At 37.7% G+C, this 288,358-nt stretch overlaps 1 long non-coding RNA gene across 1 annotated transcript; it reads right to left on the bottom strand.

Moving 5' to 3' along the window:
- Positions 1 to 99,801: 99,801 nt before the first annotated feature.
- Positions 99,802 to 214,751, bottom strand: LOC118146338 (uncharacterized). Its single transcript, XR_004732036.3, has 3 exons — positions 214,520 to 214,751; positions 100,653 to 100,731; positions 99,802 to 100,162 (listed from the first exon to the last, which is right to left on the bottom strand). It is a non-coding gene; the product is annotated as an uncharacterized LOC118146338 (long non-coding RNA).
- Between the last annotated feature and the right edge of the window lie 73,607 nt (positions 214,752 to 288,358).

The raw sequence follows: 288,358 nt of genomic DNA, 5'->3' as shown, positions 1-288,358 counted from the left end.
AGACTATAAATTGTTCTACTATAAGGACACATGTACACGAATGTTCATTGCAGCACTGTTTACAATAGCAAAGACCTGGAATCAACCCAAATGCCCATTGATGATAGACTGGATTGGAAAAATGTGGCACATATACACCATGGAATATTATGCAGCAATCAGAAATGATGAGTTTGTGTCGTTTCTAGGGACATGGATGAATCTGGAGAACATCATCCTCAGCAAACTGACACAAGAACAGAAAATGAAACACCGCATATTCTCACTCATAGGCGGGTGATGAAAAATGAGAACACATGGACACAGAAAGGGGAGTACTAAACACTGGGGTCTATTTGGGGGAAAAGGGGAGGGCCAGTGGGAGGGGGTGGTGGGGAGGGATAGCCTGGGGAGAAATGCCAAATGTGGGTGAAGGGGAGAAGGAAAGAAAAGCACACTGCCATGTGTGTTCGTACGCAACTGTCTTACATGCTCTGCTCATGTACCCCAAAACCTAAAATCCAATAAAAAATTAAAAAAAAAAAAGAAGTAAGTATACATATTGGCTCAAGAGTTTCATTGTCATACAATTTTTTATAAAAATGTGATTTAATATACAGAAATGGAATTATAACTATTTATTATACATGAGTCAGACACTGAGTCAAGCACTTGACATGCACTATCTCAATAACTCTTCATGTCACTGTATAAGATAAGCATGATTACCACTCTTATTTTACAAGTGGGAAAATCAAGTCTCCAAGAAGTTAAATACTATATATATGGCCATGAAGTTCATAAATACAGTTAAACCTTAAACAACAGAGAATTTAGACACACTAACCACTTGCACAGTGGAAAATCTATGTATAACTTTTGACTCCCCCAAAACTTAACTAATAAGCCTACTTCTTGTTGACTGGAAGCCTTATCAGTAACATAAACAGTTGATTCGAATATATGTATTATATAGTGAATTCTTACAATAAAGTAATATAGAGAAAAAAATTATTAAGAAAATCATGAGAAAGAGAAAACATATTTACTATTCTAAGTTGAAGTGTGTCATTATGAAGCAGTGTCATTTGTCTGGAATAAATACCTGAGGTTTGTTTTTTCATGCCAAGGAAATCAAGGATAGGGACACACACAAGAAGTGAGTTTAAGAGCAGAGGTTTAATAGGCAAGAAAAAAGAGAAAAGCTCTCTTGCAGAGAGAGAAGAGCTTCCAGGTTTGTCTTCTGGTTCTGAGGTGAAATGTATGGGGTTTTATAGACAAGCTTGAGGAGGCAGTGTCTGATTTACATAGGGCAGGAGAGATTGGTCAAACCAGGTGTGTCATTTGCATAGCATGCAAAGAAGCTGGCAATCCCAATCTAATCTTTTATTATGTAGATGGAGTCTCTACCTGATTAGTACTATGTTACCTGCTTTTTACTGCACAAAGAACAACAAAGAGAAGAGGGAATCTTCATGTTGACTATACCTGGCTGCCAGTTATCTCTTTTCTACTGGCAAGATTTTAGCTTGTTTATCTATGCTTGAAGTTTGATTTTTCAGGCTTTTTGTTAGAAAAGAAATTATTTAAGGGCTGCTTTTTATTTAAAGAAAACCTTACCAAGGACTCTTGTCCTGTCTGCCTAAATAATTTCTTCCCTGATCCTGTGTCAATGATAAAAGTCTTCATTTTTATTGTCTTCACATTAAGTAGACTGAGGAGGAGGGGTTGGTTGAGGGAGAACTGTGGGGATCGCTCCCATGTGAGGCCCCTAGGAAATGGGCCTCGCCGTACGGTGAGCTTGAGCCCGGACACAGATCCCCGGTTGGGGGAGTCAAGCTGAGGGAAAGCAGGAACCGAGAGAGGGACTATGCTATTCAAAATAATTAACAGACATTACTTTATGGATATGAGGACTTAGGAGGCATTGTGTCCATTTTTGGTTCCTTAAGGTTTATTGCTTCATTGTGTTCATTTTTGGATCCTTGCTACATTAGTTATAAAATATTCACTTCAGTATTTACAATTGTTAAGTATTTACTGGGCATAACTTACTTACTGGGCGTAACTTACTTTTGTGACTTAAGTATTTACAATTGTTAAGTATTTACTGGGCGTACTGATAATATTGATAATCAGCATCACCTAGTTCGCCCTTGACCTTTATCTGTTCCTTTTACTAGTTCCCCAGAATTGTTTTCTGTTTCTTTTGTTATTTGAGAAATGCTTTGATCTGATGTAAACAACATTAAGTAGAAAAGTATATAATGGAACCTACTGCACAAATAAAATTGCTGCTTGGGCATAGCCCATCCAGTCCTCCAGACCCTGCTCTTTTCTTTCTCCTTTTTTTCCACGCATGCTCTCTTCCAGGTTTGGGACCCTCTCGCTGGATGAGATTCCCAGGCTCACATTCAGTTCACAACAGTTGGTCTTGCTGTCTCAGGGGTGGCAGAGGTGGAAGAAACTTTGCATGTAAGTGGGCCCCACACAGCTCAAACCCATTTTATTCAAAGGACAAATGTAGTTTAAAAACTGTTTGAACCACATCTATCTGATTCCCAACCTATACTCTTAATTGCTTGAAGAAATAGCAGGATAGAGAAACAAGGATAGCTGGGATGACAAGCAGGACACCAGCAATCTGAGTCTTTTCATGGCATATTTCATGAGTGACACTGCAAATCACTTCATCATCCTGGACCTCAGGTTGCTAACGTCCCTTTGAGTGGTGGTATTTAGACATTCTAATTCAGAATTAGGATATTTGAAACTGCTCAGATATCAACCTCTTTCTAAATCAAGTGTTCTCACACTGATGTGCTATTTCTTAAAATAGAAAATATTTCTGAAAATTCTAAATTTGGGAAGTTGACATAAAAGTGAAGCTGGTACCCATACCAGGTAAGGGAATGTTTATAACAGAAGGTAATTTTTATGGCCCCTTGGAAGGAGACAAGAAAAAAGGTTATATTTAGGATTTAAAAACTCTTAGGCCTATAACAAACAATGAGTCAAAGATAACGTGAGACAAAGATATGTGAGAATTCATCTGAGAAACTATTTCATTTGCAAGCCTGCAAACCACCTACACTGAATCTTAACAATAAAGAAACAACTGAAATAAGCCCATTTTCCGTGTGTCAGTCTTAAGGAGGAAGGGCCTGTCAGGAAAACCTAGACTCTGTCCAATGGGGCAGAAGTGGTGTTTCATGTCTTGGACTGTCTTCATGAACATCTTGCTTTTCAGAGGATTGAGACCCAGCTCAATGTTGACTACATCTCTTACGAGAACATGTCAAATAATGGGGTCCAAAAAGAAACCAAGAAAGGCTCTTAAATCAGCATAAGCTAACTGCTGTTACAACTTCCAAATCTTAATAAAGTAAAATTTTGTTTTCCACTCATTGGACAGTACAATGTAGTGCTATAGTGGGTTTTTCTCTGTATAGTTGTTTAGAAATTGGGCTTCTTTCCTCTTGTGACTATACATTATAAGTCACAAACATCTTGAAAAAAAAAATCCCTTCCAGAAAAACTGCCTACCAGGGTTACAGTATAGGAATAGGGATATGAATGGCTGTTCTACACTATCTTTTTCTATTTTCTCTTTAACACCTAATAAATTGATTTTCCTTCTTGGAGGTGCCAGTATTAACAACTTTTAAACTGAACACAACATGTAAGTAGACAAGAGATAATCAAAATGAGCTGTTTGTAATACATTAAAAATAATCTAAAAGTGATTCTACTATACCTGGATACACAGACTTTGTTCACATACAGATCTTTTACAGAGCATTCCACTTCAAGTTGCATGATTATCTATATTAGGATTCCCTTGTTTAAAAAAAAATTCTAGGCAAATATAAAATTTTCTATAAAAATCTTAATCTAATGAATATGTAGCCAATCTAAATGGAAATCTTATGTTTCCTTAAAATATGCCATTTACATTTTATAATTTAATTTGGTCTCAAATAGTCTTATCGTGATTTGGTATAGCATTCTATTTTAAACAATTGTAGTGCTTTTAAACTATAGCTTAATCCAATTTATATTTGAGCCATGTTTTACTATTTATAATGGGCACTTATACAAACTACACTGATATTTTATCTGTCCTTTAGCACTGCTTCTGACTGCACATTAATAGCTAAAAGTGCCAAGAAAGAAAAAACAATAAAATAAAGAAAACAATAAAAAAAGAGTACAAATCTACCTGGAAATAGCTTATGTGGGTAAGAACAAAATGTATGAAAGGATTCTCAGAGGAGTTCACTGCTTTATATAATCACTCTATGAAAACATTTCAAATACCATAAATAGCAGCATCCATCTCAGCTGTAATTGTCACACATCCCACTTGTAATACAGTCGAAATCTCTTCTAATAATGTTACTACCAAGAATATGAGATGATAAACCCAGCTAAAAGTCATGCCAAATACAGCTTGGATCAAGTTGAGTGGCAGTAACTCTTTATAATACCATAAAGATGGAAAAAAGTTTTAACTTTCTTAATTGGATTAAACTCAAAGGGGAAAGACAGTTATCTTGTCTACCTTGCCTGTCTAAGATACTCAAGCTATCATTATCATCAGCACTTAAGTTCTTTCCCCAACTTCAGTTCACTACTCACACATATTGGTGCCACTTTCCTTCTTAGAAATATTTTAAGAAAGCACTTAGTAGTGTTAGAGATTTTGCCCAATGTTAAATGCTTACCACTCAGCTTTTCATTACACTCAGCTACAAAGACCTCAGGTTGAGGAACGGCTCATTTTCCCTCACAATTTTTTAAGGATCACTTCTCACATTATGTTACAAACTTTTTTACCATCTATATAAAGTCTTAAGAATTTTAGCTTTAAACATCGATTTTTTTTTTTTTTTTTTTTGAGATAGGGTCTCTTGCCCAGGCTGGAGTACAGTGGCCTGCAGGTTCATCCTGGGCAGAAACAATCCTCCCACTTAAGCCTCCCAAGTAGCTAGGACTATCAATATGCAATACCATGCCCACCTAATTTTTGTATTTTGTTGAGATGGGATTCCATCATGTTACCCAGGCTGGTCTCAAACTCCTCGCCTCAAACAATTCACCCACCTCAGCCTCCTTAGGTGCTGGAATAAGAGGCATGGGCCACTGTGCCCAGCTTACACATCAATTTTTATATCTGTGTCACATTGGCAAGGTATATATTTACTCAGAATTTTCCTTCACATCTACCTCACCAAAATATGTTCAGGACCACTACATGAAATTATTTAACATCAATGAAAAAAATCAAAGGTCTGAGTAAGTGAAGAGATTTATCACACTCATTGATTGGAAGACTCAATATTTTCATATGTACATCATAATCAAAACCTTTTTTTCTAAATATACAATTAGGAAAGTGAAAAGGCAAGCTATAGATTGGGAGTAAATATCCTCTACACACCTATTTAACAAAGGTCTATCTGTAATCAGGATATATTTAAAAATTCAATAAGAGAATAAACAATACAAACAGAGTAAAATACTTGAGCATGTACTTCATAAACACAAATATAAAAGTTACAAGAAAGCACATGAAAAAAGTCCTCAAAATCATTAGTCTTCAGGGAAGTATAAGTCAAAAGTACAATGAGATATGGCTTTATACCATCCAGAATGGCTGAGGTTTAAGACCGACACTAATGACAAGTGTTGATAGAAATCTGGAGCAACTGGAACTCCCAAGGATTACTAGTAGGAGTGAAAAAAGTGAAATTGTTTCACAGTTTATTAAAGATAAAGTTAAAATTACTCTGCATGTTACTGAGCAAACACTCCAGATATTTACTTGAAATATATTAAAACATTATGTGCATACAAAGACTCCTACACAAAAGTTCATAGCAGCTAATTCAGAAAAGCCAGTAATGGAAAGAACAGAAATATCTTCAGCAAGGGGTGCATTAATACAGTTTGGCATATTCATAGTGTAGCACCACTCAGCAATAAAAAGAATGATAATGGATAATCATAAAAGAACATGGATAAAAACAAAAATTGATAATAAAAGTAACAACATCACAGACATAATGCAGAGAAAGAAGAATGAATTATTTTTTCAAATGTTTATGCAAGGATTTCATTTATGTGAAATTCTAGAACAGGAAAAATTCATCTATAGTTTCAGAAAGCAGATCAGTGATTGCCTGGGATTAGTTGAGATGTAAGCCACTGACTCAAAAGTAGAAAAGGGAAAATTTGGGGCACAAGGATGTGTCCTATATATTAACTGGCTTCATGGAAACTTAAACACTGAACTGTACACATAAATGTGTGAATTGTATTGCATGTAAACTATACAGTAATGATAATAATCATAATAATTCAATGAAGTATGGAAAAAATAATACTCTCCTTGATTAGTAGATCTGTGGTCAATCCCTGAACTTCTAATTCTATGCTATGAGACAATTTACTGAGGGAGTAAATCTAGAAATGCTATTGTTAGTCATCTTTTAATAAGAATTACACACATTTTTTCAATAAAATACTAATATTATGTATAGCAGAGGTATTTAAGTTAAGAAACTACATGTAAAGTTATAAACAATTAAAAATTATCTCAAGAACATTTCAAAGTCTTATTGCACTGAAACCAATTAAATTAATATACAGTTGACTCTTAAACAACACAGGTTTGAATGCACAGGTCCACTTATACATAGATTTTTTTCCAATAAATATATTGGAAAATTTTTTGGAGATTTGCAACAATTTTTCAAAAGTTGCAAGTGAACTGTGTAGCCCAGAAATATATTTTTAAAACCAAAAAGTTAGATATATCATGAATATATATATAACATTTGTAGATACTAGTCTATTTTATCATTTACTACCATAAAACATAAACAAACATATTGTGAATAGTTGAAATTTATCAAAACACAACATTCACAGACCATACATGATGCCATTTGAAATTGTAAGAAATTTAAACAGAGATGCAGAATTAAATGACTGCATGGCAAATGTTGCATGAATCAATACATGATAAGAAGTACACAATTTATCTTTGTGTGATCCACAAGAAATTCAAGTGCATAGATTATCAACAGCCTGTTGAAAGAACAAAATAAACAGGGCTTGTTACCTGAGAGATAGAGAAGGAAATGGAATAAATATGGGCCAAAGTGGCAAGGTGCTAGAATTGTCTAAAGGAAAAATATTTCTTTAGAAAGCACTTGGAGCTACAACACTAAAAAGTAATCAGGTCTTATGCTTGCAACTCTAGGGTTGAGATTTATATCTCTCATAAATAATATGATTAAGCTATATATAATACAGCATTTATATATTTTATTATATAGTTGGTGTCGTGCATAGACTGTGTCTAGAAAAATACAAATAAAACTTAATATTGCTTTACTTCAAGAAAGAAACTAAAAAACATAACAAAACGAAAACTATTGAAGGGTTTTTTAACTATCATATAAATATCTGGGATGTTTGATTTACTATAATAAAAATTGATGACTTTTACAATTAAAAAAAGATTTTTTAAAACCTGTACATTTAAAAGTCTTGAAGAAAGATACACATCAAAATGAAAAAGTCTTTGGGTAGTACAATGGTAGGGAATTCCTAAAACCTTCCATCTATTTTTTCTTTAGTATTGCTTTTCAAAGTGAAAAGTTATCAAATGATGTCTTAAATATGTAGTTTGATACTATGTTTTGGTGTATATAAAATATATACTCATTCCTACTTTCTTGTATCTAATTTTTTTCCCTAACCATCAGAAAATGCTCCCAGCCATATTATTTGTTTTGAGTAACCCATTCACCTTTCCATTTCTCTCTGTGTGGATCTCAATTATACCACACAGTATACCATCAGGGTACACCATTACTACTTCTAGACATTAAAGTCAAAATAAGATCCCTGACTTGCTTCCTTTACAGTCCTTGAAAATTTTCACTCAGGTAATTTTGCCTCAGATAATCTAACTAAAAACACAAAGACACATCTCACCCAGTTCCTCTGTAGAATTATAGGCTCCATTGCTTGCTGCTTCTATTTCTTCAAGTAAATTTCTTTAATTATGTCTTTAAAGCAAATTTCTGTTTAAAGAGTACAGAAAAAAATCTTCACATCCTTGGTCTGACAATCTTGCTTTGTTTGTTGGCACAGTATTCTCAGAGTAGTGCAACCTGTCACTCAGCAGTAAAGATTTCAGCAGTAAAGGTTTCATCTCACTGTTTATGAAGCAGAAGGAGTTTATTGCCTTTCACATCCTCTCCAGTCATGGGATTATCACTTACAGTGTTTGCCTGTTTGACAATGAGAGTGTGGCTCTTAAGAACCACAGGTAGGTGTTTTTCTCAACACGGAGAGATTCATAAAATAAAAAGAGAATATAAACCTTATGCTGAGACATTGACTTGGTTTCATTACTAGCTTCAGAGAAAACATTTCTTATTTAAATTCTAAATATGAGATGTGAAAGAAAATATATGAGGATATATGAGTGAAAGTTTGTAAATATTTCTAAAGAACATATATGCAAATCCATATTTCTAAAACTTTTCCAATTTAGATTTAAATATTTTTCTACTTTATGTTAATACCTCTCGATATTTTTATGTCATCCATAGATCTCAAAGCATAAAGGAGAGACTTTTTAATCAGTCTTAGTTTATAGGAAATAAAATAGTTGTTCTCATTCAATTAATGTGACATTGAATGTTTGTACTGACATAGAGTTTCTTTGGCTTAAATAATTTAAAATCAGATATTTAGGAAAGATCTAATTCATGTTTCTAAGAAAATGAACCCCCTGGCCAAGAGTGGTGGCTCACGCCTGGAATCCCAGCACTTTGGGGGCTGAGGTAGGTAGATCACAAGGTCAGGAGTTTGAGAACAGACTAACATGGTGAAACCCCGTCTCTATGAAAAATACGAAAATTAGCTGGGTATGATGGCACACACCTGTAATCCCAGCTACTAAGGAGGCTGAGGCAGGAGAACTGCTTGAACCTGGGATTGAACCTGGGAGGCAGAGGTTGCAGTTAGCAGCGATCATGCCACTGCATTCCAGCCTGGGAGATAGAGTGGGTCTCTGACTCAAAAAAAAAAAAAAGAAAAGAAAAAAAAAATGAATCCCCCACTGCTACATATTGAATAGTGCGTTTTCACCAATTCATATGTTGACATCCTAATCCTCAACATGATGTTATTAGGAACTGGGGTCTTTGAGGGCAAATTAAGCAACAAGGGTGGAATCCTCATGTATGAGATTAGACAAGACATCTTGCCCCTCTCTCTCTGCTCTCTGCATGTGAGGACACAATGAGAAGACAGTCATCTAAGAAGGAGGAAGAGGACCCTCACCAAGAACTCAATCATGCTAGCACTGTGATCTCGAGCTTCCAGCCTCCAGAACTGTGAGAAATAAATTTTTGTTGTTTAAGCCACTCAGTCTATGGATTTTATGGTAGCAGCTCCAACTGACTAAAACGCCCACTTATTTGTTTTCCTTAACATGTTACAGGTGTGCATACAGCTAAAACTATTTCCCTACTCTTAGTAAAAAAAACAAACAAACAAAAAAAAAACTTTTTTTCCCCAAAATGTCCTCATATAAAGTTACATTATTTAAAAGTTTTCAAAGCCATAGAGGCCTGTCAGAAAAGGAAAGGATAGAAAAGAAAAGAAAAAGGTAGTGTATGTTGGAGAAGAAATCATTTAAAATATGCACAAAGTTGGCTAGGAGAAAGCATAACAAAAAATCCAACAGAATTTGGAATTTAATATAAATATTAAATATACTATGGAAGAACATGCATTGTATTCAAAAACAGCATGGCATCAGTTCAAATAATGTAAATGAGTATGTGGTGACAGTAAAAGTCATAAAATATTAACAGAAAATAGCAAATTATAAACCGTATATATATATACACAGTATGATTTTATTTTTTGCAGTATATGCATAAAAATTTATGTATAAAAATGTATAGAAAATTTATGTATAGAAATACCTGAGCCTGGTATTTCTTTATAAATAAAAGAAGTTTAATTGGCTCATGGTTCTGCAGGCTGGACTGGAAGCATGGTGCTAGCATCTGCTTGGCTTCCTGGGAAGCCTCAAGAAGCTTATAGTCATGGAATAAGGTGAAGCGGGAGCAGGCTATTCACATGGCAAAAGTGAGAGCGAGAGACTGGAGAGGAGGTGCCACACACTTTTAAGTGACCAGATGTCATAAGACCTCACTATTGCAAAGACAACACACCAAGCCAGAAGGGATCCACCTCCATGATCCAAACACCTCCCACCAGGCCCCACCTCCAGCACTGGGGATTACAATTCAACATAAGATTTTTGTAGGGATAAATATTCAATTATATTACTATCATCATCATCATCATCATCCTACTTTTCATACTTTTCTTGAATTAACATGTATTTGTATGTCTGGTACTGACCTCTCTCCCCAAAGCTCTAGTCTCCATAACTCTCCAGACTCTAGACTCTATTTGATATCTTCATTTGGTAATCTGTTATTATTTTATTCATTTTTTAATTTATTCATTTACTTATTCATTCAACAAATATAAAGAAAGAGCCTACATTACATCTCACCTTTCTAGACATTGAGCATTAAGCACTGAAGTAACCAAGTAGATAAATATCCTTACCCCCACCCCCCACCCAATGTAGAGTACCTTCTAGTGGGGATCTGTCTCAAGTTTACCATGACAGTGAGAAATGTCTTCATTTTCTTCCCAATTTGGAATTCACTCTTCTCCAACTCAGCCAAGGACCTAGACATTAATATCTACTAAGTTTCTCATGTACTCAAACTTGCTTTTCTTTCAATAAAAAAGAAATATCTTTATAATTGTAGACATTTTTATGAGTGAAATAGAAAGCTAAAAACCAGCACATTAGACTATTGCCTTGAACTAAACTAGGATCCAGGTCTTGGAACAGCAAAGTCAAAATGGGAAAAGAGAGCCAGAAATGCTTATGTTCAGGGAGGGAGATGAAAGTTTGCTAAGTGTTCTGGCAAACCTCTCACCATTTATTGCATCTGTCTCACTACTCTCCCACACACCTTTGTCATCCTCCTTAAATTATCACCTTAAAAGCATCCGTGATCATTTAATAATGTCTCTGTCACCATAGAAAGTCCAAGACTCTTCGGGCACCCTTTACCCCTGGATTCTAACCCCATTAGCTCTGCACATCCCTTTTTCTAACATTATTTCTGTCCCTCTCCAAAGTGCCTTTTAGAACAAAAAGTCAATCTCTTATTCTAACATTCTTTCTTGTTACAAGATTGGCTGACTCCTATAGATACCTGCACTCCTCACAGAACATGTAGTTTTCTCCTCATTAGCAAGAGGCTCTTAGAATCTCATACCATCAGGCTACACCATTACTACTTCTAAACGTTAAAGTCAAAATAAGATCCCTGACTTGCTTCCTTTCAGTCCTTGAAAATTTTCACTCCTGCTTCTGAGATACTTTCTCAACATTGCCCCTGACGTAATTCTTCATCATTTGTACAACCATAGAAATGGTTTTTAAAATGTGATGGAAATGATATTGTAAAACCATAGGAATTAATGGTACATTCCACCATTTTCATATCATGCATCAAAGATGATTCTATGGCACATCAGAGAAATAGAAGCAAGCTGCTCTTGGACCTGAGGGTTCTGGCCACTTCAGGTTTATCTGGCTGTTTGAGGGGCTAAGCAAATTAATCACTGTGGCAAAACTATAACCAATTTGTGTCCCTCTAATTCGAAAGTTCAGCATAGAGCTCGTTACTCCTAATAACTTCAACCCCTTCCATGATATTGATTTCATACATCCTGTTGTCCCACCATACCTCCAATCATTCCAAATAATTCTCTAATACCCAAATCCAAAAATTCTTCAACCCCACTAAAACTAATTCTTCAATAATTCTCCCACATTTATTCACTGTTCATTCTTTCACATTCTTATTTTCCTCTTGCTTAACCTAATGCTCATGCTCAACGCTAGTAAACCCACCTTTATGTATCATCTCAGATCCTCTTTCTCTCTCTACTTTAGCTTTGGTTAAATTAAAGTCTATCTCTCCTTTGTACCATGCTGTAGAATGTGGCTGGAGAAGAAGATTGCTGACTCTTCTCAGTGTACATCCCCCTGCCTCTCTCTACTCTAACTTTGGTTAAATTAAGGTCTATCTCTCCTTTGTACCATGATGTAGAATGTGGCTGGAGAAGAAGATAGCTGACTCTTCTCAGTGTACATCCCTCTGCCTCTCTGTACTCTAGCTTTGGTTAAATTAAGGTCTATCTCTCCTTTGTACCATGCTGTAGAATGTGGTTGGAGAAGATAGCTGACTATTCTCAGTGTACATGTGTAATCACTGACCCCAAGTGGATTCTAAATATTCTATCAGTGTAACCACTGACCCCATATGTACTTTCCTAGTCATGCATACTCTCACTCTCCTAGATTATTATTTCCTTAGGCTTCTAACATCTCCTCTTGTATCCTCATTATCAGCTGATGAATCTAGTTCCAAGTTTACTGAGAACACAGTAGAAATCAGAATGTGTTCTGATTTCTCCATGGTTCCTACCATGACATCTAACATTTCCCACTCTGCCCATAGACATGTGGGTTCCAGTAGTAAAACTGACTTGCTCCCATGCAAGGTCAGCATCTCCACTGTATTGTGTGGTATAATCTCCTCTCTCTCTCTGTTTTTTTTTTTTTTTTTTTTGAGACGGAGTTTCACTCTTGTTATCCAGGCTGGAGTGCAATGGTCTGATTTCGGCTCACCGCAACCTCCGCCTCCTGGGATCAGGCAATTCTCCTGCCTCAGCCTCCTGAGTAGCTGGGATTACAGGCACGCACCACCATGCCCAGCTAATTTTTGTATTTTTAGTAGAGACGGGGTTTCACCATGTTGACCAGGGTGGTCTCTATCTCTTGATCTCGTGATCCACCCGCCTCAGCCTCCCAAAGTGCTGGGATTACAGGCGTGAGCCACCTTGCCCAGCCTAATCTCCTCTCTTATCTACTGATAGAGGTAGTTCTACCTTTTATCCCCCATATAAATAAAAGAGTTGTTTCTTTCATCTGGGAGGAAAAAAGAGTAATTTCTTCAAGTTTGGAAAATTCTCAACTATCCTTTCAAATATTTCTTCTCTTCCAAGGTCTTAATTTCTCATCTTCAGTGTTTCCTAGTAGACATATGTTGGAGTCATCCAATCAGCCCTCTTGTCACCATGGTTCTTTCACATGTTTTAACACCCTCTCTCTGTGTGCTGTGTTCAGGATGAATTCCTCAGTACCATCTTCCAGTTTACTAATATTTTTTTAATTATGTACTATCTAGAGTTTATTTCCCCTATGAAATGTTTATGTCAATGACTATACTATATATTTAAGCACTTGAATTCATTATTTTATCTTCTTTATCCTTATTTTCCTTTTCTTATTGGTTTTATTTTATAACTGAAGTTTCTTTTATTTTAAACAGAAGTGGTACCTTCATTTAATAAAGTGCATACCCTAAAAGCATGCTTAAGTACTTAAGTACATTTTTTAAACATAATCTGGTGTAAACTCACATTCAAATAATGATTTTTCCCAAATATTTATTGTGTTGCTTATCTTTTTCCACATTATATTTGGTCACTAGTTTTAGAATTTGGAGTTGCAAGTTGATTATAAATAGAAAGACTGAAGTAGAGGAGGTTTACGTGTGAGTCCATCCCTTTCCAAAGGATTTGAAGTTACCTGAACCCAGCCCCCACGCCCTTAGTCAAGAATCAGGTCTTGTACTAGAATTTTAGTAATTCAGTCCTGAAGTAATTTGGGGTATATAATCTGACTGGTCACATTGGTCAGCTTATTCAGTTACTGGCAAAATGCTGGTAACGTGCTCCTTTTTAAAAGTTAAGATAGCTCTTTTGAGACTCCCTTCAAAATCTGAGGGAGTCCCTACCCCATTGCTGAAAATGAGCCTGGCCCTATCTCCTTATTCTTAAGAAATATTTTAAATCTTGTCAAGATTTATAGGATCTGAATTCCCAGATATTACCCACTACTTCTAGAATGTTACAGTTTCCTTCTATTTGCTTTGCTAGGGTTACTTCATTGTTTTCCTTTACCTTCTTTAATAATATTTTTAATTCTGGAAGAGGTACAAAGCAAGATGATAAAGGACTCTCCAACAATCATCCCCCTGCAGAAGCATCTACTAGAATAACTATCAATGCACAAAATTATCTTCATAAAAGCTAAGGAAACAAACTGAAGGATGATAATACCTAGTTATAGCACAAAAATGAGAAAAGACACATTAAAGAGAAGAACAGTTTTACATGACTCATGTAACCCTCTTTCAATCCCAAGTAGCACAGGAAAATACTAATCAAACCACAATAAGATATCACCTCACACCTGTTAGAATGACTATTATCAAAAAGCCAAATGATAACAAGTGTTGGTAATGAGGTAGAGAAAAGAGAACGCTTACACACTGTTAATGGGATTATAAACTAGGACAGACATTATGACATTAAGGAAAGCAGTATGAGAGTTTCCCAAAAAACTAAAAATAGATCTGGCAATGATCTGGCAATCTCACTACGAGGTACATAGACAAAGGAAAGGAAATTAGTATGTTGAAGAGATATATGCATTCCCATGTTTACTGCAGAACTATTTATAACAGCCCAATACGGAATCAACCTGTGTCCATCAATGGGTAAAGAAAATGTGGTATATATGCAATGGTATGTTATTTAGCCCTAGAAAAAAAGAAGGAAATGCTGCCATTTGCAAAATGGATGAACCTGGAGTACATTACATTAAGTAAAATAAGCCAGGCAAAGAAAGACCACTTGATCTCACTCACAGATGGAATGTAAAAAGTTGATCTTGTAGATGTAGAGAATCATAGTTAGCACAGACTAGAGATGGGGAATCTGCTGGTCAAAGGATAAAAATTTAAGTTAAATATGAGGAATAAGTTAAAGAGAGCTATCATACAACATAATAACTATAATTACAAATATTTTATATTCTTGAAAAGTGCTAAGAAAGTGAATGTAAACTCTTCTTACCACAAAAATAACTATGTGAGAAAATTAATATATTAATTAGCAAGATTTAGGTATTCCACAATGTATATATACTTCAAAACAATATGTTTGTACATGGTAAATACAATTTTATCTGTCAGATTAAAAAATATTGTTTAAAAAGTTCAATTGTTTTGATTTTTTTGTTTACAAATTAAAGTGCTCAGGAAAATGAACTTGCCCCTTAATAATTATTCTGTTTCATAATTGTATTAAATAGTGCCTTATCATCATCCACAATAGATTTTTTATGTCCTGTTTGACCAAAGAATTATAAAGAAAAAATATATATACTAAAAAAAAAACAAAATATAAAACATTTTTTATTAAATGTGTGTGTTTGTGTGTGTGTGTGTGTGTGTGTGTGTGTGTGTGTGTCACACACACTTGTTATGCTCTTGTTGCCCAGGCTGGAGTTCAGTGGCGCGATCTTGGCTCACTGCAACCTCTTCTTCCCGGGTTCAAGCAATTCTCCTGCCTTAGCCTCCTGAGTAGCCAGGATTACGTGCCACTATGCCCAGCTAATTTTTTGTATTTTTAGTAGAGACAGGGTTTCACCGTCTTGGCCAAGCTGGTCTCAAACTCCTAACCTCAGGTGATCCACCTGCCTCGGCCTCCCAAAGGGCAGAGATTATAGGTGTGAGCCACTGCACCTGGCCAGAAAAATATATTTATTTGTGTCACAATGGATTCTATTGCCTGAATATCCAAATCCATAAGTGTTGTGCCCATGCAATTTCTAGTCAAGGTAATTTAAGAAATGCCAGTTTGCACCATATGCAACTATCTCCCATGTACTCCCGCCAATGCACAGATACTTAAAGGTCATATAACAGAAATTTCCTCTTCACCCAATTCTGTTCATATCTGAAGATGACTGATATCATCTGAGATTTTCTTATTTCACAATGTACTTTGAGTAAATACATTACACATTTTTATTATTGAGACACAGTTCTACAGTTTATTAGTTATTGCACTGATTTTAGTAAATAACAAGTTAGCATATTAACATAAAAATCAAACTTTGATTTTAAAATAAAATATAATTTTTTTAGAAGACTGACTTTAAAAATAATTCAGAGTGGGGAGAGGTGAATGTCCTACAGCAAGAAATTAAAATGGGATAAAATGATGTAAAAAAAAAAGGTTTTATTAACTTTAAACAGACATGAGGTATTCAATTAAAATGATTTCTGAGGTTCTTAAAAAATAATAATAAATTAAAAAAAATAATGTTTTAGTCCTTTCATTTTTTTCAAGTTTTTTAAAAAATTTTTTCTAATCTTATTATATTGTGCATAGATGGGAGTGCTTTATTATTTTTATTCTTAGAAATTTTTAAAAATATTTAAGTGGTCAATATTTGTAAATATTTCATAGTTGTACAGAGAATGGATGAATAATGTATTCCCTATTACTATAATATTATTAATAATATTCCCTATTTACTACATATAGAATTTAAAATATATCTACTAAGTAAAACTTAGTAATTATGTTATTTAGATCTTCAAATTCCTACTTCTTTTATTTTTCTTTTTAACCCTCTATAAACTAAGAAAACTACTTAATGGCTCACATTACTCTTATCTTTGTGTTTATATGTCTTACATATTTTGATATGTTATTCTTTATTATATATACAGGTCATGATTTAATTCATACTTTCATTCATTCATTCACTGAACAAGTATGCACTGAGTGTCCAGCACATACCAGTGTCTGTTTTAAGGATGAAAGAGTAAGCAAAAATAAAGAAAAGAGATTGTTAAAATCTGCTTCTGAGTAGTGTATGTTCTGGTGGAGGGTAACTCATGGAAAAATAAAATGAAATGATATTAAAATGAAAATCCATTAGATGTTCATATAAATTAAAAATAAAACAGAAAAGTCATAGGCAGCATATCAACAGGAGAATTGCTACTTACAATAGGGTGGTCAAGAAAGGCATAGCTAAAATTGTGTTCTTTGATTGCCCATTTGAAAAGGGTAAAAAATTATGATTGAAGATTTGTAAAAAGATCAGGGAATATATCTTTTAAATTTCTTCAGTTAATAAGTGACTATATGTAACTTATTATAACAAATATAATCAATCTGATATTATCTATAGTGGGTAACTGTTAGAATATTTTAATTAATAAAGTGATAAAAACATCTTTTAATTTTATGTTTTCCTTTGGCTTGCATGGTATCTCCTCTCTACCCTATTTGAGGAATCACTTCATTTCTTTTAGTCTCACCAACTTCCTCAATAAATTTGGAAAAATTCAGTTTGTTTTCATTTTTGAAGTAATTATTATTTTAAATGTATATAACTTTCTTAAAACTATAGTTCTCAAGGCATCAACTTCAAAACATGACTTTTCTTTCTTCCTGACAAAAGATGAAGAAAACAGTATATCATATTACAGTTTTCCTCCTACACACTTTTTTCTAACATCTGCTTTGGTTTTTGGCTCTAGTCTAGTTTTACCAAATCATGATTTTCACAGCATGTAACATTTTTTCAAAAACTTTATTTTGTTTCTTATATGTAATTCTATTTTAAATAAAACTGCTGCTCACCATAAGTTTTTCTTAGTATGGATTTTTCATTTGTGACTTTTAAAAATTTTCAGTAAGTCTTTATAAATTTAGCTAAATTATGCCATCAATAAGATTTTTCAGGAGGGAGAATTGGCTTTTGTAAAATTTTAGTAAATTTTTAAATGTTTTCCTATTCCTTTTATTTATAAATAATACAAAAGTTGGACACAGAATTGTTGGTTGTCACACATTTCTCCTCAAAAATCTAGAGATATTACTCCATTATCTACTAGACTCAGAAGTAGCTGAGGAGGTTGACACCAGCGTGACAATACATTTTCTTTGTAATTGGCAGTTTCTTGTTCCCAGGAGATTGTAGAATTCTTTCTCAATCCTACAGTATTTTCTTAGTATGGGCTACTTTCTTGAAACATGGTGAGTCTTTCCTTCAGACTCAGGTCTTCTTTTATTTTTGAATAATTTTAGTCTTTTGCTATTTCACTTTAACAAATGGAGAATATAATAGCTCTCCATTTGAACATTAGAAACACAAATAATATATATGTTGGTTCTTTGCTTTCTTTCCTCAATGTCCATTATTTCCACTTTTATCATTTTTAAATCTTCATTTTATATTCTATGAGGGAGTGCGTATGTGTGTGTGTGTATGGTTTCCTGTATGTAATTTGCTTTCCCCATTCTTTCTTTTTCTGAGACATGATCTCAGTCTGTTGCTCAGGTTGAAATGCACTGGCCCAATCATGGCTCACTGCAGTCTTCCACACTAAGGGGGTCCTCCCACCTCAGCCTCCTGAATACCTGAGACTATAGGCACACACCACCATGCCCAGCTACTTTTTGTGTTTTTTATAGAGAATGGGTTTTGCCATGATGCCCAGGCTGGTCTCAAATTCCTGGGCTCATGCCACCCACCCACCTCGGTCTCCCAAAGTGCTAGGATTATGGGCATGAGCCACTGCAGCCAGCTCTAATGTTAATTCTATTTATTATTTATAATGGGGTTTTAACTTCTTCGGTAGTCTAAATTTTCTTTCTTTCTTCCTTTAATCATCTCAGTTCTTTTTAAATTTTAATTCTATTATCTCTTCTTAGATCTCTTGCATCTTGCATTTATTTTTAAGCTTATTTCAGAGTCTCTTTTCTCTTGAATTTCCTAAAAATGGTCAGAAATTGTTTACTAACTTTATTTCTAAGAGTTAATCTTTTTAATGTTATTAATGTGTATTTTGTATGCTTCATTCTTTCCCTTGATTTTCTACAGATTTTTAAAAATAAATTTTATATATTTTATTTTAATATTTGTCTCTGAAGTGAGAAGTCTTATTCCAGGCCTATTAATTGCAAAGCAAAACAAGGAGAGATTTTCCTTAGTTCCATCTCTAAATATCTGAATAGAGTCTGAATCTTCCTATTGATGATCTAGACAACGTTCTGGATAAGAAAGATTTGTATTCTGTAGACACCAGTGTTCTCAAAATGAACTTGAGAGGAAGATGAAGAAAAAGTTGAGGCAGATAATAACTGAAGCCTAGGATGCTTCCTTCAACCACTTTTTCTTCAAATATAAATATTCCACCAGGCACAGAGGCTCACACCTGTAATTCTAGCTCTTTGGGAGACCAAGGTGGGCAGATCACTTCAGCCCAGCAGTTTGAGACCAGCCTGGCCAACAGGGTGAAACCCCATCTTTACTAAAAATACAAAAATGATCCAGACACAGTAGTGGGTACGTGTAGTTTCAGCTACTTGGGAAGCTGAGGTGAGAGGACCCCTTGAGGCCAGAAGGTGGAATTTCCAGTGAGCCAAGATTGTACCACTGCACTCCAGCCTGGGCAACAGAGGGAGATACTGTGTCAAAAAACATAATTATATATATTTATATCTCCCATCCAGGTTTATATGAGGGTTCAATTCAAGTTTCAGTGAGTCCCTAGATTCAGGAGACCAAACCAAGTTTACTACTCATAACTCACAGGATTCAGTCAATTTGTGCAAAGATCTATGCAAAGATCTCATCAGTCTGAAGCCCATCAAATATTTACAATTACTTCTTGCTAGAAATTAGATGGTACACCTTCATTGTTCTCATTCTCAATTGTCCTGTTGCTCTAAAAGAAGAAAGTGGTCCTTTGGCAGGGAATTTTAGGAGAGTATTTTCCATTCTCACAGGATCAGCTCATGACCCCATTTCTAGTTGGAAATGATGCAGACAGCCCTTCAGAACATTCTCAACCAATTCCTGCTTGCCTCATCACACTCATGATTAAGGGAGATTGAGTTGAATGTCTATGTTCCTCTAATAAGAGGAATAAAGTTGGCAAATAAAGTTGAAGGAAGAAGATATTACAGTGCCACAATGCCGAGCTCTCAAACTCTGAATTGCTTTAAAATAATTTGGGACATAGGTTAAAAATACAGGGTCCCAGGCCCTCTCTCAGAGGTTCAGGTGACCTGGGCCTGGAGTGAAGTTTTGGTGATACTGAGGCAGATTGTTCATAAATTGCACTTTGAAAACTACTGGCACAGTGGAAAGAGCACTAGACTTATAGTCTGACAAAACTGAGTACTCATCGCAGCTACCACCATCTGAATTTGGACAATTTACCTTCCCCGGCCATAGAATGACAATAATAATAGTGGCATCAGAAGTGTTGTAACGTTAGAATAAATGTGGTCATGTACATGCCTGATAAACCACCTGATGCTCAGAAAATTCCCCCCCCTTCCCTAAATGGGCAAATCTAAACTTAGAAAGTGGCAACAATAATTACACAAACATGTAGATACTATTTTATAAAGGGCAGAAACATTTTTGGCTTTTTTGTCCCTGCTCTGTCACTAGGAATAGAAGAATTCCTAACACATAACAGGCACTTGATAAATATCTTTTAAATGAATAAAAAGGGAAGATAACCTGGAATCTGAAAATATGTGTTAGAAAATCAGCCCTTTTTTGTACTAGTTCCAATATCTCTGAGCCTCGGGGTCATTATTTTTAAAATTGAGTTGAGAGTGCCTACATTACAGGGTTTGCGTAATGTTCAGGTAAATTATGTATGAAAACTCCAACGTGTTATATCAATTTCAGTTATTAGGATACTTTGTATTACATAAATATATATACTTTCAAGTGGCCTTTTATTGGTCATTAATAGAAGTTGGTCTAATCTAAAGCAATTTTATTTTTTCTCAATCAAATATTTCACAATTTTTTCAATGTCTACTAGATATCTAGAGATGTCTTAGGTTCTATGAAGAAAGTTAAAGAAATACGGGACAATTCCTGCTCCTGAGAAGGAAAACGGCAAAATGTGTTAAAAATGAGATATACAAACTAAAAAGCAAGGAGTCCATAATTTTTTACTGGGAAATTTAACCATCCAGAAAGATTAGATAGCTGTTTTTGAAGATATATATTCTAAAATATATAATATAAAACAAAAGATTGCTACAAGACTGATTTATAAGAAGAAATTTGCAGGCTTCTCAACATTATGTTGTACCTACTTGGAACAAAATGCAATTTAATTTATATTTGAGCCTGAGTAAAATATTAATATTAAATCCATGACCTTGAGTCACTTTTCATTTCTCAGAATAAACAAAAGGAAGAGGTGGTGGGAAGTAGATATACAAATGTGCGATTTCAAAGAAGCAGTCATTATCAGTATGTATTCACTGCCTTCAAACAGGAAGCATATAATGATTTGTTTCATAGGCACATAATTTTATCTTAAAAAAACAGAATCAGATAACATATATCACTATCTTTGAGTGCCAGAAAGCATTTTTGTTAAAGTTTATTCATAGCTACTGGTCCAGAGCCTCTAACTGGAATACATTTTGTGCGCCTACATACATATTCTAAGCATGTAATATGCACCTAATAAATACTTGACTGATCAAAATAATGGCATAAACTCATATAAATTATACTAATGGCCAGTGAGGGGGTTTTATTAGCCAATAACACCTTGCTGAAACAAAGAATAACCAGCCTATCTCCTTACAAAGCCCTGTAGTGGATATACCTAACTTCTATTTTTTTTTACTTACTATTACCTTGTTTTTACATATGAGCCTAGATACGTACAAAATTATTCTAGAAATAAAAAACTTCAAACTTCAAGGAGTTAATTCTCTTACATAAGAATGTTGAATGACCCACAAAGTTACACAACCAGTAACTGACAAAACTGAAATTCAAACCTAAATCTCCCAACTCTATACCCAAAGCTCTTTCCCTGCAAAATTTGACTGGCTAAGTAGATGTGCAGATGAAAGATTCTTACTGCCTCTTTAAACATTAATACTCCAATATGAAATTCTCCCAGCTGCCTCACAATGACTTTGTACAAATTACCATTTCAGAGATCACTGAGAAAATATAAGGTTTTTAATTTTATTTGTTTAAATATTATAATGTTTAGAGATAATTCTTCTGCCTCTATTTATGGTTCCATTTTCATAACTATGATGAGTGTCTTGCTTTTTTTTTTTTAGAAGGACTCATCTGTGCATTCAAAGAGATATTTTATGCTTAATAATTTTAAATGGGCAGTGATAAAAATCTCAACTGCCACTGGAAAAATAGTCCTCTTCTTTTTATGTTTTCTGTTGAGTCAGCATTAGCTCACCAAAAAGGACTGACCTTGCACATGCTCCATTCAGGAAAGATACTGTCATGACATGGACACCAGTACTAATGTTTTTCTCCCAAAATCAGGATATGGCAATGCAAGCAGGTAACAGAGTGAGCAGTCACCTACCCTACTTCCACTACTGCCTTGAGGCAGCAGGCAGCACTTTTAGAACAGCAGCTATTCACTTTAACTTTGTTATCCTAAACTGCAACTTCTATAAAAATTGCTCCAGAGAATACCACTTGAAATCATTAACCTACTTATTTCTTCTGCAGTATCATAGAGGAACACAGGGATTTCTCTACCTTAACTGGCACAGAAAAAAAGTATCATATTTACTTGATATTTTAGTCTGTTCTCATTCTGCAAATAAAGACATACCCGAGACCGGGTAATTTATAAAGAAAAGAGTTTTAATTGACTACCAGTTCCACATTTCTGGAGAGGTCTCATAATCATGGTGGAAGGCAAAGGAGGAGAAAGTCATGTCTTACATAGTGGCAAGCAAGAGAACATGTACAGTGGAACTCCTCTTTATAAAACCATCACATCTTGTGAGACATATGAGAACAGCACAGAAAATACTCACCCCCATTATTCAATTACCTCCCACCAGGTCCCTCCCCTGACAAATGGGAATTATGGGCACTATAATTCAAAATGAGATTTGGATGAGAACACAACGAAACCGTATCATTTGAACTGCCATTGAAGCCTATGAAATTGTATTTTTCCTAATAAATTAACTTAAATACTGTGTAAAACTACCATTGATGATAATACAATTCTAGTTTTTTATTTTTAATAAAGTATTATACTCTAGAGAAGCACCTAAAAATACTTATAACACTGGCACACTGCTTTTTTGCCTTTTCTTGGGAGAGAATTATTTATTAAATTACAACCATTTTTCCAGTTAATGGTTGTAATCTAATAAATAAATTACAAACAAAAATTAAATTAAAACAGTATGTTTTAATTTCCAAATAGATTCTCAGTATATGCTGTGTTATTTATAACAAGAAAACAAAAAAATCACAATACATTGTTTGGAACATTCTCCCAAGGATTGTAATGGTCTTTGTAAAAAGATAAAATAAAAAATACATGAAGCCAATGAAAAATGACATAAAATAGTGCATACAAAAGATCCTCTGGGTTGCACCAGCTCAGGTAACTAAGACCATGATACCAAGTGAAACTCTTTTACTCTCTCCCTCCATTTCTACTAATCTTGCCTTTTTCCAGATACTCTTTCTCCAGATGTCTCTTTCTTCAGCCATCTCTTCCTTTTTTGCCCTTACATGCTAACCCTCCTCTATTACTTAGGAATTGTACATGACAGAGTAACAGAAAGCTGAAATACTACAGATTTAAACAAGGTAAGGCTTTACTTTCAGCTGTTAGAGCAAACTAAATATGGCCTGAGAAGGACTCCACATTTCTATATTTGAGTTCTTGTGGAGTAAACATAACCTATTTAATAGCTAGACAAGATTGGAAACTTAGGAGGATGCATCTGTAACAAGAGCTGAGTCTTGGCCGATCCCAGCAGTCATACTTCAACTTCTCACACAATGAGTGCTCAAACTGTGTTCAAAGAAGGCAAACACCAAAACCAACCAATCTAGCTGTTTCTGTACCTCATTTCCAATTTCTGTACATCACTAACCTTTTTTTGTCTATAAATGTGTTCTGACCACAAGGCATCCCTGGAGTCTCTCTGAATCTGCTGTGATTCTGGGAGCTGTCCAACTCTCTAATCATTCATTGCTCAATTAAACTCCTTTAAATTTAATTTGGCTGAAGTTTTTGTTTGTTTGTTTTTGTTTTTGTTTTTTACATTACAGAAGTAAGAAATCAAATGCTGAAATGGCAGCTCCAGAATCATCAGGCATCCATACTCCTAGTATATTCCTAGATCATCCTTAACACTTGGCTTCGATTTTCAGGGTTGACTCAGTGTCCAATTCAGTGCTATAACTCCAGCCACAATAACTATATTACAGGTAGAAGAAAGTAGAAGAATGGAACACAAAAGTAGTCTGTGTCAGAAAAGTCAGCTCTTTCTCTTTATAGAGTTTCTTGGAAGTCTTTCTCAGTGATTTCTACTTACATCTCACTGGACAGAACTCTATCAACTGACATCTCTAACTATAAGGGAAACTAACAAATATAACATTACATTATTTTCATTAAGATAGAAAAGGAAAAAATGGATATCAGCAAGGCAACACTTCTTGATCCATCTTCCCCTTCTCCATCTCTCATACTCTGTTTTCCAGGCTTTCTACTCCATTTCTCTGTGTAGGCTCTATTCTACTGCAGGCTCTTTCTTCATAATTGGAAATATGGCAATCAAATTGCATTCCCAGAGGATGAAAGCATGTCTTTCTTGTAACCCTAGGTCAAATCCCGGGGTGCAATCTGATCCTACTTTAACAGCTACAGTCCTCCCTGATCCAACATCCATGGCTGGGAGAATGGAGTGCTCTGATTATTCTGTCCCAGGTCAAGTACCTCATCCTGAGGCTCAGAAGATAAATTGTCAGATTGATGTCACCCATATAGCATGGAAAGAACAGGATGATCTTGGAATGATCTTAAAGACTTTCAGTATGTTTCCAGATAATTGCAAATTATACAAATAATAAACTGAATATAGAATATAATCAAATGGTAAACTGAATGCTTTGAGCAAAAAGTATGATGATCAAAGACAAAAAGAAATTATGGTTTAAGTGATTAATGGAAAGTTCATATGCAGTAAAAAACTTGGGAAGGATTAGTATATATCACTATTGTCATATTAGTAGGATTTGAGAGTTGACAAAGTATCCAGATAAGAGAAACAGCATAAAGAAATAATGAGCCTAGCATATTTGTGTATTAAGAATAAAACCCCCTCACTAAGGTGGAAAGTATAGCAAAAGTTGTAAAATTTTAAAAGTGAGAATGATATCCAAAATACTTTACAAACATTACAGCTGAAGGAACAAGCATTGCAAAATGTCAGCCTGGGTATACACTAAAAGGTACAATTACAAAGAAATGGGAAAAAAGATAGATAATCAAATAATATCTTATAATCCAGGAAATCAAGGACATGAATCTCTATACATAAATGACAAAGTAATTGCCAGAATAATGAATGAAAATAACATCTGTACCACAACACATTGTTATGAAATTTCAAAACTCCAGGCATAAAGGACAAAAATTTAAGCTTCCAGAAGAGAAAAACAATCATCTGACATCAGGAATAAAAATTAGTTCAAATTTCTCAGGAGGAAATTTAGAAGCCAGAAAAAAAAAAGATAAATACCTCAAAAATCATGAAAATTATTCTCTACCTAGCCAAATAACCATACAAATAAGAACAGAATTTTTTTAAAAAAAAGAACAGAATCAAAGAAATTCAGAAATGCAAAGGCAGAATAAAAAACCTACTTACTGTGCAATCTTCTTAAAGAAACTAAAGGGCCCAAAAACCAAAACAAAGAAAAAAAATAATTCTTAGATTAAGAGTCTCATGTTAATCCAGATTGGAGCAGGAGCTCTGAGAGTGTGGTCTTCAGAAAAGGAAATGATGAAACTAATAGCTAATATAGCTGTTTTTTATGATGTTAGAAATTTTCAAAAATGTTTTACAAATCAATAGGATTATAAATGCATAAATTTGAATGAGATGATAAAAAATTTAAGCAAAAGAAAATATTAAGTATTTATCATTAAATTTAACAACAGAACATTACCATATTTGAAGGTTGTAAACAGTCAAATGTTGGCAATGCCATATGTTCAACCTAATAATTCACTGGGGTGTGGATGGATTGAAAGAATAATAGACATTTCTTAAATTAATAAGTGGAAAGAAGGCCAAATAGAATATTTTAGAAAAATAGAGTTAAATACTAAAAGAAATAAGAAGTTAAAAATGGTTGTCATAGAGAAACAGTACCAGGGGTGGAGAGAGCTAGAGAGAGACTTATTATTATATCTTGAAGCTATTTAACTCTAAAAATTATGTTCATAAATTATTTTAATAAAAAACATTTAAGCAAAATACAGTTTGAAAAGTTTATATTTAATTTTTGTAATAATACAAAAATAGAAACAGAAATTACATGAAAGCATTCCAAATGGTGAAGATGCTCATCAAGGTCCTGCTATTTAGCTTTAGTGGGCAGACTACACTACTAATACAATCTATTACATCAGACTTATCCTGTGGCCTCCAATTTTCAAATGGATTTCTAAAACTGCAAGCAAAAAATGTTAAGTGCCCGCATATTCCAAAAAGATATACAAGATCATTTAGGTGGAACTTGCTAAGAGGTGACCCAGAAACTTTATTTTTAAAAACACAAATTTTAGAAATATTTGATAAAATACTATCAAAGTCTGTCAAATGTCTTCATGCCCTCAAAATATAAACTCCTTGATGACATGCATAAGTATTCTTTTCACTAAAAGTGTACCATTAAGAATGTTGCTTGAAAAATCCTTTCAAAGGAGTAATATTAAAGACTTTTTTAAAATCTGTAATACCATTTGACACATAATATACAAATTGCCTGCAAAATAATTTTCAACATATTTCCATTTTAATTAGTGCCAGCACAGAAGTCAAATGATTCTTTATAAAACGACTGAGAAGCAAGTTTCATTACTGTGAATCACACAACCACTATACAACATGGTGATAATGACCCATATATTAGAAATGACAGCCCATTTTCCATCCACTATTATTTATAAAAAAAAAAAAGTACAGCTTATATAAAGTCATTGCATTTTCTGAGTTAACGCCACATTCTAGAGCCAACCTGTCTCCTACTTTGTCAGTTTTTCCCAAATGAAACAAATAAGGCTGCCACTGGCTCATGCAGATAACAGCTTTTGTGATGGTCTATACATTTTATCATTGATGTCTTAGGCAGTTCACTGAAGAAAAAATGGATTTTGACTATCACCACTTAGAGGTTTTCCTAAGAAAATTGTTTTCCATAAGCATTGTATCTGCTATCAGGAAATGACTGCACATGGCACTGTCTCACTCTTTTGGAAGAGTCCCAAAATCATGGTGTTCGTATATGATAAAGATAATAACAGAACTCACCTCCTAAGTTTTGAGAGTTTTATTGAGGCAATGCAAAACACTTAGCACAGTGTCTGGTACATAGTAAGTGTTCAATGAGTATTGCAACTATTAGTAGCATTTAAACTGAGGAAATAGCATGCTTCTGCACTCTAGCCTAGGAAAGAAACAAAGCAAGACCCTGTCTCTTGGGAAAAAAATGAGAGTGGAGTCAGGAACATAACAATTACTTACAGACCTTCTACAGAGATTGGGGTCCTGAAAACAGAGGATATTATTGTAAGACAAGCATCTGGGACATGTATGATGGGGCTAAAGTGGGGGCTTCACCTTCATATTCAAGATTTGCAAGAAAATTCACATATTATCTGAGAATGTTCCTCCATAATTCCATTATACATTGCATGTATAAACATCACCTGTTTCAGCTAATCACTATCAAATTTCAGGTAGCACCCAATTGTTGAAACCAATTATCCAACTTGAGGTATTTTACTGTCTAAGTGGATGTGAAGTACTAAAAAAAATAGGAGCCTTTATTTCTTTTCTCCAAAGGGATAAGTATTCCATGAAGATAAATATTCTGGTTAGAATAACAACAACCAGAAAAATGGTAAGGATTTAATTTTTTTTAAGGAAGGATGCTTTTCCAGTCATTAAATCAATATTTTTTAGCTGCTTCTGTGTACAAGATTCTATTAATACATGATTGCTTAGAGGCCATGTTATAGGACCCTAGTTTTCTCTTTGGTGAAATTTCTGACACAAGACCCAACCCAAAAAGGCACTATGAGGGCCACCAGCCAGAGTCCCCAGTAGGCTCCCAGCCGGTATAACTATAAAAAGTGATTCAAAGCGATGTTGACTCAAGATGGCGCTGTGAGAACAACCCAGGATTGAAGCTCTCGCTGGACGCACGGAGAGGGTGAGTCGGGGAAGCATTTCCAGACGGATCTTAGTTGCCCACAGAACGGGGAAATTCCCAGGTATAAAAGAGACGCGGGACGCCAGGCAGAGGTCTCCGCTGGCGTAGCCGGCAGCCGGTGCGGCTCCGGCCTGCGCCGGAGTGCAGAGGCACTCCACAGCGCTCCATACAAAAGCGCCCTGTTACGGGTGCCCTGTTGAACCGGCAAACTAAGACCCGAGAGGGCTGAACTTGAGACTGAATGGGTCTTGAACCGTGACCCAGCCCAGGAAATCCCAGGGACTCAGCGTTTGGGGGAGCGCAGTGTGACAAACAAAACGGCGATTCCAAACGCTCCCAGTGAATAGGTTTTTTTTTAAAGTGCAGCTCTGCGGAGGAGGGGCATCAGCCATCACCGAGGCAATCAGCCCCTACTGAGCTACACGCCCATTGCTGACGCAGCCTGCTGCTGCCGAGGCAACCAGGTACAACAGAGAGACTCTACCTCAGGGCGTAGCCTGAGGCAACAGGGCGGAAACCACAGCAGAAGGGCGGAGCCTGCAGAAAAAGGGCGAACCTCACACCAGCAGGGCGGAGCCTCGGCAGGCAAAAAGTAATTAGACTGCCTCCTAGCTGGGCAGGACAGTGAGGCGGACACTCACAAGGAAAGCCCCAACCCCCCCCCCCCCAGACAGAGCATCTGAGGAAAAAAAAGGGGTTTTCTTACGAGTTAGGTTGCAGCAGAACTAAACATAGCAGCCTAGCAGCCCTGAATGAACAACAGAGCTCACAGCTCAGCACTTGAGCTCCTACAGACTGTCTCCTCAAGCAACTCCCTGACCCATCTATATCCATAAGACTGACATTCAGCAGACATCATCCTGGGACAAAGATAGCACAAAAAGAAACTGGTAGCATCCCTTGCTGTTCGGCAGCCGCTACAGGTGCACCCCAGACAAGCAGGGCCTGGAGTGGACCTCAGCGGTCGTACAGCGAAGGGGCTAGACTGGTAGAAGGAAAACCAAGTAACAGAAATACTCCATCATCAACAATCTGGGTGTCCACTCAGAGATCCAATCAAAAAGTCAGTAACTACACAGACGACAGGTGGATAAATCCACAAAGATGGGAAGAAACCAGCGCAAAAAGGAGGAAAACACCCAAAACCAGAACAACTCGCCACCTAGAAAGGACCAAAACTCCTCACCAGCAAGGGAACAAAGCTGGACGGAGAATGACTGTGACGAAATGACGGAATTAGACTTCAGAAGGTGGATAATGAGAAACTTTTGTGAGCTAAAAGAACATATTTTAAATCAACGTAAAGAAACTAAGAACCTTGAAAAAAGATTTGAGGAAATGATAACAAGAATGGATACCTTAGAGAGGAATATGAATGAATTAAAGGAGCTGAAAAACACAATACGAGAATTTCGCGAAACATGCACAAGTTTCAATAGCCGAATTGACCAAGCAGAAGAAAGAATATCAGAAGTCAAGGATCAACTCAATGAAATAAAACGAGAAACCAAGATCAGAGAAAAAAGCACAAAAAGGAATGAACAAAGTCTCCAAGAAATGTGGGACTATGTAAAGAGAACTAACCTACGTTTCATAGGCGTACCAGAATGTGATGAAGAGAATGAATCCAAGCTGGAAAATACTCTGCAGGACATTATCCAGGAAAATTTCCCACACCTAGCAAGACAGGCCAACACTCAAATGCAGGAAATACAGAGAACACCACAGATATATTCCGCAAGAAGAGCAACCCCAAGGCACATAATCGTCAGATTCAACAGGTTTGAAATAAAGGAGAAAATACTAAGGGCAGCCAGAGAGAAAGGTCGGGTCACCCACAAAGGGAAGCCCATCAGACTCACAGCAGATCTCTCGGCAGAAACTCTACAAGCCAGAAGAGAGTGGGGGCCAATATTCAACATCCTTAAAGAAAAGGACTTTCAACCCAGAATTTCATATCCAGCCAAACTGAGCTTCAGAAGTGAAGGAAAAATAAAATCCTTTGCGAACAAGCAAGCACTCAGAGATTTTGTCACCACCAGCCCTGCTTTACAAGAGCTCCTGAAAGAGGCACTACACATAGAAAGGAACAACCAGTACCAGCCATTCCAAAATCACACAACATGCTAAAGAGCATCAACATAATGAAGAATCTACAACAACTAACAGGCAAAACAGCCAGCTAGCATCAAAATGGCAGTGTCAAACTCACACATAACAATATTAACCCTAAATGTAAATGGACTAAATGCACCACTCAAAAGACACAGACTGGCAAATTGGATAAAAAACCAAAACCCAGCAGTGTGCTGTATACAGGAAACCCATCTCACATGCAAGGATACACAAAGGCTCAAAATAAAGGGATGGAGGAAGATTTACCAAGCAAATGGAGAGCAAAAGAAAGCAAGAGTTGCAATCCTCGTCTCTGATAAAATAGACTTTAAAGCAACAAAGATCAAGAGAGACAAAGAAGGCCATTACATAATGGTAAAAGGATCGATACAACAAGAAGAGCTAATGTTCCTAAACATATATGGACCCAATACAGGAGCACCCAGATATATAAGGCAAGTTCTTAACGACTTACAAAGAGACTTAGACTCCCACACAATAATAGTGGGAGACTTTAACACTCCACTGTCAATATTAGACAGATCAACCAGACAGAAAATCAACAAGGATATCCAGGGCTTGAACTCAGACCTGGAACAAGCAAACCTGATAGACATTTACAGAACTCTCCACCCCAAATCCACAGAATATACATTCTTCTCAGCACCACATCATACCTACTCTAAAATTGACCACATAATTGGAAGTAAAGCACTGCTCAACAAATGCAAAACAACTGAAATCATAACAAACAGCCTCTCAGACCATAGTGCAATCAAGTTAGAACTCAGAATTCAGAAACCGACCCAGAACCGCACAGCTTCATGGAAACTGAACAACTGGCTCTTGAATGTTGACTGGATAAACAATGAAATAAAGGCAGAAATAAAGAAGTTCTTCGAAACCAATGAGAACGAAGACACAACATGCCAGAATCTCTGGGACACATTTAAAGCAGTCTCTAGAGGAAAGTATATAGCAATAAGTGCCCATATGAGAACAATGGAGAGATCCAAAAGTGACACCCTATCGTCAAAATTGAAAGAGCTAGAGGAGCAAGATCAAAAAAACTCAAAACCCAGCAGAAGACAAGAAATAACTAAGATCAGAGCTGAACTGAAGGAGATTGAGACACAAAAAACCCTTCAAAAAATCAATAAATCCAAGAGCTGGTTTTTTGAAAAGATCAACAAAATAGACAGACCACTAGCCAGATTGATTAAAAAGAAAAGAGAGAACAACCAAATAGATGCAATAAAAAATGATAAAGGGGAAATCACCACAGATTCCACAGAAATTCAAACCATCATCAGAGAATATTACAAACAACTCTCTGCACATAAACTAGTAAACCTGGAAGAAATGGATAAATTCCTGGACTCCTGTGTCCTCCCAAGCCTAAACCAGGAGGAAGCTGAAACTATGAATAGACCAATAACAAGGGCAGAAGTCGAGGCAGCAATTAAGAGCCTACCACACAAAAAAAGCCCAGGTCCAGACGGGTTCACAGCCGAATTCTACCAGACGCACAAAGAGGAGCTGGTACCATTTCTTCTGAAACTATTCCGAATAATCCAAAAAGAAGGAATCCTACCCAAATCATTCTACGAGACCAATATCATCCTGATATCAAAACCGGGCAGAGACCCAACAAGAAAGGAAAACTTCAGGGCAATATCCATGATGAACATAGATGCAAAAATCTTCAATAAAATATTGGCAAGCCAATTGCAACAGCAAATCAAAAACCTTATTCATCATGATCAAGTAGGATTCATCCCAGGGATGCAAGGCTGGTTCAACATACGCAAGTCTATCAACGTAATTCACCACATAAACAGAACCAAAAACAAAAACCACATGATTATCTCAATTCATGCAGAGAAGGCATTTGACAAAATTCAACAGCCCTTTATGCTAAAAACCCTCAAGAAACTCGGTATCGATGGAACGTATCTCAAAGTAATAAAAGCTATTTATGACAAACCAACAGCCAATATCATACTGAATGGGCAAAAACTGGAAGCATTCCCTTTGAAATCCGGCACTAGACAAGGATGCCCTCTGTCACCACTCCTATTCAATATAGTACTGGAAGTTCTGGCCACAGCAATCAGGCAAGAAAAAGAAATAAAGGGTATTCAAATAGGAAAGGTGGAAGCCAAATTGTCTCTATTTGCAGATGACATGATAATATACCTAGAAGACCCCATCGCCTCAGCCCAAAAACTCCTGAAACTGATAAGCAACTTCAGCAAAGTCTCAGGATATAAAATCAATGTGCAAAAATCACAAGCCTTCCTCTACACCAATAACAGACTTAAAGAGAGCCAAATCAAGAATGAACTGCCATTCACAATTGCTACAAAAAGAATAAAATACCTTGGAATACAACTCACAAGGAACGTAAGGGACCTCTTCAGGGAAAACTACAAACCACTGCTCAACGAAATCAGAGAGGACACAAACAGATGGAGAAACATTCCATGTTCATGGTTAGGAAGAATTAATATCGTGAAAATGGCTATACTGCCCAAAGTAATTTACAGAATCAATGCTATCCCCATCAAGCTACCATTGACTTTCTTCACAGAACTGGAAAAAACCACCTTGAACTTCATATGGAACCAAAAGAGAGCCCGCATAGCCAAATCAATTCTAAACAAAAAGAACACAGCGGGGGGCATCACACTACCGGATTTCAAACTATACTATAAGGCTACAGTAATCAGAACAGCATGGTACTGGTACCAAAACAGAGATATAGATCAATGGAGCAGAACAGAGGCATCAGAGGCAACACAACATAGCTACAACCATACAATCTTTGATAAACCTGACAAAAACAAGCAATGGGGAAAGGACTCCCTGTTCAACAAATGGTGTTGGGAAAACTGGCTAGCCATGTGTAGAAAGCAGAAACTGGACCCCTTCCTGACACCTTACACCAAAATTAACTCCAGATGGATTAAAGACTTAAACATAAGACCCGGCACCATAAAAACCCTAGAAGGAAATCTAGGCAAAACCATCCAGGACATAGGAGTAGGCAAGGACTTCATGAACAAAACACCAAAAGCATTGGCAACAAAAGCCAAAATAGACAAATGGGACCTAATGAAACTCCACAGCTTCTGCACGGCAAAAGAAACAGTCTCTAGTGTGAATCAGCAACCAACAGAATGGGAAAAAATTTTCGCAGTTTACCCATCTGACAAAGGGCTGATATCCAGAATTTACAAAGAACTCAAACGGATTTACAGGAAAAAAACAAACAAGCCCATTCAAAAGTGGGCAAAGGATATGAACAGACACTTTACGAAAGAAGACATATATGAGGCCAACAATCATATGAAAAAATGCTCATCGTCACTGGTCATCAGAGAGATGCAAATCAAAACCACATTGAGATACCATCTCACGCCAGTTAGAATGGCGATCATTAAAAAATCTGGAGACAACAGATGCTGGAGAGGATGTGGAGAAAAAGGAACATTTTTACACTGTTGGTGGGAGTGTAAATTAGTCCAACCATTGTGGAAGATGGTGTGGCGATTCCTCAAGGCCTTAGAAATAGAAATCCCATTTGACCCAGCAATCCCATTACTGGGTATATATCCAAAGGACTATAAATCGTTCTACTACAAGGACACATGCACATGAATGTTCATTGCAGCACTGTTTACAATAGCAAAGACCTGGAATCAACCCAAATGCCCATCAATGATAGACTGGATTGGGAAAATGTGGCACATATACACCATGGAATATTATGCAGCAATCAGAAATGATGAGTTTGTGTCGTTTATAGGGACATGGATGAATCTGGAGAACATCATTCTCAGCAAACTGACACAAGAACAGAAAATGAAACACCGCATATTCTCACTCATATGTGGGTGATGAAAAATGAGAACACATGGACACAGAGAGGGGAGTACTAAACACTGGGGTCTATAGGGGGAAAAGAGGAGGGCCAGTGGGAGGGGGAGGTGGGGAGGGATTGCCAGGGGAGAAATACCAAATGTGGGTGAAGGGGAGAAAGCAAACAAAACACCCTGCCCTGTGTGTACCTATGCAACTGTATTGCATGCTCTGCACATGTACCCCAAAACCTAAAATGCAATTAGAAAAAAAAAGAAAAAAAAAGTGATTCAAAGCATAAAAATGCATTTCTGCATCTTCTGCCATTTATTGAACTTAATTTTAGTGCCAAATTCTTCAAAGTTTAAGTACACTAGGGACTGGGAACAAAATTATCTCAATTAATTCTTTCAATGGTTTAGTAGGAAGAAAATCCCACTTTTATAGAAGAGGAAGTTTTTGCTAGTAGAGATGAAATTCAGTACTAACTCCAAAGCTCTTCAACTCTTCGTTGTGTTTCTTGCCTGTGCCTTGATTTCTCCATATACACCATGAGCATAGTGGCACCTGCCTGCCAACTAATAATATGTTAGCATGAGTGAACTGGATAATTTGACACAAGATACTGTCATCATGAGAATCTCTGTGGTTGTGATGAAATCTCAGATCCCAGGCCCTCACCCAAGATGTATTACACTAAAATCTCTGGGACTAAAGGCGTAAGAAGAGATCCATTATGTTAATAGTAGGGTGCTTCTAAAGTTCAAACCATTTTGTTAACTACTTAACTAGATTAAAGATTTTCTGAAATAGAAAAAACAGAATTGGTTTAAGAACAAATGGCACCTATCTATAATAATCAAGAAACAAATGTACAATAAATTCCTGAAATGTTTCAGTCGGGAAACATGTCCAATTTGCAACATATGAAGTATTGATGTCCATAACTGAATAAATAGGATAGGAGTCACTGTGAGGTCATTTTCAAACTAAATTCTTATTTCTTTCTATCACTATGTTGAAAGATACAGTGAAGTCCTAGAAAAATAAGAGAGGAAACAAAAAGGAATACAGAGGAGAGAAAAACACACAGGGAAAAGATAAGCCATGTTTTAGTATGTATTACTTTTTAAAATCTTAATTTCCAATTGCTAAAAACGTCAACACATTTAATATGGTTTGACTCTGTGTCCCCACCCAAATCTCAACTTGAATTGTAATAATCCCGTGTGTCAACTGGGGCCAGGTGGGGATAACTGAATCATGGGGACCATTTCCCCCATATTGGTCTCACTATAGTGAATGTCTCACGGGATCTGATGGTTTTAAAGTTGGAGTTCCCCTGCACAAGCTCTCTTGCCTGCTGCCATGTTAGATATGCCTTTCACCTTCCACCATGATTGTGAGGCCTCCCTAGCCATGTAGAACTGTGAGTCCACCAAATCTCTTTTTCTTTATAAATTACTCAGTCTCGGGTATGTCTTTATTAGCAGCATGAGAACAGACTAATACAACATTTCGTAAAAGCTGTTTCTTAAGCCTTAATACATAAGTGCAAACTATGAATAAGAGAGAAACTAAAGATTTTAAAATTTTTGCTAAGATCTTTGAAATAACGTGTGCAACAGTAAAGGTACAATGCATACTACAGAAGAGAAGCAATATACTAAATGCAGATTCAGGAACATAAAAGAAGACGATTAAGGCAAGGACACCTGAAACTAGAAGGACTAAGGTCTTATAAATAACACCTAAAACTAGAAAACTAGGGTCCTATAAATAACACGACCTTAAAGCTGCAGCAACCTCTAGCTGAGGTTTTTACTGGATTATAAAGTTAAAAAAATTGGACTGCATATTATGGTTATATGTAGGTATCTATTAAAATTAATAGATTCAGTAAGCTATGCACAATTCCTACTATAGAATTACTGTTTAATTAGTTACAATTAATCCATTTTTTGACATTAAAGTCACAAAGTAAAGAATCTTCCTCTATTGCTAAATCAGATGTTCAAACCAGATTGAGTTCTACTTCCAAGGCTGAGTAGACTCCTACAGGACTGACCTTCCCACAGGTAACAACTATAAACTCCAGAGAAAATTACTAGAAATTAAATGAATTTATTAGAGATCCAACAAAAACAGGCATATTCTTCAGGGGAGAATATTTAGAAGACAAGACTAAACTGTGAATGCCTTGATTTAAGTGCTTTTAGCCTGAGGGAGGCCCCTGTCAGTGCCCAGCTTAGTGGCTAAAATTCCTGTAGAAAACACACTGTCTTTCTGGGTTTAGAAGAACCACAGTCACTGAAAAGAGAAAAGGGGAAGACTAGAAAAGAGAAATCCAGAGAGCAGGAGCCCCAAATTCTACATATAAATTCTGCCCAAGTCTCTGGTGAACCTCTAAAAAATGCATATATTAAACAGGTTTCTAGCAGCCCAACTAAGATTAAAGAAACTGAACTAATAACTGAGCCACTGTCCAAAAGTCAGAGTTACAGTTTGAGACCAACCAAATAAATCACTGGCTACACAGATTAAAGAGGATTTAAATTGAAGAAGAATTGAATCATGTTCATGAATCTAAAGATGTAATACTGTTTAGATATCAATATTCCCCAGAGTGATCTGTAAATATGACATAACCCTATCATAACCCAATTATGGCTTTTATACAAAAACTGACATGCATAGTATGTAATTTATATGCAATGGAAAAAAAAACCTAGAAAATCCAGAGGAATTTTGAGGGAAAAAAATAACAAAGTTGAAGGGCTTAGGCTACCTAACTTCAAAAACTACTATAAGGCTACAGCATTCAGGACAGTGTGGCACTGATATAAAAACTGGCAAACCCTCTAATGGAACAGAATGAAGAGACCAGAAATAGACTCACATTTATGTTGTCATCTGATATTCAAAAAAATAAAAATAAATAAGGAATCAAAACTATCCAGAGGGGCAGGAAACTTTCAACAGAGTAAGCTAGAACAACTGATACCCAAATGGAAAAACAAAATGGCTGCCAAGCCCTACCTCACACCATTCACAAAAATTAATCTGAGGCAGATCATAGGCCTAAGCCAAAAAAAGTTAAATATATACAGCTTTTAGAAGAAAACATCAAAGAATATCTTTGTGTCATGGGAGTAGGTAAATTCTTTTATACAGAAAAAAATTAATTTAATTTAATTAAAATAATATTGCTCTTTCAAAACTACTATTAGGAATTCAAACTGGTAAGTTATAGGCTGAAAGAAAATATCTGAAAAGCAGATATATGACAAACATGAAGAACTACTACTACTTAATAATTAAGAGACAAAGAGACATTTCCTTGTATGAGCAAAATGCTGGAATACATTCTTCTAAGAAGGAGGTTTATGAATAGCCAATATGCACATAAAGGAGTATGTAACAGCATTAGTGTCCAGGGAAATGCAAGTTAAAACCATGATGGCGATACCAACAGAGACCCATCAGAATAGCTGGAATTACAAACACTGACAACACTAAATGTTGGGTAGAATGTGGAGAAACCAGCATGTTCATACTTTGAAAGTGGAATTGCAATATGATATAAACTTTTTTTAAGTTTTGGCAATTTCACAAAAGATAAATAAATAAATAATCCCTACCCTATGACCCAACCATTTCAATCTTAGACATTTTTCTCAAGAGAAATGAAAACATGCCCACAAACAGACTTATAGAACAATGTTCTTAGCAGCCTTATTTATAATAGCCAAAAACTAGAAAAAAAAGACCCAGGAAGGTGTCAATAGGAGAATGTAATATTTAATGAAGTAATAAAAAGAAATAAACATATATATGCAAAAGAATAGATGAATATGAAAAGCACATTGAAGACTGAAACAAAAGAGAACACACTATATAATTCCATTTCTATGAAATTCTTGAGCAGGCAAAACTAATTTTTTAGGGGAAAAAAACAGAAAAACAGTTGACTAGGGAGAGAGGGGAAAGTGGAATGGAGAATGGAAGCAGCAAGAAGGAACTTTAAAAGGTTATGGGAATGTTTTATATCTTGAAAGAGCTTTGATACAAACATGTATTGCATTTGTCAAAACTCATTGAATGGTACATTTATGATTTGTACATGATCAAAAGAAAAAGACTGTAAATAAATATTGAAGTCTAGTTGACAGTGAGCATACCAAAGTGTTTATGTGGAAATGTATTGATTCTGTAACTAACTTTGAAATTCATCAAAAAGTAACACAATGGGCGAATAGAGAGATAACTACATGGTAGATAAATAGGTATAGAAATGCAAATGGTAGAATCTGGTTGCTAGGTAAATGTCTTTTTCAATATTAAATTATTTCAACTTTTCTGTATTTTTGAACATTTTCACAATAAAATGTTTGAAGAAAAAAGAGATTAACCCAATGACTATTGTTCATCGTAAGCACAAGATTTTTGTGCTTACAATAAAAGGAATGGAAAATCAGTACATTTTATTCATGGTACTTAAATAACAAGTGTTATAGTTTATATATTCAATTTACATTAATGGATTTTTAAAATAATCATTTCATAAAATTCCTAGATAAAATACACTTAAAACTGCATACTGCTCAGAAAAGCCACTCTTAAAATGTGGAAACAAATATTTATGACAATTATGATAACCCTTTAGTGATTAGAACTGTCACAGATATTTCAAATCTCCCCTTTGGAGAAATATGGCAAGATTATAATCTCCTTCCTTGCTTGAAAGAAAGGATGGCCAAATAACTTTCTTTGGTCAATGAAATGGAAGCCGAAGTGATCTCTGTCACTTCCAGAAGGAAGCTTTAAAAACCAATACATGAGAATTGTATTCTCTCTTTTTTTCTCTCTCATGACAACTCATAATGTTAAGGATAGTGGTGGCTAAAACAATCTCAGTCCCTGAGAGAAAATGACATTGAGCAGAGCTCCCTCAGACCCCTGAAGAACATGCAGCTTAGACAGGAAATAAATCTCATTGTTTTAAGCCACTAATGCTTGGGCATGTCATTGCAGCATAACTTAACCCATTTTGTTTGTCACAATTGCGGAGTAAACTCTTTCATGTCATTCTTTTAAATATTAGCACATAAAATGTCCTTTTCAAACCCGAGTTTTAAATTGGAAACCATGTTACAAAAATATTGTAAGGACACTCATTTCAAAGCCAATTCACAAAGAAAACTCAAGTTTCTTCTCTACACACATCTTCCTCTAAAGACCATGTAGTATAGGCTGGGGAATTTCGTAAGACAACATCATGAAGAATAATCTCAGTGTTCAGAGTTATATATCAAGAGTTGTGCACAAGAAAGAGTGGAATTCAGTCTCATTAACAGCAGAAAGTAATGGTTGAAAGACCTTAGGAAAGAAAAGGTGAACATTTCAGGCTGCAATCCATAGCCAGTGGCAGCAAAAGGAGCTATGATGTAAATTTGGTTCAAAAGACAAATTGCTGTTTTATTGACAGCAGTCCTGTGTTGTGACAGTCGGTCTAAAGAACTGAAAGGAAGCAATGAAACTGCAAAATTATCAGGGAAAACACATTTATTTTGGGAGATGTTTGCAAAGATTTTTGTAAATAAATGGTCAGAAAAGCACTTGAAAACCACAGGCTCCCCTCTCAACAGGTTAGTTAAATCCAAAACTATAAATCTATTTATAATGCTGACCTGGGTCATAGCAGCTGTGATTTCTCATTTTTCCTCCCCAAGGACTATTTTGACATTTGATTAAATTTCACAGAAACTTACTTCAACTTCCTTAAACTTAACTTTATCAACCTTCAACAGGCTTTTCCAGAACCTTGTGGGTGCTGACATATTGCATTTGCATAATGATGAAAATAATTTGGAGTATTGGACTCATATTTCAAAACTCCAATTAAGCAGTTATAAGAGACTTCAAAAAACACTTGGCCAAGTGTCTGGTACATGACAGGGACTCCCTCTACTCCCATCCTTACTACACAAATGCACGTCATACTAAGTCATAATTCTATATTTCAGACTTTGGCGTAATAACAATTAACCTTTTACATAATAGGAAATATTTAAGAAACAAGAGAACAGCCTTCGAAACTAGCTTTTTAGCTGTCAGATCACATCTCTCCCAGACTCAAGAGGAAAATGAGAAAATGGTTTCTTAGGGTCATGTTTTCCTAAGCCACAATCTCCCGCTTTACTCAAAGTATACTATATCAAATTCAATATTATCTTCTTCCAAGTTCTATTTGTTTGAGACCAAAACCTATTGGTGTTCTAATCATTAAAAACATGTAATGTGTCAATCACAGCTTGCTGCTATACCATATTACTTATATTGAAAATCTCCTACAAAATATGCCAAAGTTACCCACAGAATATGTTTATTTTGCTTGTATTTTATATTCCCCCTTTATCAGTCTTCAAATTATTTCTACAAACAGCGATTTTATCTTCCACAGTGACAGACATTGGGATAATTTTTTTTAAGTAGCTACTTCCAGAATCCAGTTCCCATGAGCTATAGTTCGTCCCACAAATGACAGATGACAGATTCTTTGTTGACATTTTTCACCAAAAAAATTTTCAATGACCAGTGATTTTTTCTAAAACAAATTCTGTAAGATTTTGCCACTTACCGTAAATTATTTATTTCAGCAAATATTTATTGCACATATAATTTATGTCCTCGTGGGGGAAAAAAACACTGACTTTTAAACAGGATACTCTGGACTCAAATTCTGATTGTACCACTACTAGTTGTGTGGCCTACAGACAAACATTAAACATGCACAATCATCAGTTTCTTCATCCTAAAAATAAGATTATTAATAGCTATGAGATATAGGATTCTTAGAAGAAATAACAGAAATAATACATGTAAGTTTGTGATCACAGGGTCTGACATACAGTAGACACTCAGTAAATATTAGTTAACATGGTAGCTAGCTACCAGATTTCCTTTTAAGAACACACAAGAGTATATTATCCACCTTTTTTCCCTGAGGCAGTGCTGTGTGACTAGTTCTGACCAATAGGCCACAGAAGTGCAAGTGTTAGCTATAGGAGTGGAAGTGTTAGCTAAAACATACAAGAGTTAGAATAAGAGCTGAAATAAGTCTCTTCTGCCACTGCATACAAGGCGGCCATGTGCTCCAGAAAGGGTAACTCTGAGATGGAAGAGCCTCCATCACTGGGGATCTCTGAGTGGCCATGTATAGCAAATCCACTTTCTATCCAACCCATAATAGATACATGGCCATGAGAAAGAAATATATTTTTATTTATTGCAATAAGCCATATAAGTCTGGAGATTGTTCCTAACCACATCATAACCTATCCTAATATAAAAACTGGTACCAGAAGTAGGCAACTACTGCAATAAAACTCATATTCTATAGAGCGTAAGACAAACTCTCCCACCAAGAACAACTAGAGAAACTGGATGACATATAAAAATACAAAAGACACCAAAAAGCTAATAAACCAAGACTTGTAAAGATAAGATCAGAGAGAGAAGAGAAATTTATTTTGCTGAGCCCAACATTCTGCACTGCATTTCCCTCAAGAATTTTGTAAGCAGTTGGGGCTGAGAGGCTGTCATTGGCTGGAGCAGGGGCATTAAGCTGAATACTGAGGAGGAGAAGAATGAAGTAAGTGTCGTATATCTTGACTGTGGTGGTAGTTATGCAACTGGATACACGGGTCACAGCTCATCAACTGCACTCCTCAGAAGGGTGAATTTTACTGTATATAAACTATTCATCAAGAAACATACGTTTTATAAGAGTTCCACTGGTTTCACTAATTATTAGAGAAATGAAAATTAGATGAGATTTTCTTCACCTCTTAAATTGATAAGAGTTTAAATACCAATAATTTCCAAGAGCTTTGCTTTCACAACTATAAGATTATGGGCAAATATGCAATCTCATAGTTAGTATAAATATCAATCGGTATAAACTCTTTATAAGGCAGTTTGGCGAAATGTATCAAAATTTGAAGATCTTTGAACTTGGGATCTTTGTTTTCAGAGAAAAATTGAATGTGTCATTTTGTTTATATAACACTGCATACAGATCAAAGCTGGTGGAACAAGTTACTAAAGAAACTCATACATTTTCTATAAATTCATGCCTCAGAACAAGCTGTTAGTGTTACTCCTGGAGTTCACAGTGCAAAGTAAGTTTTAGACGGCATTTTACTGAGAATTTAGTAAGGTCTTAAATCCTATGCTTTTCTTGACAGACAATACAGCACTTATATTTTTAATAAAATTGCCACCTAGCTAAAGCTTGAAAAAAGGAGGTTCCCATCACAGGTAATATTGAAAGCATAAACAATTTAAATATAAAGTTACATATCACCTCTAATATATGTTGATGACTGGGTTTTATGCAGATGACACACTTTGTATTGGTCAGCCAAAAAACACTGACATGTGATCTCCAGATTTTGAGTGTTTATAAGTAGAGCCAAAAATAAATAAATAAATAAATAAATAAATCTTATGGATAAAATTATCATGAGGCTTTTAGAGAGAAGTACAAATTAGAAAAATTTATTAAGTCACAGACGAAGGTAGCTAAAGTTGTAGAGGAATCTTTGTCCAGAAGTCATAGTCTATACTTCCTTATTACTTCATCAAAAATTAAAATTAAATGTATTGCTCTTTAATAAAAACCTAATTTGCTAAGATTCTAACATGAACTAATGTTTTCCCAAATTAGTTTTTCCTACTCAATTCTATCTAGGGTACAAGTCCATTCTATTAGTTTTTAACATGTATAAATGTTATACTTTTATCATGTTGTCATAATAGAGCCATAGTAGAAATGGAGGATTCAGAGGTAAACAAGAGTCAGGCATTGGGGTGCCTGCACTGCAGGCCATGCTGTGGAATGAGAATATTCTGTGGATAATAATAAAGGAATGGCAGTTAGCAGGGCAGTTAGAGTTGTATAGTTGAGACTTGAACAATGCAAGTTTGAACTATACTGTTCCATTTACACTTGGATTTTCTTCCTGAGATAACAGGACCAATCCCTCCACTTTCTCCTCCTCCTCAGCCTAATCAACATGAAAAACACAGGCTGAAGGCCTTTATGATAATCCAATTCCCCCTAAGGAATAGTAAATATATTTTCTCTTCCTTATGATTTTATTAATAACATTTTTTATCTAGTTTCCTTTATTGTAAGAATACAGTGTGTAATGCATATAACATCCCAAATATATGTTAATCAATGATTTATGCTATTGATAAGGCTACCAACAACAGTAGAATATTAGCAGTTAAGTTTTGGGAGAGTCAAAACTTGCACGTAAATTTTAAACCAAGTGAGGGGATTAGTACCCCACCCCTCACGTCGCTCAAGAATCAACTGTATTTCCATATTTGAAGAAACCATAATTCTGCTGGTATGAAACATGGATCCAAGGAGGTTATGTCAAAGGCAGGAAGTTGAGTTAGGAGTTTTTAGTAAAGGGCGCATACAAAGCATGACGAGAACGAAGGCAGAGTCCTGAAAAAGTGTGGGAGAAGAAGAATGGAGGGAGGGCAGGATAGGATGGCAGTGAAGATTGCTAAAGGGAGGCGGCAGAGCAAGTAGGAGCCTAGGACCTGGAAATTGTGACACCATCTAGCCATCACTGTGACCTGGGCAATGCCAGCTGATCCTACTTCCTTTCAGTTCAGCCTAAAGACCTTAGAGAAAGAGTCAAGTTAGTGGGAGAGTCAAGTTCCTAGATAGAGGTGAGCTCACTGAAGTTACTTAATTAAAATGCTTAAGATAAAAAGCCACACTGAACCAACCTAGAGCAGCTGCAGTCTAAATTTTCTGATTTCAGAAAGTATGTGGGAAGAAATGATGAGTAACAGTTCTACTAAGGCCTAAACTGCTTTCTGAACAGCCCTGATTTTACAACATATGAATTGTCCAAAGAAGCCAGTAAATTAACTTCTGAATTTCACATGACCTATTAACAAAAATTTACTGAAGTAGCTTTGGTTGTTTTATCTGTGTACAGAATTAGAGTAACCTAGATATCTGCTATACAATTGTCTCTCAGGAGAATATAAAATATTTTGGAGAAGAAGAATTAATTTTGAAGGTGATTCTGTAATTTCTAGCCTATGTAAATCACGACTTCTCTCCACTTGGACTGGCAGTCATATAATGTTAACCATCATGTGAGAAAAAGAAATAGAATGAATGGAAGTAGGACACACAACATCAATGAAAGGTTACTTTTGGTGATGTATCTCATAATGAACTATTTCAGGAAGAACCACAGACAGCATCAGCTCAGGCTCCCAAAAGCTTTAAGCTTTTTTGAATTTTTCCCTATATATTATTTCACATTTTAGATTTTACTCAGGCTGCAAACGAATACCTAATCTTTCTCAACATACTCCCAAATGTAATTACATGGTTACTGTAGCCACAATATTCAGATTGATCATAACAGATCTTTGCACCCACACAGTGTGCTTCCACCTATACTGCTGAGTAGTTCATAGAAAAGTCTATCTGATTATAAATATTAGGCCTTATGCTAGCTTACAACTCAACAGACACAGCAGCTTTCTAAGTAGGTATCTCAGTTTAATCCCACGAACCCTCAGATATCTACCTATTTTACAAACTGGGCTCTAGACATCTCACCTTACATCTAATCTTTGGGCAAACACTTTAGACAGATACATCAAAAAGCACATGAGATATCAATATTCACATGTCCATTTGTACATTGACTACTTCACAACTACCAATAATTCCTTCATGTGGGAGCTTAAAGTCTCCTGCCTATAACTAGTGTATCGTTCAGAATGTTTTAACAGGGCCTTGAAAAGCAAGTGAAATTAAACTTCAATCCTTATAAAAATACTAGTTCTTTAAAACTGCATTTCTCTGGACCTAAAACATCCCAAAATTACTTTTATATTAAAAGCTAGATCTTAAATAAAAATAAGCATACTGTTTCCACTGCAGCCAGTCTCCTAATTATGGTATAAGTAAAGTTCCATCTGTGTGGAAAAAGCACAAAGTTCCATCTGTGCCAACCTCACATCTGTATCTCAGCTAATACAACCACAGGAGATAAGCAGGTCATGCAGAACCTGCCCACAATCTTCATATTAACAAGCCCTGGAACATCTGTACCCTCCAGAAAGTACATTTCTGGAGGAGGCAGATGTTCCAGAGCTGTTGACCCACACCATCCCACTAGGCACCATCTCTGCAATTTGTCCTAAAGGCATGGTTATTCAACCTAATATAACATGTCCTTTTACATTTGTATTTTCTTCAAATAAACTGCCTATATTCACAGCAGGGATGATAACCCCAAACATTGAGCATATAAGACCAATATGATTATTACAGAGAAAAAAGCTATTCAATACCGGCTTAGCTCTTGACTTGAGCTCAAAGAAATGAAGAAAAATCAAACTCAAAGGCATCTAAGAAATTTAAATTGTATACACCAAAATCCTTCCATTACAGAAATATAGAAGGTAAGAAGTTATAATGGACACCTGTAGCCCAAGGCCCACATTTTAATCCTAGGGCTATTTATAACTTTTATAGCAGGTCCAGATTTATAGATCTTGTGCTCTCATAACTCAAAAGATCAAAAGTGATTCTTGAAACACCAACTATATGGGCCACAGAGAAGTATTCCTTTGTACCATCGAGCCTTCACTTTTTGCAAACCAGGTACAGTGCCAGGTCATTTTTGAGACCAAATAAACACAGTATCTTCTCTAAAGCAACAACCAAAGTGCAAGAAACTGCCTTAGGGGAAAAACGTTTACTAATACATTGAATACTGTCCACTTAAAGGTGTTAAAAGAAGACGCACAAAAATTTTATGTTCAAAGTCAGCCCACAGACCTGATAACAATACCCCAGCATATTACTGTAGACAGTTAACATTCATCGTGTGGAATGCAGTCTGCCGCAAGACTTGGTTGCCAGCTGCCTCACTATGTACCCTGAGTCCAATGTCCCATTCATACTTAACTCTGTGTCTAATGCTTAAGCTTTCCCAATATTCTTTAAGTCATGTCACTACAAAATCTTAACAAGAGGAAAAAATAGAATTATCGCTTTTTGAGTTTTAAAGCTTTAAGTGAAACAATGCATACATAAAGAAAGGAAACAAGATTTAGGTATTTAAACTGCTTTGGGCTGCATCAGGCCAATTGTTTCTGATACACTCTGCTTTGTCTTTGTCTTCCTCAAAAATGCCTTCCTGCTGCGAAGTTGGCATCTAAAGTCTAAAGATGAAAGGAAAGGTGGTACTTTTTCTGTACAACACAAGCAATAAAATACCACAAAGCTTTTCTTATTAAACACATCTCTAGAGCCTACTTTCTCATTCTTAGTAATTAGAATTAGGCCGAAGAAAGATCTGGAACATAGCCAGAGACAGGAGGCAATGGGGCCTGTCATCCATTGCAATGCTTGCCAGTGGATATTAAAAAATAAACAGGATTATTGCAGATAGCCAAGGTTAAAGTCGAAACATTGACTTGAGGCTTTGCACCCCAAGCAGGAAGAAATAGGACAAATCCTGGGTAACTAGACTGTAGATATTGCTATGGTTTGAATGTTTGCGTCCCCTCCAAAATTCATGTTGAAACTTAATCTACAATGCAACAGTATCAAGTGGAACCTTTGAGGAAGTAATTAAGTTCATGGGGGCCCCACACTTGTGAATGGAATTAGTGCCCCTAAAAAAGAGGCTTCTGAATGCTGCCTGGCCCTTGGGCCCTTCTGCCTTCTACCTTCTACCATGGAGGACACAGCATTCACCCCTTCTGCCACGTGGGGATACAAGAGCAGGCGTTATCTTGGAAGTGAAAGGCACACCTCAGCAAAATCAAATCTGCTAGCACCTTGATCTTGGACTTCCTAGCCTCCAGAACTGTAAGGAATAGTGTTCCCACAGCGTACTCAGTCTCTGATACTTCGTTACCTCAACAGACAAAGATAGGCTCTAAACCTTGTATTTGATAATTTGTTTTTTGCCTTGTTTATAATACAAAGGCCTTGTTTATAGTTTATTCTGTGAGAATATTGATAAATACTAATGAATATTGATAAATACTAATGGTTTTATTTTATTAATGAAACCTAATTCAGATCTCTTAAGTTGGTAATTGTCTGATTTATTTGAACAATCTATCTTTGCAACAGATAAAATTGTTTCTTTCTGTTTAACATTTTCAAGATTTTTAAATTTTGTTATTTTTTAGAGACAGGATCTTCCTCTGTCATCTACGCTAGAGTACAGTGATGCCATCATAGCTCGCTGAAGCCTCTATATCTTAGGCTCAACCAAGCCTCCCACCTCAGCCTCCCATTTAGCTAGGACTATAGGCACATAACCCTACACCCATCTAGTTTAAAAAATATGTTTCTATAGAGATGGGCTCCGACTATTTGGCCCAGGCCAGTCTCAATCTCTTGGTGTCAAGCAATTCCACTACCACAGCCTCCCAAACCATTAGGATTACATGCATAAGTCACCATGCCTGGTCTTATATTTACAAAAATTTAGAAGGTATATTCTAAAAATTACAAAAGAACCACTGAGGACCTGAATGTGACAGTAGCAGTAACATTGGAGAGATGAGGATAAATATTTAGAAAGGTATTTAGAAATTTAAAATCAACAATGTTTGTAATAGTAGCTACTGGATAATGGTGGAGGGTTGAAAAAGAAAGGCAGGAATCACTAATGATGCCTATGTGTACATCATGTTGCCACCAATCAAATTTGGAGATGTAGGAGAAGAGCAAATTTGAGATATCTGTTGGGTGCTGTTTTGATAATGATAATAATGAAAGTGGTTTCCACCTTCTTTCATTATTGTTGTTGTTACCACCACCAGTTATCTACCATAAGCTAAGTCCTTATTAAGTGTTTTATATGTAGTATTTTATATAAGCCTCATATTTGTCAGCATTTCCATTGTGCACATAGGGAGGGTGAAGTACTGAAAAGTTCGGTAATTTGCCCCAGGTCACATAGCTAATTAGAGAGTGACAGAGCAAACATTTATAGCCAGGCAGTCTGGATCTAAATTTCATGTTTCAGATACAAGTTAGAGGGCCCAGAACAATAATTTTATATTAAAAAAAGAGAAAAGGACAGAAAATGATACACTGATACCAAAATAAAGAAGTCTGGGAAAATTAAAAACATCATCAGAATGAACTTATCTAAGAACTATTCTATCTAAACCAGGACTGGTTACAACCCTGACTGAGATTCATAGAAATTTTTGTCAAGCCTCAATCTCCGCAGTATTATTCCTTGTCAGGTTGTCTAACCTTGGGCAGGTTGCCCAATCCCAGCCTTTGTTTATTCATATATGAGATAAGGACACTGTGCTTCATAAACACTAAACTCCCTTTCATTTCTGAACTTCTGATATGCACAAGAAAAAACTTGCTAGAAAATCCTTATGTGAAAAATAACTTGCAAGTTCAGAGAAGGAGCCTCTCATAGCACAGTACATATTAGTAATAAGCAAGAAGGCAAAAGGGTTTTTGCCCTAAAGGTGAAATGTTCTTACACCAATTTTTAGATTGAAGGAAACATAAAACAAAACTTTTCCTCTTTATCATCTGATGTAAGACAATTACATAAGTTAAAATATTTAAAAGCTCAAGAAATGAATCAAACATTTTAGAAGGAAGCTTATTCTACTAAACCTTATCATTTGTCAAACAAAGCAGGCAACCATCCAGGACCTTGAGAGACCTTCACAAGGAAATTAACATGTTCTTCTTGAGGGCCAACTCAACTTTATATACTTACAAACCTGTTCTTTGGGTCTCAACATGTGCTGATGATAATGTAATCATTTCATGTGTTCATTCTCTTAGCTCTAAGTGTCTCAAACCATTTATTTTACCAAAAAGAACTGTTTCTTCACTCACCAATATATTTTCATATCTATGAGTAGCATTTTACAAAGAAGGGAAAACCAACTTTCTTCATATGTACCCTGTGCCTATGGCTATTCATATTACAACTAATGATTGTTAAAAATGACTTGAAATTTGGCTCTGAAATTACCATGTGATTCTTTAAATCTTAGCTAATTTTAAAGTCAATGTCAGATGATGTCTGTAAGGCCAACATGGTAGTTTATTAATGGATTCTTCTAGGGAGGTTTGTTGCTTTCCTGAGATCAGTCAGCAGGAAACCTATGTGAGTGTTTTTAACACTGCTTTGGAATAATGTCTATGTCAGTGTCTTAACTTACCAAAATAGGAGTAACTGGGACAATCCTTTGTCAGATGCTTCTGAGGACCTCCAGGATTTAGAGAAACTCATTGTAGTGTTACTGGCATATTAAACACCAAGAGAGCAGTAAAAAATTTGAAAAGCTTTACTTGAAAGAATCATTTCAAAAAAGTACTTGTTCAAGATTAAACAGAAAGGGGGTTTTCAATAAACACTTAGCTGAATATTAATAATAAAAATAAAGGGTGCTGTTAATTCTTATTGTTTACATAATTGTTTCATGATGTCTCTGTGGCACTATAATGGTGATGGCTTTCAAACAGATGAATATAGAAGCAAATTCTCTGAAATAAATTTCAGTTTTGTATCTGTTTATAATAGCCATTTTAGTCTTTAACTCATACCATTTTGTGAGCTCAAAAAATACATGTGTATTACATTCATTTAAGAAGCTACATTGCAATAATATGAGTCACTCTTGATGTTTAATAAATGTCATTACAGATGAGGGGATCCAAGACAGCCAAATAGGAACAGCTCTGGATTGCAGCTCCCACTGAAAACTCAGAGAGTGAGTGATCACCACATTTCCAAAGGAATTTTTACTGCCCACAGATGAGATTCCTAGGCAGAAAAGCACCACAAGTCTCCAGCACAGCTGTTTCAGCAAGGGCAGCGGGTCTCCACACAAAAACTCACACAAATCTGGGCGCCATTAAAACTGGTGACTAGAATGCCTAGGAGACAGAGTTGCTCAGTTAACTGAATAAAAGGGGGCTGAAACAGGGAGCCAGGTGATATGGCATGGCTGGTCCTACCCCCACAAAAACCAGCAATCTGAAACACTCTGGATTGAGAGTTTCACAGCAAGCACAGCAGGATGCAGGATAGTCCAGCTCTGTGGGGGGAAGGGTGTCCACTATTACCGAGGCAGCCTGCCATTACAGAGACAGTCCACCATTACTGAGGCAGACTGCCATTACCGAGGCAGTTCTAATTATACTCCTATAAACAAAACTGCAAGAAAGTTCACAGAGCAGCTGGGCAGAGCCCATGGCAGCTCAGCAACACTTTTGATGGCACATTGTGACTACGCTGTCTCATCGCTGGTCAGGGCATCTCTGAAAAAAGGCAGCAGAATGACAGGAACTTATAAATAAAGCTCCACCTTCTCCGGACAGAGCACCAGGAAAAAAAGGCTGTTATGAGTTCCACTGCAGTAGGTTTAAATATACTCGCCCAGCAGCTCTGAACAGAAAAATGGAGCTCACAGCTCAGCACTTGAGCTCCCATAAGGGACAAACTGCTCCTAAAGCAGCTCCCCAACCCCCATAAAACCAAAGAGACATCTCATAAAGCAGAGCTCAGGCTGACATCTGGCAGGTACCCTTCTGGGACAAAGACAACAGAAGAAGAAACTGGCAGCAACCCTTTCTGTTCTGCAGCCATGGCAGGTAAGCCCCAGGCGAAAAGGGTCTGGAGTGGACCTCCAGCAGTCCTACAGCAGGGAGCCTGACTGTTGGAAGGAAAACTAAGAAACAGAGAGAAATAACTTCATCAGCAACAAAAAGGATGTCCACTCAGAGACCCCATCTGAAAATCACCAACCACAAAGACCACAGGTAGATAAATCCACAAAAATGAGAATAAATCAGCACAGAAAGAATGAAAATACCCAAAACCAGACTGTCTCTCCTCCTCTAAGGGATCACAACTTCTCACCAGCAAGGGAACAAGGCTAGATGGAGAATGAGTCTGATGAATTGACAGAAACAACATTCAAAAGGTGGGTAATAACAAGCTTCTCTGAGCTAAAAGATCATGTTCTAACCCAATGCAAAGAAACTAAGAACCTTGAAAAAAGGTTTGATAAAATGCTAATGACCATAAAGAGCTTAGAGAGGAATATAAATGAATTGATGAAGCTAGAAAACAACACAAGAACTTTGCAAAGCATACACAAGTTTCAATAGCCAAATAAACCAAGCAGAAGAAAGGCTATCAGAGATTGAAGATCAATTCAAGGAAATAAAATGAGAAGGAAAGATTAGAGAAAAAAGAGTAAAAAGAAATGAACAAAGCCTCCAAGAAATATGAGTTTATGTGAAAAGACCTAACCTACATTTGATAGGTATACCTGAACATAACAGACAGAATGAATCCAAGCTGGAAAACACTCCTCAGGTATTATCCAGGAGAATTTCCCCAACCTAGCAAGGCAGGCCAACATTCAAGTCCGGAAAACACACAGAACACCACAAAGATATTCCTCAAGAAGAACAACCCCAAGGCACATAACTGTCAGATCACCAGGATTGAAATGAAGGAAAAAATGCTAAGGGCAGTCAGAGAGAAAGGTCAGGTTACCCACAAAGGAAAGCCCATCAGACTCACAGCAGATCTCTCAGCAGAAACCCTACAAGCCAGGAGAGAGGAGTTGGGGCCAATATTCAACATCCTTAAAGGAAAGGACTTTCAACCTAGAATTTCATATCCAGCCAAACTAAGCTTCATAAGTGAAAAAGAAATAAAATCCTTTATGAACAAGCAATTTTTCAGAGATTTGATCACCACCAGGTCTGCTTTACAAGAGCTCCTGAAAGAAGCACTAAACATAGAAAGTAATAACCAGTACCAGCCACTCCAAAAATGTACCAAATGGTAAAGAGCATTGACACAATGAAGAAACTGTGTCAACTAATGAGCAAAACAACCAGCTAGCATCAAAATGGTAGGATCAAGTTCACACATAAAAATATTAACCTTAAATGTAAATGAGCTAAATGCCCCAATCAAAAGACACAGACTGGCAAATTGGATAAAAAGTCAAAACCAATCAGTATACTGTATCCAGGAAACCCATCTCAAATGCAAGGATACACATTGGCTCAAAATAAAGGGATGGAGGAAGATCTACCAAGCAAATGGAGAGCAAAAAAAAAAAAGCAGGAGTTGCAATCCTACTCTCTGATAAAACGGACTTTAAATCAGCAAAGATTAAATGAGACAAAGAAGAGCATTATATAATGGTAAAAAGAGCATTGCAACAAGAAGAGCTAACAATCGTAAATATATACATACTCAATAGGGGAGCACCCAGATACATAAAGCAAGTTCTTAATGACCTACAAAGAGACTTAGACTCCCACGCAATAATTGTGGGGACGCTTTAACACTCCACTAACAATATTAGACAGATCAATGAGACAGAAAATTAACAAGGATATCCAGGACTTGAACTCAGACCTGGACCAAGCAAACCTGTTAGACATTTACAGAACTCTCCACCCCAAATCCACAGAATATACATTCTTCTCACCACCACATCACATCTAGTCTAAAATTGACCACATAAATGGAAGTAAATCACTCCTCATCAAATGCAAAAGAAGGAAAATCATAACAAACAGTCTCTCAGACCACAGTACAATCAACTTAGAGCTCAATATTCAGAAACTAACTCAGAACTACACAACTTCATGGAAACTGAACAACTGGCTCTTGAATGTTGACTGAATAAACAATGAAGTAAAGGCAGAAATAAAGATGTTCTTCAAAACCAACGAGAATGAAGACACAATGTACCAGAATCTCTGGGACACATCTAAAGCACTATCTAGAGGAAAATTTATAGCAATAAATGCCCACATGAGAAGCAAGGAAATATCTAAAATAGACACTCTATCATCAAAATTGAAAGAGCTAGAGGAGCAAGATCAAAAAAACTCAAAAGCTAGCAGAAGACAAGAAATAACTAAGATCAGAGCAGAAATGAAGGAGATAGAGACACAAAAAAAAAAAACACTTCAAAATATCAATAAACCCCCAGGAGCTGGTTTTCTGAAAAGATCAACAAAAGAGACCACTAGCCAGATTAATAAAAAGGAAAAGAGAGAATAATCAACAGATGCAATAAAAAAACGATAAAGGGGATATCACCAGAGATTACACAGAAATACAAACCACCATCAGAGATTACTACAAACAACTCTATGCACATAAACCAGTAAATCTGGGAGAAATGCATTAATTCCTGGACACTTACATCCTCCCAAGCCTAAACCAGGAAGAAGTTGAAACCATGAATAGACCAATAACAGGGGCTGAAATTCAGGCAGCAATTAATAGCTTACCAACCAAAAAAAGCCCAGGTCCAGATGGGTTCACAGCCAAATTCTACCAGACATAGAAAGAGGAGCTTGTACCATTCCTTCTGAAACTATTCCAAACAATCCAAAAAGAGGGAATCCTCCCCAAATCTTTTTATGAGATCAACATCATCCTGATACCAAAACCCAGCAAAGACTAAACAAGAAAAGAAAACTTCAGGCCAATATCCATGATGAACATAGATGCAAAAATCATCAATAAAATACCGGCAAATCAATTGCAACAGTACATCAAAAAGCTTATCCATCACGATCAAGTAGGCTTCATCCTGGGGATGCAAGGCTGGTTCAACATACGCAAGTCTACAAATGTAATTTACCACATAAACAGAACCAAAGACAAAAAACACATATCTCAATAGATGCAGAGAAGGCCTTTGACAAAATTCAACAGCCCTTTATGCTAAAAACTTTCAATAAACTAGGTATCGACAGAACATATCTCAAAATAATACAAGCTATTTACAACAAAACCCACAGCCAATATCACACCGAATGGGCAGAAACTGGAAGCATTCCCTCTGAAATCTGGCAATAGACAAGGATGCCCTCCCTCACCACTCCTATTCAATATAGTACTGGAAGATCTAGCCAGAGCAATCAGGCAAGAAAAAGAAATAAAGGGTATTCAAATAGGAAAGGAGGAAGTCAAATTGTCTCTATTTGCAAATGACATGATTGTATATTTAGAAGACCCCAACATCTCAGCCCAAAATGTCCTTAAACTGATAACATTCCTATACACCAATAACAGACTTAAAGAGAACCAAATCAAGAATGAACTGCCATTCACAGTTTCTACAAAGAGAATAAAATACCTAGGAATACAACTAACAAAGGATGTAGAGGACCTCTTCAAGGAGAACTACAAACCACTGCTCAACGAAATAAGAGAGGACACAAACTGATGGAAAAACATTCCATGCTCTTGGTTAGGAAAAATCAGTATCATGAAAATGGCCTTACTGCCCAAAAGTAATTTATAGATTCAATGCTATCCCCATCAAGCTACCAATGACCTTCTTCACAGAACGGGGAAAAAATAGTTTAAACTTCATTTGAACCAAAAGAGAGCCCACATAGCCAAGTCAATCCTAACCAAAAAGAACAAAGCTGTAGGGATCACACTACCTGACTTCAAACTATACTACAAGGCTGTGGTGATCAAAACAGCATGGCACTGGTACCAAAACAGAGATACAGACCAATGGAATAGAACAGAAGCCTCGGAGGCAATGTCACACATCTACAACCATCTGATCTTAGACAAACCTGACAAAAATAAACAATGTGGAAAGGATTGCCCATTTAATAAATGGTGTTGGGAAAACTGGCCATCTGCAGAAAGCAGATACTGGACCTCTTCCTGACACCTTACACTAAAATTAACTCCAGATGGATTAAAGATTAAACATAAGACCTAACACCATAAAAACCCTAGAAGAAAATCTAGGCAAAATAATTCAGGACATAGGCATAGGCAAGGACTTCATGACTAAAACACCAAAAGCATTGGCAACAAAAGCAAAAATAGACAAATTAAACTCTAGAGCTTCTGCACAGAAAAAAAAAAAAAAAAAAAAAAAAAAAAAACAATCATTAGAGTGAAGCAGCAACCAACAGAAGGGGAAAAAAATTTTTGCAATCTACCCATCTGACAAAGGACTTAAATCCAAAACCTACAAAGAACCAAAACAGATTGACAAGACAAAAAAACAAGCAAATCCATTCAAAAGTGGGCAAAGGCTATGAACAGACACTTTTCAAAAGAAGACATACATAACAACATATGAAACATATATGACAAACATATGAAAAAATGCTCATCATCACTGGTCATTAAAGAAATGTAAATCAAATCTACATTGAGATACCATCTCACACCAGTTAGAATGGCGATCATTAAAAAATCTGGAGACAACAATGCTGGAGAGGATGTGGAGAAATAGGAACACTTTTACACTGTTGGCGGGAGTGTAAATTAGTTCATCCATTGTGGAAGATAGTGTGGTGATTCCTCAAGGACCTAGAAATAGAAATTTCATTTGATCCAGCAATCCCATTACTGGGTATATATCCAAAGGATTATAAATTGTTCTATTATAAGAACACAGGCACACATATGTTCATTGCAGCACTGTTTACAATAGCAAAGACTTGGAACCAACCCAAATGCCCACTGATGATAGACTGGATAGGGAAAATGTGGCACATATACACAATGGAATACTATGCATCCATAAAAAATGATGAGTTCATGTCATTTGTAGGGACATGGATGAACCTGGAAACCATCATTCTCAGCAAACTAACACAAGAACAGAAAATCAAACACCACATGTTCTCACTCATAGGTGGGTGTTGAGCAATAAGAATACATGAACACAGGGAAGGGAGCATCACACACTGAGGTTTGTGGTGGGGGACAGGAAAGGGACAGTGGGAGGTAGGGAGTTGGGGATGGATAACATGGGGAGAAATGCCAGATATAGGTGACGGGGGGGTGGAGGCAGCAAATCACATTGCCATGTATGTACATATGCAACAATCCGGCATGTTCTTTACATGTACCCCAGAACCTAAATAAATAAATGACAAAGTAAAAATAAATGTCATCACAAAAAAACACAGCTATTATAGGGGGAAAAAATAACATCTTTTTTGCTGTATAGGCTGAGCCTTAAGGTTCATTAAAATACATAGACAGTTCTGTCATTTTCTTCCAATGTAAGGTTTCACTATGATTAGCAGGAGAATGGCTTAACATATAAAATGAGACGTCTCATGGAATGTCAGGACTAGATAAGGTTCAAAGGTCACTCACCCAAAATTGTCAAATTGCCCCTGGTTGAGGACCACTGGCCTATGAGGATAATTTTAGTGTCTTGAAACAGGACACCCTATTCAAATATTCAGGAGTGAGAACACAACTCTTCTATCTCTCCATAAAAGGTCTGAAGAAAGAAGAATACATACTCTTCCTTAATCTTGAGAAAACTTACCACATAGAATTGAGTAGGAATAATAACCCTTAAAGCTTCCTTCAAAATCCTTGAATAATATCTGTTTTACAATGAAGTTGAATAAGGGGTGACAATACTGGAATGTCTCACATTCTTACATTGAAATAAATTTTGACATACTAATAATGAAAGCACCATCATTACCACACAGTTATGGTTCATTTTAGCATTTAAGTTCCTCAGATACATGGAATCTGGTATTATCCATACATCTATAAGGCAAAATTAATAAATCTTTAAGAAAAAAGATGACAATACAAAACTAATATACTAAGAATTCTAGTTAAAATCTCTTATGATTTCAAGATATAATGACACATGCAGACTACCTTAAGCAAAAAGGAGAATACAGAAAAAAAGAAAAAGGGATGTATCACAGAACCCAAAGGCAAAAAGTGGGGTGCAACTTCACAGTATACTAGAATTATAATACAGTTGAAAGTTCTGAGAAATTCAGACAATGTTCTCCTTTCCTCTGGAACTACATTAACTCTCTTCCCTATTTTTATTTGTATACCTATTTCATTCCTCTATATAAATGAACTGACTCTAATTGTATAGATATGGGGTCAGAAATAGTTACTCAGATACTAAAACATGTCCCCCCTACTCCAGGGCCTCCAATCAACTATCAGAATCATGTGTCACAATGTCCCAAATTCTCAGAGAGAAAGTTTAATAGGGCCAGTTTAAGACAACTTTCCATTGATAGTTCAAATAATTCTAGCCATATAAGTATAGTCATGTTGTATAGAAATGGACACAAAGGGATGTCACTCTCAACACATAGGGAAGTTCTCAGAGAAAAAAAACGCATACACTAAAAACAAGATAGAAGACAGAATGGCAAACTATTTAGGGTGCTGACTCTAACACAACATTAATTTCAAGGCTGTCCCTGCCCCTTACTATGTGACCTTGGATAAGTTATTTAGTCCTATCTGTGTTGTAATTTCCATATCTATAAAATAAAAATAATCAGAATACTTATTTCTTGGAGCTCCTTTGTGCATAAATCATATATAATACTGAACACAGTGAAAACATTAAATGTTCAATGAATGTTATCTATTACTGAAACCATTATAGGAAGCGTAGTTGGTAAGATAAGACCCTTTTTCCCCAAATATCACAATGTCTTAACACCCAGATTCTGTAAATGTTAGGTTACATGGCAAAGGGAAATTAAGGTTGGAGATGAAATTAAGATTACTACTGAGTTTGCATTAAAATAATCCTGGATTATGTGGGTGAGTCATTAAGAGTGGCATAGGAACTCAGAAGAGAGGGACAGAGAGATGATAATGGAAGCAAGATCTGAGAAATGCTATGTTGCTGGCTTTGAAGACTGAAAACAGGGACTGTGAGCCAAGAAATGTGAGCAACCTCTAGAAAGTGTCCACAGCAAAGGAACAGACCCTACCCAGAGCCTACAAAAAGGAATGTATCCCGACCAATGGCTTGATTTGAGCTCATGGAGTGTCAGGGCAGACTTTCGACCTACAAAACTCTAACATAATTAATTTTCGTTATTTAAGCTGGTAAATTTGTGGTAACAGATTTATGACAGCAATGAAAAACTAATAAACTGAGATTTTTAAATCTTACTCAAATGTTCAATGATCACCATAATTATAAAATTTCTACTAATAATTATTCATAACAATAATTCCTGATGTGTTAAAAAAAAAAAAAGAAGAAGTCAGGCACAGTAGCTCACAACTGTAATCCCAGTGCTTTGGAAGGACAACGTGGGAAGATTGCCTGAGGCCAAGAGTTCAAGACCAGCCTGCGTGTATTAGTTCGTTTCCATGCTTCTGATAAAGACATATCCAAGACTGGGGAAAAAAAGAGATTTAATGGACTTATAGTTCCGTATAGCTAGGAGGCCTCATAATCATGGCAGAAGGGAAGGAAGAGCAAGTCACACCTTACATGGATAGCAGCAGGCAAAGACAGAGAGAACTTGTTCAGGGGAACTCCTCTTTTTAAAACCATCAGATCTCATGAGACGTATTCACTATCTTGAGACCAGCACAGAAAAGACCTGCCCCCATGATTCAATTACCTCCCACCAGGTCCCTCCCACAACACGTGAGAATTCCAGATGAGTCCTGGGTGGAGACTCAGTCAAGCCATATTGCTGGACAACACAAAAAGAACTATTTCTTCAAAAAAAAAAAAAAAGAAAGAAAATTTTAACAGATGTGATGGCACACAACTGTAGAACCAGCTATTCAGAGGCTGAGGGAGAAAATCTCTAGAGCCCAAGCATTCAAAGCTGCAGTGAGCTACGATTGCCTCTGCATTCCAGCCTGGGTGACAGAGCAAGAACCTGTCTCTAAAAAATAATAAAAACAAAAATAAAATTGTAACCTTAACAAGGCAAGTTCTCACAAAACTTGTCATAAGGTTTCTCTTCAGTTCTCACCCCTCCAGTTTCCACTGGGTGCTTCCATTCCTTTTCAGCACCTCAGCACATACTATCTTCCCACTACCCTGGCTTTTTCACCCTCTTAACCCTACTAGATAAGAATGGACATCTGTTCTTGGAACTATTTCAATTTCCTAGCCCAACAGACTCCCTGTATGCCTAATTCCTTCAGAACCATGTTTATAGCTAATATATAGTTAACTAACCAATCCATACTCCCTCATTTCTGAATATCCTGCATTTAACAGCATCTTTCAAGAAAGCAATAATAATTAATAAACACAGGGAGTGACATCACCATCAATATGAAGAGTATCCCCCAGGACCGTTCAGTGTACACACAGCTAGATATGGTTTCCATGCAAATGAGGCATAGCAGGAGTCTGTCCATGCCAACAGGGAAACAATTTGAGTTGCAAGCAGTCATTTTGGCCTTCACCAAATGAAATGTCCACAGCAGCCACTCTGTCTGTATACAGGGCTGGATCTGAGGAGTTAGTCAATGGTGAGTTGTGCCTGAAGAGCTCACTGACACAGAACCACTGAGAGACTGTACATCCTCTCCTGGCAGGTCTTCTGAGGCCTTGAGATAATCATAGGTAAGCAGAACGTTTCTCCTAAGGCTATAGATGTTCCATTATTATCCTGTGTAGAACCAAAACATCTCTTTAAAATAGTAAGCTATTAACCTGGCTTTAAAAAAAGTAAGGGAAAGAACCAACCTGCATAAGGACAAAAACAAAGATTGTGTCTGTTTTTCCCAGACTAAAAAATGAAGCCTAGAAAGGAAATTTTCAAAAAACAAATAAACCAATTTCTCAGAATAATTATCGCTTTTACTCTTAGTGCCAAGAAACTGCATTTTGCTCATTCTATAAATAAATTTGTGTAAGATAATAGACTTTTTACATGTGCAAAGAGTCTCACTGTTTCTTTTCAGAAAACATTTAGACAACACAATGTTCAAAGAATAACAGGGAGAAAAAAGTAGCAACATAAATTTTAACACAAAAATAAAACTGTTAGTTCTGATCTCTTTCAAGATACTAGCCAAAATTCTACCATCATCTGAGAAGCCATTCTTATATGATCAACAGATCCCTTCAGTTTATTAAAACTAGAAAAAATATGTTAGACTCAGAACTCAGTAAGAGAGCCACATAGTACATCTGTGGTATTCAACAAAGAGTGCTTACACACCAACATTGATATATCAAGTAAGTATCCAAGATCCAAAGGAAACAGTGAGACCCTCCAAGGCAAGAGTAACAAAGAAATAACAGTAACATTAGTGATAGAAATAAAAATTAATACAAAGTAAAAACACGAGTGGCATAGCTTGGCTCAGAAATAGTAGGAGCAAGGTGGAACTAAAAAAGATTTAAGGGGCTCATAGATTGCAGTAAGGCAGCAGCAGTTTTGAGTTTGCCTTCTCAGAGTAACCAGAACAAAGAGTGATATCTGAGATGGAGAATAAAGTCAGGCTCCTAGCCAAAATCCAGGACATGAGGGGGGGCTTCCCACCTCCGGAAGGGAGCCTCAAATCAACTCTTGCTTAAGAAATTAATTTAAATGAAAATAAAATGCCTGTATAGGACAGACAGAGCCTTGTTAGCAGGAATAAATTAAGCCACTCACTAGATCTGCAATATCTTTAATATCAGCTAAGGCAGCGATACAAAATGTCATGGAAAAATCTGGTTTCTGAGATGGTGGCTTGATGATGCCAGTGAGTGAAAAAGCAAGACCCTTAGACAAAGAGTACAGTGGAAAGAAGGAGCGAGAGAGTGCACAAGGAAAAAAAAGAAAAAGAATGACAACAAAATCTGCATTAAGATGAGACTGCCTAAGCTCAGGAAGATATACTATTTTAGCTAGCGCTAAGAAGCTGACAAAATCAGCAACTTAACTGTAAATTTGCTTCAGATGAAATCAATGTCTAAAATTAAAGTATTAAAGACTTTGAAATATAATAAATTAAGAAATAATAGCCATTAAATCAGAATAAGAAAGTCATTGATATAAAATATTAAAATGGAGAAGTAAATCTAGCCCATGAACAAATAATTAGTAAAAAAGAAAGTGAGAGGAAAAAACTGCATCCCAGAAATAAAATAGATATTCTTTAAAAGAATATGAGACTCTTACAAATATTGAATATGTAAAAGGTCATAAAGAAAATTTCAATGGGTTCTAAAAAAATGAGTATTATAGTGACCACATTCTCTTACTGAAATACAATTAAATTAGAAATCAGCTATAAGAAAATTTAAAGGAAGACAGCTGAAGATTTTTAAACTCAGTCACAATGAAGTATAGAAAAAAATTAAAATTCTGCATGTCAATACCTGTGATTTATAGTTCATAGAAATATTTGCTTCTGCTTACACAATATTTCAAAACACTATTGCTTCTACTCAACCTGATAAGATAACAAAATCAGAGTTGTTTTAAACTTTTCAGACTGCTGAAGATTCAGTCAATAAAAATAACCTAAGCATAATAAATTCCAGAAAGATGTCCCTGGCTAGAAAAGAAGAGACCTACAGCTGTTATTTTCCTAAAGAGTCAGCAGAAAGAAGAGAAATCTCCCTTAGATGGGGATAAAGAGAAAACAGATGAGCTTTTAACAGATATTAACAGTCACATATGTGCTAGTGTGATCGAATGGAATAACCAGGAAGTCAATCAAGCCCAGGAATGAGTCTTCACCCACTGACCTTCACTGAGTGCCTGGGGTAGAGATGAAGGATGTAGTCAGACAAGACTGCAGAGAGATACCTCTGAGGCACACTGGGCCTTCTCCCCATCCGAGGAGGTAGCTCTTGCAGACTGTGGTAGAAAACAAACACTGTTAGAGCTCTCTCAAGATACACTGAGCCCTCTCAAAATGCATGGCAATCCAGAGTGTGTTCAGGGCAGGAGAACTGAAAAAATTCCACTCAAACTGAAGCAGGTTTTCTCTGGGTATAAGGCAGCAGCTGCTAGCAGCTGGGGATAGAGCAAGAAAGTAGAGGGAAGTGACCCCATGGCATCATAGGCCTTTACAAGTGCATTTCAGGGTTCCTCTAAAGGCTGGGGACAAGGAATTATAGGAGAGAGGGAGAGAGAGGGAGAGAGAGGGAGAGAGAGGGAGAGAGAGGGAGAGAGAGGAGAGAGAGAGAGAGAGAGAGAGAGAGAGAGAGAGAGAGAGAGAGAAAGAGAGAAAGAGAGAGAGAGATAGAGAGAGAGAGAGAGAGAGAGAGAGAGAGAGAGAGAGAGAGAGAGAGAATGAGAATGAATCTCCAGAGGCATAGACTGTCAAGAGGAGGACTGGAGAGGAGGGATTACTCCCTAACAGATATTGGCAGACAACATTCAGGGAAGACAAATGTTCACGGCTCTGAAAGCCAGCACCCGGAATGTATAACAAACAAAGATTTCCAGAGTTTTTCAAGTACTCAGATCCCAAGTCTTTCTGAAGGGGAAGTACTGTCCTCACCTTTAAATTATTTAAAGACAGTAGTAAACTGAACTAAATTAAAACTATAATGAAGCCCAGAGTCAGCTGAACTGTAGATAGGATTAGTTCAGCCCCTACACTAGTGGCCTGGCAGAAGATTGCACCTTATTCCACAAGTAAATATTATTTACTTCTGTCTCTCCTGGTTTTGCCAAAATCTGGCATAAAATCAAAAGAAATGAGATATACATGGAAGTAAGAAAATGTAAACGCTAGTTTAAAAAGATAAAAGCCAACAGATGCAAACTCAAATATAGCATAGATATTAGAATTATAAGACTGAGGCTTTAAAATTGCTATGATAAATATGTGTACAACATACTGGGGTTTCAGCAGCAATATCAAAATCAGCTTTTAAAAGGCAAAAAAAAAGAGTTACTAGGAACACAATACATTAAAAATGAAGAATCCATCAAAATAACTTATTAGTACGTTAGATACAGTAGAAAACAGGATTATAGAGTTTGAATACAGTCAATAGAATTATCAAAACTAAAACCCAAGCAGAAAATTGGGTAAAAAAATTTGAGCAAAGCATCCAAGATTTCTAGAACAGTATCAAATTGTCTTATATAGCTACAATTGACATTCCAGCAGGAAGAGAGGAAAAAAATGAGACAGAAGAAAATACTCAGTTAATTGCCAAGAATGTCCAAAAATGTATTGAAGACCTCAATGCATGAATCTAAGACACTGAAAATTCCAAGCAGAATGAAAACAAAAAACCACATTTAAGCATGTAAAACTCAAATTACTAAAAACATAAAGAAAGAAAAAATCTTAAAAGCAGTCAAATGGAAAACATCAGATTATGTAGTTTTTTTTAATTATTAAAAATATAGCTGGCTTCTCATTAAACATAGCAGTTGCTAGAAGTTAAGAAATGACATTTTTAACATGCCGAAAGGGAGAAAACCTTTCACACTCAATTTTCTATTTAGTGATTTTATTTAAAAATGAAAGTGAAATAAAGATACTTTCTGGCTAATAAAAGCATAGTTTTCCTTAGTAGGAAAACTATGTATAGTTTCCTTACATAGTAAACATTGTAAGAAAAGCTAAAACAAATAAATTGTGTTAAAATGATCAGAGATCCTTAGAACATTTGGGAAGAAAGTAAAATCTTGAATTAACAATAGACTTCTATACAGCTAAGAATTTACATCATGACATATAATGTAATCACTAAGATTAGAATAATCTAAAGTTTTTTATTCTAAAAAAGTAAAAAATCTTCCAAATGTTAAAGGGAAAATGAAATAATGAAAAAAAAAAACACTGAATTCAAAAGAAAGGAAAAAGAAAGACAAATGATAAGAACAAACAAAGCAGTAGAGTGGCATATTTAAATTCTAACATATCAGTAATTATTTTACATATATTCAACTTAGTTATCCAAGTAAAAGATAAAATGAAAAAATAGATAACAAAGAACAAAACCCTAATACATGTGGTTTGAGATAGATTTGTCTAACACAAGAAAAGTTGAAAATAAAGGATGAAAATATACACTCCATGCCCAAGCTAACAAGAAGAAGTTTGGAAAATCTGTATTATCAGATAAAGTATACTTTAATAAGTATTACTAGAGATGAAAGGCAACACTGCATAGTAACAAAATATTCAAACACTTTCTGCATTCACCCCAACCTGAAACTGCTAAGAATTCCTTTGAAATCCATTTACGGCTTGGAGCTCTCCCAAGGACAGCCATGCCTATTTCATAAACTTGAACAAAAATTACACAATAACATCAAATATCCATTTAGTGTTCATATTTCTCTAAATACTCAAAATTATTTTTAAAAATTGGCTTATTTTGATAGAAATGAAAGTCCACAATTTGGCTGACTGTGATAACTCTAAACTGCCTTTAATACATTGCTTCCTTTTTCTCTTTACGTTTCTCCTTTCAATTTGTTTATTAAGGATACAAGGCTGTTTGTTCTACAGAAATTCCTCATGCTACATATTGCTGATTGCCATAGTGCTTTGTAACATGTTCCTCTGTCCTGTATTTCCCGTAAACCTCTGATTAAATTAAATTTAATTTGAAAGCTTATATGAAATTAAAATTTTTGGCAAGAATATTTTATACTGAGAACACATGGACACAGGGAGAATAGCATATACTAGGGCCTGTCAGAATAATCCTTTAAAAAATCAGTTTTTTTTCTTCTTATGTACAAATCTTGTAATAAGAGACTAACCCCCAAAAGAGGAAATGTCTTCTTTATTTTCCCTATTTTCTGTTTGTTTATAACAGAGTCTCTCTCTTGTCACCCAGGCTGGAGTGCAATAGCACGATCTCGGCTCACTGTAACATCTTGGGTGGGAGGACAGAAAGGATCAGGAAGAACAGTTAATGGGTACTGGGCTTAATATCTGGGTGATGGGATGATCTGTGCAGCAAACTACCATGGCACACGTTTACCTATGGAATGAACCTGCACATCCTGCACCCGCACCCCAGAACTTAAAACGGAAATTAGAAATAAAATAAAAAAGACTCTTTCATAGATTATTATATGAATTATATCAGGAGAACCACATTATATTACCAAGTTGGTCTCTCTGTGATAGTAGGAGCACTGATGATCTTTGCCAAGGTCCATTATTTCATTAGGAGGTTCTAAAATGATAATATTTTAATTATATTTGCCAGTTTCATTCCAATTGCACAAATAAATTGCCTGTCTACAGGGTGCTGATCAGAATACACCAAAGTATTATTGTTCCTAAAAGGCATGCCCTATATCCCTCTCCTTAGTAAGTTACTGGAGGTTCTCCTAAATCCTGAAGACACAACAAGGAGCCAGAGTCTAAGGTTCCTGCTATCATGCTCATGGCACTCTAATAAGGAAAAAAGACAATAAATCAGAAAGTAAATAAACAAGGTAGTTCTGATTATGTTAAGCAAAGTGAGAAAAATTGACTAGGTGAAGTGAGAGTGACCAGCACATGAGTGGTCTTTAAGAAAAGTGGTCCTGTAATCTCTACTATCTTCTCTGACAACATACTAATCTGCAAAAGCCTATTTAAGACTGTGGGTACAGAATGGAAAATACGGTCTTGTGACAGAAAGAAGCCATATAAAAATGAAGTCATCAGTTCAGTTATAAAGAAAAAGAAGGAGTTTCTTAATACCTTATCTTTTAAATTTTTCCTGATATTTATTATCAGAGCATTTTTTAAGAATAGTGATTTTCTAATTCATCTTTTTGAAACTCCTGAATCCATCCTGATTTCAAAATATTGAAACGTACTGAAGTGATAATTTGGTCAATTACAATCTCCCCATCTGGGTAATTAGAGGAAAGTACTTTGAAAAATTGAGAACAATCTTTTAAAAATCATTTTTTTTCTTATGGACAACTCTTGTGATAAGAGACTAACCCATAAAAGAGGAAATCTTGTCTTCCTTATTCTCCCTACTTCCTGTTTGTTTGTTTGAGATGGAGTCTGTCTCTTGTCACCCAGGCTGGAGTGCAATGGCATGATCTGGGCTCACTGTAACCTCTGCCTCACAGATTCAAGTGATCCTCCTGCCTCAGCCTCCCAGGTAGCTGGGATTACAGGCACCCACCATCACATGAAGCTAATTCTTTATATTTTTAGTAGAGACAGGGTTTCACCATGCTGGTCAGGCTGCTTTAGAACTCCTGACCTCAGGTGATCCACCAGCCTTGACCCGCCAAAGTGCTGGGATTATAGGCAAGAGCCAACACGCCCAGCTCTTCTCCCTACTTTCTCAATCACAATCAATCCCATTCCTTCAAGGATCCATTCTTAGAAAACAGGAGGGGGAAAACAGGCATAGTTGGAAGGTTCTGGGACTTGGATACATGTCGTGTTCTCTGCTTGAAAAGGAATGGGAAAATATCCCTCTGTCTTTTCATTTCATGCTCCATGGGTAATTTGGAAGGAAGGTACTTCTCTTTTCATGCTCAGAAGATAGAATTCCTCCATTACTGCCATATTAAAGATTAAAATTCTCTGTTTATTTTGAGCCCATATAGGAAGAGTCTAGCTTAGGGCATAGATTTTAGCATCAAAGACCTGATTCAAATTCCTTATGTTCTGTGTAAGCCTGTGTGTGACCTCAGACAAGTCATTCAATCCCCTTAATCTGTTTCATCATCTGCGAAATGGAGGGGACGCTTAATGTCTTATACTTGGGTTTCTTCTCAGAATTAAATGTCAAGCAGGCAGAACAGTGTCAGGCACATAAGCATTCAGAAGAAACATTCAGAATCTGAGAGGTATTACTTTTATCATCCCAGGATGACAAAGACCACACCCACTCCACTGAAAAGGAAGTGCTGTTGACTACACAGAACTTCTGGACTACACTTCCAAGAATTCCAAAAAGCTATAAGGAAGTACTTCCAACTATGAAAAGTAGTGAAGGGATTTCATCCAGCCTTTTTTATATACATCACATAAATCATAACATCGAATTTCCATTTTAAAAAAACCCCTTTCATAAAAAGCAAAGTAATTTCATCAGAAACACTTAAGATTTATATACAAAATAGTATTGGAGGGGAGGTCCAACAAGGACTTGGAATTCTGTTTTCTATCTTTCTTACCAGATAACAAAATGCTGATTGATTCTCATTTTATTGATACTAAAATTTTCCTACAGTATACCATATTGACAGAAGTGCCTAAAACTCATCAGCTTGCTTTCCTTCCTCCTTGAAATAGTTTAATACAATTTGTTCAACTCACATGCAAAATTTGAGCCCTCAAATTCCCACTTAAATCTCACAGCACTGGAAGGAGCCAGAGATAAACCTGAAGTGTTTTCTTGTCATCAAGATTCCACTGAAGAGGAAACAGAGCACAAAGATGGAAAAAAAACATTCATGTGCTTCAGTAAAGGTTATTCCTGCTGAAGAGGTGAGATGTATTTGCTGCTTCAAAGAGTCAGATAAAATTCACCATTCTTAATGGAGATGAACAGGCTTGAAAAATATTTACTTAAACAAACCATATGCCTTGCATGGCCTTTTGCAGCTTTCTTTTAGATGACATTCCTCTTAGATGCAAAGTTCAGCATCTACATTCAGTCCAATTGTCAGATGTTTGTGGAAACACTATATAACTGTCTGTCATAAAAGAGAAAATTTGGTATGTTCCACATTGACCTGCTACCCTTTCAAGACTATGTCAATATAAATTAATAGACTACAAAGGCCACACACCTTAGGTAACATGTGTAAGAAAACGGAATTTAATTATATCAAGTGAATAGAAAAACTTTTTATAAGCATGCAATGCATGAGAGGCATGTAAAGGAGAGGGCTTTACTATCCTAATATGTATAAGATGACTTTGAGACCCAAAGATGTAACACGGTCCACGTTTCTGTAACATAAAGGAATGTATGGAATATAATTAATTTTTCTCAATCTCTAGTCTGCTAATATTCACTCTGTATCATATAACCTGAAGTGTTCAAGCTCTCATTTTCAGGTGCAGCCTAGCATTTTGTAGAGATTCAGACCATGATTGATACTATCTTTTACAAAATACAATTTTGGAATATGCATGTAGATATATACACAAAATATCTGTAGTTGTCTCTGAATGAGAAAATATCAAATATGCCAAAAAGAGAAATGAATTTTACTTGCACTCAAATATCTGATCAGTTGACTTTAACCCTGAACCCTAATTATACTTTTCTTTAAAATTAACCACACTCTTCAGCAACCAATGGGTCAACAGAAATATTAAAATTTTTTTAAGACAAATAAGAATGGAAACATATCCTATCAAAACCTATAGGACACAGCAAAAGCAGTTCTTAGAGGAACATTTACAGCAATAAATGCCTACATCACAAAGAAAATTTCTTTTTTTTTTTTAATTTTTTATTGGATTTTAGGTTTTGGGGTACATGAGCAGAGCATGCAAGACAGTTGCGTAGGAACACACATGGCAGTGTGCTTTTCTTTCCTTCTCCCCTTCACCCACATTTGGCACTTCTCCCCAGGCTATCCCTCCCCACCTACCCCTCCCACTGGCCCTCCCATTTTCCCCCAAATAGACCCCAGTGTTTAGTACTCCCCTTTCTGTGTCCATGTGTTCTCATTTTTCATCACCCGCCTATGAGTGAGAATATGCGGTGTTTCATTTTCTGTTCTTGTGTCAGTTTGCTGAGGCTGACGTTCTCCAGATTCATACATGTCCCTACAAACGACACAAACTCATCATTTCTGATTGCTGCATAATATTCCATGGTGTATATGTGCCACTTTTTTCCAATCCAGTCTATTATCAATGGGCATTTGGGTTGATTCCAGGTCTTTGCTATTGTAAACAGTGCTGCAATGAACATTCGTGTACATGTGTCCTTATAGTAGAACGATTTATAGTCTTTTGGATATATACCCAGTAATGGGATTGCTGGGTCAAATGGAATTTCTATTTCTAAGGCCTTGAGGAATCGCCACACTGTCTTCCACAATGGTTGAACTAATTTACACTCCCACCAACAGTGTAAAAGTGTTCCTTTTTCTCCACATCCTCTCCAGCATCTGTTGTCTCCAGATTTTTTAATGATCGCCATTCTAACTGGCGTGAGATGGTATCTCAATGTGGTTTTGATTTGCATCTCTCTGATGACCAGTGACGATGAGCATTTTTTCATATGATTGTTGGCCTCATATATGTCTTCTTTCGTAAAGTGTCTGTTCATATCCTTTGCCCACTTTTGAATGGGCTTGTTTGTTTTTTTCCTGTAAATCCGTTTGAGTTCTTTGTAAATTCTAGATATCAGCCCTTTGTCAGATGGGTAAACTGCAAAAATTTTTTCCCATTCTGTTGGTTGCCGATCCACTCTAGTGACTGTTTCTTTTGCCGTGCAGAAGCTGTGGAGTTTCATTACATCCCATTTGTCTATTTTGGCTTTTGTTGCCAATGCTCTTGGTGTTTTGTTCATGAAGTCCTTGCCTACTCCTATGTCCTGGATAGTTTTGCCTAGATTTCCTTCTAGGGTTTTTATCGTGCCAAGTCTTATGTTTAAGCCTTTAATCCATCTGGAGTTAATTTTAGTGTAAGGTGTCAGGAAGGGGTCCAGTTTCTGCTTTCTGCACATGGCTAGCCAGTTTTCCCAACACCATTTGTTAAACATGGAATCCTTTCCCCCTTGCTTGTTTTTGTCAGGTTTATCAAAGATTGTATAGTTGTAGATATGTTGTGTTGCCTCCAGTGCCTCTGTTTTGTTCCATTGGTCTATATCTCTGTTTTGGTACCAGTACCATGCTGTTTTGATTACTATAGCCTTGTAGTATAGTTTGAAATCCGGTAGTGTGATGCCCCCCGCTGTGTTCTTTTTGCTTAGAATTGACTTGGCTATGCAGGCTCTCTTTTGGTTCCATATGAAGTTCATGGTGGTTTTTTCCAGTTCTGTGAAGAAAGTCAATGGTAGCTTGATGGGGATAGCGTTGATTCTGTAAATTACTTTGGGCAGTATAGCCATTTTCACGATATTAATTCTTCCTAACCATGAACATGGAATGTTTCTCCATCTGTTTGTGTCCTCTCTGATTTCGTTGAGCAGCGGTTTGTAGTTCTCCTTGAAGAGGTCCCTTACGTTCCTTGTGAGTTGTATTCCAAGGTATTTTATTCTTTTTGTAGCAATTGTGAATGGCAGTTTGCTCTTGATTTGGTTTTCTTTAAGTCTGTTATTGGTGTAGACGAATGCTTGTGATTTTTGCACATTGATTTTATATCCTGAGACTTTGCTGAAGTTGCTTATCAGTTTCAGGAGTTTTTGGGCTGAGGCGATGGGGTCTTCTAGGTATACTATCATGTCGTCTGCAAATAGAGACAATTTGGCTTCCACCTTTCCTATTTGAATACCCTTTATTTCTTTTTCTTGCCTGATTGCTCTGGCTAGAACTTCCAAAACTATATTGAATAGAAGTGGTGAAAGAGGGTATCCTTGTCTAGTGCCAGGTTTCAAAGGGAATGCTTCCAGTTTTTGCCCATTCAGTATGATATTGGCTGTTGGTTTGACATAAATAGCTTTTATTACTTTGAGATACGTTCCGTCGATACCGAGTTTATTGAGGGTTTTTAGCATAAAGGGCTGTTGAATTTTGTCAAATGCCTTCTCTGCGTCAATTGAGGTAATCATGTGGTTTTTGTTTTTGGTTCTGTTTATGTGGTGAATTACGCTGATAGACTTGTGTATGTTGAACCAGCCTTGCATCCCCGGGATGAATCCTACTTGATCATGGTGAATAAGTTTTTTGATTTGCTGTTGCAATCGGCTTGCCAATATTTTATTGAAGATTTTTGCATCTATGTTCATCATGGATATTGGCCTGAAGTTTTCTTTTCTTGTTGGGTCTCTGCCGGGTTTTGGTATCAGAATGATGTTGGTCTCATAAAATGATTTGGGAAGTATTCCCTCTTTTTGGATTGTTTGAAATAGTTTTAGAAGGAATGGTACCAGCTCCTCTTTGTGTGTCTGGTAGAATTCGGCTGTGAACCCGTCTGGACCTGGGCTTTTTTTGAGTGGTAGGCTCTTAATTGCTGCCTCGACTTCTGACCTTGTTATTGGTCTATTCATAGTTTCAGCTTCCTCCTGGTTTAGGCTTGGGAGGATGCAGGAGTCCAGGAATTTGTCCATTTCTTCCAGGTTTACTAGTTTATGTGCATAGAGTTGTTTGTAATATTCTCTGATGATGGTTTGAATTTCTGTGGAATCTGTGGTGATTTCCCCTTTATCATTTTTTATTGCATCTATTTGGTTGTTCTCTCTTTTATTTTTAATCAATCTGGCTAGTGGTCTCTCTATTTTGTTGATCTTTTCAAAAAACCAGCTCTTGGATTTATTGATTTTTTGAAGGGTTTTTCGTGTCTCAATCTCCTTCAGTTCAGCTCTGATCTTAGTTATTTCTTGTCTTCTGCTGGGTTTTGAGTTTTTTTGATCTTGCTCCTCTAGCTCTTTCAACTTTGACGTTAGGGTGTCAATTTTGGATCTCTCCATTCTCCTCATATGGGCACTTACTGCTATATACTTTCCTCTAGAGACTGCTTTAAATGTGTCCCAGAGGTTCTGGCATGTTGTGTCTTCGTTCTCATTGGTTTTGAAGAACTTCTTTATTTCTGACTTCATTTCATTGTTTACCCAGTCAACATTCAAGAGCCAGTTGTTCAGTTTCCATGAAGCTGTGCGGTTCTGGGTTGGTTTCTGTATTCCGAGTTCTAACTTGATTGCATTATGGTCTGAGAGGCTGTTTGTTATGATTTCAGTTGTTTTGCATTTGTTGAGCAGTGCTTTACTTCCAATTATGTGGTCAATTTTTGAGTAGGTGTGATGTGGTGCTGAGAAGAATGTATATTCTGTGGATTTGGGGTGGAGAGTTCTGTAAATGTCTATCAGGTTTGCTTCTTCCAGGTCTCAGTTCAAGCCCTGGATATCCTCGTTGATTTTCTGTCTGGTTGATCTGTCTAATATTGACAGTGGAGTGTTAAAGTCTCCCACTATTATTGTGTGGGAGTCTAAGTCTCTTTGTAAGTCATTAAGAACTTGCCTTATGTATCTGGGTGCTCCTGCATTGGGTCCATATATGTTTAGGATCGTTAGCTCTTCTTGTTTTATTGATCCTTTTACCATTATGTAATGGCCTTCTTTGTCTCTTTTGATCTTTGTTGCTTTAAAGTCTATTTTATCAGAGATGAGAATTGCAATTCCTGCTTTGTTTTGCTCTCCATTTGTTTGGTAAATCTTCCTCCATCCCTTTACTTTGAGCCTTTGTGTATCCTTGCATGTGAGATGGGTTTCCTGGATAAGGCACACTGATGGGTTTTGGTTTTTTATCCAATTTGCCAGTCTGTGTCTTTTGATTGGTGCATTTAGTCCATTTACATTTAGGGTTAATATTGTTATGTGTGAATTTGATACTGCCATTTTGATGCTAAGTGGCTGTTTTGCCTGTTAGTTGTTGTAGAATCTTCATTATGTTGATGCTCTTTAGCATTTAGTGTGATTTTGGAATGGCTGGTACTGGTTGTTCCTTTCTATGTGTAGTGCCTCTTTTAGGAGCTCTTGTAAAGCAGGCCTGGTGGTGACAAAATCTCTGAGTACTTGCTTGTTCGCAAAGGATTTTATTCTTCCTTCACTTCTGAAGCTCAGTTTGGCTGGATATGAAATTCTGGGTTGAAAGTTCTTTTCTTTAAGGATGTTGAATATTGGCCCCCATTCTCTTCTGGCTTGTAGTGTTTCTGCTGAGAGATCTGCTGTGAGTCTGATGGGCTTCCCTTTGTGGGTGACCCGACCTTTCTCTCTGGCTGCCCTTAGTATTTTCTCCTTTATTTCAACCTTGTTGAATCTGACGATTATGTGCATTGGGGTTGCTCTTCTTGCAGAATATCTTTGTGGTGTTCTCTGAATTTCCTGCATTTGAGTGTTGGCCTGTCTTGCTAGGTGGGGGAAGTTTTCCTGGATGATGTCCTGAAGAGTATTTTCCAGCTTGGATTCATTCTCTTCGTCCCCTTCTGGTACACCTATCAAATGTAGGTTAGGTCTTTTCACATAGTCCCACATTTCTTGGAGACTTTGTTCATTCCTTTTTGCGCTTTTTTCTCTAATCTTGGTTTCTCGTTTTATTTCATTGAGTTGGTCTTCGACTTCAGATATTCTTTCTTCTGCTTGGTCAACTCGGCTATTGAAACTTGTGCATGCTTCGCGAAGTTCTCGTATTGTGTTTTTCAGCTCCTTTAATTCATTCATATTCCTCTCTAAGTTATCCATTCTTGTTATCATTTCCTCATATCTTTTTTTAAGTTCCTTAGTTTCTTTGCATTGATTTAATACATGTTCTTTTAGCTCACAAAAGTTTCTCATTATCCATCTTCTGAAGTCTAATTCCGTCATTTCGTCACAGTCATTCTCCGTCCAGCTTTGTTCCCTTGCTGGTGAGGAGTTTTGATCCTTTCTAGGAGGTGAGGTGTTCTGGTTTCGAGTGTTTTCCTCCTTTTTTCGCTGGTTTCTTCCCATCTTTGTGGGTTTATCCGCTTGTCATCTGTGTAGTTGCTGACTTTTCGATTGGGTCTCTGAGTGGACACCCAGATTGTTGATGATGAAGTATTTCTGTTACTTGGTTTTCCTTCTACCAGCCTAGCCCCTTCGCTGTACAACTGCTGAGGTCCATTCCAGGCCCTGCTTGTCTGGGGTGCACCTCTAGCAGCTGTGGCGCAGCGAGGGATGCTACCCATTTCTTTTTCTGCTATCTTTGTTCCAGGATGATGCCTGCCTAATGTCAGTCTTTTGGATATAGAGGGGTCAGGGAGCTGCTTGAGGAGACAGTCTGTTCTTTTTAGGAGCTCAATTTCTGAGCTGTGAGCTGTGTTGTTCATTCAGGGCTGTTAGGCTGCTATGTTTGATTCTGCTACAACAGAGCTCATTAAAAAAAACCTTTTTTTCTCAAATGCTCTGTGTTGGGGGGTTCAGGCTTTATTTTTCAATGTCCTTTGAGGTGTCCTGCCCAGCTAGGAGGCAGACTAGCCACTGTTTGCCTGCCGAGTCTCCGCCCTGCTGTTGTGTGATTCGCCCTGTTCCTGCAGGCTCTGCTGTGGTCTCCGCCACGCCCTGCATCAGAGTCTCTTTGTTGTAGCGTGTTGCCTCGGCAATGGCTGGCTGTGTCAGCAGTGGGCGTGTATCTCTGTTGGGGCGGGTTGCCTCGGTAGTGGTGTACGCCCCTCCCCCACAGAGCATCTCGGACCGTCTGCTCGGGATAGTTTGAAATTGCGGTTTTGTTCGTCCCACTGGGTATCCCGAACGCTCTGTCCCTGCAATCCCCTGGGCTGGCCTACTGTCCAAGTCTCGTTCAGTCTCAAGTCCAGCCCTCTCAAGTCTCAGGTTGCCAGTTCAACAGGGCACCCGGACAAGCACACCCTGTGGGGATTGCTGGGTAGGGCCGGCCACCGCCGCGCCCCGGCTGCCGGCTTCGCCAGGCAGACTTACTGCCTGGCGTCCCGTGTCTTTTTTATACTTTGGAGTTTCCCCGTTCTGTGGGCAACAAAGATCAGTCTGGAAATGCAGCTCGGACTCACCTCTTTGCGGATTCAACGAGAGCTCCAATCCTGGGTTGTTCTCACAGCGCCATCTTGAGTCCTCCACCAGAAAATTTCTAATAACCTAACAATCAATGCACCTCAAGAATCTAGACAAACAAGAACGAACTAAACCGAAAGTTGGTAAAAGAAGGCAATAATAATGCTCAGAACAGAAATAAACGAAATAGAAACTTAAAAAATTCAAAAGATCAACAACAGTTTTTTTTTTTAAAAAAAAGTAAACAAGTGACAAATCTTTAGCTAGACTAACGGAAAAAAACAAAATCAAATAAGAAAAAGGAAATATTGCAACTAATATCACAAAAATACAAGCATGATAATAGACCATTATGGGAGTTTTCTGTATGTTTTGAGACAAAGTTTCGTTCTTGTTGCCCAAGTTGAAAAGTAATGTTGCGATCTTGGCTCACTGCAACCTCTGTCTCCCAGGTTCAAGGGATTCTCCTACCTCAGACTCCTGAATAGCTGGGATTACAGGCATGCACCACGATGCCAAGCTAATTTTTTGTATTTTTAGTAAAAATGGGGTTTCACCATGTTAGCCAGTCTTTCAAACTCCTAACCTCAGATGATCCTCCTGCCTCAGCCTCCCAAAGTGCTGGGATTACAGGTGTGAGCCACTGCGCCCAGCCAACAGACTATTAAGAACAACTACATGCCAACAAATTTGAGAATACAGAAGAAATAAATAAGTTCCTGGACACATACAACATACCAAAATTAAATTATAAACAAATATAAAATCTGAACAGGCCAATAACAAGTGAGGAAATTAAATAGGCAATAAAAAGTGTTCCATCAAAGAAAAGCTCAGGACCTGATGGCTTTAGTGCAAAATTCTACCAAACATTTAAAGAACAAATATCAATTCTCCTCAAACAGTTCCAGAAAATTAAGGAGGAGGGCATACTTCTAAACTCACACTATGAGACTAGCATTACCCTGTTTCCAAAACCAAACAAGAACACAACAAAAAGAGAATTACAGGCCAGTATCTAATGAACATAGATACAAAATCCTCAACAAGATACTAGCAAACCAAATCCAACAGCACAATAAAAAGATAATTTACCACATTTAAGTGGAATTCATCCCAGAGATGCAAGAATTATTTAACATATGCCAATCAACACTTGTGGATGGTATATATCTCAACACAATAAAAGCCATTTATGACACATTCACAGCAAACATCATGCTGAACAAGAAACGACAATGATGCCCTCTTTCACCACTCCATTGAACAAAGTCCTGGAAATCTTAGTCAGGGAAACTTAGAAAACAGAAAGAAATAAATGTTATCCAAATTGGAAAGGAGGAAGTCAAATTGTTCCTGTTTGCCAAAATGATATGGCCTTATATATAGAAGCCCTAAAGACTTCACCAAAACTACTCTTAAAACTAATAAACAATGCAAATCAAAACCACATTGAGATACCATCTCACGCCAGTTAGAATGGTGATCATTAAAAAATCTGGAGACAACAGATGCTGGAGAGGATGTGGAGAAAAAGGAACACTTTTACACTGTTGGTGGGAGTGTAAATTAGTTCAACCATTGTGGAAGACAGTGTGCCGATTCCTCAAGGCCTTAGAAATAGAAATTCCATTTGACCCAGCAATCCCATTACTGGGTATATATCCAAAAGACTATAAATCGTTCTACTATAAGGACACATGTACACGAATGTTCATTGCAGCACTGTTTATAATAGCAAAGACCTGGAATCAACCCAAATGCCCATTGATAATAGACTGGATTGGAAAAATGTGGCACATATACACCATGGAATATTATGCAGCAATCAGAAATGATGAGTTCGTGTCATTTGTAGGGACATGGATGAATCTGGAGAACATCATCCTCAGCAAACTGACACAAGAACAGAAAATGAAACACCGCATATTCTCACTCATAGGCGGGTGATGAAAAATGAGAACACATGGACACAGAAAGGGGAGTACTAAACACTGGGGTCTATTGGGGGGAAAAGGGGAGGGCCAGTGGGAGGGGGAGGTGGGGAGGGATAGCCTGGGGAGAAATGCCAAATGTGGGTGAAGGGGAGAAGAAAAGCAAAGCACACTGCCATGTGTGTACCTACGCAACTGTCTCGCATGCTCTGCTCATGTACCCCAAAACCTATAATCCAATAAAAAATTAAAAAAAAAAAAAAAACTAATAAACAAATTCAGTAAAGTTGTAGCATACAAAATAAACACACAAAAATCAGTAGCATTTCTATATGCTATAATGGCCCACCTGAAAAAGAAATCAAGAAAGCAATTCAATTCACAATAACTATGAATAAATACAAATAACATACCTAAAAATAAACTTAACCAAGGATGTAAAAGATCTCTATGCTGAAAACTATAAAACTTTTTCCAAAGTAATCGAAGAAGATATGAATAAATGAAGAGACATTCCATGTTCATGAATTAGAAGAATTAATCTTGTTAAAATGGCCATATTACCCAAAGCAATGTATCGACATACCAATGACATTCTTCACAGAAATAGAAAAAAAAATTCTAAAATCTATATGATACAACAAAAGATCCTAAATAGCCAAAGAAATCCTGAATAAAAATAACAAGGCTGGAGACATCACACTGCCTGACTTCAAATATACTACAAAGCTATAGTAAGCAAAAAAGCATGGTACTGGCATAAAAACAGACACATAGAGCAATGGAACAGAGAAGAAATTCACCTACAGGCAACTGATTTTCAACAAAGGAGCCAAGAACACACATTGGGTAAAATACAATGTTTTCCATAAATGGAGCTGAAAAAAATTGGATATCCACATACAGAAGAATAAGACTAGACCCCTATCTACCTCTCATCATGCATAAAAATCTACTCAAAATGGGTTAAATATTTAAACCTAAAATTTGAAACTATGAAACTGCTAGAAAAAAAAAAACACAGAAAACAACATTGGGCTGGGCAAGGATTTTTTAAAGTAAGACCTTAAAGACACAAACAGTAAAAGCAAAAATAGACAAATAAGATTACATAAAACTAAAAAGCTTTTGGACCACAAAGGAAACTATTAATGCAATGAAAAGAAAACCTACAGAATGGAAAAAACATTTGTAATGTATATATCTGACAAGGGGTTAATAACCAGAATATATAAGGAACTTAACAGCAAAAAAAAAAAAAAAAAAAAAAAAAAAGTAGCCCAATTTAAAAATGGTCAAAAGATCTTAATAGACAGTTCTCAAATATAGACCTACAAATGGCCAACAGCTATATGAAAATGTGTTCAGCATTACTGATCATCAGGAAAATAAGATGAGATACCACATCCCTCAAGTTACAATGGCTATTATCAAAAAACAAAATATAATAAGGGTTAGCAGGGATATGGAGAAAATGGAACACAGACACTGTCAATGGGATTGTAACTAGTACAATGGGATTGTAAACTAGCCATTATGGAAAGCAGTATGGCTCAAAAAATTAAAAATAGAACTACCATATGATCCAGCAATCCCATTACAGTGTATATACCCAAAGGAAATGAAATCAGTATGTCAAGAACATATTTGCATTCCCATGTTTATTGTAGCATTATTGATAATAGCCAAGATATGGATCAACCTAAGTGTACATCAACAGATGAATGGATAAAGAAAATGTGATAAAGAAAAAAAAAAAACTCATCAGAGCAAACCTACAGAATGGAAGAAAAAAAGGTATCGAATCCAAAATTTATAAGAAACTTAAACAAATTTCAAAAAAAAGAAAAAACACCATGTAAAAGTTAGCAAAGGATATTTCTCCAAAGAAGACACCTATGGTGGCCAACAAACATATGAAAAAAAACTCAGTATCACTGATCGTTTGAGAAATGCAAATCAAAACCACAATGAGATACCTACACCAGTCAGAATGACAATTATTAAAAAGTCAAGAAACAACAGATGCTGCGAGGCCATGGAGAAACAGGAATGCTTTTACACTGCTGATGGGAATGTAAATTAATTCAACTGTTGTGAAAGACAGTGGCAATTTTTCAAAGATCTAGAACCAGAAATACCATTTGACCCAGCAATCCAATTACTGGGTATGTACCTAAAGGAATATAAATCATTCTATTATAAAGACACATGCACCTGTATGTTTATTGCTCCACTATTCACAATAGCAAAGACATGGAACCAACCCAAATGCCCATCAATGATAGACTGATAAAGAAAATGTGTTACATATACACCATGTAATACTACGCAACCATAAAAAGGAATGAGATCCTGTCCTTTGCAGGGACATGGATGAAACTGGAAGTCATCATCCTCAGCAAACTGACACAGGAACAGAAAACCAAATACTGCATGTTCTCACTCTTAAGTGGAAGCTGAACAATGAGAACACATGGACACAGGGGGAAGAGGGAGGGCATCAGGACAAATAGCTAATGCAGGAGGGCTTAATACCTAGGTGATCGGTTAATAGGTACAGCAAACCACCATGGTGCACGTTTACCTATCTGCATGTATCCCAGAACTTAAAATAAAATAAAATTTAAATGATAAAAAAAAGAAAATGTGGTATATATACACAATGGAATATTACTCAGTTATAAAAAAGAATGAAATCCCTGTCAAGCAGAGTCCTGTGGATGAAAGAAGAAACATGTGTTCTCACTCATAGGAGAGTGTTGAACAATGAGAACACCTGGGCACTGGGAGGGGAGCATCACACACTGGGGTCTGTTGGAGGAGGTAGGGGAGGGACAGCAGGGGATGTGGATGTTGTGGAGGGATACAATGGGGAGAAATGCCAGATATAGGTGACAGGGAAATGGAGGCAGCAAACCACACTGCCATGTATGTACCTATGCAACAATCCTGCAATATCTGCACATGTACCCCAGAACCTAAAGTACAATCAAATAAAATAAAACAAAAATAAATAAAATAAAAAATAAGTTCCATTATACTTCTGGACTTTGCAAAGTTTGTGATATTGTCAGCTTTCAGAATGCATAATTTGCAATGATCTATTTTACTATTTAAAATAAATAATTTTACAACAACAACAAAGGAATGAATGAAATCCTATTATTTGTGATGACATGGATAAACCTGAAGGACATCAAGTTAGGTGAAATAAGCCAGACAGAGAAAGAAAAATACCACATGATCTCATTTATATGTGGAATCTAAGAGAGAAAAATTATCCAGGAATGCTGGCTTGAACCTGTAGTCCCTGCTACTTGGGAGGCTAAGGCAAAAAGAATGCTTGAGCCTGGTAGGTTTGAGACTGCAGTGAACTATAATTGTGCCACTCCACTCCACCCTGAGTTACAGAATGATACCATGACTCAAAAAACAAATAAAGAAAAAGAAAGTTGATATTATAGAAGCAGAAAGTAGAACAATGGTTACAAGAGACTAAGGAGGGGAAAGGAGGATGGGGAGGTTGGTCAATGGGTTTAAAATTACAATTAGGTAGAAGGAATAAATTCTGGTGGTCTATTGTACATAAAATGTATATGACAGTAAAATATCAAATATTACAAAATAGCTAGAAGAGAAGTCTTTGAATATTCTCACCACAAATAAATGATAAATGCTTCAGGCAATGGATCCAGTAACTACCCTGATTCAATCATTATATATCATAAATATACACTGAAACATCAAATAGTACTCTACAAATAATATGTATGATTATAAAAGACCTATTAAAAATTTCCTTTAATTTGCACATGAGCACAGGTACATATTTTGCAGCAAATATATACTCTCCTGTTGCCTTTCCAGCTAGTCCTGTCCCAGTCCTAAGATGTAGCCCTGTTTTTCTTAATGGGGTACATCACTCCAGTCATACAAAAAATAGGAAAACAATCAACACAAAGTCCTATTTTAAAACAATTTGTTTGTTCTTTTTCACCTCCGTGCTACTAACAGCTATCTTATTATAATCCCTCTGTTGCACCACAAAAATGTAATGCCTTCACATTGCCCTTTGGCTTTTGAAATTTTTCTCAATGCAAGTCCCCTTGGGCTTACCTAACCTCTAATATCATATGCCCCACAGTTATATAATTTTCTCTCTTTTCCACAAAGCTCCTCACTTCTCATGTGGATCATAAATAGGGGTTTAGGAAAGCAATCCGATTGGGCTGAAACTCCTAAGCAAGACTTTTTGATGTGACACTTCCCCCTAGTACAGTCCCCATAACCTTCCCAGGCACATTTATCTTTTAATCAATGTTTAAAGTACAGAAATCATAGGCATAAGATATTTATGAAGAGGCTTCTTTTTAAGTAACAATTTTGAAATACTTTTCAGCCCAAGAAAATTGTTTAAACAAAATTAACACAGATGCCAAACGTACAAAAGAGATGAAAACAGAATTCATTGTTGACATAATGGTGGGGACAAGAAGCCAGCACTCTTGGTTCCTCTCTCATACAGAATAGCCCCAGATATATATCCTCAGAATCCTCATTCCTTAGAGTAAGATTTAAACACCACTGCAGATTCACATGTTTCAGCTTTCTGAGACTTAGTTAGGGAGAATAAAAAGAAGTTCTTTCACCACTCATTAAATAGTGTTTAAAAAAAAAACTAAGGGCTGATCAACAGAGTCATGCCATTTTCACCCCCCACCAATGTCTGGTGATTCACTCTTCTCTAAGAAGGAATGAAGAAAAGGTGACTAATAGAACTCTTTTTACTACCAATACTTTTCTAAACTCTGATACCTGTAAAATTCCAATTTAATCTTTGACCTACTTTACAAAAGGAGCAGATGACAAGTGTTTAGAAATACTATGGTTTTTCAAAATAAATATTCTCAGAATGTAGCTATAGGAGACAATGAGTTAGGTTGAATGGCAGAATAAATTCTATTTTTAAATAGATGCATTAAATGTATTTGAAACTCCTTTAAAAACTTCAATTTGTTTATTTTTGTGATAGCTTCATTTATGTAAATATCTTTCCCTTAGCATTATTTTCAAGTCAAAGAATAGCCAGAGGTCACATGTAGACACATATGATGAATAAGGCATTTTATGGAAGACTGGTACATTTTTATCCACCCAAAGCTGCCAGATGGCAACAATATTCTCAAATTGCATGCTATTTAAAAGGTGATTTTTTAAATAAACTAGGAGATGCTTTATGGAGAGGCTTACATAGTGAGACACCAAAAGCCATCTCTGGCAAACAGCTTATCAGGAACTAAATCTGACCAATAGCCAGGAATGTGAGCCAGGAAGCAGATCCTTCCCAGCTGACCCATGAGATGACTACAGCCTTTAGAGAAACCCAGAGCCAGAGAACCCAATAAAGCAATACCCAACAACACTCGTTGCAACTATGAGAAATCAATGGTATTGTTTTAAGCCTCTACGTTTTGAAATACTTCATTACTCAGTGATAGATAACTAATACATCTAGTCATCCTTTCGCTCCTCTCTCTCTTTCACATCTTATATCCAAACTCTTAGCAAATATTATTGGTTCTTCCTTTAAGTTTCAGCTAGAATCTGAGCAATTCTAAATATCTGTACTGAGACATCTTTGATGCAAACTACCATAATCTCATACTGCAATACTGCAAAAAGCTTACAACTGCTTCTACCAGGTCTCCTGAGTCTATTCTTGATAAAGCAGCCAGATTGATTCTTTTAAAACATAAATCAGGCCTTACAGCAATGGCAGCTACCTGGTTCTTAGCATCATCTGCCTGACAGGTGGCTAAGATCCTGTGTGCCTTCTCCATCATCAGATTTCCCCGTCACTGATGGGTCAAAGCCAAGATCAAGGCTTTACATCAGAAAACAATAAAATATCAATAAATGTCAAGTCTGATTGAGAGAGACTCCTAGAACAGAGAACACAGCTGTTCACCCAAACTAGCCTAGTCTTTTCCCTGTTGCAACACCATTTAAATCTTGTAAAGTTCCTTTCCTTTCAAAGCGCTTGAAATGGGTATTTGACCTTAGAAAGGGGGTTCTGTGACAAAGGAGGGAAGACAAAACTGAAATATTTCTGGCTTTCTACCTTTAGCATGTAGAGAAATTCAAAAGCACTGCATAGCTCTCAAAGATTTCTGTACTGAGAGGTCAGCATCACTAGACTTGTGAGAAATGAGTAGCATTTCCCAGTTAAAACTGATTTAACTGATATCCATTCAAAATCCCAGAGTAGAGTAGGAACCTTATCAAGTAAACTTTCCACTCCAAATTTAAATGATCATGTGAAGAAACATTGAACTTGCAAGAGAGCAATACTTTTAAGACCACAGAAGTGTTCACCAGCAAAACGACAGAATTATGATTTTGTAATTTACCCACTCACAGTTTCATACCTTGAATCTTAAACCAGAGAATAAGAGAAAAAACAAAGATGGAAGCATATGTGAAGGAATATCTATGAAAAACAGTTCATAAAAGAAATATATATACAAATTAAAGCTACTGATAAGAACAGAAAGAACACTATCATCCTAAACAAGTTGAAGATCACAAAATATCTGTTCATTTTAAGAATGAAAAAGGGGATAAAAAAATTACATTTCTAAGTACAAAGAATCCATGTAAAATAAGGTACATACTGAATTGACATGAATTAGTGTGAAAATGCATACTTGATTATCAATTCTATTGGAATATCTCTATATAGTCTATATATTATCTATATGTGCAATAAGAATTTGGCTGGTCTTTGTTTCCAGTTCCTGGGAGGTAAACTGTAAACTTCTGAAATGTCCTGAGTAACTGTAGTATCATTGTTATTTATGGTGGGCCCTCATACTATACCTGATAGTTTATGCTAACAGATCAACCATGTGATTCACAGGTTAGGCTCTCAGCAGTGCAATATCAGCCTGATTTCTGGAAGGGGGAAAAGAGTAGAACTGAAGATTGAATCCAACCATGTGGCCAATGAGTCAATCAATCATGATGACTCAATGTAGCCTCAATAAAACTCTGGACACCAAAGCTAAGGAGAGCTTCCCTCGTTAGCAATATTCTCTGAGCATTGTCACACTTCCAAAGCTGATAGGAAAACATATCCCTGAGGAAAACAGAAGCTTTTCATTTGGAAATCTTCTAAAATTGGCTCTGTGCCTCTTTCTTTTTGCTGGTTCTAACTTGTATTTGTTTTCTGTAATAAAACTGTAATCTTTAAGTATAGCACATTCCTGAGTTCTGAGTCATTCTAGTGAGTTTTCAAACCTGAGGTGGATTATGCAAATCCCCAAATTGGTAGCCAGATGGTCAGGCATAAAGATATCCTTGGGGATCCCTGAATTTGTGACTGGTGCTAGAGAGCAGTCTTCGGGAACTGTTCCCTCACACTATGCAGCTTGCCTAACTCTAAGTACTATATCGGATTTAGCATACATTCTAAAACATAGCCTTAAAAACTGTTGTTTTATAGTGGAATCAAACTTATTCTCACATATATATGCTCAAAAGGAAAGTCAGATTATGCCACCCATCAGTCCCAAATCCTAGATGGACTTACCACCCTAATAATTAAAAGCTGAAGCGGGCCGGGCGTGGTGGCTCAAGCCTGTAATCCCAGCACTTTGGGAGGCCGAGGAGGGTGGATCACGAGGTCAAGAGATCAAGACCATTCTGGTCAACATGATGAAACTCTGTCTCTATTAAAAATACAAAAAATTAGCTGGGCACGGTGGCGCGTGCCTGTAATCCCAGCTACTCAGGAGGCTGAGGCAGGAGAATTGCCTGAACCCAGGAGGCGGAGGTTGCGGTGAGCGGAGATCGCGCCATTGCACTCCAGCCTGGGTAACAAGAGCAAAAACTCCATCTCAAAAAAACAAAACAAATAAATAAAATAAAAAATAAAAGCTGAAGCTCACTTAGCAGTCCATGTTGCTATATAGTGAATGGGGTCCTGTGTCCCACGGCTTCTCTGGCTTTTCCTCCTACTCTAACCCTTGCAAGGCTCATGCCTTACACTTGCCTCTTTGCTATTTACAGAACAAACCAGGTATTCTTAAGGCTTTTGCACTGGCTGTTTCTTCTACCTGGGACTTTCTTCTCCCTGATATCAATGTAGCTCATTCCCTAACCTCCTACTATTTTAGCTAAAAATGCCACCATGGGCTGGGCACAGTGGCTCACATCTGCAATCCTAGCACTTTGGGAGGCTGAGATGAGAGGATCACTTGAGGCCAGGAATTCAAGACCAGCCTGGGCAACAAAGTAAGTCCCTGTCTCTACAAAAATATTTAAAAAATAGCTGGGAGTAGTGATGTATGTAGCTATACTCTCAGCTACTTAGGAGGCTGAGGTGGGAGAATCACTTGAGCCCAGGAGGTCAAAGCTGCAGTGAGTCACAATCATACTACTGCATTCCTGCATAGGTGACAGAGTGAGACTTTGTCTCAAAAAAAAAGCAAAAACAAAAACAACCACCCACCTTGAAAGTGAGGCCTTTGCTGTCCACACAGTGCCTACTCCCCTACTGTCCCAATCCACCTCTGAAAAGAAATCTTCTGTCCTCCCCAAGGACCCCATCAGATCTTCTGGGAATAGGATAACTTCTCACTTTTCCTTCTATTATGCTTATTTGCAATGTGGCCCAAAAATGATTATGTAGGTATTAGTGACATAGCTGTGGCAAGAAACTAAGCCAGGAATGAGGGCCATGCCCCTGGGAACAGTCTTCCTGGATCCAAAGGAAAGACTAATTTTGTGGAGATTTTAACCAGAAATTCTTAAAATATGATGCCCTTCTGAAATTGCTCTGATCTTCAGGGGAGGGGAAGCATATATAAGTGCAACAAAAATTCATTTTAGTCAAAGGCTGAATGACACAGTATTTAAATCAAAGTTTAACCAAGTAAAGACTGCAGCTGAACATCACCTTCACAGAATAAAACTTCTGCAATAAGAGTACATCTTAAGTCCAAAACTTGTGAAATAATAATATTTAACTATTTTCAATACTATACTATACAATCAAATTAACTATTTTTAAAAACAGTAGTCAAATTGTGTAAGTTTGCCATTAAAGGAAAAGGAAAAAAAGCCTCTGAATTGTAACTAGCATATTTGCAACACTGTTTTGAAGTTCACATCCAGCCCTGATCAATGAAAGACATAAAGTATATTTTGATCAGTTTTGTTTCTGTTTCCTACAGCTGATGTTGCCACCAAGGTCTTACAGTATTTATGTTCTCTAACAGTAACCAATGAAAGTCTCCTCAACCCCTAAGCCAAATGTTGATGATTGTGATAATTAATTTTATGTGTCTAGTTGACCGGGGTTAAAGGCCAGGCTCAGTGGCTTATGCTTGTAATCCCAGCACTTTGGGAAGCCAAAGCAATAGGATCAGTTGAGCCCAGGAGTTCAAAACCAACCCTGGCAACATAATGCAACCCCATCTGTACAAAATAATAAAAATAAAAATTGGCCATGCATACTGGTACATATCTGCAGTCCCAGCTACTCGAGAGGCTAAAGCAGGAGATTCACTTGAGCCCCTGAGGTTGAAGACACAGTGAGCCAAGGTCGCACTATTGCACTCCAACAAGGGTGACAGAGTCAGGCCTGGTCTCAAAAAAAAAAAAAGTTCACTAGGCTAAAAGATACCCAGATATTTGGTCAACCATTATTCCAGGTATCTCTGTAAGAGTATTCTTATATGAATTTAACATTTAATTTGGTACACTGAGTAATAAAGATTGTCCTTCCCAATGTGGAGAAATATATTAATCACCCACTAATAGAGTCTGAAAAGAACAAAAATTGACCCTCTCTTGAGAAAGGGAGAATTTCTTTTATCTTGTTAGCCTTTGAACTAGGCATCAAATTTTTTCTTGCCTTGTGATCTATCTGAAGCATCAGCTTTTCCCGAGTCTCAAGCCTGCCAGCCCTTAGATGGGAACTACCCCACTGGTTCTGCTAGTCTCAGGCCTTCAGATTTGAACAGGAACTTTTATTTCTCTGAAGAGCCCTGACAACTACAATTTTACTGATGCAATCCACAAACTCATCCCTCTGTGTACTGCTTGCAGAAAATACTATTTTCAAAAGCAACATTATGGCCTTTTACTTATTTTTACTTCTAATATATTTACAGGCCTTTGCTGTGTCACATAATCAATAGTGTACAAATTGTGCTTTGAACTCAAACCAAAAAAATGTGGTAATGAACCAGACATGGTCACTCACACCTATAATCCTAGCACTCTGGGAGGCTGAGGCAGGAGGCTCTTAAAGTCATGAGTTAGAGACAAGCCTAGGCAACATAGTGAGACCAATCCATCTCTACAAAAAACAAAAATATTTTTTAAAAGATAACTAGCGGGCCGGGCGCTGTGGCTCACGCCTGTAATCCCAGCACTTTGGGAGGCCGAGGCGGGTGGATCACGAGGTCAAGAGATCGAGACCATACTGGTCAGCATGGTGAAACCCCGTCTCTACTAAAAATACAAAAACTTAGCTGGGCACTGTGGCGCGTGCCTGTAATCCCAGCTACTTAGGAGGCTGAGGCAGGAGAATTGCCTGAACCCAGGAGGCGGAGGTTGCGGTGAGCCGAGATCTCGCCATTGCACTCCAGCCTGGGTAAACAAGAGCGAAACTCCGTCTCAAAAAAAAAAAAAAAAGATAACTAGCCAGGCATGGTGATAGATGCCTGTCATCCTAGCTACTTGGGAGGCTGAGGTGGGTGGTTCACTTGAGCCCAGGAGTTCGAGGCTGCAGTGAGACAGGATCACACTACCGCACTCCAACCTGGGTGACACAATGAGATTCTGTCTCAAAAAAAAAAAAAACGAACAAAAAGTGCAATGAAGCTATAAGCCTGAGTTTGAAGATAAATAAAATTTCCACCTGCAACTCAGCTTTCACTGCACATATACCCATTTTACTATTTTTCCTGGAATAGAATGGTAGGAAAAATCAAGCAAGCCCCATGTAACAAATACGTGCCCTCACGAAAAAGATAGCAAGCCCTGATAAGATGAAGTATTTTCTATAAGACCAATATGAATGTTGCTAAGTCTATTTTGGTATTGATAAGCAAACTGGCTCATAGCTATACAGGTAAGATTAATTGCAAAGAATAGTATTAAAGTTATTTGTCTTGGGCAGGGTTTTTTTTTTCTACGTCATTTCTGTTATTCCAAATTATTTGAATATGATAAGACAGTGCCAAAATTTCTTGCAAATCATACAGTTTGTTTATGGCTGAAGAATAATGATAAAAGACTCTCGAATATGACCTATAATTCTGAAGTATGTTCCATACTATACTTGCTTTCTGAACACATGACTGAAATGTGTGAATAAATGGGAGGGGCTTCCTAAATTACTCATAGCCCACACCGGGCATTCTGTGTCATTAATAAAATTTGCATGATGTTAAGGTCCATATGTATTTACAATCAGCTTCCCAAAAGCTAAGCCATAAGGTAATGACCAGTAGCAGATTTGAGCAAATACTAATACAAGACTAAAGGAAAAATTCAGGGCATCCCAAAGTCCTGTGAGACTAAAGCAATCAGGAATCAAAAATAGAGAAAAGGCTGGTACACCCCAGCTCTCGGCTCTGGCAAAGAACAGGCACTTGCCTAAGGAATAATGAGCCCCAACTCCTAGAGGTGAACCATAGCCAAAGCCCAACAATGCACTGGATGAACATGCCAGGGACTACACTGGTAAGAACAAATGCACAACAAATCTGGTGGTGTCCACAGATTAGAGGACAGTTTCTTTTAATGAGAGGAGAGAGGGCCAGCAAGTAACTGGACTGTCAATCAGATTATTTTAGGTGTAAGTTGACATATTTCTATGCACACTCCTATGGATATGTATCACATATTTCTAGGTACAGTCCTAATGGACATATATCACAACTTGACAATGAAGAAAGAGAATACTGATAGTAATGTCAAAGCTTCTTTTTTTTAAATCTCTTTTTACTTTAGGTATATAAAGAAAAATGAACTCAGCCTGATTAATTGTAAAATGAAAGTAAGACTTATAATGACTACTTGTCATAATCATGTAGAAAAATGGCCTTAAGAAAGTACATATATCACATGATCTGTGATTGCTTGTGATTAAAAGTTTGTTTTCTTATTTAATTTCATTGTGATCAAAGGTAATCTGGAACTCAAACTCACAGCAAATAAACAATAGATGGTTAAATTTTTTAACCAACTGAATCATTAAGATTAAAGTAGGGAGCTTTATCTTTTAAATACTGTATTCATTTCAGACATTTTGCTTCTCTGATTATGAAAAGCAAGACATTTATGTGCTTTTATGGGCTTTCTCATAAGACTTTGTGCAAATATGCTACAATATGCCTTTCCTTTACTATTACAACCACTCAGGAGGACCATAAGGTACAATTATCATTTATTTCTGTATGCCAAGTTTTCTGGCATATTTTCTTTGTGAGATCATAAGTCTATCTGGCTGCTTTTGACCAAAGAGATTACTAATTCTACCAGAATCAGTAGCTGAAGTTGAGTATAGGTAAATTTAACTTCTGGATCATTATAAAAATTTGTGCTTATTGCCTAAATACGTGTCTAATGGAGAAAAATTGTTAAGTATGAATATATAAATAGAAAAACATAGAAACAAAATATCATTTATATCCTACCACTGAAGACAACAAACACTAAATGTTTTTTTTGGTTTCTTTCTTTTTTTTTAATTGCATTTTAGGTTTTGGGGTACATGTGAAGAACATGCAAGATAGTTGCATAGTACACATGTGGCAGTGTGATTTGCTGCCTTCCTCCCCTTCACCTATATCTGGCATTTCTCCCCATGCTATCTCTCCCCAACTCCCCACCCCCCACTGTCCCTCCCCTATTCCCCCCGACAGACCCCAGTATATAGTGCTCCCCTCCCTGTGTCCATGTGTTCTCATTATTCAACACCTGCCTATGAGTGAGAACATGTGGTATTTCATTTTCTGTTCTTGTGTCAATTTGCTGAGAATGATGTTCTCCAGATTCATCCATGTCCCTAAAAAAGACACGAACTCATCGTTTTTGATTGCTGCATAATATTCCATGGTGTATATGTGCCACATTTTCCCAGTCCAGTCTATCATCAATGGGCATTTGGGTTGATTCCAGGTCTTTGCTATTGTAAACAGTGCTGCAATGCACATGCACACGAATGTTCATTGCAACACTAACATTTTAAACTTTATCTCTCTCATCCCTTTGCTATACTTATCCAAATGATATGTTTTACAAAAATTTATTATTTAATTTTTTCCATGACTTGCTAAAGTCAACTACATATTGTATACAGATTTCCATTCCATTAACAACTCTTTTACAAAAGCATTTTAAGGTCTACATAGCATTCTACTGTATGGATGTTCTAGAAATATAGTTACTGAACTATGTATATTTACAACATAATAAGTCAAAAAGGTACAATGATGATTTAAATTGCATTCTGAATACATTTGACCACTTTTTCTACCCAAAGTGATAAAATCAGTAGAGGTTTCAAGCTATCCATCAAATTCTATTCTCCCCTTTTCTCTGAAAACAGCTGACACCACATTTCCCAATTCCCTTTGCTTCTATGTATGAACCATATCCAAAATAATATATGTTATTTTCAGGCTTAGATCTTAAAACATTGCATATGTGTTTCTCTGCATTCATTTCTCCCCCAAGAATCTCCCATCCATGTCCCGACTGAAACCTACTGAATTTGCAGCAACCCAGCTTTTTAACAAAATAGATCATAACACACCCTAGATTAGAGCAATGACTTGAAAGTAACCCTGAATGACTTGGTGGAAGATACCATTCTTGGACAAATGTGAAAGAGAGAAAATCATGTATTTCTCTTATGTTATTATATTATCTGATCTCTCTGTTACAGTAGTAATTATGCCTCATTCACCTTCTCCTTATCCAGTGTAGTTCATCTACAGAAAATGATAACCCCATTTCCGCTTAGTCTGAAATGTAATCAATGTATATTTGAACTTCCCCATCCTGAATTTTTTAGATCTATGCTTCAGGAGCAACCCAATAATAATTTCCATTTCAGAATCTCTGAAAATAATAAGGAATGAGAAACATTCCTTAGTTAGCCCACTTATCAAGGGTTCTCAGTGTCTTCTGCTTCAAGGTTTTTTTAACTGACATTTGACAAGATGAGGCAATACCTACTCTCAATTCAAGAGGAGGCTCACTCAGATTAGGAGCCAGTACTGTCATTGATATCAATTTCCTTTTGACATAATAATAACCTATATATAGATACTCAAAGCAACCTTGGAAATGGTTAAGATCTTTCTTTTTACAAGTGCAGAAACTGATGCCCCAAGAAGTTAGCAGGCAGGTCCAACATTAATGCAGATGCCACTACGAATCAGAACTCAGAAATTCTGATTTCTTCTCAAAAATACTTTCTGCTATTCTAACATACAAAAGCACCAAAAGGAATAATTCTTTGTCAAATGTCCTAGCTTTGAATCCTCAGCCACATTGTCTTTTTCCCCAATGCTACCCTACTTAAAAACAAACATACTGCAGCCCAGTACACACAATCCAGTCAGTTCTCCCAGACTGAATGAGAATCAGTCATTCATTGAACAATTATTATACAATAGCCATGGATTTATCACTGGTGAACAAGATTTAATTTTTTCCTAAGGAAGTATACATCTAGAAAGCAAGCAATTATAATATTTTTCGTGTGGTTAAGTATGGAGGATAGAAGAAAAATAAAATATTTATGGTTTTAGGCAATTACAAACACTAACCCAATCCTGATGGTCATGGAAGGCTTCCTGGAAGGGGTGGCATGAGGTTATTTCTAAAAAATATGTAGAAGATAAATTACATGAAGGAGAGAAGAGAGATTGGGACAACTGGAACTATCATACATAATAGAACTCTAGGGGAAATCCCTATTTAATATCTGTTCCCATCTCCTTCAAATCCATTACCTTACTACCTTCCCCATATGCTTTTCCCATATTCCAATTTCTGTTCCAAGTGATAAGACAATACTAGTCATAATCATTAAAAAAATGTAAAACCCTACAGCGACCATGGACTACAATTTAAATAAAAAATTCTGGAAATAACTTCATTTTACTGCAATTTAAATCTCTTCTTCATTGTCACATTAACATTCTGTGCAAAACTGAAATATACGATGCTGAAAATACTGTTTTTTTTAATGCATAAAGAACTGTGATTTTGAAACTTTTCTCTGTAGCTCCTAAAAGATTGATGAAGCCTTTAATCATTTGTCTACCTAGAGGAGGTAAACGGGTCTCTGGGTCAGGCCATCATCTGCTAGCTCCAGTCTTCAGAGTTAAATGAGGAACATTTGTGATTCATAGCACAAGTGTAAATAATTCCACATACTACTGGTTTCCCCAAACCTCTTTATTATATATGTGGAGGTCTGTTGCATTTTATCAAATGTTTAAATAACTATCAAAATTATTTATGTCCCATATATTATAATAAAATAGCACAAATAAGCATTTAAATATTACCACAAAACTTTAATCCAATTAGCATACATAAGGGAATATATTAGTTAAAAATATAGATCATGACATGTATATTTCAAATGGATGGAATACATAAAAAATTATGATATACAAAATGCCTACTGTATCAAAATAATAAATTTTTCTTTTCAAGAATGTAGAAACATCATAGTGAAAGTTCATTAGTGACATACCCTTGTGATTATATTGATTTTGACACATTCCGAAATGTTAATACAAATTCTAAACAAAGATTTACATTGTTGTAAGGTTATTAGAAACATGATATGGAGCAAAATCTAATATTTTCTACCAATTTCTGAACATAAAAAAGTTTATTAATACAGCCCAAAGAACTTGTGTCCTGTAAGGCCATGGAAAAAATTTTTAAAAACCAAACATGCAAAGTCTATGAGGAGGGATGATCCAAGATGGCCCTTTAGGAGCAGCTCAGGATTGCAGCTCCCAGTGAAAGCGCAGAGGGTGAGTGGATGCCACATTTCCAGACGGATATTTATTGCCCACAGACCAAGATATTCCCAGGCAGAGGAGCCCCACGGGTCGCCAGTATGGCTGTTTTGCTGGCACCCTGGCGTGGCGGTTCTCCATACAAAATACTCTGGTCTGGTTGCCCTTTTAAGCTGGCAATTGGAGCTCCAAGAAGGCAGATTTGCCCATTTATCTGATTAAACAGGGGTCTGAAACAGGGAGCCAGGCCAGGGGATTCCTGGTCAGCGCCGTTGTTTCAGCCGGCAAAGTGGGTCACCGCACAGGAAATCACACAGATCCTGGTGCCCGTTCAGCAGGCAACTGGTACACTTGGGAGAGAGTCAACCATTCAACTTTTAAAAAAAAAGGCTCTGAGGCAGGGAGCCAAGTGATCAGGCTCGGCAGGTCCCACCCCCACAAAACAAAACAAAAAAACAGCAATTGGAAATGCTTGGGGTTGAGAGTTTCATGGCAAGCACAGCTGAACCCGGGATGCCCCAGCTCTGTGGGAGAGGGGCGTCCACCATTACTGAGGCACTCCACCCTTAGGGAGGTAGTCCACCATTGCTGAGGCAGCCTGCCATTGCTGAGGCAACCCACCATAACAGAGAGAGTCTGCCATTACGGAGGTGGGCCACCATTGCTGAGGCACTTCTAAGCACACCCATATAAGCAGGACTGCAGGGAAGTTCACACAGCAGCAGGGCAGAGTCCACAGCAGCTCAGCAAAGCCTCTGCAGGCAGACAGCGACTAGGCTGCCTCCTTGCTGGGCAGGAGAGTCCTGGAAAAAAAAAGGCAGCAGCACAACAGATACTCATAAATAAAGCCCTAACACCCAGGGACAGAGCACCCGGGGAAACAAAGGGGGGTTTATGAATTCTGTTGCAGCAGAATTAAATGCACCTGATTAGCAGCTCTGAATGAACAATGGAGCTCACAGCTCAGCACTTGAGCTCCTATAAGGTACAGACTGTCTCCAAGCAGCTCCCTGACCCCCGTATATCCATGAGTCACTTCACAAAGGACTGATCAGACTGACATTTGGCAGGCATCATTCTAGGACAAAGATAAGAAGAAACCGATAGCAACCGTTACTGTTCTGCAGCTGCTGCAGGTGATCCCCAGGCAGGCAGGGCCTGGCCTGGACCTCAGCAGTCCTACAGGAGAGGGCCCAAACTGTTAGAAGAAAAACTAAGAAACAGAAATAACTTCATCATCAACAACCTGGACATCCACTCAGAGACCCAATCTGAAAATCATCAACTACACAGACGACAAGTGGTTAAATCCACAAAGATGGGAAGAAACCAGTGCAAAAAGGAGGAAAACACCTGAAACCAGAACACCTCTCCTCCTACAAGGGATCACAACTCCTCACCAGGAAGGGAACAAAGATGGATGGAAAATGAGGGTGATGAAATGACAGAATTAGAATTCAGAAGGTGGGTAATGAGAAACTTCTGTGAGCTAAAAATAACGTTTTCTAACTCAATGCAAAAAAACAAAGAACCTTGAAAAAAGATTTGAGTAAATGATAACAAGAATGGACAACATAGAGAGGAATATGAGTGAATTGATGGAGCTGAAAAACACAACACAAGAACTTCGCAAAGCATGCACAAGGTTCAACAGCCGAATTCACCAAGCAGAAAAAAGGATATCAGAGGTCAAAGATCAACTCAATGAAATAAAACAAGAAAGCAAGATTAGAGAAAAAAAGCACAAAAAAATATGAACAAAGTCTGCAAGAAGTGTGGGACTATGTGAAGAGACCTAATCTATGTTGAATGGATGTACCTGAATGTGATGAAGAGAATGAATCCAAGCTGGAAAATACTCTTCAGGTTATTATCCAGGAAAACTTCCCCAACCTAGCAAGGCAGGCCAATATTCAAATCCAGGAAATACAGAGAACACCACAAAGATATTCCTCAAGAAGAGCGACTCCAAGGCACATAATCGTCAGATTCACATTTTCTGGAAAGTGCTAAGGGCAGCCAGAGAGAAAGGTCGGATCACCCACAAAAGGAAGCCCATCAGACTCAAATCCGATCTCTCGACAGAAACACTACAAGCCAGAAGAGAGTGGGGGCCAATATTCAACATCCTTAAAGAAAAGAACTTTCAACCCAGAATTTCATATCCAGCCAAACTAAGTTTCATAAGTGAAGGAAAAATAAAATCCTTTGTGAACAAGCAAGTACTCAGAGATTTTGTCACCACCAGGCCTGCTTTACAAGAGCTCCTGAAAGAGACACTACATATAGAAAGGAATAACCAGTACCAACCACTCCAATAACATACCAAATGGTAAAGAGCATCAACAAAATGAAGAATCTGCATCAACTAATGGGCAAACCAGCCAGCTAGCATCAAAATGGCAGTATCAAATTCACATATAACAATATTAACCCTAAATGTAAATGGGCTAAATGCACCAATCAAAAGACACAGACTGGCAAATTGGAAAAAAGCCAAAACCCATTGATGTGCTGTATCCAGGAAACCCATCTCACATGCAAGGATACACAAAGGCTCAAATTAAAGGGATGGAGGAAGATTTACCAAGCAAATGGAGAGCAAAAAAAAGCAGGAGTTGCAATTCTCGTCTGATAAAACAGATTTTAAAACAACAAAGATCAAAACAGACAAAGAAGGACACTACATAATGGTAAAAGGATCGACAAAACAAGAAGAGCTAATGATCCTAAATATATATGGACCCAATACAGGAGCACCCAGATATAGAAGGCAAGTTGTTAATGACTTACAAAGAGACTTAGACTCCCACACAATAATTGTGGGAGACTTTAACACTCCATTGTTAATATTGGACAGAACAACCAGACAGAAAATTAACAAGAATATCCAGGGCTTGAACTCAGACTTGGAACAAGCAAACCTGATAGACATTTACAGAACTCTCCACCCCAAATCCACAGAATATACATTCTTCTCAGCACCACATCACACCTACTCTAAAATTGACCACATAATTCGAAGTAAATCACTCTTCAGCAAATGCAAATGAACGAAAATCATAACAAACAGTCTCTCAGACCACAGTGCAATCAAATTAGAACTCAGAATTCAGAAACTAACTCAGAACTGCACAGCTTCATGTAAACTGAAAAACTGGCTCTTGAATGTCGACTGGATAAACAATGAAATGAAGGCAGAAATAAAGAAGTTCTTCAAAACCAATGAGAACGATGACACAACATACCAGAATCTCTGGGACACATTTAAAGCAGTTTCTAGAGAATAATATATAGCAATAAGTGCCCACATTAGAAAAAAGGAGAGATCCAAAATTGACACTCTATCATCAAAATTGAAAGAGCTAGAGGAGCAAGATCAAAAAAACTCAAAACCTAGCAGAAGACAAGAAATAACTAAGATCAGAGCAGAAATGAAGGAGACAGAGACATGAAAATCCCTTCAAAAAATCAATAGATCCAGTAGCTGGTTTTTTGAAAAGATCAACAAAATAGACAGACCACTAGCCAGATTACTAAAAAAGAAAAGAGAACAACCAAATAGATGCAATAAAAATGATAAAGGGGAAATCACCACAGATCCCACAGAAATTCTAACCATAATTGGAGAATATTAGAAACAGTTCTATGCACATAAACTAGTAAACCTGGAAGAAATGGACAAATTTCTGGATACTTGTGTCCTCCCAAGCCTAAACAAGGAAGAAGTCGAAACTATGAATAGACCAATAACAAGATCTGAAGTTGAGGCAACAATTAAGAGCCTACCACACAGAAAACCCCAGGTCCAGAGGGGTTCACAGCCGAATTCTACCAAACACAAAAAGTAGAAATGTTACCATTCCTTCTGAAACTATTCCAGATAATCCAAAAAGAGGGAATACTTCCCAAATAATTTTATGAAACCAACATCATACTGATACCAAACCCAGCAGAGACTCAACAAGAAAAGAAAACTTCAGGCCAGTATCCATGATGAATATAGATGCAAAAATCTTTAGTAAAATATTGGCAAGCCGATTGCAACAGCACATCAAAAAGCTTATCTACCATGATTAAGTAGGATTCATCCCAGGGATGCAAGGCTGGTTCAACATATGCAAGTCTATAAACCTAATTTACCACATAAACAGAACCAAAAACAAAAAAAACACATGATTATCTCAATCAATGCAGAGAAGGCTTTTGACAAAATTCAACAGCCCCTATGCTAAAAACCCTCAATAAACTCAGTATTAATGGAACATATCTCAAAATAATAAAAGCTATTTATGACAAACCAACAGCCAATATCATACTGAATGGGCAAAAACTGGCACTAGACAAGGATTTCCCTCTGAAATCTGGCACTAGACAAGGATGCCCTCTCTCACCACTCCTATTCAATATGGTACTGGAAGTTCTAGCCAGAGGAATCAGGCAAGAAAAAGAAATAAAGGGTATTCAAATAGGAAAGGAGGAAGCCAAATTGTCTCTATTTGCAGACGACATGATAGTATATCTAGAAGACCCCATCGTCTCAGCCCAAAATCTTCTGAAACTGATAAGCAACATCAACAAGTCTCAGGATACAAAATCAATGTGGAAAATCACAAGCATTCCTATACGTCAATAACAGACTGAAAGAGAGCCAAATCAAGAACGAACTGACGTTCACTATTGCTACAAAGAGAATAAAATACCTAGGAATACAACTCACAAGGAACGTAAAGGATCTCTTCAAGGAGAACTACAAACTACTGCTCAACGAAATAAGAGAGGACACAAACAGATGGAGAAACATTCCATGTTCATGGTTAGGAAGAATCAATATCGTGAAAATGGCCATACTGCCCAAAGTAATTTACAGATTCAATGCTATCCCATCAAGCTACCAATGACCTTCTTCACAGAACTGGAAAAAAACACCTTAAACTTCATATGAAACCAAAAGAGAGCCCGCATAGCCAAGTCAATTCTAAGTAAAAAGAACACAGCGGGAGGCATCACACTACCAGACTTCAAATGATACTACAAGGCTACAGTAATTAAAACAGCATGGTACTGGTATCAAAACAGAGATATAGACCAATGGAACAGAACAGAGGCATCGGAGGCAACACAACATATCTACAACCATATAATCTTTGATAAACCTGACAAAAATAAGCAATGGAGAGAGGATTCCCTGTTTAATAAATGGTGTTGGGAAAACTGGCTAGCTATGTGCAGAAAGCAGAAACTGGACCCCTTCCTGACACCTTACACTAAAATTAACGCCAGATAAATTAAGGACTTAAACATAAAACCTAACACCATAAAAACCCTATAAGAAAATCTAGGCAAAACCATTCAGGACATAGGAATAGGCAAGGACTTCATGAACAAAACACCAAAACCATTGGCAATAAAAGCCAAAATAGACAAATGAGACCTAATCCAACTCCACAGCTTCTGCACAGCAAAAGAAACAGTCATTAGAGTGAATCGGCAACCAACAGAATGGGAAAAAATTTTTGCGGTTTATCCATCTGACAAAGGGCTGATATCCAGAATTTACAAAGAACTAAAGGAGATTTACAAGAAAAAACAAGCCCATTCAAAAGTGGACAAAGGATATGAACAGACACTTTACAAAAGAAGTCATACATGAGGCCAACAAACATATGAAAAAATGCTCATCATCACTGGTCATTAGAGAAATGCAAATCAAAACTACATTGAGATACCATCTCACGCCAGTTAGAATGGCGATCATTAAAAAAAATGGAGACAACAGATGCTGGAGAGGATGTGGAGAAATAGGAACACTTTTACACTGCCGGTGGGAGTGTGAATTAGTTCAACCATTATGGAAGACAGTGTGACAATTTCTCAAGGACCTAGAAACAGAAATTCCATTTGACCCAGCAATCCCATTACTGGGTATATATCCAAAGGACTATAAATCATTCTACTATAAGGACACATGCACACAAATGTTCATTGAAGCACTGTTTACAATAGCAAAGACCTGGATTCAACCCAAATGCCCATCAATGATAGACTGGACTGGGAAAATGTGGCACATATACACCATGGAATATTATGCAGCAATCAAAAACGATGAGTTCGTGTCTTTTTTAGGGACATGGATGAATCTGGAGAACATCATTCTCAGCAAACTGACACAAGAACAGAAAATGAAATACCACATGTTCTCACTCATAATTGGGTGTTGAACAGTGAGAATACATGGACACAGGGAGGGGAGCACTACACACTGGGGTGTGTGGGGGGGAATAGGGGAGGGACAGCGGGAGGTGGGGAGTTGGGAGAGATAGCATGGGGAGAAATGCCAGATATAGGTGAAGAGAAGAAAGGCAGCAAATCACACTGCCACGTGTGTACCTATGCAACTATCTTGCATGTTCTTCACATGTACCCCAAAACCTAAAATCCAATTTAAAAAAAGAGAAAAAAGAACCAAACATGCATGTATTGATGAAAAATTACAGAAGGGATAAGTTAAAGACCAGATCGAGTGATCATATCAAGGTAGTTTTGTCTTCATAAAAGTTTACACAATGCAAAACTCTCATTCAGAATCCTTATTTTAAAAGCCACAAATGTAATATCATATAGACAGATTTCTTACCAACCAAACATTTCCAATTTTGTGGGAAACAGTGTGTTTAAAGAGCGATTTAAAGGATTTCTTAAGAATTAATGCCACCGCCATTATACAAAGAGCAAAAGGGCAATAATGGTTCTGTTTCTGTGACTAGTAAAAAATTAAATTGGGGTGCTATTGTTCTCAAGGGAGAGCTGTTGTCCAGTTGGTTCTGATACCCTCTCTCCTTCTGCCATCAGTCAATTAACTGTCAACTTGTTTGAGAAAATTAGCAGTTACATAGGTTTAATCATGAATGGTTAAAAAAAAGCTATCTTACATACTTAGTGTTTTTATATAATATTATATAATATGAATATAAAACAAAATTCCTTATCCACTGTTCTGTGTGATCAGGTAAACCAAAGAGAGGGATAAATCTTTCAATTTAAAAAGGTAGACTGTGTAATGTCTTAAATTATAATATTTACTTTGATCCAGGTCTATCACTCACCTCTTCAAACATTATCAACTTCAAGAATTCCAATCAAACATTAATGAAACGTTGTTTCTATGAGACAAATGTATTTTTTCAAACTCATCCCAAGTCTCTCAATTTTATCTAATTATGAGTTTCAAACATACGTCATTCCTGTGAGCACATCCACAAGAATTTGAAGAATTCAATTCCTATTCACCTCCTGAGGAACTTTCTTGTTCACATTAAGGCAGTGTTTCTGCATCCTGAGTCAAATTTGGAGAGTTCCAGCACCTAAAAAAAACACATTCTTACCTCTGATAAACTAGCAAATTTTGAAAAGGCTAAGATATCCTACACAGAGTGTTATTCACTGGTTGATTACTAAGTATTCCTCTCCGATGTGTTACTCGAACAATAAGTCTGGAATTGCATAATTTGCCTTCTGGGAATGATGCAATCTATTATCAGGCTTAGTGTGGTGTTGTTCATCTAATTACCTTCTCTCAATATCAACAAATTGACTATACACTTGCCTGTCCCAGTGTCCCAAACCAGCCTCTGACCTACCTCCATTCTGCCCATGCAGGTCCAAGTCTTTGCAGGCATTCTTACTCCTACTAAAAAGATGGCTGGCCCTTCAGCTGGTTTTGTTCTGATTACCCAATATCAACCCTCCTACTCTGACTTAACCCAACTCATTCCAAGCAGCTGGCTTAAATTTGAACTGCGTGCTTAATCAGTCACACACCTGATTTGATTCTTTCTTTCTTAAAGTGCCTACCTTGTGCTCAGCTGTGTACTCCTATTTCAAAACAGTCTGTGAATCTGTTCTTGTCCTGGTGACACTGAGATATTTCTGCCTATTAACATAAAGGAAGATAATGTCACTATCTCCAGATGACTTATCTAACACATCCTACCTTATTAAAGAAGACACACTGTTCACAAGATAATGATGTATATTAAAGTGAGGCCACTGTTCATCACAAATTATAAATCATAGGCATTTTCTTTTCTTTTGTTACCTATGACATACATCCCTGGCATGCCAGCAACAACCCAGGTCTAAGACCTCACAGAGTGAGCAGCTGTGCTACCTTCCAGGCACATGGCAGAAGTGCCTTTCCCTGTTTACTTTGAACTTAGGGCTGGACAAGTATTTTCACTGAAATGATAGCAGAAGTGTCAATTCCAGGCAGTAGCTGTAAGATCCAGTGTAAGGCTCACCCTGTCTTCCAGCTAGTATCATCACAGAAGCTTATGTCGTAATGGAGTGGCTCTGAGCCTGGTTTAGAGATAAGCAGAGCTCCCTGCTGGCCCATGTTGGACATGTAGTATGAGCAAAAAATTATAAGCCAAATTTCTAAAATTTTTGAAGTTGCTTCTTACTCCAGCATTAACGTTACCAATTGTGTCTAATATAGGAATTAAAGGAAACCTAAAAGGCAGAGTGAGACAGGCTTTTATATCTGACAGAATCTATTAATGTAATTAGTTAAAACTAAGGAAGCCCCTTTCAGCATGAAACAGTGAACCCAAATTCACAGTCACCATCTATTTACTTTTAAACAGAAATCAACTGGCATGTTCTTCTTACTTCACCTGAAAAAAAATGGCAGTATTTAGACTCCAAGCCATTATCATTTTCTTCGTTAGTGGCACAGAACATCCAGGCCGGGCTTTTTATCCCATACCAATTGTAAAGACCGTAATTCCACATGACATAATTAACTTGAGGACATCATTCAGTTTAGGGCTCTAATGACACACATCACATTAAACTAGCTATAAATTAATCTGTAGACAATGATTATAATGTATAATTCTAGTTTAATATGATATATGGAATTACTGGAAATCCATTTCTACTCCAAATAACATGGCATTCTAAGTGACCTTAATAACATGGTATTCTAAAGGACTTAATAAATTTTATTTCTTCATATATTTTTAGTAAATGATTAACAACTTCATGATCAAACCACTCAATGAGAAAACTCTTTAAAAATACCCCTAAAAATAGCTATCAAAGCACATTTAGTTAATATTTATGTCATAATTTATTAGTGGTGTTTAAAATGATAAATTTTAGAACATTTATCTTTTGAGTAAACATTTCTCTTTTGACAATAAGGGATATGTTAAAGCAAAAGTTACTTGCAGCCTGAAAGCAAATTCAAACTTCTCGCAGTACTTAAATATATTTTCCTACCTTACATTTTTCCACTTGGTTTAAAAGTATTTGCATCTAGTATATTTAAACAGTCTTTTAATGTCGTTTCTTATTTATTTTTCCCTGTCCAAATCAGTTGTCACAGAATTTTATTTGATTTTTATAGTCTGGTATCTTCTCTAATAATTCAATCGTTTTGTATAGTTTCTCAGGATTTCTAAGCAAAATTCAGCCATTTTTATAATTGTTAAAAGTTCTGATATTTTTATTAAGTAATTAAATGTTTAGAAATATATGTCATTCTTGTATTCACATGTATGCTATAAGTTCAAAATAAATGACACTTCTGTTAATCTTTATACATAGACACACTGAACTCAGTTCTAAAAATCTCAGAAACATTTACAGTTCTTATAGAGTGTATACTTCTCTGTCACCTCTGGTATCAGCTGATGTAGTTTTTCACATGATCCCTGGATGAATGATGTCTAAAGGCACAAACATTTATACTAATAATTATAGCCACTAACTCTGTCATTTCCATTCAACTGTGAGGTCTTCAGAGTAAAGGAAATTTCCTTACTGATCATTGAGTCCCTTGCACCTAGCATAAGCTTAAAAAAAAAGTTAAATAGAATGATGTTTATATTGATGTCTTTCACCACATTTTCATATGATTAGTCCAAAAAAATGTGAATTGGAAAAAATGAAGTTTTTTTCTTTGATTATTGCCAGAGAGGTGCTTTGTATTTATTACTACAAATCTGTTTATTCCTTATACAGCTCAACTCACTAATCAATCCCCTTCTAGTCATCCTATTGGTCAGGCTAATACATAGCCTTTCACATTGGCTTACAAAGAAAGATGTTCCCTTCCCTAAGAAAAGAATGAACAGGTTCCTTGCACTGGCTTAGGACATGCTCCTTTAGCTGAGAGGAGTTTGTTATTACCCACTTTCTGAAGCCTAGAGAATGGGAGACAATTTTTGCTGTCTATCTATCTGATAAAGGTCTAATATCAAGAATCTACAAGAAACTTAAACAAATTTACAATAATAAAAAAAAACATCAAAAGGTAAGCAAAGGATATTAACAGACACTTCTCAAAAGAAGACATTTATGTGACCAAGAAACATATGAAAAAAAAGTTCATCATCACTGGTCATTAGATCAATGCAAATCAAAACCACAAAGAGATACCATCCCACGCCAGTCAGAATGTGGATCATTTAAAGGTCAGGAAACAACAGATGCTGGAGAGGATGTGGAGAAATAGGAATGCTTTTACACTGTTTGTGGGAGTGTAAATTAGTTCAACCATTGTGGAAGACAGTGTGAAGATTCTCAAAGATCTAGAACCAGAAATGCCATTTGAGAACATGCAGTATTTGACTTTCTGTTCTTGTGTCAGTTTGCTGAGAATGACGGTTTATGTTCTCACTCATAGGGGGGTGAACACATGAGAACACATGGACATGGAGTGGAACATCACACACTGGGGTCTGTTGGGTGGACTAGGGGAGGGACAGCGGGCAGTAGGGAGTTGGGGAGGGATAACATGGGGAGAAATGCCAGATATAGGTGATGGGGATGGAGGCAGCAAGCCACATTGCCATATATGTACCTATACAACAATCCTGCAAGTTCTGCACATGTACCCTAGAACCTAAAGTGCAATAAAAAAAAATATATATATATATATATATACACACACATACACATACATATAGTTTTTAAAAAGAAATACCATTTGACCCAATAATCCCATTACTGGATATATACCCAAAGGATTATAAATAATTCTAATATAAAGATACATGCAAACATATGTTTATTACAGCACTATTTACAATAGCAAAGACTTCAAACCAACCAAAATGCCCATAATGATAGACTAGATAAAGAAAATATGGCCTACTCCTATGTCCTGGATAGTTTTGCCTAGATTTCCTTCTAGGGTTTTTATGGTGCCAGGTCTTATGTTTAAGTCTTTAATCCATATGGAGTTAATTTTAGTGTAAGGTGTCAGGAAGGGGTCCAGTTTCTGCTTTCTGCACATGGCTAGCCAGTTTTCCCAACACCATTTGTTAAACATGGAATCCTTTCCCCATTGCTTGTTTTTGTCAGGTTTATCAAAGATTGTATAGTTGTATGTATGTTGTGTTGCCTCCGGTGCCTCTGTTTTGTTCCATTGGTGAGAGATGCAAATCAAAACCACATTGAGATACCATCTCACGCCAGTTAGAATGGTGATCATTAAAAAATCTGGAGACAACAGATGCTGGAGAGGATGTGGAGAAAAAGGAACACTTTTACACTGTTGGTGGGAGTGTAAATTAGTTCAACTATTGTGGAAGACAGTGTGGCGATTCCTCAAGGCCTTAGAAATAGAAATTCCATTTGACCCAGCAATCCCATTACTGGGTATATATCCAAAAGACTATAAATCGTTCTACTATAAGGACACATGTACACGAATGTTCATTGCAGCACTGTTTACAATAGCAAAGACCTGGAATCAACCCAAATGCCCATTGATAATAGACTGGATTGGAAAAATGTGGCACATATACACCATGGAATATTATGAAGCAATCAGAAATGATGAGTTCGTGTCGTTTGTAGGGACATGGATGAATCTGGAGAACATCATCCTCAGCAAACTGACACAAGAACAGAAAATGAAACACCGCATATTCTCACTCATAGGTGGGTGATGAAAAATGAGAACACATGGACACAGAAAGGGGAGTACTAAACACTGGGGTCTATTGGGGGGAAAAGGGGAGGGCCAGTGGGAGGGGGAGGTGGGGAGGGATAGCCTGGGGAGAAATGCCAAATGTGGGTGAAGGGGAGAAGAAAAGCAAAGCACACTGCCATGTGTGTACCTACGCAACTGTCTTGCATGCTCTGCTCATGTACCCCAAAACCTATAATCCAATAAAAAATTAAAAAAAAAAAAGAAAATATGGCATATATACACCATGCAATACTATGCAGCCCTAAAAAAGAATGAGTTCATGTCCTTTTTAGGGACATGGATGAAACTGGAAGCCATCATTCTCAGCAAACTAAAACAGGAACAGAAAACCAAACACTGCATGTTCTCACTCATAAGTGGGAGTTGAACTATGAGAACACTTGGACATAGGGAGGGGAACATCACACATTGAGGCCTGTCGGGGGGTGGGGGAGCCAGGGAAGGGAGAGCATTAGGACAAATATCTAATGCATGCAGAACTTAAAACCTAGATGATAGGTTGATGGGTGCAGCAAATCACCATGGCGCATGTATACCTATGTAACAAACCTGCACATTCTGCACATGTATCCCAGAACTTGAAGGGAGGAGAGGGAGGAAGGGAGGGAGGGGGGAAGGAAGAAATGAGGGAAGGAGGGAGGGAGGGAGAGAAGGAAGGAGGGAGGGAGGGAAGCAAGGAAGGACGGACAGAAGGACAGAAAGATGGAAGGATGAACAGACAAACATAGCCAGGCACAGTGGCTCATGCCTGTAATCCCCTGGGATGCTGAGACAGGTGGACCACCTGATGTCAGGAATTCGAAACCAGCCTGGCCAACATGGTGAAACCCCCATCTCTACTAAAAATACAAAATTAGCTGGACATGGTGGCACACACCTGTAATCCCAGCTACTCGGGAGGCAGAGGCAGAGGCAGAGGCAGAAGAATTGCTTGAACCTGGGAGGCAGAGATTGCAGGGAACAGAGATCACGTCATTGCCCTCCAGTCTGGATAACAAAAGCAAAACTCTGTCTCAAAAAAAAAAGAATGACTAGCACTTGGGAACTGCAGACAGCATGCTGAAGAAAGACATCCATTCACATTAGTAGATTGTCCACCTGTGACAACTTTTTAGCCACTCTTTCATTCAAAAAGCAGGTTTTTAAATATGTCCCTACATTCTCACATATCCAGATTGAGCCTGGTTGGAATAAGATGCATTTTTCATGAATGAGATTCATTCATTTACTCACTCTATTATTTTCTGATTAATTTATTTAATTAACAACTTAAATTACTGGTAGAAGTTTCTTTGTTTCTGTCTAAACCAAATTTGAGCTAATACTGTCTAGCTCCCAAAATGAAAACGCATTTTTGAATTTAAAAATGCCCAGTAGGCAGAGCACAAGGAATTGTTTTAGGGCAGAGAAACTATTCTGCATAATACCATAGTGCTGGACATATGTCATTAAACATTTGTCAAATCCCCTAGAATATACACCACCAAGAGTGAGCCCTAATGTAAACTATGAATTTTGGGCAATTATGTGTCAGTGTAGGTTCATTGATTGTAATAAATGTACCACTCTGTTGGGGGATGTTGATAGTGGAAAAGGCTATGTTTACAAGGGTTATGTATATATAGGGCATACAGATATTCTATACCTTCCACTCAGTTCTGCTGTGAGCCTAAAACTGCTCTAGATTTTTTTTAAAATCCCTCATAATCTACAGATTCTTTAGAGCTTTATTGTGTTAACCTAATCCAGATACCCTTATAGGGCCATGGCTGATAAAACAGAGATAAATATGGAATGAATAATCATAAAATCACAACTGTGATGTACTGTTAATTTTTCTTTTTTTATGGGGAAGAAGTAGTGGGCTTAACACTTTGTATTTGTTGGGTTTTGTTTTCATAATCACCATAATGATAGGCAACATTATTGTCTTTATTTAATAAAATTAAAAGTTGTAGTGAGGCTGTGCAACTTGCCCAATATCATACAGCAAGTAAGAAGAAGACCTGAGAATCTACCACATGCCCATGTGATGTCAAATCTGATGTTCCTAGTCATCCATTCATGGATTCAATATTCATGAAGAATCTTCTATCTTACTGGATTTTTTTTTCAAAATTGTTTTTTGAGACAGAGTTTCGCTATTGTTACCCAGAATGGAGAGCAATGGCAGGATATCAGCTGACCACAACCTCCACCTCTTGGGTTCAAGCGATTCTCCTACCTCAGCCTCCCAAGTAGCTGGGATTACAGGCTTGTGCCACCATGCCCAGCTAATTCTGTATTTTTTTAGTAGAGACAGAGTTTCTCCATGATGGTCAGGCTGGTCTCAAACTCCCAACTTCAGGCGATCTTCCCGCTTCAGCCTCCCAAAATTCTGAGATTACAGGTGTGAGCCACTGAACCCGGCCAAGATTTTTTTATAGTGAACAAGACAGACATAAACCCCGATCCCATGAAGCTTAGATTGTGGGGAAATTGTGTATGAGCCAGACTAAAAAATGAAATGTAGAGAGCTAGACAGACAATTTTTGTAGAAATTTTACACGTATATATTTTAAATACATAACAAAAAATTATTCCAAAAATGTAAGTGCTAAACAGAGATATAATAGGAAGTGACTAGAAGGCCACCTCAAGTATGTTAATTAGGGAACACTTCCCCGAGAAATTTGCATTTTAATCTGATACAGGAATGACAACCTGCCATCTGAAGGCCCAAGGAAGAACATTCCAGTACAAAATTCCTAAGGCAGAAATAAGCTCAGCACTCTCAAGTAGCCAAAATAAGGACCGTATGACCGGAGCATGGTAGAGCAATGGGGAAGAAGAAGAGAGAGACCAGGGTAAAGAGTCTCGATTTGATTGTAAATGCAACAGAAAGAAGCCACTAATGGTTTCAAGCACGAAAGTGACATTCCAGGTACTGTGTAAATAACAGTTTGTAGGGAGGCACACATGGAGGTAGTTTAGTTAAAAGCCAATTAGGCTAATGTACAATAGAGATCATGGTAGTTTGTATTAAGTTTTAATGGTAAAAATGTAACTGAAAGGGTAAATTCCGGATGTGTAAGTAGAAACACAGAGCTTACAGTTCTGGCCCACTACTAAATGGACACCCTAAAAATCCCTACGGAGACCAACAGCACTGGCATGTCTATGAAATAATTCCACTCTAGTGGATTCAGCAAAGAGCTAATGTCCTATTGCACTCTGGTTTAAGGTGCTATCAATTCTTTGGGAAATTAGTCCTACATATCAGCACCATTATACTATGTGCTCAGTTCATCAATGATGCCATGCTACAATGGTAAAAATAAAATTAAAGTGAAATAAGACCTTAAAAACTCTTGATAAATGCATATTTTAAGTTCTTTCCCTCCATTTTGTTGTATGATTTTTAAGTATAAGAGTAAGATTCAGAAATCAAACTATCTTTCTTTAAAATTGCCTGCCTAAGTGCACTGTGTAGTCTATAAGTGTTCTATAAATCTCATTAAATGATATGAGTAAAGAACTAATAAAAAATACTGGCTCCTTATTCCTGAATGTTTACAGAGGTCCCATTTTCCTTTACAGAATCTTAATAAAATTTAAGCAAAGTGATTCCCAATAAAGTGATAACTTGTCAGTACAATTTTAAATTTAAACCAGGGTACTAAATGATATTAAAAATTTCAGGATAAACACATCCATAGATAAGCTTTCTATTATACTATTTAATAGAAATATAACAGAACTACTTTTACATAAATAGAACTAGTGAGTTTCTACAAAATCACAACTTAAGTTGAAGATTTCTACATTCTTTTTTCACTACTAAGACTGGTGAAGAAGGGGCAACAATTATTCTCACATCTAAATTCCACAAGGTGTTTCCATCTTCTTATGTTCAAAAGTCCTTTTACTGAAATGCCCTTAAAATTTTTTATGTTTAATCTGCTGCCCTTGTTTGGCTTAGCTATTCAACTTACAGAACTTCTGTGGTTCTGTTCTTTACCTGCTTGATTCTGTGATCTGGGTGGGCAATTTATATGCAGATATTTTGTGTTTTCATTCATGTTTCTATTTATTTTTCTGAAATTTATTCAATTTTTGATTTGAGGACATTTGAGCTGACAAAGACTTAAATGTTTATTTGTCTATGTGTCATGGCATCTTAATACCTCTCAGTCTTAATATACAGGAAACAGAACTCTAAGAAAAGAGTGTCTAGCAACCACCAATGAATAGAGGAAGATGCATGAAGTCTGAGTTGTAAATATTTTGTTTTGAATCACAGAAAACACACATCACACTGTAAATAAAAAAGGAGAGAAAGCCTTAACTCTAAGTCACATGAACTCTACTAGTCTACATTAGATTGTAGTTTGTCTTACACTTTCTTCCACACAATATCTATTCTCATACTGCAGGCATAGAACCCACTGCTCTCCATCCTAACTGACAACAACTCAGTTCAGACCATCACCCCTCACACTGTTTGCGGAAAATAAAATTCTGAAATTTAGTCGTTGACCTTATCATTTTTCCATCTGGGTTATCAATCTCTTTTGTGGACTAGGCTATTTTACAAAACTGAGAATAATACAAGTAACTCCTATTCTTAGAAATGCAAATTACATCCAGTGGACTGTGATCATTAATCCCTGGATTCCAACCAGTTTTGTAGTTTTAAGTCCACTTACTAATTTCAACATTCCTAATCTGACTGTAAATATGTGGCATTTTGAGTTCTCTTTTGAACTTGTTGTAATACTACAGGTTTTCTCATTAATTAATGAGTTAAATTCAAATTTTGACATGTGTTCATTTTATGTTTGTATAAGAGACATGATTATATTCTATTTTAAATTCATAAATTGAATATTCTACTCATTATCCCCTCTACCACTTCCTTGAAAGATGATCATTCAATCTTTGCTCAGCAAGTCCAGTAAAAAATAGCTCAATACCACACACAGAGGCATTCATTTTTCACCCAACTAACTTGTGTTGAAAATTGAGTTAAATCTGCTCTTTTATATTTTAGTCTATCAATGTCAGTTCAAAAGACAAATTTCCGTTCCATGTGACAATCATTCAAACACTCTAGAACTGTGCTATCCAATACAGTAGGCATTATCCACAAGGTAGCTATTGAACACTTCAAACATGACTGGTTAAAATTGAGGTGTGCTGTATGAGTAAAACACACACAAGATTGGAACACTTAGAACAAAAACAAAGAGGGTAAAATACCACAGTAATATTTTAATGGATTACATGCTGAAATATTTGATATTACATCAAATAAAATATATAATTAATTCTATCTCTTTCTTTTTACTTTTTAATGTGGCTTTAGAAAATTTAAAATTGCACATGTGATGGCATCTGTACCTCAAATATTATATCCATTGAGCAGCACTGCTTCAGAACTCTAATCCTCTCTCTAGTAAGTCTTCCTTTACTCCCTCCCCCAAACATCTCTAGATCCTCAGCCATTGTCAAACAATCTGGTTTCTCAACTCCTTCAGATTCCTCACTCTGACATCTGGGCATATTCCAGCTTGCTGAAATTTCATACAACAGACACTGAAGATCAAATGCAATCACTAGGGCACATGAGCTTTCTGTGTAACTTGATTGAGAACTTATACTTCCATTAACAAAACTTCACATTACACCATTAATAGACTTATATGACTTGCTTTTAAATCGAATCTTTCCCCATCTGTAGCTAAATGACTTAAATTTTGTTCATTATGTGTGTATGTATGTGTGCACATGCATCTTCTTAAAATTCATAATTTGTTCATCTCACTGAACAAATTATGTCTTCTGCTATCTATAAATGTAAGAATGCATACACCCTCTCTTCCATGACTCTACCCATGTTATAGATAATCATTTCTCAATCCATGAGCCTTGCTACACCAGTGTACTGTGGAGTCTTCAGAGGTATGCTTTCAAAAATGTTGATCCCCATGTAAAATTTGTTTTTGCAACAAACGCACTAAAGAAACAGCTCTATCTGCCTAACTTTCAGATGGAGCACTAGGCTGGGAGAACAGAGCTGATAAAGTACTTATGCACTTACATGTTGCACTCAAAGGCACAAGGTAATAACAAGCAGGCAAAGCAGACAACAGAGAAACAGAATATATGCACATGGTACCTCACATGTGCTATTAAAGAGGAAAAGAAGGCAGGGCATTCAGCAGTTCCACTCTAATAAGGAAGTTGGTGGAAAAAGCAACCAAGTGAAAAGTCCAATAACTATAGCTTTCAATCATGCTATCAAAATTCTGTATTTTGAAACTGTGCCACAGATATAAAAACAACAAGAACTACTGCTATATATTAAAATTTCGATGAAGAAGACCAGATGAGACCCATGGGACACAGCACTGGAGGACATCTTTCAAGTTAACATTGAACTTTAATTGTCATACGGCCTGGGTATATTTCCAGTGCATTCTACTATAAGCAAGTTTATATGTTATCATATCCATAATTGTATCATCTGAAATCAAAATGTATTATATCTACAGTATTCACCTCTTCTACCAGTCTACAGCACTATTCCTAATGAAACCAGGTTTAGCATTACCTATTCTTAATAAGCCAATGTTGACTTTTAATACTTCTTTCTTTTATAAGTGTTCATAAGCTAATTACCAATTTAAGCATCTGGATCAACATTAAACTTACGAGTTTTAGTTTGTGGGGTCTAAATTTTTGCAACTTTTAAAATTTAAAATAGTTGTTCATTTCTTGGCTTTTGATAGATTTCCAGAAGAGTTTAGAGTGGCATAAAAAAGGAATCACTTCGGAGCCAAGCTAGCTCTAACTTCGGGGCTCTCTATAGACCTTTGAGCAAGCTGCCTGATCTCCAGAGTTTCTGTTTCTGCATCAGTAAAATAGAAATAATGAATACTCGCTGAGTATTTGTAAAGACAAACGGAACTTAAAATTGTCAGCTGTGACGCTTTGGATGAAAAAAAAAGTGAAACTAATATGGCAAAACATTAAAATAAGTCTATTTGATGGTTATGTGGGTATGTGACATATTTTCTGTACCATACTGTGTGTTTAAAATATTTTATTTTAAATATGAGTCATTAGCATAGTTTATTATAATATTAGCAATATGTTAATAATTTAGCATACTTATCTCAATTGTTACCATTTTTTTCAAAACTTACAGATAACAAATCTGTAAGTCTTTTCAGTCTTAAGACAGGTCACATGGCATCTGTCTTTAAATCAGACAGATCTGTATTTTAATTCTTACTTAATCACCAATAAACTAGGTAATGCTTAGGAAGACACTTTCCTCTTCCTAAGAGGAAGTGTGTTCTTAATTTGTAAAATTAAGATAAGCAAACTTACCTTGAAGGGACATTTTAAGAATTATGCATGATATCTGACATACCTGACAGTATTTCCTTGAAAATTCATAGTTTTCATAATCATTATTATTCTAGAATATATTTTCTGCACCTGTTAATATATATTTATTTAAATTAGCAATATATTTTTTCTTAATCCTTTTACTTTTACAATGCTTTAAGTGTCTCCTGACGGCTTTTTTCCTTTCCAGTTTAAATGTTATTTTTATTCCATTAGCCAATGACAGCTGACTGCAGTACCTCCCATATTTCTCATATATAATTAACCAATCAGCCTTATTCCATCAGCTGAAGTGACGTTTCTTGTCATATTTCCTTTTCTCCTTTCCCACCACCACCATCCTTGTTTAGCTACATATTGCCTCTCATTGTACTATCGAAATAAATGCCTAACTCCTGTTTCTTCCCTGTCCAGTGAATTCTAGATACCAATGTCAAATTAATCTTCTACAGTTCAAAACAAGTTACTCTCATGCTAACAACCTTCAAAGACTGCCAGTTGCCTACAGAATAGAATTCCTACCCCCACTTTCTTAACCTTCGTGAAATGGCCTAAACGTTCTTGTTCTATTTAATTTCCCACAGCTTCCTGAACTCTACCTTCCAGGCAACAGGATAAAGAACTACTTCAGGAAGTGATGGCTGGCTAGTTTTGATTTTCGGACTTGTATGAGTTACTTTAGATAAAAATAAGTCCAGAAACAGGGTCCACAGTGGCTCCTGCCGGAGGTCATAGTGCTTGCAAAGGCGAGGTCATGAGTCCAAGGCTAACCTGAGCAACCTCATAAGCTCAAACTGATTGGCAAAAAAAAAAGTCCAGAAAAAAACTGAATGATAAATTAATTCAATAAAAATATTTATCAAATTGCTTAGTTGAATTTCTTGGTTAATAAAGTACTTAACATACTGATGGAGACGTGGGCTATTTTAACCAGTGTTATTTAAGTTTTCTCTTAAATGTGAAGAATATTTTCCTGCCTTATTAAGTAGTAGCTAAAAGCAGTTCTTTGTTTGCTTAGTTAGCATTTCATAGGATCACAGTGCTCATTTTGATTTTTCCTTTGAGACAGGGTCTCACTCTGTCATCCAGGCTGGAATGCAATGGCATGATCATGGCTCACTGCAGCCTTGACCTCCCAGGCTCAAGCAGTCCTCCCATCTCAGCCTCCCAAATAGCTGGGACTACAGACACACACCACTAATCCAGCTAATTTTTGTATATTTTGTAGAGACAGGGTTTCACCATGTTGCCCAGGCTAAGGGCTCATATTTTTATGCACATAGTTCAAAGGAACATTAAGAAAATCACTACCATTTCACAAATGATAAAATTAAATTTCACAGAACAGCCTCTTGAATTGCCCTGAGTCACATTCATTGTAAGGACACACAGGGGGTTAAGTGTGTATACTAAGTACTAAAATTCATTTTCTGTTTCTTCCTTATTTTTATTTATTAGAATGGTTTGGATATTTGTCTGAAAATTACAAAAATGCATGATATACCCATTTTCTCATAACTTCTAAAACTCCAATATACTTTAATAAGGGATTAGAAAAATTAGCTATTTCAGTTAATCAAATTCAAAATGTTGTTTTAATGAATAGATGCTAACAAATAGACTTCTACTTTCAGTAAAGAAACCTGTCCCCCATGTCTCCAAAAGTTCTTCAGTGCCAAGGTTGTTAACAAAATATTTGTTGATTTTCTCTGTTAATATGCAACTTTTTTCTCTATTTCCCCCCAAAATTATAATCATTGATAGGGTGGAAAACAAGTTCTAAAATTATTTTTTAGCAAATGTAATTTGCAACATAGGGCTAAGCTTGATAAATATGTCTTAAAATGAGTTTTGCTTACAATTTCCTCTGAATCTTAGGCAGATATACAATTATTCACAGGCCAGAAGTTTCCATTCCTTGAGAACTTGGAAATAAAAATGTAAACATACTGTATAATTAACACCCATTTACATAAAGTAAAAAGTAAGGCACACAAGCCCTCAGCTCTTAACATCAAGGTAAATTTGATTAAAATGGAAGCTTGTTTGGGGCTACCATCAAGATGGATAGACTCCTTGCTGGGTCACATAATGAGCAGGAAGCATTAGTGCAGAGGAGAGAGACAAGCATGACTGGTATTTGGTCTTGCAAGTGATGTGTTACATTGCCAAAAAGAGGGCATTATCTATTATGTTAGGATTAGCAATAGAGCAAAATTAAAAGGAGACCTCTTAGTAAATATGTATCATTTTATAAATACAGTGAATATTTTATGTCTTCCCATGGCCAATTCACTTTAAAGTCTTGATGGCAATGGCCTGCCTAGAGACACATTCAGAAAGGTCAGTGGGTCCATTGATCAAACAGCTGCAAATCATTATTCAGCTGACTTTTTTTATCTACCTCATTCTGGCATTAAGTGTAATTCACCAGCTATACCAGGCCTAATGAACAGCCCCATGAAAGAAAGTGTCGTATGAAACAATTGTTTCAAAAACTGAAAAAAAGGATATCCTTGCAGGCAAAATCACTAATACCTCATCCTGCCACGAGTCTGCAGGATCATAGTTCTACTCTGTTTTAACTTCACACTAGTTCAGAGTCCAGTCAATTCTTCCCTGTATTTGCTCCAAACATCTCCATTCCCAACCCCTACCCTGACATGTTCCCCTTACTTGTGTTCTGCACATTGCAGCCAGGATTCTGTTTCTGAAGTATAATTCTGACAATGATCCTCCCCTACTTCAACCTTGCCATAATTTCCCACTGCCCCCAGGACTAAAAGTTAATGGTATAACATCACTGCAACACTGTTCCTGTTCTAGACCCCAGTGAGTCGTATGGGCCCATCTAGTGCTATGGATCCAGTGGACATGACACTTGAATCCTCAAGTTTCTCAAGGAGCTACAGAAATGTTGAAAAGCTGAATAAAAAGTCAGCTTCAAAATATAAAAGAAATTAGTATCACATTTAGCAAATGTTTCCTGAAATTGCCACAGAACATATTTTCTCAACTAATTGCTATTCAATACAGTTATTATAAACTAATCTATAAATTATTTGATATTGGATATGGATACTGGATATAATGTGAAATAAGAGTTTCAAGGTAAAAGTACCTAGAAACACAAATGTCTTAGAATCACCATAATATCTTCCCATTCTTCCATCCTCCATCCTACCCTCCTCACTCTTTACTCTACTCAAATGGAACTTCTTTTAGTACCTTAATATGTCAAGCTATTTTGTTCCTTAGATGTCTTATTAATGCCACTCCTTCTCACTGGATGACTCCTATACACATTTGACCCCTACTCACCTGGATGACTCTTATTTAACCCTCAATTCCTTGTTTAGATATCACTTATCCTAGGCAGTCTTCCCCAACCTATCCAATCTGGACCCAGTGGCTTCCTATCTATTTCCAGAGCATTCAACACTCCACTGTCATTAACTTTTGAGTACACATGATTGACTTTGTCACCTACCTGCTAGTCTTCCCCTCTGCAATGTAAGTTCTGGACAGGCATGTACTATGTCTCTCCTATCCTGTTCACCACCAAGTCCCTGAGCCTGACACAGAGCCTGGCATTTAGTAATGAACATCTGTTGAATGAATACGTAAAATCCTCTGTCTCACTCAATCATAATTCCACTGCTTTGGATAAACTTTAATATGAAACAACTGATTGGTATTTTTGTTTTTCTTTCACTGACAGTTTGCTTGGTTGACCTGACTGGCCTCATCTATAGAAGCACACACAATCTGCTACATGTAGAGATCTAGTTCATGTCTCTTGAATTCAGTCTGTTTTTATTTCTCTTTATACTCTACTTTACAGGAAATATTAATATTTAGGGCCCAAAAATGTCTATTTATATTCTTCTTTATACTAAATCATGATCTGCATTTGAATTATTTATGTCCACAAATCCCATTTTCCAAAATCTTTTCAAATTATAACTGTTTCACAACACACATTTTTAGATATTTACATGAATCCATTTCAATTTTCACCTAAAAAGAATAATTGATTTGTATCTTAAAGAGCTGTACTAGTAACCAGCGATAGGACCTTGGCTTTGTTTTAGCTATCTGAGTCTCTGTGCCTTTGTCCAGTTTCCCCGAGAAGCAGACCCTGAGCAAGCAGTTTATTTGAAAGAATCTTTCAAGAAACAATAGCAGATGTGTAGAGAAGTCACAAAGAAAATTACCCAAAGTAGGTAATTGTAGTTTAATATGATAGGGATGTTCCACACACCTTGGAAGAAGATCTGAGAGATGGAGAAGCTGGGTATTAATACACCAACTTCGTCAGTCCTTGGGAGAGGGCTGTTCCTGGAGGGCATTAATTCTTAGGTACTTCTGGGCTGGCATTGTACAGAGGCAAAGTGGCCTCAGCTGCTAGGAAAGGTCTTTAAGTAAAAGGAGGCAGATGTTGAGAATTGGAAGGTCAGCTTGCCTACAGATGAAGCCCAAGAGGGTATACATGCAGGGCACAAACAGCATTTGCTACATTCAGTTTCCTCAGCCATAAAATGTGGGAAAGACCTACCCCTCAAGGTTGCTGTAAACTGAGCCACAGTGTATTTTAATTGCTTGGAGATAAATCTACACATTATATGCCTAAGATCTAGTCTCTGTTCTTCAGCAATAAAGCCAGTGCCTTTTTAGCATGTACTATCTTTTAGCTCCTATCTGTGTAAATAGGTGGGCAAATACATGTTGATCACTTGCAACATGGAACAAAGCATTTAATCTATGAACAAGTTTGAGTTTCTAAGAAAGAACAGTACTACTTAAATGCAAATTATGACCAGCTGAGGTGGGGCATGCTGTAATTACAGCGCTTTAGGAGGCTGAGGCAGGAGGATTACTTGAGGATAGAGTTTGAGACCAACCTGGGCAACACAGCAAAACCCCATCCGTAGAAATAAAAAAGTGATCAAGGTATGGTGGTGTGTGCCTATAGTTCCAACTACTCAGGAGGCTGAGGCAGGAGTATTGCTTGAGCCCAGGTGGTCAAGGCTGCATGACAGCATCACTCCAGACTAGATGACAGAGTGAGACACTGTCTCAAAACAAAATAAAATAAAAAATAAATTCAAAGTACTAAATTTTATTTTATATTTTTAATGGGAATCTAGGCAAACAAATTTTAAAAATAAACATCCTTGTTAATGAGTAAATGCTTGCTTTGCATATACTTCAAAACAGAGTAAATATCAGTCAATGTGAAAATAGTCAACACAGCTTAAAAACCATCTGGACATTCACATTAGATTTAGAGAGGAGGAGAGAGAGCTTCAATTGGGTTGAATGATTTGTCCAATGTCACACTGGTAGTTTCCAGCATAGCACAGATTGGCTCCTGGCCTGCAGTCCTTCCCCTATACCATTCAGCCTTCCTTAGTCTTCACAGGATTACAGAAGCCAAGCCCGTGATTTCCTGGGGAGATTATTTGCTTTAGCACAAGCACTTATTTCATGTTGGGCTAGTTGCATAAGGCCTTGCCTACCTAATTTGCTTATTTCAACCTAAACTGCAAATTAAGCTAACACTGATTTTCAGTGAGCTCATCTGAAAATGTCCTCATAAATGCCTACAAACAAAAATCACATCCATAATACATATTTCCCAAATTAAAACACCTCCCGAAATGTGTGTAATCTATGAAACTGGGATGTGTTATCAATTCAATGAAGCACAATATTCACAGCTTTGCACTACTGCATGTTTCTTAAATGTGACTTGAGCACACAGCAGGTATTAAATAACCTTCCAAAAGACTGTAAGTTCAGCATTATCTGCATATTTGCTTGAACAGCAGTGAGTAAAAGGAAAAGCAATCTAAAATTTTTTTGGGTGTCTTTGAGACTGCCTTGATCTAAGGAAAACATCTTCAGAGTCATGCACTGTGATATTCTTCTTCCAGTGAGGGGTTAGCTGAGAGGTAATATGACACTTCAGAAGGAGTCACTGATAAGTTATAGTCATCTTCCCTGATAGGCAGTTAGACCTTGAAATAACAACAGAAAAGGAAGACTTTCATCAAACCTGAACTGAAGAAGAAACAAGTAGCATAAAGAGCAATAGGCTTTGGGTTTGTTCAAATACAAACTGCTATTTACTAGCTATGTGGCTTTAAGCAAGTTACTTGACTTCTCTGTGCCTCATTTGCCTTCATCTGTAAAAAATGCAGAGAATGAAACCCACTTGTTGAGGTAAGAGAATTAAATGAGAAAACAGCTAAAGATCATGCACCATAGTGCTTGGCATTGAGTAGGCATTGGGGGAAAATGTATATGTAATTACATGATTATCTACTGTCATTTTTAAACAAGTCTGTCTCAGAGTCCTCTTACTCTGGGAGACTCTAATTACATTTGCTTACGTGATTAGCATGCAAGCATTTTCCCACTCTGAAAAACTGTTAAGGTATGTCTAGTGGGTTGAACAGTGTCCCCTATGAAATTCATGATCACCTGAAACCTCAAATGTAACTTATTTAGAAGTAGGGTTCTTGTGGATGTAATTAGGAACTTGAGATAAAGTCATCATGGACCTCGAGTGAGTACTGAATTCAACAACTGGTTTCTTTGTAAGAGAAAGGGACACAGCAACACAGACGCAAGAAGGCTGTGTGAAAAGAGAGACTGAAGTGATGCAGCTACAAGCCAAGAACACCAAGGATTGCTGAAAGCTACCAGAAGCTAGTAAGGGGTAAGGAAGGGTTCTTTCCTAGTGCTTTCAGAGGGAGCTTGACCCCATCAATATCTTGATCTCAAACTTCTAGGCTCAAGTACTATGAGAGAATAAAATTGTACCACCAAGCTTAAAAGCCACCAAGCTTGCATTGAAAGCCACCAAGCTTGTGGTAGTTTGTTATGGTAGCTCTAAGAAATTAATACCATATGATTATTTTCTGTCTAGTAGAGAATAAAGCTCAACAATTAACAGTTTTATTCCACTGTATGACATGAATCATTTTTATTTCTAATTTGGTATCTTACGTCAGCATTCTCTTTTATTCTACTGACCAAAAGAGTTTTTCCTATTCTCTTTGGTAGTCATTCTATCACACTGCTGGCTCCCTCATTAATGTATTAAATAAAAGTTGACATATACTTAAATTCTGTATGAGAGTTGTACTTTTAACATTTTAAAAATTAAACTTTGGGGCTGGTGCAGTAGCTCGCACCTGTAATCCTAGCACTTTGGGAGGCCAAGTGGGTGGATTGCTTGAGCTCAGGAGTTTGAGACCAACCTGAGCAACATGGCAAAACCTGTCTCTATGACAAATACAAAAATTAGCCAGGCATGGTGGCATGGATCTGTGGTCCCAGCTACTCAGGAGGCTGGGGTGGGAGGATGGCTGGAGCCCAGGAGGTTGAGGCTTCAGTGGGCAGTGATCATGCCACTGCACTCCAGCCTGAGTTACAGCAGAAGATCCTGTCTCAAAAAAAAAAAAAAAAAAAAAAAAAAAAAATATATATATATATATATATATATATATATATATATACACACACACACACTTTAACAACATACTTGCTAGTGATAAGTGATGAGGATGAAGAAGGCTCATTGTTTTCTCCTTGTGGCAAGCCTTCACAAGGGACAGAGAGAGAACATTACTCTTAGAATCCTGAGCCAGCCTATGAATTGGCACATGGACCAGAAGTGTGAGACTTCTCAAGGCACCAAGGAAGGTATGTGCTGCAGAGTCTGAGCTATGCAGTGGCCTAGGAGGTATTATATTTCTGGTTTTAGGAAAAAGAATAACTTAAGTTCTTAACAGCAGCCTTTGAAAGAGCCTTCTCTTTTTTATTATTTTCTAAATTTTGTTTAGAATTGGCACATAATTGAACATGTTTATGGGAGAGAGAACTTCTCACAATGCCTAATCAACATTTCAGCCAAGTGCTTACGTCTGGGTCCAGAACAATCCAAAGAGACTTCAAGGAGGTCCAGCCTGAATCCCTGATGGGTTTTGTGAGGGATAATTCAATGTAAACAGTTTCCACATGCACAGATGCAATGTACTTTTATGTGAATATTGATAGTCATAAATATAAATTTTATTACAGTTGAAGCTGCACTTTTTTTCCTCCCCCAGAACATAAAATTTCAAAACCCGTGATTTTATCATTCTGATCAATGGGGAAATGATTCAATACTCAAAAACTCTAATAAAGGAATAAATCTGCCACCATGGATGGAAAGCTCATATAATTTTGTGAGAAGCTTTATATTAGTTTTCTCCTAAAAGTAGACAAAAACAAATGAATAGATACAGAAAATAATAAGCCAATTACTTTAACCTCTGTTCTTTTGGCCTCAAAAACCATATCTTGCCAGGTTATGACTGGTTTGGAAAGAGCCACGTGGAGATGCAGGATAATAACCCAGGAAGGAAAGAGGATTATGTCATTAGGGCACAAATCACTCACTCTCACTGCAGGTCAGCGGTGAGTCTCCTGTTCCATTCCATTGCCAGGTGGCTTCCTTAACCCTCTTGAAAGCAATCTGTCCTGATTACCTAAGAAATGGGGATGTCCATCTTCCTCTGTTTCATTTATAAACTAACTGGATGGTTTTTCGGTTGTTGATCACCCCGTGAAAAGCATTTTGTCCTTTTCACAGCAATTAAGACTGGTAATTGCCCCAGGGCTATTTTTTCCCTCTTCATTTCTCACTGAGAGGCCAACAGCATAACCTCTCTGCCTGTGCCCTCCACTGAGTCTCTAAAGGCTTGAAGCAGAGAAAGCAACACTCCAGGGACACACTCCATTTTGACAGCAATTTTCTCACTTATGCTTCCCTCACTGCAGGCTAAATTACCCTGAGATCAATAGCCCACAAATGACAGCCTTTACAAAGATCCTCCTTAGAGATCTGGGACAGGGTGTGAGCAGCAGGGATTGCAGGTGTGGGGCACTGAACTGAGCATCAGGCAACAAAAGGCCAAATTCTGTTTTCACCTCTGCTCCAGTTCTACTGGTAATCTAAACAGATCACCTGCCCCTCTGCATTCATATATCCTCATCTGATCTATTTCAACATTATTTGTGCTCATGCCCTGGGACAGAGATGATTAGTAAGGTTTTGCCAAAAACACATGCATATTGTACTTTAATCATACAAATAATAGTTTAAAAATTTATGGTAAGTCTAAAAGATAGAATCTAATGTAGTCATTAAAATGTTTATGGGGGATTTTTATTGGCAGAGAAATGGTCACGAAGTAAATGAAAAAGCTGGGCCAGAACTTATTTTACATTATGCTCAATGCATATTGAGAAGGAAATAGATAGAAGTGTTAATATGTGGTTGCAACTGGTTGATTTCAGTCTTTTCATACCTCTCAAACTGGTGAGTTCAAACTAGGTTCCTTGAAAAAAATACTTTCTTTGAATGTCACTGTACAGAAAACCTCAACTTGATCACTATGGAAGTACCAAAGAGAGAGAAGATAATAGGCACTCCATCCTCAAAGAACCAAAAGAAAGGCTTTGGCCAACATGATGGGTATTTGAGAAACAATCACATCCCCAGCTATATTTACAGATCTCTTTGGGGTTTACATCCAACTCAGTGACTGAAAATTCTACTTCAAAGGCATTTTTCTCTATATAATTCCAGCTTTTAAATGCTTCATAAATGATGGTGAACCTGTTATCTCTCAATATCTCACCCCCGGCCTTTATTCTAAGGCTGGATTTCTAGGTCCTCAATTGAATATTGTTTGGTGGCTAAAATGATGTACAGATAACTAATTATAATATTCAAACAACATTCTTTGAAAATATCCTAAAGTGTGATCCACCAGTCCTTCACTAGATACATGACCTCAAAAACTGAGGTGAAGATTCCTGGGTAAACTCACCAGATCATTTTATTTGGGAAACAAAAAAATCAAATGGATTCCTTCACTGTGAGCCTTCTGAAGGTTGTGACTATGCTAATATGCAATGCTAATATGGAGAGTGAATATTGTACCCAGCATTTCCCCAAAACATTTAAACACAGAAGCTTTTTTTCTTGTCTTGAGACTCAAAAGTTCTGAGGGAAACAATTTTGGAAATACTGCTCTAAAGGTTTGAATACATTTGTGATGTTTCGAATGGGCCACCCACTGACATGCATTCAGAGTGAATCAAGCAGCCTGGCCAGCAGAACCCTGCTGAGTGGTTAGTTGTGGGTAGTAAAATGTCAGGCAGCAGACCAAGAAGAAAAGAAACCTCTGCCTCTCCCATTGTTTTATAAGTTCACAAGGAAGTGTTTAATGGGGAAATTCAGGGAACTTGATCATTCCTGCAAGGACCCCATCTTGCATGACATTTTTAGTATCAGTCTCTCCTCCTTTACCTGCAAGGATTATGACAAACCACTTTGAGCAGAAAATTACTGGGCAACTAGGAGAAACCCAGACTGAAGTGTTCTTTGTTGGATTAGTAGTATGTGGCATGGTAAGAAGAGTTCATGTTGCACCGAAAAGCAGCAGCTGTTCAGCTCCCACTGATGGCTGCCATGTGGGAATGTAGGTCCAGCATTGCCAGAGAGATTGCATTTTTCAAGGGAAACCAGAGATACTGGTTTCTAATATTTTTAGTAAATAGAATTTATATACCATGCAATTCAGTCACTAAAGGTACATTCACATAGTATATTCACATAATTGTGCAATAATCACCACAATCTTATTTTATTGAAATTTTCAAGTTTGAAATGTCAGTTCAAATGTATTTGAAATAAAGTCCAAGCAAAAAAATACATCTACTATCGATATTCAGCATGTGGGCTATTAATTAAATGGCCTCTGGCATAAACAAAAAGGAAATAATTACCATATACTTCTGGTTCTTAATGAAATTATAACCAGTAGAATTGAGTTGGGACATAAGATATAAACAGAGTTAACTAATATTCTATTTGGAAACTTACTTATCGCAAAATTTTCTATGTTCATATGCATGGAGTAAGGAAACACATGGAAAGCCTTTAATTTTATGAGTTATGTATGTGGATTTTAAAGTGCTAAAGTACAACAAAAAGTCATTTTTTGAAGATGGGAACCAAGACTAATCATTTAAATCTTATCAATGCCTAATGTAAAATCTGATACAGAGAAAGCATTTGTTAGACACAGTATAACTTTACTCAATAATTTGTGTGTGAGAAGTGGGATCATTTTCCTTTTATTAATGACCACCTGTTTTATTTCAACAGGAATGTAAGAGAAGATATTCTGCGACTAGATGAGAAGTTAAAATAGAAAACTCATAGACTCCATGATTCAGCTCCCTATGAACATTTCCAAAATAATGCTTTCTGTGGTTAACCTGAAATATAGGAAAATTTTTCTCTTTTATCAGTTCTTCATTAAACAGTACCCCAACACTCTTAAGTGCTGCAAATCATCACATCAACAAGTACGTAAAGATAGAACGCAGGAGAATGAAAAGCCCTGGAAGCCATGAAGTCACACATGTAAAGATAGCTACTGAATAAAACTGCTCTTGCTGAACAGGCCAGAAAATCAGCCCATTGTGGTCCAGGGTAATTCAGGACTTTTTTTTTCCCTAGCATAATAGAGCTGTAAGAGCATAGCCAGATCAGAGATCAGACCCAGTTCAATGCAACCACAGAAGCAGGGATGATATCCACTCTAAGTCATTGTAAACATCAGCCTCTAGCAATAGGACCCTTGACTTGGCCTCAAATGGACATACACTTCCAAGCCATACACAAAGCAAGTTATGCCTCCAAAAAGGATTTAATCAAATCATTTTGATTCACTTCAGACTGGAAAAAAAAAATCCAAGTTTATCAATTCTGGTTAGATGGCATTTCTAAGGCAAAGTTAAAACCAACACAACCCGGCAGGTTTAGGGAATTTGGGAGTTGCAATGGACTGAATTTTGTGTGTTTGGGTTACCAAGATTAGAAAAGCCTGGTAAAGAAGGAAAGAGAACAGACATGAAGCTAGTGTTTTCATCTTAGGAATTTAACCACTAGATCCAGCAATAAGATATTATCCAAAATGCTCTAAGAGCTGAATATGTCTCAGTTCTGTAAGCTATAAATTTTTAACATTAAGGCCAAGGCAAAATAGGACATTGATCTCGCATACTGATACCTGGACTCAGATAACTGTACAAAAGGCAGCAAGTAATCAATTTCCAAAAGTGAAAATATCAAGTGCAGGTATCCCCTCCTATTAGAAAAGCAAGTTTTAAACTATCCCATCTCATTGACAAGTAAATATTAGTGTCACAAAAAAAAATTCTTACTTGCATCAGAGGATTTATATGCAAAAAAATTTAATTATGTTTCAGGAAGATATTTATATTCTACATTCTATAAATACAAATATTGTATAAGAGATTGGTCAATGGATACAAAATTACAGACGGATGGCAGGAATACAATCCAGTGTTCTACTGCACAGTAGGGTGACTAACAATATTGTATTGTATGTTTTTAAATAACTAGAATAGGATTTTGAGCGACCTCACCACAAAGAAATGAGAAATGTTTGAGGTACTGGATAAGCTAATTATTCTGATTAATCATTATACAATTTATACACATATCACAATATCACACAGTACTCATAAATATGCATAATTATCAATTAAAATAAAACACAAAATATACAGTATTATAAATACAGTTATGTATATGTACAATTAAATATGTATATAATATATATCCTATAATATATATTCCACAAATACATTTCTACTGTCAGACATTTTCCATAATCTAACTACTCTTTTCCAGACAGTTCCTCATGCACATTCCATTGCTATGGACATTTGAAATTAAGGAAAGCAAAAGTTTCTACTCAGGTTTTTGTTAACTTTTCCTTGGAAAGCTCTATATATCTACATAGGGAGCTCAGTTTTTCAACCAATGAAGCGTCAGCTATCAGCAAACATGAAGATCTAAGCCAGTCTTTCTCCACGCTAGTTTTTACTACCTTGCCCTCTCTCTTCGTGACTTCAAAGTCTGACCAACGGGAAGAGAATGACAATTGGCCAACACTTCTAGTCATCAGCATGCATTCTCCATGCCCCATCATCAAAGATATTAAGAACTCAGAAAAATTAAAGGGAAATCCCTAACCTGAAATGGACAGGAAACCTTCCCACTCCATAATTTGGCATTTTGTGAGAACTCTTTTTCTTCCCATTTCACAATGGATCATCATCCCCTTCTTGAAATTTAAGAGACAGAAATTATTAGAAGTTTAATTTCATTTTATCCCTTAAGCCTTTTTCTTCTCCATGACACTAACATTGACAGTTTAAAGAAAATCAGTTTTGTGCAAAATTTTTTCTAGGGCAAAATTATCCACAGTTCTTAACTGAAAAGTGACAATGTCTGATCATAAAACTTTGCTAAGGTTAAAACTGGCAGTGAGAAATACTTTTAGTGAGAAATACCTCAGACAGCTCAATTGCTTCAGCCCTACAATGTCTGGGTGTTAATTTGTATTCAGGATCATTTCAATTGTCTGTAACATAGATATTTTGATTCTTAAGACCTGAAAGGGAGAAAAAGTAGGCCTGGGCTCTTGCATGTGCCCAACGAACTTTATCTGACTTCAGTCATGAAAATGTCAGTGGTGCTTCCAGAGCTGCTATTTCACTCTTTGAACTGATGTGGTATGGTATTACATTTCTGACAGATTCAATTATTTCATTTTTTCCTCTTTATTTTCTTCCAAACTGACCATAAATATATATGAATAGGAGAGCATTAACATTCAAATTCACATAGCTGAAAACTTCTTTTTTAATCACATATATTTAGGGTGGTCAACATGATATTTTGGTATACATATCCATAGTGAAATGATTTCTATAGGCAAGTCAAGAAAATTAACGTATCCATCATCTCACATAGTTTCTTTTGTGTGTGTGTGTGTGTGTGTGTGTGTGTGTGTGGTAAAGGCACCTAAATTCCATTCTCTTAGCAAATTTCCAGTATACCACACAATATTATTAACTATAGCCTCATATTGTACATTAGATCTCTAGATTTATTCATCCTAAAAAAAAAAACTGTAACTTTGTTCACTTTGACTTCCGTCTTCTCATTTCTCCATCCCAACACCTGGTAACCACTGCACCGTTCTGTGTGTGTATGCATTCAAAGTTCAAGGGTTTTTTAATTATGCATATAAATGAGATTACACAGAATTTATCTTTCTGTGTCCAGCATAGTGTCCTCTAAGTTCATCTATGTTTTCCTTCTTTTCTCCTTCTTTTCTGAGTCTGAATAACATTCCTTTACCACCATTTATTTATCCATTTATTTGTTGGCCAATACATTAGTTGTTTCATATCTTGGCTACTGTGAATAATGTTCAATTACCATGGGAGTGCAAATATCTTTACAAGTTAGTGATTTCATTTCCTTTAGGTATTCATCCAGAAAAAAAAAAGCCTGGGTTAGATGAAGATCTTCATGGTCAAACAAACAAGCCAAAGCAGAAAGACCCGTGGCCTTTATTCCTTCACAGGTGATCTGAGCCTGTTAGAAATGCAGTATCATGCGCACTCTCTGCATCAGAACAGTTCCCCAGGATTCCCCAGCTGATTTAAATACACACTAAAGTGTGAGAAGCACTGCTCTAAGTCACTTGATAGATGCTTTTCCTGGGTCAGAATACACAGTTTTCAATATTTAGTCAGAAAGGCATTGTGCTAAGACATTTTTTACAATTATGGCACTGGGTCACATAAAATCAGATTTTTATAGTTGGAAAAAATTAGAGAAACTCAAATCTAGATACCTATTTATTCATGCAAAAACAAAACAAAAAAGACAATACTCAATCAAGGCCCAGAAAGGAGAAATGATTTGCTGACAACCACACAGCATTTTAGTGGTAAAGAAAGAACAGGAAGCCAGGCCTGCCAATTCATCCTGGTACTATTTCTACTATAATACTGCTTCCCACTAAACTGATCAAAAGTGGGCATTGATAACAAAAGGAAAAACAAAAGGCTAATATTGATTAAGTACTTACTACATCTCAGGCAATTTACCACTTACTCTATATGCATTTTCTCACTTATCTTGACAATAAAAGTATAATATGGGTAAAATTATCCTTCCCATTTTAAAGATTAGAATACCAAGACTTAAAGAGATTTTGTCTAAGACCACGTCTAGAAATAATAAGTTCACTTTTTATAGGGAGTTCATGCCTCTGGCTACAATGTCATTAATGTCACACTTTTTCTAATGCAAATATTCATTCTCTATTTATGTTTAATCCACACTTTTCAACATAATCACCAATAGGATTTATCATAATTTACTTTAAAGAACTGTGTTATTTTACCAACAAGTAATATAGCCTCACTGCACTTAATTCCCTTGGGAATATTTCCAAATGTACACAGCAGAGAATACAAGTTCAGATAAATCACCTCTGTGTAGATCTGCCTTTTTCATGAACCCATTTCTTCACATTTCCTGGCAAAAGAATCAGTGCAACTTCACACAAGGTCTTCGTAACTCTAGTGGATAGCCATGACTTCTTTCACAAAGCAATGATTCTTATTTTCTTTACTTTTCATACAAATGAAAACAGTCTACATCTACTAGTGGCTGATTCATTTTCTTGGGAATTCTATTCACATTTATTTTATGACTCAGACAAAACAGGCCACAAGAGAGCCATGCAAGGGAGAATGTGGTAACTTCTGTAATGGGGAGAGGGGACAAGTTTCTAAATCAGGTGATTCACAAGGATTCACTCCTCTAAATATTAAGAAACATGAGCTACTGGCTCATAAAAGGTAAAAAGATGGTATCTGATCCCAAATTTGGTAGAGACTCCCTTAATAAAGACTGTTTATCATGTACTCCCTGGCACTTTCATGAATAATTCCATTATCAACCTCACATATACAAAACCATGAGCCTATCTGTTGCGACTGTAAGTGGACTTTTGCAAAAAAAAAAAAAAAGAAAAGAAAGAACATATTACAAAGTAATAATGTCTTAGACATTGCCTAGAATAATGTTCTAGAATTCATCATAAATATTTATGTGTTTGCCTTACAAAGACACTCTGTGATAGCTTTAACAATGGTTATTACTTTTTAAAATGTTTGAGGAAAAACAAATGGGTCTGAGGAAATTTAAGAGGAAAAAAACATGTGATGGGAACTAAAAGCTTACCTAGTACCCAAATCCTTTCTATATAATCAGTATTTGACTAATTCCAACTAGGCTCCCACATCACTTAATTGTCAGACAGTTGCAATGCTTAGCAAGGTCTTGTCTTACTGTTTGAGAAATTCCCTTCATGAGTCATGAAATCGTCAGGAGCAAATAATTTTTCTTTCTCATGGGGAAGCAGCCAATGATTGCTATCTAGTCTTAAATAATACATCAAAAATCCACATGGCCCTACAAGAGGACAGACCATATAGTTGCAAAAACTGAGAAACACAATGTCAGCAAATCCCCTATATAAAGCTCCTTTTCTTAGAGATTATGTGTGTAGTATTTTCATATTGTAAAATATAATGTAAAAGAATATAGAAAAACATACAGAAGTTTTCTCTGTAAAAGAACAGAGAGAAACATATAGTAGTTTCCAAAATGGAAATTGTGTTTGATGTCATTAGGAGCACGCAATTTCCACCCTGGGTGAAGCAATATAAGTACACTCCATGCCCACCACCTCCACCCTGAATGAATGATCAGTAAAAACACAAGTTAGCAGAAAATGTGTTTCACATGGGTCACTCAGAGACCTAGACTAATGGAGGAATCACCATCTTTTAGCTGCATCTGCCAGAGAATACAATCTGATCAACAAGCAGGAGAACATGGGAATGGAAGAAATCAGATGAAGAATCAAATACTGTAGCCCAGAAGCAACAACACATTCCTTCCTGTACTGTTCCATTGGTCAGAACCACTCACATGGACTACTCAGCTTCAAAGGGGAAAAATGCACTCTTCCAAGTTCTGGGAAAAATAGATATGAATGTTGGTGATCTCTGGTAATGACTCCTTAACATCTCCCTGAGAGCTTTCCAAGTGAAACACTTACAATTTCTTCAACTGATTTTCACACGACAGTTTCCACAGCCCTCATCTTACTAACTGCTCTTCCATTGGCCATCTCTACTTTGAGTTCTTGACCTGCACCTGTAAATCATCTGAAACTCTAAGTGAATTTTATGATCATGTTGATATTCTGAGGAGAAGATATGCAGCATTTGAAGTGGACAAACTGAATAAAGCAAACTTAAAAGGCTCAGTCAACCTGAGAAAATTTAGGAACCACCACTTTAATTCTTTATTATTACCTTCAAGGGTCATGCCTCATGACACAATTTTAGCAATGGTCTGACCACTCGTGAATACTGTTGTCCTGTTGCATGTTTTGATATGAACAAAAATACAACATTTCTATGAAAATAGCCTAAGATTGTATTATTGTGACAAAATATTGGACTACAGTGAGTTTATGGGCAACTAAAACACCCAATGGTATGCCACTTGAACTACTGTCAAGTTAAGCATCGCCAATCTTGAACTTACACAAATTCTTGGGGGTTGTTTTAGTTATTTCTCTTAGCTCTTTTCTCATTTTTACTTTGAGCCTACAACACATCTTTTGTTGGCATAGATGTGGTGAAAAGGGAATACTTTTACACTGCTGGTGGGAATTTAAACTAGCACAACCACTATGGAAAACTGCATGAAGATTCCTTAAGGAACTAAAAGTAGAATTACAATTCGATCCAGCAATCCCACTACTGTGTATCTACCCAAAGGAAAAGAAGTTATTACATGAAAAAGACACATGCACACACGTTTGTATCAGCAAACTTTGTAGTCGCAAAAATATGAAACCAACATAAATACCCATCAACCAATGAGTAGATAAAGAAAATACGGTATATATACCCCTACTCAGCTATAAAATAGAACTAAATAATGGCCTCCAGCTCCATCCAAGTTGCTGCAACTTGGATGGAGCTGGAGGCCATTATTCTAAGTAAATCAACTCAGAAATGAAAAACCAAATGTTGTATATTCTCATAAGTGGGAGCTAAGTTATGAGGATGCAAAGGCATAAGAATGATTGAATTCTTTATTGTTTTCTGTGTTTTACCAAATTGTCTTCACTCAAAATATGTTCTTAATATTAATATTATAATCACAGTTTTTATATCAAATGTAAATTCAGACAAGTTATTTAATGACACTGGGGCCCATTTTATTCACCAATAAAGAGACAGTTGGGCCAGAAATCTTAGGGCCCTTTGCAACTCTACAAATGTAAGATTCTCTGAATTTTTCTGGATATTTTCTTCTGATGTGTGAAACAGTTCCCAGATAGAATTGTAAGAATCCTACAACAACAAAGAAACTAAAGCATGAAGACATGATGGGATTTTCCAAATTGTTGTGCATAGCCTATGGTAGAATCAGAAACATAACCTCATCCTGTATGCATTCCCTCTAGAAATACAGCACTCCTCCTCTTGCCAGACATTAAAATGTCTTTATATACCACCTGACAGTAATAACTGTTTAATCTTGACTTAATGCCGCCTATCAATTCATATTATATTGGCCTGTTAGCTTCAAAACACCTCACAAGGTTAACTGTGCAACAATTCAATAACATTTATCTAAGGATCAAAATAGTATGAGATTATAGTACAGAAAATAATATGAATGTTATGTACTTGTTATAGCTATTCAGCAAAAATAGAAAATGTGCAGCTGTTTTACTCTGCTTTCACTTGTATGAAATATTTATCCCCGACAATCGCTGTTCTCAGATTAATATCATTCAATCTTAAAGTGTTGACAGTGGTTTCCCTCCTTCCTCACTAAACATACCAAATAATTGTCTTTTTACTTCACTGTAAGAATAAACCAGCTTGTTGCTGTCTAGGTTTAAGAGCCACATCCTTCTCCATCTCCAGTGACAATGGAGCCTGTGAGTTGAGTACTGTTTTTTTTTTTAATTTCCTCAGGTTTTCACAGATGAAAACATGAGTCATGTAGAGAAAGTCAGTCATTACAAGGGTCTCTATAAACGAAACATCCCGCAAATCTTTCTGGAACCGGCTAACTCTTTCTGAGGAAATGGACAAACATTTCTTGCTAAACTGGGCAGAAATAAAGTTCTCAATTACCATTGTTACCAACTGAGAAAGCAAGAATGGCTTACACACTGAGATCCGCAATAAATGGTTGTGGGTGTACTGGCTGAAGAATGTTTATTTATTAAGTACCTACTACATATCCAAGACTAGAGAAAATAATTTTAAAAGATAAGATGGCATGGGGCTTCAGGGAATTTATTATATATCTTGGGGGAGCAATGACATTTAATATAAAGGGAAATCAATATTTAAAAAATAACACTTTAAAAGACTTGTATAATAGACTTTAAATTTTTATAGATTTGGAAAGAAAAAATATATAGATAGGCTAGAGTGGACACTGAATGAAGCCTTTGTTGAAAAAGTAGATATTCAGCCTCTATTCAATTATGCTGGGACATAATACTGAGGTTAACAGGTGAGCAAAACTCTCAATGGCTCATCCAATACTTATTTCTCACTCATATAAGTGATATCTGAGGGCTGGCTTTAGTTTTGTTCAATGTTTTCTTTATCTGGAGACCCAGGCTAAAGTAGCAGCCTCATTTTAATCTGCTGGCAGAAGGAAAAGATAAAAATAGTGAAACTACATGATACTCTTGAAGTGTCTGCTCTTTCCTAGCATGTATTACTTCCATATTCCATTGTCCAAAGTAAGTCACATGGCCAACCCAAACATTAACAATGTAGCAAATATACTTATCCTACTGGGAAGAGCACAGCAAATCACTTAAGAAAAAGTGACAATATATAATCTTCTTAGAGGGAGCAAATAACACAACAATAATACATTAATGTAATTTAACAACATGACACTACAGTCAACCAAGAGGTATATATGTATGGAATATGGTTTTGCACAAAGAAGAATGGAGGAAGGTCATTTTGGTGACAGGGATTTCAAGAATATCTGGGTCAAAGCATATATCTATGTTGATTTTATAGATATAAGGCCCAAAGAGCCTTCCAAAAATATTGTAATAATTTGCACTCTCACGGTATATGAAGGATCTTTTCAATCCTATTGTTTATAAACTGCTCAACCTACCAATTTGTGAGGTAGGAAAAAACGTTAATTTATGTTCTTCTTTCCATTTCTCTAAGGATGAACATTTTTCATGTTTTGTGGCTATTTATATTTTTCCTATTCATATGCTTTAAAGACAATGGCCTTTAGATACAGAAAGAGAATTTATACACTCTGTTAAAATTCACTGCAATCTGCTCAGGGGCAGGTTTAGGCTTTGGATACAGGGGTCAAGGCTGTATACCAAGTGAAGCAACATGTTTCTAAAATTAGGGATTATTTTTTGAGTAGTATGTGTCAAAATTTACTGTTTCCTTATTTACTTCCATATATCACCCCCTATACACACTCAACTTACTTATCAGACATGCAAATACACCACCTGGGAGTAAAATCACAGATTTTAAAATGCTAAATCCTGGCCATGAACGTAGTATATCTCATCACTGAGATGGTGATGGATTCCCCTATCTTTGGGGGGTTACTGAAATGATGATCTCCTATGATTAAAAATGACAACTCATTTTGAATGCCCTCCTCAATTTTCTTACATTTTATTCTCTCTATGCCAACATTTTCAGAACTGTTTCTCATGGAACATTAATCCCATAATATGCTACAGGTAAAAAAAAAAAAGAAAAGAAATGAAGTAAGGTTGAGAAGTACTATGTACTGTACTATCCTCAAACTCACAAGTTAAATGACCTTAGGCAAGTGACTTACTTTCTCTGACTTTAGTTCCTACATGTGTAAAATGGTATGATAATAATAGTACCTACCACATGGGTTTGTTGTAAAAATTAAACTAGTTAAATCTTGCAAAGCACTTGGAACAATACCTGGCATATAGTTAGTGTTTAATATGTTCGTTATTATTATCATTTTATTCACATTAGTAGTAGTGGTTGTAGCTGCATCTAAAGGCTCTGAAAAAAACCCTTCAGCAAGTAAGCATATTTAACATTGCTTAATTCAGATTCTTTCTCATTAATTATTTTTTATTTAATTTGGAAAACACCGTTTTTCTTTTATCTAAATCTTCAAATAGAAAATGAATAGCTGGGAAGTTGCGGGGCACAAAGACCATGGTCAAGGTCAATAGGAAAAGCCATCCTGTAATTTGTGTTTAACCTCAAGTTTTTCCTCAAGTGCCAGCCCAAAAAACAGATTCTACCTCTTCTGTAGGAGAAGAGACACTTGACACACCCTGTCTACATGCAATGTCAAACATTACAATTATCTGTCTGCTATCATGTAATAAAAGGAAAATTAAAAATAACTTGAGTTCCTACATGTGATGTTCTTCTTCTTGTATCAAAAGGTAACTATTTTTGAGCATATTGTGTATAGCAAATAATTCTTGCTGGAAAATTTCAAGAAGAAAGAGATGATCCTTTCCCTTGTCATGCTCTCAGTGATAAATAAGGCATAGAATTCTATTCTCCAAAGGCAAGATGTGACTTCTTTTATTTGAAAGTCAGGGCGGCATTAAATGCAATTTTACTTCCTTGATATCAACAACTGCATGAAATTGCTTGTGCAGGACACAGACTTGCCCCACCTGCCTGCTCTTGCAGTGTTTGTTTCATAACAAGTATGCTCTATCCTTAGCAAAAAGGAGAGTGGCTCAGGGGCCACTCAGAATGAGCCACCAGGCTTGCCCCAGTGCATCTGTGTCACTGAGCTCACCCAGATACTCAAGAGGCCAGCCACTGCTTCCCAGCACAGGCAAGTAGGCACTTGGAACTTGGGACCTCCCGTGTTATACAAAGAAGATAACTGGAAAAACAATCTTTTCCTTTATCAGAAACGCATTTAACCAGGAATTTTAATTTTAATTTATTCCAACTATAAAAATCACTGACAAGTCCCTTTTTAATTTAATGTTTACCAGTAAGTAAACATATAAGGATTATTAAATATTACACACCAAACCAGAAACTATCTGCTTAACAGCTGTCAGTATTCCTTAAAAGTAAAGATGCCCTAGACCTAACGTTCATGGTTGTCTAAGTTTAAAGTAAAGGAATGAACTCATGTATCACTTTTCTATCACAGCTATGACAAATTACCAAAAACTTAACAGCTTAAAACAATACCCATCTATTATCTCACAGTTCTGTGGGTGAGAAGTCCAACACACATCTCACTGGGCTAAAATTAAGGTGTCAGCAAGGCTACATTGCTTACTAGAGGCCCCAGGGAAGAATCTACTTTTAAGCTCATTTACAGTGTTGACTGAGTTGAGCTCCTTTCATTCCATTCATTTGTAGAACTTGGGACCTCATTTCCTTGCTGACTCAGTGGGGAAATGCCCTCTCTCCAGCCCTTATACATGACCCCCCTACATCTCAAAACCAGCATTGATGCATCAAATCCTTCACGTACTTGGAATCTAATTTCCTTCCCTGTCTCTCATTCAACCAAAGAGAGTTTTCTGCTTCTAAAGGCTCATGTGACTATATCAGTTCAACACACATAATCCAGGATAATCTTCCTATTTTAACATCTGCTCCCTTAATTACAGCTTCAAAGTCCCTTTTGTCATAACAAGTAACATATTCATAGGATTAGGAACATCTTGGAGAGGTGGGGGTGGGGGGCAGCATTATTCATTCTACCATAACTAGTATTACTCTAAAGCTAGACTGCTTTGCTCTTCAAGAGGAAAACAAACACACACACACACTTTAACATAAGGAGAAAGCACGTTGTTTTGCTGATTTTGAGATCATTTTTCTTATTTTATTTGTACTTATTTATCAGTGGAAAAAGCCATGCTTTAGATGTTGACCTCCCTTAATTGGCACAGTTTCCTAGTCATCCAGGTGTCTCTACTCACAACAGTTTTAGTAGACATATACTTCAGGGGCCAGGCTTTAGTCCATTGAGAGGATAGTCACCACTCTGTCATGAGGAACTCTCCTCTGGGAATCCTCCAGGTTTTTAAGGCTGAACTCTATCACAACACAGATCCTTTTTCAAAGTCTGCAACATTCAGATTTTTATTAGGCACCTTTCATCACTACTAGATGGAAGTTCTACAATGGCAAATTTTTTATGTCTTTTTATTTTCTTTAAGGTGGAGTCTCACTCTGTTGCCCGGGCTGCAAAACAGTGGCACAATCTCGGCTCACTGCAACCTCTGCCTCCCAGGCTCAATAAATTCTCCTGCCTCAGTCTCCCAAGTAGCTGGAACTACAGGCGTGTGCCCAGCTAATTTTTGTATTTTTAGTAGAGATGGGGTTTCACCATATTGGTCAAGCTGGTCTTGAACTCCTGACCTCATAATCTGCCCACTTTGGCCTCCCAAAGTACTGGGATTACAGGCATGAGCCACCATGCCTGGCCTGTTTTTCATGTCTTGTTCACCATGAATCATCAGTGCCAAGCACAGTGCCTGGTCCAAAGAGGGGTCCAGTGAATTTTTGGTTGAGGAAAATGATGAATTAATGAACACAACTGTTTAAGGAAGAACTTGTATAAAATTAATGAAAGTAAATTGCGAACAAATTTTCATAGACGGTGAAACATTTGATACACTAAATGGGTCCTGAAAGATTTCAACCAAATTCACTACTTGTTTAAAGATAAGAGTATAAACTCATTGGGATGAAATTTGCATTGCTGAAGTTTTAAACTTCCATTTCTGTCTCAACATACATCAAAGAGTAGCTGAATCAATTCCTAGGTCACATCTATTGCACAATAACCATGTACTCAATAACCAAGCAAGTTGAGTCAGAGCTCAAGTAAGACCAAGTTTTTAGGTTTTACTAACTAAAATATGCAATTAATCAAATTGCATACTTATGGCTATGATTATTACAGACAGAGGACACAAAGCAAAATCAGGGAAAAGAAAATGTACAAAGGACAAAGTCCAGGGGAAACCAGCTGCAAACTTCCAAGGGTCCTCTCCTAGTGGAGTGCCAAATTCCACAGCAATTACTGTGACAATACATATGAAATGTTGTCTACCAAGAAAGCTCATCAGAGACTTGGTGCCCAAGGTATTTATTGCAGGCTGGTACCCACTGCTTAGCATGAACCAAAATTCCAGACTCCTAGAGGAAAGCAGGTGTTCAGCATAAACCACATTGTTTGCATAGTTTAGACAGTGAGTCACTCTGGTCAGGTAGTGTGAGGGGAACTCTCCCAAAATCCAAGTTCCCAGATGCCAATCAAGGAACAACCCTGTAAGCAGGACTTTCAAAGGATAATAGCTAGGCCTGCTATTATAATAATATTAGGCTACAATAATAACAGTATTCTATACAACATTGTAGAATTTCTATAAATGTCTATGATTTTCTACCTTCACATACTAAATAATGTATGTTTGATTTTCCCATTATTCCAAAAGATTTAAGTCTTGCATATATCTTAAAAATGATTGCTGGAGAGTCGCCCAGGGGGACAAACCAAGACAGGGCAGGAATAATCTCCACCTGGAATGTGCAGCCGCCTCGGAGGGTCAGGGGACTTCACCCCCTTGGTGCTCCAATTTGAATCCTGTGCTTACTTCATCCCTCCTGCAACCTAGGGTCCACGAGAGCCCTGCCAGACTGAGGGGCACCATGGGTTGTCAATGCAAATCTGAGATGCCACTCTACAAGTTGTCACAGGGACCTGGGCAGAACTTTGGACTAAGCCAGCAGGACAGAGGTCCCACAGAAACAGGCAGAGTTGAAAGCAGGGAAACAGAACATAAGGCCTGGCAGGCTCCACCACCACAGAACTCAAACTGAAGCCCTCGCTGGAGAGCTTGGCAGCAAATACACCAGTTTGAGCCCAACCAAGAAGATCAAGCTCTGGGAAGGAGAGATGCCATTGGGAAGGCAGGGCCAATCTCACCTACAAAAAACTCCAGGGAAGGACCACCCACCCTGCAACCTGACTGAATCTGAGCGAGCCCATTCAGTGATTCCTCCCGAAATCACCAACTACAAAGATCAAAGGGAGATAAATCCACGAAGATGGGGAAAAAAAACAAAGCAAAGAGGATGAAACCATCGAAGACCGGAACACCTCTCCTCCTCCCAGGGATAACAACTCCTCACCATCAAGGGAACAAAAAAAGACAGAGAATGAATTTGACAAATTGACAGAAGAAGGCTTCAGAAGGTGGGTAATAACAAACTTCTCTGAGCTAAATGACCATGTTCTAACCCAATGCGAAAAAAAAACTAAGAACCTTGAAATAAGGTTAGAGACAAAATGCTAACTAGAATAACCAGCTTAGAGAAGAATATAAACGACTTGATGGAGCTGAAAAACATAGCATGAGAACTTTATGAAGCATACACAAGTTTCAACAGCCGAATTGATCAGGCAGAAGAAAGGATATCAGAGATAGAAGATCAAATCAATGAAATAAAATGAGAAGGCAAGATTAGAGAAAAGAGAGTGAAAAAAAATGAACAAAGCCTCCGGGAACTATGGGATTATATGAAAAGACCTAATCTAAGCTTGATCAGCATACCTGAATGTGACAGGGAGAACAAATCCAAGTTAGAAAACACTCTGGAAGATATTGTCCCAGAGAACTTCCCCAACCTAAAAAGGCAGGCCAACATTCAAATCCAGGAAATACAGAGAATACCACAAAGATATTCCTCAAGAAGACCAACCCCAAGGCACATAATTGTCAGATTCACCAGGGTTGAAATGAAGGAAAAAATCCTATGGGCAGCCAGAGAGAAAGGTTGAGTTACCCTCAAAGGAAAGACCATCAGACACACAGCGGATATCTCAGCAGAAACCCTACAAGCTAGAAGGGAGTGGAGTCCAATATTCAACATCCTTAAAGAAAACAACTTACAACCCAGAATTTCATATCCGGCAAAACTAAGCTTCATAAGTGAAGGAGAAATAAGATCCTTTACGGACAAGCAATTGCTGAGAGAGTTTGTCGCTACAAGACCTGCCTTACAATAGCTACAGAAGGAAGTAAAAAACTGGGAAAGGAACAACCAGTACCAGCCACTGCAAAAACATACCAAATGAGAAAGAACAATGATGCAATGAAGAAACCATATCAACTAACGGACAAAACAACTAGCCAGTAACAAAATGGTAGGACCAAATTCAAACATAACAATATTAACATTGAATGTAAATGGCCTAAATGCCCCAATCAAATGACACAGCCTGGTAAACTGGATAAAAAGTCAAGACCCATCAGTATGCTCTATTTAGGAGACCTATCTCACATGCAAAGACACACATAGACTAAAAATAAAGAGATGGAAGAAGATTTAGCAAGCAAATCGAGATCAAAAAAAAAAAAAAAAAAACCAGGGATAGCAATCCTACTCTTTGGTAAAATGGACTTTAAACCAACAAAGATCAAAAGAAATAAAGAATGGTAAAAGGATCAATGCAACAAGAAGAGCTAACTATCCTAAATATATATGCACCCAGTGCAGGAGAACCCAGATATATAAAGCAAGTTCTTAATGACCTATACAAAAAGACTAAGACTCCCGCACAATAATAGTGGGTGACTTTAACACTCCACTGACAATATTGGACATATCAACGAGACAGAAAGTCAACAAGGATATCCAGGACTTGAACACAGATCTGGACCAAGTGGACCTAACAGAAATTTACAGGGCATTCAACCCCAAATCCACACAATACACATTCCTTTCTGTACCACATTGCACTTACTACAAAACTGACCACATAATTGGAAGTACATCACTCCTAAGCAGATGCAAAAGAACAGAAATCATAACAGTCTCTCAGACCACAGTGCAATCAAATTAGAACTCAGGATTAAGGATGAACTTGCTCCTGAATGCTGAATGGATAAACAATGAAATGAAGGCAGAAATAAAAATATTTTTCAAAACCAATGAGAATGAAGACACAACGTATGAGATCCTATGGAACACATTTAAAGCTGTGTCTAGAGGGAAATTTATAGCAATAAATGTCCACATGAGAAACCAGGAAAGATCTAAAATCGACACCCTATTGTCAAAATTGAAAGAGCTAGGGGAGCAAGATAAAAAAAAAAAAATCTCAAAAGCTAGCAGAAGACAAGAAATAACTAAGTTGAGAACAGAACTGAAGGAGATAGAGACACAAAAAAGCCCTTCAAAAAATAAATAAATCCAAGAGCTACTTTTTGAAAAGATCAACAAAATAGATCACTAGCTAGACTAATAAAAAAGAAAAGAGAAAATCAAATACATGCAATAAAAAATGATAAAGGGGAGATCACCACTGATCCCTCAGAAATACAAACTACCATCAGAGATTACTACAAACAACTATATGCACATAAACCAGTAAATCTGGAAGAAATGGATAAATTCCTGGATACTTGCACACTCCCAAGACTAAGTCAAGAAGAAGTTGAAACCCTGAATAGACCAATAACAAGATCGGAAGTTGAGGCAGCAATTAATAGCCCACCAACTAAAAAAAGTCCAGATGCAGATGGATTCACAGGCAAATTCTACCAGACACACAAAGAGGAGCTGGTACCATTCCTGCTGAAACTATTCCAAACAATATAAAAAGAGGGAATCCTCCCTAACTCTTTCTATGAGACCAACATCATCCTGATACCAAAATCTGGCAGACACACAATTAAAAAAGAAAACTACAGGCCAATATCCATGATGAACATTGATGCAAAACTCTTTAATATACTGGCAAACCTAATCCAATAGCACATCAAAAAGCTTATCCACGACAATTAAGTAGGCTTCATCCCGGGATGCAAGGCTGGTTCAACATACTCAAGTCTATAAATGTAATCCACCACATAAACAGAACCAAAGATGAAAACTACATGATTATCTCAATAGATGCAGAGAAGGCCTTTGACAAAATTCAACAGCCCTTTATGCTAAAAACTCTCAATAAACTAGGCATTGATGGAACATATCTCAAAACAATAAAAGCTATTTACAACTCATACTGAATGGGCAAAAACTAGAAGCATTCCCTTTAAAAACTGGCACTAGACAAGGATGCCCTCTCTCACCTCTCCTATTCAATATCATATTGGCAGTTCTAGCCAGAGCAATTAGGCAAGAAAAAGAAATAAAGGGCATTCAATTAGGAAAAGGAGTCAAATTTTCCCTATTTGCAGATGACAAGATTGTATATTTAGAAGACCCCACCGTATCAGCCCAAAACCTCCTTAAGCTGATAAGCAACTTCAGCAAAGTCTCAGGATACAAAAATCAATGTGTGGAAATCACAAGCATTCCTATACACCAACAGGCAAACAGAGAGCCAAATGATGAGTGAACTCCCATTTACAATTGCTACAAAGAGAATAAAATACCTAGGAACACAACTAACAAAGGATGTAAAAGATCTCTTCAAAGAGAACTACAAACCACTGCTCAAGGAAATAAGAGAGGACACAGATGGAAAAACATTCCACACTCATGGTTAGGAAGAATCAATATTGTGAAAATGGCCATACTGCCCAAAGTAATTTATAGATTCAATGCTATCCCCATCAAGCTACCATTGACCTTCTTCACAGAACTGGAAAAAAAAACACTTTAAACTTCATATGGAACCAAAAGAGAGCCCACATAGTCAAGACAGTCCTGAGCAAAAAAACAAAGCTGGAGACAACAGGCTACCTGACTTCAAACTATACTACAAGGCTACAGTAATCAAAACAGCATGGTACTGGTACCACAACAGAGACATAGAGCAATGGAACAGAACAGAGGCTTCAGATGCAATGCCACACATCTACAACCATCTGATCTTTGACAACCTGGACAAAAACAAGCAATGGGAAAAGGATTTCCTGTTTAATAAATGGTGTTGAGAAAACTGGCTAGCCATATATAGGAAACTGAAACTGGATCCCTTCCTTACACCTTATACAAAAATTAACTCCAGATGGATTAAATACTTAAACATAAGACCTAACACCATAAAAATCCTAGAAGAAAACCTAGGCAACAGCATTCAGGACATAGGCACAGGCAAGGACTTCGTGACTAAAACACCAAAAGCAATGGCAACAAAAGCCAAAATAGACAAATGGGATCTAATTAAACTTAGGAGCTTCTGCACAGCAAAAGAAACAATCATTAGAGTAAACTGGCAACCAACAGAATGGGAAAAAACTTTTGCAATCTACCCATCTGACAAAGGGCTAATATCCAGAATCTACAAAGAACTAAAGCAGATTTACAAGAAAAAAACAAACACACACATTCAAAAGTGGGGGAAGAATATAAACAGACACCCTTCAAAAGAAGACAAATATGCAGCCATCAAACATGAAAAAATGCTCACCATCATTGGTCATTACAGAAATGCAAATCAAAACCACATTGAGATACCATCTCACGCCAGTCAGAATGGTGATCATTAAAAAATATGGAGACGACAGATCCAGGAGAGGATGTGGAGAAAAAGGAACACTTTTACACTGTTGGTGGGAGTGTAAATTAGTTCAACCATTGTGGAAGACAGTGTGGCGATTCCTCAAGGATCTAGAAATAGAAATTCTATTTGACCCAGCAATCCCATTACTGGGTATATACCCAAAGGATTATAAATTATTCTATTATAAAGATACATGCACACATATTATGTTCACTATGGCACTGTTAACAATAGCAAAGACCTGGAACCAACCCAAATGCACATCAATCGGACAAAGAAAATGTGGCACGTATACACCATGGAATACATGCAGCCATAAAAAATGATGAGTTCGTATCCTTTGCAGAGACATAGATCAATCTAGAAACCATCATTCTCAGCAAACTGACACAAGAACAGAAAACCAAACACCGCATGTTTTCACTCATAGGCGGGTGATGAACAATGAGAACACTTGGGCAGAGAGAAGGGAACAACACTTACAGGGTTAGGTGGGGGGGGCAGTGAAGGGGAGGGGAGGGGAGAGACAGCGACAGGGGGCAGGGAGGATGGGGAGGGATAACACCCAGCAAAATGCCTGATGTAGGCGATGGGGGAAGGAGGGGATGGAGACAGCAAATCACCATAGCATGTATGTACCTATGCAATAATCCTGCAGGATGCAGGATGTACACATGTACCCCAGAGCCCAAATACAATAAAAAAAAAAAAAGGGTAGCACTTCGCCACATCCTGAGAAATAATCATTCCAAATTATTCATACAGCTTTAGTTTTAAAATATGATTGTATGCCTTAGTGAAATTTAAAAAATGAAATATTTAAACTTAAAAAAATTGCTGATGCTGATAAATAAACAGAAACATTCACAAAGAAATCTTTATGACAAAATTGGGTAGCATTAAAATACTGATAAATTTTACATGCAGTTATGGAAATAAATCTGTGTGACATCAAAAAAAGATTATTATAACATCATTAATAGGTAGCTCTGAAATATGTATAAATTTAAATTCAATAATGAATATCTCTTGCTTAAAATATATTTTTATGCTGAATGTATCATTCTAATCACAAATATTAGAATCATTCATAAAATTCTGAGCAACATTTACCTTTGTGCTCACTATGAAAAAAATAAATATAAATGAATAATATTAGCAAGATTTAAAGTGAACGTTTACCTATTAAAAAGAACATGTTTTATTTTCTTCAGCATTTCCTAAGCAAATACTATATGTCTGAAACTGCTAGGAAATGAAGAAAAAACTGAATAAAATAATAGATTCTTCCCCCAAAGAATTAACCTATAATGGGAGAAATAGGCTTTTGATCAAATGAATTTAGTAAGTGCAAGACTACTTGAACAGAGGTGTGTGCTAGGTGTTACAAAAACCCACAGAGAGTCAAATGAGTTTTGGACAATGAGAAGCTTGTTTGGCCGACAGAGGAAAGAATAGCATGCAAGGGAAGTTCCTCAAGGCAGACTCCAAGCTTCCTGAGTGCAGGGCTGTGTTTGCTCTGCTCCTTGTCCCAGTCCAGTGTCAAGAGCTTGACATCCCTGCAGCTGCACATTTCCCCTTCCCTCCAGGGCTCCTACTGTTACAGAGGCTGAAGGGTCCCTGCTGCTGGCAAAGGACTTTCCAACACTGATACTCTGGGACCCACTCCCTCCTGCATTATCATGCCTTTCTCCTGTAGTTATTCCCTCTGCTGTATAGTGGATTTCTCCCTCTTCACTGAGCTACCCCCAGAGAACACAGAGATAGCTTTCATGTTTCCCATCTTAAAAAGTAAAAAAATAAAAAAAAATCTTGGGCTCACCCACTTATCTGATCCTATAATACCTATTCCATTTCTCAAAAATTTCGCCAAATTGCTGACTAGATTTCATCTCCACTTTCACATCTCCTATTGCTATTTTTAATTTTAATTGGATGTTTCTTTTTTTTTTTTTTTTTTTTTTTTTTGAGACGGAGTTTCGCTCTTGTTACCCAGGCTGGAGTGCAATGGCGCGATCTCGGCTTACCGCAACCTCTGCCTCCTGGGTTCAAGCAATTCTCCTGCCTCAGCCTCCGAGTAGCTGGGATTACAGGCACGCGCCACCACACCCAGCTAATTTTTTGTATTTTTAGTAGAAACGGGGTTTCACCATGTTGACCAGGATGGTCTCGATCTGTTGACCTCGTGATCCACCCACATCGGCCTCCCAAAGTGCTGGGATTACAGGCTTGAGCCACCGCGCCCGGCCCTTAATTGGATGTTTCAAAGTGAAAACTGGAAATTATATCAGCAACTACATGTACCCATGTCCAGAACTTAAAATTCTTGCCAACTCTTTTCAATATTTTTAGGCAACATAATATTAAAGATATTAAAGGTAACCCCCGTGATCCATTTCCCAACTTTTCTCCCCAAAATAACTGATACAGTGGTTTCTCTTTATCCATGGTTTTGCCTTCAGCAGTTTCAGTTACTCTTGGTGTAGAATAATAAGCCATTTTAAGAAAGAAACACAGAGAGAGAAACCACATTCACACAACTTTTGTTACAGTATATTGTTATAACTAATATTATTTGTAATTAGTTATTATTGTTCATTTCTTACTGTATGTCATTTATCAATTAAACTTTATCATAGGTATGCATATGTGGAAAAACACCATACTGTATACAGGGTTCTGTTATATCTGTGGCTTCAGACATCCTCTGAGGATCTTGGAACATATCCCCAGCAGATAAGGGGGGGACCACTGTACTCTGAAAAAGGTGTGCATTCTCCACATATCTATTTTCATAAATTTACCATCTATTAAACTATTCTAAATGAAGCACTGTCCTTTATTAGTACAAAATGCAGACTCTCAATGGATGCTATTTAGAGGACAATAAAATGTCCTTTATAGGCTGTGTTTCTCACCCTACATTGTACAAGATTTGGTTAGTACAACTTTAATTGTATTTATATTTAATTGTATTTTATAAATACAAATAAATAAAATGTATTCATAATACATATTCCACTATGTATTATAAATTCACCTCCATGAAATACCTAGATGGAGAAAATAAAAAACAGCATTGTAGAAAATGTGCACATCTGCATGTGTGCATTACTTGATATTTCTATCTTGTTCCCCAAAATGTAACATTTACATACCCAAAGGTAGTGGATAACTCCAACATAAAGACTTACAAGATGGTTTAATTTTTGCCAACCTTGCCAACAAAATCAATTTCATTTTGTTTTCCTTCGTAGCTTTTTGGTTCCAAGAGAGGTTGGGTATCTTTTCATTTTCTTGGGCAACGTGGTTATCTTTTTTTGTGACTTATTTGATCAAATTCTTGGCCCACTTTTCTAATGGGCACTTTTCTTATTGATTTGAATAATTTTTTCATGTTTCCTGGGTAGATTTTTATATTTTCCTTAGATGGTAATAATAATTTCTTTTAAGCCTTTCATTCTCTTTGGAATTTCTGAGGTTTCCTAAAATGTGACTAAAAATAGAAGTTTTAGTTTTCATTCTCTAGACTCTGTGCTTCTTCTACTTGAGAAGTCATGTTTTCATTAACCCTGGAAATTCTTCAACCATATTTTCTTCAAATATTCCCTCTTCTTATTCCTTTCTATTCTTTCCTGGATATTATATTAGATGTAAACTTCACCTTCTATGTGGCATCTTTTAACATATGTTATATATTCCATCTCTTCATCTTTCTGTGCTGCATTCTGAGTAATTCATTCAGATTTAGCTTCTGATATAAAATGGCATCTCTTTAGATATAAAATGTTTTGTATAACTGTGTATGAAGTTTTTATTTTATATTTTTATTTCCAGAAATTTTTTTCAGATCTTTCATTTTTTTATAACTTGGTCACACTTTATGATTCAAAATTTCTTTTTTAAAATCTTATTGTCATTTTTTTTTTTTTGCTATTTTGGGTTTTTTAGACACATGGTCTCACTCTGTCACCCAGGCTGGAATGCAGTGGTGCAATCATAGCTCACCACAGTCTCACACTCCTGGGCTCAAGTGGTCCTCTTTACCTCAGTCTCCTGAGTAGCTGAGTCATTAGTTACACTCTAATTACATTTATTTCTTTATGTTCTGATGTATTAGATAAAGTTCTTGAGGTCATGTATGCCTTGGATACTGATTCATTCTCATAATAGATTGTTTCATTGCATGGTTTGTGAAAGGTTTATTTAGTTTGTGTGTGTTTTCATGTGTATGAGATCACCTCCATTGATTTTTTGTTTGTTTTGTTCTGTTTTTCTGCAGAAGTCCCAACTACATTGGGTCAAGAAAGTGTTGCTACAGAGGTACTTTATTGCTTTATCTGCTGGGCATCCAGGTATTTCATGGGCCAGAATCCTTTTGTTGGCATGGAAATTTTAGTACTAGTTGGGTAATGTTAACTAAGAACCAACTTGTGTCTGGTGGCTTGCAAGGTGACCAGATAGGAACAGCTCCAGTCTGCAGCAACCAGGGAGATCAATGCAGAAGGCAGATGCATGTCCAACTAAGGTACTCAGCTCATCTTATTGGGACTGGTTAGACAGTGGGTGCAGCCCACAGACGGTGAGCCAAAGCAAAGTAGGGCATCACCTCACCTGGGAAGCACAAGGAGCTCTTGTAAGGCCAGCCTGATGGTGACAGAATCTCTCAGCATTTGCTTGTCTGTAAAGAATTTTATTTCTCCTTCACTTATAAAGCTTAGTTTGGCTGGATATGAAATTCTGGGTTGAAAACTCTTTCCTCTAACAATGTTGAATATTGGTCTCCACTCTCATTTGGCTTGTAGGGTTTTTGCAGAGAGATCTGCTGTTAGTCTGAAGGGTTTCCCTTTGTAGGTAACCAGACCTTTCTCTCTGGCTGACCTTACCGTTTTTTTCTTCACTTCAACCTTGGTGAATAGTTCTTTGTGGTGTTCTCTGTATTTCCTGAATTTAAATGTTGGCCTGTCTTGCTAGGTTGGGGAAGTTCTCCTGGAAAATATCCTGAAGAGTGTTTTACAACTTGCTTCCATTTTCCCAGTCATGTTCAGATACACCAATCAAATGTAGGTCTGGTCTTTTCACATAGCCCCACATTTCTTGGAAGCTTTGTTCATTCCTTTTCATTCTTTTTTCTCTAATCTTGGCTTCACCTTTTATTTCATTAAGTTGATCTTCAATTTCTGATATCCTTTCTTCTGCTTGATTGATTCAGCTACTGATAATTGTGTATGCTTCACAAAGTTCTCGTGTTGTGTTTTTTAGCTGTATCAGGTCATTTATGTTCTTCTCTAAACTGGTTATTCTATAGCAATTCCTCTAGCCTTTTTTTCAAGGTTCTTAGCTTCCTTGCATTAAGTTAGAACATGCTCCTTTAGCTCAGAGGAGTTTGTTACTACCTACCTTCTAAAGCCTGCTTCTGTCAATTCACCAAACTCATTCTCCATCCAGTTTTTTCCCTTGCTGAAAAGGAGTTGTGATCCTTTGGAGAAGAGGCATTCTAGCTTTTGGAATTTTCAGCCTTTTTGCACTGGTTTCTCCCCATCTTCATGGACTGGTCTACCTTTGGTATTTGATGTTGGTGACCTTTGAATGGGATTTCTGTGTGGACATCCTTTTTGTTGATGTGGATGCTATTCCTTTCTGTTTGTTAGTTTTCCTTCTAATAGTCAGGCGCCTCTGCTGCAGGTCTGCTGGAGGTCCACTTCAGCCCCTATTTGCCTGGGTATCACCAGCAGAGACTGCAGAATAGCAAAGATTTCTGCCTGTTTCTTCTTCTGGAAGCTTCATCACAGAGGGGCGCCTGCCAGATGCCATCCAGAGCTCTCCTATACGAGTTGTCTATCAACCCCTGCTGGGAGGTATCTCCTTATCAGGAGGCACAGGGGTCAGGGACCCACATGAGGAAGCAGTTTGTCCCTTAGCAGACCTCAAGCTCACTCAATTTTTATAAACTTTGTATCTTGGGTTCTTGTAAATCCTTATTTTACAGAGGCTTAACAGTAGGTGACTTGCCTAAGGTCATATGAGGTAAGTTTCAGACCTGGAATTCCAATATATGTTTGTTTGCTAAACCCAAGAGACTAAATGCCGTACTTCATGGCCCTTCAATCTGAATGCAAAGAAAGAGTTTTTTAATCCAAAAGTAGATGTCAGTCCTTACATGATAATAACAATATCTTTGTTAACACACAACCTGGCAAGTACAGATGTCCAGTAAATATGGAGTGGCTAAATAAACATTTTTAAAATTTTTCTCTATTGTGTTCAGATTATTTCTTTATTTATGTTTTTATACGGCATAGTCCTGTTTAGTGTGGAAATTAGAACAGGGCTTGAAATTGCAGTCTGTTGAATTTGCTTCAGCTTTATTTCAGGCAGTGGGGAAAGCAGAGGGAAAAGTATTAGTGACTGGGATTCACTGCATCAGTGTTGCTGCCTTCATGCCAGGAGATCCTTTGGTTTAACTCCCCAGAAGCAGGATCAGTCATTGTTATTTTAGAAAAAGCAGCAGAAATCTGAGACAGGAGTATTTCCATCTCGTGTGACTGCCTAGCTCTTTAATCTAAACTGAGATCTTTTTGTACAGAATAGTCCTCAATTCCCTTCTTACAAAAAGAATGATATGTATCTCCATTTAAAGAGTCATCTTGGCTTCTTCCTTTATGGAAAGAGTAAATTTCCTGAATATTTCATTTCAAAGTCTATCAATTTTGTCTGAACCTTTTTCTCATAAATATGCCCAAATGCATTATATCTACTGCTCTGAGACAAGAATATTGCTGTCACAGAACAGTTGTCTCTAATGAAATCAACATTTTTTTCCTAATGATTAAGAGCAGAAACAATGAAAAGTCAGGTAGTTCCTGAAATTCAGCTGGCAAGCAGCTGCTTCACTAGAGCATGCTGAGGAATTAACTAGAGGCTGGCCTTGATTCAGAGGTGACCAATAGCTGTGAGCCAAGATGTCCAGCCAGAAGAATCCAAAGGCAGAATGGACGCCCTTAGCCAACTTTATCCTTGCTAAGCAAAGTGAGAAATTGTATGTGGTGTACAGTTCTAGCAATAAAGAATGAAAGTTAAAAGATGAGGCCTCTCTTAGTTGATGCAGGATGATATAACAAAATACCATAAGCTGGGTGCCCTATAAACAACAGACATTTATTTTCACAGTTGTAGAGGCTGAGAATTCCAAGATTAAGGTGCTGGAAGATATAGTGTCTGGTGAGGGCCTGCTTCTTGGTTCAGAACAGTCTTTTCACTGTAACCTCACCTGGCAGAACACTCAAGAAGAATCTCTCTCTAGATTCATTTTTTTAAAGAGACAGTTCTGTCACTCGTGCTGAAGTGCAGTGGCACAATCACAGATCCTCCCATGATCCTCCCATGTAGCTAGGACAACAGGCCCACACCACCACACCACATGGGGCTTTTTTTTTTCTTAGAACACAGAGGTCTCACTGTATTGACCAAGCTGCTGTCACACTCCTGGCTTCAAGGAATCCTCCTGCCTCAGCTTCCCAAAGTGCTGGGATTACAGGCATGAGCCCTTGTACAGGGTTCTAGCTTCTTTAATAAGCCCACTGATGTGCTTTAAATGCTTGTCTCCTCCAAAACTCATGTTCAAATTTAATTGTCATTATAACATTAAGAGGTGAGACCTTGAAGAGGTGATTAGGCCAGGGGTCTTTGCCTTTCATACATGGGATTAATACCCATTATAAAAAGGTGAGTTCTGGCCTCCTTGCCACCTCTCTCTTTGTCTTTCCACCTTTCTCTAAGAGAAGATAAAGTTTTCCTCCCCTCTGGAGGATACAGCCTTTAAGGAACCATCCTGGAATTAGAATTGCCAAACCTGCGGGTGCCTTGATATGCGACTTCCCAGCTACCAGAACTATGAGCCAATAAATTTCTATTTTTTATTGCCAGTTTGTGGTATTCTGCTATAGCAGCACAAAAGCAACTAAGACACACAATAGTCTCATTAATGATGGTTCTGCCCCCATGACTGAATCAACTCCCAAAGCCCCACCACCTAATGTTACCACTTTGGGGTTTAGGATATCAGCATGTAAGATTGGGGAGGAAGCAAACATTAAGACTGTAGCAAGGCCATTGAAAAATACTTTAAGTTAATAGACTTTTTAAAGTGGGTTTTGGGTAAGCAGTTAAAATCAGAAGTGACTAAAGGTCTTATTTTCTTATGATGATTCATCATAAGAACAATTAAAGGCAATTAATGGCCATCCATGATAGAGATGAGCACAGGAATTTACCTAACAATCATGCCCATTTGTTTATTATGCAGTGAACAATCACATAAATCACTGCCAAAACACTGCAAAGTTATGGTAAAATCCCAAGGAATAAGAATGTGAAAATTAACCTAAAGGACCACACTAAATCTTTTTGCATCCTCAGTCTTCCTCGCTATAAGCCATCTTATGCAGATCTGGATTTCTCTCTCCCTTATCTTCCTGCTTGTTCAGTCTTCAGAAGACCACATTATAGGTCATGCATATACTGAGCACTATTCAACATGGGTAAGAAAATGAGCTCTGGAGCCAGACTTCTTAGGTTGAATCCTATCTCAGCTTTGTGACCTGTGCAATTTACTCAGCCTCTATGGGAATAATACCTACTTTAGGTTTGTTAAGTTTCTTACACGAAGAGTACTTAGACTAATACCTGTCACACAGTAACTGCTGTTGTTGCTCTTACTGCCATTTTTTTAAAAATTCTGGTTGTTATTTCAAATCAAATACAAACCTAAATCATGAATTTCAAAATCCTACTCTTCCCTCCATTTACCTCAATCATCTAGTATGCCCTAGCTTAGTAGTTTACAAAGCAAGGGTCCAGGGAGAAGGTACTTATGGGAACCACCTAGAGTTCTTTTGCCAATTGCTCATTTTATGTCCTCATTCCAGACTATGAATAAGTGTCTAAAGAAAGAAAAATATGGCCGAGTGTGGTGGCCATTTTTACATCTGTAACTCCAGCACTTGGTGCAGCCAAGACAGGAAAAATGCTTGAGCCCAGGAGTTCAAGACCAGCGTGGGCAACATGGAGAAACCCCACCTTTATTTTAAAAAATGCAAAAATTAGCCAGGCATGGTGGCACATGCTATTTGGGAGGCTGAGCCAGTAGGGTCGCTTGAGCCCAGGAGGTCAAGGCTGAAATGAGCTGTGATCATACCACTGTACTCTAGCCTGGGTAACAGAACAAGACCCTATCTAAAAAAAAAAAAAGGAAAAAAAAATCTCAAGAAGTAATAGCTGGACATATGTATTTGGAAAAAGGTCCTCTGGTTAAAAAATAAACGTGACATATTCACGTGGCAACTCTAAGGCTTTGAACAAAAAATCCTTTCATGAAAAACAATTTATCCTCTCATCTTAAGGAATCAGGCACAAGCCTCATTTGAAATGGTATTAAGCATCACCACTTTTGTGAAATCATACAAAATGAAACTTATTTCTACAAAATACTTTGTTTACTCTATTGATTCCCAGGCATTTCTGTTCTATTAAAGCTCACTGTATATACACAATAAACTTTTCCTGTGGCATGCAGGGCTCACACAGGAGCTCAGCCAGTAATATAAATGAATACAATACACCACCCAGTTGTGAAAGCACATGACCTTCAGCTTCAGTGTCAGAGATGCAATAGGGATTCTCAGGGATTACGGCAGAATAAAAAACACAAGAAAATTCTATTAGCCCATTTTCACACTGCTGTAAACAACTGTCTGAGACTGGGTAATTTATAAAGAAAAGAGATTTAATTGACAGTTTCACATGGCTGGGAAAGCCTCAGGAAACTTACAGTAAGGCAAAGGGGAAGCAAGCACCTTCTTCACAAGGTGGCAGGAGAGAGAAGAGCAGGAGAAAATGCTCCTTATAAAACCATCAGATCCCATGAGAACTCACTCACTATCACAGGAATAGCATGGGGGAAACTACTCCCATGATCCAATCACCTCCCACCAGGACCCTCCTTTGACACATGGGGATTACAATTCGAGATGAAATTTGGGTTGGACACAGAGACAAACCATAGCAGGGCACCACTCAGCTTTAACAATTGTTTACTCACATGTGGGAAAGGAGACTCAACACTGCTGGAAATTCCAGTTATTAAAGAACTATAAATTTGGAATATTACATTATTTTTGCATTTTAAAAAGCCATTAACAACTAAATCAAATTTAAAACCCTGTATGGGCAAACACCATAGACTTGACAATGCATAACTTCTGGTAAAAATCAGCACTCTAAATTTACAATTATAATCCTGCTTTACAGGTTCTTGCTCTTTAACAGAACATAAGATGCTTAAAGGCTCTCTGTACACTTTCTTCAAAACATTTCTCACGCTGCACATTGCTGTTTAATAACTGTCTTGCTACTGTTACCTTAAAGGAAAGAGCAACCACTGCCTTGTCTGCACACCGGTGAAACTACTGACACCAGCTGCTATGAAGGATGCCATTTTTGTTGACTGTCTAATGAAGGCAGGCCCTCATCTTTATCTTCCTCTGTTAACTCAAGGGTATTTAACATGGTGTTCTGCAGATAATAAGCACTATAGAAGTATAGATGGCTCACATCCAAATTGAACATACATGAAACGATAATCAACAATGCCCTCTGGTGAGTATAAACTTTTGTTATGGGACCAACAGATTTCTATGCTCACTGTGCAGTAACAGTCTAACACAGTGAGACAGCAAGGACTGCAGCAGAGAAAGAATTTAATGATTGCAAGGTGCCAAATAAGGAGATGGAAGGAGACCATCAAATCCAATTTCCTTACCCACAGTTTAGGGCAGTGGATTTTAGGAAGATTACGGAGAGTAAGGGGCTAAGAAATTGAGGTTGTTAATTGGCTGTAGTAAGGGGTAAGGAGGAGGAATTCATCAGGATGTGGAAACTACATTCTTTGTTGAGTCGGCTCCTCACGGAGTCCTTCATAGCAGCTTCTGTTGGTAGTTGCACTGGTATACAAGATCTGAAAGAATATCTCTAATGGAAAACAACATTTCACAATGTTCAAATTGTTATCTATAGAGCTGTTAAGGGGAACTATAATCTTATGACAGGGTCTGCATGATTCTGAAGCAATAGGCCACAAACAACTATGAGGGAATGGATCAGAAAGCAAGCTGACCTAATGATTAATGCTGAAATGTGCTTCAAGCCTGGTTTAATTTTCCTTTCTCCCCCTCCCTTTTTCCCTAGTTAATTTTACAGTTTATAAGGATAGTTTCACTCTCAGCTATAAAAGCAAACTGGAAGCTAGCAAAATTTGAGCAAATACTTGGAAAATTAAAGTCAAAGCTAATCTACTTTGGAGCTGACTTTCCTTGATTTGCCAGGAGGTCTTGGGCTCTTCTGCCTCAATTATCAGAACCTTGCCATTCTGTATACAGCAATCCTCCCTTCATTTGGAAAATAGATGTTCCTAATAAACTATCACCAAAAGTATAGGGCCACAAGGATTAAAATGGTCTTTTCCTAAGAGACAATCCATGTAAGTTAAAAGGAAGGAAATGAAATGAGAAAATCTTCAAAATCCTTGACATCTTGTATGACATCATGAGAACTTTTTGAATTTTTGCTTCCTTACAACATTCTGTTAAGAAAGAGAGAAAGCCCGCATTTGGTGCATCAATTAAAGAATAGGAAGTTGTAGCTGATGTCCTATAATACAGGAGTCAGGTCATCTCTGTCCCCAAGGAAGCAATGACCAGATTATGCAAACAAAGCTAAGACTGGAGATAAAAGGAGAAAAAAAAAATGGGAATAAGTTTGGCCTTTAGAAAGAATTCAAAGACAGAAACCTCAAAATTCAAGAACTGAAAAAGCAGTTTAGTTTATATATAACTTATAATAATTTTTTTTTTTTTTTAGACGGAGTTTCGCTCTTGTTACCCAGGCTGGAGTGCAACGGCGCGATCTTGGCTCACCACATCCTCCACCTCCTGGGTTCAGGCAATTCTCCTGCCTCAGCCTCCTGAGTAGCTGGAGCTAATTTTTTGTATTTTTAGTAGAGACGGGGTTTCACCATGTTGACCAGGATGGTCTCGATCTCTTGTGATCCACCCGCCTCGGCCTTCCAAAGTGCTGGGATTACAGGCGTGAGCCACCACACCCGGCCACTAATAATACTTTAAAACTCTTTTGACTGATGTCCACCCTAGAGTGCTAATTTACAGAAATAACTAATATTTACATTAAAACCCGAAAAGAAGTTTCCTTCTGATATTAAGTAAAAAATTTTCCTAAAATACTTGCATTCTCTTTGGCTATAGAGACCCAAGATGATGATGATGATGATAACGGGCATTTATTTAGAACTTATATCATTTACTTCTCACAACACCTCTATAAGATAGTATTAATCCATGTTCACCTGTGCTCCTATCCATTCCATTCAACTATAGTTTCTCTATGTGAATTTTTAAAAACAACTGTTAACAGTCTATTTGAAGAACACATTTAATATTCCTGTTGCCCCAACAACATAGATATAGCAGTGTTGACATGAAATCCAGCCTATTTTATAGAGAAAATGAATTTTCCACATTTGTTTTCATGCTGGAGACCTTTCATTGGTATTAAATATTAAATTTAGACCTTTGATAACAAGAATAACACATTCTTTTAAAGAAAAGCATGTTTTACTCAACTCTGCCTTTTTGTAATTTTCCTGAGCATTACTAAAAACGCCCTGCAAATAGGACTTGTATTCATTTTCTATTGCTGTATAAAAATTACTACAAAAATGTAACACCTTAAAGCAACAAAATGTATTGGCTCACAGTTCTGTAGGTTAGAACAATATGGCTGGATTCTCTGCTGAGGGTCTCACAAAGGGCTGTGTTTCTTTCTGGAATCCCTGGAGATGAATCCACTTCCAAGTTCATTCTGGCTCTTAATAGAATTCAGTCCATTGCACTGAAAGGACTGATGTCTCTGTTTCCTCACTGTTTGTCAAAAGGGAGCCACATTCAACTTCCAGAGGCTGCCTACAGCCCTCTTCCTATGATCCCTTCCATCTTCAGAGCCAGCAGCAAAAGTCAGCTCTTTCTTGGGCTTTAAATCTGACTTTCTCTTTTCATGAACCTATATGATTAGATCAGGCCCATCTGAATAACCTTCCTACTTTGAAGCCACATAATTTGGGATTATAATTATATTTGTCAAATCACTTCACTGCAGCACTTAGTGTTTGATTAAAAAGCCGAAGGACAGAGATTAAGGTGGGGTATAGGGGCAGGGGGCAGGAAGGAGGCATCTACAGATTACCATTTTCATAGACCTGTTTGTAACTTTCTGAAGCTAAACTTTTTGGCAGTAAGATGCTACTCTGCAGAATCTAGTCATCATATTTAATAAGGCTTTTACTAGAATGAGTCTTCAGATTTTTTACCAAGGAAGGATACTTATAGTGGTGAGGTCAGCAACTGACTCACCCTACCCATCCTGCACCTCATGGTGTTTCCCTACCTCCAAGCCATACCCATGGCCTCTCTCTCTCTCTCTGTCTCTCTCTCTCTCACACACACATCACTCTCATCTTTGGGTACACAATATTTATTCAAATGGCAAACTCACCATGCCTCCGGTGCCCCTTCCCCCATTCTTCGGGGTTAGAGAGGTCAAGAACCTATTCGGAACTGGGAGCTGGGTATGCTCCTCCAGTTCCATCTGTGACATATAATAAAAAATATATTTGATTTTGTCCTAGTTCCTGGCACAGAACTTCTAAGCCCCTGTAATTTCCTAGTAACATCAATGAGGGCCTAAAAAGCCCTCATTGATCACACCTGCATATATGATAATACATGACTTAGGGTAGTTTCCCTGGATAGCCTTAGGATGGGACTGATCACCAGAAAGACCAATGATTAGAGAATTAGAATTTCAGTCAGGACCGCCAGTTTCCAATAAGGGGCTGGAGGTAAAGCTCTATAAAATTTAAACAATGAGACCTGATGAATTTCCAAGTTGGTGAACATTTCCACATGCCAGGGAGTACAGTGCACCCCAACTCCACAGAACAGAAGCTCCTGCCCTCAGCACCCTTTCAGACCTCACCCCAGGTACCTTTTTATCTAGCTCTTCATCTGTGTCCTTTGTAATATCCTTTATAATAAGCTATAAAGTTTCTTTGAGATTTGTGAGCCATTATAGAAAATTGTTGAATCTAAGGAGAGGGTTATGGGAACCCTCAATTTATAAGCAGTTGCTCAGAAGTACAGGTGACAACCTGGCACTTGCAATTCGCATCTAACATGGGAGGCAGTCGTGTGGGACTGAGTCCTTAACCTGTGGGGTCTCTGCTAACCCCAGGTAGTAAGTTTCAGAATTAAATTGTCAGACTCGCAGCTGGTGTCCAGAATATTGGAGAATTGGTTGGTGGGAAGAAACCCAAACACTGGTTTTTCTTTTAGTTCTGTTTAAGTTGCAAGATATTTAATGCTCTCTTTTGCCCACATGGGCAATCTGACAATAACAACAACAACAAAAACGATCTTTGACATAACTTTTTCAAATAGTAAGATGTTCCATCTGCTAATTAAGGCTCTATTAGAGGCCTGACCTTCCATGATGAGATGCTTATTAAGCTCCTTTTGTTTCAGCCCCTGACTGTGATAGAACTAGATAAAATATCTTACTTAAATGCTAGTAAGAAACCAGTTCAGTTAAGAACTTTAATGTTACATGTGCACTATGAATTGGAGACTCTCACTTAATACATAATTAAAGAGTGAGGGCCGGGCGCGGTGGCTCACGCCTATAATCCCAGCACTTTGGGAGGCTGAGGCGGGTGGATCACGAGGTCAAGAGATCGAGACCATCCTGGTCAACATGGTGAAACCCCGTCTCTACTAAACATACAGAAAATTAGCTGGGCATGGTGGTGCGTGCCTGTAATCCCAGCTACTAAGGAGGCTGAGGCAGGAGAATTGCCTGAACCCAGAAGGCGGAGGTTACGGTAAGCCGAGATCACCCCATTGCACTCCAGCCTGGGTAACAAGAACGAAACTCCATCTCAAAAAAAAAAAAGAGTGAGGTTTGTTTTCTTTTCACATTCCCCTCTCCTCCCATGAACTACATTAAAATTTACTTCTTTTCTTTAATATCATTTCCTGAATTTTCAACAGATATGATTCATTTTTATTATATCTAGAAAGGGTTTTTTTTTTTTTTTTTTTTTTGCCTTTTAAAAATATTCAGTTAAACAGAGGTAAGTACAAGTGAGAATTTCAGGATCTAAGCTGAATTTAAAAACTGATTTTTGAAAGATACCTTGACTCTGAAAAAGATTAGGATCAAATGGCCATTCATTTCAATAAATAATATTGAAATGTATCAAAAAAACAATAAATTTAAGCATTTGCATAGTGATAACAATTCAATCATGAAGTTCTAAATATGATGTCTATTTTATTAAGTTTTAAGGACCACTTATATCAGAATTACTATAGGTTCTTATTTTTTAAAATACAGATCCCTGGGTGCCACCTTAGATTTAATGATTCACTTTCTTTGGAATCTGCATTTCCTTAGGTTGTGTAACAGACATAAGGCTTTTGAAAATCATCTTTATAGAGAGACATAGAGCACTATTTGTCTAACTTCCCAATTAAATTTAATATGACTTGTAGTTAAGAATTTGCCCTTGGGAGGCCGAGGCAGGTGGATCACGAGGTTAAGAGATCAAGACCATCCTGGTCAAAATGGTGAAACCCTGTCTCTACTACAGATACAAAAAATTAGCTGGGCATGGTGGCACGTGCCTGTAATCCCAGCTACTCAGGAGGCTGAGGCTGGATAATTGCCTGAACCCAGGAGGCAGAGGTTGCAGTGAGCCGAGATCGCGCGATTGCATTCCAGCCTGGGTAACAAGAGCGAAATTCCATCTCAAAAAAAAAAAAAAAGAATTTGCCCTTGTGGTAGAAAACCTTTTTTATGGTGATAATAGGAACTAGTCTACCAGATTACCATGCACAAAGTAATTCAATAAATGTTATTAATAAATGCAGATTCATTAAGAACTTCTATTGCACTAATTGACCATTTCTTTCTTTAGCAACGGAAACAAAAGCAAAAAAGAATAAAAAGTTACTCTTTTTTTTTTTGAGATGGAGCCTTGCTCTTTCGCAAGGCTGGAGTGCAGTGGTGCCATCTTGGTTTGCAACTTCCACCTCCAGGGTTGAAGCGATTCTCCTGCCTCAACTTCCCAAGTAGCTGAGACTACAGTTGTGTGCCATCATACCTAGCTAATTTTTGTATTTTTAGTAGAGCTGAGGTTTTACCATGTTGGCCAGCGTGGTCTCGATCTCTTGATTTCATGATCCACCTGCCCTGGCCTCCCAAAGTGTTGGTATTATAGGTGTGAGCCACTGTGCTCGGCCAAAAAAGTTACTGTATTAACATTCACAAAACCAAATTATAGACCTCCTAAAAGAGTTTCTAAGATGACTTTGGAAGAATTGGCTTTACAATGTGTCATTTAATTAACTGTGTTGGGGTAATCATGCAAAAAATTTTGTCCTGAATGATTATCTTATTTGTAAAGAATGAGATCTTCATTGGTAGAATAAAGGGGGGAAGAGGTAATAGTTTGACCAGCTAACTCCCTTCTGGAATCCTACAGAACTCAAAATTCAACTGGAGTTGTAAATGACATGCTTTATTAATGCACTTCCAGTCATATTTGCTCTTGACACTCCTAATACAATTTCCTGAAAGGGAAGTCCTTACATGAAAAAATGTTGTGTTTCACAAAAGGCTGATTTTTGTTCTCAAGAAATCACTACTGCTACTTCTCCTAGTTGAGAGAAATGTTTGCTATTGCCTATAAAAATGGGAAGTGTTTCAAAATAAATTCATATGGAACAATTATAGCAAATGAATCATTAGGAACTTTACATGTATCAGCATAGTTTCTTTTAGAAGACAGTTAACAAAATTGCCTTTACATCTATGCCAAGAAGTAATGAAATAAACAAGTTACATTAATGTTATAATGTGATTTTAATAGTCAGTAAGAACTTAGCAAATATCTGCCTCATCAACTTCAGCTCCGAAATAACAAGTCATTGCTTATGGTCATTAAAAGTACATACGTACATCAGGCAAAATTAGATTAACTTACTGAGATTAAATCATAGTCATATTTTGTTGGTTTTCATCAATAAATTAAATATTGGAGGCCTTAGTCCTACTCAGTTGGATGCAACTTTGATTGGAAAAGGACACATGGCTAAGGAGTAGCTGATCTAAAGTGATAATTCTTGATTCAATAGAACTGTGAATTATTGTGAATTATCACCCTCAGAAGACTTTTAATAATAAAAAAGTCTTTGTGTACAAAAATGTGCTTCTCACGTTAACTCATATTTTTTCTCCTGCAGTGAGTTGAGAGCAGAGGAAGAAAAGTAGATATTCTATTGTTATGTTATTGCCTGCCAAGTTTTCCCAATATTTAGAAAATTAATCCTGTGAGTTTCTGGCAGCTAGGTCTGAGAGCAAAAACCTTGGATTCAAAATTGTCTAACTGGTTCCTCTGTGTGGATTGGGCTGCCATTTTGCTCTTTCCATGTTGACAAGACACAATCAGTTTCCACTGAGTTGTTCTCAGCACACTTCTAACAAAAACAAGACGTCATTTTTTTTATTTACAACCTCACACCGGCATGGTCCATTGGCTTTTGGTGCCATCTCAATTGTTCTAAAGAGTCATCTCTTAATGCCAGAGTCAGTGTCTTGGTCATGGAAGAATCAAACTTTAATGTAACAAGTGAAACGAGCACCCTATGCAGAGATCAGTCAGCTCATGCAGAGTGGGCAGAGCACTTGTTTCCTTGGCAATCCCTCCTGCTTCTACAGGGCCTGATTTCATCATCCAGAAACAAATTCTTATCATTGAGAGAAAGAAGTCGTTTAAGCCATATGTTGCTTGTTGGAGAGCAACATTACAGCAATGTAATGGTTCTATTTCTAAAACATAGACAAGCTTAAAGATGTTCAGAGATCAATGACTCTACTCCTGCTCAATCAATTCAGGATCTATACAGTTCAATAAGAAATATGGAATGACTTAACACTGATTTATTTGCCATGATAATGTAGTATGCTATTAACTTTCCTTCTACATTTATCCCTTAGGGTTAAATTATAATTATGTTGCCACTAAATTATTGCCGTCACTTTATAAAATTTAGCATTGAAGAGCACTATTAACAATATCCAAAAGATGGATACAACCCAAAGGTCCATCAATGGATGAATGGATAAGCAAAATGTAATATATTCACAATGGGAAATTATTCCATCATAAAAAGGAAGAAGTATCAATATATACTACAACATGCATGAAACATTGTTAAGCAACAAAAGCCAGCCAGAAAGGCTACATGAAATATCTTGAATAGGTAAATCCATAGAAACATGAAGTGTATTAATGATTCCTAGTGGTTGGTTGAGGAAAGAAAGGAGAATGACTGCAAAAGAAACAATGTCTCCTTTGCAAGTGATGAAAATGTTTTGGAACTGTAGAGGTGATTCTTGTGAATACACTAAATGCCACTAAATTTTACTCTTTAAAATTGATAGTTTTATATGGTACAAATTTTATCTCAATTTTTAAATTATCATTAAGTAGAAAGTACTCCACTAAAATTTAATTAAACTTTAAATAAACTTTAAATAAAATGTAAAATTTTTGTTTTTGGGGTTGTTGTTGTTGTTGTTGTTTTGATGGAGCCTTGCTCTTGTCACCCAGACTGGAGTGCAGTGGCGCGATCTCAGCTCACTGCAAACTCTGCCTCCGGGTTCAAGCAATTCTTCTGCCTCAGAATCCCGAGTAGTTGAGATTACAGGTGTCCACCACCATGCCTGGCTAATTTTTGTATTTTTAGTAGAGATGGGGTTTCACCATGTTGGCCAGGCTGGTCTCAAACCCCTGACCTCAGGTGCTCTGCCTTCCTCAGCAACCCCAAGTGCCGGGATTACAGGCATGAGCCGCCATGCCCAGCCAGAATTAAAACCTTAATATATCACTTATAATGAGTTATAAATTTGATATACAATTTATAATTAGTTCTAAATGGCAACATTAATCGTATGACTAGATGTTTATAATTAAATAAAATTACATTCAGCCTTTTTCTGTTATGGTATAATTATTTTTCTATATCAATTCTACTGGTACTTTAGTTTCATTTTAAGCACATATGTGACTATTACTTCTTTCAAACTCTATGTTTTATATTATTTAGAAGATATCTAGAACCAAAATTAACAAGCAGTGCAGTTCCATTTCTGTTCTACATGCAGGTTTGTGTTGGTAAACAATTCAGTGCTAAATTTTTCTTTTCACATCACTTACAGAGGCAATATAGCAATTTCTTGTGATAGTGGTACACCTCAACCTTCAGGCCTTGCTCCCTCACTCAAAACATGTCAAAATAATTACCTCAATATAAAAAATAAATATTTAAATACCCAGCCAAGCTCAAAGTACACTTGGAGGAGGGTCAAGCAGGTGACTTGCGAGATCAAGTGCACCATTTGACTTTTTACTTAGGGTTGTATATGTTGGCATACTTTCTGGGGTTTTAAATCCCTTCTCCCCTGATTCTTCCCTTGAGATAGGCATTCTGCATGCACGTGGCCTGCTAGCACGTGGGAAGGGAACATGTGCAGTGTGTTTACTAGAGTTGTATGCATGCTCATGTGAGGCATTCTTCCCTTATCAATCAAGTGTTTCTATAAGGTCACATACCAGTTAAATGCCACCATTTTGCCTCTTAGTGTACAGGCATGAGCCTACTCACCAAACTCCTGAGATCTTATCAGTAAGCTGCTGATCACCAGCGTCAGGTTTTTCTATCTATTGGGAGACTGTGTTTCCCTGGTTTCAGCTGTGACCAATTACTACTTTAGAGAAACAGTGTAATGAAACCTGACCATCACCTGATGGTTGCCTAATATTCCTTGGAGTCAGAGGACTCCCTCCTGCCATGCTCTTGTCTGACTAGCTACCTATTGTAACAAAACTTCCTAAGCGATTGATGAAAGGTGAATCTTGAGAATTCAAAACACCAAATTTGCCTTATGTGCAAGATGTGCAGATGTCTTTTCACTACTCACAAAGTATGAAAACCCACATGAAGAAGCTCATATAAAAACAATCACCATAATGAGGCCACCTAGTGGACTCCCAAAAAAGAAAATTCCCAATGAAGAACTCAAAGACAAGATTAAAAAGAACAAGAGGAAATCCAACGTCAAAAAAGACAGACAATGCAGTAAAGAAAGAATTCACACTTTAAAGTGGTAAATATAGAATAATTTGAAAGAGCCTTTAAAATAAATGTTTTATTTAAAAGTCCAGAGAAGTAAAGGGACAAACCCAAAAGTTAAAAGCATGACATTCTTTTAAAAATAACAACCAGATTTGAGGATGAAAAATAAATTCTATAAATTAGAGTCATTGAATTTTTTTAAATTGATATAATGTTTAAATACTGAGCTAAGAGTGTTTCTTCTCCAAATGATCACAATGACCTCTCCAGCAAGGGCACAGAACTGGGCTAATGCTGAGATGGATGAACTGACAGAAATCGACTTCAGAAGGTGGATAATAAACTTCACTGAGCTAAAGGTGTGTGCTTTCACCCAATGCAAAAAAGCTGACAACCATGATAAAACATTACAGGAACTGTTAACCAAAATAACCAGTTTAGAGCAGACCATAAATGACCTAATGGAGCTGAAAAACACAACACAAGAACTTCATAATGCAACCAAAAGTATCAATAGCTGAATAGACCAGTGGAGGAAAAAAATTCAGAGATTGAATATCTTATTGCTAAAATAAGACAGGAAGACAACATTAGAGAAGAAAAGAATGAAAATGAATGAACAAAACCTCTGAGAACTATGGCATTATATAAAAAGACCAAACCTACACCTGGTTAGGATACTGAAAGAGATGGGGAGAATGGAACCAAGCTGGAAAACATACTTCAGAATATCATCGAGGAGAACTTTCCCAACCTATCAAGAAAGGACAACATTCAAATTCCGGAAATCCAGAGAACCCTAGTAAGATACTCCATAAGATTAACCACAGACACAATAATCAGAGTCTCCCAGATCAAAATGAAGGAAAAAATGTTAAGGACAACCAGACCGAAAGGCCAGGGAAGCCCATCAGACTAACAGCAGAACTCTCAGCAGAATCCCCACAAGCCAGAAGAGATTGGGGGCCAATATTCAACATTCTTAAAATAACTTCCAACTAGGTATTTCATATTCAGCCAGACAAAGCTTCATAAGAGAAGGAGAAATAAATGCTTTCCAGACAAAAAAATGCTGAGGGAATTCACCACCACCAGGCCTGCCTTGCAAGAGCTCCTGAAGGAAGGAGCATTAAATACAAGAAGGAAAAACCATTACCTGCCACCACAAAAACACACTGAAGCACACAGACTGATGACAGTATGAAGCAACTACATTAACAAGTCTGCAAAATAACCAACTAGCATCACGATGGCAGGATTGAATTCACACATCACAATATTAACCTCAAATGTAAATGGGCTAAATGCCCCAATTAAAAGACACAGAATGGCAGGCCGAATAAAAAGTCAAGACCTACCAGTGTGCTGTACTCAAGACCCATTTCACGTGCAAAGACACAAATAAGCTCAAAATAAAAGGATGAAGGAAAATTTACCACAGAAATATAAAGCAGAAAAAAGCAGGCGTTGCAATTCTAGTTTCCGATAAAACAGACTTTAAACCAACAAATACAAAAAAAGATACAGAAAGGTGTTACATAATGGTAAAGGGTTCAATTCAACATGAAGAGATAACTATTCCAAATATATACTTACCCAACATAGGAATACCCAGGTTTAAAAAACCACTTCTTAGAGACCTACAAAGAGACTTAGACTCCAATACAATAACAGTGGGAGACTTTAACACCCCACTATCAACATTAGACAGATTATTGAGACAGAAAATTAACAAAGATATTCATATTTGAACTCAGCTCTGGATCAAGAGGACTTGATATATATCTACAGAACTCTCCACCCAAAACCAACAGAATATGCATTATTCTTGGCACCACAAAGCACGTAGCACTTTAAAATTGATCACATAATTGAAGTAAAACACTTCTCAGCTAATCCAAAAGAACTGAAATCAAAGAGACACTCAGACCACAGTAAAATCAAATGAGCACTCAAAATTAAGAAACTCACCGGAAACCATGCAACTATAAAGAAAATAAACAACTACTCCTGGGTTTTAATAGGCGTAGTTGTTCTACTCCTACTACAGGAGTAAAACAACTCCTGGGTCAATAACAAAATTAACACAGAAACCAAAATGTTCTTTGAAACTAATGAGAAAAAAGAGTCAACACAGCAGAATCTCTGGGATGCAAATAAAGCTGTATGAAGGGGGGAATTTATAGCACTAAATGCCCACATCAAAAAGCTAGAAAGATGTCAAATTGACATCCTAACATCACAACTAAAAGAACTAGAGAACCAAGTGCAAACAAACCCCAAAGCTAGCAGAAGACAAGAAATAACCAAAATCGGAGTAGAACTGAAGGAGATAAAGACACATAAAACCCTTCAAGAAATCAAAAATTCAGGAGGTGATTTTTTGAAACAATAAAATAGATTGCTAGCTAGACTAATAAAGAAAACAGAGAAGAATCAAATAGACACAATAAAAAAAGATAAAAGGAATATGATCACTGACCCCACAGAAATGAAAACAAACATCAGAGAATACTATAGACACCTCTACGCAAATAAACTTGAAAATCTATAAGAAATAGATAAATTCCTGGAAACATACATCCTTTCAAGACTGAACCAGGAAGAAGTTAAAACCCTGAAAAGACCAATAATGAATTCTGAAATTGAAGCAGTAATAAATAGCCTACCAACAACAACAAAAAAAGCCCAGGACCGGATGGATTTATAGCTGAATTCTATCAGAGGTACAAAGAAGAGATGATACCAATTCTTGTGAAACTATTTCAAAGAATTAAAAAGGAGGAACTCCTTCCTTACTCATTATGTGAGGCCAGCATCATCCTCATACCAAAACATCGCAGATAACAAAAAAAGGAAAACTTCAGGCCAATATCCCTGATGAACATGAATCTATGTATCTAGAAAACCCCATCATCTCCGTCCAAAAGCTTCTTATGCTAATAAGCTACTTCAGCAGAGTCTTAGGATACAAAATCAATGTGCAAAAATCACAAGCACTTATATACATTCACAACAAACAGGCAGAGAGCCAAATCATGAATAAACTCCCATTCACAAGTGCTATAATGAAAATAAAATATATAGGAATACAATTAACAAGAGAAGGGAAAGACCTTTTCAAGGAAGACTACAAACTACTGCTCAAGGAAATCAGAGAGGAGATACAAATGGAAAAATATTACATGCTTATGGATAGGAAGAATCAATATCGCAACAATGGCCATACTGCCCAAAGTAATTTATAGATTCAATGCTATTCCAATTAAACTACCATTGACATTCTTCACAGAATTAGGGGATAAAAACTTTTTAAAAATTCATATGGAACCAAGACAATCCTAAGCATAAAGAACAAAGCTAGAGTCATCACACTTCAAACTAAACTACAAGGCTAGTACCCAAAACAGCATGGTACTGGCACAAAGAAACACAGAGCAATGAAACAGAATAGGGAACCCAAAAATAAGGCTGCACACCTACAACCATCTAATCTTCAACAAACATGACAAAAACAAGCAATGGGGAGAGGATTCTCTAGTTAATAAATGGTGCTGGGAGAGCTGGCTAGCCATAAGCAGAAAATTGAAACTGGACCCCTTCCTTACACCTTATACAAAAATTAACTTGAGATTGTGCAAAGACTTAAATGTAAGACCCAAAACTACAAAAACCCTAGAAGAAAATCTAGGCAATTCCATTCAGGTCATAAGCACAAGCAAAGATTTCATGATGAAAATGTCAAAAGTAATTGCAACAAAAGCAAAAATTGATGAGTGGATGTAATTAAATAAAGAGCTTCTGCACAGCCAAAGAAATTATCATCAGAGTGAACAGACAACTTATAGAATGGGAGAAAATTTTTGCAATCTATCCATTTGACAAAGGTCTAATATCCAGAATCTACAAAAAACCTAAACAAATTTATAAGAAGAAAATAAATAACCCATTAAAAAGTGGACAAAGGAAATGGACACTTCTCAAAAGAAGACATTTATGTGACCAAGAAACATGAAAAAGCTCAACATCACTGATCATTAGAGAAATACAAATCAAAACCACAATGAGATACCATCTTGTGCCAGTCAGAACAGAGGATTATTAAAAAGTCAAGAAACAACAGATGCTGGCGAGTCCGCAGAGAAATAGGGACACTTTTAAATGTTGGTGGGAATGTAAATTGGTTCAACCAATGTAAAAGGCAGTGTGGCACTTCCTTAAAGATCTAGAACCAGACATACCATCTGACCCAGCAATTCATTACTGGGTGTATACTCAAAGGAATAGAAATTATTCTATTATAAAGATACATGCACACATATGTTTACTGCAGCAATATTCACTATAGCAAAGACATGGAATCAACTTAAACTCCCATCAATAATAAACTTGATAAAGAAAATGTTGTACATATATAACATGGAATACTATGTGGCCATAAAAAGGAATGAGATCAATCATGTCCTTTGCGGGGACATGGATGAAGCTGGAAGCCATTATTCTCAGCAAACTAATCCAGAAACAGAAATCCAAAACACCACATGTTGTCACTTTTAAGTGGGAGCTGAACCATGAGAAGATATAAACACAAGGAGGGGAAAAACACACACTAGGGCTTTGGGGGAGTGTAGGAGATGTGATAGCATCAGGGTAAATAGCTAATGCATGAGGGGCTTAAAACCTAGGTGATAGGTTGATAAGTGCAGCGAATCACTATGGCATATGTTTACCCATGTAACAAACCTATACGTCCTGCACATGTGCCTTGGAACTTAAAATAAATATTTAAAGGCTTTTGCATCTTAAATTTTTAAAAGTGGGCTAGACAGTTACTAAGAGAGAGTAAGTGTGGAAAATAGAGACCAAATACTTACAACACAGAAGTAAAGCAAAGAAAACATGGATAAAAGTGGGGTGTTTAAGTCTAAATCCTGTGGGTAATGGATAGGGCAATCTAACCTTAACAAATGCTGTGACATCAGGAGACAGGCTGACTGCTGAGTAATAACCTGTTAATTCAAATATCCTGAGAAGAAAGCACTGTGAAATGCAATTTGGTCCCTAGCACCCCATATCATATTGAACTTGGTGATCTCACCAACCTGCTTCACTGTTCAGCGTCCAGAAAACCCTTTCCACATGTTCGCTTCTCTTGTCTTTGCTATATTGTTAGTCCTATCTGCTGCTTCTTTCCACATGATACTTTAGATGTCAAATCCATAGGCTTGAGTCACAACTACAAAGCCATAATTTAAACCTTCCTTTAAATTCGCCTAGAAGGAGAGACTGCCCTGAGTGTGTCCATGAATGCTGGGTTTCAGGGCTGAATTCCATGGTCCATGGATCTGTCCTATTGCAGCAGTTCTCAGTTTCATCTAACATAAAGAGACCTATAAGGTCTTATAATGTGAACCAGCTCCTACAGTTTTATGTCTCATATTTTTACTCTCTTTAATGAGTCTCAAATATTCTACCTAGGCATACATGCCTCTGAAAGAAATTATGTGCCCAAGACTATTTAGGAAGTCAGCGTATTTTTTTTTTTTTTTGCAAGACTGGCACAATATAAAATGACCCAAAACTTGGAGTCAGATAGTCACATAAAGAAGGGCCAGGCCACATTTTAGAAGGAAAAAAATCAAAGAAAGCAAGAGGCAGCATCTGGTATCTATCAGTCTGCTTGCCAAGAGGAGGCAGGGAGCCTGTGAAGATGCAGAGATGCAGGATTATAAGCATTAGGACCAAAAACATTGAATTGTTCTACTCTGGAGATGCTCAGATGTTAGAGTGGCAGCAGTGTATTAGAACCAACAACATGCATCACTTTAGGACAGGTGACTGGGATCCAAATAAGAATCAGCAAGCACCCAGCAAGCATGCCACTGAATTACTCTTCCTTGGCAAAAACAGGTGTACTTAATGCATCACAAAAACTTCACATGATCCCAATATATACAATTCAGGGAGCATGACGAGTGATAGGGAAGTTAGGTACACCTGGGTGTACCCATTGTTCAAGATGAGCTTTTTTTTTTTTTAGTGGGAGAACTGGAGTTCACAGCCCAGTGCTCCAGATAGCCATTGTCAATCAAGCAACACAATTGTGCTACATGACACTAAGTTGCCAAGCAAAATGGATCTAGCTCTAATCTGATAATGCAGAAAAATACAACCAGCAAGTGAATGTGACTTTAGATAGAATACCTCTTTGAAAATCAAAGCAAAGAAAACGTATTGTCAATTGGAAAGGGGAATTACAAAAACTGAAAATATTCCTTACACTTTTATTGTATTTTTGAGTTTTAAAAATGATTTCCCACGCATGCTCTCATTATATCCTTCCAACAACTTTGTGGTAGGTACAGAAGTGTTATCTCATTTTGTTGTTAAGTAAACCAAGAGACAGAAAGTATCTATCAAAGTACAAAACTTGGAAGATTCAGCAAATGATTCCATATGGCTGGGGAGAGCTCAGAATCATGGCAGGAGGGGAAAGGCAAGAGAAGAAAAGTTCAGCTTTAAGAATGATGTTTTGTCTACTCAGATGCTCTGCCCAGCTTATTAGAAAAAAAGAGGGGAAAGGAAATAAAACAATACTAAATGTGTTATTCCCCGCTTCAATCAGATCTCCATACAAATGTCACCTCAGAAGAGACACTGGGACTTAAAATGGCAGATTTTAAGGCTTTTCACCCTCCACCCCTCTCCCTGCCTTCTTTTTCTTCTGGCATCTGTGACCTTCTGATGTACTGTTGGTACTGCTGTTAACTTGTCTTTTATTTTCCTCAGTGGAGTGTAAGCACCTTGAGAGTTTGAACTTTTTCCATTCTATTCATAGATGTATGTCTAGTACCTAAAACAATGTTTTAAGAAGTGGATAAACATGTGTTAAATGGATGAATGAGTGACTTGAGGGGCTTCTATGTGCCAACTCTTTTAGGAAGTATATTAGTTTGTTTCATACTGCTGATAAAGACATCCCTGAGACTGGGAAGAAAAAGAGGTTTAATTGGATTTACAGTTCCACATGGCTGGGGCGGCCTCGGAATCATGGCGGGAAGCAAAAGACACTTCGCACACGGTGGTGGCAAGAGAAAATGAGGAAGAAGCAAAAGCAAAACCCCTGAATACCGACTTATTCACTATCATGAGAATAGCATGGGAAAGAGCAGCCACACGATTCAATTACCTCCCCCTGGGTCCCTCCCACAACATATGAGAATTCTGAGAGATACAATTCACAGAGATTTGGTGGGGACACAGCCAATCCATATCATTCTGCCAGTGGCCCCTCCAAATTTCATGTCCTCACATTTCAAAACCAACCATGCCTTCCCAATAGTCCCCCAAAGTCTTAACTCATTTCAGCATTAACCTAAAAGTTCATAGTCCAAACTCTCATCTGAGACAAGGCAAGTCCCTTCCACCCATGAGCCTGTAAAATCAAAAGTAAGCTAGTTATTTCCTAGATACAATAGGGGTATAGGTATTGGGCAAACACAGCCATTCCAAATGGGAGATATTGACTAAAACAAAGGGGCTACTAGGCCCATGCAAGTCCAAAAACCAGTTGGGGAGTCAAACTTTAAAGCTCTAAAATGATCTCCTTTGACTCCAGGCCTCACATCCAGGTTATGCTAATGCAAGAGGTGGGTTCCCATGGTCTTGGCAGCTCCACTCCTGTGGCTTTGCAGGGTACAACCTTCCTCCCAGCTGCTTTCATAAGCTGGTATTGAGTGTCTGTGGCTTTTCGAGGCACATGGTTCAAGCTGTTGGTGGATCTACCATTCTGGGGTCTGGAGGATGGGGCCCTCTTCTCACAGCTCCACTAGGCAGTGACACAAAAGGGATTCTGTGTGGGGGCTCCAACCCCACATTTCCCTTCTGCACTGCCCTAGCAGAGGTTCTCCATGAGGGCCCCGCCCCTGCAGCAAACGTTTGCCTGGGAACCCAGACATTTCCATACATCTGAAATCAAGGCAGAGGTTCCCAAACCTCAATTCCTGACTTCTGTGCACCCACAGGCTCAACACCACATGGAAGCTGCCCAAGAATTGAGGCTTCCTCTGAAGCCACAGCCTGAGCTCTGCATTGGCCCCTTTGAGCCACAGCTAGAGTGGCTGGGACACAGGGTGCCAAGTCCCTAGGGTGGACACAGCAGGGAGACCCTGGGACCAGCCCACAAAAGCACTTTTTTCTCCTGGGCCTCCAGACCTGTGATGGAAGGGGACGCTGTGAAGGTCTCTGATATGGCCTAGAGACATTTTCCCCATGGTCTTGGGGATTAACATTAGGCTCCTTGCTACTTATGCAAATTTCTGCAGCCAGCTTGGATTTCTCCTCAAAAAAAATTGGTTTTTCTTTTCTACTTCATTGTCAGGATGCAAATTTTCTTAACTTTTATGCTGTTTCCCCCTTAAAATGGAATGCTTTTAGTAGCACCCAAGTCACCTTTTGAATGCTTTTGTGCTTAGAAATTTCTTCCACCAGATACCCTAAATCATCTTTCTCAAGTTCAAAGTTCCACAGATCTCTAGGGCAGGGGCAAAATGCTGCCAGTCTTTTTGCTAAAACATGACAAGAGTTACCTTTGCTCCAGTTCCCAACAAGTTCCTCATCTCCACCTGAGAGCACTTCAACCTGGACCTAATTGTTCATATCACTATTAGTATTTTTGTCAACGCCACTGAATGAGTCTCTAGGAGGTTTCAAACTTTTCTACATTTTCCTGTCTTCTTCTGAACCCTCCAAGCTGTTCCAACCTCTGCCTGTTACCCAGTTCCAAAGTCGCTTCCACATTTTCGGGTATCTATTCAGCAGCCCACCGCTCTACTGGTACCAATTTACTGTATTAGTTCATTTTCATGCTGCTGATAAAAACATAGCCGAGACTGGGAAGAAAAAAGAGGTTTAATTGGACTTACCGTTCCACGTAGCTGGGGAAGCCTCAGAATCATGGCAGGAAGCAAAAGACACTTCTTACATGGTGGCAAGAGAAAATGAGGAAGAAACAAAAGCGGAAACCCCTGATAAACCCATCAGATCTCGTGAGATTTATTCACTATCACGAGAATAGCACGGGAAAGACCAGTCCCCATGATACAATTACTTCCCCCTAGCTCCCTCCCATAACACGTGGGAATTCTAGGAGATACAATTCAAGTTGGGATTTGGTAGGGACACAGCCAAACCCTATCAAGCAGTTAATGTTATCAGCCCATTACAAGGAACCAGATCTCTGAACAATAAAGAAAGGATGTGCCAAGTCTTCCGAGGTGGGATCCAAATGGCTAAGACAATCATAACCATGTTTAAACAAACGTATTTGTGGGTCTGTTTCATGGATTGTGAAGTAGAGGAGAACTGAGTGTGTTATGGTTAATTTTGTGGGGGTAGATTGTTCTGCAAATGAGACTAAGACCATTTTCTTCTCTCACTGATTCTCAAGAGAAAGCTTTTGCCAGAAAAAAAGAAAATCTTATTTGTATGGACTGTGAGATTATCTCTGGCTACTAAAAGTTGAAACACTAAACTACTGAGAATTAATGGCCAAACTTTTGTTCCATAGACTAGAAGTTAAAAGGTGCCATGGTGGCAAAGAATAAGCATGGATTTGGACTTAGGACCTATGTGGTCCTGAAATCCGCTTACTAATAAAGGTGTAAACTGAGCTACTCTCTGTAAAATGGCAGTAATGAGGTGCTGTAAGGGCTAAATGAGATATTTCCTGTGACAGTATTTTGAAAATCAGAAAGAATTACACCAATGAAATTTGTGTTTGTTCATTTGGAATCAAAGCAGAATAAGAATATTTTATCAATTACTTGCTTTTAAGGTAAGAATCGGAGAATTTAATTCAAGTGAATAAAAAATATAGAAGAATTTAGACTTAACTATTTTTTCTCTCTCTTCTCTGTCTGTTCTTCCCTATCTTCCTTCTCTCTCCCTTCTCTCTCTCTCTCTCTCTCTCCTCTTTCTCTCTCACACATGCTCATACACTCACAAATACACACTCACACAAATGCAGTTTAACCCCCACAGCCACTGAGAGGGAAAAGGGCTGATTTCTACCAAATGTCCACCCACACACCTGAAACTTTCTGACCACCTGCCTCTAATATTGAATTCTTGGTTAATGAGCTCTCGTCTTCAGCCTCAAAAGAAAGAATCAGACATTTTATAAATATGATGACTTTGAATAAAACTTTTAGGACCTTGAACTCTTTTCCTGAATGCCAAAGCCACTATCCAGTCACCCCTCAGCTGTGCACACAGGTTCCTAAGGAGAGTCTGAGCCCCGCCTATTCCTGATCCCCAATCTCCTGGTGATTCTGTATTTTTAAATAGCAGAAACTTCAGTGTTTCCCTTAGAATTCAGAATCTTTCCAATTTATTTTGCTAAGCTACAGTTTGTCCCCTAAGATATATATATATTAAATTTTTTAAACAAAAGTTGGTCATCTCAGTTTGTTTTAGTCCAGGCTTCATAGAGAAAAGTCACAGCCTGAAATGACTGAAAAGACTGCCCTATAAAAATGGCAAGCCACTCAAGATCTTGCATGTTCCCAGAGTGCCATCTAGCGTCAAAAGCTTGAAATGACAGCCTCCAAATGTTTACTGACTTCTTTCTGCAAAATGCCACGCAGAAAAAGCATGCTTTTTCTTGCTCTTATCAGAGCATCAGAGTATTATATTAGATGATTACAGCACTCATGTACATAGTAAACTATGTGGGGTGGTTGTGGGAGTTAAAGTAAGTGTGCGTGTGTGTGTGTGTGTGTGTGAGACAGAAGGATGAATGGTTTAACGCTTATTAAAGGAATCCCTCCGGATATGGTGTGTAAAACAGTCCTAACAGTATACAAGATGGAATCTGGAAAAGCAATAAAGATACAAGAACAATTCAAGCAAGTGCTGATGCTAGGTTACACTAGGGTGGCAGTGGTGAGATCCTGAATATATTTTGAAAAGTAGCTGGCATGATTTGCTGAGGGGCTTGGTATAGAGTGAAAGAAAGAGGAGTCAAGCAAGGATAACTTTCAGGTTTTTAACTTGAACAATTAAGAGAATCGTATTGTCATTTATCGAGCTGCGACAGACTGGGTGAATCTCAATCTACATAGTAATCCTAAAGATCTGTGTATCTAAAATCCTGTTTCCAGGACTTTATTTGGACTGCGCCATTAACTCAAGGCACCTTTCACTAAAATATGGACTGATTGTTGTAGGGAAGATGGCTGAGGCTGTGCAGATGGATCCAAAGTACCATCAGATGTGACCAAGAGCGTAGAAGATTTTTCCTCATCAACCATAGCACACTGCTCAGAAAAACATACAGGAGCCCTTTTACAAAGGCATGCCCAACAAAATCAGCCTAAACCATAGCCCAATAGGTTAGTCTTAGTTCCCAGACTACAAGGGATTAAAAGAAAAGAAAACAAATATGTAAATCCCAATAATATAACTCCCACAGCCACTATATATGAATGAACTATAGCCAGTATCCATGAAGCTGGTTAGTGGGCTTGTGGTTAGCGGCTTAGTTTTTATCAGATTCTTATCCAGGACACTTTTCACAGCTCCTTGGTACTTCACATTATTCCAGGTCAATTAAAAGTCCTCCTTCTCTTCATCTGACCTGTGCTTATGACCTCCATGCAATAGAGGTATTCTAGCGATGATAGGCTAGTTTGAAAAGATGCCCTCCCTCGAAGTCTTATTGTTCTGTTTAAAGCTTAGCTGTTCCCAGTAACATAGATGCCCTAGAAATAGGTCAGTTGTGTTTTCCCCAGAAGAGCCTGCCTAAATAGCTTGCTCACTTCTTTGTGTTCCAGACAGAGCTAGAGCACATGCTCTATCTGCAGAAGAGATAGGTTCAGATGTTCATTTGTTATAACCTGTTATGTGCCTGTCACTATGCCAGATTCTCAGGCTAAATGGTGACCAAGACATCCCTCTTACCAGAAATCCAATGAAAGAGAAAGCCAAAGAAAAACGAATCTTTAGAGAGGTGTGATGAGATTTTATTTGTAAGATATAACAAAATTATATTTGCTTCATATTCTAATTAGCATATAAGCACTCATTAAATATTAGGTTCATCAAAAATATCAATGTAACATATTTTACCAAAATTTAAAAGAGGGGGTAAAGATATGGCCTCCTCCCATCCCTGTTCTCTCAGTAGTTGTCCATTCTCTCAGTAGCCCAGGAGTTTCAACTCCTCCTTTCCTATGTCTTCTGTGTTGTGTCAGTGGCCTGGTCCTTTGATACTATCTCTACAGTGTCTCTTTCACCTCCTCCTATCTGCTTTTGCTGACTCCTGTCAAATTCAGTGGCACCCCATTACCTTCTAAATCAAATAAAATCCTCACCCAAATGACAACCAAGGTTGCACTAAAACCACGTTTTCAGTCTCATGGACCACAACTTCCCTAACCATCCTCTGCCCCAGCCAAACAGGATTCCCACTGATCCCAAAGCTACCTCCTGCTTTACTCTTGCTTTGCCACGACCAGAAATCCTTGTCATGCCATCTTAATCAGCAGAGGTTCTATTTTATTCTTTCATTTTTTTTTAAGAGGCAATCTCACTCTGTCACCCAGGCTGAGTGCAGTATCTCTATCATAGCTGACTGCACCCTTGAATTCCTGGGCTCAAGCCATCCTCCCTAATGACTAACCCTCCAGAGTAATTAGGACTACAGGCATGCCACCACACTTAAAAAATTAGAAGATTTTTTTCCTAATGCTTTACTTTTTGTAGAAATGAAGTCTCCAGTATTGCACAGGCTGGGCTTAAACTCCTGGTCACAAGCAATCCTCTTGCCTCAGCCTCCCAAAGCACTGGGATTACATGCATGAGCCACTGCACCCAGCCAGTTCTTTTCATTTTGAAGGCCCAATTTCCTCCATGAAACCTGTTCTTATTTCCCCATTCCTATGTTGTATTTTTCTTTTTTGAATCTGCCTAGAATTTTCTTGAGATGCCTATTTTATTATTTTGTGTCTTACAGTTATTTAATTAGTTTTCAACTCCTACCCACCAAATTGTAAATTTCTCAAGGGTATGTACTATGTTTCATTTATAAGAGGAAGTAGAGCAGTGATTAACAGCACAGGCTACAAATCCAAATTATCTGGGTTTAATTTTTGGCTCTGCCACTTGCTAACTGAGTGAAAATTGGCAAGTTACTTAGCTTCCATGTACCTCATTTTTTTATCCATAGATTTTCTATATTTTAAAGAGTTAATGCATGAAAAACTGGGATCACTGCCCAGAACATAGAATGACAGATATTAAGGTGACTTTTCCTCTCATGGTTTTGGTTGATACATAAAGACAATAGATGCTATATTTCAAAGTAAAGCAATCACACAGGCTTTACTAAAGAGATGGCAGACTTAGCTTGTAACACTTAGCTGACCACCCACCTCCAGCTATAAAAATGTTTGAAGAAATTTAAAAGGAAGACAATGAAGACAGAGTCTTTGCAATGAATAGCTGGTAAGCTGAAATGCCAAGTGAAAAGAACAAGGTGCCAGATGTTTTTTCTCAAGTCTACACTGGAGGGCTCCAAGGAGACCACTCAGAGAACTCATGAGTTTCCTACAGTGACTGGTATAAGTTGCCCATCTGAATAATCTGAAGCCCAGCATTTGTTCTTGCCAGGAGCTGATGACAGATGAATCAAAAGAGAAGAGGTTGCATTGGTGAGACAGTAGTCTGTGAGGGTAGAGAAGAATGATCCTTGGAAGACAAGTGGGATTGGAGGGCTCAGTGGGGAGAGTGAGAGAGCCAAGCAGCACTGGATTTTCTTAGGTCTAGCCTGAGAAGATCACCTGTAGGAATAAATAGACCTTAGCAGAGAAAATCTGAAGGTACCACTGGATGGCCAAGGGCTGAGGAAGGATTAGCAACAAGTTTTTTAAAAGCACATCACCCACACCAAGGGAACTGTAGGCAAGAGGCTCCAGCTATTGCAGGCAGGACAGGATGAATGGGTAGACTACAAAGAATCTACAAAACCCAGTCAGCCTTCACACCTACCTTCCCCTAAGAGGAGGAGTTCTGCTTGTAACAGTCCTGGCCAGGTAAGCACATTACTGCTCTCCTTTCTCTTCTGGTCAAGCCAACCCTGGGAGTTCAGAAACTACAGTTAGCAAGATGACTGAAGGAGAAAGGGAAACATCAGAGGAGAGAAAGCCAACCACATTCCCATCTCCAACTGCTTCTTTTCCTCCTCTCTGTCAAGCCTGAGATGGAAAAGGATAAACCTCAATGTCAAATCAAGTTCAACATGTTTACTATAGCAGAGGAAATTTTAGTTACCTGTCTTACCTAAACATAACCGATGACTTGGAGGGATAGAAACAAGAGCCAAGTTCCTTTATAATTGCATCCAGTAAGTCATGCTTATTCAAGGTTATAGTTAAGCCAAGCTAACCAAATATTCAAGAAGTGTTAACTATTTGTATCACTTTTGTTCCCCCTTGTGTTTTATTGTTTCTTGAACATAACAGGTGTTCATTTATTCAACATTTGAGCAGTCAGTGAGTACTGCTGTATGCAAGCATATTGGCTAGGAACTGGAAATTGAGGAATGACAATGACTCTGCCTCTGTCCTCAGCAGACAATAAGACTAATGAACTAATAACAGGTTACTTTAAAAAATGAAAATATAGAGCATAAAGTGCTCTGTAGATATACACAAAGTGCCATTGGGACAGAAAAAGGAATGACTATTGTCTGGCATGATGGGGAAATGACATGTGAAAGAAACAGTTGAGCTGCTCTAGACTTGCTTATTAACTTTCAAATATTTACCTTTTGCTACCTTGAAAATATTCAAATTTAGAGGGGCAGGAAATTTGGATGCTCCGTGTGGTGAAGGCCAAGGAAATGGTGGCGGGAAAAAGCTGAATTTCTGTCTTCCAATGTGCCAAGAGTAGGACTGTAGCTCTCAGACTCACAGTTTGGTACAGGGCCAGGACAAGCCATTGGCTCCTACAGAAGAAGCAGCCTCATCAGCAGGAGACCACGTATGGGGCGGCCTGGATAGCACCTCCTTTTGTGCACCCAGAAGCACTCCCCCACTTAATGTCCTGAAATTTTATAAAGAGCAATTTATTGCTCCAGAATTTAAAATGCAAATACTGCAGAAGAGGCAATAGATTATTACATTTACATTTATATTTTAGCATTAGGAATTGTTAGACTATTTCCTGAGGGCAAGTTCTGATACAGAGAAGAAGGAAACTGCATTATATCCCAGGGTACCAAGAAGAATAAAAGCACTTTTCTGAAGTTTTCCAGAAAACATACTCTAAGACTGTAAGATTTGCACATATGAGATTTATAAGTGATTGCCTTACAGAACAAGACCTGTGAAGGAAGATTGGGCAGAGGTGGAGCTAACCACGGTTCCAACAGAGGCTTCAGCAGATCCTACCAGGAGCTCTACAACTGGTATAGCCCTTCAACATTGTCCCAATTGAGGTAACCGCACCAGGCTTTTGTACTCAGCATTGATTAAGGTCTCTGTTGTGAAAGAGGGCCTGAGGGGACATGACAGTTCTAACACCTTGGAAGTTAGCAGAATGTACAAAACAGAAATTATGTCTACAGCTGAACACAAATTTGCATTACTCTGTCATTTAGCTCATCCCTATTTCTCCAGTCATTTGAAGTCCTTCCAGTATTAACTGTAACTTCTCCTAGATCCTGAATATTCAAGTCTCTCCTCAAAAAAACAAGTAAGAAATGTTATTTACACATCATAGAAATCACCATGCTGTCTCAGTTTCCCTGAGCTTGGGAGAGCTCCTCAGGAAACCAAAGAGAAAATGACTCTGAGATTAACATAAACATTAACATTAAGCATAAAGCTTTTTGGCTCCTCTGCTCGGAAGTACTCTTCTGAGGACTGACCCATGACTTGCCAGGGAACAGCTGGTGCTCAAAATGCCTTCTTATACATCACCAACATGCTTCTAAGGTTTTATTTCTAATCCTACAGGCCCCGGGATGTAGTTAAGAGGCTGCATAGGCCAGAAATTCCCATTTTTACATATTACAGTTCTCTAATGCCAGGAAATTTGCCCACTCCATGGGCCAACTCTATTGGGCTTGGCAGAAGCTGCTATCCAAAGCCCCACTGTGGATAAACAATGCCTGCATCCATTTGTTTGCCAAGTAAACATTTCCTCTGTGCCTACTATGTGCCAGGAAATGTGCTTGGCACTAGGAATAAAGAGATAAGCAAGACAGTGCCGGCATTCTAGGACCTTGAAACGTTCTCACAGAAAAGCGATAGTGAGACTCAATGCTATCAAGCAGGGCACTCCCGACTTGTTGGACAGGAAACCATGCACCAGGCCAAGGTAATTCATTCTTCCAACAACTCACTGAACTCTGCCAAATTATGCTATCATCCCTCGCCAAAAACTCAGCAGGAAAAATTATAACCAAGCAGTGATGTGATCCCTCTGAAATAGGACAATATTTAAACTCCTCTTGTGTTGGCAGGGGTTCTTTGTGAGTCTTATAATTGGCTCTGTGATGGTGGTTTTCCATTCTCAAAACTATAAAGTAAGTTGTACCTACATGCCAGGCCCTTTTCCCAGGCCAGGCCAAGCCACTGGAGCCTGCTCCAGTTTAAGCAAAAGCACTGGGATTTGGCAGTGTCTGACCAGGAGCACTCCCATGTCTCAACCTCTGGCTCCCCAGGAGGAATTAGGATGTGCAGCTGCCTGTTCATCTTTCCTAATTTTCCATCAATAATTAATCTGTAGTTCTAAACAATATAATTAATAAAGGCCACAGAAAAGGTAATTTTCTGCTATCCAGATTACCAAGATTGAACATTGAAATAAATCCCCCGTTCTCTAAGAAGCACATTTTTAAAGTTCCTTTTTTTATTTCCAGATGTGTTGTTAAAGAAATGGCTAAGTAGCTTTTATAAGTTAGGCCTATCAATTACCAAATTCTACAAGTATTCATTGGGGGCTACTCTTTGTAATTGGTGTGCTAAGTGCACAATAGGAAGTGAGACCAGCTGGTTCAGATAAAGCCAAATGATGAAAGCTCCTGGAAACCAGCGTAAATGATTTATACTTGATTCTCTAGAAGGTGATGAGCTAATGAGGCTTTTTGAGAAAGCAAAAGGCTCAATGAACGAATTATGGAAAGTGCAAATGATAGAGACTATGCAAGGTGAACTAAAACAGAGTTTGGGGAGAGTCCAGATTGTGACTTCTTTCCAGTGGACAAAGATGGTGGAATGTAAACAGAGATGGAAACAAAGGAGGAAAAAAAAGGAAATCAAAGAAAGAAATCCAATATACCTGGATTCTTATCTTTTTTCCTAAAACTTCCTTAAGTTTTAATTTCTGCTCTACCACTTATTAGCTGAGTGACCATAGGAAGCTCTTTAATTTCTCTAGGCCTCAGTTTCTTTATCTACAAAATGGGAATGCTAATAGAACCTACTGCACAGAGATCTTATGGTATTAAAAGGGATAATATATTGAGAAGGAGGAAACAGAAGAATGCCTGCTATACAGCAAGAGCTCAGTAAAATACAGCTAACATTACCATTACTATTAATCATCATAAAAATGAGGGAAACCTAATTTTTACCTTTAGATTATATTCATCCTTTTGTATTTACCACACTTTTTAAAGTTCCAAGTAGAAGAACATTCAAACAAATATATTTCTATGTGTAGAACATTTTGGAAGGTGTACTAGAAATAGTAGTAGTGATAATCTCATAGAGGGTAAGAGAGACCAGAGGACTAAGGAACAGAGATGGGAAAGCAACATAATTTTTTCTATACATCTTTAGTATGGTAGAATATTTTCCATGTGCATGTATTACCTATTCAAGAAAGTGATTATTTAAAAGGGAGTCATCTGTGACCACACACCAAACAATTTATATGTGAGAGCTAGATGCTTTACATAGGGTGAAGTAATAATCATAAAAATCATGGTTAACATGCACTGATATTTATTATGTGCTTGGCAGTGTTTTTTAATTTATATTGTTTTTATTTTCAAGGTCTTCAATTTAAAAAAATTTTTGTTTCAATAGCTTTAGTGATATAAATGATTTTTGGTTACATGGATCAATTGCATAGTGGTGAAATCTGAGATTTTGGTGCACTGGTCACCTGAGTAGTGTACGTTGTACCCAACATATAGGTCAATATACAGGTAGGTTTTTCAGCCCTCACCCCCTCCCTCCCTCCCTCCTCTTTTTCTTTTTCTTTTTCTTTTTTTTTTTTTTTTTTTTGAGACTGAGTCTTGCTTTGTCACCCAGGCTGGAGTGTAATGGTGCAATCCCAGCTCACCACAATCTCCGCCTCATGGGTTGAAGTAATTCTCCCACTTCAGCCTCCTGAGTAGCTGGGATTACAGGCAACCATCATCACACCCAGCTAATTTTTTTATTTTTGTAGAGATGGGGTTTCACTATGTTGGCCAGGCTGGTCTTGAACTCCTGACCTCAAGTGATCCACCTGCCTCAGCCTCCCAAAGTGCTGAGATTACAGGCATGAGCCACCAATGCCCGGTCTCTCCCTCCTTCTGAGTCTCAAATGTCCATTATACCACTGTCCGCCTTTGTGTAACCACAGCTTAGCTCCTACTTATAAATGAGAACATGTAATATTTTGTTTTCCATTCCTGAGTTACTTCACTTAGTAATGGCCTCCAGTTCCAACCAAGTTGCTGCAAAAGACATTATCCATTCTTTTTTATGGCTGAGTAGTATTCCATGGTATGTATATATGCCACATTTTCTTTTTCCTCTTATCAGTTGATGGTCATTTAGGTTGATTCTGTATCTCTGCAATTAAGAATTGTGCAGTGATAAACACACATATGTGGGTATCTTTTTGAAATAATTTCTTTTCCTTTGGGTAGATACCCTGTAGTGAGATTGTTGGATCAAATGATGGAACTATCTTTAGTTCCTTGACAAATCACCATACTGTTTTCCATAGAGATTATACCAATTTACATTTCCACCAGCAGTGAATAAGCATTCCTTTTTCACCACATCTGCACCAACATCTATTGATTTTTGACGTTTTAAGAAAATGACCATGCCAGGCATGGTGGGTCATGCCTGTAATCCTCACACCAGTAATCCCAGCACTTTGTAAGGCCAAGGCAAGCAGATCACCTGAGGTCAGCAGTTCAAGACCAGCCTGACCAACATGGTAAAACCCTGTCTCTACTAAAAATACAAAAATTAGCTGGGCATGGTGGTGTGAGCCTGTAATCCCAGCTACTTGGAAGGCTGAGGCAGAAGAATCACTTGAGCCCAGGAGGCAGAGGTTGTAGTGAGCTGAGATGGTGCCATTGCACTCCAGCCTGGGCAACAGAGGGAGACTCTGTCTCAAAAACAAACAAAAGGAAGGACCATTCTGGCGGGGTGAAGTGGTATCTCATTGTAGTTTGCATTTCCGTGATGATCAGCGACGTAGAGAATTTTTTCATGTTTGTTGGCCATTCATAAATCTTCTTTCGAGAATTGTTTATTAATGTCCTTTGCCCACTTTTTGATGGGATTATTTGTTTTTTCTTGCTGATTTGTTTGAGTTTTTTGTAGATTCTGGATATTAGTCCTTTGTCTGATGCAGAGTTATCAAATATTCTCTCCAATTCTGTAGGTTGTCTATTTGCTCTGATGATTATTTCTTTTGCTATGCAAAAGCTTTTAGTTTCATTAGGTTCCATTTGTTTATTTTTGTTTTTATTACCAGCCTATTTTGATTTCCATAGCCTTATAGTAAATTTGAAGTCAGGTAATGTGATGCCTCCAGATTTGTTCTTTTTATTCCTAGGCATTTTTGATAGCTATTATAAAAGGGATCGAGTTCTTGATTTGATTCTCAGCTTAGTCACTGTTGGTATATAGCAGTTCTACTGAATTCTGTATATTGATTTTATAACTTGAGACTTTTCTGAATTTATCCAATCTAGGAGTCTTTTAGAGGAGTCATTAGGGTTTTCTAGGTATAAGATCATGATATTGGCAAACAGAGATTGTTTGACTTCCTCTTTTCCTGTTTAGATGGCTTTAATTTCTTTCTCTTGCCTGATTGCTCTTGTTAGGACTTCCACTTGGCACTGTTTTAATCTCTTTCACATGAACTCACTTGATCAATCCCCATAATACCATATGAGGTTAATATGATTAGTGTCATATTGACACTCAAGTACAGATGATATATTGTTACTATCTCCAAGTTACAGAAAATGCACAGCAAGGTTTAATAACTTGCTAAATTTGCCCAGCTAATTAGTAGCAGAGCCATGACTGGAACTGTGAAAATGTTACTGGCTCTGGAAATGTACAAATTTACAACCATATCACCTGAAAAGACGTTTTCTAGTTATGCCTTTGGACTAAGGAAACATGGTAACCAAATTCATTGTAGAATCTTGGATTGGATCCTGGAACAGAAAAGGGACAGTCGTAGAAAACTGAGGAAATCCAAATGAAGTCAGTACTTAGTTATGAGTATTGTACTCATGTCACTTCCTTAGTTTTAACAAATGTAGCATGGTTATGTAAGATGGTCACATGAGAGGAAGCAGGGTGAAAGGTATAGGGGAACTAGCCATACTATCTTAGCAGCATTTCTGTAAAGTTTACATTGTTTTAAAATAAGTATTCTTTTAAGGTCTGTATAATCATAGCTGCCAAGCATGACTACAATTTCAGGAAGATGCTTCCGTGAAGGAAAATGCTCACTGGTTTTCAAATTCTGGTCTGTCCTTGTGCTTCACTAGCCTAACACCATAGCCCAGTGCCTAGCCACATCTCAACAACCAATTGATATTCCTGATATTTCAGAGGAACCTACAGATTGAGACCATTTTGCAAGAGAAAGAATAAAAATCTAACCATCTTTTAATAAAATAATAGCAAACATCTCTGTTGCCTAAACATATTGGAACCACTGATCCTCCACTCATATCCAAATTAAATGTTAGAATTCAAGGAGTAAACAGTAAGTACTTTCCTTATTCTTCCAAGATGTAACAATTCTTTTTAAATGTGTTTACCCTGCACCTGCCGAATGAATTATTGAATATATGAGGATGACTCGAAGCCAGAGCTACTGATCAGTGAAATTGGGTGCAATGGATGGAAGAGCTGCACTGCTGAGAACTCCAACAAATGACAACATCACTCAAAGCCTGCAGGATTCTGCTGTGAAAACATTACATTACTTAGATGCCTGGATGCATAACGCTCAGGGGAAAGGTTACTTTTGGAGCCTCATGAAACTTCCATACGATGCTGGGTCTATTGATCACCAATGAAATAAGGAAGAAGAATGGCTTAACTATGGAACTAGACTTTATCAGGATGCTGTTACATCAAAGCCCACTCTCTAAAAAATAAAACCTTGAAGCATTTTGTTATTTACCTTTTGAGAACTATCTCATTTCACAGTCTTATTTTTAATCAACATCATAAGCAGACTCTAGAGGCAAAGCCAATGTCATAAATGTGTGCATAACTCTAAAGTGGCAAATTATAACAGGTAGAGGGAGTTAATGAAGCATTAAATGGATAGGGTTTCTCCTCAACTTTATAATCCTGAGAGGCACTCTAGAGATCATAAGCCAAGCCCCTAGGAAAAAAATGTTGATCCATAACTGCTCATTTTGCTTTCAAATTAAGACAGTTAAAGCACACGTTGTGGTTCAGAGCCCTGGATATCTGTGAGATCTCCTACAGCCAAGTACAAGTATTTATTTTTATGTGAAACTAAAGACTTCTTACTTATAACATGCTATGTCAGTTATGAAAAGATCCTAAATCATCTTCCCTAGAAGCAGGCCCTGAGATTAGAACTCTTGTAAAAATTATTCATTTAGGAAGTACTTCCAATAGTAACCAATAAGGGAATGGGAGAAGCAAGACAAGAAAGTAGAAGAGGCCAGACAAGGATAAAATTTCAGACAAAGTTCCACAAAGGGTAGCTTTAGTTTGATTTCATGGGGGAACACAGAAGCATAAGCTGTGCTTCTGAATTTGTCCGGATTCAAGGCAAGATTTCTGGACTTTTGTGCTGACTGGGAACCAGTCAGTCATTGGCTAAAGGCCACCATGGGTGCATGTTGATTTCCAGGCATTTCTGCACTACCAGGCAAAACAGCTCCAGTATTTGAGGGTAGGCCTCCAAAGAGAATCATAGGTTTAGGTCAACAGAAGCAAAGGTACACAGAAGACAGGGAGGGATGTACAGAAAAAAAAAAAATTATGCTAGAGGCTCTAGGCAAAGCTAGCACAACAATTTCTGTTGTCATGGCAATTTTGATATTCCTAGCATGCATATTACAAAACTTTACTGAAAAACATAATTCAGTACAGCAAGTCTCTTGCTAGCCACCTCATGTAGCTTGAATTCCCAAGTTTCTTATCAAAACCTAATGACCATTGTGTTGTTTTTTTATTGTTTTCAGTTGTTGCTCCTTTCATTTTAAATTATAAAAGAGTATTAGCTTTGTACCACTGCTATGGATTTAGTTTGTAGTGGTTTGCTTGGTGAACCCTATGGCATATGGTAAAGGATATTTACACCAACAGTACTTTTGGCCTATATTTTTCCAGTATCCAGATTTTATAAATTATATATGTATCAGGAAGAATTACATGAATTATCATACACCTATTGTTAAGGCATATGTTTATGTAATCTCTCAAAATGTATTTGTTCAGTCATACATCAATATTATTAATATATTTCCCAAAAAATGAAACTTGGGTGAGGGCATGGTGCTAATGGGAACCCAGCATCTGTTGCCTCTTGAAGGTTTGAAGCTTACTCCTGAAGGACACCACATTGAACCCCTGGCCACCAAGCTTCCAATTTACCATCACCATCTGCATGAGGGAATATGCTGTCCACTCTGTCAAGAAATCCATGTTTCTGAAAAGGAAGGACTGGTTTTGACAAATTACCACAGGAAAAGCATTCCCCAAAGGAGGATCATAGAAACTTCTGTTTTCCTCTCTAAAGTATTGTCTGCTCAAACTAGATGACAAACATACTTCTAAAAAGCTTCTAAACCAAAAGCAAATATCATCCACCAAAAACGGGGATTTGAAGCTATTATCAGTTTGGTACAAAAGTAATTGCAGTTTTGCCATTACTTCTAGTGGTGAAAACCACAATTACTTTTGCACCCCATCTTGTACCAACAATTTATAAAATGTTAAGATGGAAGGTATTGTAGGCTTTGTCTATTTAACCTTTTTATTTGTCAGTGAGAAAACTGAGGCTCTAGAGCTGTGACTTGTCCTTAATATAATTCTATGTACTTCCAAAGAAATAATTCCCATATAATACATTCAAAATTAAGGTAGTAATTCCAACTTGCCAATGACACACTCAAAGAAAAACATACAATGCTTAGAAAGTCAATTCAAATATCTTGATTGTATTTCCACAAAATAAGGCCATTATACAAGATCTGTGGTTAAAGAACACTATTAACAAGTCCTTAACATTGTGATTCAGCTAAACGCCTTATCCAATAAGTTTCCAACATTATTTTCCACTTGCATTCCCACCATTAGTCTAAATTCACCATTTGCACCTGCTGTCCCATTTGCTGCAGGCAATTCCTTTAAACTGGAACTATTTCTCCCCTTTACTTATTCCTCAGAATTTTTTAATGCAACAAGAAGTGAAAAGTATAATACATTAAACTTGGAAACTCAAATTTGAAAATCAAATGTTTTGGGCTTTTTTCTGGTATTTGTCCCTGCGGAAACACAGGTTATGATTTGTAAGTTTCTGATATGTTCCAAGACATGGAAATTTATTCAAGAAATTGTATGTATCTGTTACCTGTAGAGTTTCTTGACAAATAAGCCAATCCTGGAGCCTCAAACTGACTTACCGTGGGACCACAGCCTCCACATTCATCCCATTCTTTATGACCATGCACTTTGAAGAGTTGATCTTAAATTTAAAGCGTGTATTTCTGGAGACTGTGTGTACCCACATCCTTGCATTATGAAGTCTTAGTAATGCCCAATTAAATGACAAGAACCAACATCACAGGCTGTCTTATAATCAGGCATTCCTTTGTTCAAACCCCACATATGCCAATCTTTTACCATACTGCATGGCAGACGCAGCTGACAGCAATAACTTAACTAAGCATATTCTCAGAATGACCCCATGGTCTAAGAAGAATGTGATAAGAGTTCTGAACTAAGGAAAACAGTAGTGGCTGACCCAGAGATTGATTCCTTAACTGTGAAGAACATCTGAACCCCTGGCTCATCCAGGGAACCCAGGCCATACAGGGGATTGAGGCCCTTTTCGGTTAAATGAAGGCTGCTAGGCGAAAGTTGCTAGAGGGAAGGTACTAAGTGAAAATGCTATATAAACTGCTTGCTTTTTATAAGCAGTTGCAGCTCTGCTGTCAAGCCCACCACCACTGGACTGCCCTATATGTAAGTCACCTCAATAATCCCTAAGTCTCAGTTGTTAGGTTTCTTTTTCAGCATCTTGAACATGGTGCCATCCCCATGGAAGTCAATAGAGGTCCAGCATAACAAATGTAACCCCTCTCATCATCAAAATCTTCATGTATAAAGTTAAATTGACATTACCTATTTAACAAAATTATGATTAGAATTAGAAACGGCAAGGAGAAGTTGTCTTATAAGTGTCAGTATATATAATATACTCAATAGATGGAGTTTGGTAGCAGTGACTGACTCAAATGTTGGTGAGATAGAGAAAGAGAAAGTGATCAGAGGCCACCAGGATGCAGGCCTCCCTACATGCATACTTTGGGTACCTTTGACCAGAAGCCACTATGCTGGAAATGCTAGCAGTTCCCAGCATGTCCACTTCCACTTTGCTTCAACTTGTATCTCGATAGGAATTAACTTCCCACAGATGAAACTGCTCTGTGGTCAGAAGCAGCACTCACTTCAATCCTATAAATATGTTCTGTTTGATCCAAATAAAACAAAAAGAAAGACTGGATCCTGCTATAAATAAATCAATGACTATGACTGGGACCCTGCCATGCCCATATTTCTATTCTGTCTCTAGTACTTATCAAATTACCCCTGCAATTAGTCCTTGGAAATCTTTCTTAGTGAATAACAGAGGAGCCCCACACCACACTGAGGGAAGCAGAGTGCTGCCAGGAGAATCTTTGGCTTCAGAATCAGAGATTGGCGCAATCATGACTCTACCACTTAGTAACTCTCAACTTAGTTTAGTGTTACTGACATTTTCTATGCTACTATAACATACTGGCCTGTTAGTTAACCAAGTTATTTAGATAGCAGGACTCCTTTAGTGCTCTATTACTTACCCTCTCTCACCCTTCATGTCTTCCTCTATAAAATGAAGAGACCTGCCCCTCATGTTTGTGGTATAAGGTAAATGATGTCATGTATGAAGCCCCCTTGGTTTAATAACCATTATTTTACTGTTCTTATTCACTATTATAAAACTCTATCTTCTCTCATATGTTGAAACATTCATTTTGCTCTCTTTCTAATGTTTGTGAGGTAGAATCTTTGCTATTGTAACTCTTCTAGCTCAGCATCATAGATTCCCCACGGGGCTTGAAATCAGGAATGCTGACATTACAAACATTCTCCTGTGATATGCTGCAGCCAAGAAAAATAGCAACCCGTTTCCTGCATCACCCACAGGTCAGTATTCCACTAGCTCCATTCAACCTTTGCCACTAAGTCTATTTAATTGAAAACCTCAATATAGGAATTAAAAGCATATTGTTATTTACACACTTCGATGATCTATTAAGCTTAATCATTTACCATGGCCCCCATGTCCAACATCAACAAATATTTTTACCTTATCTCAAAATCAGGCTAATTTCTCTAAAAATCAGGAGCATATAGGTGGTAGGGATATAGAAATAGAGATAGTTAAAAAGGTAATAAAGCCTCCATATTAATGTGACATGCACTAACTAAAGACAAATATGTCCCAAAGCACTGTTCCAGGCTTGAGGTAGCCCCTTAAAAATGACTGAATTTCAAGACTGGTTGTGGTGGCTCATGCCTCTAATCAATTTGGGAGGCTGAGGTGGAGGATCACTTGAGCTCAGGAGTTTGAGACCAGTCTGGGCAATACAGCAAAAACCCATTTCTACAAAAAATTAGTTGGGTATGGTGGTATGTACCTGTGGTTCCAGCTACTCAGGAGGCTGAAGTGGAATAATGGTTTGAACCCAGGAGGTCAAGGCTATAGTAAGCCAAGATGGCATCACTACACTCTAGCCTAGGAGACAGAGTGAGACCCTGGCTCAAAGAAAAAAAAAAATTGGAGCTGAATTCATATTGGCTGACTAATAACAATATAAACAATAACATTTATGCAGAACTTACTATGTACTATGCTTTACTTAATATTTATTCACTAAATCCTCACAACAATCCTAGGGTCATAGATACTACTAACATCTCCATTTTACTGACAAGGAAACTGAAGGAAGACAGTTAACAATTTGCCAAGGATATACAGCTAGAATTTGAACCTTGTCCTCTACTATATTATACTGTCTCTCAAAGATCACGGGAAAAAAACCATGAAAATAATTCTTCCAAGCTGGGCCTACATGGCACCGAAAAGCTGTTTCAAGAGTCATAGAATGCCACTGACTCCTCCACTCAACTGTCAAGGAATGTTTATTGTGCATATCCACTTTGCCAGGTGCTACTTATTTACCATCATTTCTGGTTAATTTTGCATTAAGTCCTGGCCCTGATCATTGAGTAGACAGAGTGCTGTGTAGGCCTATACAATGGAACACCTGTATCAGTACATCCTTCCATGAGTCCCCTTGGTAATTAGTTTCATGTAATATTGCTTTTTCTAAAATGCACTAACACACCATCCTATCCCCATCCCTGGCCCCCACCAACATGCCCAGCATTCTTGAGAATATATCAGCTCTGGGTCAGGCATGCTTGTCTAATTCCTTGACTTGTTGCAAGACGATTGTAGTAGTATTGGGACAAAACATAATGAACAGAAAATCATGTATAATATAGAATAAATCAGCAAATAACAGTAGTAATAGCAAGCTACACATCCTTGTCATCAAAAGCTAAATAGTCCTTCAATTATAGCCATTCTGTTAACCTACACTTGGGAACATTATGATGAGGCTTAGAGAATCATTCTTTCCTGACCAAAGATTATTCCTTTCATACGAATAGAAAATTGGATCCATAGACTTCAGTGTCTCTCTCCACTGAACATTGGATTAAACACTCCCACCTTCTGCATCATTGGAAATCTCCATTATTTGAAGGCCTTTACTGGGTTTACAATGGCTTAAGGTAAGGAAGTCTATCTGGTTAGGTTGCATCCTTTTTTATGCAGCCATGTAACTCCATGTGGATCTTCCAGCCATTCATTCAGCCAATAATAACTGAGAAGCTGCCAGAACCTGTGCTAGTGCTGGTGGTCTCTACCCTTGAAGAGCTTATAGTCAGTTGGGAAACAGATATTAAACAATATAAACAAGTATGGAATATGGTCATTCATTGCTTTCAGTAGTTCCAGGAGCCACAGAAAATCCTATGATTGTAACTGTTACATCTCTTGACTTCAGAGATTATTATAAACTTCTTCACCCTCCCTTCCTATATTTTCTTTTACTAAAACTGCTGCAAATCTTCCATTTTCCCTCAGATCTAATCTCTATCTTCTCTCCAAGCCTATGTGTCTCTGGATGTGTAGACAGGGTAACGGAAAGCTCCCTTCTCCTTGGCTTCCTGTTGGGTTCAGCCAAAGGGGAGCACTGACCAGAAATTTTTTGAAAGAAAAATAGAGAGTAAGGTTGAGGTGTTTTTTTCATCAAATTCCTTTCTGTGGCATCATTGTGGAGTGGCTACAACCTTCAACCAAAGACCACAGCCTCTGTCAGGCCACCCTCTCCACATAGCTCTCTTTCCCTATACCCTCTCCTATCCCTTACCCCAACTCCAGGATCTAGTTACAAGACAGGCCCACCAGATTTCCATTATCCCTTGAGTTTTTAGTAAATTTTCTCACAACTTTACAATTAGTCTTTTATTATACTCCACAAATCACCCATTTCAAATGTACCATCTGTTTCTCATGAGGAGCTTGACTGACACAAATGCCTTGGATTTCTCCTTTATTATGACTTTCCCCTGTACAGATAATTATTTTTGATATTCTATTAAATGTTTCAGGCCTATCAGTTCAGTAAACCTTTAATGAGTACCCACCATATGCTTCACTGTACAAAATGTGCTGAGGATAGAAAGATGACTAAGATGTAGGATTTGCCCGGTAGGAACCTGGTCTAATGGTAAGAATAGGTACATAAATAGGACACCCTCAAATTTTTTTATTAGAACTGCAACAATTTTCAAAACAAAAGAAGCTGTTATTAACAATTACACCAGGATAACTGGCATAAACTATAGCAGTCCCAACTTTATCCTACACAAAAACAGATCACTGTATTATACAATAATGAGCACTCAGATTAAGGTGAACGAGAGATAATAGGTGAGCAAGAGTGGGCCACCTATCTGACCCCTGAAGAGGATGTCAAGAGAAGTCTTCTTGAAAGAGTCTTAAATCTGTTCCCCAAAGACCTCAGTTGTCTCTAGTACCTCTTTGGTACATTGTCTCCTCTGCTAGACACTCATTTTGACTAGTGCTAAATGCTTGAGAAATCAGAGCCAAAACCAACCTTATTTAAATAAGAAAAATAATATTTACATTCTCGTCTCTGATAAAATAGACTTTAAAGCAACAAAGATCAAAAGAGACAAAGAAGGACATTACATAATGGTAAAAGGATTGATACAACAAGAAGAGCTAACTATCCTAAATATATATGGACCCAATACAGGAGCACCCAGATATATAAGGCAAGTTCTTAATGACTTACAAAGAGACTAAGACTCCCACACAATAATAGTGGGAGACTTTAACACTCCACTGTCAATATTAGACAGATCAACCAGACAGAAAATTAACAAGGATATCCAGGACTTGAAGTCAGTCCTGGAACAAGCAAACCTGATAGACATTTACAGAACTCTCCACCCCAAATCCACAGAATATACATTCTTCACAGCACCACATCACACCTACTCTAAAATTGACCACATAATTGGAAGTAAATCACTCCTCAGCAAATGCAAAAGAACAGAAATCATAACAAACAGTCTCTCAGACCATAGTGCAATCAAGTTAGAACTCAGAATTCAGAAACTAACTCAGAACTGCACAGCTTCATGGAAACTGAACAACTGGCTCTTGAATGTTGACTGGATAAACAATGAAATGAACGCAGAAATAAAGAAGTTCTTCGAAACCAACGAGAACAAAGACACAACATACCAGAATCTCTGGGACACACTTAAAGCAGTATCTAGATGAAAATACATAGCTATAAGTGCCCACATGAGAAAAAAGGAGAGATCCAAAATTGACACCCTATCGTCAAAATTGAAAGAGCTAGAGGAGCAAGATCAAAAAACTCAAAACCTAGCAGCAGACAAGAAATAACTAAGATCAGAGCAGACTGAAGGAGATAGAGACACAAAAAACCCTTCAAAAAATCAATAATCCAAGAACTGGTTTTTTGAAAAGAACAACAAAATTGACAGACCACTAGCCAGACTAATAAAAAAGAAAAGAGAGAATAACCAATTAGATGCAATAAAGAACGATAAAGGGGAAATCACCACAGATTCCACAGAAATTCAAACCATCATCAGAGAATATTACAAACAACTCTATGCACATAAAGTAGTAAACCTGGAAGAAATGGATAAATTCCTGGACACTTGTGTCCTCCCAAGCCTAAACCAGGAAGAAGTTGTAACCATGAATAGACCAATAACAAGGTCTGAAGTTGAGGCAGCAATTAAGAGGCTACCACACAAAAAAAGCCCAGGTACAGATGGGTTCACAGCCAAATTCTACCAGACACTCAAAGAGGAAGTGTTACCATTCCTTCAGAAACTATTCCAAATAATCCAAAAAGAGGGAATCCTTCCCAAATCATTTTATGAGACCAACATCATCCTGATACCAAAACCCGGCAGAGACTCAACAAGAAAAGAAAACTTCAGGCCACTATCCATGATGAACATAGATGCAAAAATCTTCAATAAAATATTGGCAAGCCGATTGCAACAGCACATCAAAAAGCTTATCCACCATGATCAAGTAGGATTCATCCCGGGGGTGCAAGGCTGGTTCAACATACCCAAGTCTATAAACGTAATTCACCACATAAACAGAATCAAAAACAAAAACCACATGATTATCTCAATTGATGCAGAGAAGGCCTTTGACAAAATTCAACAGCCCTTTATGCTAAAAACCCTCAATAAACTCAGTATTGATGGAACATATCTCAAAGTAATAAAAGCTATTTATGACAAACCAACAGCCAATATCATACTGAATGGGCAAAAACTGGAAGCATTCCCTTTGAAATCTGGCACTAGACAAGGATGCCCTCTCTCGCCACTCCTATTCAATATAGTACTGGAAGTTCTAGCCAGAGCAATCAGGCAAGAAAAATAAATAAAGTGTATTCAAATAGGAAAGGAGGAAGCCAAATTGTCTTTATTTGCAGACAACATGATACTATATCTAGAAGACCCCATTGTCTCAGCCCAAAAATTCCTGAAACTGATAAGCAGCTTCAGCAAAGTCTCAGGATACAAAATCAGTGTGCAAAAATCACAAGCATTCCTATACAACAATAACAGACTTAAAGAGAGCCAAATCAAGAACGAACTGCCATTCACAATTGCTACAAAGAGAATAAAATACCTAGGAATACAACTAACAAGGAATGTAAAGGACCTCTTCAAGGAGAACTACAAACCACTGCTCAACAAAATAAGAGAGGACACAAACAGATGGAGAAACATTCCATGTTCTCGGGTAGGAAGAATCAATATCGTGAAAATGGCCATACTGCCCAAAGTAATTTACAGATTCAATGCTATCCTCATCAAGCTACCAGTGACCTTCTTCACAGAACTGGAAAAAACCAACTTAAACTTCATATGGAACCAAAAGAGAGCCCGCATAGCCAAGTCAATTCTAAGTAAAAAGAACACAGTGGGAGGCATCACACTACCGGACTTCAAACTATACTGCAAGGCTACAGTAATCAAAACAGCATGGTACTGGTACCAAAACGGAGATATAGACCAATGGAACAGAACAGAAGCATTGGAGGCAACACAAAATATCTGCAACCATACAAACTTGGATAAACCTGACAAAAACAAGCAATGGGGAAAGAATTCCCTGTTTAATAAATGGTGTTGGGAAAACTGGCTAGCCATGTGCAGAAAGCAGAAACTGGACCCCTTCCTGACACCTTACACTAAAATTAACTCCAGATAAATAAAAGACTTAAACATAAGACCTAACACCATAAAAACCCTAGAAGGAAATTTAGGCAAAACCATTCAGGACATAGGAGTAGGCAAGGACTTCATGAACAAAACACCAAAAGCATTGGCAACAAAAGCCAAAATAGACAAATGGGACCTAATCAAACTCCACAGCTTCTGCACAGCAAGAGAAACAGTCATTAGAGTGAATCAGCAACCAACAGAATGGGAAAAATATTTTGCAGTTTACCCATCTGACAAAGGGCTGATATCCTGAATTTACAAAGAACTCAAACAGATTTACAAGAAAAAAACAAACAAGCCCATTCAAAAATGGGCAAAGGATATAAACAAACACTTTACAAAAGAAGACATACATGAAGCCAACAAACGTATGAAAAAATGCTCATCATCACTGGTCATCAGAGAAATGCAAATCAAAACTACATTGAGATACCTTCTCACACCAGTTAGAATGGCGATCATTAAAAAATCTGGAGACCACAGATGCTGGAGAGGATGTGGAGAAATAGGAACATTTTTACACTGCTGGTGGGAGTGTAAATTAGTTCAACCATTGTGGAGACGGTGTGGCGATTCCTCAAGGACCTAGAAATAGAAATTCCATTTGACCCAGCAATTCCATTACTGGGTATATATCCAAAGGACTATAAATCGTTCTACTATAAGGACACATGCACACGAATGTTCATTGCAGCACTGTTTACAATAGCAAAGACCTGGAACCAACCCAAATGCCCATCAATGATAGACTGGACTAGGAAAATGTGGCACATATACACCATGGAATATTATGCAGCAATCAAAAATGATGAGTTCGTGTTTTTTGTAGAGACATGCATGAACCTGGAGAACATCATTCTTAGCAAACTGACACAAGAACAGAAAATCAAATACCACATGTTCTCACTCATAGGCAGGTGATGAACAATGAGAACACATGGACACAGGGAGGGGAGCACTACTCACAGGGGTCTATTGGGGGGAGTAGCAGAGAGACAGTGGGGGGGTAGTTGGGGAGAGATAGCATGGGGAGAAATACCAGATATGGGTGAAGGGTAGGAAGGCAGAAAATCACACTGCCACATGTGTACCTATGCAACTATCTTGCATGTTCTTCACATGTACTCCAAAACCTAAAATGCAATAAAAAAATAATAATAATATTTACTCTCTGACCTCAGAAACAAATACTTTTTAAAATATGCATGTAAATATACACACAATGAGAAATATTTGTTGCTTGAAATACTTCATTCCATAAATTGAGAAGTGTATACATTGTTAATTTTTAAATCTTTTTAATTCCACTGAATGGACATTATTTGAATCAATTCAGGTCCCCCGAACCTTCTCAGGATTTTCAGGTGTGTGGGCATGTGTGTGCACAGAAATCTGACTGACAGTTATAGAACAACCAATATAGAGGAGCAGTAGAGGAACTGACAAAACAGAATTGCTACAACCTTTGCATTGTGTGTTGGACTGAGGCTTCATCATCCTAAGGGTGTAGAGACATCTGGTCCCTGATATTGTGGCCTGTTCATCACTGAGTTGTGTTTGATCTCCATGGGTCAGCTGCAGTTTCCTTCCATTCCTAACTATAGGGAGCCCTCGTCCTCTCACTCAGTCTCTGGACCATATCTACTCCCCTGTCTCATTTGTGGTCATCATCTGGGGTTGGATGAGGGGAGGACAGGCAGGGTGTCAGATTCCTTCTGTGGATCTTACTGGTTTTGAAGTACCAGCAACTCCAATCACAATCAGGAGAATCTTTATCATGACTGGGATGCCCTTATTTTGTATTCTTCCAAATAATGTCTTATGTGTCTGGGCCTATGACATTGAATCTCAAGACTAAAAGATTTTTTTCCTTTGGTTTCATGATCTGTCTCAGTCCTTCAATGAGTAAACTAAGACAGACTGCTCAGCTTCCCAAGGGAAGGAAAGGTAGAAGTAACAGGTAATACCTGGTGGGGAAAGAGGGAAAGGTATCCATCAATACTTAACACATTTTTGCACCCAGATTCTCTGAGTGCTATCTATGTGCCAGGACCTAAAGACACAGAGATGAATGTGAGAAAGTGCTTGCCTTTTGAAAGCTCAGAGCCTATTAAGGAATTGTGGAACCACACAAATAATCATTGCCAATGTAATAAGTGATTTGAGAGAAATACATTCCAGAAGACTAAAAAACTGGATTTTAAAAGTTATTTATGGTTACATGAACACTGATATGGTTTGGACTTGTATCCCCACCCAAATCTCATGTCAAATTGTATTCCCCAGTATTGGAAGAAGGGCCTGGTGGGAGGTGATTGGATCACGGGGGTGGACGTTCACCTTGCTGTTCTTGTGATAGTGAGTTCTCAAGAGATCTGGTTGTTTAAAAGTATGTAGCACCTTCCACTTTGCTCTCTCTTCCTCCTGCTCCAGCCATGTAGGATGTGCCTTGTTCCTCTTCACCTTCCACCATGAGTGGAAGTTTCCTGTGGCCTCCCTAGGCATGCTTCCTGTACAGCAGAACCATGAGCCAATTAAACCTCTTTTCTTTATAAATTTCCCTATCTCAGATAGTTCTTTATAGCAATGTGAGAACAGACTAATATAAACATTAACTCTGCTCTCTCTCTTCAGATTTCTTGAAACTAAAGCCCATGAATTGACAGAGTCAGTTTTGTTCTACACAGTCCATTAAACTACTGAGTACCAGCCATGTGCTTTTCAGGCATATGTAAGGCTCAATTATTAGTCTGGCAATAATTGAGGTTTCCAGATTTGGCAAGACCTGCCATACACAGTGTCACCAGCAGTTCTCAAGCTTGGCAATTTACTGCCTTGCTGGCCTTGAATAAATGTGTTCTAGATGAGATACACTTGTCCTGCCATCTCTGTTGAGGAATGAGGATTCTGCTTCTGTAATCACTTTAGGATGGATACTCAACTCTCCAATATCTTCAAATAATACTTCACTTACAAAAGAATAGAGCTAGGAAAGCAACTTGAATATCTCTGCTGAGTTAATTAATAACAAAACTATTGTCAACATGTGGGAGCAGTATTAGTGTACTGGTTGTAAAGAGATCTGAATTCTCAGTTTGGTCCATGCTATTCCATTTCTCATATCAGTTCATTTTTGAACTCTACATTTTGGAGAGTGGTGAATATGTGGTCATTTCCCCTTTCTCTCAAGAAAATCACTAAGGACTAATGTTATTCTGTTTAGACGGCTTCAACGTACTCCATGCTATAATAATTTGACATGAAACCTCAGAAGTGCACAAGTGGAGATTTGGCTACACTTTCAGATAGAGAATTTCTATTACCCAGGCAATCTTTAGAATTAAATGCCCTATAGTCACCAATTTATATACATAGATAGAATCTGCTCTGTCATAAAATGACAGTGGCAGCTTATCACCCATACACTCCCTCCAGATCAGTAAACCAGCCAGGAACTAGGCGTATATGAAGCTTCTGCACTTCAGACCAAAACATCTGGACATAAACTCGAAGGCAGCAGTGGCTTAGATTTAGAGCTCCGGTTTGATTTGAACTTTTTAATTATTTTTATAAAAGAAAATGTATCTTTTTCCTTCAAAAAACTTCAACAGCTATCTGGCTAACCAAGAAATCTTACTGACAGATATAGAACAACCAACGTGAGAGGAGCAGTGGAGGAACTGACAAAACAGAATTGCTGCAATCTTTGCTGACAAGTAAAATTTTAGAATGGGTGCCCTCACCTTTAAGTAGCTACAGTTACAGTTGACTCTTAAAATGTTTTTCAACAAAAGTTACACCTAATATTCCTGACTCTCCTGTCTCCCCTTCCACTTCCTCCATCTCTGCCTGTACCACCCTAGAGACAGCAAGACCAACACTTCCTCATCCCCCTCCTCCTCAGCCAATCAACATGAAGACAGCAGGAACAGAAGACCTTTATGATGATCCACTTCCCTTAACAAATAGGAAATTTATGTTTTATTTCTTATGATTTTTTAAATAACATTTCATTTCTTTAGCTTACTTCAATAATACAATGTAGAACACATATAATATACAAAACATGTGTTAATCAACTATTAATGGTAAAGTTTCTGGACAGCAGTAGGCTATTCATAGTTTTTGAGGAGTCAAAAGTTATATGTAGATTTTCAAATATACAGGGTTCAGTACCCCTGACCAACTCCCTCCTATCCCTCTCCCCACTCTCATTCTTCAATGATCAACCATGATCTACAAGCCTCTGCAAGCCTCAGGCATGGAGGAACTGAAAGGTATTTGCAACTATTGCAAAAGAAACAATAATCTAAAAAGGGGAAAATAATTGGCTATCTCCTTACTCCCCTGTTAGCTCACTCTATAAATTTCTGATACCTGAGCAAAAATAGTATTTTGAATATTGAGAGAGTTTATTTTGCTATAATATGATTTTCTGATAATGCTATAAAAATATAAATTATTAAATTGCCATAAGTTTGAAGTACATAGTTAACAGCTTAAACTTACTGTTTTGTCTTCTAACTTGCTAGCTCATCAGTCAAAAAGTTGACAAGGGCACTTGGATTTTATCCACACACATAAGTAGAGTTTTAAATATAGGATACAAAAATGAATCAGAAAAAAGGCCTGTGGTCATCAAACCATGGAAACATATACTTATTATTTAAAGTACCATAAACAACTGGAAACATCATCTAAAAATCAACTTCAAGATAACGGAAAGACCAAGAACAGAAGCAAATGATAGGTAAATAAAGCTTTGGAAGAAAAGTTTAAAAAAAAAGTTTTCAAGTAAATTGCTTGAAATAATAAGCATTATGGTAAATTGCTATAAATAATAGCAAATAAATTCAGCACCAATTGATAATAGAAACTCCTGGCAAAGTATGTATACAAGAAGAATTCCTTTATATGGCAAAGGTATCTACTAAATGCCTGCAGCAAACTGGTTAATAACCTAGTGGCAGTGGTCACTTTGAAGTCAGTAAAAAGATAAGAAGCCTGCTATTATGCTTTATCAAATTCAAATGGAGGTTGCAGGTAAAGCAGAACAAAAAAGGGAAGGGAAAGGGGAGAAGAAAATAAAGGGAGACAGGAAAGGAAGAGGAGTGGAGGGCAAGGTGAAGAGAAATGAAAGAAGGAAAGAAAGGAGTATAAACATTGGCAATAAAGAATAGCACCATTTTTTGCAAATAGTATAATTTTCCACACAGAAAACTCAGGAGATTCTGAAGACCAAAAATTAGACACAGAAAGAAAATTCAGATAGTTTGCCAACCATAAAAATAATACCAAAAAAAGTCAATTATATTCCCACAAATAAATCACAAACTATTAGACAATGTAATTTTTTATGGATATTATTTAAATTATCTAAAATAACCTATAGAAATAAATCTAGCAAATGATGTGCCATGATTTTATTGAGGAAAAAATAAAACTCTATTGAAGGATTTAAAACTTAAGTATTTATGGATGGTAACACTCAATATCCTGAAGATGTCACGTATTACCAAATTAATCTATAAATTAAACATAATAGCAGTCAAAATCTAACAGAGTTCTTCATGCAACTTGAAAATCTGCTTCTAAAACTTATATGAAAGCTACCAGCCAATTAAAATCAACAAGACAATTTTGAGGAAAAGGGAAAATCTTGGTAACTCACCACATCATATATAAAGTCATTATACAGGGATAGCAATTAAGAAATTAGAGTATTTGAAAAGAATAGACAATTAGAACAATGGAAAAATAACTCAGAAACAAGTTATTGCTTATATGGACACAAAATTATGTTATACAACAAAGATAATGTCACAGATCAAGGGAGTAAATGAACTATTCAGTAAATAATGCTAAGACAGTTAGTTAATCTGGTAGACATTAACAGTGCTCAACAATGTCCAATTTTCTTTTTTCCAGACAGACTGAAGTCCACATTTGCACCCTACTTTGCAGTTGGTCAGGCCCTGTGACAGTGAATAACCAATGACCATGAGCACGAGTAGTAGAAATGGCAGGTGAAAGATGTCCCACCATCTCCTCTGCATTGCTAACTAAGGAGGCTGTGTATACTAGAAGGCAAAGCTACAAAACTGCAGTCGCTTCTGCCTGAGTCTTTTCAAAACCTGGAGAGCAAAGAACCAACTATGCTTACCCAAACCCAACAGCCACCAATGTTGGACACTTATAAGAAATGAAAAAATCTTTGTTGTGTTAAGACATTAAGACTTAGGGCTTAATGTGTTACTGAAACATAACTAGCTTATCCTGATAATACAATTATCCTATGAAAAAATAAAATTAGATCCTTACCTTGCAACACAGGTAGATTTTAACTTAATTTAGATCTAAATATGAAAAAAGAAAATCTTCCAAAAAATTTAGAAGAAAATATATAAACCCTTATGACCTTAGGGCATAGACTATTTCTTAAATAAGACACAACAAAACTCAAACCATAAGGAAAAATATCGGTAAGTTTGAGCACATTACATTTTAAAAATCATATACCACAAAAGACATTACGATCAAGTAGAAAATTAAACTACAGTGTGAAGAAGATATCTGCAACCCATATAATGGAAAACACAGTCATATCTGGCATATACTTACATCTATAAAAACCATAATATATCACCCCTTGAATAAAAATGTAAACAAATATTTCTATTCTAATACATATAATTCTAAATTATGTGTATTGTGAGAAATATAATACAGTAATACTCTAACTAATTAAGTAGATGCAAATGGCTGTGATGAGGAAAACCACTTAAAAGATGTGGTTCATGACTTGCCCAATAATCTCCTCTGCTTCTTGGTGCTGCTCAATGCTGGAGCTCTATGGACTAACAGATCTTTTTCAATCCAGTCTTTAAGAGACCTATAGAGCAAAGAACCAACTGTGCTCTTAGGTATTTGTTTCGCTAATGAGATTACACACATTTAAGGCAGGAGTTGAAATCTGCGACACACATGCCTATTTTCTTTGCAAGTGGTTTGGGCTTACTGGCATGATGTTTTTTCAAAATTTAATTTGAATGTCTCTAGATGAAGCTGTGAAGTTCCACCATTCACAATAGGTCCCATCATTCTCTACTGTCTTATTAGCCCAAGTCACATGTCTGTTACCTATCTGACTTATATATGCATTCGAGTTATGTCTTCTGTTTATCAGCAGTGATTAGCTTTAATTTTTTTAAACTGATAAATCAGGCCTGGCACAGTAGCTACACCTGTAATCCCACCACTTTGGGAGGCCAAGGCAGGTGGATCACTTGAGCTTAGGAGTTCAAGACCAGCCAGGGCAACACGGGAAAACCCTGTGTCTACAAAAAAATATATAAAAATTAGTGAGGTGTGGTGGTGAACATTTGTGGTCAGAGCCACTTGGGTGGCTGTGATGGAAGGATCGCTTGAGACTGGGAGGCAGAGGTTACAGTGAACTGTGATAATGCCACTGCACTCCAGCCTGGATGACATAGTGAGAACTTGTCTCAAAAATAAAATAAAATATAAAAAATTGATAATTCTATAAAGTTACCAATGGCCAGATAATGTGCTGTTTGGTGGAACAATATAAATAAATAAGTACAGTGCTTGCCTTCATTGGACACAGACCTATAAATAAATTATAACACTAGTTAGTGCAGTTAGAGCTGTATACCAGGTAACACCAATAGCAAGAACAGACTGAATAAAGCCAAGACTTATGTGGTAGGTAGGGGGTGATTGAAGGGTTAGTTAGAGGCTGTTTATAGAGGTCTTTCAGAGAAGACAGTATCTAAGTTGCAATTTGAAGAATGAATTCCCAGACAATAAAAAGGGCAATGAGCATTCCTAGCAGAGGAAACCTCAAAACTACAATATCAGGAGCAATAAACAAGTGAATCTAGTATGAGGAGTAAGTGTGAAAGGGCCTTAGTTTTTTGGGGCTGCTATAACACAAATATCTGCCTATTATTAATAATAATTTCTTAATAATTCCTATAAGAGTATGACTATAAATGGATAGCAAGAAGGAATCTTCTAGTGATACAATAGTTTGGTATCTTGGTAGTGTTGGTGGCTAGACAAATCTTACAGATATGATAAAATTATATAGAACTATACATACACATGCACACACACAATTGCATGCAAACTGGTAAAATCTAAATAAACTGTAGATTGTATCAATGCCATTTTCTTGGTTGTACTATAGTTCTGCAAGATGTTAATTCTGGGGGAAACTGAATGAGGGATACAATAATCCTACTGTTTTTAAAAATGCTTATGAATCTATAATCATTTGACATTTAAAAGCTTTAAAAAGTGCATGGGTTAGAAATTGACTTATCTTACCATTTTAGTTCGTACCTAGCCAAATAAATTATTCACCAATATCTATATGACTTTTTCACTGGACTCAACTATTGGTAATTTTATGCTTCATGTTGGAAATCCACAGGTCTCTGAAAGTATTGAAAACTTTTTAAAAAGTAATCATGGCCAGCTCTATTTGCAGACACGAAAAGAAACATCTAACTATAAATCCCTGTTATACAAGTCTATCCCATTGCCTAAAATCACCTACTGTAAAGGGCAGAGGACAAGGGAAAAACCCTTGATCCCTCTGAAGGCTTGCTTAAAAACTCAACTGACAAAAGGCATATTCACTGGAGAAAAAGTACACAAATTTATTATCATACACACAAGGAAGAACCACAGAGTTATTATCCCAGTTGCTCAATGGAGTTCAGAAGCTTATGTAACATTTTTAAGGTTGCAGAAAGAATGGGGACTTGGATTGTGGCAAAACAAGTTAAGGAGAGGGAAAAGGGGAGGCCTGGGTAGCAAAAGTGGTCTTGTTACATAGATAAAACCTCAGAGGTAGCAGACCTTAGAAAGAGTAGATGATGTATCAGTCCATTCTTGTATTGCTATAAAGAAATACCCAAGACTGGATAATTTAAGGGGTTAAATTGGCTCATGGTTCTGCAGGCTATACAGAAAGCATAGAGCTTCTGCTGCTTGGGGGTTTTGGGGAGAAGCTCAGGAAACCTAAAACCATGGCAGAAGGTTAAGGAAAGCAGGCACCTCTCACATGGTCAGAGCAGAAGCAAGAGAGAGTGTTTTAAACAGGGGTTTTAAACAAGCAGATCTCAGAACTATCACAAGAACAGCACTAGGGGGATGGTGCTAAACCATTCATGAGAAATTGCCCTCATGATTTAATCATCTCTCACCAGGTCCCACCTCCAGCACTGGAGATTACATTTCAATGTGAGATCTGGGTGGGGACACAGTCAAAACCATATCAGATAGTAAATGTTTTCTTCAGATCTTCAAAGGTATCAAACTCTCAATTCATCTTTCCTACATCTGGGCAAGGGAAGGCCCTCAGAGAAAACCTGGCCTTGTCAGTGCAGATTTTCTCTACAGATGCAAATCTTCCCCAACAGAAGACAACTGTGCAGAACTACCTCTGTTTACAGCCCCTCTGAACAGCTCTCAAAACATGTGAAAGAAGTATATTTTGGGATAAAATACTTTTATTTCCTTTGTAATCCTTTAGTAATTGTTATAGAGCAGGACCTGCTAAAATGGAAAGGTCTCCCCTTGCTGGGCTAAGAATGGCCCTTGTCAGGTTCTTCTTGCAGTCATGAACTAGTCATTAGTCTTTCTCTCACTTCTCTCTCACTACAAAATTAGAAATTATGTAGAATAAATGTCTACAAAATGCTTGATTTGTCTTTTGAGGGCACTGACCCAGTTTTTCATGTCTGGAAAGTAAAATTGTTTCAGAGCCAGACAGAGCCTACAAAGAAATTTGCAGGAAACCCCCATTGTCATGACTGACCTGTACCAAGTACAAAACAAAATCATTTGTGGTCTCTGGTCCTGCATTAATGTTTCATTTAACCCTACAGCTCTGTGTCCAACCAAGGACAAAATAGATATTGGAGCATGGCAGAGCAAAATTAGGATACATTTACAGCCACGTAATCATGCTGTGCAAGGAGAGGCCAACATTCCCTGGTTCCCTTGCAAGCTTGTGTCCTCTCATCTGTGGTGACCTCGCTGAGGCTGCTTCCCTCAGTGGCTTACGTGGCCTCAGTGAGATACAATTGACCCAGGGTACTCTTCTTCTTTTCTTTTATCCATAATGTCCTATCCACCTAGGGAGTGGGGCAGGGAATTATGTCTGGCTGGCTTAGTTTTTGGCTTATTTTGAGACTGCAGCTGCCAAGGAGTGAAATTAGTGCTGGGCAATTCAGAGATGCAAACACCAGTGTGCAGAGAGAGAAGGACATGCCTGGAAGACAAAGATTCCTGTTCAGATCTATTCTTGGCCTACAATGCAAACTGCAGTAAGGACTACTACTATTGTACAGTGCTAAGTGAGAAGGGACATAGTTTTTCCATTAGTAATACTTAGCCACCAAGAGGGCCAAGCACTCAAGGTAGAGGTGAAACCACCTTTGAAAAATTATGACAGTGAGAAAAAATATGACATAGGAAAATTATGACCATGAAAGAAATCTCATGTAACTGACTCCATCTTGCTTCCAATCCCCAAGTTGCCCTTATTTATTCCTGGGCATAAGCCCAACTAACTGTAGGAGGAATTTAGTTTATAGTGTAACTTTGAAACAAAGATGACAGCCCCTTCTCCAAACAAGTCCCTTCCTTTCTTGGGGACCAGACTGCCTTTGTAAAATCAAAAAATAAGCCACAAAATTAGAAATAATGACTCAAGAGTCATGCAACTAAAAGCCACAGGATTCCTAACTTCCTTAATTGTTCCTATAGATAACATGACTATTGTCAAACTAATGACTGGTGGTTGAGGTATTTTTCAGATGCTGTATTCTGACAGACCAGCTGGCACCACACAGATCAGTAAACTGGTTCATCAGGTCTTGTGGCTCCTGACTAGGAACTGATTCGGTGCACGAGGAAAAGCTCTGACTCCATATGACTTCATCCCCAACCAATCAGCTTTTCCTATTTCCTAGTCCCCTGCCCACCAAACTATCCTTGAAAAACCCTAGCCTCTGAATTTTCAGGGAAGTTGATTTAAGTAATGATAAACTCCTGTCCTTCCATTTATCTGGCTCAGTGTTCATTAAACTCCTCCTCGATTGCAAAAACCTGCTGCTCTCGGTACATTGGCTTTTCGGAGCAGCAGCCAAGATGAACCCATCAGGCAATTATAGAGGGATGGTGATAAAAGGAACCTCCTAAAATAAATTGTAAGGATCAAAATCAAATTATAAGATCAATTTCAAATGTTGATAAATTTTTTTAGGTCCTAGGTGAGTATTCTGAAAATGTAAGATATGTAAAGTGTTTACATATATACGTATATATTATATGTATATATGATTCCCCTATTAGGTTGTAATTTCCTTAGAATAAGGAACTCTAGAATGTCTAATCTAGCTTGCTGCACAGACTAGCATTCAAAAAGTTAGAAAAGGAAACTAATGCTTGCTTTGTACCTAGTCTTTTCTTTTGCATATGCAAACTCATCAGTTTAATCCTCACAACAATATCCTTAGCAAAAACTATGACTGGCATTTTGCAGATATGGAAAGATGCTAAGAGAGTTTGAGTGACATGCTCAAGGACTTACAGAGAGTAAGGGGAGGACTGATCTCCAAATCCAGGGCTCTGTGTCTGACCCAGAGGCCCCTGTTGTCTCAACGGCACCATTCAGTTTCCCAAATATGTATTCATTTATTTCATTTTGAATGTGTGTGAAGGCAGTGTGTATGTGTACATATATATTTTAAATGTTAAGGTACCCAAAAGTAAATCTTTACTAAGCAGTACACACTGATGTACAGCAGGCTCGTGTTTCATAGTTCTAATTACACAAAAAGATTCTTAAGTGCTTTCCAAATCAAGCACTATTATGAATATGAACATTATTAATATTATATAATATATATCAATTGTATCAAGTATACACTGTAAAATATAGTGTACATTGTATACAATGTAAAGATTAATATATTATATATAGTATATATTATACAATATATAAATAATATATTAATATAGAATAACATAATTAAATCTATATTACATAGAATTTATATATAGAATAATTATTCTATATTAATATGTTCCATATTGTTTTAGTGATTACCAAAAATGGGCAATCTATGTACAGTAGCTCTTTGCAGAGAAGATAACTTGCCTATGCTAGTTAAAAGGATAAAAGTGGTAGTATTAATAAGAAGGAGAGAAGAGAGGAAGAACTTGAGAGGATAAAAGAAAGGAAGGTTGATTCTTTGTTAGCTTCAAAGAGGAACTTAGTCTAGGTTTTGGAGAACTGAGAAGTTATTTCCCGTCTGAATTACAGCAGTTTCCAATTACTAAAATATGTTTGTGACATCTCAAGCTTGTAAGTAGCATTAGGGATTTTGTGCTGGAGGACAATAGAGGTTCCTTGCAACAGCTACAGAAGTACAAGCTCTAACCCCAGGCAAAATTTTTATTTCCACCTACCAAGCAATTCCAGAAGACATGTTTTAAAATAAAAGGAAAATATAAAACAAAACAAAAATATCTAATATAGCTTCTCGAATAGAGCACAGCATTAGAGCCTACAATTAAGAGCTATAGGGGAAAAATCACCCCCATAGCTTCTTAGTTGGAATAAACTCCAGTTACAAAAAAGAGATTAATAAAAGAAAAATAAGCAAATGTTTATTATTATGGATATTTCATATATGCATGGGAAATACCCAGAGAATGAGTAGTTCTCCAATAGGTGGCTCTGAATTCCCACTTAATACCATCTTCAACAAAGAACAGTCAATTTTTAGAGCAGTAACAAGGTAAAGGCAAAGACCTTTGAGCCTCTAGGGACAGTAACTTGAGGAAAGGTAAATTAGTCCCAAATAAAGGCTAATTAGTAAAGCTTGTTAATGTAAATTCCTCTGGAATGTTCTCCAGTCCAATGAGGATGTGAAGTCCTCAGTGTTTAACCTTTGTTCTCCCAAGTTAAAAAAGGGGGCAAGAGAGCTGTGTAAATCTATGTTATATTTTTAGGCAAATAGAGAGAAGGCAGAGGATGTCCATGAATCTGCTTCTTCCTATTTGTCTTCTGCTCAATAACCCTGAATATTTAAGGGCAACATATTCTGGTCTCCCACAAAAGAGAAACCTAATGTAAAATATAATATAAACTACATTCGTTGCTGAAAACATTAAACTTTACCTGAGCCCTGGGCTTCTGGAAAAAGTCATGGTAAAGAAATCCCACCACTACTACCACCACGAGGGAAGCCAAGATATTGTACCCCAAAATATATTTCCTCCACATAGTTGAAAATGACTATTCACAAGGGCTGCAAATACAAAAATAGCTAAAAAGCTGTCTTTTGTGGGAAGATTTTCTCTGCATTGACACAGCCAGATCTTCTGAGGGCCTTCTCTTGTCTGTTTACAGAAAAATCAACTAAGAGTCTGACACCTTTAAAGGTCTAAAAGAAACATTCCCTATATATTTTCTCCAAGAGCTGCTCAGGGAGGTTTCATCTACATAACAAGACCATCTTTACCAGCCAGGCCTCCTCTTTTTCCCCTCCCATGACTACTTATTTTGTCACCATAACCTGTTTTGCCACAATCCAAGCCCCAATTCTTCTTGTAACCCTCAAGATGGTGTATATATATAAGCTTCTGGATCCCACTGGGGGTTGGGGTAATCACACTGTGGTCCCCTTTATGTGTATGTTAATAAATGTGTATGACTTTTCTCCTATTAATCTGCCTTTTGTGAGTTGATTTTTTTAGTGAAACTTCAAAGGGTAAAGGTGAAGTTTTTTCCTTGACCACTCCAAGCATCATCCTTTTGTATTTCAGAAAACAGCTTACTGTAAAGAACCATCCTGAATATAACTTAAAGAGGCCCAGAGATGATATGAAAATAAGTAATTCAAAATCTAAGTTCTTGGAATTCTAAATTATTTTGAGCCTTGAATAAATATGATTGCCGGGCCTGAGTCATGTGACAGGCAGCCATAACCTAGGAAATTGTGACCTTTGTTTCTCTGTTAAATTAAGCCTTCTTTGTTTCGTAAAATTATGTAACCACCTAAAGGGGACCAGGAAAGAGTCCATCACCCTTCACTGCTGATCTTCATTGTAGATTAATTTCCCTCTTACTTTTTTTTTAATTGCTTCTAATTTTATTTTTTTAGCTCTGCAATAAAAACAAATGCATTTAACAAATACCATATGTTGCACATTTTCATATATGGCACAGGATACAAATTTGATTAAGACATAATTCTGCCCAGTAGAATGTGGGAAAAGGGAAAGGAAGAAGAAATAGAAAATATAAGTTGAATCTAATCCTTAATATGATTTTTGCTCCATGTATGCTTTTATTCAAATGATAGCTTGTGCACATGCAAGGATGAACTATGCTATTTCAACATACTTTCCATAGGGGAAGGAAAGCAGGGAAGGAAAAGAGGATGGGGAGAAGGCCATGCATCTCCACTTCCTGATGGAAAAAGCACTTTGGTCCCCAAAGGTGGAGGAAAAAACTCAAATGAATGGGAGGAATATTATACAGGGGAGCAGAAGTATGAGTTTTGCATGGAAGCCTCATTTTAGCAATCTTTTTGACCTTCTGCTTCCAAATCTTATTTGCCAACTTAATGCCTTTATATAAATTTCTTATGGTGAATGAAAAACTTTCTCCTTTTTTTGCTAATTTTTTAAATTTTACTTTAAGTTCTGGGATACATGTGCAGAATGTGCAGGTTTGTTACGTAGATATACATGTGCCATGGTGGTTTGCTACACCTAATCTCCCTTACTTTTCTTACACGAAGACTTCATGGCTATCACATCGTCTTAAGATAGAATGTTAAATATAGTCTTTTAAACTGGTTTTAAAAAATGAGAACAAGCAATAAGGAAAATAAAACAAGCTATTTAAATTGTAATGACTCATAAATCAACCATGTATAGAAAATGTTGTAATCCTGTTAAATTTCTTCATTTTCTGCCTAAATAAGAAGAATTTAACTTTTAACTTCAGAACACTACCACATTTCTCTGGAGTATGTGTCTTTCAGATAGCTGTTCTCAGCTTTTTGCCTGAATAAACTCTTTAAAATTGCATTCTGATCCCTTTGATCATTTCAGATTGACAATGACCCCCTTGTCTACGTATATCAAAGCGAGACACAGACTTTCTAAATTGTCTTTTATTTTTCTTATAAATTATTAGTTGAACTGCTTAACCCCACTGATCAGTCTGGACAAGATACCCAGTAACTTGACTTGACCAAACCTAAGAAACTTCTCTCTCCTTCCCCTGTGCCCCTGAACTTTGGCCCACCCTTCAGCTTAATCAAGCATTGGAAGCTAAGGGGACACTGGAACAAGTAACAAAACCTCCTAAACAGCCCCTCTTGAGAATGAGCTAACCACAAAAAAGGACACTTTCTGCTCAACGTCCAATCACACCACCTGCTGATCCCACCTCCCACACCTGGTTCTTTCTAGCCTCATTTACTCTTCCCTATAAAATAAAAGCTCTTTCTGCTTGGTGATTGAGACACTTGTAGATAATAGTCAAAGCATTCTCCCATTGCAATAGTTCCTTTCCCCCTTCACAGTAGTCCACCCTCCCCAATTGTAATAGTCTCTCCTTATTACATCTCCATTTGTTTTTTATTCTATTTATTTATTTATTTATTTGTTTGTTTGTTTATTTATTTATTTATTTTTGAGACAGAGTCTCTAGCTCTGTCTCCCAGGTTGGAGTGCAGTGGCTCAATCTCAGCTCACTGCAACCTCCGCCTGCCAGGCTCAACCAGTTCTAATGCCTCAACCTCTTGAGTAGCTGGGACTACAGGCACACACCACTATGTCCAGCTGATTTTGGGGTTGTTTTGGAGTTTTTTTTAGTAGAGACAGGGTTTCACTATGTTGGCCAGGCTGGTCTCAAACTCCTGGCCTCGTGATCCACCCACCTCAGCCTCCAAGAGTGCTGGGATTACAACCATGAGTCAATTTATTTTTTGACACAATGTAAATAAATAGTTTCTAATCATTTTGCGAAGTTATATTTTTCCTTTGTTATATTTGCTTTTATGTATGGTTTTCCTTTAATGGATTTTAAATATGATTCTGAATCAGAAGCCACATAGGCAGAGGGGTCAAATCCTTAAAGGGTATTAAGTAGATTCCCACCTACCTCTTAGGCTGAAATGGAAACAAATAGGTAGGAGGACCAATTCTATTTGCAAACACATCCAGATAATTAATTCTATTCTAATACCTGGCTGCAGAATCACTATTTCTGAGGCCTTTTAATTCATTTTCAGCTAATGCCTGCAGCACTAGTGCATAACAAAAAAAAAAAAAAAACTAAACTAAAATATTTCATCAGATCACAGCAAGCTAAAAACCTGGCCAACTCCAAGCTTCACAGAGTATCTTGTCATTTTATCCCTGATCTGGCCCAAATAAATGGTTTGCAAATGTTTACCAACTATCAACATTGTACTCTTCCAAATAGTTATGTTTTCCTCTGAGGTTCAATAACATGAATTTCAAAAACAAATGCAGCAATACAATATGCAGACTGGCAAAAGTTTTTCGGACTTAGGATCTTAGTAATAGGTAAAATTATATATAAGTTAAAATTGTAAATCACATTTAATTATGCATATTTAATGAACTGCTCACTAAAATCATAGCTGACATTGAACTTTCAGCATACACAGAGTATTAGTCTGTTTCCACACTGCTATAAAGAAATGCCCAAGACTGGATAATTTATAAAGAAAAGAGGTCTAATTGATTCACAGTTCAGCATGGCTGGGGAAGCCTCCGGAAACTTAAAATTGTGGCAGAAGGCAAAGGGGAAGCAAGGCACGTCTTACATGGTGGCAGGTGAGAGCATGTGAAGGAGGAACTGTCAAACACATAAATCCATCACATCTCATACGAACTCACTAACTACAGGAGAGCAACATAGGGGAAACCACCCCCAGGATTCAGTTACCTCCAGCTGGTCTCTCCCTTGTCACATGGCAATTATGGGGATTACAATTCAAGATGAGATTTGGGTGGGGACACAAAGACTAACCTTATCACACGGTGTCCATAGTCATAGGGCATATTTACTGGATTCTTTTTCTAAAGTTCCTGGTATACACTGTCATTGTTATCAGAATCAGTAGTGTGCTATGAGATGTTTAACCACTACTGGGGGTGTGGGTTGGGGCAGATAGGTCCTGATGTGTAGCACTTGCCAGTCTCTATGGTGTAAATATTCCAACCATGGATGACTTCGAACTATCAATATGACTGCACTGGGAGTTGAAGAGATCCTCGGTATCACAGCATTTTATATAGCATTTCTACCATACAGATACAATAGATATAAAATAACCTTGGCACAGACACTATAAAATTTAGGTAAATCACAAGGAAGTAATGAATTTTGAGTATATATTACCTTTGTTTTAATATGACTTTCACATTTATAGCAGCTTTTTTCACAGTCAAGTTTATAGCACCTTTATTCGTAATCACCAAAAATAGGAAACAACCCAAATATCCTTCATCAAGTGAACAACTGTGGTACATTCATAAAATGGAACATCACCAAAAAGTAGCAATATGGGTTAATCACAAAGACACTGTAATCAGTGAAAGAAGCCAGTCTCCAGAGGTCACATTATGCATTATGACATTTATGTGACATCTTGGAAAAAGAAAATCCATAGGGAAGGAGAATAGGTCAGTGTTTGCCAGAGGCTGGGGTAGGGTGAGAGCTTGCCTACAAAGGGGAAGCATGAGGGAATACTTCAGGGTGATGGAACTGCCCTGGATTCTGACTGTGGTTACGGTTACATAAAACTAAGTATGTGTCAAAACTCAGAACTGTACATCCAAAAAAGTTCCCTTTTATGGTATTTTAAAATGAAACAAAGAAATGATAGACAATGGAGACTCAGAGTAATAAGAAGGGCAAGAAGGGAGTAGATGATAAAAGGTTGCTTGGTGATGCAACTTTTTATCATCACCAAACAAAAGTGATGGATGTTGCTCCAGTGATGGATGCACAGAAGGCCCTGACTTCATCACAGTGCAATATATTAGTGTTGCAAAATTGCACTTGTACCACATGAATACATACAAATAAAACTATGTTAATTTAAATTTTAAAAATCATTTTTAAACTAAAAAAATTAAGTGACAGATATAAAATTATTTATATATAATGTATAATAAAATTTGTTTGTATATGATGTATAATGTATATATAAATACATTTATATATAATAAATATATAATAAAATTTATGTTTATATAAATTTATGATATATAATGTATATACAAATATATACATTATGTATATACAAATATGTATATTTATATATTTTTATGATATATATGATATATAATATATATACAAATATATACACACATTTATATGATATATATACACAAATATATATACATTTATATGATATATAATGTATATTTGTATATATCAAATATGATATACATATATATCATATATACAGTATATATCATATATACATTTATATGATATATAATGCATATATTATATGTATAATAAACATAAATTTTATTATATATTTTATTATACATTATATACAAATATATACATTATCACAAATTTATATATAAATTATGTTATATATTTATTTATATTTTTTATATGTTATATATATAATATATATCTCATGTATTTATCTTAAAAAGTGCTTTAAAATAAATTTTCTATTTAGGTTTCTGCCAGAAAAGCCGCTTTGAGGAACTCTGCCACATCTGTGTTCACTCAGCCTGTTTTTCCATCTCTAAAACAAGAGGATCAGTCTAGAGCAGTGATTTTTTTTTTTTTCATTCAGTTTTCCTCCAAATGGTGTGTCCAGGCACTCCCTTTGTGGAAGTGATTGTATTTGGAGAGAAGCTGCATTCAGCTTCCACTGGGCTCTGGAGCCACAGCTTCAACTCAATCAGAGCATTTGTGCTTTTGTTTTTCTCACATATTGTCTGCAGTCATCAGGATTAGAATAGCTAGTCCTAAATTGCATCCCCAGGCATTCCGGGAGTTTGAACCCTCCCAATTTCAGGACCTACTGCTGAGGCCAACTCATTTGTCCCTTGGGCAAGTGCTCCTGTGGCTTGAAGTAGTTAGCCAGAACAGGGCACTGGCTCTGATGGTGCATGATTCTAAAGGAAACATTTTGAGAGAGAGCTGGCAGGAGCTCCTTGCTTTAAAACCTTTGGATTAAACACAATGAGAACTCCGAAAAGGCTGCAAAATCTAGTCCTCCTTGATATAGGGTCTGAAAGGATCTTAAACTTGTTTTCTCCTTCCCACAGGATGATATTTGGAAGCACACTTTATAAAAATAAAGGGATATGCACAAATGGAGGAAATGCTGTGGATGGGGATGGGTGTGCTTCCCCAGGACCAGCAGAGCCCAAGAGTATCATTAATAACAAGAACCGCTCTTTAAGCATGTGCCATGTTGCAGGCCCACTGCTAATGATCATTTCATCCTAACAACAGCTCTGTGAGAGAAGGGCTTTGACAGGTGAGGACACTGGGCCTCCAGGAGGCCCCATGTCACATGCAGTAGAGGTGACAGAGGTGACAGAGCTGGGTCCCAGCCCACAGCAGCAACCTTCCAAGTCAAGGCCTGCAAAATGAAACCCAAAGGACAACAGGCCTGCTCTTCTCTCGGTACATGCTCCAAGGAGACTTAGGCCACTTTTCCTCAAAGGCTGGCAGGGGGTAACTGCAAGCACCTTGAGACCTTACCACCTGTCAAAACACTATTTTTAAGTTTTATATAGTTGACTTGTTATGGTCTGGATCTGTGTCAAATCTCAAGTTGAACTGTAATCCCTGGTGTTAAAGGTGGAGCCTGGTGGAAGGTGACTGGATCATGGGGGCAGAGTTTTTACGACTAGGCTACCAGCATCTCCTCAGTGCTACTCGCCTGATAATGAGTTATTGTGAGATCTGGTTGTTTAAAAGTGCGTAGCACCTCTCTCTCTCACTCTTCCTCCTGCTCTTGCCATGTAAGATGCCTGCTCCCACTTTGCCTTCGACCATGAATAAAAACTGTTTGAGGCCTCCCCAGAAGCAGAAGTGACTATGCTTCCTGCACAGCCTGAAGAATTGTGAGCCAATTAAACCTTTTTTCTTTATAAATTACCCAGTGTCAGGTGTTTCTTTATAGCAATGTAAGAACAGACAAGTATAGGAATACTGTCTTCTAACGCTTTCATATGATTAAGTCCATCTAGAAAACCAAAGTTGGGCTGCTCTGGTAAGAGGTGAGAGAAAGGGTGACCAGAGGTAGCCTGAGAATAGCTGGGATCTCAGAGAACTGCTTGAAGGCCACGTATCCTATAGGTTGGCACTCAGTGTGAGAGATACTGAAGGTGCCCTGGTTTCTACTGCTCTGTGGCTTTGGGTTCCAAAGAATGAGCTAGGATTCTGGCTGACTTGCTCCAGGGTAGACAGGCTGGGTAGAATTATAAGATTCCAGGCCTACCACATGGCTTGGGTATTGATGGCAGGTCCCTCTGACCGGGCACCACCTGCCTCACCTCAGTGGCCTGGCACTAGTGGTCATGACTTGGCACTCTCAGGGTAGGAAACTTATTTTCATCTTCTATTCAGTGAGTTTTACTCTTCAAAGACATATGGATTATAAAGTCAAAACCTGCAGTAACTCTACATTTTTTCCTTCCTATTATAGAAGACATCATGTGAGTTTCTGTATAAATGAAAGTATTAATAGAAGCTCAAGTTTAGATCTTGGTGGAAGACCAACAGCCAACCAGCACCCGGGACCCCATGGGCCGGGCTGCCCCACGGTTAGCCTCCCCATTACACTGACCTCCTTCTCATGGTCCTCAGGGATCACACCCCTCAGGGAGCTGACCATGTGCACAGTATTCTTGCCAAACCACTGGTACTCCTAGTAGATGCAGGGTTCCCCAAAGCCACTGTCAGGCAGCTGATAGGAGTTCGGACGGGACATAGCTCCTACTCCCCCCGGGGGAGTTGGCGCCAAGGGGCGGCCCCGCCTCACCCTCAGACCTCGAAGGTGATCAGCTGGGCGGCCTAACAAGTCGCGCAAGCGCGAGAAGCACACACGAACGCACGCAGCGGCCCACAGCGCCTGCGTATCCTGAATGCCCTGTAGAAGGCGTCCAGCGCCCGCACTGAGACATTGATTACTGTGGTGACATGGATAGCGGACGGCACGAGCGTGTCGCTGGGCCACCCCATCACTACAGGTTGTTGGTGATCTGTGAGAAGCCGGTGGCCAAGGCACTGGGCAGGAGGGACCCAGGGGCGTGGCCACTCAGGCAGAGGGTCAGCGGCCAGCGAGGAGCAAGATGCGCATCTTTCTGCGGGGCTCATCCCACCGAAACGCTTTTTTTTTTTTTAATTTATTTATTTTACTTTAGGTGGATACTATATCTGGCATTTCTCCCCATGTTATCCCTCCCCACCCTCCCCTCCCTCCCCACCCTCCCCTTCCCATCCCCCATTGTCTCTCCCCTACCCCCCCAACTGTCCTCTGTGCGTGATGCTCCTCTCCCTGAGTCCACGTGTTCTCGTCATTCAACACCCACCTATGAGTGAGAATACGGTGCTTAGCTTTCTGTTCTTGGGTTAGTTTGCTGAGAATGATGGTTTCCAGATTCATCCAAGTCCCTACAAAGGACACGAACCCATCGTTTTTTATGGCTGCATAGTATTTAATGGTGTATATGTACCACATTTCCTTCGTCCAGTCTGTCATTGATGGGCATTTGGGTTGGTTCCAGGTCTTTGCTATTGTACACAGGGTTGCAGTGAACATAGGTGTGCATGTGTCTTTATAGTAGAACAATTTATAGTTCTTTGGGTATATACCCAATAGTGGGATTGCTGGGTCAAATGGAATTTCTATTTCTAGATCCTTGAGAAATCGCCACATTGTCTTCCACAATGGTTGAACTAATTTACACTCCCACCAACTGTGTAAGAGTGTTCCTATTTCTCCACATCCTTTCCAGCATCTGTTGTCTCCCGATTTTTTAATGATCGCCATTCTAACTGGCGTGAGAACTCTTAACCGTCAATAGGCCAGTTAGTTCATCAAGCAGCCTCTACTACGTCTTCACAAGGGATCTACGGGATAGACAACAGGTCGTGATCTTGGAGCCATTAAGTCCCACCTGCCCTCCCTGGGCTCCGGTTTCCGTGGAGGCAGGAATCGACAGTTCCTGGTCTTCGAAAAAAACCCAACTTGGGCTTCTTGGCTTCTCTGCCATGCTTACCCAGTTACACACCCATAACTGCCACTGGCCCCACTGCAAGCCCTCGTTGAAAAGTCTGCATTTAATTTTGTTGAACATTTAAAAGAAAATTTGGTAATCTCCTAACGAGGTTTAAAATGCAGTTCACTATCTCCTCTAAGCACAAATAGAAGAAAATCCATTTCGTCTGCCATATTAGACATCACATTCAGAGCAAAACTACTGGAAGTGGGAATTGTTAGCATCGGAGTGAATCTTAAAGGAAATGCCTGTCTAGAAAACTGTAAGATGGGGTACACCCCCATTGCCTGGGATCATTTAAGTAATGACTACCTAAACAGCTCTAGGCGATTTAAGCCCCAAAGGCCAAATGAAGAACTCCAAAAAAAAACAGTATGAAAGTCAGAGGAAATAATGTCCTCAACTACTTGGAAGGCTTTACGGATTTTTCAAGAGACACCTATGTCTCCATAAAAGCCAATACAGAGACTAATCACTCTCATCTAGAGAGTTCTTCACTCACTACCGATGTTACTGCTATTACTTAGGATTCGTGATTCATCAAACCACAGACTAGAGACTTCAGAGGGAGATGACTCTGCCAGCATCTTGATTCGGAACTTCTACCCTGCATAACTGTAAGAGAATGTCTGTGTTTTAAGCCATCTGGTTTGTATTGTTTTGTTATTTCAGGCCTAGGAAATTAATTCACCTCTCTCCTATTTTACTCATGAAAGCATACCTTAATGCAAGCAAGTAAGAGAGACAATATTATAGGAACAACCTTGAATTTACTCTTAAAATACAAAACCATTTCCCAAACCTATATTAAATGTAATCTGTAACAAATTGCTTCCAACACACTTCCCAACCAATCACAATACACTCAAGCAACCCACCATCAGGGCTAGGAACTGTTCATCTCACCCAACACTTTCATTTTCCCAAAGAAATGGAGAACCCAAGAGGCCAAACAGCTCATCAGGGTGACATAGCAACTTGACTGTATGTTCCTCCTCATGGCTAGCTCACTTTGTTCTAGCCAAGTTTTTGAGCACAGGTAGAAAAAGACAAACTGAGGCATGAGGATGTCTCGTCATTGCTTATATCAGTCTCAGACTTCGCCTTCTGGCTCCAGTTTAAATCACTTTATGCAGGATGGCTGAAGTCTGAAACTTCCATAAGCAATTTGGTTTGTACTGACTTTGCAGGCTGATAAAGTGACCCATTTAGCCTGCTGGGCAACTGAATGGCTGTTCAGTGTGTAGAAATTAGAATGTAATACAACATCCATGTCACAGTGTAGATCATGGGCAGAAGAGGAAGAGCATCAGTGCTTTGCTATTAAGTGGCTCAGTTTGACTTTTATTAAACCCTCCTTGGCTAGAAAGACCAATGGTGAATCCATCAAGAAGCCTGAATTACCATTTTCAAAAGTGGTTTCTCTGCGTCTCAAACAAGGGTCCTATACTGTCCTCAAAAGTAGCCAAGATCAAATGTCAAAAATTGGATCATGAGGAATTTATAAGTGCAATTAACTAATATCTTTAGCCTGAAAAGATGTGCTCCCTGTTAAGACGCCCTTCCAAAAAGATGACTTTGCTGACCTAGATTTCTCAGCTTAATGGTCCTGTTTGCTTCCTACCTGTCTCAATGCTAATTTGCTTTTTGCTCGTGTTTCTGAAAATAACAAATCTCCTCCATTTTTTGAGATGGAGTTTCACTCTTGTTGCCCAGGCTGGAGTATAATGGCACGATCTCGGCTTGCTGCAGCCTCTGCCTCCCGGGTTCAAGCAATTCTGCCTCAGCCTCCCAAGTAGGTAAGATTACAGGCGCCTGCCACCATGCCCAGCTAATTTTTGGTATTTTTAGTAGAGACGGGGTTTCACTATGTTGGCCAGGCTTGTCTCAGGCTATCCACCCACCTCAGCCTCAGAAAGTGCTGGGATTATAGGCGTGAGCCACTGCGCCCGACCAAATCTCCTACCTTTTAGACGTAAAAAACAGAGTAGAAGAAACTAATTCCTTTGCCAGTAAAAAGTTCCCATACACCATTCTTAGAAAGGAACTGGAGAGTCACATAAGTCAGGTAAACTTTCAAATAACATTTCAAAGGGGGGCCCAAATACTCAGCAAGGAATCTAATACTGAAGTTTGGGTCTAAAATCTTGAGTTACAGCAGAATAACCTCTCTGAGACACTAGAAGAGTAAACAGTGAGCACTGCTGGTAGATGCCCAATTGTAGCCCAAAGGGCTGCAGGGGTATCTATAGGGGAGAAAGTAAACTGGGAATTGAATTGGGAGAAAGCAAAGAAGATACTTAGACAATTGCTTTTAATGAAGCAAAATGTCAGAGGGCTGAATAGATTAAAAATATGCTGAGGTATTTTTCTTAATACACATAGCTGACTCTTACTTATAGATTAAATCAGAAGGTTGATTTGAGGTCTGTCAAAAAATCAATCTCTCAAAACCACTTACCTCCTTATAAGTGTTCCTATTATTTCTTTTAGCCTGTAAATGTGCCTGCCCTTCCCACAACTCTGTAAAAAACAGTCTCAAATGCACATGTTGTCTGCAGTATTACTATGATTGATTGGATAAATAGTGGACACTTGATCCAAGACCAGGCAATCTATTGTCTAGGCAGCACCCAATTAAAATACTTCCTCAAGAATTTAAGTTAGGAGAAATCCCAGCTGTACTCAGTTGGTAAAACATAATCTAACTAAAGGGCCAAGTGGTTGGATGGACTCTGACTGAGCTTGCCATTTTGACGCAGACAAATGTATAAATAGACTGATGTGCAGAAAAAGAATGGAGCAACATAGAGAAAGAGGCAGATACTTAAGTCCCTGTGGTCCAAGAAAGAGTGAGAAGGTAACAGAGAGAGTAGCTGCCTTAGGTGACTGACGGCACAGCAATCCTCAGTCACAATTTGTTTGACATACCTGTAAGTATGTTGTCTCTGTGTGGTTTCTGTAATCTTTTGTCAAATATCCTTTTGTCAAATTTTGGCTAAGCAGTACTCTTAGTTATTCTGTTGCATTATTCCTCCTATTTTCAGAAGACCCCTATGCGGGCAGAATTGTCTTCTAGAGAGAAATACAACTCTGGAAAAAAAGAGAATGCTAAGAACAAATGATCATATTGTACTCAAAAATAAAATGCATGTGCATATTCACATCTGTTATTTGCATGTAAAACAGTATAAAATATTAGATTTATTAGCATTAAATCAGACAAGTTTAACTGTTGCCTTTGAGAAGCCTACAGTTAGCTTCATCGTAAATAATTGCTCATAATAATCTAAAACTCTACTGATATATATACCTTTATATAAAATATGAATTTATACATATCTCTCAAACTATATAAATCTAAGATATATATAAAGGTATATATAATATATAAAGGTATATATAAAGATTATGTATGTATATATCTTTTTATTTCTCTTCCTTTTCCCTCAAAATAATAAAGAATATTGTGAATTTTACCTAAGGGAATAGCAGTGATATCTGTCTGTTTATACAAGATAAATTCTATATGAGAAAAGTTGAGTGGGCAAAATAAGGACAAGTTTATCATTTTTACAAAATACAAAGAAAAGTGAATCATTTTGTCCCTGAACCTTCAGTGGAAGGCAAGATTCAAAAAGAAAAAATACAGTGTGAAGAGAATATTTTTAAATGACTTTTGACTGAAACTTGCAGAGAGAGAGAGAGAGAGAGAGAGAGAGAAAGAAAACATAACCAGAGACGTAGATTATCAGACTGACGTCTTTAAGTTTTACATGAAGACCCAAAGATAACCACGCTAATAAAATCATATGTAAGTAACATATTTAAAACCATACTCAAAATACCATCATACCAACAAAATAAACAGTATGAATTTACTATTTTTCATCAGAAGAGTAAAACTCTGTAGAATGAAATAAACATTAAAAAGCCAGCAATAGCATTCTACACAGACCAGAGCAGTCTGACAGGCTGTCATTGCTTATGCAGCACAAACCCTGCTATCAAGATAGTTTAATGCAAAGCAGTCCTTTCCAAAGGACCTGGGACACTGTAATGACAATTCAAACCAGCCTTTTAAAAAAGCCATAAAAAGAAAGTGTTAAGGATTTTCAAAGTTTTCTCACCTTTGAAGACATTTCTGTTGTTTCACCAAAGAGATGACTTTGTGGTTGATTTCACGGCTTACTTTAGTAAGTTTCTTTGTGGATGAAGAGAGCTTCGAATTGTTGTAATGAAGACTGTAATAACAGCAAATCCAGAAATAATTCAGTCTTAGATCTTTCTGTAAAAGAGGCTCTTTAAATAGAGTTCTCTTTAAATAGAGTGCTTAAAATAGTTTTCTTCCTCTATCATATTCTGTAAATGTTATCTGCTCACTTTACTTGCTAGTATAGGAATGACCTGTGTTTGTCAACCGTTCTTTAAACCTAACACCACTTTTTGTGTTCTTTGGCATATCAGGACTTCAGTGAACAGTTCACTTCAATTGGAGTCCAACTGAATACCAGTTCTCTGATTGTGCAAGGAAACATGACACTTCCTATGTAACACCATTGAACGTTACTCCTGACCATTAAATTATGTCATGGTTACTTCTGCTCATCCTACACTAGCAAGGATTAAGTTCAAATGGTGGACAAGAAGAGTTTGTTAAGCTACATTAAATTAGATGATAAAGATAGCAAAGAACAGTCATGTTTTAGAATGCCTTTGTACAGTCTGTTCCAGCATACTGAGACCATGTCTGGTGCTGCATGATGAAACTTCCTTCATCTAGAAGCACCTAGACATAAAAAACATTCCGTAGGAAAGCATGATGCCAGATGGTTTAGTCTAGTCTATTCCCAAAAGTTACAAACTGGAAGAAATAAAAACATGAGCAGTTTTTCAGTCTTACATCTTAATCTATCTAATATCACATGAATTTTTACATGTTTACTACCCTGTAATTAGTCTGTTCATAAATAATTAAGCCCATCTCTCTACTCAAATGAGAAAGTAAATGTTTTCATGTAATGTCATCATTTTGCATCATCCTGGTTTCAAAAGGAGGTCAATTTTCCACCAAGAAAAGAGTCTTGACATCATAACTACAAAACTTAACCCCTGGTGAACCATGGTTATGGTCCCCTCTACTCTGATTCCTGAAATGCTTAAGGGAAGGAACTTCAGCAGCTGATGGTTGAAAGCCAATTCAGGTAATATCCAATTATTCCTCAAGATTATGCGAGACTGGCCAGGCTTAGTGACTTGCTCCTGTAATCCCAGCACTTTGGGAGGCCAAAGCAGGAGGATCACTTGAGCCCAGGAATTCAAGACCAGCCTGGGAAACAAAATGAGACCTCATCTCTTTAAAAAGTAAAAAATTTAGCTGGGCATGGTGACACTCACCTATAGTCCCTGCTACTCAGAAGGCGGTACTGAAAGGATTGCTTGAGCCCAGGAGGTTGAGGCTACAGTGAGCTATGATTATACCTCTGTACTCCAGCCTGTGTGAAATAGCAAGATTCTGTCAAATATATATACATACATACATACATATATATATACACGGGTGTGTGTGTGTGTGTGTGTGTGTGTGTGTGTATCTCCTAGACAGAAAACTAGACAATTTGTTGGAAAAAGAAAAAATTATCTGCTTGGTCAAGATGTGTGTTTCAAGTTTTATACTCAGCTCAGTCATTTGCCTCTGCTTAGAGAGACCGAAAGATACCTTCCTAAAAGAGCCTAGAAAATCACAATGATCACCCTTAATCTGATCTTAGGCCAAAGATGGCAAGAGCCCAGGACAGTGGACCCATGCCAGAAAGACAATAGTTTTCATGCCATCTTCTCTGATTGATCAGTAAGACAGGTCCAGTCATCGCTCCTCATATCACATAGCATGAGCATACCTGAGCACAACATAATTTCTGATCTAAACTAGTAAGTAGGCACCACCCCACACATAGGTTGTTGAAGAGTTGAGAAAGAAAACACTGGCAATATCCAAGAAAGTAAAAGAAGAGGAAAATTCCCTGAGCAAAAAAATAAATATTAGGAGTCTATGTTGCAGCCATATCCCAGAGGACTAGTGGCAGAGCCAATGTTTTCAAATCTAAACTACTACCAAAACATACTTTCTAGTGCATTCGTGGTTCATCTGGTTGTCTTTCACCAGCCTTTACAGGTCATTAAAACCCAGTTTATCAAGAGGCTAAAGCAGGAGAGTTGCTTGAGGCCAGAAGTTCAAGGCTACAGTAAACTATGATTGTACCATTGCACTCTAGCCTGGGTGACAGAGCAAGATCCTGACTCAAAATTAAATTAAATTAAAGTAAAATAAAAACCTCAGTTTTCTTGTCTATGAAATAAAAGAGACTAAAAGATATATATGTAAAATTATACAACATATAATTACATATTATATACTACATAATATTAAAAATATATAATTATATTTAATATTAGTCAATTCATTAAATTTACTCTTTAAGTAAGTTTCAAGACAAATCTGAGAAGAAACAATATTCATTTTTAGCTTCTGCCCACCTCTTCACATTTTGCCCAACTCCTCCTGGCGTACACATCCATCTGCACATAACCCAACTCTGTGTAATCCTTTATCCAATTGGTTTTCCTGATGAATGGATATATAATACCTGCTGATGATGCCTTAGCATGTTACTCTTTTCATGGGGTGTTTGTATCCTTTCCGTGGAAGGATAGTGGAAGACTATAAGAAATGCAGTGTCTTAGTCCAAATGGTAGAATTTCAAGCCCAGGTGTACATCAATAGGAAAAATATTGAGTGTTGGAGGGATTGCTTTTTCAGCTGCACAGCCTTGATAGTTGCACACTATACATGCCTTAAGAATTTTAGTTGGTTAGTTTTCTCAGAATTTACAAAAAGAGTTTTGTAAACTCCTGGGATATTCCTTTCATCAGCCACAACTGCTATATAACAAACACAAGCCTCAATAACATATAATAAAAAACATGTATTTTTCACACTTTGAAAGATTCTGCTGATCTAGACTAAATGTAGATGATCTCAGCTGGACTTCTCACTTATCTCCAGTTTGGCTAGCTCATTCGTGTGTCTTTAGGTTGGCTATGCACCATGCAATTTCATCATTCCTGGAACCAGTGAATAACCTTGATGTGATCTTCTCATAGTGATGGCAGAGATGAAAGAATACAAGTGCATTAGGCAAAAATCTCTAAAAGGCCAAGCTTAGAAGTGATACACAGGCATTTCAACCACATGTACTGGCCAAAGAAAGTCACATAAGCCCAGAGTCAGAATAGAAGTTGGATAGCGGAAGGACTGAAGAGCTAGAATCCTACCTTAGTCTGTTCAGGGTACAATAACAAATACTTCATTAGCTTATAAAAAAACAGTTTTATTTTTCACAGTGTTGGATGCTGGAAAGTCCAAAATCAGGGTGCCAGCATGGTCAGGTTCTGGTAAGAGTCCTCTTCCAGATTGCAGACTGCTGACATCTCACTGTGTCCTCACATGGTAAAAGGGGCAAGGCAGCCTTCTGGGGCCTCTTTTACACAGACACTAATTCCACATGTGAGGGAACTTCCCTCATGACCCAAATCACCTCCCAATAGTCTGTACCTCCTAATACCATCACCTTGAGGGTTAGAATTTCAACATATTAATTTGGGGAGGACACAAACATTCAGACCATAGCAAGTCACTAATACAACCTACCACAAGTCCACCATCAGGCAAGAATTATTCATGCTCCTCCTACATAAGAAATATGCTCATCTCCGTCCAGAGACTCCCAAGTCTTATCCAAATACTACTTCAGGTTGGAAGTCCATATAATAGGTATAAAAACAGAACTTCTTGATCTAGAAACCTGTGAATTAAGAAGGCAATATAGATACCTCACAAACATACAGCATGCAATTCTGAAACAGGGACAAGATAATCACAATAAACATTCTAATGCAAAAAGCAGAAAATGAGAGGAACATAACAGTCACTGATGTATAGCAACTCCGAATCCTGCTGGGAAAATGTTTCCAGGTCCTTCCACTTTTGAAATTGTAAATGTTTCTTGATTTGACTCTGGTTCTGTTCCCTGAATATGACCCACCAGTTCTTTTTTTAAAATTGTTATTTACTAGAGACAGAGTCTTCCTCTGACACCCAGACTGATCATAGCTCACTGAAGCCTTGAACTCCTGGCCTCAAGTGATCCTCCTGCATCAGCCTCCAAGGAGCTAGGACTACAGGTGCACACCACCACATCCAGCTAATCTTTTTTTTTTTTTTTTGAAAGAGAGACAACGTCTTACTATATTGCTCAGGCTGATCTTAAACTCCTAGCTTTGAGCAATCTTCCCACCTTGGCCTCCCAAAACGCTGAGATTACAAATGTGAGCTACCACATGTGACCTCGGTTAAGTATTTTCCATGGATCTACCTTCTACAATATCCTTCCTTTCTATCATCTTTCTTGGCCCCAAGAGCTCACTGGAAAATAAGCTGTTTGAGAAAAAAAATTAGCCTGATTACTGGTCATAAAAATTGAAAGACCGAAGGCCTTCTTACATTTTGTTATGCTCTATCTCTTTTACTTCAGACAAATGGTCCTTCTGCTAGTACAGCCTTCTCAAAAAATGTTGTGGGTTTCTAATATTCTACATTATTTTATTCCCTGTATCCAACGCCATTCTCTGAAAACAGTTCTAGATATCTCCAGCCTTTGGAAGAATTGTTATGTCAGACTGCTGTGAAACACGACCTAAAGATTTCTAAAAGTCCTAGAGCATAGCAGAGAGGATAGATTAGGTATCAACCTGATTCTTTCAGAAGTCTTAGCAAAAGGTCAGTGGCTACTTTCTTGATTTGGACTTTACTCTGAGCCCATTACAACTTGGCAGCAACCCAAGTTTGATCTTTACCTCCTTCCTCCAAACTTTACCTCACTCTGAGAATCTGTTACTGACTGCAGAAGCTAGAGATGAGAAACAATTTTATTTTCCAGTACTACAAGTGATTATTTTACAAACCAACTCACCATGTTTTTAGTCCTCTGTAATAGTTTTCTCGCCATTTTTCCAGCCTCCCACTACCACTCAGTTCTAAAGCAATGTTACACATTTCAGATATTTTTTGAAATAATATCCCATTTCTGGATACCAATTTTTGTATTGGTTCCCTTTGATTGTATAGCAGATCACCCAAAAAATTCAGTGGCTTAAAATAACAACTGCTCATTGTCACAATTTTTGTCTTGGCTGGCTGGATCTGCTGATCACAGATGAGTGTATTCATGTGTCTGGGGGTCATCTGCTGAGGCTATGAAGCTTAGGTGTAAAATAACTGGGTTTGAAGAATGTGGTATACTGTACTAATTGCCCCCCTGTCCATGTCCCTTACCATGTAATTGAAAAGTGCTTCTATTAGGTTATATGACTTACTTTGGCCAATGGAAGTTGAAGTAACAGTGTGCAAGTCTGAGCCTGTGCTTCCAAAAGCTTTGTGTATTTCTGCTTGCTTTCTTGTGCTTTCATCATTCCCATGAATAATACATGCTACAGCTGGCCCCTGGTCCTAGAAGAAGATGAGAGATGTGGAAGACAAGAGGAAGATGAGAGCTGACCCAAGCTGAGCCCATCCTCGGTTAGCCATTCCATATCTAAAGATGTCCATGCCCTAGTTCCCAAAACTGGTGAATGTGTTAGCACATATGACAAAAGGGGAATTACAGATGTGATTAAGATAATGGATCTTAATACTTGAGATGGGGAGATTATCCCTGATTATTCAGGTAGGTGCAGTTCAATCACAGGAGTCCTTTAAAGCAAAGAACCTTTTCTAGTGGTGGTTAAAAATGTGACAAAAAAAGAAGAGTCAGAGAGATGGAACATAGAAGGATTTGACCTACTGTTGTGGCTTCAAACGGGGAAATGAATCCTCTCTAAAGCCTCCAGAAAGCAACACAGCCCTGATGACACCTTGATTTTATCCCAGTGAGACCCATGGAAGACTTCTTTAAAATAGCACACTGTAAAATAAAAAATATGTGTTTTTTAACCTGCTAAATTTGTGGTAAGTTACTATGATAGCAAGTATATTAATACATTTCCTTATTTTCCTGAGGCCTAAAAATTTGGATTCATTGAGTTGCCTTTGTAAATGGTTAATTGACCATTTTACAAATCATTTTCCTTTAAATATCAAACTTCTTATTTTTAAATTTTTTCTCTTTTACCAATATTTACATCATGATTCTTTAAAAGCATAGAAAATTATAACATGAAAAAAATAATCTTCCAACCTCCAGTTTTGGCACTCAAAACAAACCATTGTTTATAATTTATTTCTATTTGTCTATGCATCTACATATATGCAAGTATATGTGTGTGTTTGTGTATTTATATACATATTTTTCATTTGTATTTATGCAAACAAAGACATTCTATAAATGGGAATAGACTGTGGTAAGATTCTTACACTGTTCAGGAAGCAGTATGAAGTATAGCCTGCAATAACTTAGATGTACTTCACTTTTATAAATAAATGGAAAAGAGGACTCACTTTATCTATCTATATATCTATATCTATATATATCCCTAACTCTTTTTATAAAAATAGAATTTCAGTTTTTTACAAATTTTAAAAATTCCCCATTAACATATGGATGTTTCTAGCTTTTGCTACAATACATAATACTGCAATCAGTGTCTTTCAATTTAAATAGGGCAGAACAATTATTTGAAAATGTATATAAAGAAATTATGGCTGAAAATTCTACAAAATTGATGAAAGGTATCAATCCACAGACATTTTGAGCTCTACAATCCCAAAACAGAATAAACACAAAGAATATCACACCTATTCAAGCATAATATTCAGACTGCTGAGGAAAAAAAACAAAAGATATACAGCAAATTTTAAAAGCATATTTGCTGCTTTTAAACAGAGTCCAAAGAAGGACACATTATATACAGGGTAAAGACTATGTAAATAATAGCCAACTTGTTCTCAACAAGGAAGGACATAGGAAAATTCAACAACATCTTTAAAGTAATAAATGAAAAACAAAACCCTCAGCCTAGGATGCTATCTATATCAAGAGAAAATATCCTTTAAAAGGAAAAATAAAGATGTTTTCAGAGTGACAACAGCAGAATGACTTTTCAGCAAACCTGCACTATAAGAAGTGCAAAAAATGTTTCTCAGTCTGAAGAGAAATGATACCAGACATAACCTTATGTCCACAGGAAGATGTAGAAATCACTGCAAAGTGTGTGTGTGTGTGTGTGTGTGTGTGTGTGTGTGTGTGTGTGTTTCAGATTGGTTGCTTTAAAACAAGCAGGTCCAACCATGGGCCACATGCAGCCCAGGACAGCTTTGAATGCAGCCCTACACAAATTCATAAACTTTCTTAAAACATTATGAGATTTTTTTGTTTATCAGTTATCATTAATGTTAGTGTATTTTATGTGTGGCCCAAGACAGTTCTTTTTCCAGTGTGTCCCAGGGAAGCCAAAAGATTGGACACTCCTGCTTTCACAGTAACTATCAACTGAGTAAACAGACAACCTATAGAATGAAAAATTTTTGCAAACTATGCATCTGACAAAGGTCTAATATCCAGCATCTATAAGCAACTTAGACAAATTTACAGGAAAATAACAACCCCATTAAAAAGTAGGCCACGGACATGAACATTTTTCAAAAGAAGGCATACATGTGGGCAACAAACATATTAAAACAAGCTCAACATCACTGATAATTAGAAAAATACAAATCAAAACCACAATGAGATACCATCTCACACAAGTCAGAATGGCTATTATTCAAAGGTCAAAAAATAACAGGTGCTGGCAAGATTGTGGAGAAAAAGGAATGCTTTTACACTGTTGATGGGAATGTAAATTAATTCAACCATTGTGGAAAACAGTGTGGTGATTCCTCAAAGACCTAAAAACAGAAGTACTGTTCAACCCAACAATCCCATTACTGGATATATATACCCAAAGGAATACAGATCATTCTATCATGAAGACACACGCACACATATGTTCATTGCAGTACTATTCACAATAGCAAAGACATGGAATCAACCTAAATGCCAATACACAGTAGACTGTATAAACAAAATGTGGTACATAATACACCATGGAACACTAGGCAGCCATAAAAAAAGAATGAGATCATGTCCTTTGCAGGGACTTGGATGGAACTGAAGGCCATCATCCTTAGCAAACTAACAAAGGAACAGAAAACCAAATACTGCATGTTCCCACTTATAAGTGAGAGCTAAATGATGAGAACACATGGACACCTAGAGGGGAACAACATACACTGGGGCATACTGGAGGGTAGAGGATGAAGGATGCAGGATGGAGGGTGAGAGGAGGGAGAGAATTGGGAAAATTAACTAATGGGTATCAGGCTTAATTTAATACCTGTGTGATAAAATAATCTGTACAACAAACCTCTGTGACACAAGTTTACCTATACAACAAATCTGCACATGTACTCCTGAACTTGTTTAAAAATACATAAAAATAAATTTGATAAAGCATTGAATTATAAGTTGCCTTTGCCATATATTACATTATCATACATAGGAGAACTATTTTGGGGTTTTCTATTATTTTGTACTGATTTAACTGCCTATTCCTTTCAAATACCATATTAATGTTTTCAGTGTTTTTATAGCATGTCTCAACATGGTTTCTGGTAGAGATAGTCCCCTTGACATATCATTTTCTTATAGCATTTTGGCATTTTCATTTATTTTTCTATGTGAATTTGAATATAATTTATCTGATTTCGTAATGTTAAATGATATTAGCATTCTAATTAGTATTGCATTGAATATATGCTAATTCTGGTAAAATTGAATTCAATTCATATGAAACGTTCTTATCCAAGAACATAGTGTACCTTACAGTGGATTTAGCTTTTATTCCTATGTTCTTTATAAAGAATTTTTAATTAATAATTTAACATAAAAATTTTATTAAAAGATGTTATAGTTTTTGTCATATAGATCCCATATTTTTTAATAATTATAATTCCAAATATCCTATGTTTCTTAGTATGGTCAATGAAATATTTCATCTTTATTTCTATATTTATTATCTATATAAAGAAAAGCTATTGACAACTTTTATATAGTAATAGGCAACTACTATTCTCCTATTAATTCTCAGAGGACTTTTTGGTTTGTTTTGTGTTTTAACTGAAGTCTTATAGGTTTTCTATATGAACAATTTCACCATCGGCACAAATATAATACATTTTCTCTTCTTTCATAATACTCATGATCTCCACGCAGAATGTGACTCAGTGTATGAAGACCATTTTGGACACTCCTATGATTTCATCCCAACCAATCAGAAGCACCCATAATCTCCTGCCTGCCAGATTATCCACAAAAACCCTAGCCTCTGAGCTTTCAGGGAGAATTCAGATTTGTGAATTATCTCCTGTCCTACGACTTGGCTAGTCATGTGAAAATTAAACTCTTTCCCTGCTATAACACTGCTGTCTCAGTCAACTATTTTTTGTATTCTTAATTGATCTAACACATAACAGTTTGTTTAAAATAATTATGGTAGCAATGTATTGGGTGATTACAACTTATGGATAAGTGAAATGAATGCCAGCAACATAATAAAATTAGGAAGAGAAGATTTGGAAATAATCTGTTAAAAGATAGCTTCACTATCCATGAAATAGTATAGTGTTCTTTGAAGGTGGACTTAGATACATTGAAAATGTGTACTGCAAGCTCTAAAGCAACCACTAGAAACACATAACAGGCAAAAATGTAAAATAGTACAGCTTCAGTGGAAAAGCTTGAAGGTTTCTCAAAAAATTAAACATGGGTTACTACATGATTCAGCAATCCCACTCTTGGATATATATTCAAGAGAAATGAAAAAAGTCCACAAAAAAACTTGTACAAGTTTGTTCACAACAGAATTATTCACAATAGCTAAAATGTAGAAATAACCCAAAGGTCCATCAGCTGATGAATGGATGAACAAAATGTAGTATATCCATACAATTAAATATTATTTGGCAACCAGGCGCGGTGGCTCATGCCAGTAATCCCAGCACTTTGGGAGACCAAGATGGGCGGATCACCTGAGGTCGGGAGTTAGAAACCAGCCTGGCCAATTTTAGGTAGAGATGGTGAAAGTCCATCTCTACTAAAAATACAAAAATTAGCCAGGCGTGTTAGTGCGTACCTGTAATCTCAGCTTCTTTGGAGACTGAAGCACAAGAATTGCTTGAACCCAGGAGACAAAGATTGCAGTGAGCCAAGATTGCACCACTGCACTGCAGCCCGGGCAACAGAGTGAGACTGTGTCTCAAAAAAATAATAATAAAAATAAAAGTAAATAATATTTGGCCATAAAAAGAAATTAACTATTGATATCATACTGTAACATGAATAAATCATTAAAATGCGCTAAGTGAAAGAGCCAGAGACAAAAGGTCACATATAGTACAATTCCATTTTTATGAAATGTCCAGAAGAGGAAAAACTCCATAGAAAAAGAAATGAGATTAGTGGTTGCCAGGGATTAGAGGGAGGGAGAAACAGGGAGTGACTGCTTAATAGGTACAGAGTTGAGATTATGAAAATGTTCTGGAATTGCATAGTGATAATGGTTATATTATATTATGAATATGCAAAAAACCACTTAATAGTATACTTTAAAAATCAATGTAATTCATTTACAGAATAAAGGAGAAAAGCTATATGATCATTATGCTAGACACAGAAGAAGCACTTGACAAATTCAATACTCATTCATAATAAAAACACTCAGAAAAATAGGAATAAAGAAAACTACAATCTCATAAAGAAATCTATGAAAAACTTATAGTTAATATTTGACAGTGAAAGAGAAAATGCTTTCCTCCTATGATCAGAAATAAGAGAAGAATATCCTCTCTCACAACTCCTACTCAGCATTGTGCTAGAGGTCCCAATCAGTATAATAAGGCAAAAAAAAAAAAAAAAAAGGCCAAGGGGCAGGGGGCAGGAAATGACATAAAGGCAAACAGGCTGGCAAGAATAAGAAACAAAAATTATGGAATTTCATTGTGACTTGGATATAAGCAAATGTTTTTCAGACAGGACCAAAAAAAATAAATAAATAACCATAAGAGAAAAAAATTGAATTCAGAAAAATTTGTAAGTTCTTCTCGTCCAAAGATGATGTTAGAGAAAATTAATAGACAAACTGCAGATTGGGAGAAAAGGTTCAAAAGTATGTATCAAACTAAATATTGGTATCCTGGGTGTATAAAAAATTCTTACCATCCAAAATAAAAGACAAATAACCCAGTGAAAAAAATGTTCATCATCATTAGTTACCAGCCAATTCAAACTAAAGCTGCAATGAGATAGCACTACACTCCAACCAGAAAGTGTAAAATTTAAATGACTGGCAATATCAAATTTTGACAAAAATGCCAAGCAATGAGAACTCTTACACCTTCTTGGGAAGAATGTAAAATATTACTACTTTAAAAAAAGTTCTGGCAGTTTCTTATAAAACTAAATATACATCTTCTTTATGATCCAGCTATTCCATTCCTTGGTATATATGCACAGAAATAAAAGTTTTATCTAAACTTTATTCATAGCAACTTTATTCAAATGAAAAAAAATGGAAACAAACTAAATGATTATCAACAGGAGAGCAGATAGACAAATCATGGTATATCCATGCAATAGAATATGACTAAGCAAGGCAAAGAAACAAAGTAATGATGCACACAACAAATGGATGCATTTCAAAAACATTATGCTGTGTGAAAGAAGACCTAAAAGATCATAATTAATATTTATAGATTTATGTAATTTTTTAATGAAATTCTAAAATAGGCAAAATTAATATATGGTAGAAAAATCAGAGCACTGGTCACTTCTGTAGGGTAGAAACCGGAATTGACTGGGAAGGGACGTGAGGAAACTTTCTGAGATAATGGAAATATTTATTTCTGAATAAAGATTTGAGTGACATTATCCTTAATATATATATATATCAATCTCTTGACTGTAGTCAAACTCCCAATACCACTTTCACCACCCTCCCACCTGTGTAGTCACACTCCTCTCCACATTCAGCCCATGTTGAGCCATCCACTCACATGGACAGCCATCTCACCCAACTATCTCCAGTACCCTACTCTGCACTAGCATGCCTCATCAACGCATGCCCAGCTTGCTCAGCACCATCAAATGACTTTAGGGAATGTTAGGGGACAGCTTTTACATTTCAAAAGATCCTTCTATTTCATTTGAGCCTTTAATGACCTACAAGGTAGGCAGGGTATATAATTTTAACTCATTTTACAGGTTAGGAAAATAAGACTCAGAAAAGTCAAATCTCTTCTACAAAACTGCTTGTTGGTAGGCAGGCTCAGTCCAATAGATCAGATCCCTAGTCTAGTGTTATTTCTAGCACCTTACACAGAAGTTCTCATTCCCATCTTTATCTCTACATCCCAATTTCTGAACTAGGGGATTTGGAGAACAAAGAATCAGGCAAAATAACACAATGGGACTTGTAAACAGCCTCTGTGAATAAGGTGGAAACCACCATAACACAGATCACATTCAGTTGTATACTCTGTGACCACAAAGAAGAAACCAATCCGTGATACTTACCTTCATGTGCTTCTGATGCACACGCCAAATGCCAGGCTCTTAGATCGACTTCTCCAATCATTCTCATAAGAGGAAGAGTGGGAGATGTTTTAGATTCCTATGGCCACAAATTTGATGGCTTAAAACAACACCATATGCTCTCTTACCCTTCTGGAGGCAGTTCTGAAAACAGTTTCGAGGTGGTAGCAGGGTCACAGTCCCTCCAGAGGCTCTATGAGATGATCCATTTCCTTCCCTTTTTCAACTTCTAAAGCTGTGTCCCTTGGCTCATGGCCCCTTCTTCCACCTTCAAAGCCAGCAGAATACCATCTTCACTTTCTCTCTGCTTCTATCATTACATCACCTTCTGCCTTCTGTGTCAAATCTCTCTCTGCTCTGTCTTCACATTACCTCCTCTTGTTTCATAAAATCTTCTGTTTTCTTCTTACAAGGAAGATTTAATTTACTTAGGGTCCATCTGGTAATCTGGAATACTCTCCCCATCTTAAGATTCTTATTTTGAACACATCCACAAAATACTTTTTGCCATAGGAGGTGTATAAACAAACAAAACCACACTTGCATGCTCCAAGGATTAGGACCTGGATATCTTTGGGGATCATTATTCAGCCTACTGCAACTGCCATGGAAGCAGGGGCACATTTTTTCTTAGGATTTGTGTGGGAAAAGTTAGAATAAAGTAGAATTATTTTCTTATCATGATTAAGATAATGCTACCAGCTAAGGCATTTTAAACAACATTTAAATAAGTCGAGTCCTGCTTGTTCTGTTTTCCACAATAGAATTGTTGAAATTTGCCAATGAATTTTCAACAGCCTTTCACTCAAGTAGCTTTTACATCTCCAGTTGATGCATAGAGCCAGGGAATTATCATAGAAATTGAATTATTTGGTGAAAATTAAATATACTTTCCCTTATAATGCACTTTGAGAGGTTTTCCCACAGAGTTTTGCCCAAAGAAACAATTATTTTAAGCATGAAATTGAATGTTAACATTCTGAATATGAACAAGCTCTCTGTCTTTGTTGGTCTTTGCTTTGGGGGGCAGGGGAGCAGTGCTCAATAAACATAGAAATATGTTATTTTTCATGTTGTTTCTAATGCTTTTTGTTATTTTATTTTGTTTCTAGACACTATTATTCTATATAACTTCCACTACTTTCTTTCTGGATGTTTTTAAAGCAAATCTAAGACATCATAAAAATTTTTAATTATTCTTTCTTAAGTATTACCTTTCATCACCAAAAATGAGGCCTTTAAAAATATTTTAATTGATATATAACATTACATCACTAACACATTTGGCACAATTAACAGTAATTCTTAATAGCTTTCAATACTAGTCAGTCTTCAGTTACTTCTACTTGTTTTAAAAATGCCTTTTTACAGGCAGTATGATTAAATCAGAATTCAAGCAAGGGATTTTTTTTAATCTTTATTGTATCTATAGTTATTACTCCTTTTTTATTCTGTATTTTTTTCTTTCTGTATCTTTTCTCCTTTTTCTTGATTAGTCTTGCCAGAAGTCTACCAGCTTTGGTTTTTTTAATATTCTTTATTATATTGTGTAGCTATTATTCTGATTTAGTTGTTATTGTGGTAGAATACACATAACATAAAATTTACCATTTTTATGATACAATTTAATGGCATTAAATACATTCAGGATGCAACCATCACCAATATCCATTTCCAGTACTTAGAAATAAAAATTTTATAAAGAGATCTGAGAAAGTGACTTTAGCTCCTCAAGACAACTTCTCTCCTGAAATTAGGTTGGATGGAAATTTCAGAATAGATGTTTACAAGCTCATTAGAAGATCCCAATATCATGCCAAGTTTTAAAGCTCTGACCTGTTTCACAGTGAGATGGCTTTAACTAGTATTTAATAAATGTCATTTATAAGAAGGATGCATTTGGATGCATTAAATCTTCATCCAAATGTCAACAGCCTATCAAGCAGCATCATATAGTAATGAAATTGCTGGTTTCATCCCAAGGCTCATTGAATTATAAAGCTGTTTACAAAGATTAACTCAACAATGAATTGCATCTCTATTTATAGAAACTGGTTTAGTCCCTGAAATGCGTCCATCTCATCAGCAGTCACAACCTCACTTAGCCATTTTCCTTGCTATTATTATTTATTAGAAATGATACAATCAGTCCTTAGGAGTATAGCAAGCTGTTGAAATTCTCTGTTGAAAATGTATTGGGACAAAATCAATTAGTCAAACTTGATTAAAATAGTTGGTAAACTGAAAAGAACCTCAACAATATATCCATCTAGCTCAACTAAAATCAAGACTTTGAAATAAAATGTGATACATGTATTTTTTTAACTGAGCATTTATTCAAGGAAAGCAAGAGGTTAGGAAATCAGACCTGAACACTATATGGAAGATTCCACATGAGATTTGACTTAAGGCATCACAGCTCACCATCTTAGAAAATGTGAGGGATCCAGTCTGTGATGGTCAGGTCATTAAGTTCTGTGATGCATGGGTCTCCATGAAAACATGATTAATTTCTGATTTTTTAAAAATACATAGGATTGAGGAGAGGAAAAAGGAAGAAGTAATCCTATTTTTACATCTCATCCAAATATGAAGATAACATTGGAAAACCTGCATAAGGAATAAAGTATGAAATTACTTTCATGGTGTACGAGCCTTAGGGTCACTGCTGGTCTGTCATAATATTCTTTAAGAGATGTTTTATTCCAGTACTTTAGATTTCAACTCATGGCTGAATCTATAAAACATCAGCATGAATTAAACATAGAAGAATCACAAAACCTGAATGTAACAAGAGGAGGTTAATACAGTTTGGCTTCTTCTATGTACAATTAAAATAAAACATGATAGAAAATCCTTCTGGGGCAAAAGCAGTAGCTTTGTAGAGGAGTAAATGAAGATGCCTCAATGTAATTAGCTTAACTAAATAAGAATAAGAGAAAACAAATGGTTGAGTAATTTTACTTCTGCAACTGATTTTATTGATTTGAAGAAGGAACAAGCCAGCCAGATCCAGAGTCAAGGTATTAATCATTCATTCATGTGGGGGTGCCCACTATGCTCTGGTACTTTGCTAGGTGCTGGGGATACAAGAGGGAACAAGACAAAAACATTCCTTTCTTCATGAAACTTGTATCCTGGTAGAAGAAGAAGATAGATGAGCAGATATATTTTTGAAAAATGATCCATGGCCTAAGGTTGGCAAAAGCACATAAAATAAATGATTACAATAATGTTCACAGAGGCAAGAGCAAAACCCATAGGAGACATGAGTGGTCACTCTCTGATCACTAATTATTATATTTATATATGTCTTCACTTGATGGAAGATAGTTTTTTTACAACAGCCAGCCATCCAGACCCTCATAGAGTCACATTTTAATGATGATGCTGGTTAAGGACATAAAAGCAAAACGAAAGATAATTGAGGTCATGGCTATAAGCCCAGCACTTTGGGAGGCTGTAGTAGGTGGATCTCTTGAGCCCAAGAGTTCGAGACTAACCTGGCCAATAGGGCAAAACCCCATCTCTACTAAAAGTACAAAAATTAACTGGGCATAGTGGCACACACCTGCAGTCCCAGCTGCTCAGGAGGCTGAGGCACAAGAATCATCTGAGCCTGGGAAGTCAAGGCTGCAGTGAGCTGTGATGGTGCCACTGCACTACAGCTTAGGCTATGGGAGCAAGACCCTTTCTCAAAAAAAAAAATAAAGAAAAATTGAGGCTGGCACAGTGGCTGAGGCCTAAGGTCCCAGTGGGAGGTTCAGATGGTAGAATCTGAGCCTCAGAGGTCAAGACTGCAGTGAGCTGTACTCCAGTGCACTCCAACCTGGTTGACAGAGCAAGACCCTGTTTCAAAAAAAAAAAAAAGAAAGAAAGAAAGAGGGAAAGAGAGAAAGAGGGAAACAAGAAAGACAGAAAGAAGGAAAGAAGGAAGGAAGGAAGGAAGAAGGAAGGAAGGAAGGAAGGAAGGAAGGAAGGAAGGAAGGGGAAGGGAAGGGAAGGAAGGGAAATGAAGGAAAGGGAAGAGAAGGAAGGAAAGGGAAGGAAAAGAAGGAAGGGAAGGAAAGAAAGGAAAGGAAGAAAAGGGAAGGGGAGGAAGGAAAGGGAAGGGAAGGAAGGAAGGGAAGGGAAGGAAGGAAGAGAAGGGAAGGAAGGAAAGGGAAGGGAAGAAGAAAAGGAGGGAGGGAGGAAGGAAGGAAGAAACAGAGGGAGGAAAACAGGAAAGAAGGAAAGAGAGTAATTGTATGTGCCAAGCACTTAGGAAGTTGAGCTTCTCCAGAAGCTATGGCTAAGGGTCAGAATCAAACAGAATCTATTACAAGGACATACATATGCAGACATATTCAGAGAAGACAAGGAAGTGCAATATACGCAACATAACCCCTCTGTCTCTGCTACAGACCATGGCTGAAAATGTGCTCCTGACACAGCAATTTTTCTTACCTGGCCAGTCGCTGCTCTCCTATATTCCACTTTATCTCCTTGCAGAGGAAAGAGGAGCTGGAAGCAAGCACCAGCTTTCACATCACGTTCTTCCTTTATCAACTCTCTGATTGGTATGCATTAAGAAAGCCTTCATTGCCCACCCTGTATCCTATTCCCTCAGCCTGTAAATGTTTCTTCTAAAGACTGAAAGTCCCACCCAAACTCCTTCTGTGATGTTAGATGTTCAGAGCCTCAGTTCTTATTCAAATATATTACCTAGGGCCATTTGAACAATTAACACAGTGATTCTCAGCCCCAGCTGCACTTCAACTCACCTGAAAGGATTTTTTTTAAATTAATATTAGTAGTATCCAGGCACCATCCCCCCAGATTTTGAATTTGATTGGATAAGGGTAGGGCTCAATGGGGAGAAGTTTGAAAATCTACCCAGGTGTTTCTAATGTTGCAGCCAAGGTTAAAGACTGCTGCATTGCAGGGCGGAGCCCACAGCAGCAGGGCAGAGCCCACGGCAACAGGGTGGACCCCACAGCAGCAGGGCAGAGCCTCAGCAGGCAAATAGTGACTAGACTGGCTCCTAGCTGGGCAGGACAGTGCAACGAATACTCATAAAAAAAGCCCTAACTCCCCGAGACAGAGCATCTGAGGAAAAAGAGGGGTTTTATGAGTTTTGCTGCAGCAGACTTAAACATACCTGCCTAACAGCCCTGAATGATCAACGGAGCTCATAGCTCAGCACTTGAGCTCCTATAAAGTACAGAACGCCTCCTCAAGCAGCTCCCTGACCCCTGTAAATCCAAAGTGTCACCTCAAAAAGGACTGATCAGACTGACATATGGTAGGCATCATTCTGGGACAAAGATAGCAGAAGAAGAAACTGGTAGCATCCCTCACTGTTCCGCAGCTGCTACATGTGTGCCCCAGACAAACAGGGCCTGGAATGGACCTCAGCAGTCGTACAGCAAAGGGGCTAGACTGTCAGAAGGAAAACTAAGTAACAGAAATACTTCATCATCAACAATCTGGGCGTCCACTCAGAAACCCAGTTGAAAAGACAGCAACTACTCAGGCGACAGGTGGATAAACCCACAAAGATGGGAAGAAACCAGCACAAAAAAGAGGAAAACACCCGAAACCAAAACACCTCACCTCCTACAAAGGACCAAAACTCCTCACCAGCAAGGGAACAAAGCTGGACAGAGAATGAGTGTGATGAAATGATGGAATCAGACTTCAGAAGGTGGGTAATAAGAAACTTCCATGAGCTAAAAGAACATGTTCTAAATCAATGCAAAGAAACTAAGAACCTTGAAAAAAGATTTGAGTAAATGATAACAAGAATGGACAACATAGGAATATGAATGAATTGAAGGAGCTGAAAAACACAACATGAGAACTTCACAAAGCATGCACAAGTTTCAACAGCTGAATTGACCAAGCAGAAGAAAAAATATCAGAAGTCGAAGATCAACTCAATGAAATAAAATGAGAAACCAAGATTAGAAAAAAAAGTGCAAAAAGGAATGAACAAAGTCTCCAAGAAATGTGGGACTATGTGAAAAGACCTAACCTACGTTTGATAGGTGTACCGGAATGTGACGAAGAGAATGAATCCAAGCTGGAAAATACTCTTCAGGATACTATCCAGGAAAATTTCCCCAACCTAGCAAGGCAGGCCAATATTCAAGTCCAATAAATACAGAGAACACCATAAAGATATTCCGCAAGAAGAGCAACCCCAAGGCAAATAATCATCAGATTCACCAGGATTGAAATGAAGGATAAAATACTAAGTGCAGCCAGAGAGAAAGGTCGGGTCACCCACAAAGGGAAGCCCATCAGAGTCACAGCAGATCTCTCAGCAGAAACTCTACAAGCCAGAAGAGAGTGGGGGCCAATATTCAACATCCTTAAAGAAAAGAACTTTCAACCAGAATTTCATATCCAGCCAAACCGAGCTTTATAAGTGAAGGAAAAATAAAATCCTTTGTGAACAAGCAAGTACTTAGAGATTTTGTCACCACCAGGCCTGCTTTACAAGAGCTCCGAAAGAGGCACTACACATAGAAAGGAACAACCAGTACCTGCCATTCCAAAAATATACCAAATGCTAAAGAGCATCAACAAAATGAAGAATATGCATCAACTAATGGGCAAAACAGGCAGCTAGCATCAAAATAGCAGTATCAAATTCACACATAACAATATTAACCCTAAATGTAAATGGACTAAATGCACCAATCAAAAGACACAGACTGGCAAATTGGATAAAAATCCAAAACCCATCAGTGTGCTGTATCCAGGAAACCCATCTCACATGCAAGGATACACAAAGGCTCAAAATAAAGGGATGGAGGAAGATTTACCAAGCAAATGGAGAGCAAAAAAAAGCAGGAGCTGCAATTCTCGTCTCTGATAAAATAGACTTTAAAGCAACAAAGATCAAAAGAGACAAAGAAGGATAATAGTAAAAGGATCAATACAACAAGAAGAGCTAATGATCCTAAATATATATGGACCCAATACAGGAGCACCCAGATATATAAGGCAAGTTCTTAATGACTTACAAAGAGACTTAGACTCCCACACAATAATAATGGGAGACTTTAACACTCCACTGTCAATACTGGACAGATCAACCAGACAGAAAATTAACAAGGATATCCAGGGCTTGAACTCAGACCTGGAACAAGCAAACCTGATAGACATTTACAGAACTCTCCACCCCAAATCCACAGAATATACATTCTTCTCAGCACCACATCACACCTACTCTAAAATTGACTACATAATTGAAAGTAAATCACTCCTCAGCAAATGCAAAACAACTGAAATAATAACAAACAGCCTCCCTGACCACGGTGCAATCAAGTTAGAATTCAGAATTCAGAAACAAACTCAGAACCGCATAGCTTCATGGAAACTGAACAACTGGCTCTTGAATGTTGACTGGATAAACAATAAAATGAAGGCAGAAATAAAGAAGTTTTTCGAAATCAATGAGAATGAAGACACAATACCAGAATCTCTGGGACACATTTAAAGCAGTCTTCAGAGGAAAACATATAGCAATAAGTGCCCATATGAGAAGAGTGGAGAGATCCAAAATTGACACCCTATCATCAAAATTGAAAGAGCTAGAGGAACAAGATCAAAAAGACTCAAAACCTAGCAGAAGACAAGAAATAACTAAGATCAGAGCAGAACTGAATGAGATAGAAACATTAAAAATCCTTCAAAAAATCAATAAATCCAAGTGCTGGTTTTTTGAAAAGATCAACAAAATAGACCACTAGCCAGACGGATAAAAAAGAAAAGAGAGAACAACCAAATAGATGCAATAAAAAACGATAAAGGGGAAATCACCACAGATTCTGCAGAAATTCAAACCATCATCAGAGAATATTGCAAACAACTCTATGCACATAAACTACTGAACCTGGAAGAAGTGGATAAATTCCTGGACACCTGTGTCCTCTCAAGCCTAAACCAGGAAGAAGTTGTAACCATGAATAGACCAATAACAAGATCTGAAGTTGAGGCAGCAATTAAGAGCCTATATCGCACAAAAAAAGCCCAGGTCCAGATGGGTTCACAGCCGAATTCTACCAGGCACACAAAGAGGAACTGTTACCATTCCTTCAGAAACTATTTCAAATAATCCAAAAAGAGGGAATCCTTCCCAAATCATTTTATGAGACCAACATCATCCTGATACCAAAACCCGGTAGAGACTCAACAAGAAAAGAAAACTTCAGGCCAATATCCATGATGAACATAGATGCAAAAATCTTCAATAAAATACTGGCACGCCAATTGCAACAGCACATCCAAAAGCTTATCCACCATGATGAAGTAGTATTCATCCCGGGGATGCAAGGCTGGTTCAACATACCCAAGTCTATAAACATAATTCACGACAAAAACAGAACCAAAAACAAAAACCACATGATTATCTCAATTGACGCAGAGAAGGCCTTTGACAAAATTCAACAGTCCTTTATGCTAAAAACCCTCAATAAACTCAGTATTGATGGAACGTATCTCAAAATAATAAAAGCTATTTACGACAAACCAACAGCCAATATCATACTGAATGGGCAAAAACTGGAAGCATTCCCTTTGAAATCTGGCACTAGACAAGGATGCCCTCTCTCACCACTCCTATTCAATATATTACTGGAAGTTCAAGCCAGAGCAATCAGGCAAGAAAAAGAAATAAAGTGTATTCAAATAGGAAAGGTGGAAGCCAAATTGTCTTTATTTGCAGACAACATGATACTATATCTAGAAGACCCCATTGTCTCAGCCCAAAAATTCCTGAAACTGATAAGCAACTTCAGCAAAGTCTCAGGATATAAAATCAATGTGCAAAAATCACAAGCATTCCTCTACACCAATAACAGACTTAAAGAGAGCCAAATCAAGAACGAACTGCCATTCACAATTGCTACAAAGAGAATAAAATACCTACGAATATAACTCACAAGGAACGTAAAGGACCTCTTCAGGAGAATACAAACCACTGCTCAACGAAATAAGAGAGGACACAAACAGATGAAGAAACAATCCATGTTCATGGTTAGGAAGAATCAATATCGTGAAAATGGCCATACTCCCCAAAGTAATTTACAGATTCAACGCTATCCCCATCAAGCTACCAATGACCTTCTTCACAGAACTGGAAAAAACCACCTTAAACTTCATATGAAACCAAAAGAGAGCCCAAGTATATTCTAAGTAAACAGAACACAGCAGGAGGCATCACACTACCAGACTTCAAACTATACTACAAGGCTACAGTAATCAAAACAGCAAGATACTGGTACCGAAACAGAGATATAGACCAATGGAACAGAACAGAGGCATCAAAGGCAACACAGCATATCTACAACCATACAATCTTTGATGAACCTGACAAAAACAAGCAATGGGGAAGGGATTCCCTGTTTAATAAATGGTGTTGGGAAAACTGGCTAGCCCTGTGCAGAAAGCAGAAATTAGACCCCTTTCTGACACCTTACACTAAAATTAACTCCAGATGGATTAAAGACTTAGACATAAGACCTAACACCATCAAAACCCTAGAATAAAATCTAGGCAAAACCATTCAGGACATAGGAGTAGGCAAGGACTTCATGATCAAAACACCAAAAGCATTGGCAACAAAAGCCAAAATAGACAAATGGGACCTAATCAAACTCCGCAGCCTCTGCATGGCAAAGAAACAGTCATTAGAGTGAATCGGCAACCAACAGAATGGGAAAAAATTTTTGCAGTTTATCCATCTGACAAAGGGCTGATATCCAGAATTTACAAAGAACTCAAACAGATTTACTAGAAAATGGGCAAAAAATATGAACACTTTACAAAAGAAGACATACATGAGGCCAACAAACATATGAAAAAATGCTCATCATCACTGGTCATTAGAGAAATGCAAATCAACACCACATTGAGATACCATCTCATGCCAGTTAGAATGTCAATCATTAAAAAATCTGGAGACAGCAGACGCTGGAGAGGATGTAGAGAAATAGGAACACTTTTACAATGCTGGTGTGAGTGTAAATTAGTTCAACCATTGTGGAAGACAGGGTGATGATTCCTCAAGGACCTAGAAATAGAAATTCCATTTGACCCAGCAATCCCATTACTGTGTATATATCCAAAGGACTATAAATCATTCTACTATAAGGACACATGCACACGAATGCTCATTGCAGCACTGATTACAATAGCAAAGGCCTGGAACCAACCCAAATGCCCATCAATGATAGACTGGACAGGGAAAATGTGACACATATACACCATGGAATATTATGCAGCAATCAAAAATGATGAGTTCGTGTCCTTTTTAGGGACATGGATGAATCTGGAGAACATCATTCTCAGCAAGCTGACACAAGAACAGAAAATGAAATACTGCATGTTCTCACTCATAGGCGGGTGATGAACAATCAGAACACATGGACACAGTGAGGGGAGCACTACACACTGGGGCGTATTGGGGGGAATAGGGGAGGGACAGTGGTGAGGGGAGTTGGGGAGAGATAGCATGGGGTGAAATGCCAGATATAAGTGAACGGGAGGAAGGCAGCAACTCACACTGCCACATGTGTACCTATGCAACTGCCTTTCATGTTCTTCACATGTACCCCAAAACCTAAAATACAATAAAATATATATATATATAAAAGTTTATCTAAAGACATATTTTTGTTGTATGTTAACATACATGTTCCTTCAAATAATTTAATTTTATATATGCTTTAGTTTTAATTTTGACATTGAAATTGAGATTGCTTTTGCTAATACAAAATTTAGATCAGTTTGTGATTTCATGTCAGAGTATTCCATACAAATGTCCATATCTTTCTCTGTGTTTCTCTTTTACAGTTTTGCAAAAATAGTAAGTACTATTTTAGATAGTGAATATTTAGACACTGAAAAACACCAGCAGACATTATTGGGTAATATTCTATTAACATAAAATTCAGATCTTCTAGCAAAGTTAACAGCACTACTTTATATCATGAGTAAAAATTCCCAATTTAGGGACATGTTTTGCCACAAAACTTATTATTTCTTGGATCGCCACTCAGAGGATTTTTATGTAGTATACAATGTATGTAAACCTATTAATATTAATAATATCTCTTCTATCTGTAAGGTTCACTGTAAGAAGCAGTCAGAGACATAAATACTCATTAATAATACCATGGCAACAGAGACAAGCAAGTCTGAATGATTATATCACAACCACTTCTCTCCTATGTGCTATTGTCCCAGTTTCCAAAAGTGTCCAACTTAACTTTTGACTGCACATGTCTGCTTTTCCTGTTCTTCCTTTTGACGTCAGTGGGGTCCTTCAAACCAGGAACAACTCTGTGTTGATTAATAAAGGTTAATTATTTCAGGAGAATTGTAATACCTTTTTCCGTGTTTCTGATTTCTCAGCTGAATTTTTTTCTGGGACCTGGAATTTGAAAAAATAAATAAATAAATACGATTCCCAAAAGTTACAAGAAAGAATTCCTGCATGAAAAATAGTAAGGCTGGCCAATGTAGTAAATACAGAAAATCAAGAGAATGCAACAGTGTTCAAGAGTTCCCAACTATGCGCACAGTGTTCTAGTAAAGCATTTACTTCAGGTCCACATGTATGAGCTGAAATATAGTTGTACATCACCATCACTAGGACTGTGACAATAAGGGCATGAGCTTCACACAATGCTAAGAGACGCTTCAAGATAATCAAGATTCCAAAGAGATAACTCAGAGGCCCTTCAGGGAAATAAAGAAAAAGTTGAAAAAACTTTGTTCCCAAGCATTGATATTTTTATCTATTGTCTTCAGTAACATAAGATCACTGATTTGAGATGTTAAAGTGAACTAAATATGACCTGAGAAGGATTCTGTACTTCCTTATTTGAGTCTTTGTGGACAAACTGTTACCTAACTTAGTAGGCAAACAAGATTGGAAATCTAACTTAGGAGTATGCACCTGTAACAATAGCTGAGTCTTGGCTAATCCCAGTAGTTGTACTTCAACTACTCATGTACTGCTGAGCATTCAAACTGTGTTTAAATAAGGCAAATGCCAACCTGTAACCAATCCAGCTGTTTCTGTACCATATTTCCTATTTCTGTATGTCACTTTCCTTTTTTTGCCTATGACTTTGCTCTGACCACGAAGCATCCCTGGAGTTTCTCTGAATCCACAGTGATTTTGGAGGCTGCCTGATTAGCAAATCGTTATTTTTTTTCCTTGCTCAATTCAAATCTGTTGAATTTAATTTGTCTGAAGTTTTCTTTTAACAGAGGGGGGAAAATATTTGAAAATATGAAACAATTTATATAGGAAACAGCACATTATCAGGAACATAGCAGACTTTTCCAATTTGTTTAAATAAAATTCTTCCAAAAGCAATATCCTGGCCCTGTCTTCTCACCCTGAAAATTCATTTAGAGGGTCACTGCTTTTCACTGGATGTTTAACTTCCTAGGTTGAGTCTATCCCCCATCCCTTATCCTTCATGCTACACAACACTGCATTGAATTTCTCCCTTGTGAAATCCAGTTCCATTGCTAATAAAGGCTTTCAAGTGGTCGGCTTGCTTTCATTCACTTCTGACCATTTTCCAGGACCAATTAAGGCAGCCACAGAGTCTGAAGGGATCAGGAAAGGAAGGAGAGATTCTGCCAATTTACCTCTATTACCCAGATGCCTAATTGTGTCATTAAAACTTGAAAAATTACCCAGAATCCAGTAGTCAATAATTCATAGCCAAGAAACATGAAACCCAAGGCAACCCTACAGATGGATTTTCTTTTTTTAGCCTTCCTTCTTAGAGAAAGAGTTTAATTCACACAGAGCCAGTGTACGGACTGGAGTTTTATTATGGCTTAAATCAATTTCCCCCCTCCCAAAAAAACCAACAACTGGGGTTTTTGAAGATTATTTGGTAGACAGGGGGTTGGAAAGTGGGGAGTGATAATTGGTCAGGTCAGAAAAATCATAGGAAGTTGAAGCTGTCATCTTATGCTGAGTCAGCTGCTGGGTAGGGGCCACAAGACCGAATGAGCCAGTTTATCAACCTGGGTGGTGCCAGCTGATTCATTGAGTACAGGGTCTGCAAATATCTCAAGCACTGATCTTAGGTTTTACAATAGTGATGTTAACCCCAGGAGCAATTTGGGGAACTTCAGAATCTTGCAGCCTCCAGCTGCCTGACTCCTAAACCATAATTTCTAATCTTGTGGCCAATTTGTTAGTCCTACAAAGGCAGTCTAGTCCCCAGGCAGGAAAGAGGTTTGTTTTCGGAAAGGGCTGTTATCATCTTGGTTTCAAGGTTAAATTATAAACTAAGTTCCTCCCAAAATAGTTTGGCTTATGTTCAGGAATGACCGAGGACAGCCTGGAGCTTAGAAGATAGATTCAGTTAGGTCAGAACTCTTTCACTGTCATTATCTTCTGTTATAATTTGGCAAAGGCGGTTTCTATCCTACTCATTTCTATTTTCTCTTACCTCCTGTGTCTTCTCCTTTTCTTCTCTAACTGTTTCTCCACCTGGTTTTTTCCCTCAAAAAGTTGGCATACATGAAAAAGAATAAAATCATGTCCTTTGTAGCAACATGGATGCAATTGGTGGCCATCATTCTAAGAAAATTAGCAAAGGAACAGGAAATCAAATGCCACATGGTTCTCACTTATAAGAGCAAGCTAAACTTTGGGTACATATGGGCATAAAGATGGGAAAAATAGAAACTGGGAACTACTTAGAAAAAGGAAAAAGGGAGGAAAGAAAGGCCTGAAAAATTACCTGTCCAGTGCAATGTTCACTACCTGGGTGATGGGATCATTTCTACCCCAAACCTCAGTGTTTTATATATATATAACATTTAGTAAAACTTAGGGTTAAGGGATGGTAGAGTTTAATCTTTCATTATGTAAGTTACTTTTCTAATTGGTTTTGTCTAATTTTAACTTATGTGACAGTTTAAAATGTAGTTTATATGTTTATTTCTGCACTTCTATAATTCTTGAACCATCTTTAATAGTGAAATATTTGAACAGTTCATGAATTCAGTACAACATTTAAATAATTATTTTTATTTTCCAATGCTTTTATATAATTTTCCTACTGATGCATTATTTGTCAAAGATATGCAGAGGTCAGAGAGTATTTAAATAGTCAGGTGTGATGCTTTATGATTTCCTTAAAGCAAACCAGGAAAATCCCTGGGACACCTGGGCTCCTTGAACTCATGAATATAAAGAAAATATTTGCAAAGACAAATAATTCCAAGAGCTCATGTGCCTGTTTCTTCTCTGAGATAGTCCAACCCTACCAGCAGCATGGAATTCATATTCCATCAACCCACACTCAAGAATAAAGTTTCCTAAAACACTTATTTGTTAAATCATACCAACTAGATGCTCTTTAAGATTCATTGGCTAAGCAGGTAGATCCTGTGTTTTTACAGAGTTCAGCACTGATAGAAATAGGTGAGGAACTGACTTAGATTCCTATGTTTCCACCAGACACTTACAGGAGGCAATTGAAAGCAGAGACTCTAATGCAAACTAGTCAAAGGATCCTCAACTGAAACAAATTTCACCAAGCAAGATTTGTAGTTTAACATATGTCTAACAATGAAATACCAACTCCAGTGGAAGATTTTATTAATCAGGTCTATGAAAATTATTTTGAATTTGTCCTCTTCTGGTCAAGAACTCTTCATATGTGAGATGAGAGGGGGCTGAAATTGGGGCCCCATCTGTCCCTGGAGCAGAGTATGTCTAAAAGCTCTCCTCCAGGAGAAGTGGCCTCCTGACCTGAGGCTTATTAGGACTGTGCTCAGCCAGCTGAGCTCCCTTCATGGTGAGATGCAGCCAGGACCATTGTTGTTTCTGAACAGCACCAGCAAGGAAAGCTACTGCAAAGTAATAGATTAGTGAGAGTAAATCTTATCAGTGTGATTAAATCTGATGCTAAGGTGATAAGAAATATATCACTTTACTCTACATAATTATCTGTTTTAATAACACCAAGTTACAGTATTTTGTAATGCTTCCTAGTGCGATGTGGCTCTGAGTACATTTGTGCCATGAGTACACATGCCTCATTCTGCTCTTCCACACGTTGCCTTTGGGCCATCTGGCTATGCCATGTGGCTGTGGCAGCAACTGGATTCACAGAGAGGAGTTCCAGACTGCATGTCAAAAGAAATGATCAATGTTTGAGAGGGTGGATAGGCTAATAATCCTACTCTAATTACTATACATTATATGTATCAAAACATCACTATATACCACATGAATGTGTACAAGTATTATTTGTCAATAATTAAAAAGTAAAATTTTTTTAAAAGCATAGACATATGAAAAAAGTGTCAACGTTCAAGTCAGGTGAAAGAAAATAAATGTTGAAAAGTGGAAAGCATGTACTCATTAAACCATCCCGTAGTTGTTTGTCCTTGAATAATGTGAGCTTTATTCCACCATTCTCTGAGCTTTATTCCACCATTGAAGAATGAAGGTAATAATACATATTTTATAATATTATGAAAATTAAATGGAAATAATGTTATATAAAACACATGTCTATCATCTACCACAAAATATATTCAATAAATGGTAACTATTATTTTTATTATCATCAGCAACATAATCTGCTATGTCTTGTGGGCTTTCCCTCTTCTTCTCCATACTGTGCTTTTTTTTATCTCCCATCATACTGTCTCCTCCAGAGATGATGATGATGGATTGTGATGCTGATGATGGAGAAGGAAGAAAGAGGGGGAGTGATTTACACTCATTCAATGTTCCTGCTGTCCCATATCCTGTGCTACATGCTTAACATATGGATTAGTCTGTTCTCATGCTGCTAACAAAGACACTCAAGACTGGAAATTTATACAGGAAAGCGGTTTCATGGACTCATAGTTCCATATGCTTGGGAGGCCTCACAATCACAGTGGAATGCAAAGATGGAGCAAGTCACATCTTACATGGATAACATCAAGCAAAGAGAGACCAAGAAAAAGGGGTTTCACTTTATAGAACTATAAGATCTTGTGAGACTATTTACTACCAAGAGAACAGTATGGGAGAAACTGCACCCATGATTTAATTATCTCCCACTGGGTCCCTCCCACACATGTGGGAATTATGGGAGCTACAATTCAAGATGAGATTTGGGTGGGGACACAGCTAAACCGTATCAGATAACATACATTTTCTGGTTTAATTCTCATAACAAATGCTGCTAAGTAGGTACTACAGATGAGAAATGAAGGTTTGAAGACCTGAATTAACTGGACCAAAATTCACACAGCAAATAAGTTGCACTGATATAATTTGAAACCAGTGTCTATGGCTTTAAGTACTACAAAACTTGCTTATGCATGCCTATAGTCCTAGCTACTTGGGAGGCTGAGGCAGGTGGGTTACTTGAGCCTAAGAGTTTGAGCTGCAGTTTGAGGCTGTGGTGAGCTTTGCCTATGATTATGCCACTGCACTCCAGCCTGGACAACAGACAAGACGCTGGTTTGTTTTTGGTTTTGTTTTGTTTTAAAAAAGGCTGGGCACGGTGGCTCATGCCTGTAATCCCAGCACTTTGGGAGGCTGAGGTGGGCAGATCATGAGGTCAAGAGATCGAGACCATCCTGGCCAACATGGTGAAACCCTGTCTCTACTATAAATACAAAAAATTAGCTGGGCGTGGTGGCGTGTGCCTGTAGTCCCAGCTACTCTGGAGGCTGAGGCAGAAGAATTGCTGGAACCTGGGAGGCGGAGGTTGCAGTGAGCCAAGGTAGTGCCACTGCACTCCAGCCTGCCTAGTGCCTGGTGTGGAATGAGACTCTGTCTCAAAAAAAAAAAAAAAAGCTTGCCTATACAAGAACTTTCTTCACAATCGAAGACAAACCCACCAGCAGTGGCATACCTCTCCTCATATTTAGAGTGAAGGAAATCAAAGTATTTTACCCCAAAATATATTTCTTTGACATATTTTGAAATGGCTGCCACAGGGCCAGCAGACACAAGTGGCCTTACAAAGTTGTCTGGTTGTCTGTTGTGGGGTAAATGTGCCTTTGAAGAAAAACTCCATTGATGGAGCCAGACCTTCCTTTTCTAGGCCATTCCCAGATCTAGGAGAGAGTAACTGATTGTTGGACACCTTTAAAGTTCTGAAAAGAAAACATTTAGCATCTATTCTTTTTGAGGGCTGCTACCTATGAGTCTTCATCTATATAATAAAGCATCTTTGCTAGCCAGGCCTCTTCCTTTCTCTCTCTCATAACCTGTCTTGCCACTAACATTTGATTCACCAACCTAACTTGGCTTCAACAATGCTCTGAGCCTACATTCTTTCCATAACTCAAGATAGTATAGAAGCTTGATGGTGGGGGATGGGGATCTTCATCATGAAGCTCTAACGTATACACATTCAATAAATTTGTGGGCCCTTTCTCACATCACACTGCCTCATGTCGGTGATTTCTCAGCAAACCTTCAGAGGGCCAAGAGATAGAGATGTTCATGAAGTAAAATACTGTGGAGAGGCTATTGAATGGCAGTGTAAGGCCTGACTTTTTCCATGATTTCCTAAATTTGCAGTGATGGCTGGGCTCAGAATCTGTGGTGTACTCTGAGGTTTAATCGGGGAAAGTTCATGGCTCCCTTATGTTCCCTTTAGCTGCTTCTTACTTCATCCCAAAGACTAAATATATATTGGTCAAGTTACTGGGCTAAAGTTCCAAGAGGGAGAGCTTCCAAGGGGGTTGAAGTTCAAATATACATGATTATAGTCTTTCTTTAAATGTATTTTTCTCCTAGAAGCTAAAAAGAACAGAGGTGGGATTGGCTTAAAGAAGGCCTTAAAAAAGACTTTTCAAAACTAATGACAGTGAGAAAATTTGACATATCTGACTCCATCTTGCTTCTGACCTCACAAGATGTCTTTTCTCATTCCTGGGTGTAGGACAGGCTAACTAGGGGAGGTGTTTAATTTATAGTTTAACTTTAAAACAAAGATAATTACAGACCTTTCATGAAACCAACCCCCTCCTTGTTTAGGAACAGAAATCACCTTTGTAAAACTAACAAATTAGCCACAGTGTTAGAGTTATGGCTTGAGAGTCATGCTGCCAAAGATCATAAGATTTGTAACTTTCCCAATTGCTCCTATATATAACATAACTATTGTAAAATCTAAGACTGGCAATTGAAGTATCTTTTAGACCTTATATTTTGCTTTTCTTAAAATAAAAAAAGTAGAGATGGGTTTTGCTATGTTGCCCATGTTGGTCTTGAACTCTTGGGCTCAAGTGATCCTCCCATCTTGGCCTCCCAAAGTGCTGGGATTACAGGAATGAGCCACGGCACCCAGCTAGACTTTGTATTTTGATGAATCAACTGCCACCTCCTGGATCAGTAAACCCATACCAACAAGCTTACTCAACTGGTCTTGTTGACCCTACCCAGGAACTGCTTCAGTGCAAGAAACAGCTTTGACCCCCTATGATTTCATCCCTGACCCAGCCAATCTGCATTCCTCAATTCCCTAGTCCCCTGCCTACTACATTACCCTTGAAAAACCCTGGCCTCCAAATTCTCAGGGAGGCAGATTTTTAAATACCTCCCATCCTTCAGCTTGTCTGGTCCTGCAATTAATAAACTCTTTTTTTGCTGCAACACTTGTTGTTCTCAGTGCATTGGCTTTTCTGGGCAGTGGGTGAGAACCCACTGGTGTAACAGTCTGACTATATTTCCTTTTATTTTGGACTGAGAGAAAGCAAAGGTGACCTCAAGCACCTTGTTTTGAACAATGAATAGTATTGTACGCAAAAGAAAATCAAAGGGAACAAAAGCAACAATAGAGCTTAAACTGGATAAATATAAGAAGTAAATTAGTAGGAATATGTTAAGTGAGTGAGAGGAAGATGATCCTCCTCTACAAAATTCTCACAGACCTACAGAATTCCAGATGAAAAGGTACTGTCATGTAAGAATAGTACAAACCCAAAAAAGCCTTACAGTTGTACTAGGGCAAAAAAAAAAAAGCAGAAGTCATGAATTTTTTTTAGGGAAATGCCTGACATAAATGTAGAGCACCCTGCTACAAAAAAAGAATAAGCCCTGTATTCCCAGAAAGAACCCACACTGTTATGAATGAAATTGTATCCATCTCCCCCAGTTGAAGCTCTAACCCCCAATGTCACCATATTTGGAGGTAAAAATCATAAGAAAGTTATTAGAGGAAGAAACACCATAGTTTCTCTCTCTCTCTCTCTCTCTCTCTCTCTCTCTCTCTCTCTCTCTCTCTCTCTCTCTCTCACTTTCTCTCCATCTGGGACTTCTAGCCTCCAGAATGATGAGAAAATGAACTATTTTGTTTAATCCAGTCAGCCTATGGTCTACTTATGACAATCTGAACTAATACATATACCAACTCAGCAATGAAGCCCAAGGATGTAGAAAGTCAAAAGTGAGATAGAAAAAAAAAACCTTAGAGGTTTTATACAACAAAAAGGGACAACAAAAAGGAAAGACCTCATGAAGACCTGAAGATGGGCAATGCCCCTATAGCAGTTTGCTACATTTTACAGAAAGACAGGAGTTTTAGATGCCACCCTTGGAGAAAAGACAATTTGAACAGTGTTGGATTTCCTCCAGGATATAAGAGCTGCTGTGTCACAATTAACCTCCTGATGGGAGATTCCTCCATACTGAGTTGTAAGTTCACAGGTGTTTCATTTTGTAAAACTGGCATAGATTGATTACTACCTGGCAAAGCTGGAACCAAGAAATTTTTATCTTTCACTCTCTTTCGTTTACTCTATCCATCAACTTCTCCCAGATAAATCTCTGTTATAGTCTATGGTCCTTATCAGCAATGTAGATCTAGAATGCAATACATGTTAAATTCCAGCTAATACTTTGTCATGGGAAATGTGACTGGATGTGGAAACTGCTGCCCCAATTGACAGCTGCTGAAACAGGAATATTTGGTGCTGCAATTGTATCTGCTTTTTGTGTTGTTAGAACTTTAGAACCATAAAACACGTGTGACAGTTGGAGTCAAGACAATTCAAATTTTCAGATATCTGATGTTGCTAACGGAACAACTGCAGTTCCTGGGAAAGATAGCTACTGTAAAAGAAACCCAGACCCCAAATAAGCCATCAGTGACAGAGAATATGAGATAACCAAGAAAAAAATTTGGAAAAATAAACTGTTTTATACATATTTGGGGGCCTTAGTCTTTGTATGGCAACAAGAGGAAAAGGGATTTAATTTATTGGGACTTTAGTTTCTCTGATGAAACTAAGGATTGCTTTCTAAGGAATTCATATTGTTCACTTTAGGTTTATTGTGTTATATCATTATACAATAGATGAACCTGGGATGAAATGCTAGATCCATCACTTGGTGGATCTGCTGACAAATTACATAATGCCTCTGAGCTGTCTCTTACCTATAATACAAGATATATAATGATACTAACCATCTCAGAGTGTTAATAAGAAAATCAAGTGAAATTATGCCTGAAAAGTATCTGGCACATAATAATTGCTCAATAAATATTAGATACTATTATTTTTCTCTGGACTTGACTCTGGTACAAATAGTAAAACACTATGTGGTGAGCCAGAGGGGCAGGGTGAAAGAAGGAGGAGGAATTACCTAACACTAAGTGAATTCCTACTATATGCCAAACACTGTACTAAGTACTATCACATATTTATATATGCATTTCTCTATTATTAACTACAACCTGGTACAATTACTTTACATATGGTAAAAGTAATTTTTTAAAGTTCAGAAAAACTAAACATTTTACTAAGGTCAACACAGGTGACTCTAAGATACAAAACCCAGATAATTTGATTCTAGGGTCCTAATGAAGATCACCCAAAACATATTTCAACAACATTCATGTCAAATATAGAAAGAGGATGACTTATTGGGTCGTGTATAGAATGGTCTTGGGATTAATCTCAAAACCATGTTATCATCAGAAGCATTTATAAAAGCCTTGGGAGACTGAACCGCTCTTCTTATGGTCATGGATGAAGAGGCAGGGACTGAGTCAGTAGGTCTATAAAAGTGGGATCAGGACTGATAATTTCCTGACTTGCTCACTTCATTCTATTCCAAAAGACAAGGAGTTTGTCTCTGTATTGACCCCTGCTATTGAACGTGCACTTTTCAAGGGATTCAAACATCATATGCATAAATATATATTCCTTCTTGGTATTCTTTTCATTCCTTAAGGCCAAAGGAAGACAAGAACAGATCTTGCTTTTTTTTCTGGGAAAAAAAATCTGTCCATCTCCATTTTACTTTGGTTGCTTTCTCTTTGAAGACCTACTTTACTCAACTGGTGAGGAAAGGTGAGCCTGGAGGTGACTCTTTCTTGAGAGTTACTAGAGCATCTTGTTCTTTTATTCATCATTGCTTGGGTGCCTCTGGCCCTTGCCATTACACAAGAAAAGCCTGAGGCTCAGGGATACACTTAATGGGAAGAAAACAGAAGAGACCAATGATCATTATTATCCTTGACTACATAGTTGAATTCACCTTGCTGGGTTTTTTTAATTCTGTAGGCCAAGCCACATCTTATACCTATGTAACCAGTATTTCTGGTGGCAGAGGAGAGGAGCACCTACACAACAGTTTTTTCTTTTTTGATCCCAGATCATTCCAGTGGGTAACTAGTGAAATAAACCACATAATCCATTTTAGTTCTAGACCCCAGAACTGTCCTTAGGGTGGGCAATAACAAAATTCCATTTGGCTCAGTGTAGACCATTAAAGTTCTACAGAAGGTTTTGGGACCCAAGTCAGAGCAAAATAAAGAATGTGTTTTGTTTCCATCATTTTATTCCATTAATATATTAATATATTCCCAGTTAAGACTTTGCATGGTTAAATTGGAATAGTATCCCAAGGTGTTGGATCAAGTGCTCTTTGGGTCAAATACAACCCATATCCTCTTACCCCTTAATACTTCTCAGAAATTACAGAGCCATCATGTCTCTCTAATTACAATAGTGCTTTTTCCCATTCTTATTTTGCTCAAGTCTTCAAACAACACTGGAACTGAAAATAAAGGCATATATAATTATAAAATGCCTTCTAAAATACAAGAATTGGGTTTTTAAAGTATCACAACAACACTTCCAAAAGGAGGGAAAATGCGTCTGACAGAAACACAAAAGGTCAGCCAAAATTTCTAAGTGCATCATGAAAAAAAAATTCTGGTTTTGTATTTCCTATATCTATGAAAAAAATCACATATTATCTTTACCAAAGAAGAAATATAAAAAAAGTAGTAATAAGCAATAAAACTATGCAGAGACAAAGAGTTTAAACAGAAGTATCAAAATAAAACAACCATAGTCATACACAGTGGCTCTCAGGTTAGTTCACACATTACAAATGCCTGGCGAGCTTCTTAAAAAACAATTGAACCAGAATCTTTAGAAGTGATATCCATGCATCGTTTATTTTGTTTTGTTTTTCTTTTGCTCTGTGAGTAAATTCCAGTGATCCGCCAAGACTGAGAAACAGCATGGTAAGAAAGAATTTCAGGACCTTGGACAGCTGTGTCCTGCCCAGCAGTAGGAAGGGAAAAACACAAAATTGAGACGATGTTTTAAAATAGTTAGTTTTTACTAAAGAGACAAACATATGGAAGGAATCCAAAAGGATGAATCACAAACCATCAAAGGAAACTGAAATTCTGGTGTAAAATAGTGTTCTTGAATCAAAATAACTTATAGGGTCCAGGTAGAAGTAGACAAGGTTTGTTGCACAATAGCGCTTTACATTTATTCTTTTTAAAAAGACATCCTTTGTATGTAGACTACTCTAAAGTTACACACACACACACACACACACACACACACACACAAGATGTTCTTTGATTTTTCTAGATTTTACTCTTCCAGTTTTGATAGAAAAATGCTTATGACATAATTGCATTTTCCTTTTTGTTGTGCTATAAGAAAAGCAAAATTATAATACATGGAAACTTTATAGCACAGATGACAACATGATGGCTAAACAGAACATCTTTGGAATAATTTTGGCACATATATCAACCTGCAACTGATACAATTAAGAAAAGAAATGTACAAGATATGAAACTTTCTCTCTGGCTTACTTCAAAACTAAGCTCAAATTAATTCTCAGGCCATCATGTGCTATGATGTACAAGGTATTTAAGAGAGAGAGAACTCTTCACTATTTATCATCAGACTTCCTAGTTTCCAGCTAAATTATATTCACAAATTTCCATTTTGCAAAGCACCTGTTGGCCTGATCACTGAAATTCATGTAATGCAAAGAACGACTGCAATTACCTGGATAATTCATGATGATAAGGGCATTCACACAGCATTTGGGACACTTCATTGTCATTTTAATTACAATGTAGGCAAATTATTTATTGGAAAACCAGATAAAGCACTTCACATTTATCAGACAAAACCACAGAGGTACGATGAAAATGCCTCAAACTTTGTCAAATATGGTGTTTCATTCACTTAATCATTGAAAGCACCTTTCATTAAGTAAAGGAGTCTGACTGTGAAGTTCTAAAGCCAAACAAAATCAATTATGGGTAAAAAAGAAAATGTCTATATAATCTAGTTAATTTATAATTAATTAGTCACTAAATATCAAAAACATGAGAGAAATTCATTTTCTCTATTAATAAAGTAAATGATTTTTAAATTTTTTAAAAATAGGAGTGCATTTTAGGCATCTTTTTCCTCTTATGTATGATTGTTGACCTCCTGATGATTTTAAACTTCTAGCTTTAGAGTTCATTCTGCTAGAGTCATAAATCAGTTTTTCAAACCATCCACTACCACTCCTGCACCATCCAGAGAGCTTTGTACCATGCTCTTTCCAAAGAGAATGGTGAGTGCCTGACTTTGGTGAGTGCTATGACTTTGGTGAGTGCTTTGAAAAAGACAAATAAGGCATAGTGTCAGAAATATTTACAGTTGCCAGCAATTCCATCTCTAAGCTAAAGTTATAAATACTTGACTAAATTCCAAAGGAATATTTACGAGGTTTTTCCCTTGAGAAAGTATTGCAATCTCTAAAAATGTCTGTAGTTAGAAAGAAATCTAGTTTGGAAATGTGTTCCTTTTTCGTTTCACAGAACTTTGGAATCTGTAGTACAAGAAGCCCTAGGGCTCATCTCTTCCAAACCTTACCCCTGCCTCGGTGCCACATACAAAACTTAGAGCCTTGGGCTAGTCTAAGGGTTTAGTTAGTTGCTTTGGCTAAAGGCCCCTTTAGTAGGTCCTGCTTCTTTGTATTGTGGCTAAACACTGCACATTAATTATGGACTGGAACAAGGTCACTGTAAATTCTTGAATACTTAACAAATTGGTTTCCAAAGCACATATTTTTGTAATTGATTAACCATATGGGTAATCAGAGATACCAAATGTCACTAGCACATAGTTCATTATATATCCTGATGTCTATATTTGCTTTCCTAGAGTATAACGAAATATGTGTTACTAAAGAATATAATGAAGAGATGACCTAGTGATTTATAATAAAAAAACTAATAGGATAGACAGCTAACTGACAGTAGTTAGGAAATTTTCCTCCAAGTGGAAATTTTGTTCCATTTAGTTATTTTATTTTCTTTTTTTATCGAAGTGAAATTCACATAACACAAAATTACCCACTTTAAAATGAACAAAACAGTGTCATCTTTCTCAATATTTTTTTTAATTTTTTATTGGATTTTAGGTTTTGGGGTACATGAGCAGAGCATGTAAGACAGTTGCGTAGGAACACACATGGCAGTGTGCTTTTCTTTCCTTCTCCCCTTCACCCACATTTGGCATCTCTCCCCAGGCTATCCCTCCCCACCTCCCCCTCCCACTGGCCCTCCCCTTTTCCCCCCAATAGACCCCAGTGTTTAGTACTCCCCTTTCTGTGTCCATGTATTCTCATTTTTCATCACCCACCTATGAGTGAGAATATGCGGTGTTTCATTTTCTGTTCTTGTGTCAGTTTGCTGAGGATGACGTTCTCCAGATTCATCCATGTCCCCACAAACGACACAAACTCATCATTTCTGATTGCTGCATAATATTCCATGGTGTATATGTGCCACATTTTTCCAATCCAGTCTATTATCAATGGGCATTTTGGTTGATTCCAGGTCTTTGCTATTGTAAACAGTGCTGCAATGAACATTCATGTACATGTGTCCTTATAGTAGAACGATTTATAGTCTTTTGGATATATACCCAGTAATGGGATTGCTGGGTCAAATGGAATTTCTATTTCTAAGGCCTTGAGGAATCGCCACACTGTCTTCCACAATGGTTGAACTAATTTACACTCCCACCAACAGTGTAAAAGTGTTCCTTTTTCTCCACATCCTCTCCAGCATCTGTTGTCTCCAGATTTTTTAAGGATCGCCATTCTAACTGGCGTGAGATGGTATCTCAATGTGGTTTTGATTTGCATCTCTCTGATGACCAGTGACGATGAGCATTTTTTCATGTGATTGTTGGCCTCATATATGTCTTCTTTCGTAAAGTGTCTGTTCATATCCTTTGCCCACTTTTGAATGGGCTTGTTTGTTTTTTTCCTGTAAATCTGTTTCAGTTCTTTGTAAATTCTGGATATCAGCCCTTTGTCAGATGGGTAAACTGCAAAAATTTTTTCCCATTCTGTCGGTTGCCGATCCACTCTAGTGACTGTTTCTTTTGCCGTGCAGAAGCTGTGGAGTTTGATTAGGTCCCATTTGTCTGTTTTGGCTTTTGTTGCCAATGCTTTTGGTGTTTTGTTCATGAAGTCCTTGCCTACTCCTATGTCCTGGATAGTTTTGCCTAGATTTCCTTCTAGGGTTTTTATGGTGCCAGGTCTTATGTTTAAGTCTTTAATCCATCTGGAGTTAATTTTAGTGTAAGGTGTCAGGAAGGGGTCCAGTTTCTGCTTTCTGCACATGGCTAGCCAGTTTTCCCAACACCATTTGTTGAACAGGGAATCCTTTCCCCCTTGCTTGTTTTTGTCAGGTTTATCAAAGATTGTATGGTTGTAGATATGTTGTGTTGCCTCCGGTGCCTCTGTTTTGTTCCATTGGTCTATATCTCTGTTTTGGTACCAGTACCATGCTGTTTTGATTACTGTAGCCTTGTAGTATAGTTTGAAATCCGGTAGTGTGATGCCCCCCGCTGTGTTCTTTTTGCTTAGAATTGACTTGGCTATGCGGGCTCTCTTTTGGTTCCATATGAAGTTCATGGTGGTTTTTTCCAGTTCTGTGAAGAAAGTCAATGGTAGCTTGATGGGGATAGCGTTGATTCTGTAAATTACTTTGGGCAGTATAGCCATTTTCACGATATTAATTCTTCCTAACAATGAACATGGAATGTTTCTCCATCTGTTTGTGTCCTCTCTGATTTCGTTGAGCAGTGGTTTGTAGTTCTCCTTGAAGAGGTCCCTTACGTTCCTTGTGAGTTGTATTCCAAGGTATTTTATTCTTTTTGTAGCAATTGTGAATGGCAGTTCGCTCTTGATTTGGCTTTCTTTAAGTCTGTTATTGGTGTAGACGAATGCTTGTGATTTTTGCACATTGATTTTATATCCTGAGACTTTGCTGAAGTTGCTTATCAGTTTCAGGAGTTTTTGGGCTGAGGTGATGGGGTCTTCTAGGTATACTATCATGTCGTCTGCAAATAGAGACAATTTGGCTTCCACCTTTCCTATTTGAATACCCTTTATTTCATTTTCTTGCCTGATTGCTCTGGCTAGAACTTCCAGAACTATATTGAATAGGAGTGGTGAGAGAGGGCATCCTTGTCTAGTGCCAGATTTCAAAGGGAATGCTTCCAGTTTTTGCCCATTCAGTATGATATTGGCTATTTGTTTGTCATAAATAGCTTTTATTACTTTGAGATACGTTCCATCGATACCGAGTTTATTGAGGGTTTTTAGCATAAAGGGCTGTTGAATTTTGTCAAAGGCCTTCTCTGCATCAATTGAGATAATCAAGTGGTTTTTGTTTTTGGTTCTGTTTATGTGGTGAATTATGTTTATAGACTTGCGTATGTTGAACCAGCCTTGCATCCCCGGGATGAATCCTACTTGATCATGGTGAATAAGTTTTTTGATTTGCTGTTGCATTCGGCTTGCCAATATTTTATTGAAGATTTTTGCATCTATGTTCATCATGGATATTGGCCTGAAGTTTTCTTTTCTTGTTGGGTCTCTGCCGGGTTTTGGTATCAGGATGATGTTGGTCTCGTAAAATGATTTGGGAAGTATTCCCTCTTTTTGGATTGTTTGAAATAGTTTTAGAAGGAATGGTACCAGCTCCTCTTTGTGTGTCTGGTAGAATTCAGCTGTGAACCCGTCTGGACCTGGGCTTTTTTTGTGTGGTAGGCTCTTAATTGCTGCCTCGACTTCTGACCTTGTTATTGGTCTATTCATAGTTTCAGCTTCCTCCTGGTTTAGGCTTGGGAGGACACAGGAGTCCAGGAATTTATTCATTTCTTCCAGGTTTACTAGTTTATGTGCATAGAGTTGTTTGTAATATTCTCTGATGATGGTTTGAATTTCTGTGGAATCTGTGGTGATTTCCCCTTTATCATTTTTTATTGCATCTATTTGGTTGTTCTCTCTTTTATTTTTAATCAATCTGGTTAGTGGTCTGTCTATTTTGTTGATCTTTTCAAAAAACCAGCTCTTGGATTTATTGATTTTTTGAAGGGTTTTTCGTATCTCAATCTCCTTCAGTTCAGCTCTGATCTTAGTTATTTCTTGTCTTCTGCTGGGTTTTGAGTTTTTTTGATCTTGCTCCTCTAGCTCTTTCAATTTTGACGATAGGGTGTCAATTTTGGATCTCTCCATTCTCCTCATATGGGCACTTATTGCTATATACTTTCCTCTAGAGACTGCTTTTAAATGTGTCCCAGAGGTTCTGGCATGTTGTGTCTTCGTTCTCATTGGTTTTGAAGAACTTCTTTATTTCTGACTTCATTTCATTGTTTACCCAGTCAACATTCAAGAGCCAGTTGTTCAGTTTCCATGAAGCTGTACGGTTCTGGGTCGGTTTCTGTATTCTGAGTTCTAACTTGATTGCACTATGGTCTGAGAGGCTGTTTGTTATGATTTCAGTTGTTTTGCATTTGTTGAGCAGTGCTTTACTTCCAATTATGTGGTCAATTTTTGAGTAGGTGTGATGTGGTGCTGAGAAGAATGTATATTCTGTGGATTTGGGGTGGAGAGTTCTGTAAATGTCTATCAGGTTTGCTTGCTCCAGGTCTCAGTTCAAGCCCTGGATATCCTTGTTGATTTTCTGTCTGGTTGATCTGTCTAATATTGACAGTGGAGTGTTAAAGTCTCCCACTATTATTGTGTGGGAGTCTAAGTCTCTTTGTAAGTCATTAAGAACTTGCCTTATGTATCTGGGTGCTCCTGCATTGGTTCCATATATATTTAGGATCGTTAGCTCTTCTTGTTTTATCGATCCTTTTACCATTATGTAATGGCCTTCTTTGTCTCTTTTGATCTTTGTTGCTTTAAAGTCTATTTTATCAGAGATGAGAATTGCAACTCCTGCTTTTTTTTTGCTCTCCATTTGCTTGGTAAATCTTCCTCCATCCCTTTATTTTGAGCCTTTGTGTATCCTTGCATGTGAGATGGGTTTCCTGGATACAGCACACTGATGGGTTTTGGATTTTTTTCCAATTTGCCAGTCTGTGTCTTTTGATTGGTGCATTTAGTCCATTTACATTTAGGGTTAATATTGTTATGTGTGTATTTGATACTGCCATTTTGATGCTAAGTGGCTGTTTTGCCTGTTAGTTGTTGTAGAATCTTCATTATGTTGATGCTCTTTAACTTTTAGTGTGATATTGGAATGGCTGGTACTGGTTGTTCCTTTCTATGTGTAGTGCCTCTTTTAGGAGCTTGTTCTCTGAGTACTTGCTTGTTCGCAAAGGATTTTATTTTTCCTTCACTTCTGAAGCTCAGTTTGGCTGGATATGAAATTCTGGGTTGAAAGTTCTTTTCTTTAAGAATGTTGAATATTGGCCCCCACTCTCTTCTGGCTTGTAGTGTTTCTGCCGAGAGATCTGCTGTGAGTCTGATGGGCTTCCCTTTGTGGGTAACTCAACCTTTCTGTCTGGCTGCCCTTAGTATTTTCTCCTTTATTTCAACCTTGTTGAATCTGACGATTATGTGCCTTGGGGTTGCTCTTTTTGCAGAATATCTTTGTGGTGTTCTCTGTATTTCCTGCATTTGAGTGTTGGCCTGTCTTGCTAGGTGGGGGAAGTTTTCCTGGATGATGTCCTGAAGAGTATTTTCCAGTTTGGATTCATTCTCTTCGTCCCCTTCTGGTACACCTATCAAACGTAGATTAGGTCTTTTCACATAGTCCCACATTTCTTGGAGACTGTTCATTCCTTTTTGCGCTTTTTTCTCTAATCTTGGTTTCTCGTTTTATTTCATTGTGTTGGTCTTCGACTTCAGATATTCTTTCTTCTGCTTGGTCAATTCAGCTATTGAAACTTGTGCATGCTTCGCGAAGTTCTCGTATTGTGTTTTTCAGCTCCTTTAATTCATTCATATTCCTCTCTAAGTTATCCATTCTTGTTATCATTTCCTCATATCTTTTTTTAAGTTCCTTAGTTTCTTTGCATTGATTTAATACATGTTCTTTTAGCTCACAAAAGTTTCTCATTATCCACCTTCTGAAGTCTAATTCCGTCATTTCGTCATAGTCATTCTCCATCCAGCTTTGTTCCCTTGCTGGTGAGGAGTTTTGGTCCTTTCTAGGAGGTGAGGTGTTCTGGTTTCGGGTGTTTTCCTCCTTTTTTCGCTGATTTCTTCCCATCTTTGTGGGTTTATCCGCTTGTCGTCTGCGTAGTTGCTGACTTTTCGATTGGGTCTCTGAGTGGACACCCTGATTGTTGATGATGAAGTATTTCTGTTACTTGGTTTTCCTTCTACCAGCCTAGCCCCTTCACTGTACGACTGCTGAGGTCCACTCCAGGCCCTGCTTGTCTGGGGTGCACCTCTAGCAGCTGTGGCACAGTGAGGGATGCTACCCGTTTCTTTTTCTGCTATCTTTGTCCCAGGATGATGCCTGCCAAATGTCAGTCTTTTGGATATAGGGGGGTCAGGAAGCTGCTTGAGGAGACAGTCTGTTCTTTTTAGGAGCTCAATTTCTGAGCTGTGAGCTCTGTTGTTCATTCAGGGCTGTTAGGCTGCTATGTTTGATTCTGCTGCAACAGAGCTCATTAAAAAAAACCCTTTTTTTCTCAAATGCTCTGTGTTGGGGGGTTCGGGCTTTATTTTTCGATGTCCGTTGAGGTGTCCTGCCCAGCTAGAAGGCAGACTAGCCACTTTTTGGCTGCCGAGTCTCCGCCCTGCTGTTGTGTGATTCGCCCTGTTCCTGCAGGCTCTGCTGTGGTCTCCGCCACGCCCTGCGGTGGAGTCTCTTCGTTGTAGCGTGTTGCCTCGGCAATGGCAGGCTGCATCAGCAGTGGGCGTGTATCTCAGTAGGGACGGGTTGCCTCAGCAACGGCAGGCTGAGTCAGCAGTCGGCGTGTATCTCAGTAGGGACGGGTTGCTTAGGCAACGGCTGGCTGCGTCAGCAGTGGGCGTGTATCTCAGTTGGGGCGGGTTGCCTCGGTAGTGGTGGACGCCCCTCCCCCACAGAGCGTCTCGGACCGTCTGCTCGGGATAGTTTGAAATCGCGGTTTTGTTCGTCCCACCGGGTATCCCAAACCATCTGTCCCTGCAATCCCTGGGCTGGCCTACTGTCCAAGTCTCATTCAGTCTCAAGTCCAGCCCTCTCAAGTCTCAGGTTGCCGGTTCAACAGGGCACCCGGACAAGCGCGCCCTGTGGGGATTGCTGGGTAGGGCCGGCCGCCACCACCCCGGCTGCCAGCTTCGCCAGGCAGACCTACTGCCTGGCGTCCCGTGTCTTTTTTATACTTGGGAGTTTCCCCGTTCTGTGGGCAACAAAGATCAGTCTGGAAATGCAACTCCAACTCACCGTTTGCGGATTCAATGAGAGCTCCAATCCTGGGTTGTTCTCACAGCGTCATCTTGAGTCCTCCATCCTTTCTCAATATTTTAAAGCCTAGACTGGCTATCTATCCCATACCAGTGATAAAACTGAAAGCTGCAATCACTTAAAATATTTTGTGTTTTATGTTATTTTATGCCAAATAAAAGGTTCAACTGATTTTTTTCCATTGAACTGACTATATTAGATACAGTTGACTCAAATTGACTGATTATTCAGGATATGCTTATATATATATGTTCTATATTTATGCTTATATAACACTAAACTAACAGATCAACCAGAGGAAAAACAATAGTCAAGTAATTGTGTTTTCATACATTTAGCTAATGAACAACATTTTACTTTTTAGTCTACCATTGTGCTGTCTTAGAGACATAAATCAGCAGTCATCCCAATGAACCCTAAGACCTCCACAAAGAGTCCTCTGCACTTGCTCACAGGACTCGACCTTGTCTCCGTCACCACTTAGAGTTTACAATATGCCTTTGACGACACTGGATTCAACTTTTCTGATTCTTCCCAGGGAAGAATTATACCATTATACTTGACTCCTCCATATTAAGCATGAGCCTAGGCAGTGAATGGCAAAATTGATAACATTTATATAAACTCTGTTCTGTGGAATCTCCAGATTTGCTAATCAGAATCTTTCTCCTTCTTTGTTACAGTCGGGATGACCAGTAAATTTCTGTATCTCTGCATACTCAGGCCTGAATGTAAGCTCCTAAATCTTTCTCAACTCCAATTAACCTAGTGCTTTATGCCCAGTACCTTATTGATTGCTTTTGATAATATAGATTCAGAACTATAAAGCCAAAGGCTGTTAACAAATAACACTTCACATCACTCTTGCACTTCAGCCTCAGAGACATAGGGGGATCTAGTAAGAGGACTCTCAAACCTCTCTCTAGGTTTGGGGCACCTACTTCCCTTCTGTGCTCCTGTAACCACAATTGTGGGTTGTTATCCTGATAAGGCAGATCTTGAGAATGTGTTTATTTTAAGCTTAAGAAATTACAAATTTTATTACAAAGGTGGAACTTTCACTCCAGAATCACCTGTGCAGCTTTTCAAATGAACGACACCCACTCCTGTGACCCATCTCCAAGGATGCCGTGTCTAGTATCCAGGCACTTGTTGATTTTGAAAACACCCAGGTGAGTTTTAGCCACAGCCAAGTTGACTTCTTAAAAAATTCTAGTCATTAGATGATTACTGAGGACCAACCTAAATCTTAAGTTCAATGATGTACAATTAAGCATTTATCTTGCCACAATCACGAAAGAAAATTATATCCCAGAGTCTGCTCTGTTAGCCTCTTCTAGGACCCCAAGAATCTTGGGCAAAGATTTTTAGTACCAAATGTGATATCAGCGTTTTAAATCCAGATTTCATTTTCCTCCTAATATTCACTACTGATGAATGAGAGGTTGAGATCTTAGTGACTCCACTCCATTACTGAAATGAATTGAAAGGCTTCGAAAAAGTATCCCCAGCCAAGCCATCAATAAAGTAAAAACATGTTCCCTGTGGATTGCAAAATAGATGTTTTGCACATCCTGTGTGGTCCTTGTGTGTGTGGGTGACCCATTAATTAAGAGAGCTCATCATCCCTGTCAGAGCAAAATCACTCCAAACTCCCTTAACAAATCTTAACAAGAGTACGTCTGCCACCCAGCGTTCAAAGCCAGCATAAAATTCTGTCAGCATTCAAAGAGAACCAATTCCTCTATTTCAGTTTTATTTTCCATAAAGTCAATTCAGGAGATTGGGGATATGCTTGGCAATAATAGAAAGAGGTATTATTTTGGTGCAAAACCTATAGAAACATGGATAGTATAAAAATCAATCCAAAACATCATGATTAATGTGCCTGATGTTCATTCTCATTACATTGGCTCCACAAAATTGGCAACCAGAACTACATAGGCTTACAGAGCCCACCCTTGGGGCAAGCAGCAATATATGGTGGCTCCATGCATGTTTATAAACTTGAGACATGTTGCTCTTCATTGGCTGATGGTAATTTAAATTTCAAAGAGGGTAATAGTGAGGACTGCCATATTTTGGTGCTGAAATGCACATTTCACAAAATACAATTTACATTAAAATGTTCTGTCACTAGTAAACGCTTCCAGCTCACAGCTTGCTGAACTAAATAGCTCTATCTCCCCAGGTGATAATGATAAAGACTTAATCGCATATCTAGTTTTTCTCAGCTGGAAATTAAACCTGAATTTACTTACAAGGAAGTGTGGAAGAATAGCTGGGACAGGCAAAAGTAAAAGGTCGCGTGGAAGCAAAGATGCAGATGTATTTTTGTGATATAATGTCCTTTCCCCCAGATAGAATAAGAACCATGTTATAGAGAAAGTGCTAGGGATGGATCATCACGTAATGGGTTCAGAGACAAAAGCCTGTGGGGATAACCAACACGTTCCTCCTCATGGTCCCACTTCTACAATACAGTCTACCCTCTTTTCAGTTTCCAACTAAACATAAAGTATCTATGACCCATTGGGATCAAATATAAGAATGGCCACAATGGGAATTTATCCAGCCACCTCCGTGAAAGTGGTGTAAACCCGACCCTTCCACTAGTTGAATACTTGGCCACAGAGGGAACTAACAGTCCAGCTACTGTGCTTATTGACATCATTACTTCCATTTAGAGATAGTGCTAACTGTCTCACACCAAAGCTGTGCTTTTCTCAGTACCCTGCACAATCAGACTGGAAAGGTCTAGAGGTCTGCCACAGACAGGGAATTCCAGCTCTGTCTCCATCCTTGGCACCGCAAGCCACCTTGGCTGTAAGCACTAGAAAAAAAAGATTTTGAAAACTCCAAACTAATGTGCTTCAAACATTAGACTTATTTAATTGTGTTGATATAATATGGTACCAGCACTTTCCTGATCTAAATCCATATAAACAAGAAGTCACCCAAGATTCTTTCATCTCAGGGCAGGATTTTAACAGTAGCCTCTTAAGTAATATCCTTCAGGCCATTAGTGCTTCTTCCAAATCCATTATGCTCTAAATACACTTTTCTACATACCTACTTTATCATGATACATTCATGCTTTTGCATTTCTCCCGTGATCTAGAATAAAATCCAAACTCCCTACTGAGGCATTTGAGGCTTTTCTCAATCTCACCTCAGTCTAGACATTCGGGCTTTTCTTTTTTTTTTTTTTTTTTTTTTTTTGAGTCGGAGTTTCGCTCCTTTCCCAGGCTGGAGTGCAATGGCGCGATCTCGGCTCACCACAACCTCCGCCTCCTGGGTTCAGGCAATTCTCCTGCCTCAGCCTCCCGAGTAGCTGGGATTACAGGCACGCGCCACCATGCCCAGCTAATTTTTGTATCTTCAGTAGAGACGGGGTTTCACCATTTTAACCAGGATGGTCTCGATCTCTTGACCTCGTGACATTCGGGCTTTTCTGATGCTCCCTTTCATGAATCTTCCTTTCTGATCAGTCACATATATCTAGTTGCTAGAAAAATTTCTTGGCTAAAATTATTCTGCTGCTTCACTGCTATATTCCTCGAATCTGGAGTGCCCTTGCCAATCCTCCCTGTTTGTCCAGATGTTACTCATACTTTTCTAGTCTTAGCTTTTAGTCTGATCTCCTTTGTGAGAAATTCAATTCATTATGTTAGCTCTCACTGGTGACTTTGATCATGGTATTCCTCCAGCCCTTATAGTCAGCATCACTTGGTAGAATGAGGTGTATGTGTGTGTGTGTGTGTGTGTGCCCACTGCACTGAAGCTCACTTGGGGCAGAAACATTTTAAACTCAATTTCTTTTTCTTTGAGACAGAAACTCACTCCATCATCCAGGCTGGAGTGCAATGGCATGATCTCAGCTCACTGCAACATCCACCTCCCAGGCCCAAGTGATTCTTGTGCCTCAGCCTCCCAAGTAGCTGGGATGATAGGCATGTGCCACCATGCCCAGCTAATTTTTGTATTTGTAGTAAAGACAGAGTTTTGCCATGCTGGCCAGGCTGTTCTCAAATTCCTGACCTCAAGTGATCTGCCTGCCTCACCTTCCAAAGTGCTGGGATTACAGGGTTGAGCCATTGTGCCCAGCCCCAATTCAATGTTAAAATACATTTATTGAGAATCTACTTTGTGCCAGGTACTGTGCTCTGCACTATCTTATACTTCTTTTAACCCCCAACATAACACCAGATGCCCACCTGGGCTTAAATTGTGTATTCAAGTAATATTTGTAGAAAAAAAAAAATGAACACTATTTGAGGGCATATTCTGCACATACCCCTGTAGTAGATGTTTCTATGTGCACTGCTTTATATAATCATAAAAACCATTAAGTATAATTTTATGATTTATATATTATATAATCATAAAACCACCCTAAAGAGTAGGTATAATTTTCTTATTCTTGAAGATGAGAATCTAATATTCTGAGACCTTAAACAATTTACCAAAGAACACCTAAAAACAGGGCCAAGTTTATAAAAACTAGTGGTTCCTGTCTCCAAAATCTGTTATACTCTACAGCTGCCTTGTCTTTACCACAGTTAAATTTTTCTTCTGCCTTATTCCCCCACCAAGCATAAGCATTTAAATAAGTTAGTAAGAGATCCCATGAGAAAAATCTTTCTTGAGTCTTTCAAATAAATGTCATCTTGTAGGGAGAACTTCTCCTTCCATCACCAAACTGTGCTGTAAATTAGTTAGTGCATCCGAGTCCAAGTTACAAACTAGATGATGCAAACTTGTTATAAAATAGTAATATAAACTTAGGTGCAAATATTATGTTTAAATCTTTAATAATGTGGTAGTAGGAAGAATTTTTTCCTAGAAATTAAGCCTGTAGATTTAACTACCAGATTACAGAAAACTTGGGGCTCTGGGGACAAGCCAAGCAACACCATGAAGAATCAATAAGCCAAATACAAAATACAGAGTATATTATTGGACAAATGAGCCAATTTGACAATAGATCAGCAGCCCAGATGTTAGTAGCTAAGGTAGTACTGAACTCAAGCAGTGTGCAGTTTGCTCTAAAATCTGGGCTTGTAACCTCTACACCATGTATAATGTTGTATTTCTCCCTTGACTGTTAGATTATCCTCAGCCAAATAGAAAAAATATATATACATATATATATATGGCAATGTAATACCATTTAAACTTAATTTAGAAGCTGACCAACTTCACTTTTTATCCCCAATACAGTCATTTATAATGCCTAGTTATTTCCCAGTAGTATAAATACTGCTGACAGTATGGCTCAGGGCCATGATGAGAAATGAAACCACAAAACCAGTCCTGGGCCACCATTACTGATATCCACAAGCCTGGAATGGTTGCCATGATTCTAACAATGTGTTTCCATTATTGTCTCACACCACACTCCTGGTTATGCAACATGACCATTGCATAATAATTGAACTTCCTTTCTACTAGGCTGAACAATATCAGTATTATTTATAACCACCTCTTTGCAGGTTCTGGGCTGGGTTGTGGGGGGCTGGGGAACTGGGCTCTACCATCCCACCTATTAGCACCTTTATCCAGCCCCTTTTTTGCTGCTTCCAGGGCCTCCGCCTTCAAGGCCCCCACAGGGCTGTCCATCCATGGCTTTCCCTAGGAAGTGGCTTAATGCATATGCCTGCCCCCTCACACCCAGCTGTTTTTAATGAAGCCAAAAAAACAGATTTGATCCAGGCAGGACTGTGGTGCAGAGCCCCAGCCTGCCCAGCCAGCCCCAAGATCTCAGGAGCTTTAGGGAGAAGAATGTTGGCAGGGCTGGAGCGCACCTCAGGCCTCAGTGGTTTCTGTGTCCCTGTGGTGCCAGTGCCTCTGAGCAGTGCAGGCAGCTGCTGGGCCCAGTCCTGACCTCCACTCTGGCTCAACAACCTGGTTATTTATGTGGGGCCCAGCAGGTGTGGTCCCACTGCCTGTCCGTCCCATTTCTCTTATCTATTGAAACTCGCTGTTGCTCTCTCCTTGTGTCTCCATCCCCTTCCATTTGTTAAATAATAAAAGGTGGGAAAGTGCAAAACAATTTTTTTTCTGGATGCTTTATTATGCATCCAGATATTGATTTTAACATTGGCAAACACAGTTTGTAAAGCAGTTTAAGACCATCTAATTTAAAAGTCAGTCTAAAATGGTTACTAACCATTGTCTGTGTGTTTTTTTTTTTTTTTTGAGACCGAGTTTCGCTCTTGTTACCCACGCTGGAGTGCAATGCCGTGATCTCGGCTCACCGCAACCTCCGCCTCCTGGGTTCAGGCAATTCTCCTGCCTCAGCCTCCTGAGTAGCTGGGATTACAGGCACGAGCCACCATGCCCAGCTAATTTTTTTGTATTTTTAGTAGAGACGGGGTTTCACCATGTTGATCAGGATGGTCTCGATCTCTTGACCTCGTGATCCACCCGCCTCGGCCTCCCAAAGTCCTGGGATTACAGGCGTGAGCCACCGCACCTGCCTGTCTGTGGTTTTAAACTCATGTGGGTTGGACTATTTCCTCCAAGCAGATAAAATGTATTTCTGCCATGTGAATCCCTTGAAAGAGCGTTAGGAAGACGAAGTTCCCAAGTTAAAGTCATGATTCCCACACCTGATTAATTATCAAAACTTCTGGATCAGATTTTCAAAAATACAGGCCCCCAGCCTCCACTTTAGAAAATCTGAATCTGAGTATGATTTTGGTGAAGCCCAAGAATGTGTAATTTTTAAAACTCCCAGTGATTTTGATGATCAGCTAGGTTTCAGATGCTCTGCTTCAGAAAAAAAGAGGAATCCCTCTCTTTCTCTTTGTTCTATTTTGCTTCAAGAAATAGAAACTTTCACCATCAATTTCACCTTAAGTATTAGGGAATCTGATAGCCGTTTGTTCCTCTTCTCCTCAATTCCTCCCACTCAAAAGAAAAGGAGTAAGTTGCCCCAATTGAGGAAGCCAGGGGAAGGTCCCTGAGCATGCATAGCTTGTCCTCTGGGGTCTGGTTATTGCTATCTCCCAAGGAGATCTCAGAAGTAGAGAATCTTTTCTAAGGAGCTCCTGCTTCCATACTGGAAGTACCTCTTGAATTGCTCTGTCTTCTAGCCTTCTCTCTTGGCTCTCTGACTCTTGTTTATCTGAACTTGAAGGGCCACAAGCACTCTGTGAACTTCCAATTGTTTGGAAAAGAAGCATCTACTTTATGGACTTAATATTCTCTACATTCAATTCCCATGATCTTGATTTGGGTGCATGTAAAAGGACTTCCCTATACAGGCAAGAAAATGGATCTTGCTATGATCTGAATGTGTGTCTCCCATCTATCAGATTCCTATGTTAAAACCTAATTCCCCATATGAGAATATTTGGAGGCCTTTGAAAGCTGATTAGGTTCTGGCCTCATGAATAGGATTAGTTCCCTTATTAAAAAGGCCCCAGAGGGCTCCCTCACTCCTTTCATCATGATACAGCAAGAAAACCCCATCAGTGAACCAAAAAGCAGATCCTCTCCCGACACCGAATCTGCCAGCACCTTAATCTCAGAATTTCCAGCCTCCAGAACTGGGGGAAATGTTGTTTATAAGCCACCCAGTTTATGGTATTTTCTTATACAAGTCCAAATGGCGTAAGACAATACTGCATTTTCATTCCCATCTGGTTCCTATATCAACTTCTCAACTGGCTCCTCCAGAACTCCTAATTCAGACCACCTGGCATCAATTCAAAACACATCTGCATAGTCCCATGATCCATTTTACCACTCATCAGGAAGTGGTGCACAAGGAGCTCCAAAGCCAACATAAAGTTAAAGCCTCTTCCCTGAAAGCAGGCACGAATTTGTGAACAGTGTCCTTTGGAACTGCCTCTGACAAACCTCGCCAGTGGCATCAGTAGGTTTAGAATACAACTTAGAGTAAAGGAGGGTGCATTGGTTAGAAATATTAAAATAAGGCAGTTTCAGGGAACAAAAGAAAAAGGACTTTCCCTCAGTTATCTCTGCTCAGTAGAGCCCGATTTGCCAGCACTTGTAGAGGACTAATCCTCCTAATTCTTCCTCCCTTTCTTACTAACACACACACTCACACGTGTACACATACACAACCCTCAATTCTAAGACTATACCTGTGGCTAAGTCACTTTACCTAAAAAAAGCACGAACACATGTATTGGGCATGTTAATTTTGCTGAATGTGTTTTAGTGTGAATAATTTTACAAAGAAGTAGCAGCTTTTCCAAAATAATTGCTGTGAAAAATACTCCACACTCCGGTTTCCTATCAGCTTTCTTAATGCAAACCTGATTATGCTGCAGGTAGAAATATGTAAGTAATTTTGATGTCACTTTAGAAAAAGGGTCCAGGTGTTTTCAGTTTAAAGATAAATGCTCTTTATAAAACCAGGTAGAGTTCTCATAGAGAAGCAAATGCTCTTTTCAAAACTCTTCAACCAAAATCTTCTGGATGTTATGAAGAGTTTCAGAGTGTTCTGGTAGAATAGTAATGAGAAAAAAATAAAACAAACCATTATACCAGGAAGCAACTTTAATGCTAAAAGAACTAACAACCTCCCAATTATCTACCATCAGAGTTTAATATATATGCAATCAACATGCACCAAGCTTGACTTTGCCAACTTGAAACTGATCATAATTCATACAGCAAGTTTTTTTTTACCTGCCTATGAGAGAAAAAAGGCTTATAAAAAATCAATAGCATTGATAGCATATGTGGGAGAGTACTTCTTTGAAAATAAAAAGTGTTTAAATGCTTAATTCTTTTGCATAAAAGTAATATTCAATTAAAAAGCAAATGTCATTGTCTCATTATATAAACAAACATTGCTAAGCTATTCTTTAGCAATAAAAATTAAAGAAGGTACTAGTGTGACTTCCAGCCATAACGGCTATTCTTTGATCCATTCTCATTCTTTTCTATGAGCTTCCTACTGACCAACAGTGCTAATCTGTCAGGACAAACAACCCTGACAGAGTAAACTTACTCGACCAATGTGTAGATGGCCCTAAACTAGTGAGAACTATGCCCTGATTTGGTTATTACAGAGTCCTAATCAAAACTAAACATAGTTATAAGAGGCTGTTTGCCCACTTTTAGAGTGTCTATTTATATACAAACAATGCAACTGTAATATACTTATCCTAGTGGTTTCATGAACATTTCTATTTGTGGTTTCATTAAAGCAAGCGTTCTAAGAGGCTTTCAGTGCAAGTGGGCACTTGAAAAAATTCAGTTGAATTCATTTACAAATTTTTGTTCAAATTTATTCCATTTATGTCGACATTACCACCCACATTACCACTCATTTAAAACTTAAATTAGTAACATGGGATTATCATGTTGAGTTCTGAAGAATTCTCTCTATGAAATGCTTTTCATTAATGAGATAAATTATACTGTACTTTCCTTGAAGAGCAATTACATATTCTCCACCTTGCAGCTTATATTTAAAAATAAGCTATCTTAATGCATTGTTTCTACACATATTTATCAACAATCACCAAGGATTTCATTCTGCCATTTTTAAAATATGCTTCACATCAAAGGCTTTAATATTCTTAAGTTATCTGCCAAGATGACATCCCAAGCAAGACATAATTTAATCAGATATTTGGAAATCATTCAATTTCATATAAGAGTGAAGGAAAGAAAACACATTAACTCTCAAAGAAAATGCATTTTTACCTATAAAAATATTGATTTGCTCATATGAATGATTTGCTTTACCAGCAGAAATATCTAAGTTAGACCCTTAGGGTCTATTTTGCACTATAATTTCAAACACGTGAATATTAAATTCTTCCAAGTTACAAATTTATTCTTCTCTTGCATTGAAAATGTATTCCTCTGCATGGTTTTTTTCAACTTCGGCACGAATAATTTATTGCTAGATGCCTTTATAAGACAGCAGGAAATATGCTTACCTCTTTTATATCCTTTTAGTCAGATATGGACTGGAATCCATAGGAAACATTCAGTCACATTTGGAAGAAGGAAAGTTTAACTAACTTGCTATTTTCTTACAAAAATATTAAGAAAGGAACCCTTCTAAATAACTTATGCTGTTTGTTAAATCTCTCTACCTAGAGAGAAATCCAATAATTGAAAACTGGTGATAAGAAAAACATATCTCATCCTTATGCTTTTTCTTCGTGACTCATAAGAAAAAAGATAAAAAGGAAAATTCTTATCCCATAATCACAAGGAACAGGATTGTACTACCCGAGTATTGTCATTTGTGTAGGTACCTCCATAGGTACAAGGAACCCTTTGTACCAGTTATCAATCTATTGCTCAGCTCCAAATGCTCTTCATTAATGGAGGAATTTTCATATGCATTTCTCTTGTGCAGTGAGCATGATATTAAACTTTTATTGTGGAGGACATTGCAGCAATATCCCAAAAGGAAGAGACTCCCTTATTTTTCCTGTGACTGCATGCATGGTCAGTCAGTGGTGTTGTGGGAGGGTGTGTATAGTGCTTGACCCCAGTCATATGCTTAGAAGCTTGACCTTGAAGCTCTGGCCTCACATAGTGATCACCTTCCCAGAACCCTGTCAACACTAACACTAGCCTATTCTGATGCCACTACTCCCTCTGCACACCCACATGCCATGCCCTGCCTAGCCATCAGCTGCAGTTCATCTGTTCCCCCTCTTTTCCTCTGTTCCTAAAGGGTTGCTTCCAACTTGCCCAGAGACTACACACCAGCTCTGGCCCATACAAACCAGCAAAATTTTCTGCCATCCAATGGGCTACAACTATACATTCTCCAATAAGGTCTGAACCTCAGTGTTAAGGGGGAGCCCTGAAGTACGCATTTGCCCTTCTTCTGTACCCCTCCTCAGCCCTACGGTACCCTATAAGGTTTTCTTATATCTTATAGCTACCCTTTATCATAGTTTAATAATTATTTATATTATATGTCCCCTATTTAAATCATTGTGTGGCTTCCATCTCCTGATTGGACCCAGGCTGATACACCTTGCCAGAGATGGAGTCATGGCCTAGTCTAAGAATTACAGCACCAAGAACAAAGGTAAGCAAAAAAAAAACCTCCTTTTTCTGAAACAGTGGATTAAATCAAGTCACCCAAGGAGCATTACCACTGTTCAGCTATACAACAGGGGTTCAGTTGTGCTGAGTAGAGTATAAAAATAAAAAGAATCATAAAACCTTTCTATGGGCCTGTGAGGCAAGCGGGGCAATCACCAGAAACTTGTGTGGTGATCCAGAAGAGTATCTGCAGGTTTCCACAAACAGACTCAACCTGCTTCATCATAGGCAAGGGTTGGTCCTACCTGCAGGACCATTTGCCTGGTGCACATGCTTCTTGACTCTCCCCATCCTGAAAACTTTCCCTGAAATAATTTCTTCCTGCTTTTCCCTGTGGTCTGCAGACTGAGCTTTTCTATATTTCCTGGGTCTCAACTTGTAGACATTGTGATTAACCTGTATTTCCTTACTTCTGACCAACATTATTCATCTTGTATCCTGAGTTCTGAAGGCTCTGATGACACTTTTTTGTTTGTTTGCTTGTTTGTTTGTTTGAGATGGAGTCTAGCTCTATTGCCCTGGCTGGAGCAGAGCAGTACAATCTTGGCTAAGTGCAACCTCCACCTCCTGGGTTCAAGTGATTCTCCTGCTTCAGCCTCCCGAGTAGCTGGGATTACAGGTGTGCACACACCCAGCTAATTTTTGTATTTTTATTAAAGACAGGGCTTCACCATGTTGACCATGCTGGTCTTGAACTCCTGACCTCAAGTGAGCTACCCACCTCGGCCTCCCAAAGTGCTAGGATAACAAGTGTGAGCTACCGCGCGCAACCACTAATGACACTTTTTAAGCGATAAAATAGATCTGCTACTTCTTCTCACCTTCAACCACCCATGGCAATTTCAGTTCTGTTGGGGATTGAGTACCTCTCCTTGATGCTTGTTCTATAATCAAGCTGATGTTTGAATCTAGAATCATTGCAAAAATCCACAGAAGCTGAGAGATGCCCAAGCACAACCTGACTTTCTAGGCACTTGAGCCTCTCTCTTGCTCACTCATTAAGCAACTGTGTGCACTGAGCCCCTGCTGTGGGCCAAGCAGTGTTCAGGCTGGGGCATAGTCATGTCAATATCTGCTCTCCAAATTGACAATCCACCAAGAGACAACTACAAACACAAAAGTCCTGCAAAGAGAAGCAGAGGCTGCTGTGAAAAGAGGAGATGGCCGAACCTGGTCTGAAGATCCGTAAAGATTTCTCACAAGAAGTGACATATTGGCAGCTGAGGCTTTAAGGGTGAGCAGGAATTGATCAGGCAACTGCCTTATTATCCCCCAGTGTCCAGTCCCTGTATTTCCTGGGCTCCAGAGGACACACCCGATTTGGCACCTCATCCTAGCTCTCCTTTCTCAGGAGTCTCTGCATTTCCCCTGGTTACCCCTCATTCCAGCCCCCATAATGAAACATAGGTCTTTGTCTCATATTGTCTTGGTTCGTTTGTGAACAGTACTCATAGTCCAATCATCTGAGATCAACATTCTGACCCTACCACCTACAGTCTTTATGAATAAGACAAGTCTTATTGCTTTTCTGAGTCATTTTTCTTATCCTGAAATATAGTTATTTATACCTTCCTACCTACTTCACAGGCATAAGAATAAATCAAATAATTGTGCTATTGCTGCTAGAGTATAAAAGGAGATTTTAAAGAAGTAGAACTACTTAGTTTAACAAATATGAGTTAGGCCAGCTGTCCCCAAAACACTTATGATTTCCTATGATGCTCTTTATATTATAACTATAGTCATAATAACAATGAAAGTGAATACTTTCATTGCTTAATTTTGGGGTCTGTGCAGAGCAGGCATCCTACAAGTATTTTTCAATCACTTAATCTTCCCAACAAGTCTGAGGTAGATATTCGTACTATTACTATTGTTATGAGTTTCCCATTTTCAGATGGATAAGAGGCAGAGAGAGGTTCAGTAATTTGTGCATAATCACGCAGCCAAGAAACGGTGGAACGAAGAGCAGTTGTGAGTGAGCACGTCATGGCTATCTTCCCTTCATTTCCTAACTCTCTGCTTCACCACGCCTCTCCTCATTCTGCACTGGTATTGTTTCCTGTGGTCTGCATTAAAAGCAACGTAGTCTGTTCTTTTCTTTATAGCACCTCAACAGAGCTGACTTTTACATGCTACAATCATCACAAACCCCAAACCACTTCTTGAACAGGCCATCACACAGAGATACAGAATGTGACAGAGGCCCACTCTATCAGTGCTGGAAAGACTGATTCCATGGAGGGGTAGAGAAAAAGCAGGTCAAATGAAAGCCTCTTGCCTAAAGTGTTAAATTTTCTTTTTAAAAACAACCTCATCTACAGACAACAGCATGTGCATCCATCAGGGCACCTGACTCATTGCCTCTATTCCAGTGGCAATTCCTAACTGGATTAGGTTCAAAAGAGCAGGTAGAGAAAATATGATACTATCAGAGAGCCGTGGGCCTTTTTGTTACCCTGACAGGTTCTAGCTAGATTATCACCATCGGTGTTCCGGATAACAAGATACTCCTTTTCTTTGCTAAAGCTCATGGGAGACTTTCTTACAAATAGACAGGAAATTGAGAGTCCTGAATAGTCTATGCCCAAGGCACTCTCCTATAACTCATTTCAAAAAAGCGTTGATTCTGTTATCATTTGAGGATATAATGTGCTATACAGAGTAAAGTAATGAGAAAGGAAATAAGATGAAAATGACTGAGACCAAAAAGAAAGGAGAAAGAGAAAGAAATATATCCATTTGAATAAAGTAGTCATGTCGGGAATCTTCTCATTTGCTGAGAGGACATAAACTATGTGCCTGCTAGATGGTCCTCCTGGCTCCACCCACACTGTACCTCCTCTGGTCCCCTCTACCCTTCAGAAGGTCTAGCAGTGCGCTCTCCCAGCAGGAATGAGCTGGTTCAGCTGAAAGCTACAAAGTCATTAGCTCACACTGGCATTGGCAGGTGAACTCTCTAAACTATTGACCTGTGGGTGCTGGACAATCCCTTGTTCCAGCAAGGCCACTTCTTGCAATCAGAAAACTCTCATGGCCCATGGCCAGCCAAGAGTTTCCTGCTCCCCTCCCTACTTCTCCATATAAATGAAAAGTAGTACAGGGCAGGATTCTTCTTGAGGAGCATCTTCCTTGGTGCATCCAGCTCTGCCTGAGCATCCTGCACACAAGGGACTGACTCTTTCAACCTTCCCCAACAGACTTCATTTTAAGCATACCCCTCATGGTACTAGAGTATTTGTCCTACCCTATGACATGACACTTTAATGACACAACTCAAGAAGTACACCCCATGCTCCATAATCACCCACTGATTTTTATTCCAAATAAATCTGCCCTGAGAAGGCAGGGTGGTGAAAAGGAAATGCCAGTCTTTGGGGGAAGATAGAGCTGAGATGCAGTCCTGGCTCTGTCAACATGAACTGTAAACTGTTGGGTCTCAGAAAAACAATACCCCAAAATGAAGGCCTCAAAAGCAGCCTCAGACACAAAAGTTATTTTCCAACCCTCTACCCTCCTGTCCCTGGCCCCTCATTCCAGAGGAGGTCCTGCCCCACATCCAGAGGGAAGAAATGCTTTCAGAGGCCGTATTAGAATCCAGACAGACTTTTCTGGGTTTCCCTATTCAGTCTATTAGTGTTCGATCACGCCCTTTTTGTCCAGTCATATTTCTACCAGCTGTGCATACTTGGCTGAACCTAAGCATAAAAATGGACCATTTCCCCTGTCCCTTTGGCTTTTCATTCTGAAGGCTCCTAAGTCATTTAACACTATGATCTATGATCACATAAATTTGTACACCTTTTCTCCTATGAACCTCCCTCTTGTCAGTGATTTTCAGCAAAACTTCAGAGGCCTAAGGAGAAGCTTTCCCTTGGCCCCGGCATTACTCTCAGGCCAACTTATCCAACTTCTAGGTAAACTAGAGATAACAATGCCTTCTTTGTAGGTTTTCATGAGTTTTAAAAAACTTGATAAAACTTTATTTCCTTTCTACATTTCTCCTTCTTCTACTTCAGTCTCTTTCTCTCCAGACTTAAGAATTCATTTCATTTGAATTCTGGATGTTTGTAGAAGTCAGATCATTTTCGTAGGATGAAGAGTTACCACTATTGAGTTATTTAATTTAAAAATACCACAGATTTTTTTTTGAGACAGGTTCTTTCCCTATCATTCAGGCTGGAGTGCAGTGGCACAATCACGGTCTACTGCAGCCTCAACCTCCCAGACCCAAGTGATCCTCCCATCTCAGCCTCCCAAGTAGCTGGGATCACACACATATGCCATTACACCTTGCTAATTTTTTTGTTATTTGTAGAAATGGGGTCTCCCTATGTTATCCAGGCTGGTCTCCAATTCCTAGACTCAAGTGATCCTCCCACCTCAGCCTCCCAAAGTGCAGGGATTACAGGTGTTAGCCACTGCACCTAGCCCCCGAAGATTTTTAAGGCAATTTTGTAACACCATTTCTCAAAATATACTGAGCAATAACAGTAACATTTATTGAAGTGTGTCAAAGACTCCAAGTTGACTACTTTGAAAACAATAATAGGCCTTCTGTGAGTTCTGGTCTGTTGAAATAAAATTAGTTTAGATGTCTAATAGTGGTCAGCCATGCCATTGTTAAGCACCTGCTCTCTTGAAGAAACCAGGTTGTGCCCTGTGAGAAGCACAAAAACAAATCCAACAAAACCAAACACCGCATGTTCTCACTCATAAGTGGGAGCTGAACAATGAGAACACAAGGACATGGGGAGGGGAACATCGCATTGCGGGGCTTGTCGGGAAGTTGGGGGAAAAGGGAAAGAGAGCATTAGGACAAATACCTAAAGCATGTGGGGCTTAAAGCCTAGATGACGGGTTGATTGGTGCAGCAAATCACCATTGCAAATATATACCTATATAACAAATCTGCACATTCAGCACATGTATCCCAGAACTTAAAATTTTTTTTTAAATGAACATAATCCACTCAAATGATAGATATATTTTGAGAATTAAAGTAATAAAATGGTGCATATGAAATATTTTGTGATTATGTAAATAATAGGGGACGTAGTAGTAAAGAATCTTTCAGTCAAAAATGACAAATCCAATTGTCTTTAAGGAAAAAAAAGGAGGTTTATTGTTTCAAGCAATTAAAGTCCAGGAATATTTACCTTCAGGAATCGCCAGATCAAAATGTTCAAGTGATGTAAAAATTTCTGTGTGTGTATATGTGTGTGGTATTGTGTGTGTTTCTGTGTGTGTATGTATATGTGTATACATGTGTGTGCATCAACTCTGTTCCAGCATTTTTCCTGTGTCGACTTATTTTGAAGACCAGTCCTCTTTTGTGTTATATCCTCAAATTTATATCCTCACAGTTGAGCAACTGTGGTGGAAAGAGAGCCTGTCTTTCCCATTAGTTACAGCAAAAGTCCCAGATTGCATCTCATTAGTCTGGTAAGGACCATGTGACTATCCATGAACTAATAACTAGGGCCCAGTAGATGAAAGGCTAAGATTGCTGAGGCAAGACTCATCTGACCTTCTCTGGAATCAGCTTCATCTAATCACATGGACAAAAGTAGGAAAATTAGGGTTATGTTTACGCTGGGCATGCAAAAAAAAAAAGTAGGTATTAAAGACAATATGAGAATATGTGTGCCAGAATAACCCAAAGTTATAGTGGCTTCAATAAAAATAGAAGTGCACTTCTCTTTCACGTTCAAGAATCACAGTGGTAGTCAGATCAGAACTTCAAGGAGTAAGAGATCAGGCTCAACTACCCTGTAGGATTTCCATTCTAAAAATCACCTCATAGTGCAAGACGAATGTTGCAGCTCCAGTGATTACATTCTCCTTCTACCCAACAGACAGGAAGTACTGTACAAAAAATGCAGATCCCCCTGCCATTGGACCACTTCCAGCTACAGCCTATTCAGTAGAACATAGTCATGTGGTCACATCCATTTACAAAGGAGGCTAGAAAATAAGGCCTTTATTCTGGGTAATCATACACCCAACCAAAAAATTGAGATTTAAAATCACAATTGAATAAGGAGAGGATGAATACTGAGGGAAAACTAGAAGTCTTTATGACTTCTAGATTTAAATTTATAATTATAATACAATATAAGTTAGTAAGTGCTAATAATAAGAAGATGATGGATTTTGCTTTATATTTCTGGAATGCTAAGCAGCTGAAATTCAAATTAGTCTTCTGATAATACCACCAAATTAGGGAATCACTGACCCAGAAGAATAGTAAATACTGATAAAAGTAAAATTGTGGCAGCCACAGACTTCAAACACATAACTTACATAGCTTTAGACATTCACCAAAAACATAGTTCTGAGAATATTAACAAAATAATTTTCTACACAATGTGAGTTTATAATTTCAGATCTTCAGATCATGTCACAAACAGTAACAACTAGTTTACATGATAACTTTGAGAATAATTGTCAACAAATATTATTCCTGTTCTACCATTAAGGAATCAAAATCAAAGGCAACACAAGAAAATACTTAAGAATTCTACAAGTCTACAGAATAAAAGGAAGAGCCTTGTTTCTAGGATTCTCATTGTTATGGATCCAGTCTACATTTCCAGATTCCCTTCTCAGAAATTCTCTTCCCAATGCAGCCGGTGTTTCAGTGTAACTATCCATTCATTCTGCACAGCCCTCAGCTTTTCACCTGAATACTTTGGTGCTGCCAAGCACTCCAGGTGAAACTTCCTGAAAACATTTCCTCTTGGGAAAATTTTATCCTTTCTTTCATAATTGCAAAACCACTAAACAAACACTTGATGGGCACACTGAGAGAGAGAAAAATAATAACTAAAACTAAGCACCCCTTTCAAAATAAGAATGCTCTCTCCAAACACTAACATAATTGAAAAAAATCTAATCAAGCAAAAATATAAATGCAATCAATGTGTGTATCATTTGATAAAGACTAAAACAAGTATATTTAATTTCTCATCAAAATAAACGCAAAACACGTTATTTTATTTCTTTTATTTTTTCTTGAGACAAGGTCTCATTCTATTGCCCAGGCTGGGGTGCACTGGTGTGATCATTGCTCACTGCAGCCTCAAATTCCTGAGCTCAAATAATCCTCACCTAAGCCTCTTGAGTAGCTAGGATGATAGCTGCAAGCCACTGTGCCCAGCTAATTTTTTAATTTTTTGTAGAGACAGGGATATCACTATGCTGCCCAGGTTAGTCTCGAATTTCTGGGCTCAAGCAACCCTCCTGCCTCGACTTCCCAAAGTCCTGAGATTACAGGAATGAGGGAATGAGCTACTCTTCCCATGTTAAAAAGCATTATACTAAAAAGAACAACTACAGTGAGAGATTTATAAGATAATCTTCTAAGAAACTTATAGAACAAGCTGACAATAACAAATGAAGATGTCAAATTCTTGAACAATTAGTATTGGATATATGAAATTTATTTAAATATTAGGTTGGTGTAAAAGTAATTGCGATTTTTACACACTATCAAAGTTTAATATTTAAATAAATTTCATTTATTCAATTACTTTCAATGGCAAACACTGCAATTACTTTTGCACCATCCTAATATATTAGCTGTAGTAGATGATACACTGTTTGAATATACATGCAACATATATGAGAATAAACCATTTCAAGCCTTTACAATATCTCATCAAATTCCAAATGACCAATATGTACTTCAGACTATTATTCAGACTACTATACAACTTTTTATAAATGAATACCAAAAATATAGCTATTGAGATGTAACAAATGTTTGAGAACTAAATAATATATGACCCAACAATCTATGGGCTAAGATAAAAAAAAAAAAAAACCTTAAAGAAAATTAAGATCTATTTATATCCAGAACGCAAACGAAACCCAGTTTATGTAAAATTTTGTTTGACATGGCTAAGGCAGCACTTGGGGAATTTATTGTTTATATGGACTCACTAGGAATTAAGAAAGCTTAAAAATAAACATCGTTGTTATTTTTCTCCTTCTTGCTTCTTGAGATGTGTCTTTCTCAGGAAACTTTTGTTTATTCAGTCCAACATTTAATTACTTGAAGTTTTTTCAACCTTCACCTTTTATGGAGCTTTTGAAGCAATGCTATCTGGGATATTATTAAGCAGAACTGCTAGACAGTTTAAACCGTCAGGACTGACAGCAGACAACAACTTATAGTGAAAATCAGATGACCTTGCTTTTCTGTTTATGATATTCCATTGTTTATTAATAGTTTTATATTTTCAATTCTTTTCACATGAAAAGAACTATAACACTTTTTGAATGCACTGACAAAGATTTGTAATACCTCTTTGTATCAAGAACACCATCTCTGAAAAACAAATGGGCATTTGACAAACCAATCAATTGTTTAATTGAATGCATTTGACAAACCAATCAATTGTTTAATTGGGGGAGGGGATTATTCACTCCTCTGAGTGGATTGGAAATGCCATATTTTCTTGTCACAGAAGCTTCTAGTTACTTTCCAAGAAACGGAATTACCTGGTGTTATCAATGTATAAAAGCTTAATTTTTTTTTCAGAAATATTTTAGTCTTGTTGAACAATGAAAGCATTAAGAGACCTGTTGACAGTTATTACCGGAGTGAGCAGAAATGAAATATCATTTTCTATTATACTGCTTGTCTCCTCTTTCTCATACCATACAAGAAAATGTAGATACACAAGTAAAACCTGTCAAAATTTACATTTGCTTGAGAAAAATGTATTAAAGAGGAGATTACAGGAATTGACAATATCATCTTTTTACTGGAAAACTATGGCCTATCTGCCCGCATCAATGCCTAGTATCAGGTAAGCAACTTACCGGATTTTAGGAATGGATCTAATTATAGCAAGCAAAAATTAGCTGCTTTCAGATGGCACATGCACTTTCCTCTGTCCCACATTTTATAATGTACATTTCCTATCATTTGCCCCTTTGCCTAATTCAGAAATCTTGGGAGATGTTTAGCAGGAATATGAGAGTCCTGAAGGTACAAGACATGCAAAAAATTATAACAGGAAGTATAATCAATGGTGGGCAATGATGATAAATTGGGTCCCACAAGAATTTATGTTCAACCCACTCAAGTAAAAGAGGGCAAGACTGAGGAAGAAGCTGAAATACAGGTATCTGTGCTCAGGAAACAAAAGCTAAAATTTTTTAAAGGCAGTTTTTCTGTGAGCAAAGAATTCCCTGCAAGAAAAAAAAAATGGGATAAAGGGCATACAGGTGCTTCAAAAAAAGAATTTCAGAATGAGTTGGCACTTTAACCTATGTGACTATATAATTTAATTTAAAAGTAAGCATTAAACAATTAAAAAGTTAAAATACAATTTATTTTCAAGTTCTAACTTCCAGTACTGTGAACATGATTTTATTTGAAAACAGGCTCTTTGCAAATGTAATCAAATTACGATGAGCTCATACTGGATAAGAGTGGGCCCTAAATTCAATAACTGGTATCCTTATAAGGAAAGGAAAATTTAGAGACACAGAGACACAGACACACAGACATACATGGAGGGGGAAAGTCCAAATAAAGACAGAGACAGAGATTGGAGTCAGACAGGTATAAACCAATGTATTAACTCGTCCTTCCCCTGCTAGTAAACACATTGCCAAGTCTGGGTACTTTATAAAGGAAAGAGGTTTAATTGACTCACAGTGCAGCATGGCTGGGAGTCCTCAGGAAACTTACAATATGATGGAAGGGGAAGCAAACAAGTCCTTCTTCACATTGTGGCAGGAAGGAGAAGAATGCCCAGCAAAGGCAGAATCTGATTATAAAATCATCAGATCTCATGAGACCTAACTCACTATCATGAGAACAGGATGGGGGAACTGCCCCCATGATTCAGTTATCTCCACCTGGTTTCTCCCAAGACACGTAGGGATTATGATAACTACAATTCAAGTTGATATTTGACCAGGAACACAGCCAAGCCATATCAACCAAGGAACACTAAGGAATGCTGGGAATTACCAGAAGCTAGGAAGAAGCAAATGAAGGAGTCCTTGAGTCTCTGAAAGCTCAAGGAGTCTTCAGAGGGTATATGGCCCTGCCAGCACCTTGATTTAGGGCTTCTAACCTCCAGAACTGTGAGAGAATAATTTCTATTGTTTTAAGCCAACTCAGTTTGTAGTAATTTGGTTCAGCAGTCCTAGGAAATGAACATAGATAGAAATGATATTTCTGGCTCAAGATTTTCTACTACATCATCAGGAGTTAGTTGCAGACACTGGACCCTTGAGGATATGGAAAAGTCTGGCACTGGTTATTTGATTTAAAGGTAGTAAGAACCATGTCAATGCTCAGAAACCAGACTTTAGCAGCCTATAGCATACTGCAATGAATTATCTAATTAAACTAAATTCCTAATGGTCACCTGGAATAAATTGACCTTTCAAAGAGATTTAGGGAATCTGAGCTACTCTCCAACCTTAGAATAGTATGAAGAACTAAAGGAATTCAAAATTGTGGGGTAGCAACTTCTAACAAAACCAGAAAGTTTAAACAGAGAGAAGTTCAAATGCTTAAATTCTCTGTACTATGATGAACTAAAGGCTTTCTAGTATTATTTAGCACTAAAGCTAAGATAATTGGAGACCAAATTTCTTCCAAGGGCTGAGGTCAGTTTCATGATTTCTTACATGACAGTTAAAGCATTGGTCTCAAAGGAGTGGGGCAGAATTTAGAATATTTGGACTACACCAAGACTCCAACTCCCCATGAACCTCCTCAGACAAATGGATCAGCCCTCTCTGCCCCGTCCTGATAAGGCTGTGCCACCTTCTTAAAGACACTTTCTCTCCCTTACCTGAGTAAATCACTTTGCAAGAGGAAGCCACTTCTCAATTCTCATCTTCAATCTTCCCCCACCCCACCACCACTCCTCACAGTCTTTAGATATTAACCATAAGAAGATGCATTATATGCTAGTAGACTAAACCCAAGAAGAAAATTCCTTGTAGTATGTTAAATTTCAGGAAGGTTACTATACCCTGGTGGTTAAGGCACTGGCATCCAACTGCCTGTATTCAATTCCCCCTGTGATACTTACTATGTGACCTTTTTCAAGGTTTTTTAAACATATTTTTGCCTTAATTTTCTCATTTGTAAAATTCAAATAATAATAACAGTTTTATCCCTTAGGGTCTTTGTAATAATTAAAATAAATAAATATATATAGCATGCTTAGAACAGCTGGCATACACTAAGTGCTATGTAAGTTATAGCTATTAGTGTACATTAAACTCTAGAATACAGTGCGCTCAAGCTCCACCCAGCAATCATCCCTTAGTGTAGTTAGACTCTGGCCTTTTCTGCTCTGCAGGCTCCATGCTGCCATGTTCCGCACCTCTGGATAACTGCTGCTCTCAGCACAGTCAATCTGGACATCTTCTGTGCTAAGCAGGTGCACATGGCTAAGGAAACAAAGACAGTAACAAAGCCATATGTGCTGATACCAGATTCAGCTTACTTAATCTGCAACATGAAAAAGCAGAATTATGTAGTGAGACCAAAACAGTGAGGCCCAGGATACAGCTGCTTCTTTTCATTAAACTACCATTTATTGCTTCTCTTTTACTGAGGGCCTTCAGTTACAGACACTGTGTGCTTCCCACTTTATAAGCTGTTGTGGATTGATAACCACTCAAATGTTTATGTCCTCTCAAATTTCACATGTTGAACGCTAACCCCCAGTGTGATGATATTTGGAGGTAGGGGTCTTTGGGAGGTAATTAGAGGCCCTCCTGATAATGGAATTTGTGTCCTTATAAGAACAGACCAGAGAATTTGCTCTATAAAGTTCTCTTCACCATTCTACCTCACCCTCATATGAGGATACAGGGAGCTGGTGGTGGTCATTTACAAACTAGGAAAAGAGCCCTCACCAGAATTCAACCATGCTGGCACCCTTACCTTGGACTTCCAGCACCAAGAACTGTGAGAAAATAAATGTATATTTTATAAGCCATCTAGGCTATAACACTTTTTATGGCAGTCCAAGCTAACTAAGACATGGACGTTTTCCACTGTCCTCAAAAGAGTTCAGGAGACCTGGTCCAAGCACTCAGGGAACTTTCAGTTTACTGATTAGCTACTGATACCAGGGTGATTAGATACCGAGATAGGGAAGCACACCAAGGATACCTTGAGGAAAGGAATATATAAAGTTCCCCTTCAACACACACCTACAACTCTCCGACAAATACAAGTGGTTTGTTTCTTGCTTGATGACAGCAAGCAATGCACTTTGAAAACAATGTCAAACATGTTTCTTCCCACCCCTTGCCTAGCAAGTTCTTAGGAGTTATGCTTCTCTCTCTTCCTTCTCCTCCTCCTCCTCTATGTTTTTCTCTACTTTTGCCCTCACCTGCTTCAAAATTCTTGGAAGAGGTTGGACCAGCATTCACCAGAATCCTGAGATTTCAAAGCAATTATGTCCCACTTAGTGTGGTTGTTTCAGAACCAAGGACAGCACTATCTTTCCCAGACAGTTTTTTATCTACACTATAGTGATTCGATTTCCCCCAAAGTCACAGTTAAGACAGGTCTTTCATATGCCATCCTAAGAAAATAATATTAATGTAAAATAATAGTAGCAATGCCTAAAGTTGAGTGTTTAATATATGCTATATGTTTATTATTTCATTTAATTCTCATAACTACCATACAAAGTAGATGTTTTTATTATCCCCATTTGACAGTTGAAAAACAAACATCAAGTGGTTTGCTCAAGGTCACATAGATAGTAAGAATCAGAACCAGAAGTGGAATCCAAATTAGGCATTTACTATTATTATTCTATTTGACATCGCTTCTTATATAACTCTGTTTGCTGCAATTATTCTTTCTCTTAATAACTTTTCCACAATAAAGCACTGTTTTCCACGAGAACTATCAGAAATAGGTGCATTTCACCATATGAACCTTACACAACATGACTTCATTACTCATGGGACATTGAGCTTTCATGAAGCCAGATAACATTAGCAGAGACTCCTGCAAGGAATTACATGGTGAGGCTGAGACAAGACATTCACAATTAACCAGTGCCTTCCACCTTAACCGTTGAACTACCAGCCCACAGGACTGTGAGAAAGTGAATGTATATTGTTTAAGCCACCTAGTCAATAACATGGTTATGGCAGCTTAAGCTAACTATAAGACATAGACATTTTCCTTTGTCCTCAACCTGTGAGTGATGAACAGTTACTGCCACCAACAGGAAGGAAACGAGAAGGGCAAATAATATTCATGAAAAAAATGCTGTTTTAGAAGGACCTTGGTAGGTATGTTTTGCAATATTTTTAAATTTTATGCTCAATTTTTAAATAAAGGTTATTATAGTTTTTTTCAATTTCATATACCTACTCCAGAGAAAAATAAAACCAAAAGGAAATCCTCACTCATTTTCCAGTACTCAAAGGTAACTACTCTATCTGTTTTGTGTATTTATCCACAGTCTTTACTTTCTAAAGTTATCTTCAGCAAGCAGGGGAGCAAGTAGACCATCCAATGACAAACTAAATATTTATCAGCTAAACACACTGGGACTCCAAGTAAACTCTCATTCGAAGAAAGGATATCATTTGTTTTTAAAACAAGTTT

The sequence above is a fragment of the Callithrix jacchus genome, chromosome 12 (genome assembly GCF_049354715.1).
Source record: "Callithrix jacchus isolate 240 chromosome 12, calJac240_pri, whole genome shotgun sequence".
Classification (NCBI taxonomy): domain Eukaryota; kingdom Metazoa; phylum Chordata; class Mammalia; order Primates; family Cebidae; genus Callithrix; species Callithrix jacchus.
The sequence above is the reverse complement of the archived record's forward strand: the minus strand, read 5'-3'. Positions and strand labels throughout refer to the sequence as shown.